We start from the raw sequence: 243,793 nt of genomic DNA on the forward strand, positions 1-243,793 counted from the left end.
GCAGAGACACAGACAGAGGGAGAAGCAGGCTCCATGAACTGGGAGCCCGATGTGGGATTCGATCCCGGGTCTCCAGGATCGCGCCCTGGGCCAAAGGCAGGCGCTAAACTGCTGCGCCACCCAGGGATCCCAAGAGATGTATGTTTAATGTAATTTTTATACAATTGTTTTAATGCAATTTTGCATTTTATAGTGAGAAAGTAGAGCTTTTACAGTCTTATAAAAAATCATCAATTTTATGAGAATCAAAGGATGATCCATATCCCTCATGGGTCTTCTCTAATACTACTTTTAAGGTACTACAGTCCTTTCCATGAACTGAAAGACTGGTCCCTCAGCTCACCTTAGGCCCACTCTGGCTACTATATTAGGCACTGGCCTCAATTTGCCCTTAAAGAAGCCAGAGGTCTAAACACCGGTGTCTTCAAAACTGCTGAGAATTCCCTGCATTTCTCTATCTAGTGTGGCCAACAGGGTAGCCCTCCAGTGAGTATGAGGCAGTCAACTCAAAGATGGCTTGGCCCTCTTCTGTGGCAGCCCGCCCTTGGCTTCATGACGTGCATAGTCATTACATGGTGGACCCAAGTCTTCATCAGGCTGTATTCTTAGGTTAGGACACTACCCATTGATGATCTACACTAAACAGGGATGGCAGAGACAGGTGCTACTGCAAATATGTTTTTTCCAAGGGCCAAGAGAGCAAAAGACTTAAGCATGCAAGTGGCATTGCTAAGGTTGCTGCATAGTACAAATTAGGATTCAAGTCAGCTTGAGTCATACAGAGGCTTGGGGCCTCTAAGCTAATTTATGATGACCTGCAGAGGCTAAAATGAGGCAGAATCTGGACTGTCCTACTAATTATGAGACTCTGGGAATGCCTCTTGAGCCATTGGTAAGGTAAGATATTTAGAGCTAAACTAATATGGTTAGAATACATCAAGGCACAATCTTAGTTCTCCTCCTTTTTCCTGGCATAAATATAGCATATAATCTGTCAGCCTATATATATATCAGAGTGGTCTTGGTGTATGGCTTATCTGTCCTATGATAGGGAAAGAAAATGAATGGTGGGGGAATAGGTACTCTATGTGTTCATATGTGGATAGTCTGCTGGTGTGACTGTCAGCATGGTGATGTCCTAAGTCATTAGAGTCTGGGTTCCCCCAAATTCGGAGCCTGAGGCAAGGGGGCAGATAGTCCATTTGAGAGGTGATTCCCTGAAGCAGGAGCAAGGGAGTGGGAAGATGGGAAGGAGAAATGTCCAATACAATGGTGTGTTATCAAGGTCACAGAGAAAAAGATTACAGAAAAAGAAAAAAAAAACTGAGGTTGGTCAGTGGGATTCAGTTTTATGGAGATATGCAGAGAAGGTATGGAAGGACTTCCAGGATTGTCTGCCTGAAGTCTGGAAGGCAGGAGCATTTCTCTACTAGCCCCTATCTTCCACTGGTTTACTGTTGGTTTGGTGCACTCGCCTTGAATCTGCAGACCAGCATCTCTGGCAGTCACCTCTGAGAGATGGTATTGGTCGTTTGCAAGGTGAGCCTATGCTTGCACGTAACTGTTCCTAGAGCTCAGGTAGCCAAGGGATGTGACTTTGGGGCCACCAATGTTCCCGGAGTTTTAAGGTGTACCTTAAAAAACTATACCTTGACCTGCAGTCCTTAAATTGCATTTTGGGTCTTAGAGCTAAAGATTAAATAGGTTTGTCTACGTAGTCTATATTTTAATCCATTAGTTAAGTACCTACTATGTTCTAGGTGCCAGGGAAACAGAAACGGATAGGATACCTTCTAAGATTCCAGTTTGTTACAGGAGATAAGCTCTTTACAGTTAAATGTATTACCTACTCAAATAAGATATGCATAGAATGCCTAACATGGTATTTTTGTGGGGAAAGCTGTTTTTATTCCCAACTAAAAAGGACCCTCCAGAGGGAGGTAAGAGTTGGTATACCCAAACACACACACCCCTATACGTGCATGGAAGGATGTGTGCACATACCCATGTGCCCCCGTGTGTACATGTATTTGTGTGTAAAATTCTTTGAGAAAAGGAATGATTGCTTTATGTGAATTATTTATCCTTATTGTCAACATTCAAATCTAGAAGCATTGTAAGATTCACGGAATGCAAAATGATCACACAATAGATTGGTTTTAGTGAGCATGTATTTTCTTTTCCATTCATATTGATGCTTTGGATGCTTTTATATTTTTGGTTCTGCGAAAGTTATGTTCATTGAGAAAAATAAAAATAAAAAGCATCCAAGAGGCTCATTCCTATGTTAGAATTTGTATTCAGCTGAAGAAAACCTTTGCACCTGCCACTAAAATGTATCCACTTCTGGGGTGGAATGCACCAGGTGTTCCCCAGCCTCCATCGGCACGCCAGGCAGTTCAGGACCGAGAAGGAGGCACCATATCCCAGGCAGGTTAAACTGGTGGGGAAATTTCAAGTCGACAGAATGCAATTACCCAAATTGAAATTAGGCCAGGGGCATATCAGGAGGCCCTTCCCATCTGTTGGGTAAAAGGATCACCAGATATTTAACAAGGGCAAGTGGTCAGGATCTCAGTTCTAGGAGTCACTTAAAAAGCAGGCACTTAAAAATGCTAAAGGAAAACTGTACCTGGCATAAAAATCATATCCCTTCACTGGAAAATAAATAACATTAGGCCTTGAGAAGATCAGCCTTTTTCTGCTCTGGGAGGAAAGAAATGTTTATGGATGGGGTGGTTAAATATTTCTACATCAGCTTCTCTTAGCAAGGACATGGTATAATGGACAATTGGTTATCCTGGGTTTGACAAAAAGAGATTTCCCAAACCAAACATATTGAATCGAATACATTTATCCCTGGTCAAAATGGATAGATCCTCCCATTAAGACCTTACAGAATAACACTGTTTAATTTTTCCAGGGACCTTGACACAACATTGTTTCTTTACCAGGAAACTAATTTTTAAAGTTTTCAGCAAAAATAAGTAAGCTGGATCTGGACACCAGATCCCATTTCAGAACCACCTTTGGTTTCCCATTGTCAAAACCACCAGATCCACAGGTCCACATTAGCACAGTGGTCCCTGACTGTTTCCCTCTCTCTGGACACCTGTGTACCTTTCTCTCAGGAGGGGAGAGAAAACTCTGTCTTAATCTTAAAATCAGAATGAACTCAAGCATTGGCATGAGCCTCCCACCCCCTAGTCAGAGAGAGATGAAGAATGGGCATCTGACCCCAGATGGTTGGATGGCATTCTAGGACATTGAGAAATAGACGGGCTTCCCTATGGCCCTTTTAATAATATGTCCTCCTTTATAGACCAAGAGAACTCAATGTTTTCAGCCTAAGGTCTGGGAGGGGAGGAAGAAAGAGGCATCTCTGGGCGAGATGTCTCCTTTTCCAGATGCTGCTTTTTTGGAGACTTGCTGACACTGGGTTCCTATGGGCCACTCCCCAAAGCAAGGTACCAGGGAGTCTCTTCTCTGTGCCTTCCCTGGGAGGGACTGTTTAATGCCATGCAGCTAATCCTGACAAGCTCTCAATTCTCTTTCCTACTGAATTTGGAGAGGAAGGAAAAGAGATGAGCTGGTAAGGGGTCTTATTCAGCATTGTTATTTTTTTCCTTTGTTGGAGTGGTTCACTTTTAACTCTCTTTGCTAGCCAAGAGGTGACATCCTGGGGACCCTGACAGTACGGCCACTCCTGGAAGGGGTAAGGCAAGGTTAACTGACAAATTTAGCAAAGCTGCCCATTGGGGGGTTGGGGGAGAGCTACAGGCAGGCCATGTACACACTGAGTTACTTGCAGCGTCTCTGTCCCTCCTCCCCTGCACACACACATGTACCTGTCATTGCAGCAGTTAAGGTAGGAGAGCAGTAATCCAAAAGTCTAGGGATTTCACACTGGTTTCTCCCATTCTGCAATGCCAAGCCTTCCTGGACGGTCTCCTAAAAATGAGCTCAGTGTGACCTAATGGTCCATCCTAGTCATAAGTGACCATTGTTCTTAACTCTGAACAGGTGTAAACATTTGCTTGCACTTGCTGAATTCTGACCTGAGCTGCTTACCTTTTCTTTCTTTCTTTCTTTCTTCTTCTTCTTCTTTCTTCTTCTTTCTTCTTCTTCTTCTTCTTCTTCTTCTTCTTCTTCTTCTTCTTCTTCTTCTTCTTCTTTTTCTTCTTCTTCTTCTCCTCCTTCTCCTCCTCCTCCTCCCCCTCCCCCTCCTCCTCCTCCTCCTCCTCCTCCTCCTCCTCCTTCTTCTTCTTCTTCTTCTTCTTCTTCTTCTTCTTTCTTCTTCTTCTCCTTCTCCTCCTCCTCCTCCTTCTTCTTCTTCTTCTTCTTCTTCTTCTTCTTCTTCTTCTTCTTCTTCTTCTTTCTTCTTCTTCTCCTTCTCCTCCTCCTTCTTCTTCGTCTTCTTCTTCTTCTTCTTCTTCTTCTTCTTCTTCTTCTTCTCCTCCTTCTCCTCCTCCTCCTCCCCCTCCCCCTCCTCCTCCTCCTCCTCCTCCTCCTTCTTCTTCTTCTTCTTTCTTCTTCTTCTTCTTCTTCTTCTTTCTTCTTCTTCTCCTTCTCCTCCTCCTCCTCCTCCTCCTTCTTCTTCTTCTTCTTCTTCTTCTTCTTCTTCTTCTTCTTCTTCTTCTTCTTCTTCTTCTTCTTTCTTCTTCTTCTCCTTCTCCTCCTCCTCCTCCTTCTTCTTCTTCTTCTTCTTCTTCTTCTTCTTCTTCTTCTTTCTTCTTCTTCTCCTTCTCCTCCTCCTCCTCCTCCTCCTTCTTCTTCTTCTTCTTCTTCTTCTTCTTCTTCTTCTTCTTCTTGTTTCTTCTTCTTCTCCTTCTCCTCCTCCTCCTTCTTCTTCTTCTTCTTCTTCTTCTTCTTCTTCTTCTTTCTTCTACTTCTCCTCCTCCTCCTCCTTCTTCTTCTTCTTCTTTTCTTCTTCTTCTTCTTCTTCTTCTTCTTCTTCTTCTTCTTCTTCTTCTTCTTCTTCTTCTTCTTCCTCTTTCTTCTTTTTTTTTCTAATTAGCCAGAACCAATTTCTTTGTTTTGTTTTCTATCTTGATAATTTGTGAATAACAAAGTTTTTTTCTCACAGAGGAAAACAGAGAGAGGAGTTATTAGTTAATGTTGATCCAGAACTCTGCAAATGTTAAAACTTGACATTATTATTTAGAGGTTTGGTTTGTACTAATTACCTCTTAGTTTTACTAGCCCTATATAACAAGCTACCTTCTGCAAATTTTATGGGAAAGCCAGTTTTCTGAAAGGATGAAAGTTGTTGGAGCACGGAATGAAATAGGTGCTAAGTTTTATTTTCCACTAAATAATTCTCCTCAAGGTGGGTAAACTTTCAGTAGTTAAATTGCTAAAAATGAAGATTCTACACTACAAGAGCAGATCTTCAGGAGACAATTATATGTCTGTGTTCATAGCATTTATGAGTGTCAGTAAACAGTCAGTACATTTATGTTCCCCCCATTACCTTCGGTCATAAACTTCCTTAAAGAAAAACGAATAATTATGTTTCCTGACTGCAGAATGAGCATCAACATTCAAATACTGAAAGCCCTGGGTGGGATGGATGGTACACCTAGACTTCCAGGGATTGAGCTGTTTTCGAGGCATTGGCTAGAGTGTCAGGCTAACTGCTTGGCCTTGATTTAGTGCCATTCACAGAGATGTCATCTCTAGAAGGGAAATCATAATTTGTGTGGCTATTTTTGGACTTGGGGCCTCCCAGCCTACAGCTGTTGGGAATGGCTGGGCGTCACATAAAGCCCCTGGCTGAAGCATGTCAAGCTTGTGCTATTGGCCTGAAGCTCGCCATCCACCCCAGGGGCCAGCCAGTGTATCCCTGGAGCTAAAATGATGCGGTGTCATCGGAGTTTAACAAGCATATCCCGGCATCGTGGACTATTGGAGTTAGGAAACGACCTTAGATGACCTCATTACAACCTACATTTTACACAAGAGGCTTTGGCTGGGGAATCATTCTATCCAGGGTCCCAAGCAACAAGTCTCACATCTCCTGGCTTTGGGTTTGGTACTCTTAAATATTGTCCTTGGGGTCAGGAAGGTGACATAGGTTAGAGGGTAAGGAATAGATTTTTAAAAAGTGAGTTAGGAAGACAAGAAAAGTAAATCTGAGAGAATTGCATTTTTCCTTTGTAGTTCATATGAGTTTCATTATTCCTTGTATCTCAATCAGAAAACACATCGATGCAACTTCTCCACCACTAGAAATGTGCAAGTGGAAATGAAAGGAAATAAGACAATTGAATATTTTCTAGATCAGCACTTTTCAAACTGTCATGAAAGACAGGTTTTTGTTTATTTCTAATTGACCTCAGCTGATATCTCTGTAATGTGCGATAGAAATTACTAGAAAAAAATGAAGTGTAGACTTTCAAAATACAAGTCCAAACTTTTATTTCTTGGAGACAAGAGACATAAACTTCTGCTGACAAATTACTATATAGTTGCTAGACACTTATTCTTGATCGCAGTACACACTGATCATGGACACAGGAGAACTGCCTTGGTCTCTTTTTCTCTATTATTTTGTGCTTTTGTCTGGTTCTCTAGGTTGCAACTTTCTGATATCAGGGATAGGATCTAGGCATCTGTCATTTTTGATAGGTACTTTATTGCGTTGAATAACAACTTAAGAAAAAATTTAAATGTTTCCTCGTGTAAAAGGAAAAAAAAAAACAAGTTTACAATCATAAAAAAAAAAACAAAAAACCCAGAGATCAGTGTATGGATTCTTCTTAAGAGACTTAAAATGGGGACATTTTTGGTTTACGTGGTTTGAGTGTAAAGAGGATTGAATATATTAAGCATTTCCGTTGTCATTAAGTTTGAACTTTCTACCAATTCTTATATCCTCTAAAAGACCTGTAGACCTTTTAAGTGCATCAATTAGGATTAAGTTTGTTAGCTTTAGGAAATAAAAAGTATGTAACACCCAGGTACATTTAAGTCTCAGATAAGCATTGAGTGCTTTTTAAAAGTATGGCCCAGATATTTCATGAGAAGTGCCATGTGCAATATTTGGGCGGGACATAATTTGTATTAAAAATGTATTAATCGGGATCCCTGGGTGGCTCAGCGGTTTGGCACCTGCCTTCGGCCCAGGGTGTGATCCTGGATACCCGGGATCAAGTCTCACATCGGGCTCCCTGCATGGAGCCTGCTTCTCCCTCTGCCTGTGTCTCTGCCTCTCTCTCTCTGTGTCTCTCATGAATAAATAAATAAATAAATAAATAAATAAATAAATAAATAAAAATCTTTTTAAAAAATGTATTCATCGTTTGTCTGAAATTCAAGTTTAACTGGATATCTTGTATTTTATCCAGTAATTCTTCTTTTTTAATTTCTTTTTTAAAATTTTTTAATTGAAATATAGTTGACATACAATATTATGTTAGTTTTAGGTGTATAGCATAGTGATTCTAATTAGTAGTGAACTTTTAGCCTGGACTTCTGCAGATGTTTCTAGAGAGAAGGCTCAGCCCAGCCAATCAAATGTGGTCATATTGACCTACCTTGCTTAGCTTTTGGCAGCTGGAAGCTGAATAGTGAATACAAAGTAATGATATTCCTTTTAGGAAAATGTGTTTCTCATGTGACAAAGCAGCTACTCATCTGTCCTGACTTTGAGGCTGTTAGTTGGTGTTTTCTAAAGCTCTGGTTCACTGCTGGAAAAAGTCATGGCGGAAGGTGTGTTTGTAAGAAGGCCACAAGAATCTGCCAGCTACATGAAGACAAAGTTGGCTCAGTGGTCTGCAAATAGTGGAATTCTTTGCACGGAAATATACAAGGAGACAGTGATAGCCACCCCCCCAAAAAGAAAGAAAGAAAGAAAGAAAGAAAGAAAGAAAGAAAGAAAGAAAGAAAGAAAGAAATTCCCTGTTTCTACAGCATATTGTAAGCAAACTGATGTTTACAAATAAACTTATGAGAAAGAAATGCAAAAAAAAAAAAAAGAGAAAGAAATGCAAAGGCAGAATTAGTGGATATTAAAAAAATTAATGTTTTAGGGATCCCTGGGTGGCGCAGCGGTTTGGCGCCTGCCTTTGGCCCAGGGCGCGATCCTGGAGACCCGGGATCGAATCCCACGTCGGGTTCCCTGCATGGAGCCTGCTTCTCCCTCTGCCTATGTCTCTGCCTCTCTCTCTCTCTCTCTCTCTGTGACTGTCATGAATAAATAAATAAAATCTTTAAAAAAAAAAATTAATGTTTTAGATACTTATGTAGGTTTACTGTAGTGTCTGCAAAGATATGTCCTTTGCCGTTGGTAGCTGTTTTTCTTTCTTTAAATGAGGATATTTGGTTATAGGCCTTAAATCAGAGTTTTGTCATTGTTAAATTATAGAATTTATGCTCCCAGTCTTTAAAGAAAGGTAAACTTTTCTTAAAGTGATGTTTGATTCAGGTAAGAAGGAAATGGCTATTTCAAGTGCACACACAATTTATTTTAATGTCATATCTGGGTGTTTTAAAATGTCCTGTCAGCTAACAACAACAACAACAACAACAAAAATCTTTTTTTTTTTAATTTTTTATTTATTTATTTACGATATTCACAGAGAGAGAGAGAGAGAGGCAGAGACACAGGCTCCATGCACCGGGAGCCCGACGTGGGATTCGATCCCGGGTCTCCAGGATCGCGCCCTGGGCCAAAGGCAGGCGCCAAACCGCTACGCCACCCAGGGATCCCCCAACAACAAAAATCTTAAGAATATACTTACCTAAGAGAATTCTTTAAAAATAATATTTATTTTAAATAATGAAATATATGCTCATTTTAAGACAAATTTGAAAAATGCTGGGATTTCTGGAAGGATAAGGAAAAAAAGTAAAATCACCAATAACACTATCATAGAGGAAACATTTCCACTATTGTTACTTCGATGTAGTTGTTCTATTGTCTTGTCTATGTGTTTTTAGTTCATAGTTGGAAACCTACTGTATATACAAGGTTGTATTCTGATTTTTTCTTTTTTAAAAAATATTTTATGTATTTATTCATGAGAGATAGAGAGAGAGACATAGGCAGAGGGAGAAGCAGGCTCCATGCAGGAAGCCCTATGTGGGACTTGATCCCAGGACCACAGGATCACCCCCTGAGTCAAAGACAGGCGCTCAACTGCTGAGCCACTCAGGTGTCCCTGTATTCTGATTTTTTCATTAACTATTTGACTTAAGCATTTCCCATATGTTAAAGTATTTCTTAAGTATCATTTTAATGGTTGAATCATACTCTGTACTGTGATTTACTTAACCAAACTAGAGTTGGATACTCAGAGTTCTCCAATTACCTATTCCTAAATGTCTAGTGATGATCTGTTTGGATTCCTAGAACCGAAATTACTGGGACTGACAAGGATGAAAAGTTTTAAGGCTATACATTTTGTTAAGCTCTATTAGAACCATTATAGATATTTACTAGGAATGTGTAAGAGTGCCTATATCACTGACCTTCATTGCTGTCATTTATTTCATTTTATTAACCTAGTGTATTTGTCTGGGTTTTCCAGAAAAACATAACCTGTAAGATGTGTTTGTATGCAAAGAGAATCTTAAAGGAATTGGCTCATGTGATTCTGGGGGGTGGGAGTGGATCCCCAAACTTCAGGTCAGGTTGTCAGGCTGAAGACTCAGGAAGAGCTGACGTCGAATCTAGAAGCCAAAGGCAGTCTGGAGACAGAATTTCTTCCTTCTAAAAGGATCTCAGTCTTCATTCTTAAAGCCTTTACGTTTTTGGATGAAGTTCAGTCCCATTGTGAAGAATAAGGTGCTTTACTCAGAGTCTACTCATGTAAATGTAAACCACATCGAAAAATACCTCACAGCAACATCTAGACTGGTATTTGACCAAATGACTGGGCACTATAGCCTAGCCAAGTTGACACATACAATTAACCATCACATCTGTGGTCCAAATAGAGTTTATACTATTTGATAGAAGGCCATGTTCTTTCTTTCCAGTTTTTTCTCTGTTCAGTACCATCTGTTTCTATGAAAACACACTGACTTATTTAGGACTTTTATGTATACTGTGAGTTTTCTGTTGTAAACACAAAGATTATCTTAATCTAGTTTTGGAATAAAACATTTAAGATCTCCATCAAGTGATGCTGAGAAAAAAATCTGGGTTTGGGCTTTATGCAGATGTGACTTAGGAATATTCCCCTACCACGTTACAACTGTATTAATTTGGTTTGGATAGCTAAACCCTTTCCTTCTTAATTTGCTCAACTAAAAAGTAGGGAGAATCATACCCATTTTCCAGTAACTTGTTAAGTTCTAACTGGGGAAACATTTCTGAAATTCTAGTACAGCATCTAGTATATGAAAGGCCATCTATATGATCAGTACAAAAAAACCTTCCCTGTCTCTGAACATTTAGTAGTTCCACTCGTAGCAATTTTCCTCCTAGAAGACTTAAACATTTTTTCCATTTTAAGTATAAGCCTCATTTCCCTTCTATTTCATGAAGTATTGCATTTTAACCACTGATAGATAAATTAGATGATTTTAAATTAATATTTTACTCATTTATCTAACAAATATTTATTAAATGTCTATTAAATCCCAAGGATTGTTCTGGGTGCTGGAGATTTAACAGTGAAGACGATAGATAAATTCCTTGCCCTTTTAGCTTGGATATTAGTGGGAGAGACTCTCAAAGAAAGAAATCAATAAGCATAAAATCACACTACAAGTAATATCATATTAGTCAGGGTAGGCTAAGTGATGCTGTGGTAAGTCACTAAATCTCATTAGCATAATTACAACAAAAGTTTATTTCTTGCTCGTGACAAGTCAGTGGCTGGTTCAGGTGACTATTTGAAGCAGCTATTCTAAGCCTTCCAATATGCTTCCTCCATCTAAGCACATGCTTCCATCAGGGAAGAGTGGACCAGTGAATCAAACAGCAACAGTTAAAAGATTCTACATGCATCACTTTTGCTTCATATTTTTATTGGCCATAGCAAGTCACATTGTCATGCCTAATTTCAATGAAGAGGAGAAATGTGACTCTTGGTAATCCTAGTGGTAAAGGAGAAACATATGTGACTACCACAGTATTAAGTATATAAAAAACAAGAGAATAAATAAGTATTTTTAAAAAGATAATAAAACAAAATAAACATAAGTTTTCAAGTATATCATTGTTTAAATTTATAATAAAATATGTATTTAAAAAATTGGGTCAACTTAAAGTTATTTAATAACAATTATTAAAATTTAGTATTTAGATAAGAGGAAAGGCATTTAGGTCATTTATGAATGACTGATGTTTAATAGATATGGAGATGTTAAGTCTACTTGAGGACAAGGGTGATGGTTTTTATATTGCTATTCTTGGTTATTTAGGCACATACAAGATGCTCAGTAAAACTTCGTTGAAGTTAATAATGTTCATTGTTTTAAATTATTCTTCTCCATTTGGTTGACTGTCTTAAAATATAGTCCATTATAATTTTGCTCAGAAGCAAGGCCAATTTTCATTGTTTTTATCTACATTAAAATTTTACATTTAATTATAGTTTAAATTTGGACCACAAATGCTTGAATCACTAGTGGTCTCTTTCTCCTAGTTTGTCTCGGGTATGTTCCTAAACCATGGGTATGTCCAGTAGGACAAAAGACTACTACTTTACTGTTGGAGTTTGTGATCTACCATCTTGTCTTCTAAAAACAACAACAACAACAACAACAACAACAACAACATTTACCTTTAATATCTGTTTGGCAACTGCTGTGTTGAAGAGATTTCACAAATTTGAATAAAGAGGGCAACAAATACCGAGTGGCAGTTTTGTTTGTTTTAATTTATTCATGATCATGAATGTAAGAATAGTATACTTGCTTTCAAAGATAGCATATGATGATGATGGTGATGATGATGGTGATGATGATGATGATGATGATGCCTCTCTCTCTATTGTTCTTTCCTTTTGCTTTTGACTAAGTCTTTGTCATTTAAAAAATAAATCAGCCAAAGAGAGGACCCAGTTATTCTTTGACTGGATAGATCAAGAGCAAACCAGAAGAGAATCTCTGTCTCTACCCAACTGAACCTCGTTTCGGTACCGTCACTTCTCTATTTATGGATGGTATGTCTGAGATGTTGTCTCTATCCTAGAAACCAAGAACTTGTCTTAAATCAGTGCCTCTCCAGTCTGTGCCATGAATCCCGTGAATCTGTAAGAGTCCATGCCCTTTGATGAGTTTGCTGCTCTTGGATTTGTACAAAATTTGTTTGTTACTTGGCAAATGGGACACAGCTGGCTTCTGATTTAGAGAGTGTTTTAAATTAGTTACCTCCTACCTTAACTTGATCATTTAAATGGAAAGCACTATGGCTCCAACAGAGTAGACATGATATAAAAACCATTTCCGACACGAGTATCTTGCCTCCTCAGTTGTGATGGCTACTGGTATCTCTGAAGGAAAATAAATAATAAACAAACAAACAAATAAATAATAAATAAATAAATAAATAAATAAATAAATAAATAAAACACAGGTTCTGCGATTCTCACAAGTGGTAAACTGTCTTTGCATTATTTAAGAAAAGCTTTAAGTGTTCGATGAATGTGCTTAGACTAATGACAGTTGATGCCAAGAATATAGCAATAATCCAATACCATTTTGTAAAGTGGCAATTTGTGTAGAAATTGCAGAAAGCATCAACACATGCTGGGAACTTTACATATAAGTGAGCTATAGCGTGGGTGAAGGAGTTATTTATTTGGTCTTTCATTTGTAAATAAGACACTAATCTTTTCCTTCCAAGGAGTAGCTAGGCCAGTTATTAGTAAAAGAATATTGATAGCCTTTGCTCATCATGGCAAAATTGAGGATCCTGACCTTAAAAGTCTTAGTATTTGGAGGAGCCTTAATAAGTCATTTAGGAGAACAGCATTCCATAGTTGAAGATGGCTAGATCTATAATCAAAATATTTGGGTAGAGTCCAGGCTATACTATTACCTGTCAGCAATTTAGCTTTCCTCATCAAGGCTTATATGATCTGGTCTAGGGAACCTCTCTAGTCTTGTTTGATAGTCTTTACTTCTTACTTGCTCCATTTCAGTCCCTATGCCATTTCTCACACATTTCAAAAGAAGTGTTCTTGCTGCCTTCCTGTTCTTTCTGCCTGGGATGATCTTCCCCCAGAGACAAGCTGACATTTATTGGGCAGATCCAGTATGTTCCAAGGGGTTATAAATGCTTTGCATGTTTGTTGTGGTGAATTTTCATGATAACCGTATGAAGTGTGTAGTGACACTGGATGGATGAGAAAGGAGGCAGAGTGATCTGGCAAAGGCAGGATTGGAACGAAGGCCTTGGCTCTCACAAGAAGTGCTCTCATAGTACACAACACCCAGGGTGTGGTTCCCACTCTTCCTTTAACCTCAGAGCTCTTTCTTGGTGAGCATTTCCTGACTATCTTATTTAAAGTGGAATTCCTGTGACTCTTTCTGTTTACTTAGCTTTATATTTATGAACAGTACTACATATTACCTGATTGATAATGCCTGTTTACTTGCTTACTTCTTTGCTTATCTCCCTCACTAGAATATATATTCTATGAGGGATGGACATTGTTCTGATCCGTGTTACCACTCTATCCCCTGCATCCAGAAGTGTACTGAAATGTACTGAGAGAGGATACGAATTGAGTTAGAATTTTTATCGGGTTTAAGGTATCTTACTCTTCAAACACTTGCAGAGCACCATTTTGTGTCAGATTCCATGACAGTTTGTGGAAATAGGAACGTGAATGAGAATGATGGGGACTCCTACTTTTCTGCTTTTCCTGATGCTTTTCCGGCATCCTAGAAGAAACAAACATGCAATTAACAGACAGTTGCCCAGGATAAGCATCCTTTTAGGGCAAATATAAGGTGCAGCAGGGAAAGGAGGCTTTAGGGAAAGCTATTCCGAGGGGTGATATCCGTGTTGAGAGCTGAAGGATGGGCTGAATGGGGATGCAAGACCATTTGGGGCAGAGCAGATGACAGAAGTCCCTGAGAGGGCACATTCCAGTTTATTATTTTTTTAAAGATTTTATTTATAGAGACAGAGAGAGAGGGGCAGAGAGACACAGGCAGAGGGAGAAGCAGGCTCCATGCAGGGAGCCCGGCGTGAGACTCGATCCCGGAACTCCAGATTCAGGCCCTGGGCTGAAGGCAGGTGCCAAACCGCTGAGCCACCCAGGGATCCTCCGCACATTCCACTTTAAAAGCAGTTCACTGTGACTCAGATATAGACTACGAGGGCCAGAGTTTACTGTCTGAGGCTGGAGAATAAAGTTGGGTTTTCAAGGGTCTTGAAAACTATTCCAAGAAGCCAAGACTTTATTGTCTGAGCATTGAGATGCCACTGAATGATTTTTAAATCAATGTAGTTTTGATTTAGTATCTGATTCCGTTTACCACCTTCAGCCACATAAGTTGGCAGCATTTCCACTTTCTGGATGGGACGAATAAGGCCCAGAAGAACACATTTCAATGTTGGTGGAATTGATTTAATTCTCTTAATGACAGTGATATCAGGGCTTCTAACTCCTACCTTCCCACCCTCTCTCCTTCCTTCTTTCTGGTTGTTATTCTTGTCAAACATAAAGCTATTTATCCACCATCCTTAACTTTTTCCAAGGAATATCCATGCACTCACACAGCTTCTAATAACCAGACCCCTGAGTGAAAGCCAGTGACCTCACGGGCGGCAGGGCTTGTTTGTGGCTGGATACCATATTGTGCACCGGGCTGGAATTCTCTGTTCTTCCTCACTAGGAAGCTGGATTTGTACCAGGAACCTCTTATCTGAAAAGGCAGCTCTAGGCTGGGGAGAACAGAGCTGGTTTGACGAAGTGGAGAGGCGCTCAATGTTGGTCTGGCCACGCTTTGGGCATGCGTGAGCGCTCACAGCAAAACACAGCTGGCATGTCTAATTTTAGCCTTGACTGCCTTGAAAAGGGACCCTTAAAGGAAATATATTTTCGCTGAAACCATTTGTATTATAATGTAACAGCCGACAGACATGTCAGAATATTACTTATTATTGGTGGGGAAAAACTCTGTCAGGTAATTGTGCTTTTTTTTGTGATGACATCGGGAAAGTGATTAAAGCATCCCTGAATCAAAATCATCATAGATAGACAGTGAGAGAACCAGAGCTTTTATTTATGAAGACGCCTGTAAACCTAATGGGATACCTCCTTTGATGCTTACAAAACGGATGTAAGGGTAAGAATGATCATTTCGGCTATGGCAAGTGGGTCCTTGTGATCTGACGATGCAGGGCTTGCTAATAGTAGTCCTGGCATAGACTCTCAAATTTCTTCAATGCTTAGCATCCTCCGTGTCGTCCGAGAAGTAAAAGGTTAGTTTCTGGACCGGGTCTTGGATTCATCTGGCTTTCGTATGTTAACAGGTTCTGAAAGCATCTGGGACACACTTGTTCCATTTTAACCAGCACGGGTCGTCCGTCTGCTTTTATTTTTGTCTTTCTCTTCCTTCCTCCCTTCGTCCTCTCTTCCCTCCCGTGGTCTTCTGTGTTTGCTTTAGCAGTGTGGCTTACCTTGCCACTTGGCAAGAAAAAAAAGGCAGCTCTTGTGTGGGGTAGATGGAGGGAAGGATAAGAAATAATCCACCGCCCGAATTTGAGTTCCCTGGGTTCAGTTCCAGCGGCAGCAGCTTTGCTGCAAAAATTGCTTTGCTGTTCGAGATAGCCAGCAGAGGGAATCAGGACTTTGCTTGCAGCAGGGGTTGAAGCAGGCTTTTTTTTTTTTCTTGGAGGAAATACTGCAGCTTTCTGGACTGCATACCCTGCTCCCTGGAGAGGTTCCACCCACCAGCTGGAAGGAGAGGAAGTGAATGAAAGGACAGGAGGAGCCCGAACACCATGTCACTCTGGAAGGGAGACAGCAGCAACCAGGCTGTGCAGGCTGTGCAAGGTTGTTTTGTTTTCTTTTCTTTTCCCCTTTCTCTTTCTTTTTTTTTTTCTTTTTCATTTTTTTGTTTTCTTTCTTTCTTTCTTCTTTCTTTTTTTCCCTTTTTCTTTAAGGTGGGGAAAGAGACAAACAGGAGACAGGAAGCTGATCTGCAAGGATTCGGAGTTGTGCTAAAAAGACTTTGATTTTTTTCTTCTCTCCCTCTTTACAAACGCTGGCAATTGACATCACTACAGACAGCCTGGGTAGAGAACAAAGTGCCTCATCCCAAGTGGACCCTGGCAGCTGGGGGAAGGAAGGCAGGATCTGGGAAGGCTGTGTGTGTGTGTGTGTGTGTGTGCGCGTGTGTGTGTGCGTGTGTTGTTCTACCAATACCTTTCCTTTTTTCTTTCTTTCTTTCTTTCTTTCTTTCTTTCTTTCTTTCTTTCTTTCTTTCTTTCTATTTTTTTGGTGTGTTTCTTTTTTAAATTCCTGCCGTGTTGGAACTAGTGAGTGGTGGAAGACGAAGGATCTCTGAAGCCTCATCAGTCATCGGGACCATCAGGAATAGTGGTTTAAGAGGACGCTCGGCCTGGGGCACCATACCGTGTCATCGAGTTCCCTGCCTCGGAGATAAAGATTCCAGCTACATGGGTAAACGCCTGGATCAGCCACAAATGTACCCCCAGTACACTTACTACTATCCTCACTGTCTCTAAACCAAGGTATGGCTCGACCCACAGTCTGGCAAGCAGTGTGTATCCTGCACTTGGGATGGGAAACAGGCATGTGGATTATTATTTACCTCCCCTTTCCCATCACCTCTTCCTGCTTCTTTGAAATTAGTAACATAGCAATGGAGTTACTGAGGCAGAGGAGAATATGAGAAGAAAGCAAGCCCTGGGACTGTGGTTTTTCTCTTCTAGCAGAGATAATAGTTTCGCTCGTGTTCCTTTGTTGTTATTTGGCAACATAAAGATGTTCCTGATATCCGTAGTAAAGTGCTTTGCAGATGGACAGGGTTGTTAGAAAGGAGATTGTGACAGTGATTATCAGGAACAACAACGATTTCAGAGGCTTTTCTGGTGAGCTGTTCTTTGTGGCTCTGAAAGGGTTTTTCTCACTGGATAGGATGCACCAGGGTGGGGGCAACTCAGACTTTCAATCACAGAGTATAGAATGAAAGAAGGTGTGGGAAGGTATAGTACGACTAACTGACGTCCCGTAGAGTTTGTTTGGGTGTGCTTTTGTTTTTGTGTATTTGCCTTACATATTTTATTTTATATGGAGGGTGATCAAGACTCTAGAGACTGAAGTTTGGAGCCTTACAATAGATGTTCTTTACTTTTCGAAGCTCTGTTTTTCTGTGCTGGCTGCCATCAGGAGGCCTGTGGGTCTTGAAACGGGATGAAATATAACTGATGATAATTGGACACGAATTGGTTAAATACTTTAGTCTTGGGATCCCTGGGTGGCGCAGTGGTTTGGCGCCTGCCTTTGGCCCAGGGCGCAATCCTGGAGACCCGGGATCAAATCCCACATTGGGCTCCCGGTGCATGGAGCCTGCTTCTCCCTCTGCCTATGTCTCTGCCTCTCTCTCTGTGTGTGACTATCATAAATAAATAAAAAAAAATTAAAAAAAACTTTTTTTAATACTTTAGTCTTTATGTGTGTGCACAAATGACCATTACGGGGCCAGTGGAAAGCCCACGTAACTAAGCAGTGGGCAGTGCCAACCATGAACTTGATCCTGCAGTTCAGACCTGAAAGGCTCTCAGGTGTGAAATCACTGCTCCAATTTGTCAGTTAAATTGGACTTGATGAGTTGGGGGGGAGGGTGTCGGTAGAGTTATCGCTTTGAATGTATGGGTTATGTTTCTTTACAGGTGATATTAATTTTGTATCGCATTAGCCAGACTCCACTGTCTTCTTAATAAATAAATATGCGGAGAGTGACCAAGGCGTGCCTGAGTGATCTGTGCTGCCACCGGGACTCGTTGATGGGATTAGTGTTCGGTAATCCATGCTGTAGTTAGCTCTTATTTATTCTGTCTCCTCCAACAATGCCTATTTGTAAACCAGACGAGGCAGCAGACTTTCCGAATTCTATTAAAAATTGTTGCTTTTTTTTCTTTCTTTTTCAATCGCTCCATGACTCGCCCTGCCCCTGCAAGGTCTCCTCACATTGCTTTTTGCCCTTGTGAGCATTTAGTTTGTGGGGCTGCTGCTTTAGTAGACCAGCCCTCCTGCTCCCGTGCAGTGCAGTGTGTTTTAACTCTTGGGGGATTGGGTGGAGAATGCTGTCTGCCTTCCTCAAGGAAATGGCAAAGCAAGGGCTAGTCTAAAAGAGGAAATTTATAGTCATTCCTCATCCCCCCCCCCCAAGAAATAAAAACAACAAACCCAAGGGTTCCATGAAAAATATCGGACATTCCATCCCTTTTACTCATTTGGCTAAATTTTTCCAAATGTTTCAAAATTCATGCTTTCTTTTTGGTTCTTTTTTTGACTATGAAGCATATTCAGAAAGGAAACTTTAGATAAAAATGAATGGAATAATTTCTTTCCTGCCTGAGATTTCTTTTAACTTATTGCTAGCAGGAAATAATGTCTTGCACATTATATTAAGGACAGGATGTTGGATGAGCTACACTGATGGGAAGTGTGTGTGTGTGTGTGTGTGTGTTTGTGTGTGTGAAGAGAGAGACTGGGAGAGGGAGAGAGAGAGAGAGAGGGATTGAGGTAAAGAAAGAAAGTGCAGTGGTGAGGGAAAAGAGGAGAGCCTGAAAAACATAGAGGGAATTTAAAAAAAAATCTGTTTTGGGGTCCTGTGTAGTTTAGTGTGTAGACAGGCAGCATCTGGATCTTGTTACTTTCAAGCTAGTCAAAGCCATCAACTTCTGGAACATTTTTAAAGAAGCTAGATCCATTAGGTGACCTAAACTGATATTCGGGCAATCAGATCAGGGTGGTGGGGAATATAGGATCAGCTACTTTGGCTATCATGGTAGTTCATATTGATTATTATGTTGCAAACTTTCGACAGAGCTGTGAAGTTGTCGAATACTGTTTCGGTGGCTCTGAAATGATAGACATTAATAACATTCCTGGAAGCTGAAGATGTGAAAACGTGCCCTGCTTTGAAACTTGGGCACACAGGGAATGAGAATAAGGATCAATCATACTTTAAAATGTGGGGACTTTCTGGCAGCATGAATACTATGTAAGAAAGTACTATCATGACCCAGTATAGCATGAAAACAACTGGGTTATTTAGTGTTGTCTTTTTGCTCCTTTTATATTTTTATCTTAAAATATTACCTATAATTCTGAGGGGAATACATGCTGCTCATGTTTATTTGGTAAGCAAGCCTTGGTGGAATTCACAAAATCTACAGCCCTAGCCTTGGCTTATAGTTATAATCTATTTTAAAAATCAGAGCTATTTAAAATGATACTGATACATAAAGAATACTTATGGTTGATAAAAATAGAGTTCTGTGGTTGACTATAAAAGTCATATTCTGGTGACATCATAACTTAAGCTGTCCTGTAAAACCAGGTGTTCTTAACTAATCAACAAAAGCCATTTACTGACATTAGTTTGGGGTGAAGAATCTTTATGGGGTTCTTAAAAAACTCAAGGTGTATCATTGCATTTATTCAGACAGTACAAAATACTGAACGTTTTCTTTCTACTTAAATGTGTGTGTTAGATACAGCTGCTCTTTTCTTATGATAAAACAAAATGAGAGTAGGGTGTCTAAATAAATGGAAAGGTTTCCCTTTCCTCAAATGCAATTAAAGTTTTAGAAAAACTTGGGGCACTTCCCTGCTTTCTCTGCTCCTCTTATTTTCCCATCACATTAGAACTAATTCACTACCTTTGTTGCTTAAAAAGAAAAAGAAATTAGAAATAAGTTACTTATGCTTCTCTCCCTTTGAATAATTTTCCAAATGCTTAAATTATTATATTAGATAAATGTACATAGAAGTAAAATGAAAACCCAATGACTAGCTGATAGCTATCTTGTAGCGGTATTGTTCTAGGATGCATGTTTTCCAAGACCTTGCATTAAAAGCTGTCATTTGTCAATTTTCTTTTGGCCATTTTTCCCCCTATTAAAAGAAGCAATTTAAAAAAGAAACATTGTGATTGAGCAGAAAAGAAGCAATCTTGATGACATGTTTTAATACTTACATAAGAGCCATAGCCAGATTTAAAAAAAAAAAAAAATCTTCATCAAAACGAATTTGCTCTTTGAAGGCCACCAGGATAATCAGCAAACTTTAGAGAAAGGGGACCAAAAAATAGCTCATTAGCTTAATGATAATATCCATAATCACATTTGATTGAGTCACAACCTAATATTTCTCAGCAATTTTGTTACAGCCCATTCAAAGCAAGCAACCTGTTGCTATTGCATTGTGAGACCCAGGGTGAATCGCAATCTGAGTTATTTTGTGGAGGGTTTCTTGGAAAGGCAACTTAATCATAACTAGGAAGGCTAAAAAGAGTAAAACATGGTCACAGCCTGGTGAATTGATACTTTGTTGCTGAGAAAGATATTTCCCTCATGTGTGGTATCTGGAAAACTTTATCATCTCCCCAAAACTTTAAAATGCATCCAAACGCACACAGCAAGCTAGTCCTTCCTTCCATTTCCTTACCCTGACCGGGTCACGATGTTTCTACCGATCCAGGGCATGGTTTCTACTCATGCTGCTTTTCCATCAGCCTACTGCTTTCCCACCTTGGACCATCTGCTTCCCCTGAAGATCTTGCAGAAAGATCTGTGGGACCCAACAGAGTTTTTCTGGCTGCTGGTACTCAGATCGTATTCAGAACCTGGTGTGAAGTTGGAGTTGGGGTCAGGTATAGGGAGTAACTCATCAACTGCACACTGACTTCAGGCTGAGTTTCCAACCATCTGCAGCCTGGACAGCTGCTCATCTCTCAAAGTCTAGCTAGAGCCCGATTGATTGTGCCATAGAGAGAGCAAACACTTGAAACACGAAGGACTAAGGAGTAGGGAAAGGAAGAGAGAGGCTCCTATGGGGCAAGGGATATTCTCAAAGATGTGAATGTACAGATCCTTCAAAAGCAAAACAGGACAACCCCTTAACATGCTTCTTGCACATGAAAATGTAGAAAATCCTGCAGAGGGAGGGAAAGAGTTTAGGATTTCCTTAGTACTTCCTGCCTCAGATTTGCATTGATAGCCAGAGTTGGTAACTTGCCAGTTTTAAAACAGCCTTGAAAACTCCCAAGTTCTGTTTTCCTTTGAAAGGCTGAAACATACAAAACTGGTTTTCTAAAAATTGTCCAGCAATAGAACCTTGAGGTACAACTCCAAATATGTCTTTCGCTTCAGGGGGTAATATGAGAGCATGAAACTATGATAAATCTTGTTTGTCTCATTTGAGAATGTACACAATTTTAATTGGTTTTGAATAAGAGAAAAACAGTAACAAGGGGCCACTCTCCCTTTCTAGTTGTCCTGTTTTCTTTACCTCCCCCCCCATATTAAATTATCTTTGGAATTGTCTTTTCTATAATGCAGCCATTGTTCTCACAGTACTAAGTTTAGTGCCTAGCTAAAAGGAGGAGCTATGTAAAAAGTTCATGTTGTTGTTGTCTTTCTCTCCAGAATCATTCTTAATTCAAAAGAAACCTCATGTCAATTTGTTCTAACAGTATCTTCCTAACAGCTTCCTTTCGCTTTCTCTCAGTTTGGGAAAAGAACAATAGAATTATAAATCAAAATTATTTCTCTGAAGTAATTAAATCTATTAGAGGGTTGGAGGTAGGGCTGATTTGCAGGGAGGGAGACAAAAGAAGAGAAGTAGGATGTAAGTTCATTTCAGGTCTTTCTGGCTCCAGGAATTCTGGAAAGCGTCATTATTGCACTAATATGATTTTACACAATCCTTTTTGACATTATCAGTCTTTTTGGCAGAGAGAGGGCTCAGTCACAATTACGTCCATGCCAAATTCTAAGAAAACCAGTCTTTCTTTAAAAGAAAATCTTTGTAGTGTTGGACTTCTTATTCGGAGTAAATGGTTGATGTTTATCCACAATTGGCTTCGAGTACTACATTAAAATTGTGTTTTGTAGCAGTCTTGTAAGCCACAGCTGTATGTGATTAAATAGTGTAATATCAAAAGCGTGTGAGAATAGGCTTTTTTATGCTATAGCTGTTGCACAGCAAGAGAGCAGATGGAACCAGAGGGAGAGCCAGGGCAACAGTGTATTTATGTGTTGTAATACCTGCGTCGAGGATACACATTGCTGTTTTTTGCAGTAGTGGGAAAATGCTGACCTATCTTGGATGTCATTGAAAAATACACTTTTTGAAAATGGACATGGACCTATCATACCAATTTTTATTTTAAACAGAGAGTTACTGTTTTATTAGAAAACACATATTTACCGAAGGGTCCGAAACATTTGCAAGTGGAAGGATCATAATGATTTTCCATGCAGCACACATTCAAATAACAAAAGTGAATTTCTCATTTCTGTTTTGAAATCATAACTTTTTTGCTTTTTTAAAAAAAATTTAAATGTTTTTTGCTGCTTTAAGCTGTGGAACTATTGTAAGAAAATCATCAGGCCATTTATCCCTAAAAAAGAGTGACAGGTAATGAGGAGAACAAAATAGGCGGTGGTATGATTCTTTTTTTTTCTTTTCAGATATTTGGAAATATAGTATTTGGTTTTGTATGCCTATTGTTCCTTTGTGGCCACTGTTAAGAAGTACATACTTGTACAAAGGGACACACTTTTGGGTCTATCTCTTTAGCAGGATATCATAATAAGGAGATTTATTTTTCATGGGATGGTTAAACTATAAAGTTCTTGAAAGAAAATATTCATGAAACCTGTCATCTTGAGTTTTCTTGAGCTTGTGAATCTATAGGATACTAATAAGAGATTTACTAGTACGTCATTGTTTTCAGGGCCTTGAAAAAGCCTATAGAAGTAGCTGTTGGTTTTCAAATTTCAGGCATTAAAAAGCAATTTGGAAAAGGAAAAAAAAAGAGGGGGTTGACAGAGATAAGTTGGATTCTGTTTGTTTTGTTTTTCATGTTGATATAAGCAGCAAATTTGTTCACATTTAAACTTTTTTTTTCATGTAGATTTACTGGTCAGGAAGTATATACCATGTGGAATCAGTAACTGGATATAGCTTTGGAATTCAGAACATTGACATCTAATAGATAACAAATTTCAAGAGTATGGATAACAAATGCTGAGTCATGGAGTCTGGTTTTGTTTTATTGCTGTGGAGGGAGGGAATTCTCTGATTTGTGTGTCAATGGATTGGTTTCAGGTTCTCTAAGATCTCTTCCAGGCTTAGTATTTGTGACTCACACTTTGAGACTAAATGAGCCTGCTTTGATGTATTCGTGGTACTGGGAGATGACCTTGGTTTTGTGCTGTCAATGAGTTTTGTTCAGGTCCCCATCCTTTCTCCAGAGCAGATCAAATACTGCTTTGCCCACTCTGGTGATTGATGAATTTAACTATCTGCTTCCTTTGCCAATCTAAACCCAGTGTACCAAGAGAAACACATCCATCACCTGGGAGTGGGTGGAGAGCAGCTCCCAGGGGTAGGACAGAATGACAGGCATCATTTAATCATGGTCATTGCCAGCTTTGTTATCGTGGTTAAAGTTTTCTCCTTTGGGTAAAATTAGAGCTTATCTAAAGATGGTGACAGTGTGATGCTTTACTTTTCTTCATTTAACTTCCTCTCTGCAGGTGGTTTCAGAACTGAATGGGTAGGCATATGTTTGGCCTAACCAGTGGGGTGATGGAGGCAGAAGGATTGCCTCATTAAGGCCCTGACAACCCTAGTTTTGTGAATGAAACTAGGAGCTAGTGCCAATATGGAAATGACAATTGATAGATGAAATACTATTTTGACTGGAGGTTATAAATCCTTAAAACCCCTAAATTGCTGAATAGTAGTCTTTAAAACATGAGAAAAGAATACTATAGTAACTCTAGTATATGGAGTAGTAGGAGCAAGAGAATTACTTCTCCGGGACACATAAGCACAACCGTTATCTTTCTGTCTTTTTCTCACTAAGTACCCTTCTCATTCCCCCAAAAGCTCCTATTAGCTGAATTAATGAAAGTAAATAGAGGGACGCCTGGGTGGCTCAGCGGTTGAGCGTCTGCCTTCAGCTCAGGGCATTATCCTGGAGTCCTAGGATCCAGTCCCACGTCAGGCTCCCTGCACAAAGTCTGCTTCTCTCTCTGCCTACGTCTCTGCCTCTCTGTCTCAGTGTCTCTCATGAATAAATAAATAAAATATATTTTTTAAAATAAAGTAAATAGAACCTTGAATTTTGTTTTTATGAATGATAGCCAGATAGAAAAAAATAGACTTGACTTCATACATAGTTCAGGCAACCCTGATAATGTCCTGTCTTATTGTGTGGAAAGTAAGAGACAATGGAAGAAAAATAAATCTTGCTATATTCTAAGTATTGGTACTAATTATTTTAGGTATGGAGTTTTGGTTTCAGAGTTAGCTTTCCTACCATTATATTGTAGGGTTAAGAAGTTGGTATACATCACACTTCATATGCTAGAATCTTTGGCTATTTCATTCTTAACTAATGGTTTTCAAGCTGAATATGAATCATGCATAGAATTTAAGGAGAGTTTTTGAGGAGCCTTCCTATTTTTATCTCGTGTACTGCTGTCTATTTATCTTAGTCACATTGCTGATTGAGGACGATTTAATGAAAACGAAAATGGAAAACAGAATACTAACTGTCTGGGTTTCTGGACCGGTTAAGATACCTTAAAAGGTTTCCTTACATATGCGAGTCATATTTGAAGCTATTATCGATGTCTGTAAACTCTCATATTGCCCCTTTTAAAACTTATCAGTCACATAAATTGGGTGGTGGCACCCTGACTATAGCTCCTGTTGAGGTCACTTAGCATTCAAGCAAATATACTTTTGAGCTCCTAGCTAGTTTCGAGTGGATGAAGTATTTGAAGGAGTGTGTACAAAGCTTGGAATAAAATTTCAGAGATTGTTTTCTAGTGTATCATACAAAAAACCCATCTGACATACTTACGATGTTTCATTTCTTCATCTCTTCTCAAGAGATGAGAAAAACACTTTTTTTGACTTGGTACTTGTCCCTGGAAGGGTTGTGACACTCCTGAATTACCCTCGGTCTTGCTTTCGGCCCCTAGGCCTCTTGTCCCTTGCTGTGCATAGCAATTCAAACTGAGCCATTAGAAATAAGGATGTTGTATTTCAGTATAAGGCAGGAAATTCTGGAAAAGCATAAAATTCTGATGTCCTTTTTAAACTTATTCCAAAAAATTAACCACTGCTTTTTTTTTATGATAGTCACACACAGAGAGAGAGAGAGAGAGGCAGAGGGAGAAGCAGGCTCCATGCACCGGGAGCCCGATGTGGGATTCGATCCCGGGTCTCCAGGATCACGCCCTGGGCCAAAGGCAGGCGCCAAACTGCTGCGCCACCCAGGGATCCCTTTTTCTTTCTTTCTTTCTTTCTTTCTTTCTTTCTTTCTTTCTTTCTTTCTTTCTTTCTTTCTTTTCTTTCTTTCTTTTTTTCTAATAAAAATTTATTTTTTATTGCTGTTCAATATGCCAACATACAGAATAACACCCAGTGCTCATCCCATCAAGTGCCCCCCTCAGTGCCCACAACCCAGTCACCCCCACTCCCCGCCCTCCTCTCCGTCCACCACCCCTAGTTCGTTTCCCAGAGTTAAGAGTCTTCCATGTTCTGCCTCCCTTTCTGATATTTCCTACCCATTTCTTCTCCCTTCCCCTCTATTCCCTTTCACATCTTCTTTATCCATTCATCTTTCGATGGACACCGAGGCTCCTTCCACAGTTTGGCTATTGTGGACATTGCTGCTAGAAACATCAGGGTGCAGGTGTCCCGTCGTTTCACTGCATCTGTATCTTTGGGGTAAATCCCCAGCAGTGCAATTGCTGGGTCATAGGGCAGGTCTATTTTTAACTCTTTGAGGAACCTCCATACAGTTCTCCAGAGTGGCTGCACCAGTTCACATTCCCACCAAGCGTGCAAGAGGGTTCCCTTTTCTCTGCATCCTCTCCAACGTTTGTGGTTTCCAGCCTTGTTAATTTTCCCCATTCTCACTGGTGTGAGGTGGTATCTCATTGTGGTTCTGATTTGTATTTCCCTGATGGCAAGTGATGCAGGGCATTTGCTCATGTGCTTGTTGGCCATGTCTATGTCTTCCTCTGTGAGATTTCTGTTCATGTCTTTTGCCCATTTCATGATTGGATTGTTTGTTTCTTTGGTGTTGAGCTTAATAAGTTCTTTATAAATCTTGGAAATTAGCCCTTCATCTGATACGTCATTTGCAAATATCTTCTCCCATTCTGTAGGTTGTCTTTTAGTTTTGTTGACTGTATCCTTTGCTGTGCAAAAGCTTCTTATCTTGATGAAGCCCCAGTAGTTCATTTTTGCTTTCGTTTCTTTTGCCTTCATGGATGTATCTTGCAAGAAGTTACTGTTGCCGAATTCAAAAAGGGTGTTGCCTGTGTTCTCCTCTAGGATTTTGATGGAATCTTGTCTCACATCTAGATGTTTCATCCATTTTGAGTTTATCTTTGTGTCTGGTGCAAGAGAGTGGTCTAGTTTCATTCTTCTGCATGTGGATGTCCAATTTTCCCAGCACCATTTATTGAAGAGACTGTCTTTCTTCCAGTGGATAGTCTTTCCTCCTTTGTCGAATATTAGTTGACCATAAAGTTGAGTGTCCACTTCTGGGTTCTCTATTCTGTTCCCCTGATCTATGTGTCTGTTTTTGTGCCAGTACCACCCTGTCTTGATGACCACAGCTTTGTAGTACAACCTGAAATCTGGCATTGTGATGCCCCCAGCTATGGTTTTCTTTTTTATTTTTTTTTATTTTTTTTAAACAAGCTTTTTTTAAATTTTTATTTATTTATGATAGTCAGAGAGAGAGAGAGAGAGAGAGAGAGAGAGGGAGGCAGAGAGAGAAGCAGGCTCCATGCACCGGGAGCCTGACGTGGGATTCAGTCCCGGGTCTCCAGGATCGTGCTCTGGGCCAAAGGCAGGCGCCAAACCGCTGCGCCACCCAGGGATCCCTGGTTTTCTTTTTTAAAATTCCCCTGGCTATTCGGGGTCTTTTCTGATTCCACACCAATTTTAAAATAATTTGTTCCAACTCTCTGAAGAAAGTCCATGGTATTTTCATAGGGATTGTATTAAACGTGTAAATTGCCCTGGGTAACATTGACATTTTCATAATATTAATTCTGCCAATCCATGAGCACGGAATATTTTTCCATCTCTTTGTGTCTTCCTCAATTTCTTTCAGAAGTGTTCTATAGTTTTTAGGGTATAGATCCTTTACATCTTTGGTTAGGTTTATTCCTAGGTATCTTATGCTTTTGGGTACAATTGTAAATGGGATTGACTCCTTAATTTCTCTTTCTTCAGTCTCATTGTTAGTGTATAGAAATGCCACTGACTTCCGGGCATTGATTTTGTATCCTGCCATGCTGCCAAATTGCTGTATGAATTCTAGCAATCTTGGGGTGGAGGCTTTTGGGTTTTCTATGTAGAGTATCATGTCATCAGCAAAGAGGGAGAGTTTGACTTCTTTGCCAATTTGAATACCTTTAATGTCTTTTTGTTGTCTGATTGCTGAGGCTAGGACTTCCAGGACTATGTTGAATAGCAGTGGTGAGAGTGGACATCCCTGTCTTGTTCCTGATCTTTGGGGAAAGGCTGCCAGTGCTTCTCCATTGAGAATGGTATTTGCTGTGGGCTTTTCATAGATGGCTTTAAGATGTTAGGAATGTTACCTCTATCCCTACACTCTGAAGTGTTTTGATCAGGAATGGACGCTGTATTTTGTCAAATGCTTTCTCTGCATCTAATGAGAGAATCACATGGTTCTTGTTTTTTCTCTTGCTGATATGATGAGTCACATTGATTGTTTTATGAGTGTTGAACCAGCCTTGCATCCCGGGGATAAATCCTACTTGGTTATGGTGAATAATCTTAACGTACTGTTGGATCCTATTGGCTAGTATCTTGTTGAGAATTTTGACATCCATGTTCATCAGAGATATTGGTCTATGATTCTCCTTTTTGGTGGGGTCTTTGTCTGGTTTTGGAATTAAGGTGATGCCAGCCTCATAGAACGACTTTGGAAGTACTCCATCTCTTTCTATCTTTCCAAACAGCTTTAGTAGAATAGGTATGGTTTCTTCTTTAAACGTTTGATAGAATTCCCCTGGGAAGCCATCTGGCCCCGGACTTTTTGTGTCTTGGGAGGGTTTTGATGACTGCTTCAATTTCCTCCCTGGTTATTGGCCGTTCAGGTTTTCTATTTCTTCCTGTTCCAGTTTTGGTAGTTTGTGGTTTTCCAGAAATGCATCCATTTATTCTAGATTGCCTAATTTATTGGCATATAGCTGCTCATATGTTTTTAAAATCGTTTGTATTTCCTTGGTGTTGGTTGATCTCTCCTTTCTCATTCGTGATTTTATTAATTTGAGTCTTCTCTCTCTTCTTTTTAATAAGGTTGGCTAATGGTTTATCTATCTTATTAATTCTTTCAAAGGACCAACTCCTGGTTTTGTTGATCTGTTCCACAGTTCTTCTGGTCTCGATTTCGTTGAGTTCTGCTCGAATCTTTATTAACTCTCTTCTTCTGCTGGGTGTAGGATCTATTTGCTGTTTTTTTTTCTTTTTTCTCTAGCTCCTTTAGGTGTAAGGTTAGCTTTTGTATTTGAGTTCTTTCCAGTTTTTGGATGGCTGCTAGTATTGCGATGTATTTCCCCCTCAGGACTGCTTTTGCTGCATCCCAAAGGTTTTAAACGGTAGTATCTTCATTCTCATTAGAATCTTTATAATTTCTCCTTAATTTCCTGGTTGACCCTTTCATCTTTTAGCAGGATGGTCCTTAACCTCCACGTGTTTGAAGTCCTTCCAAACTTCTTGTGATTTAGTTCTAGTTTCAAGGCATTATGATCTGAGAATACACAAGGGACGATCCCAATCTTTTGAAATCGGTTCAGACCTGAATTGTGATGCAGGATGTGGTCTATTCTGGAGAAAGTTCCACGTGAACTTGAGAAGAATGTGTATTCATTTGCCTTTGGATGTAAAGTTCTGTAGATATCTGTGAAATCCATCTGGTCCAGTGTATCATTTAAAGCTCTCGTTTCTTTAGAAATGTTGTGCTTAGAAGACCTATCCAGTGTAGAAAGCGCTAGATTGAAGTCACCAAGTATAAGTGTATTATTATCTAAGTATGTCTTAACTTTGGTTATTAAGTGATTGATATATTTGGAAGCTCCCACATTCGGGGCATATATATTGAGGATTGTTAAGTCCTCTTGTTGGATAGATCCTTTAAGTATGATATAGTGTCCCTCTTCATCTCTCACTACAGTCTTCAGGGTAAATTTTAGTTTATCTGATATAAGGATGGCTGCTCCTGCTTTCTTTTGGGGACCATTTGAATGGTAAATGGTTCTCCAAACTTTAATTTTCAGGCTGTAGGTGTCCTTCTGTCTAAAATGAGTCTCTTGTAGAGAGCAAATAGATGGGTCCTGCTTTTTTATCCAGTCTGACAGCCTGCGCCTTTTGATGGGGTCATTAAGCCCGTTCACGTTCAGAGTTACTATTGAAAGATATGAGTTTAGTGTCATCATGATACCTATTTAGTCCCTGTTTTTGTGGATTGTTCCAGTGGACTTCTTCCTAAAGGGGAATTTTGAGAGTCCCCCTTAAAATTTCTTGCAGAGCTGGTTTGGAGGTCACATATTCTTTCAGTTCCTGCCTGTCTTGGAAGCTCTTTCTTTCTCCTTCCATTCTGAATGAGAACCTTGTTGGATAAAGTATTCTTGGCTGCATGTTTTTCTCATTTAGGACCCTGAATATATCCTGCCAGCCCTTTCTGGCCTGCCAGGTCTCTGTGGAGAGGTCTGCTGTTAATCTGATATTCATCCCCATATAAATTAGGGATTTCTTGTCTCTTGCTCTTTTAAGGACCTTCTCTTTATCTTTGGAATTTGCAATTTTCACTCTCAAGTGTCGAGGTGCTGAAGGGTTTTTATTGAATTTAAGGGGGGATCTATTTCCTGGATCTGAATGCCTGTTTTTCTGCCCAGATTAGGAATACATATTCTGGCCCTCTGGCCGTTTCAGCGCCCTCGGAAACCCCAATTAAATGTAGATTTTTCTTCCTCACACTGTCACTTATTTCCCTTAATGTATCCTCATGATCTTTTAATTGTTTGTCTCTTTTTTCCTCAGTTTCTCTCTTTGCCATCAACTTGTCTTCTATGTCACTCACTCATTCTTCCACCTCGTTAACCCTCGTCGTTAGGACCTCTAGTTTGGATTGCATCTCATTCAATTGATTTTTAAGTTCTGCCTGATTAGATCTAAATTCTGCAGTCATGAAGTCTCTTGAGTCCTTTGCTTTTTTCTAGAGTGACCAGTAGCTGTATAATAGTGCTTCTGAATTGGCTTTCTGGCATTGAATTGTAATCCAGATTTTGTAACTCCGTGGGAGAGTGGACTAGTTGTGATTCTTTCTTTGGAGGTGAGGTTTTCCTTCTAATCATTTTGCTCAGTGCAGAGTGGCCAAAAACAAGTTGTATTGGGAAAAGGAGAAAAAGAGGGAAGAGAAAGAAGAAAAGAAAAAGAAAAAAAGAAGATAGAAAAAGAAAAAAAAGAGAAGAAAAGAAAAAAAGAAAAAGGGGGGGAAACAGAAATCAAAAAACAAAAAACAAGGGGGAGTATCCTCTGATTCTGTATACTGTAAATCCCTCGACTTCCCCTGGAACTTTCCAGTGCTGCTTGGTTAATAATTTGTTTTTCCCCTGTCGGTCTAGCTGGTCCTCTGGGGGAGGGCCCTGCTGTGCTGATTTTCAGGTGTTAGCACTTGGGGGAGCTGCTCAGCCCCCTGCCTGGTGCAGGGCTCAGTGCGGGTTGTTTACCCCGCGAGGCCCCAGGAGGAACAACCGCAGTGGCGGGGCCAGCTCTGGAGCCCTAGAGTCAGCTCCTGCAGTAGCCCCAGAGCTCTCCGTCTGCAGGGCCTGGAGGCTCCGGGCCGGGCCGCTGATCTGCTCAGCTCGGGGCAGGAGCGTCCTCGCTGTCCTGGGCCCTCCCGGCCTCTGCCTGTCCCGGGGGAGGCCAGATCCTGGGCTGTGTCCCCGGCGCCCTGGGCTCCCGGCCTGTGCTGGTGGGTTCACGCTCCCGCCCCGCAGGCCCCTCTCCGCGAGCCGCCGCCCGAGCCCCTCCGAGCTGCTCCGGGTCAATGCGTGCGTGCGCTGCAGCCCTTTAGGGAGCTCGGCGCGCTCTCCCCAGGGCGCGGTGTCTGTTAGTGTCCCAGGGGGCCTGAGGGCACCCCCGCCCTCCTGGGGTCCTGCTCCAACTGCCTGTGAGCCCCTTTCCCCCGGGAAGGTCGGTGCAGCTCCTGCTCCTCCGGGACGGGGCTCTCCTGTCCTGGGGACACTCGCCCCGGCCTCAGCCCGGCTCCTCACGGGGCCCCTCCCCCTTGGAGGCCTTTTGTTTCTTTATTTCTTTTTTCCCGTCTTCCTACCCTGGTAGAAGCGCAAACTCTTCTCACTGTAGCATTCCAGGTGTTCTCTCTTTAATTCTCAGGCCAAATTCATAGATTTTCAGGATGATTTGAAGATTATCTAGGTAATTTGGTGGGGACAGGTGACTTGGGGACCCTACTCTTCTGCCATCTTGCCTTTTCTCCTCTCTTAATATTAGAGATATTTGGATGGCTGCATTGAACTCATATCATCCTGCAAATAAATATCCTTTTTAAATTTATTTTTATTTTTTTAGAGATTTATTTGTTTTAGAGAGTTCAAATGAGAGAGAAAGAGAGAATCTCAGGCAGACTCCCTGCTGAACCCAGAGCCCAATACGGGGCTCCATCTTACCGCCTTGAAATCATAACCTGAGCTGAAACTTAACCCATTGGGCCACCCAGGCACCCCTAAATAGCTTTTTAATATGCAAACACAAGCACTAGATTTAAGCAAAAACCTTCACTCCATAAAGAAAATGTGCTATCCTCCCTTACTTATATTTCTGTGACTACTGAATGAATATACCAACAACTGGAGAAGATAACAGAGCTTTCTTTTCTGCTCTACTAAAGTTCACCATGTATTTTTTTATACTAAGCCTTGTGTAGACTTTAACTTTTGTTCAATATGTTTTAGTATCTCAAAATCTCCAGAAAAGTTGAAATTCGATGCATTTTCTTTTAAAAGGATAAAAGGTTTTAAAATCCACTTTTATGGTTCTCCTTGGTGACTGAAGATATTAAACTAAATTAATGATAAATTGAAAGGACAACTAAACCAAGCAGATGTAGGTGAAGAAATTTTTCCATTAGAGTAACATTACTGAAAATGCAGATTATAGTAAGAGATGTATTTGGCTAAATTTTAGGGAGCCACTTTATGAAGTAAACTCAAAAAAAGCATTTCATTAAAAAAAGGCATTTCAAAGCACTTTTCCTAGTGCTGATATTTAAGAAAGACAGAGAAGGGAAAATATTAAGGCCTGGGATTAATGAGATTTATAATCTAGTAGGAGAAGGAAAATAAACCCACATGGATATGTGTGTGAAAAGGACAACCATACAGTATATTACTGAAATAAATTAAAACCCTAACATCAGGAAGAGTGCTCACTTTGGCAGCACAGATGCTAAAGTCAGGAAGAAAGTTTTTTCTTTCTGTCTCAGCCACCTCTACTCTCCACTTACAGATACAGCTTACCTGACAAACATACTAAAGCTTAATTGGTACCATTTCCTTCCTGGCATCTTGAGCAGAGCAAAATATATTCTCCACTATCCTAGCAACTTCTAGTCAAGATTCTCATCTAATATGATTCTTATATAAATATTCAGTGCCCTTAGAATTTAAAATAATGGCTGTGATTTGGCAGATCAGTAATGTTATTTTCTAGACATATTTTGCCCACAGTATTTTTTCCACACAGTCCTCCATGCCATCAGATATGATGCCAACCTCAGAAGCAAAAGTTACTTTCACTTCATTCCGGACATAACTTCTCATCTTTTCTAAGTAGCATCCTTTAGTTTTGTGAATATCTTTATTCCATTTTAGAGACCCATCTTCTTCCCATTATGGTTGATAGTATTCATAATTAATTGAAGGTGAATGTATGTTACAAACAGAAATTTCTTTTTTTTTATGATAGTCACACAGAGAGAAAGAGAGGCACAGGCAGAGGGAGAAGCAGGCTCCATGCACCGGGAGCCCGACGTGGGACTCGATCCCCAGTCTCCAGGATCGCAACCTGGGCCAAAGGCAGGCGCCAAACCGCTGCGCCACCCAGGGATCTCCACAAACAGAAAATTCTTTAGAACTCTGGAGAGGCAATCATTCATCATATAGGTAAAAATAATGGCATTGCTTCTGCCTTCCTGGAGCTTATGGGCTGGGAAAGACATAGAAGGTCTTTACTTCTCAGAGATACTGTTTCTCTTTAGTTCATGTCAATAAATCTCCCTGAATCATTTCAATGAATTTTCCTCTTTCTTTTCTCAATTCTGTCCACAGATACCAGATTAATTTTTAATGCCCCTCTCTTATCTTATGACTCATTTGCATAAGAACCTAAATGATTCCTGTATGCCCTCCAAATCCCCCCACCCCTGCCAGTATTAAACTCCTTAGTGTAGTATATAGGCTGTCTGCAATTTAATTCAACTGATCCTTCCAATCCTCTATCATAATGTAAGAACTTACATTTAACACTGCATTAGGGACATGTACTTTGATGACTTTTTGCATGTATTTTCTGATTTGTAGCTGACAATAATTATATGAGATATGTAGTATGTATGCTGATTTTTTTCAGATGAAGAAACTAAAATATAAAAAGTTTGCACCATCACCTATTTCCACACAGATAATGAATGCTGGCTCTGGGATTAAACTTAGTGTTATTTGATCTCACTTGTTCACTACAGTAAGTTAAATAATGGCCCCCAAAGATATCAGGTCCTAAACCCTGGAACCTGTAAAACCTGATATCTTATTTAGCAAAGCCTATGCAGACACATCTGCATAATTAAAGTAACAATCTGGAGGTGGAGCAATTACCTGAATTAAATGGATGAACTCTTAATGCAATCACAAGTGTCACTACAAAAGTGAGGCAGATAGAGACTTGACACAGACACTAGAGGAGGCAGCAATGTGACCATGGAGGCAGAAGATGGGAGTGATGTGACTACAAACCAAGAAATGGCAGCAGCTACCAGAGCCTTCAGAGGGGAGTACCCTCTCAATACCTTGCTTTTGGCTCAGTGATATTTATTTCAGACTTTTGGCCTCTGGAACTTGGAAAAATTGTTTTCTATTGTTTAAAGCCTCCAAGTTTGTGATCATTTGTTACAGCAGCCACGGGAAATTAATGCAAGAACAGAAACTCTGTTCTACACTGCCACCTATAGGCAAATTCTCTGGTTCCCAAATCAGAATCCTCTCAGGAGGAATTAAATGGCCACAGATCTGGATACAGGGACATTACTTCCAAGCCTGCAGTAATAAATACTTGAGTAGAAAAGTCAGATAACCCAAACCTGAAGGAAATGAGGTACCCAGAGTCCAGGGATACTCTTCAAAAAAAAAAATTGCATCAAATTAGAATTAGAGAAGCATCACAGAAGACATAGGCCAAGAGCAACCCTAAATAATGATGTTAGCTTCCTTTACTTGTTATACTGAAAGAAAAGTTGATTCTTGAACTTGTCAGTCCTAATCCTGCAAGATAGAGAGAGCTACTTGTTTCTTTTTTTTTAATTTTTTATTAATTTATGATAGTCACAGAGAGAGAGCGAGAGAGAGAGGCAGAGAGAGAAGCAGGCTCCATGCACCGGGAGCCCGACGTGGGATTCGATCCCGGGTCTCCAGGATCGCGCCCTGGGCCAAAGGCAGGCGCCAAACCGCTGCGCCACCCAGGGATCCCGAGCTACTTGTTTCTAAAGGGAGAGATTCCCATGTAAGAACAAACTAGTAAGGTAGGTTTAATGAATGTAGTCACATGTACTCATTGTTGGGTGAACAGCTGCAAGTAGGTGTATGGTTTAATGACGTGGCAACATAAAAACAGATCTCTGGGTATATGTAAAGCTTTGGGCTTTGACTGATTCTACTCAACATGTACATCATTAAGTGCTAGCAACAGAAAGACACCAGGATCAAGATGCAGATTTCGTCACCTAGGGCTACACATCATTCAGTGACAAATTATAATAAATTAAACCAGATTGAATTTATAGGCACAGCTTGGAGATATTGTGTCTTCAATTCCAGACCACCAAAATGAAGCAAGTATCTCATGAAAGTGAATCAACTGAATTTTTTTTGGTTTTGCACTGCATATAAAGGTTATGTGTATACAATATTGAAGTCTATTAAAAGTGTGCAATAGCATTATGTCCAAAAAACACAATGTATATACCTTAAATTTAAAAATACTTTATTACTGAGATGCACGGGTGGTCCAGTGGTTGAGCATCTGCCTTCAGCTCAGGGCATGATCTTGGAGTCCCAGGATGGAGTCCCACATGGGGTTCCCCACAGGGAATCTGCTTCTCCCTATGCCTAGGTCTATGCCTCGTTCTCTTTCTGCATCTCTCATGAATAAATAATTAAAAAATAAAAATACCTTTATTACTAACAAATGCTAACCATCATGTGAACTTTCAGTTGGTTGCAATCACTGATCATAGATCCACGTAACAAATTAAATAATAATGAGTAAGTTTGAACTGCAAGAAGGACACAGAGACATGAAGTGAGAAATGCTGTTGAAATAAAAATAACACCAAAAGACTTGCTCAATGCACGTTTGCCACAAACTTCAATTTGTAAAAAAAAAAAAAAAAAAAAAAGATTTGTGTGAAGCACGATAAAATAAGGTATGTCTATATAAAAAAGTGTTAAAGTGATTAGTTATTAAAGAAAAAAGGGTTTTTTTTCTCATAACATTTATCAAAATAAATTCTCAGATGAATTAAAGGCATAATTGTGAAACAATGAAACTACTGACATATAGTTGATAATATAGGTGAATTTTATATGAACATGGATAGAGAAAGCCTTTTTAAGCATAAAAGTCATAATGATATCACCAAGATGGCAAGAAAAATGATCTTCTCCAGTTCCCTCAGAGAAAAACCAACTAGGAGTATCTATAGTCAAGGCATCTTTGTGAAAGTCCTAGAACCAAGGATGAGGCTGGAGTATCTACTTGGCTCAGAAAAAAATAAAATAAAATAATGCATTTGAAGGGTAAAAGGAGCAGTTTTACTTTGACCTAATCACCCTTTCCCAAAACCAGTGCAGTACAGCAGAAAGATATACTCCCAGAAACCTCTGATTTCTCCAGTGTGAAAAAGCCCAAGGGAGGGTATCCAGCTTCTCCACTGTTATGAGTGCTTCTAAGGATGCCTACACTTCAGTCTCATCTCACAGGGACCACTGGAGAAATAAATAGCATAAGACTTTCAAGCATCAGAGATGGAGAGGGAGAAAGGGGCTCATAGCAATTAAGGCAGGGATCATGGTAAGCTGTGGTTTGGGGAGTGTAAGTACCTGAACAGAGCTCTTAGCTAAGAGCCAGAGTGAGAGCCATTTGGAGAACCAAAGTGATGGTGCTCACTTCAGCAGCACATATACTAAAATCGGAATGATACAGAGAAGATTAGCATGGCCCTTGCACAAGGATAACATGCAGCATTCCATATTTTTTCAACTTCTGGTCTTTGGCCTTGTCAGAATCATCCAGGGTGAAATTTACTTAGGTCATGGTTGATATTCTTGACTCAGCCCGCTCACATACAGCCACTCTGCACTTAGCAAAATGACTAGAAGGAAGAATTCAACACAAAAGAAAGAATCAGAAACAGTACTCTCTGCCACAGAGTTACAGAATTTAGATTACAATTCAGTATCAGAAAGTCAATTCAGAAGCACAATTATAAAGCTACTAGTAGCTCTGGAAAAAAAGCATAAAGGATTCAAGAGACTTCATAACTGCAGAAATTAGATCTAATCAGGATGATATTAAAAATCAATTAAATGAGATGCAATCCAAACTGGAGGTCCTAATGATGAGGGTTAATGAGGTAGAAGAAAGAGTGAGAGATATACAACACAAGTTTATGGCAAGGAGGAAGCTGAGGAAAAAAGAGAAAAACAATTAAAAGACCATGAGGAAAGGTTAAGGGAAATAAATGATAGCCTGAGAAGGAAAAATCTACATATTGAACAAATCATAGCTGAGAACTTCCCTAATTTGGAGAGGGAAACAGGCATTCAGATCCAGGAGATAGAGATATCCTCTATCAATAAAATAAAATAAAATAAAATAAAATAAAATAAAATCAATAAAAACCGTTCAACACCTCAACATTTAAGAGTGAAACTTGCAAATTTCAAAGATAAAGAGAAAATCCTTAACGTGGTAAGAGACAAGAGATCCATAACTTATATAGGGAAAAATATCAGATTAACAGCAGACCTCTCCACAAAGACCTGGCAGACCAGAAAGAGCTGGCAGGATATATTCAGGTCTTAAATGAGAAGAACATACAGCCGAGAATACTCTATCCAGCAAGGCTCTCATTCATAATAGAAGGAGAGATAAAGAGCTTCCAAGAGATGCAGAAACTGGAAGAATATGTGACCACTAAACTAGCTCTGCAATAAATGTTAAGAGGGACCCTGTAAAATAAATAGGAAGCCCAAAGAACCTACCCACAAAAACAAGGACTGAATAGGTATTATGGTGACACTAAGTTCATATCTATCAATAGTTACTCTGAACATGAATGGGCTAAATGATCCCACCAAAAGACACAGGGTTTCAGGCTGGATAAAAAAGCAAGACCCATCCATTTGCTGTCTACAAGAGACTCATTTGAGACCTAAGGACACCTCCAACCTGAAAATGAAAGGGTGGAGAACCATTAACGTTCAAATGGTCCTCAAAAGAAAGCTGGGGTGGCAATCCTCCTATCAGATAAAGGTTATCCCAAAGACTGTAGTAAGAGATGAAGAGGGACACTATGTCATACTCAAAGGGTCTATCCAACAAGAAGACTTAACAATCATGAATATTTATGCCCCTAATGTGGGAGCTGCCAAGTATATCAAACAATTAATAACCAAAGTAAAGACATATTAAATTATAATACACTAATAGTAGGAAACTTCAACCTAGCACTTGCGGCAAATGACAGATCTTCTAAGCACAACATCACCAAAGAAACAAGAGCTTTAAATGATACACTGGATCATATGGATTTCACAGATATCTACAGAACTTTAGGTCCAAACACAACTGAACACACATTCTTCTCAAGTGCACATGGGACTTTCTCTGGAATAGACCATATTGGCTTACAAACCAGGCAATACCAAAAGATTGGGATTGTTCCCTGCATATTTTCAGACCACCATGCTTTGAAACTTAAACTCAATCACAAGAAGGAATCTGGAAGAAACTCAAACACATGGAGGTTAAAGTGCAGCCTGCTAAAAGATGAAAGAGTCAACCAGGAAATTAGAGAAGAATTAAATAAGATTCATGGAAACTAATGAGAATGAAGATACAACCATTCAAAATCTTTGGGATACAGCAAAAGCAGTCCTGAGAGGGAAATACATCACAATATAAGCATCCCTCAAAAAATTGGAAAAAACAAATACACAAGCTAACCTTGCACCTAAAGGAACTGCAGAAAGGACAGCAAATAAACTTATACCAAGTAGAAGAAGAGAGTTAATAAAGATTCGAGCAGAACTCAATGAAGTAGAGACCAGAAGAACTGTAGAACAGATCAACAAAACCAGGAGTTGGTTCTTTGAAAGAATTTGTAAGAGAGATAAACCATTATTCAGTCTATTGAAAAGAAAGGAGAAAGGACTCAAATTATAATATTATGAATGAAAGGTGAGAAATCACAACCAATACCAATGAAATACAAAATTTAAAATAAAAAAAACCATGTAATTTTATATATATATAATAATAAAAATATTATTATAATATTTTAATAAAGCAATTTATTTATACACCAATAAATTAGTCAATCTAGAAGAAACAGACACATTTCTGGAAAACCACAAACGACCAAAACTGGAACAGGAAGAAACAGAAAACCTGAACAGGCCAATAACCAGGGAGGAAATTGAAGCAGTCATCAAAAACCTCCCAAGACACAAAAGTCCAGAGCCAGATGGCTTCCCAGGGGAATTCTATTAAATATTTAAAGAAAAAACAAAACCTATTCTACTAAAGCTGTTCTGAAAGATAGAAAGGGACGGAATACTTCCAGACTCATTTTATGAAGGCAGCATCACCTTAATTCCAAAACCAAAGACCCCACCAAAAAGGAGACTATAGACCAATATCCCTGATTAACACAGTTGCAAAAATTCTCAAAAATATACTAGCCAATAGGATCCAACAGTACATTAAGAAGATTATTCACCGTGACTAAGCAGGATTTATCCCTGGAATGCAAGGCTGGTTCAACACTCTTAAAACAATCAACGTGATAGATCATATCAACAAGAGAAAAAACAAGAACCATATGATACTCTCAATAGATGCAGAGAAAACATTTTTTAAAAGATTTTATTTCTTCATGAGACACACACACATACACACACACAGAGAGAGAGAGAGAGAGACAGAGACACAGGCAGAGGGAGAAGCAGGCTCCACGTAGGGAGCCCAAGGTGGATTCGATCCTGGGACTCCAGGATCAGGCCCTGGGCTGTAGGCGGTGCTAAACCACTGAGCCACCCGGGGGGCCCCAGAGAAAGCATTTGACAAAATACAGCATCCATTCCTGAACAAAACTCTTCAGAGTGTAGGGAAGGAGGGAATATTCCTCACCACCTTAAAAGTCATCTATGAAAAGCACACAGCAAATATCATTCTCAATGGTTGGAAATACTGAGAGCCTTTCCCCTAAGATCAGGAACACGACAAGGATGTCCACTCTCACCACTGCTATTCAACATAGTACTGGAAGTCCTAGCCTCAGCAATCAGACAACAAAAAGAAATAAAAGGCATTGAAATTGCAAAGAAGTAGTCAAACTCTCCCTCTTCACAGATGACATGGTAAGGTACCTATAAAACCCAAAGACTCTACCCCAAGATTGCTAGAACTCATACAGCATTTCGGCAATGTGGCAGGATACAAAATCAATGCTCAGAAGTCAGTGGCATTTCTATACAGTAATAATGAGACTGAAGAAAGAGAAATTAATCAATACCAAAATCCCATTCAGGTTTATTGCACCCAAGCATAAGATACCTAGGAATAAACTTAACCAAAGTGATAAAGGATGTATACCCTAAAAACTACAGAATGCTTCTGAAAGAAATTGAGGAAGACACAAAGAGATGGAAAATATTCCATGCTCATGGATTGGAAGAATTAATACTGTGAAAATTTCTCTGCTACCCAGGGCTATTTACACATTTAATGCAATCCCTATCAAAATACCATAGACTTTCTTCAGAGAGTTGGAACAAATCATCTTCAGATTTGTGTGGAATCAAAAAAAGACCCTGAATAGCCAGGGGAATTTTGAAAAAGAAAACCAGAGCAGGGGGCATCACAATGTTGGATTTCAAGTTGTACTACAAAGCTGTGATGATCAAGACAGTGTGGTACTGGCACAAAAACAGACACGTAGATCAGTGGAACAGAATACAGAACCCAGAAACGGGCCCTCAACTCTATGGTCAACTAATATTCAACAAAGCAGAAAAGACTATCTCCTGGAAAAAGGACAGTCTCTTCAATAAATGGTGCTGGGAAAATTGGACAGCCATGTGCAGAGGAATGAAACTAGACCATTCTCTTACACCATACACAAAGATAAACTCAAAATGGATGAAAGATCTAAATATGAGACAAGAATCTATCCAAATCCTAGAGGAGAACACAGGCAACACCCTTTTTGAACTTGGCCACAGAAACTTCTTGCAAGATACATCTGTGAAAGCAAGGGAAACAAAAGCAAAAATGAATTCTTGGGCCTTCATCAAGATAAAAAGCTTCTGCGCAGCAAAAGAAACAGTCAACAAAACTAAAAGACAACCTACAGAATGGGAGAAGATATTTGCAAATGACATATCAGATAAAGGGCTAGTATCCAAGATCTAAAAAGAACTTAGTAAACTCAACAGCAAAGAAACAAACAATCCAATCATGAAATGGGCAAAAGACATGAACAGAAATCTCACAGAGGAAGACATAGACAAGCACATGAGAAAATGCTCTGCATCACTTGCCATCAGGGAAGTACAAATCAAAACCACAATGAGATACCACCTCCCACCAGTGAGAATGGGGCAAATTAACAAGGCAGGAAACAACAAATGTTGGAGAGGATGCGGAGAAAAGGGAACCCTCTTGCACTGTTGGTGGGAATGTGAACTGGTGGAACCACCCGGGAAAACTATGTGGAGGTTCCTCAAACAGTTCAAAATAGAGCTGCCTTATGACTCAGCAATTGCACTGCTTGGGGTTTTACCCCAAAGATACAGATGCAGTGAAAGACCGAGACACCTGCACCCCAATGTTTATAGCAGCAATGTCCACAGTAGCCAAACTGTCGAAAGAGCTTCAGTGCCCATTAAAAGATTAATGGATAAAGAAGATGTGATCTATATACACAATGGAATATTACTCAGCCATTTAAATGACAAATACCCTCCATTTGTTTCAATGTGGATGGAACTGGAGGGTATTATGCTGAGTGATGTAAGTCAATCGGAGAAGGACAAACATTATATGGTTTCATTCATATGGGGAATATAAAAAATAGTGAAAAGGATTAAAGCAGAAAGGAGAGAAAATGCGTTGGAAATATCAGAGAGGGAGACATAACATGAGAGACTCCTAATTCTGGGAAACAAGGGGTAGTGGAAGGGGAGGTGGGTGAGGAAATGCGGTGACTAGGTGATGGGCACTGAGGATGGCATTTGATGGGAAGAGCACTTGGTGTTATACTATATGTTGGCAAATCAAACTCTAATAAATAAAAAATATACAAAAAAATGAGAAGCGAAGAAAAAAAAAGTGATGACACCCCAACCCAACTGGCTGGGTTTGGTTCTGTGTGTCCACCTAAAGGTCTCTATAAGGAATGCCTGGGTGGCTCAGTGGTTTAGCACCTGCCTTCGGCCCAGGGCATGATCCTGGAGTCCTGGGATCAAGTTCCGCATCAGGCTCCCGGCATGGAGCCTGCTTCTCCCTCTGCCTGTGTCTCTGCCTCTCTCTGTGTGTCTTTAATGAATAAATAAATAAAATCTTTAAAAAACAAAAACAAACAAACAAAAAAACAAAGGTCTCTATAGACAGAGCCATCTTACAGCCTGCTCACACAGGGAAGGAAGTCAGCAAACCCACCCAGTGTGGTACACTGCCTCACCTAGGAGCCTAATCAATGATCTATGAGAGGTCACACAGCCCAGGCTATGACCTCACCTAGACAAAGAGCCAACCCAGTAGCTCTGTTCAATTGTTGAGCAGAGACTACAGCCCTTCTTATTCAGGACACCTCAATAGTGACCATGGACATCCTTGGAGCTCAACATACAGGACACAGAGCATAGCCAATGGCCCTGTCCAGCACTAGAACCCAGCCCACAGCCTTGCCTGATTGCTGAGCACAGCCTGAGGTCCCCCCTAATCCCAAAGAGACTTTACCTGAATGCCAAGTCATGCCAGAGGCACATCTGGATTGGGGGCACAGCCTGTACTCTCACCCTACCAGGGCCAATTGCAGACCCAGCCTGCAGCCCCACTCATAAGCAAAGTAAAAACTAGTAGCACCACTCTGCCTGTGACTCCAGCCCACCAGAGGTGAATGCTGATCCAGCTAATGGCTCCACCTGACCATGAAGCCAATACAAAGCCACTCAACCAGGGAGCCAGCCAGCAAGCAGCCCAATCTGAATGCCAAGCTGAGTCAGCAGGCTCACCTAACCAAAGAGCTCAGCCAGGAGTACTCCTATCTCAGAGAAGAGACAGAAGCCTCACCAAATTAGAGACCCTAACAGTAAGCCCCTCCTGCCCTCAGTTACTTCCATCTGACCCATCCAAGCCCCACAGTGAACTATTATTGGTTTAAAAGAGAATTCTGAAACTATAAGATAGGGTACATAAGCCTCATGGCACTAACAAAGAAAAACCCTGTAGTAGATGAGCAAAGTATTGAGATAGAAGAATCAAAGCACACCACCACAAAGGGTCATCAAATCAGAAAAATAAGACAGCAAGGGACAAAGAAGAGAATATAGGAATTACAAAACAGTCAGAAAAAAACAATTAACAAAAGTTAAAAAAGAAAAGAATACAATTAACAAAATGGCCATAGGAAGGCCCTACCTATCAATAATTACTTTAACATTGGTGGATGAAATTCTCCAATCCAAAAACCTAGAGAGGCTGGGATGGTTAAAAAAAAAAAAACAGGAAACTAGATCCAACAATATGCTGTCTACAAGAGATTCACTATAGTTTTAAAGACACACATAGATTGAAAGTGAAGGGATAGAAAACATTCCATACAAATGGTAACCAAAAGAAAGGAGGAATGGCTATACTTCTATCAGAAATAGAGTAAGTTTCAAATAGTCACAAGAGACAAGGAATGTCACTGTATAATGATAAAAGGATTAGTTCACAAACAAGCCATAATAATTGCAAATATGTATGCATCCAACATCAGAACATCCAAATATATAAAGCAAATAATAACAGAGCTGCATGGAGAAATAAACAACAATACAATAAGAAGGGTTTTAATATTCCATACCCAATAATTGATGGATTACTCAGACAGAAAATCAATAAGGAAAGAGCACTACAGTGTTATCTGACTGTATATACACATGATTGCATATAACATATGACTATATGATCATATATTGTTATTCAACACTAGATAGTGATATGTGAAAAACACTATAGATCAAATAGACGTAGCAGACATATATAGAACATTCCACCCAACAGCAGCAGAATACACATCCTTCTCAAGTGCAGACAGAACATGTTCCAGGACAGATCATATGTTTAGACACAAAAAAGTCTTAACAAATTCAAGAAAATTAAAATTATATCACATGTCTTTTCTGACCACTATATAGATACAAATAAGAAGAGGAAAGTTGGGAAATTCACAAACATAGAAATCAAAACACACTACTGAACAAACTATGGATCAAAGGAGAAATTAAAAAATCTTGATATAAATGAAAATGGAAATATAACATGCCAAAATTTATGGAATGCATTAAAAGCTGTTCTAAGAGGAAAGTTCACAATCATAAACACCTACATTAAACAAAGAAATATCTCACATAAACAATCAAACTTTACAACTCAAGGAGCTTGAACTAAGGTCAATGGTAACAGAAGAAAAAATAATTAGGATTAGAATAGAAAAAATGAAACACAGAAGAATAAAACAAAAGACTAACAAAACTAAAAAAAATTTAAAAGAATTAGTTTTTTTTAAAAAAACTACACAAAATTGACAAGCCTTTCACTAGGCTAACCAAGAAAAAGAGAAAAGACTCAAATGAATAAAATTATCAATAAAAGAGGGATATTACAATTGAAACATCATTCCAAAATATCAGAAGAGGGCAGCCTGGGTGGCTTAGCAGTTTAGCACCTGCCTTTGGCCCAGGGCCTGATCCTGGAGACCAGGGATCGAGTCCCACATCAGGTTCCCTGCATGGAGCCTGCTTCTCCCTCTGCCTGTGTCTCTGCCTCTCCCTCTCTCTCTGGCTCTCATGAATGAATAAATAAAATCTTTTATATCAGAAGAGACTACGATAAGCAATTATATACCAATGAATTGGATAATCTAGAAGAAATTGTACATTTCTAGAAACATACAACCTAACAAGACTGAAGCAAGAAAAAAAAACAATATCTGAGCAGAATAAATATGAGAAAAGCCATTGAATCAGTAATCAAAAACCTCCCAAAACAGAAAAGTCCAGGACAAGATAGTTTTACTCATGGATTCTACCAAACACTGGTGAATTTAAAGAATCAAAGCCAATCCTTCTGAAATCCTTCCCAAAAATTGAAGAAGAGGGAATACTCCCAAATTCACTTTATAAGACCTCCACTATCCAGATACAAAAGGCATGGGATCCCTGGGTGGCGCACGGTTTGGCGCCTGCCTTTGGCCCAGGGCGCGATCCTGGAGACCCGGGATCGAATCCCACGTCGGGCTCCCGGTGCATGAAGCCTGCTTCTCTCTCTGCCTCTCTCTCTCTCCATGTCTATCATAAATAAATAAATCTTAAAAAAAAGGCATATAGATACTAAAGGCCCAATAGCCCGATGAACATAAATGCAAAAATTCACAACAAAATACTAGTTAATAAAGTTAGCACATTAAAAGGATGGTATGCCACAAAGATGGGATTTATCCCTAGGATGCAAAGAAGGCTCAACAAACACAAGTCAATAAACATGATACATTAATATATCGTTGGATAAAAATCACAGAATCCTCATAGCAAAAGCATAATAAAAGCATTTCATAAAATGCAACATGACAAAAATAAAGCCCATATGTAATATAATTAAAACTTCTGGAAGAAAATATAGGGTTAAAAACTCCTTGATGTTGATCTTGGTAATGAGTTTTTGCATAGAACACCAAAAGCACAAGCAACAAAGCAAAAATAAACAAGTGGCTCTACATCAAACTAAAAAAGTTATCTTTACAGCAAAAGAAATTATTAACAAAATACTTAATAACAGAATAATAATGGTGACACAAAGAATAGGAGAAAATACGTGTAGACCATATGTCTGATAAGGCATTAATTTCCAAAATATTTAAGGAACTTCTACAACTCGATACTTAAAAAAACAAAGAAAACCCCAAATAATTCAATTAAAAAAGGGGCGAAGGACCTGAGCTGATATTTTTCCAAAGAAGATATCCACATGTCCAAGAGGTACATGAAGTTGTGCTTAACATCAGTAATTACCAAGAAATACAAATCAAAAACACAAAAAGATATCACCTCACACTTGTGAGAATGACTATCATCAAGAAGACAACATATGTTGGAAAGGAAATGGAGAAAAGGAAATACTTCTGCGCTGTCAGTGGGAATGCAAATTGGTGCAGTAGGTATGAAAACAGTATGAAGGATTCTCAAAAAATTTAATACAGATTCTCAAAAAATTAAATACTCTATATGATCTACCAATCCCACTTCTGGGTATATATACCTAAAGGAAATGAAATTAGTATCTTTAAGAGATGCCTGCATCCCTATGTTCACTGCAGCATGGTTCACAATAGCCAAGACATATAAAGAACCCCAAGTCTCCACTGACAGATGAATGGACTAAGAAAGTATGGTGCATAATACCGACATATATTCAAATACAGGTGTGGGCACACAGGAATACTAAAAAAGAAAAAATCTTGGGGCACCTGGGTGGCTCATTTGGTTAAGCATCTATCTGCTTTTGGCTCAGGTCACAATCCCAGGGTACTGGGATCAAGCCCCACATCAGGCTCCTTGCTCAGCGGGAAGCTTTCTTCTCCCTTTCTCTCTGCCCTCCCTGCCCCCATTTGTGGTCTATCAAATAAATAAATAAAATCTTAAAAAAAAAAAAGAAATCCTGCCATTTGGAACCACATGGATGTATCTTGAAGTCATTATGCTAAGAGAAATAAGTCAGACAGAGAAAGATAAATGCTGTATGATCTCACTTACATGTGGAATTTATAAAATCAAACTCATAAAAATAGACAATAAAAAGGTGTCACCTGGGAGAAGGGCGTGGAGAGATGGAGGAAATGGTTACAAGATAAATAACTACTAGGGGTAAAATACACAGGATGGTGACTACAGTTAACAGTAATGTATTGTATATATGAAAGCTCCTAAGAGAGTAGATCTTAAATGTCCTCACCACATTCTCTAAAAAAAAAGGTAGCTGTGACATGATGAATGTGTTAATCAACCTTCCTGTAGTAATCATTTCACAATGTAATCACATTGTACACCTTAAATTTACATGTTATATGTCATTCATGTGTCAATAAACCTAATGAAAAATATCATTCTGGAAAAAATAACAAAAAGATAAACTATAAAGGGCACCCTGGCAGACATAACTATGCACAACCTAAAAACTAGGAAGGGTGAAAACATGAAAAACTAATAAAAGGTCAATAAAACTTGGGGAAAATCTTTGCAACTTTCACAACAAATAAAAAAATACCTCGATGCTTTAAAAGATTAAGTCAGTAAGAAGAATAATAAGCATTACACACTGAAAACCAAGCAAAAAGCACAAATAGGAAACATAGATACACACAGAAATATAACTACACAAGGCACACATGCACACAAACTTGATCAACCTGCTTAGCATTAAAGAATTGGAGAAAATATACAGTTACCTCCTACTTTAACCATATTTTCAGACTGAAACAATGAAAAAAATAATTAGACAGTGTTTGGGAAGCATACAGAAAAACAGACACAGTCATGTATTGCTTGTGAAAAAAAGGTACATTATTGAAGAGTAATTTAAAATCATAAATCAGGGATCCCTGGGTGGCGCAGCGGTTTAGCGCCTGCCTTTGGTCCAGGGCGCGATCCTGGAGACCCGGGATCAAGTCCCACGTCGGGCTCCCGGTGCATGGAGCCTGCTTCTCCCTCTGCCTGTGCCTCTGCCTCTCTCTCTCACTGTGTGCCTATCATAAATAAATAAAAATTTAAAACAATAAAATCATCAATCAAATGGTTTAAAAATGAATATCAATTAAAAATTCTACTCTGTATTTTCTTTTACTCTTAGGATATAATTTGCAATGTGTGCAAACCTCTATACTGTTCAGTAAAGACTCTTTAAATTTGTGTACAATCGAAAGCAACTCCTAAATCAATAGTGAGGAACTGAATTAGTGAATGGTGGTACATCCATTTGATGGAATACTATTGGCCCAAACAAAATATTGGTGAATAGGTGTTTAAAAATTATATATAAAAATGAGCAAATTAATTGAAAACAGTGTTGCTTTTATTTATTGTATTAATTGAAAGCAACGTGGTAGATTGTAAAGACACACAATGTTTTTATCATGAGGGTGTAAGCAGCATTGATGTGGTTTACCTTTTCTACCTATATTTAAACATTTTCCTACAATAAAAATGAATTTCGTCTTTTGTGGTAAAAGGAAAGATTTTTTTAGAAATAAAAAGAGTTAAATTCTTAAAAAGAGTCAGTATGTGGTCTTTATCCATAGTATTATCTTCGTTCATTTGTATTATCCAGTAACATCCAAAAGTAAAGACTCCCTTCAAGTATTATTTTTTTTTAAATGGAAAGGTCCTCTGTTTTTCTTTTTTTTTTTTTTATTTATTTATGATAGTCACAGAGAGAGAGAGAGAGAGGCAGAGACACAGGCAGAGGGAGAAGCAGGCTCCATGCACCAGGAGCCCGACATGGGACTCGATCCCGGGTCTCCAGGATCACGACCTGGGCCAAAGGCAGGTGCCAAACTGCTGCGCTACCCAGGGTTCCCCTCTTCAAGTATTATTAAAGACATACACACCCAAGATAGACCTGAAGACTTGGTAAGTTACCTGAGCCTCCCAATGGACCTCTCTTTCAGCAAATAACACTTTCCCCGAGGCATTACACATCAATTCTGCGTATGCTGGTTCCATGTGTGATTAAGTTTTCTCTTCTCACAGAGTAGATGCTCCAAAAACACATGCCTAACCTAACAAATTATGTGCCTAGCCAAGGCCATCTCTGCAATCTTTCAGGCCAGAAAGCTCTTTGATGTCTCCTCTAGATTTGTCTAACACATCTGTGCAGGAAATAGAATAAAACTACATTTTTTTCATTTTAATATAGTGAAAGGAAAAGCATATTTAAAAATTATACCATGAAAATGAATTTTTAATTAACTTCTGAATGCAGTTATAACCATGACATAAAATTATTTTATTATTAAAAAGTGATCTTGGCCATGTCTATGTCTTCCTCTGTGAGATTTCTGTTCATGTCTTTTGCCCATTTCATGATTGGATTGTTTGTTTCTTTGCTGTTGAGTTGAATAAGTTCTTTATAGATCTTGGAAACTAGCCCTTTATCTGATATGTCATTTGCAAATATCTTCTCCCATTCTGTAGGTTGTCTTTTAGTTTTGTTGACTGTATCCTTTGCTGTGCAAAAGCTTCTTATCTTGATGAAATCCCAATAGTTCATTTTTGCTTTCGTTTCTTTTGCCTTCGTGGATGTATCTTGCAAGAAGTTACTGTGGCTGAGTTCAAAAAGGGTGTTGCCTGTGTTCTCCTCTAGGATTTTGATGGACTCTTGTCTCCCATTTAGATCTTTCATCCATTTTGAGTTTATCTTTGTGTGTGGTGCAAGAGAGTGGTCTAGTTTCATTCTTCTGCATGTGGATGTCCACTTTTCCTAGCACCATTTATTGAAGAGACTGCCTTCCTTCCAGTGGATAGTCTTTCCTCCTTTATCGAATATTAGTTGACCATAAAGTTCAGGGTCCACTTCTAGGTTCCCTATTCTGTTCCATTGATCTATGTGTCTGTTTTTGTGCCAGTACCACACTGTCTTGATGACCACAGCTTTGTAGTACAACCTGAAATCTGACACTGTGATGCCCCCAGCTATGGTTTCCTTTTTTTAAATTCCCCTGGCTATTCAGGATTTTTCTGATTCCACACACATCTTAAAATAATTTGTTCTAACTCTCTGAAGAAAGTCCATGGTATTTTGTTAGGGATTGCGTTAAATGTGTAAATTGCCCTCGGTAACATTGACATTTTCATAATATTATTTCTACCAATCCATGAGAATTGAATATTGTTCCATCTCTTTGTGTCTTCCTCAATTTCTTTCAGAAGTGTTCTATAGTTTTTAGGGTATAGATCCTTTATCTCTTTGGTTAGGTTTATTCCTAGGTATCTTATGCTTTTGGGTGCAATTGTAAATGGGATTGACTCCTTAATTTCTCTTTCTTCAGTCTCATTGTTAGTGTATAGAAATGCCATTGATTTCTGGGCATTGATTTTGTATCCTGCCATGCTACCAAAGACATGGCCAACATGCACATGAGAGAATGCTCGGCATCACTTGCCATTAGGGAAATACAAATCAAAACCACAATGAGATACCACCTCACACCAGTGACAATGAGGAAAATTAACAAGGCAGGAAACCACAAATGTTGGAGAGGATGTGGAGAAAAGGGAACCCTCTTATACTGTTGGTGGGAATGTGAACTGGTGCAGCCACTCTGGGAAACTGTGTGGAGGTTCCTCAAAGAGTTAAAAATAGACCTCCCCTACGACCCAGCAATTCACTGCTGGGGATTTACCCCAAGGGTACAGATGCAATGAAAGGCCAGGACACCTGCACCCCGATGTTTCTAGCAGCAATGTCCACAATAGCCAAACTGTGGAAGGAGCCTCGGTGTCCATTGAAAGATGAATGGATAAAGAAGATGTGGTTTATGTATAGAATGGAATATTACTCAGCCATTAGAAACGACAAATACCCACCATTTGCTTCAACATAGATGGAACTGGAGGGTATTATGCTAAGTGAAGTAAGTCAATCGGAGAAGGACAAACATTGTATGTTCTCATTCATTTGGGGAATATAAATAATAGTGAAAGGGAATATAAAGGAAGGGAGAAGAAATGTGTGGGAAATATCAGAAAGGGAGACAGAACATAAAGACTCTTAACTCTGGGAAACGAACTGGGGGTGATGGAAGGGGAGGAGGGTCGGGGGTGGGGGGTGAATGGGTGATGGGCACTGAGGGGGGTACTTGACGGGATGAGCACTGTGTGTTATTCTGTATGTTGGTAAATTGAACACCAATAAAAAATAAATTTATTATTAAAAAATAAAAAATAAAGGGTTAAAAAAATGAAAAAAAATGTAAATGGTCTAACAGCTCTAATCAAAAGATAAAAGGGTGGCAGAATGGATAAGAAAAACAATATCCATTGGGGTCACGTTGGTGGCTCAGTGGCTGAGCATCTGCCTTTGGCTCAGGTCATGATCTCTGGGTTTTGGGTTCGAGTCCTGGATCAGGCTCCCCACAGCAAGCCTGCTTCTCCATCTATGTCTCTGCCTCTATCTGTTTATCTCTCATGAATAAGTAAAATATTAAAGAAAAGAAAAACAATATCCATCTAAAGATGCCAACAGGAGTCTCACTTCAGACCTAAAGACTCATAAAGATTGAAAATGAAGGATTAAAAAAAAATTCACCATACAAGGAAAAGCAAAACAACAACAACAACAACAACAACAACAACAACAACAACAAAACAGTCCAGGATGGCAATACTTATATCAGACAGGACAGACTTTAAAACAAAGAGAGTAGCAAGAGACAAAGATGGTCATTACAAAATAATAAAGGGATTAATCCATAAGAGGATATGGCAATTATAAATATCTTGATCATATGCTATAAAACTAGAAACAAATCACAAGAAATAAGTGAAAATGTCACAAATATATGGAGACTCAACAACATACTACCAAACAGTCAACAGGGTAATTAAAGGAGAAATAACAAAATGCATAGACACAAATATAAATGACAACACAATGGTCCAAAATTTTGGGAAGGCAGCAAAAGCAGTTCTAAGAGAGAAATATATAGGGATATCAGCCTACCTCAAGAATCAAAATAAAGCTCCAATAAACAATTTAACATGTCTACGGAACTAGAAAAATCCCAAGTATTTTTCAAAGAACTACAACAAATAATACTGAACTTTGTAGGAAACCACAAAAGACTGAATAGCCAACACAATCTTGAGAGCGAGTAACAAAAGCTAAAAGTGTCATGGTTCCAGATTTCAAGATATATTGCAAAACTGTACTAATAAAAAAACTATGGTACTGGTACAAAAAATCAACACATAAATCAAAAGAACAAAAGAGAGAGTTCAGAAACAAACATAGGATTAAATGGTCAATTAATCTATGAATAAAGAGGCAAGAATATGCAATGGAGAAAAGATAGTCCTTCGATAAATGGTGCTGTGAAAATTGGATAGCTACATGAAAAAGAAGGAAATTAGACCACTTTTTAACACCATACACAAACTCAAAATGGATTAAAGAACTCAACATAAGACCTGAAACCATAAAAACCCTAGAAGAGAGCACAGGCAGTAATGTCCCTGGCATCAGCCATAGCACTATTTTTCTAGATATGTCTGCTGAGGCAAGGAAACAACATCAAAAATAAACTATTGGGACTACGTCAAAATAAAAAGCTTTTACACAGCAAATATAATTATCAACAAAACAAAATGACAACCTACTGAATGGGAGAAGATATTTACAAATGATATATGTAATAAAGTATTAATATCCAAAATATATAAGGAATTTATACAACTTAATACCAAAAAAGCCAAACAATCCAATTAAAAAATGGGCAAATGACATACATACATTTCTCCAAATACATATAGATGGCCAACAGACACATGAAAATATGTTCAACATCACTAATTATCAGGGAAACGCAAATTAGAACCACAATGAGATATCACTATAAACCTGTCAGAATGGCTAAAACCAAAAATACAAGATACAAAAAGTTTTAGCAGGACATATAGAAAAAGGAACCCTCTTGCACTGTTGGTGGGAATGCAAGAGGAGCAGCCACTGTGGAAAGAGTATGGAGGTTGCTCAAAAGCTTAAAAGTAGAAATATCTTATGATCCAATAATGCACTATTATTTACCCCCAAAACACAAAAACACTAATTTGAAAAGATGTATGCACCCATATGTTTACCACAGCATTATTTGTGATAGTCAAGATATGGAAGCAAACTAAATGCCCATCAATAGACAAATGGATTAGAAAGTATTATGTATATACATACACACACACACGGAATATCATATAGCCATAAAAAGGAGGAGGTGTGCCATTTGAGAAAACATGGATTAACCTAGAGGGTATCGTGTGAAGTGAAATACCTCAGACAAATACTTAAGTGGAAGTTTTTAAAAATGAGTAAACAAACAAAATCAAAATGAGATGCATAAATCCTGACCACTAACTGGTGGTTGTCACAGGAGAGGAGTGTGGGGTGTTGGGCAAAATGGTGAAGGGAAGTGTGAGATATAGACTTCTAGTTATTGAATGAGTAGGCCATAAGAATGAATGCCCAGCGTGAAGAATACAGTTAAAGATGGTGTAAGAGCAGTGTGTCAGGACAGGCCGTAGCTACACTTGTGGTGAACATAGTATAATATATGGTCTTAAAATATATATATATATATATTTATATTTATAAAAAACATATATATATATAGTCTTGTTGAATCACTATGTTGTACACCTGAAGCTAATGTAACCTTGTGTGTCAACTATATATACATACATAGCTCCTGAAAAATCCTTGGATTTTTCTTTTAAACAAACATTTAATGAGCACATTACCTGCTGGACTGACACTAGATAATTTCACCTACAATATCACAGCTAAGTAAAATCTTGGTTATTTCTGCTCTCACCACAACTCTGTATACTTATTATTCAATGAAGGAATATCTCTGGTCGCTGAAATTGGACCCAATTTTTATTATCTTAACTACACCACAAGCACAATCTGATTTTACCTTCTCAAGCCTGAATGTCATTGGAAAAAAATAAAGCCTAGAAGAACCATTGGATAAAAACAGAGTACTGCATGTATAACCCAAAATTGGTTCCACACACCAATTTCTATATTTTTGATTCATAACTAAAGGATTCCTTGGTTAGTTCTCTGTTCATCTGAATGTGAAACAGCTCCCTTGCCAAGGTGATTTTCTCCTGGCAACCAACTCTTGAGTAAATATCAGAAGGATACTAGTTTGACCCAACTTACAATTCATCTGATTAAATTTGAAGTGGGTGATCCATTATTAAATAAAAGTCGAAGAACCTTCCTTCCATTTCATTTCTTGTGATTACATGCACCTGCCACATGGCTGAACAGCAAAATAACACTCTACATATAGCAGACTAGTTCTCATAATTTCCGCCTGTGTCTATCTGGACAAATCACCCATTTCAATGTATTCTTTAGTGAGTCATATACAACGTATATCTATGATGGCTTTTTAAAAAGCTTTTATTTATTTATCTGACACAGAGAAAGAGAGCATAAGCAAGAGGAGTGGCAGGCAGAGGCAGAAGCAGGCTTCTTAGTGAGCGGGAGCCCAATGCAGGGCTGGATCCCAGGACCTGAGATCATGGCCCGAGCCCAAGGCAGATGCTTAACTGATGCAGCCACCCAGACGCCCCTCTATCATGGCTCTCAAGATATTTAGGTTGAAACAGCGCTTTAAATAAGGGAACAGAGAAATTCAGTACATGTAAAAAAAAAAGTTTAGCCAGGAGTGGTAAGGAGTTCCTCCCTGTATATTACATCTAGATCTATTGGAGCAAAGAGAAAAAGAATATTCGACCCTCCTACACATGACAGGCTGTATGATATATTAGAAAGGGAATGAATGTGAATTAATTGGAAACTGCAGATTCCATTCCAAGCCCCCATCCTGCTGTGCACCATCTATTTGGCCAGATATAAATAACAACCTCTCCAAATGTTTTATTCATATTTGTAAAACTGATAAAAAAGATCCTGACTTACCCACTTCAGGGAATTGCTAAGGGAATCCAAGAGATAATAGAAATTGCCTTCATAAAATCTTTTTTTTTTTTTTTTTTTTTTTTTTTTTAATTTTTTTTTTAATTGGTGTTCAATTTACTAACATACAGAATAACACCCAGTGCCCGTCACCCATTCACTCCCCCCCCCCGCCCTCCTCCCCTTCCACCACCCCTAGTTCGTTTCCCAGAGTTAGCAGTCTTTACGTTCTGTCTCCCTTTCTGATATTTCCCACACATTTCTTCATAAAATCTTAAAAGCCACGTAAGCATTTAAACCCACCATTCCAAGTTTTCCTTTTATTTATTTTTTTAAGATTTTATTCATTTATTCATGAGAAACACAGAGAGGAGAGAGAGAGAGGCAGAGACACAGGCAGAGGGAGAAGTAGGCTCCTCACGGGGAGCCTGAGGTGGGACTCGATCTCGGGACTCCAGATCAGCCCCTGGGCTGAAGGCAGCGCTAAACCGCTGAGCTATCCGGGCTGCCCCCAAGTTTTCCTTTTAGGAGAAGGTAGGTGAGAATCACAGTAAAGAATATTTCAGCAGGAGTGAGGAGACCTAGCTAGACCTCTGGCTCTGCCCCAGAGTAGCTGTGTGATTCTCCAACACAGCATGCACCCTTCTCGAATTTCTGCTGCTTACCTATAAAAGGTGGAAAAGTCTGATGGAATATTTAAAAATCACAGATTTTAGAACCTGAACATTTGGCAGAGTACCATATATTGCGCAAAACTCTTTTTCCCTCCAGATTTTTTATTTCAAGAGAAAAATGACTTAAAGTCAGAGGGACCTGTAGCTGCTGCCAATGCCATGTGTCCACCTTTAGAAATTTTAATCACAGATTATTGGGGGGAGTCAAAGAGGAAAGCAACTTAACATGCTTTGGCACAACCTTAATTGCATGATAAATGTACTTCCAAATAACTCTGACCAAATTCCACTGGCTTTTAATTCAAGGATATAGTGATCTTTCATATTCCTTAGACATTCTGAATGCATCTTAAATACACATTACGAAAGCCATTATCTATACCTGAAAAGGCTTCCTGCTGGAAAGATTGAGGCGTTGCCTCATCCATCTGTTGCCTTGATTCCCAAATATCTGCCACAGCAGCTGTCTCTTGTGTTACTCCAAACTCTCTGGTAGATGGCCAGCCTATAAATATGCTTTCCAAACATGTGGTAATATAAGCGGAAGGTGCAGCCCCCTGCATCGGTGGCATTGAGGACAGGGCTGAGTAAAGTAGCTCTGTTTTGGAAAACCTGTGGCTCCGAAGATTCTATGTAGAGATAGTGTCCTTTAGCTGTGCCCAAGGTATGAGCCTTCATTGGCCCTGTATTAAGTGTTGAAGTTGGACCGTGCTTCCTGGTCCAATCAACGTCGTCTTCTGTATCTTGTTCCCAGTTACAGATTCCATTTTCAAAGTTACATTGGAACTCAGGTACTGAAATTGGTATGAAATAACAACAAAAAAATAATTAAGGACAAAAAACATGATTAAGAATACTTGTTGATATTTGGCTCCTGCCAAGGTTAATGATTTTAATGTTTTTTAAATGCGACACTAAAAGTTTTTAAAAAGTGAATAAATCCTAGATTTATATCAAGTAATAATATTTTATAGACTGGGGGGGGCATTACTTCAGCCATTATTTTCCAAATGCCTTTTATACCCATCCTTCACCATTTCCAGCACTATAACTTTATGCAAATGATGAGGGCACCATGACTGACTCAATACTATAAACTTCTGGCTCAGTCGATTTCAACCTTAGCCAAATGTCCCAATCACCAGTGAATGTTAAAAATCAAAACAAAACAAAAAACATGAAGTTCCAGAACTTATCTTCAGGGATGTTGATTTATTTTTTTAAAGATTTATTTATTTAAAAAAAAAAAGATTTATTTATTTTAGAGAGAGAAAAGGGGGGTCAGGGGACAGAGGGAGAGATAATCTCAAGCAGGCTCTCCACTGAGCACAGAGCCCTACAGGGGCTCAGTCTCACAACCCTGAGATTATGACCTGAGCCGAAATCAAGAGTTGGATGCTGAACCAACTGAGCCCCCCTAGCCCCCCCGGAGATGTTGACTGAACTGCCACAAATAGTGCGGTTGAACATCAAGATAATTCATTATCTCCCTTGGCGATTCTAACATGCAGAACTGAAGAGTCATACTTTAATAGAGTCCAATCTTTCAGAATCACCTGATGTGTACAGCATAATTGCTTGCTCCATGGCGAAGCTCCATACCAGCACTACCTGGTTAGATATGGGGGACCGAGCAATCCATATTTTTAACAAGTATCAACATGATCCTGATGCCAGCATTTTCCAGACCTCAGGCTGAAAAACTCCTCCCTTTGGTTTCATCTTGCCCCAATTCCACATTTCCCTCCATCAGTGCCAGAAAGACCATTCTTCTGCCTTCCATGGCAATTTATCATTTTCTTCCTGTACATACATGCTCATTTAATCCAAACTGAAATCTAAGCTCTTCTTTCAAGCTTTACCTTTCCCAAGTTAAATTAACTTCCTGTTTGTCCCTGGCCAGCCTTTTCTTAGCATACACCACCTTCCCCACTTGCCTTAAACACCTCACTCCTCTCTCCTTCTCTATTTATGCCTCCTGTTGTGCTGCGGGCTCTTGGCAGCATCTCCTGAGAGGCAGTCTTTTCTTCTCACTGGATTGCAGCTCCTTTGAGCTGGAGCTTTTAAGCTTAAAACTCCTTCCAGGCACTAGAAGAATTCAAAGCACTTATAAAGGATTGACTAGCCCCTCGTCACCTAGCTTATCTACCACAATTTCCAGAATATAGTAATGTAGTCATTTTCAGGATGTGAACATTTTGTTGACAACAAGGATTTGTTTTTAGAATAAAAACATTTAGCATTATTTGGGTAGAAGGAACAGGAGTTAGAATTAATGCATAGTTTTACATTTTAGCTTCATTCACCGAAGTTAATATTTTTTAAACATATAAATGTCAGCTGTCCTTTCACTATTCATCTTAGTAAATGCACTTGGTGCCAAAGGGGAATAAATATTCTGAAACAATAAATATAAGCAAATGTGGATAAATGCAGCCGGGCTAGAACAAATCATCTGTCTTTGAAAACCACGGAACAGGAGCTTAGAACTAATGATGGGAGCCCAGTGAGTAAATGTCAAATGGGAGATGAGCTTTTGTTTGATATTTCCTCACTTGTGACTAATCAAGCCCAGCTGTGACGTGAACTGGGGACCCACAGCATACTCTCTGGGTGTCAATCTTTGGCTGTGGAGCAGAAGGAGAATGTCAAGCTGCTAAGTTTTTTGACATAAAACTGGCACTAAAGCCAACAGATTTTGATATTGCCTGTCTTCATATTGACTGTATGTTCAATCTCTATTTTGAAAGGGAATGCACGTAGCTCCACCTTCAAATAAAAAACCCTATCTCTAAACGTAGGAAGATTTAGGAAATAAAACATAGATTTCTGGATGCCTAATGCTTTCTATGGAATCCAGGAACACATTTATATGGAAAGCTGCGAGAGAAACTGACACTCTGATACCACTACTGTTCTCTTTCACTAATATTTAGTCACAAGTAGTATTTTGATTATTATAGTTGTACTGACATAACTCCATCTAAGTTAATAGTAGTTTTAAGGATAATTTGCTTTTTTTTTTTTTTTTTTTGAGGAGTGGGCTTCGGAGAGCTTCAGAAAGATGAAAAAGCTTTCTAAAGCCACAAAAATAAATTACCTTGGGGACAAGTTACACTTCTTATGTTAGCCATTGTCTAAATTATCAACTTTATTTATATCCACTCAAAGAATTAGTTGTGTAATGAGATGCATGGTAATTCTGACTTCAATCCACCTGACTGTATCAAAGATCACATATATGCAGCATGCTGTACAATAATTTATATGGAAGTTTCTTAATGCAGTGTTTCTTATGATGCACCAAGCATTTTATGGCTTCACTTTGGTTTATAATTAGCCTCTCAATGTAATAGGCATATAGCTTGAATTTTAAGAATTGTTGCTATTTCTGGACAAAGAAAGATGCAAATTCTTTTTCTGATTGATTTTGTAATTGAAGTAAAAAACAGCTATAAGCTTCTGATTCATTTTCAGGAGCAAGTGCAATGGGCACTACCTGGTGCTAGGTTTATTAAATTATAAAATGTATACAATCATCAGATACCATAAACTTTCTGGTAATTTAAACCAGAAACTCAAGACTTACTTTTGACACAGCACTCCCTGCTCCCTATAGCCAAAACATCATCAAATGTCCCTCCTAAGTATTTCCCCAAACATCAGTCCCTCCATCTCCATCACTGCCGCTGTGATACAGGCTGCCCACCCCTCCTCAGTGGATTATCGCAATGGCCTCCTGATGGGTCTCCCAAATCCACTCTCCTCCAATCCACTTATCACTCTGTATCTACACTGACATGTTTTAATATGCCAATTTTATTATACCACTTTCCTTCTTAAAAACCCTCAAATGGAGAAAAACTTTCCTAATATAGACTATAAATATCTGCAAATCTGGCCTCCTTCACATTTCTGTCCTTATACTGCACCCTATCTCTCCTTCACCTCCTCGCTCCTACCGCACTGGCTGGCCTCCATCTGCTACACGGTCACATATCAGGGCTTTTGCATATATATGCTTTGACTTTTTTATTTTCAGATCTCAGCTAAGTCATCTCCTTTAGAAAGTTTAATACCATTATTATAAAGTCACTGCACTCCTCTCCGTATCTCCCATCAAAGCTTCCAGTTTGTATTTTTAAAAGAATATTTGAATAATATCTACTTCTCAATTAGACTGTAAATTCCATGAGATCTGAAACTCAGTCATTGTGGTTAGCACTTTATCTATAGTATCTAGTTAATAAGTCCACATAACAAATATCGGTAACCTGATTAATCAACCACTCATCACGGTCGTCAACTCTGGAACAATGCTTCCTGTCTTTGCCTTGATTGGCTAGAAAACAGTGAACAAATCAAGATCTCCACTGTAAAAATACGATGGACCAAAATAATAATAATAATTAATAATAATAACAACAACAAAGCACTTACCACAGTCAACCTCATCAGTATGATCACCACAATCATCTACCAAATCACATAACAGAAGTTTTTCTATGCAAGCCTTGCTGCGTTGACACCAGAAAAAGTCCGGCTCTTCACAGCTCTCTGCAGGAAGAGAAAGGGTACAATTTTCAAATCTGATGTCATCAATAGCTGAGACTCCGTCATAAATGCCAAGACTGACTTTATCTAGTGACAAATGGAAGGGCTGAGTAAGGCGTCCAAGCTGAATAGTGGCCTGTGACCACTGGTTGCCCTGGTTACACAATACTCTCCAGAGTACTGTAGAGTCGTTGGAATCTTCCACATGTAGCTGTAGCTCAGCTGCTCCCACTGACAGACCATGGTCATAAAACCTGAAAAAGAACAAACACAAGGAATGGAAATGATTTATTGCATAGACTAAATATTTAACTTATAGGCTCTTCCACTCAGTCAACCGTTGATTAATAATTAGCTACAATGGACGCCTTTATTTCTTGCAGTAATCATTGCTGCTCATATGCGAGAGCTTATCTGCTGAGGTGCATACTCTGGCTCCAGGACCCTGGGAGCCTTTCTCAAGGAGTTCCATCTAGAACAGAGGAGGCAGAGTTAATTAAATTATAATCCACTGTTGGAGGGAAAGAGTCTCTTTCATCTAAAGAAAGAACACAACAAATACTGATAATGTGCTTCTAAGTAAAATGCTAATTGTATAAATATAACAGTACCTATTTTTAAAGGCAAACCAAGGGCAAATCATAAAGTCTAACAAGTGCAGAAGTACGCCTGCAACCACCGGGTTGCTGGGGTAGCTGACCACAGTTTTTAGTATTTACCAGAAGGAAAGTATGCATCCAGGTCCTGCCTGGCTAAACGTTGGGCTCTGGAGTTTGGCAACTTGTGACAAGCTTCTGCTTTCTTCAGAATGAACATAAAATGCCCTATTGAGATACAAATACAAATTGTAAGTTAGCCGACTGAGTTGAGGCACCTGCCTCTTAACCTTGTACTAAGCTCTGTGTCTGACTAAAATTAAGACTATACAATCAAAAATCAATAAATATGATGAGTCAAATTTGCTCTTATGAAAACTAAACTAGTATCTACCTCCAGGTTGAAAATCATGCAAAAAGTTAATAATTTAAGTGAATTCAGCCAAAAGCATATCTATACTCCCTCCCCACCACCCTTAAAGGAGTCATTTCACACTAACAACATAAACGTAATTGACACTATTTAGCTATTTGTCACACTATTTGTTGCAGTAACATAGAGCTTTAAATGCTTATCTTTCTCTTAACAGGCCTGACCAAGGGTGAACAAAAGCCTCTCCTTGCTTATTACCTTCAGTTGTGTTGGGAGTATGATCCCTAGGTGGAGCCTGTTGCTCAAATTCAGCCAAAAGGTTACTTCTAGAGTTCCATACCCAATCAAAATGGTCACCACTAATTGCTTCAAACCAACCACAGCTATCTGCTTCAAAGTCACATTTGGAGCCTGAAAAACAAAATGTGACTCCTAGGATGGCTCTCCGGAGTATTCATATACTTTAGAATCGTAAAGCTCAACTGAAATCACCTTGTTATACTTCTCTAAGTACATTAAAGGATACATTTGAGGAAAAAATGGATCCTATCTGATCTGAAAGAAATAAAAACCAGAGTTGTGCTTTCCATACTGAAAAATTAATAAAGCAGAATTATCAATTTAAGAAATTACATTTTTACCAAATAATTTTTCAAAGAAACATCATTATTCAGCTATATTGAGTATAGAATTGCCAAGGTCTACCTAATTTATTCGATACTCATGTTATTTCTCTGCCACTATGACATTATTTGGAAGACTTCATTGTTCCTACAGATTATTTTATACTAAAATATGAAAAGTAGCTACTTCAAAAAGATTAAAATTTGAAAAACCAAGATTATTATAATTAATATTACGTTCACCACCAATTTTGTAGAGCTTAATATTTCCCAAAGTATTATATGCATTGCATAATATTTATAGGGCAGAATAATTTGACCCACTTTTCAGGAAATAGGTAAGAAATAGTTAATTTCCACAAAGCCATTAGAAAAGAGGAAGAGAAAGGCAGGACTGAGAAGTTATAATAATAGTATGAATTATAGCTAATATTTAATAGATACCTATGTCATAGACCCTGTACTAAACACTTTATATAGATCCAACTTTCACAATAGCCCAAGGAAGAAAGGAAAGTTCAGGGAAGTTATTAATCTAACTAAGGTCATAGAGTTAGGAAACTATGTAAATGGATTGAAATCCAAAGATTTTTCACTCCAATGATAATTATGACAAGTTAGGGGAAAAATACTAAGAATATTTAAAACTACATTTTTATAGGCCATCTCTGTTTATAAATACATAATATATAAATAACTCATAAATATACCTAGATTTCAGTGGTTTCAAAGTATGTAGTTGCCATTTCAATCCCTGAGAAAGTAATGCTTTTGATTCCTTTTTCAGACAATTAAAAAAAAAACAAAGGGGGACACCTGAGTGGCTCAGTGGTTGAGCATCTGCCTTCGGCGCAGGGCATGATCTCAGGTCCAGGGATCAAGTCCCACATCAGGTTCCTGCGGGGAGCCTGCTTCTCCCTCTGCCTATGTCTCTGCCTCTCTGTCTCTCATGAATAAATAAAATCTTAAAAAAAAGGATCCAGGAGTTCTTTTACGAAAATACAGAAAGAAAACAAGTTATTGCTACTATGGAATAGCTATCACACATAGTTACCTGGAAAGGGAGCCTTATTGTCTATTGTCTGCTATCCAAGGAGATACCAATGTAGAAATAAATGAATATACTAATGGTGGTAAAATTTCAGAAACCACTGTGGCAATTTTCTAGTTTTATTAGATAAGATCCATCAAAGACAGCAATTTTTAACAGATGCTTTGCTGCTAAAATTTAAATATGCCTATCTAATATACTGTGTTCCCAAATATTTAGATTTCTATACACATTTTAAAAACTCACCTCAGCTGTTCAGAGATGTAATAAACCAGCTGAAATTAATTTAGCTAGCTGTTAACCAAATATACACTTCATAAGAACAGCTATTAAAAATTCTGTATGTCGGGACGCCTGGGTGGCTCATCAGTTGAGCAACTGCCATCAGTTCAGGTCGTGATCCCAGGGTCCAGGATTGAGTCCCACATTGGGTTCCCTGCAAGGAGCCTGCTTCTTCCTCTGCCTAAGTCTCTGTCTCTCTCGTGTTGTTCATAAATAAATGAATAAATAATCTTAAAAAAACAGTCTTTTCTGACTTAGAGATATAATATTCTGGGTAAATTTTAACAATTGAGGTTCAAAGATTGTTCACTTTTCTGGAGCCTCACTATTGACTTTCTTAATTATCATCATTATCAGAAGCAGCATAATTTGCAAGAACCATAGTTATCACTACTTCAGGGTTTATTGTATACCAAGCTTTGTGCTAGAAGCTGTTATGCTCATCATAGGATATCTGTTGACATAGTTTCTTTTTTAATTTTTTAAGATATTATTTATTTATTCATGAGAGAGGCAGAGACGTAGGCAGAGGGAGAAGCAAGATTCCCACAGGAGCCTGATGCAGGACTCGATCCCAGACCCCAGGATCATGCCCTGAGCCAGAGGTGGACGCTCAACCACTGACCCACCCAGGTGTCCCTGACATAAAGTTTCTAAAACTTATTTGTCTATTTCTATTTCTATGGATATGAGTAAAAAACCTAGTGACTCTATAGCAGCTTTTAATTATTTTCAGTAAAATTACTCTTGTTGCCACTATTAGTTATATAAATATAATTATAGTAGCTACCCCCAAGGAAAGGATGTTAGGGGATATTTGGTAGAAAGACACACAGGTCCATCACCCTACACTATCACTGTCACGTTGAGAGCTTTTCACTAGGAGAGAAGAAATTAAATTTATGTAGGAGCCAAGGAACCTTGGCAGGGTGATGGATACAGAATCAGATGGTCTTATATCAGACTCACTGTTAGAACTTCTTTGATGGTTTGAGATGATTCCTACAGAGAATCATGTATAAGAAATAAACATGAAATGAGCAAAGCACTGGAGCTGATAATTTGGGTCTCATGCAAAGACTTAAAAATTTAAAGAAGGGTACTCTTTGATATATACCCAAAGGAGCCCAAAACACATCCACACAGAAACCTGTACATGGCAATTCCTAACTGCCAAAACATGGAAGCAAAAAAAAAAAAAAAAAAAGTCCCTCAATAGGTGAATGGACAAACTGTACTATACCCAGACAGTGGAGTGTTATTCAGCACTAAAAATAAATGAGCTATCAATCCATGAAAAGCCATGGAGGAAACTTAAATGCATATTACTAAGTGAAAGAAACCAGGCTGAAAAGGCTCCATACTGTAGGCTTTCAACTATTTAACATTCTGGAAAAGGCAAAAATATGAAAAGAGTAAAAGGAGGAGTGGTTGCCAGAATTTAGAGGTGGGGGGAAGGCTGATGAGGTGATTCACAAGAGTATTTTCAATACAAGAGCAATGTCATGAAAATACTATGTATGATACCATATTGACAAATAGATTTTACCACACATTCTTCCAAACCCACAGAATGTATCACACCAAGAGTGGATCATACTGGGCTTTGAGTAATTATGATGTATCAGTGTCGAATCATCAGTTGTGGCAAATGCCCCCCTCCCCTGCCCGCTGGGAAATCTGATGTAGGAGACGCTCTCTCTCTCTCCCTCTCTCTCTCTCTCTCTCTCTCTCTCTCTCTGTGTGTGTGTATGTGTGTGTGTGTGTGTGTGTGTGTGTGTGTGTTTAGGGCAGGAGAGGTATGTGGGAAATCTCTACTTTTTCCTCAACTTTTCTGTGACTTGAAAACTGTTCTGAAAAAAAGTCCTAATAATTAATTAGTTGAGCTGCTGAAGAAAAGTCTGAGCTAGCAGAGGTTATTTCATGAAGTTTAAGGAAAGAAGCCATCTCTATGACATAAAAGTGCAAGGTGAAGCAGCAAGTGCTGATGCAGAAGCTGCAGCAAGGTATCCAGAAGTTGTAGCAAAGAGAATTAATGAAGGCAGCCACACTGAACCGCAGATTTTCAATGTAGATTAAACAGCCTCATAGTGGACGTTAGGACTTTCATAGCTAGAGAGAAGTCAATGTCTGGCCTTAAAGCATCAAAGGACAGGCTGACTCTCTAAGTTAGGGGCTAATGTAGCTGATGACTTTAAGCCAAAGCCAATGCTCATTTACTGTTATGAAATTCCTAGGGCCCTTCAGAATTATGCTAAATCCCTTCTATCTGTGCTCTATAAATGGAACTGCAAAGCCTAGATGACCGTACATCTATTTATGACATGATTTCTTGAATGTTTTAAGTCCACTGTTGAACTGACTGCTCAGAAAAAAAAAAGATTCGTTTCAAAATATGACTGCTCACTAACAACGCACCTGGGCACCCAAGGGCTTTGACAGAGAGGTACAGTGAGATTAATGCTGTTTTTCTACCTCTAATACAACATCCATTCTGCAGCCCATGGATCAAGTGGTCATTTTCAACTTTCAAGGCTTAATATTTAAGAAACACATTTCATACAGCTATAGATGCCATAGATACTGATTTCTCTGATGGATGTGGGAAAAGTCCATTGAAAGCCTTCTGGAAAGGACTGACCACGCTAAATGCTATTAAGAACATTTGTGATTCGTGAGAAGCATTCAAAATATCAACAGAAATAGGAATTTGGAAGAAGTTGACTCTAAACCCCAGGGATGACTTTGAGGGGCTCAAGACTTCAGTGGAGGAAATAACTGCAAATGGGGTGGAAACAGCAGGAGAACTAGAATTAGAGGTAGAACCTGAAGTTGTGACTGAACTGCTGCAATCTCATAATAAAACTTGGATGAAATAAGTCAGTTAGAAAAAGATCAATACCATATCATCTCTCTTATATGTGGAATTTAAGAAATAAGACAGATGAACATAGGGGAAGGGAAAACAAAAAAAGAAGCAAACCACAGGAGACTCTTAGCTACAGAGAACAAACTGAGGGCTGCTGGAGGGGAGATGGGTGAATTGGGTGATGAGTATTATTGGTTGCACTTGTGATGAGCACATGATTTTATACATTAGTAATGAATCACTGTACTCTACTTCTGAAACCAATATTGAACCACATGCTAACCAACTAGAATCTAAGCAAAAACTTAAAATTTTTAAAAAAGTACTAATGCCAAAAATGAAGGCTTTAAAAGTGGGGGGAAAAACTTGAACAGATTAGGAATTGCTTCTTATGGATGAAAAAAGAATATGATTTCTTGAGACGTAACCTATTCCTACTCCTGGGAAAGAATCTGTAAAGACTGTTGAAATGGCAATAAGGGATTCAGAATATTACATAAACTTAGTTGATAAAGCAGCAGCAAGGTTTGAGAAGACTGACTCCAATTTTGAAAGAGGTTGTACTGCGGGTAAGATGCTATCAAATAGCACCATATCCTACAGAGAACTGTTCATGAAAGGAAGAGCCAATTGATGTAGCAAATTTCATTGCTGTCTGATTTTAGCAAATTGGCACAGCTACTCCAACCTTCAGTGACTACCACCCAGACCAGGCAGCAGCAATCAACGTAGAAGCAGGACCTTCCACCAACAAACAATTATGACTCCTTGAAAATTTGTATGATAGAATTTTCTAACAATAAAGTACTTTTTAATTAAGGTATGTACATTGTTTCTTTAGACATAATACTACTGCACACTTAACAGGCTAAGGTATAGTGCAAACATAATTTTTATATGCACTGGAAAAGCAAAGAATTCATTTTATTGTGATACTTGCTTAGCTGCAGTGGTCTGGAACAAAAACCACAATATCTCTGAGGCGTAGCTATGATAACTGTAAGTCCACTAGGTTAACTCTCCCTGTTCATCTCTCTTTCTTGCTAGATTTCATGACCCTCCTTGAAAGTTACATGAAGGAGGACAAAAGTTATTTGAGTGTTCTAGTACATTGAGGTTCTACTTTATTTGATTTGATTAAGCAGAGGTTATTATAAGCTTTAAATACATTAAAACTATGCATACTATTTTAGAATATGTTCTCTACTCATCGTATTTCTTTGAGCTTCAGGCTTTTTCATGCATTCAAAAGGAGTTATAATAATTTTGGAGTTGTAATGTTAAAATAACTGTAGTCTTCATCAAAAGTTAATATTCATTAGTTATTTAAAGCATAAAATAGTCAAATATTTGTAAAAGTACCATGAAATAAAAAAGACTGCTATATGAATAAATAGATGAAATCTTTTAAAGGAACACCAATGCACAAACAGTAACACTTTACATTCAAAATTATTGCATTTGAAGTAGCAATTATTAATTACATTATTCTACACATGGTTTTAAGGGTCTCCTGTAATCTGACCAGCAGAGGTACTATTGGGACATAATTCTCCAGGGTCTCTCATGTTTCTGCATGTCCTATAAGCTGAGCCATTAACTGCCCCTTTGTTCCAGACCATCCTTTTAAGGATATTAAAATAGTAAATGCTCATGAAAAATAGAGGTAGTGACTCCATCTATAAGAGAGGGCAAATTATTATCTTGTATAATATAATAAGGAAAATGTACTCCTCTTAAACATAGGTCAGACACATTTGCTTGAATCCCACTATAAGATTTGGGTTCCATAAACACAGGCTTTCTTAGCTGTGATGCATAACCTATTTCTCATGCATATCAGCCTGGGCCCCTCTGAGCTGCTCCTGGGACTCAGGGAGCAAGAGGAACTAAGGCAAACAGGACATTTATGCTGGGTGTTACACCATTAATAATGAATCCTTTAGTCTCTGAACCAGAAGTCTCACCTATTTTGGCAGCATCCATAGAACTACACAGGCTAACTTGCTAGCTTATAAGTAAAGTTTCAGACTCTTCACATTTCTCAACACATCCTACATTAAATATTATGTATATATATATATATATATAGTGCTCACCAATAGGGAGCCTAAAATCTAGCATGGGAAATTTATAAACAGGAAATTATGACAACAGAATAACAAGTACTCATTCATTCACTCTTCATTCATTTGACAAAGATGTACTGCGTACACACTATATGTTTGGCACAGGTATAGAGTCTTCTAAGAAGACAGAAAAGTAAAATGGGGAAAAGAAAACAGAAAAAAATCTCTGTCTTCATGGCATTTAAATAATGTGAGTGAGAAAGGTAGGGATACTAGGTGAGATATTGAAAAACAAAAGAAATAGGTAAGACATATATAATTCATTTAATGATAATAAGGCAAAAAAAAAAAGAGAAAGGAATAGAGCATGACAGAGTAGGGTTGAAAATTCACAGATGGTGATCAAGGGAGGTGTCCTAGAAAACCTGACAACTAGGTAAACTCAGAGCAATCACTTTAATTTTTTGGCCTTAATTTTGAGGTATTGGAAACAATTAGGGATGCTTTAACAAATTCTGACTTAATCCCATCCCCATGGCTACTGTACTGAGAAAAGATAAAAATAAGGTGACATCAGCAAGAAAAGGAGATTTCAAAAATTCCGATAAGGAATGATAATGGTCTGGACCAGGGAGGTAATGAGGAGATAAAAACGAGGCATTCTGGTTATATTTTAAAGGCAGACATGATAGAAATAACTGGCATCAGTTACAAAATGTAAAAAAAAGATGAATCCATATGATTTTGAAGTCTTTGACCCGAGCATCTGAAACAATGGCAACGGGGGCGGGCCAGGATGCAAAGGAGTGGGGTCCTCCACACACCGGCCCCACCAACACCCCTAGATAACTTTCAAACCATCCTGAACACCTCAAATTCGAACTGAGATGTAAAGAACGCTACAGAGAGAAGGCTTTTCGCTTCTGACAAGGCAGGAAGGCGGAAAACAATAAAATAAAAAAGAATCCGGTGGGGGAGGGCCGCGAGGAGCCGCCGAGGCCGGGGAGAGCCTCGGGACAGGGCGCCCCGCCCGGGAAGCGGGCACGTTGACAATCCCCACGACTCTTCCCGGACGGAAAGGCGCTCAGCAGGGACCCGGGCGGGATCCCGGGGCGCCGGGGAGAGCGCGCCCCACAGCCGCCCATCTCCGTAAAGGGCCGGAGCGCGCCCCGCGGGGCCTGGGGGCGCAGCCGGAGGGTCGGGCGGGGCTCCGGGCGGAGGGGGCTCCCCGGGAGCGCGACTCCAGCGGCGCAGGCCCCGGACCCCAGGCCTCCGGGGGACACAGCCGGGATCCTGCGCTGCCCCGGGACGGGCCGAGGCGGGGAGGGCCCAGGACAGCGAGGAGGCTCCTGCTCCGGCGCCCCGACCTGTGCAGATCGGCGCCCCCGCCCCGGGAGCACCCAGGCCCCTGCGGACTGGGAGCCGCGGTGGTCACGGCGGGAGCGGACTCCAGGGCTGGGGAGACCTGGCCGCCGCCTGTGGGGTTGTCCCTCCTGGTGTCACCCTGTGCCTGGGAGAGGCGGGGCTGCCAGGGGACAGGGGCCTCACCGGGGCAACAGCTCCCCCTGAGCCCTACACCCGGCAGGGGGGCGGGGCAGCGCCCAGGTGCACACACCTGCGAGTCAGCACAGCAGCCCCTCCCCCGAAGACCAGCTGGAAGGTCAGGGCAAGAGCAAGTTCACCGAGCAGCACTGGAAAGCTCCAGGGCAAGTCCAGGGATTTACACGATATAGAACCAGAGGGTACCCCTCCTATTTTTTTCCTGCCTATTCCACTACAACTTGTTTTTATATCAGACTGTAAATTTTCTTTTTTTTCCTCTTTCCCACCTTACTACAATATTTTACCAACTCTTCATTTTTAAGATGCTTCCTTTTTGACTTTCAAATTTCTACAATGACACGTCCTAGATATACTTTCCACTTCTAGATTCCCTACAACATACTCAATTTTGGGATATATACAAGATATGGTTTTTGTTTTGTTTTGTGTTTTCTCTCTGCCTCATTTTGTTCTACAATGGCACAAGTTCATACCTTCTAAACCATGCCAGCATGCACCCAGAACCAAGTGGTATACCGTGCTGGTTCATTCTGTGAGATTATACTCTCTCTGCATTCCCATTCTGCCCCCCTCTTTTATTTCATTTATGTTTTGGTGGTCATTGGTGGGGCTCTCTACATGTATTTCTGGTTTATATAAATTTAGAACTGAGCATCTTCTAACATACAGAACTTAATATACTCAGAACCAAGAGGATCAACCTCTAGGACCCCTCAGGTAGACTACGTTCTCCCTCCACTACAACTTCGTCACCACCACCATCTCCCTTTTTTCTTTTCTTTTTTCTCTTTTTCCTCTTTTGTTTTTTGTTTTGTTTTATTTTATTTTATTTTTTTACTTTTTCCTTCTTCTATGGTATTTTTGGCCTTTTATCTTTTATTGCTTTGTTTAAAAATTTATTTTTCACTTTAGTGGCCCTTTCCTTTAATTTTGTTCTCATCTTCGTTTTCATTTTCTGGTCTCTGACCTCATCAGAATCATCTACGGTGAAATTTACTTAGGTCGTGACTGATATTCCTGACTCAGCCCGTTCACACAGCCACTGTGCACTGAACAAAATGACTAGAAGAATTAACCACAAAAGAAAGAAGCGAAACAGTACTCTCTGTAACAGAGTTACAGAAAATGGGTTACAATTTGATATCAGAAAGCCAATTCAGAAGCCCAATTATAAAGCTCCTGGTGGCTCTGGGGAAAAAAAGCATAAAGGACTCTAGAGACTTTGTTACTACAGAATTTAGCTCTAATCAGGTTGGAATTAAAAATAAATTAAATGAGATGCTAGCCAAACTGATGTCCTAACAGCTAGGGTTAATGAGGGGGGGAGAGTGAGTAACATAGAAGACAAGGTGATAGCAAGGAAGAAAGCTGAGGAAAAAAGAGAAAAACAATTTAAAAACCATGGGGAAAGGTTAAGGGAAATAAATGACAGCCTCAGGAAACAACTGGGGTTCCAGAAGACGCCAAGAGGGAGAGAGAACCAGAAAGTATATTTAAACAAATAATAGCTGAGAACTTCCCTAATTTGGGGAGGGAAACAGGCATTTAGAGCCAGGAAATAGAGAGGTCACCCCAAAATCAATAAAAACTGTTCAACACCTTGACATTTAATAGCGAAACTTGCAAATTCCAAAAATAAACAGAAAATCCTTAAAGCAGCCAGAGACAAGAGATTCTTAACTTATATGGGGAGAAATATCAGATTAACAGCAGACCTCTCCACAGAGACCTGGCAGGCCAGAAAGGGCTGACAGAATATATTCATGGTACTAAATGAGAAGAACATGCAGCCAAAAATATTTATTCAGCAAGGCTGCCATTCCAAACAGGAGGAGAGATAAAGAGCTTCCAAGATAGGCAAAAACTGAAAGAGTATGTGACCACAAAACCAGCTCTGCAAGAAATATTAAGGGGAACACTGTAAAAAGAAGAGGACACCCAAATAAATAATCCCTAAAAACAGAGACTGAATAGGTATTACGATGACACTATATTCATATCTTTCAATAGTTTCTCTGAACATGAATGGGCTAAATGATTCCATCAAAAGACACAGGGCTTCGGCCTGGAAAAAAAATAAAATTAAAAAACCCATCTATTTGCTGTCTACAGGAGACTCATTTGAGAGCTAAGGACACATCCAGTCTGAAAATGAAAGGGTGGAGAACAAGTTACCATTCAAATGGTCCTCAAAAGAAAGCAGGGGTAGCAATCCTCACATCAGATAAATTAAAGTTTATCCGAAAGACTGTAACAAGAGATGAAGAGGGACACTGTATCATACTTAAAGTGTCTATCAAACAAGAATACCTATCAATCATGAATATTTATGCCCCTAATGTGGGAGCTGCCAAGTATATCAGTCAATTAATAACCGAAATAAAGACACACTTAGATAATACACTAATAGTGGGAGGCTTTAACATGGCACTTTCTGCAAATGACAGATCTTCTAAGCACAACATCACCAAAGAAACAAGGGCCTTAAATGATACACTGGACCAAATTTCACCTATATATACAGAATTTTGCATCCAAATGCAACTGAATACACATTCTCCTTAAGTGCATGTGAAACTTTCTCCAGAATAAACCACATACGGGGTCACAAATCCGGTCTCAGCCAATACCAAAAGATTGAGATTGTCCCCTGCATACTTTCAGACCACAATGCTTTGAAACTAGAACTCAATCACAAGGAGATATTTGGAAGAAACTCAAACACATGGAAGTTAAAGAGTACCGTGCCAAAAGATGAAAGGGTCAACCAGGAAATTAGAGAAGAATTAAAAGATTCATGGAAACTAATGAAAACGAAGACACAACCTTTCAAAATCTTTGGGATACAGCAAAAGCAGTCCTAAGAGGGAACTACATCACAATACAAGCCTCCCTCAAGAAATTGGAAAAAATTCAAATACACATGCTAATCTTGCACCTAAAGGAACTGGAGAAAGAACAGCAAATAAAACCTACACCCAGCAGAAGAAGAGAGTTAATAAAGATCTGAGTAGAACTCAACGAAATAGAGACCAGAAGAGCTGTAGAACAGATCAAAAAAACCAGGAGTCGGTTCTTTGAAAGAATTCATAAGATAGATAAACCATTAGTCAGCCTCATTCAAAAGAAATTAGAAAATATTCCAATTATAAAATCATGAATGAAAGGGGAGAAATCACAATCAATACCAATGAAATACATACAATTTTAAAAACGTATTATGAGCAGCTATATGCCAATAAATTAGGCAATCTAGAAGAAATGGACGCATTTCTAGAACACCACAAGTTACCAAAACTGGAACAGGAAGAAATAGAAAACCTGAACAGGCCAATAACCAGAGAGGAAATTGAAGCAGTCATCAAAAACCTCCCAAGACACAAAAGTCCAGGGCCAGATGGCTTCCCATGGGAATTCTATCAAATGTTTAAGAAGAAACAATACCTATTCTACTAAAGCTGTTCCAAAAGATAGAAAGGGATGGAATACTTCCAAAATCATTCTATGAGGCCAGCATCACCTTAATTCCAAAACAAAAGAGCCCACCAAAAAGGAGAATTTTACACCAATACCACTGATGAACTCAGATGCAAAAATTCTCGACAAGATACTAGCCAATAGGATCCAACAATACATTAAGAAGATTATTCGCTATGACCAAGTGGGATTTATCCCCCGGATGTATGACTGGTTCAACACTCGTAAAGCAATCAACGTGATAGATCATATCAACAAGAGAAAAAACAAGAACAATATGATCCTCTCAATAGATGCAGAGAAAGAATTTGACAAAATACAGCATCCATTCCTGAACAAAACCCTTCAGAGTGCAGGGATAGAGGGAACATTCCTCAGCATCTTAAAAGTCATCTAGAAAAGCCCACAGCAAATATCATTCTCAATTGGGAAACACTGAGAGCCTTTCCCGTAAGATCAGGAACAAGACAGGGATGTCCACTCTCACCACTGCTACTCAACATATTATTAGAAGTCCTAGCCTTAGCAATCAGATGACAGAAAGAAATAAAAGGCTTTCAAATTGGCAAAAAGAAGCCAAACTCTCCGTCTTTGCAGATGACATGATACTGTACATAGAAAACCCAAAAGCCTCCACCCCAAGATTTCTAGAACTCATACAGCAATTTGGCAGTGTGGCAGGATCAAAATCAATGCCCAGAAGTCAGTGGCATTTCTATACACTAACAATGAGACTGAAAAAAGAGAAATTAAGGAATCAAACCCTTACAATTACACCCAAAAGCATAAGATACTAGCAATAAACCTAACTAAAGAGGTAAAGGATCTATACCCTAAAAACTACAAAATACTTCTGAAAGATATTGAGGAAGACACAAAGAGATGGAAAAATATTCCGTGCTCATGGATTGGAAGAATTAATATTGTGAAAATGTCTATGCTATCCAGGGCAATTTACATGTTCAATGCAATCCCTATCAAAATACCATGGACTGGGCAGCCCCGGTGGCACAGAAGTTTAGCACCGCCTGCGGCCCGGGGCCTGATCTGGAGACCCTGGATCGAGTCCCACCTCAGGCTCTCTGCATGGAGCCTGCTTCTCCCTCTGCCTGTGTCTCTGCCTCTCTCTCTCTCTCTCTCTCTCTGCATCTCTATGAATAAAAAAAATACCATGGACTTTCTTCCCTGTGTTGGAACAATTCATCTTAAGGCTTGTGTGGAATCAGAAAAGATCCCGAATAGCCAGGGGAATATTGAAAAAGAAAACCAAAGCCAGGGGCAACACAATGCCAGATTTCAGCTTGTACTACAAACCTGTGGTCATCAAGACAGTGTGGTACTGGCACAAAAACAGACACATAGATCAATGGAACAGAATAGAGAACCCAGAAATGGGCCCTCAACTCTCTGGTCAACTAATAATTACCAAAGCAGGAAAGATTATCCACTGGAAAAATGAAGGTCTTCATTAAATTCTCTTCAATAAATGGTGCTGGGAAAATTGGACAGCCACATGCAAAAGAATGAAACTAGACCATTCTCTTAAATCATACACAAAGATAAATTCAAAATGGTTAAAAGATCTAAATATGATATTAGAATTCATCAAAATCCTAGAGGAGAACACAGGCAACACCCTTTTTGAACTTGGCCACAGCAACTTCTTGCAAGATACATCTATGAAGGGAAGGGAAACAAAAGCAAAAATGAATTACTGGGACTTCATCAAGATAAAAAGCTTCTGCACAGCAAAAGAAACAGTCAACAAAACTAAATGACAACCTACAGAATGGGAGAAGGTATTTGCAAATGACATATCAGATAAAGGGCTAGTTTCCAAGATCTATAAAGAACTTATTAACCTCAACAGCAAAACAACAAACAATCCAATCATGAAATGGGCAAAAGACATGAACAGAAATCTCACCAAAGAAGACAAAGACATGGGGATCCCTGGGTGGCGCAGTGGTTTCACGCCTGCCTTTGGCCCAGGGCGCGATCCTGGAGATCCGGGATCGAATCCCGCGTCGGGCTCCTGGTGCATGGAGCCTGCTTCTCCCTCTGCCTGTGTCTCTGCCTCTCTCTCTCTCACTGTGTGCCTATCATAAATAAATTAAAAAAAATTAAAAAAAAAAAGAAGACAAAGACATGGCCCACAAGCACATGGAAAATGCTCTGCATCACTTGCCATCAGGGAAATACAATTCAAAACCACAATGAGATACCACCTCAAAGCAGTGAGAATGGTGAAAATTAACAAGGCAGGAAACAACAAATGTTCGAGAGGATGTGGAGAAAGGGGAACCCTCTTGCATTGTTGGTGGAATGTGAACTGGTGCAGCCACTCTGGAAAACTGTGTGGAGGTTCCTCAAAGAGTTAAAAATAGAACTGTCCTATGACCCAGCAATTGCACTGCTGGAGATTTACCCCAAAGACACAGATGCAGTGAAAAACCGAGACACTTGCACCCCGATGTTTCTAGCAGCAATGTCCACAATAGCCAGACTGTGGAAGGAACTTCGGTGTCCATCAAAAGATGAATGGATAAAGAAGATGTGGTCTATGTATACGATGGAATATTACTCAGCCATTAGAAAGGATGAATATCATTTGCTTCAACGTGGATGGAATGGGATGGTGTTATGCTGAGTGAGGAAAGTCAATCAGAGGAGGACAAACATTATATGGTTTCATTCATTCAGGGAATATAAGAAATAGTGAAAGGGATTATAGGGGAGAGGAGGGAAAATGATTGGGAAATATCAGAGAGGGAGACAGAACATGAGAGACTCCTAAGTATTGGAAACGAACGAGGGGTAGTGGAAGGGGAGACAGGTCGCGGGATGGGGTGACTGGGTGATGGACACTGAGGGGGGCACTTGACAGGATGAGCACTGGGAGTTATATGTTAGCAAATCAAACTTCAATTAAAAATATTTTTAAAAAATGAAACAATGGAAACAGCATTTATGAAATGGAGAAGACTGTGAAGAAGTAGGTTTTGGGTGAGGGGGGAAACAGGACCTATGTTTTGGACATGCTATATTTAAGAAATTGTTAGGTATTCAAGTAATCATGTCTAGCAGAGACCTAGATATATTAATCAGTCTGTACCTCAGGTGAAAATTTCAGGCTGGAGATATAAATCAGAAAATAATCAAAGTGGCAAGAATAAGGCACAAAAATAAGAGAAAGATTAAGAGTGATTCCTAATGTCAAGGACATCAAGTCAAGTAGCTATTAAACTATCAATGTCAAAAGCTGGTGATAGGTTTGATGAAGGTTGAGAAGAGACCCCTGGATCTAAATCACTGGTGACTTTGATGAGAACAGTGTCTGCTTGATGGTAACAGCAAAGCCCTCACTAAAGTGAATTAAAAAGAAATTCTAAAGATAAAAGCTAAAGGCAATATATATAATTATTTTTAGGTATATATTTTGTAAAGGAAAGGGGAAAATGATGTGATAGCTGAGGAAGAATTAGGATGGAGAGAAAAACATTTTTTTTAAGATGTGAGATACAAAAACTGTCTTTAGGCCAATAGAAAAGTCTCTGGAGTCATGTCAGGCAGGCATGGGTTCTACTTACAGGAGAAAGGGGTGACAATTGCTGGGATCATGGACAGTTTATCCAGGATAAAGGAGAAAAGAGAGTTTGTAGATAGGTTGAAGGCTTGTTGGAGCTTACTAAAATCTTTCTGATTGTTCCTATTTTCTCAGTGAAATAAGATATAAGATCATCAGCTGAGGCTAGGGACACGAACGCTGAAGATGGATATTAAAGACAGGAGAAAAATGTGCTATACCCTGAGGTAAATGGGTGAGTGAATGGAGTAGAGAAATACAATGATTCCTCGGAAGTACAAGAACAAAATTAAGGCAGTGATCATCCATATACAGTGAGGACAGACAACACTGCTTTGTTTTCTTCCCCAGCCACATTCAGCTGGGCAGCTGAGGGGGCTGAGAGGCACAGTTAATCTGTTAGTGCTGGGCAGCTCAGGTGGCTCAGCAGTTTAGCACTGCCTTCAGCCCAGAGTGTGATCCTGGAGACCCAGGATCGAGTCCCACATCAGGCTCCCTGCAGGGAGCCTGTCTCTCCCTCTCTCTCTGTCTCTTTGTGTCTCTCATGAATGAATAAATAAACCTTTTTATGAAAATCTGTTAGTGCTTTAGTGACTATCAAAGGACAACAAGGAAGTTGAAGGTCGACGTAAGGCAGTCATTCCAATATGAAGCAATGGAATTTAAACTGCCTAAGAAGGGAAGTCAGATATGAAAGGATGAGAGACACTGAAGTGTCGGTATGATCAGCAGATTGTAGGTACTGGTAACACTGGTATATTGATGGAATGGTAGAAACACAGGAAGAGAGCTAAAAATGGTAGGAAGTAGCTAAAAAAGGAAGATGGTTGCAGATTAGGGGTTCTAGTTACTGCTAAGAAAACACATACTACTTTTCATGCAAAAGGGAGAATGACTCAGAAGGTGGAACCAAGAGTCCAGACAACAGAAGTAAGAACCCATATCTAACAACCAAATTAAAGAACTCCAGCTCAAGTTTTCCCAGCTACATTTCAAAACTGCTTTGAACCAATGACTTCTTTTTCTACCTTCCATTCTCCCTCTCCTTTTTAACTAAAATGTCAGGTGTTATCCTGATGTCAATCTTATGATTATATGTTAAGAATTTTGGAAGCAGATAACTTCTATAGTTAATTTCACAGGTCAACAGATGGAAGGAATTGTGTCTAGGAGATATACTACATTTACCTGATAATGTGCGTGATGATTTCTAGACTTACAGAGAGACTAGATTTAATTGAAGATTTGGGCTTTTTATTGTGGCTATAATGGAGTAAGGTCCTTGGAAATCATGGGAAAAGTTGAATGCATTTTGTATATGAGAGGAATCACAGGGACCAGCGATTAAATTACAGTAAGCAGATTTGTAACATAGCCCTCATGCTCTCCAACCCCTGCTGTTATAACATTATTAAGTTATGTTACATGGCAAAGGAGTTTTGCCAATGTAACTAAGGCTACTAATCAGTTGATCTTAAGATATGAAGCTATCTGTTTAAACTAACCTAATCAAATATAGTCATGACTACCATTATTAACATGTACTCATTAATGAAATTTCACAATCCAAATATAATTGTGAGATCCTGATGAGCCTGAGTTAATTTATATTTCCATATATACATATATGGAAATATGTGTATACATATATCACAATTTATGTATGTGTGTATATATAGCCCAAAATATATAGTGTATGTATGTATGTGTGTGTATGTGTGTATCCCAAAGAAGATAAATTTAGATTCTTGCTAACTCTGAAAATTTAAGAGACAGTGGCATCACCAAGATGCTGACATCGGTCATTTCTGCTTTATTCCCCTTCAGAAAAACAACTACTGATGAACAAGACACAGCTGAGAAAATCCTAGAATAGAGATGATCCTGAAACATCCCCTGCATCACAGAGACCAAGATAGACTGTATTAGAAGCGTAAGAGAAGCAACTCCATTCTGACTACTTTATCTTTCTCCCAGACAGGAGCAACACCACATGGAAAGGTCTTCCCTGAACCTCCAGTTCCCCCCAAAAGAAGAGAACTCAAGGGGACAATCAGCACCACCACCACTGCAGATTACTTCATGAGAGCCCCTACTCTGGTCTCGTGCCATGAGAATTGCAGGGGAAACTGTGAGGCTTGCAATAACCAACACACAGATCTTGGCAGATGCAATTCATGACTACAACTCCCCAAGTGATTAGTAATCCAAGTAGTGGCTCCAACCAGCAGCTTTGCTCATCACCAGAACCAAGTCTGGGACAAACTGTGACCAGAGAACTCACTGGAGTACATATCTGCTTGATTTGGGTTCTCATACAAGTTTTGCTGACTCTAGAAACTGTATCCAAGCAAGGAGTTGTAGCTCCATTTGCTGGGGAAACTGTCTTCTGGTCCATCTTGCCAGAGGGCACTGACAAGAAAACCTAAAAGCTGTATAGCTCAGCAATACTCCAACCAAGAGGTGTGTGGGTGGTTCGGACAGTCCCCGAGGCAAAGCCAGTACAGGGTATGAAAAATTCCCCTGCTGCACCCAGGCAGGGGAATTAATTCACAGCGAAGGCTGAGGGTGCATCATGGCCTCACCCATAAGAAAAACTCGTTTGGGGAACATGTGAGCAAGGCCAGGAGGCACCCCTCCCAACCCCACCCAAGCAAGTAACCTGAAACACAGCCACACCCACTGTGGCTCCCAGGCCCCATCTGACCAGAAGGGCTGGCAAGGATATCTGGAAGCTCTGTAACCAACAATGTGTAAGCCAATAAGCAGAAAGGCAGAGCTAACTGTCTAGAGCAAAGCCAGTACCAGGTGTCGAGGGGTGGCCTGCTGTACCTAGGCAGAGGAATTAACTCATAGCCAAGGTAGAGAGTAGCTTCTGGCTCTTACTGAGTCAAAAGACAGAAAAGCAGAGAAGCCTGGAGCAGCACCTCTCCATCCCATTCAGAAAAGGGAACTAAAACAGCCCCACCACTGAGGATAGCATCTCCCAGCCCCACCTGACCAGAAGGGCTGGTGAAAAAAGGGAGCTACAAAAAGCCAGCAATACTGTAGCCAAGAGACAGACAGGCATATACAACAGTGAGCAGAACAAAGCCAGTGGCTCATATTTGGCCAGGGAACTTGGGACACAGGTCAGGATAAGATAACACACAAAGAGCTTTATTGCCTTTAAAGGTGCCCCTCCCACTGCTCCTGGGCAGAGAAACTAATTCATGGCCCCAATTATATTAATATAGCCTTCAGCTTTTGTGACCTGGGAACCTAACAAGACCACATGGGGAGCTGCTGTACAGGCCATCCAAAAGCTCTGCTTCTAGCTGCACTTGAAAAGAGAGAACAGCCCATGGCTTTCTACATCTGCAGAGCAGATGACCAAGAAATTCAGTGCACACTCTTGTGTTGATTCAGGTACCCTCAAATGAGCCATGCGGACACTGGGTCCTCCCCTGTTAGTGAAGGGAAATGAATTTACAGCCCTGTCTACTAAATATAGTACCCAGTCCAGACCATCTAGTAAGCCAGATGGAAAATTCATGCAACTGGGGGGGGGGGGCATCCTACAGATTTCCACCTCTCTCCCTATACCCAAACTTAGAGCTTGGAAAGTTGCCTTGCCAAAAACTAGACCATAATAGCGGGTACCACCTGCCCAGTGACCTAAACTGAGGTGACTATTGAAGATCTATCTCTGCCAAAGCAAATCTATAGAGTCTAGAAGAGGAGCCAAATTATTCAAGTGTGCAGATACCAATGTAAGAAATCAAAGATAACAAAATCCAAGTAAATATGAGACCATCAAAGGAAACTAATAGGGACGCCTGTGTGGCTCAGTGGTTGGGCACCTGCCTTTGGCTCAGGGTGTGATCCTGGATTCCCAGGTTCAAGTCCCGCATCAGGCTCCTTGCATGCAGTCTGCTTGTGTCTCTGCATCTTTCTCTCTCTCTCTCTCATGAATAAATAAATAAAATCTTAAAAAAAAGGAATCTAATAAAGTTCTAAAAACTGACCCTAAAAAAAATGAAGATCTAGGAACTATCAGATTTATAATAATTTTCTTAACTTTAGGTAACTACAATAACATATAGACAATTAAATGAAATTAGGAAAATAATCCATGAAAACAACAAGAAGTTTGACAAAGAAATAGCAACCAGAAAAAAAACAACAAACCCAGAAATAAAGAGAAATCCTAGAGTTAAAAAAAATAGTAATTGAGCTGAAGTAGTTAATAGAATTTCAAAAGTACACTTAGCCATGCAGAAGGAAAGAATTAGTGACCTAAAAATATAAGACATAGAAAAATTATCCAGTCAGAGAAACAAAAAGATAAAATAAGAAAGAGTGAAAAAATCCTAAGGGACTCATAAATACAATGGGAATTCCAGGAAAAGAGAATGAGAAAGGGCAGAAGCAAACTGAAAGCAATAGTGGTTAAACATTTCCCAAACCTGGGAAGAGAAATGAACATACAGAACCATAAGGCTCAAAAGACTTGAAATAGGCTGACTTTGAAAAAGGCTGTACCTGAAATAGGCTGACTTTGAAAAAAGCTGTACCAAGAAGGATCAATTAAATTGTCAAAGCCAAAGAAACCATTTTAAAAGCATTAAGGAAAAAAGAGAAAAGTACATACACGGGAACTTCTATGACTATAAGCAGATTTCTCAACAAAGACTTTTTAAGGCAGGACAAAATGGGATGACATATTCAAAATATTGAAGAATAATTAAGAATTCTATACCCAGCAGAGCTGTCCTTTAGAAATGGAGAAATAAAGACTTTTCCAAACAAAAGATGAGGGAGTTCATTACCACTACACCTGCCTTCTAAGAAACACTAAGGGAATTAAGGGAATTCTGAGTAAAAGTAAAACATAAGCCTTATAAAAATATAAAAAGAAAGTATAGGGATGCCTGGGTGGCTCAGTGGTTGAGCGTCTGCCTTTGTGGTCCAGGGCATGATCCTGGAGTCCCGGGATCAAGTCCCACATCAGGCTCCCTGCATGGAGCCTACCTCTCTGTCTATGTTTCTGCCTCTCTCTCTCTGTGTCTCTCATGAATAAATAAATAAAGTTTAAAAAAAGAAAGTATAAAACTCACTGGTAATAGTAAACAGTTAAGGTTAGATTCTGTAATATGGTGATGGTGGTACATCATTCACTTACAACTCTAGTTTAAAAGTTAAAATAAGAAATTACCTAAAATATGAGAGGGAGAAGAAGTAGAAGTATCAACTTTAGGAATTTCAGGAAGTAAAGTTGTTATCAGCTTAAAATAGGGTTTGTGATTTTAAGATGTTTTATGTAAGCCCATGAAAACCACAAAGGAAAAAACTGTAGCAATCACACAAAAGAACAGGACAAAGAAGGCAAAGGATACTAGTATCAAAATACATTAAAACAAAAAAGAAAACATGGAACAATACATCTCCAAAGCAACTAGAAAACATTTAGACATGGAGAGAGAGGGAGAGACATGGGCAGAGGGAAAAGGAGGCTCCCCATGGGGAGCCAGATGCAAGACTCGATCACAGGACCCTAGGGTCACGCCCTGAGCCAAAGACATATGCTCAACCACAGACCACCCAGCATCCCAAAAGCAAGTTTTTAAAGGGCAAAAATAAGTCCTGATCTATCAATAGCTACTTTAAATGTAAATAATTCTCCAACCAAGACAGACAGAATAGCTAAATGAATTTAAAAGAGAAAGAAAGAAAGACCTAATATTTTAGCCTCAAAGACACACATAGACTGCAACTAAAGGGAAAGGAAGAGATATTTCAAGAAAATTGTAATGAGGAAAAAAAAAGCAGGAATAGCTGCATTTATATCAAACCAAGAGGCTTTAAAATCATAAAAAAGAGAGGCACCTGGGTGGCTCGGTCAATTAAGTGTATGCTTTGGGCTCAGGTCATGATCCCCAGGGTCCCCAGCAGGGAATTTGCTTCTCCCTCTCCCTCTACCCCTACTCATGCTCTCCCTCCCTCTCTCAAGTAAATAAGTAAAATATGTGAAAAAAAGAAAAAAACAAAGTAAAATTATAAAAAGAGAGAACAAAAAGGTCATTATTTAATGATAAAAAGGTCAACACATCAACAAGATATAACAACTAGATATTTATGGAACCAACATCAAAGCATCCGAATAAATAAAGCAAAAAAGAACAGAGGTAAGAGACGAAATAAACACTAATACAATAACAGTTAAAGACTTTAACATGTTACGCTCAACAATAGTAGATTATCCAAGGAATCTATAAGTTAATAGCAGATTTGAACAATGCTAGAGGCCCAATGGACTTAGACGTATACAAAACATTCTGTGCAATAACAGCCAAACTCATTCTTCTTAAGTGCACATGGAACATTGTCTAGGATAGACTATATGGTAGGCCATAAAACAGGCCATACCAAATTTGAGAAAATTAAAACCATATCAAATATTTTTCTCTGACCACAATGATGTGAAAAGAAGTTGAGGGCAGCCCGGGTGGCTCAGCAGTTTAGCGCCGCCTTCAGCCCAGGGCGTGATCCTGGAGACCTGGGATTGAGTCCTGCATGCTGCTCCCTGCATGGAGCCTTCTTCTCCGTCTCCTGTGTCTCTGCATCTCTCTCTCTCTCTCTCTCTCTCTCATGAATAAATAAATAAATAAAACCTTTTTTTAAAAAAAGACAATAGAAGTTGAAAATAAGGAAAACAGGAAAATTCATGAATACTCAGAAATTAAATAACACATTCCTGAACAATCAATGAATCCAAAAAAAAAAATGGGGGAGAATAAAAGTTCCTTGAGACAAATGAAAATGGAAACATTACAAAAATTAAGGGGTGAAGCAAAAGCATTTCTAGGAGGAAAGTTCATACCAATAAATGTCTACATTAAAAGGCAAGAAATATTCCAAATAAATAACCTAACTCTATCCTTAATGAACCAGAAAATAACTGAGCCCAAAGTTAGCAAAGAAAATGGAAAACAATGAAGATTAGAGCAGAAATAAATGAAATGGAGAAATTAAAAACAATAGAAAAGTTAACCAAACTAAGAGTTGTTTCTTTGAAAAGATAAACAAAATTGATACATTTTAACAGGAAAAAAAAAGAATTCAAATTACAAAATTATAAGTGAAAAGGGAGATATTACAATGAATACCACAAAGGTACAAAAATTCATACAAGGTTACTACAAACAACTATACACCAGGAAACTGACAACTGAGAAGATATAAAAAAATGTCTTTGAAACATACAACTTACTAAAATGGCGTCAGGAATAAATAGAAAATAAATAGACTAATTACTAGTAAGGAGAGTGAATCAGAAAAGGAAGAAAGGAAGGAAGGAAGGAAGGAAGGAAGGAAGGAAGGAAGGAAGGAAGGAAGGAAACAGAGAACAAAGGAAAGAAAGAGAAAGAGAAAAAGAAAAAAGAAAAAAGAAAAAAGAAAAAAAAAAAACAGAAAAAGAAGTTCCTATGAAGAAAAGTCTAGAACCAGATGGCTTCACTGGTATATTTTACCAAACTTCTAAGAATTAATATACCAATATTCTCAAACTTCTCCAAAAAAACAAAAAGCAGAGAACATTCCCAATAAGCCTTATGAAGTCAGCACTATCTTCATGCTGAAAGACAGATGAGAACCCTACTAAAAAAGAAAACTATAGGCCAATATCCCTGATGATTATAAATGTGAACATTCTCAGCAAAATACTAGAAAAGATATCAGCAGCCTATTAAAAGGACCATTCACCATAATCAACTTGGATTTATCCCTGGGATGAAAGGATGGCTCAAAATATGGAAATCGATCAATGTGATACATCACATTAATAGAGTGAAAGAAAAGAATCCTATTATCATCTCAATAGACACAGAAAAAGCATTTGACAAAATCCAACAGTCATTCATGAAAAAAACAGTTAACAAATGAGATATGGAAGTAACATACCTCAAAATAATAAAGGCCATATTGACAAGCCCATAGCTGATGTCACACTCAATGGTGAAAGGTTGAAAGCTTTTCTTCCAAAATCAGGAACAAGATAAGGTGCCCACTCTCACCACTCCTCTTCTATATAGTACTAAAAGTCCTAGCTAGAGCAATTAGTCAACAAACAGAAAAGGCATCAGAATTCAAAAGGTAGAAGTAAAATGGTCTCTGTTTGCAAATAATATGTTTTTGTATAGAGAAAATCCTAAATATTCAACCAAAAAACTGTTAAAATAATCAACAAATTGAGCCCAGTTGTAAGACACAAAATTGACATACAAAATAAAATTTCTATAATAACAAATTTTCTGAAAAGGAAATAAAGAAACATATCCAATTTATAATTGCATGAAAAACAATAAAATACTTAGGAATAAATTTAAGGAAGTGAAAGATCTATGCTAACAACCGTAAGACAATGATGAAAGCAATTGAAGAAGACATAAATGAATGGAAAGATAGGGCAGCCCAGGTGGCTCAGCAGTTTAGTGCCACCTTCGGCCCAGGGTGTGATCCTGGAGACCCAGGATCAAGTCCCACGTTGGGTTCCCTGCATGGAGCCTGCTTCTCCCTCTGCCTCTGCCTGTGTCTCTGTTTCTTTCTCTGTATCTTTCATGAATAAATCAATAAAGTCTTTTAAAAAATGGAAAGGTATCCTATGTTACTGGACTGCAAGAATCACTATTATTAAAATGTCAATACTACCAAAAACCATCTATAGATCAATGCAGTCCCTATTGAGATTCCAGTGGCTTTTTTTTTTTTTTTAGCAAAAGTAGAAAAAAAAACCCTAAAATTTATATGAAGCCAAAAAAAAAAAAAAAAAAGCAAAGAAATCCTGAGAAAGAACAAGGCATGAAGCATTATTGTTCCTGATTTTTTAAATATTTATTATAAAGCCATGGTCACTAAAACAGTAGAGTACTGGTACAGAAGCAAAGAGAACAATGGAATAAGGAATTCAGACACAAATCCAAGCATATATGGTCAACAAATATTTGACAAGCGAGTCAAGAATGCTCAATGAAGAATTGTCTCTTCAATAAATGATGTTGCAGCAAATGGATACTCACATGTAAAAGAATGAAACTGGGCCCATAGCTTACACCACTCACAACATTAACTCAAAATTAAATAAATGCTTAACTGTGAGACCTGAAACCATGAAACTCCTAGAAGTAAAACACAGGATAAAAGCTCCTTGACACTGGTCTTGGTAATTATATTTTGGAAATCACACGTAAAATGTAACCAAAAAATAAAAAATAGACAAGTGGGAATACATCAAACTGAAAAGTTTCTTCACACCTGAGGAAGCCATCAACTAATTGAAAAGACAACCTACAGAACAGAGAAAAAATATTCACAAACCATATATCTGATAAGGGATTAATAGCCAAACCAAATAAATAATGCACATAACTCTATGGCAGAAAAAAATCACCCAATTTAAAAATGAGCAAAAAACCTAATAACCATTTTTCAAAAAAAGATACACAGATAGGCAACAGGTATATGAAAAGATGTTCAACACTTCTAGTCATTAGGGAAATACAAATTAAAACTACAATGAGATAGCACCTCATGCCTGTTAGAATGGCCATCATCCAAAAGACAAAAGATAACAAATGCTGGTATGGATGTAGAGGAAAGCGAACCCTTGTGCACTCTTGGGGGCGGTGTGTGTTGTAAACTGGTACAGCCACTGTGGAAAACAGAATGAAGGCTCCTCAAAAATTAAAAATAGAACTAGTTACAGTCCATTTCTGGGAATGTATCCAAAGGAATTGAAAACACAAGAAAAGATAAATGAACCTCCCGATACACAGCAGCATTATTTATAATAGCAGAAACAGGGAAACAATCGAAGTGTCCAATGATGGAGGAATGGTTAGAGCAGTTGTGGCATATATGGTTGACTCCTGAACAACGAGGTGTGATCCTCCACATAGTTGAAAATCTGCATATAAAATTTGACTTTCCAAAATTAAGAGGCAGACTCTTAATAGCTTACCGTTGACTGGAAGCCTTACTAATAGCATAAACAGTCAACTAATACATACTTTGTTTACGCATTATATATTGTATTCTCACAATTAGGTAAACTAAAGAAAGGAAGGCGCTATGATGTATACCTTAAACCTCATTCAGTGATGTATGTCAACTATCTCTCAATAAAAGTGAAAAGAGATGAAAAGATACAATTGTCACTTGCTTTTTTGAAATATTTGCAGTAGCCTCCTACTGACTCCTCTTTCCTGAAGGACCCTAGAGGTCCAAGTTGGGAGTCATTAATCCAGTGAGGGAGGGGGGGAATGTGCTTCTCCCCCCGCCACTATCAGAGTCTTTAGTATCACCCAAGAATCTTCTATTTCTCCATTAGTCCTAGTTTCCAAGGCAAAATTTCCATAGTGATCACCACCACAGCTCCCCACCTTGCAGAGTCTACCCCTGTATACTCCATCACTCCTCTGTTACCACAGATAAATTGTTTGGGTTCCTAGCAGAGGCCATTCTCTACTCATATACTGGGTCACATCCTCTCTTGGCTATTCAACAACTCCATCTCTCCAGAAAATCCTCCCCCCTCTTGCATCACGCACACTATCCTTCTTTATTCTCCACACCTCTTCCACAAGTCTAGAGAAACATGTTGGTAAACTCTCTTGGCCCCATTTCATGTAAGAGCCACCACCTCATTTCTCAGTTTTCCTAAATGAAGTCTTAGAGGTTGATGAAAATTATAACTTTCCAATTTTCTCTTGAGCTCCCTCCAATCAAGCTTTCTCCTCTTGCTAAGATCCACAATTACTTCATAACATTGTATCCGAAGTCAATTCGCAGTCCTCATCTTGGTCTATCAGCAATATGTGACAGTTAACCAAGTTTTCCACTATCCTGAAACACTGAGAACTTGCCTTTCAAGACAGTAAATTTTCTGAATTTCCTTCCTTCTTTCCTCATTGTTCCTCTCTTCATCTCTGCTGGTTCTTCCTTTGACCTTGTTTCTAGATCTTTGATCTTCTATCTTCATTACTTTAGAGAACTCTTCTAGTTGCAGGATTTAAGTGTCATCTCTATGCTGATGTCTCACCAATCTGTATCTCCAGCCTGAACCTCTTCCTTGAACTCCAGATTCATATATCTAATTCTCTATTAGACATTTTTTTCTGGGCAGCCCAGGTGGCTCAGCGGTTTAGCACCACCCTCAGCCCAGGGTGTGATCCTGGAGCCCCGGGGTCAAGTCCCATATCGGGCTCCCTGCATGGAGCCAGCTTCTCCCTCTGCCTATGTCTCTGCCTGCCTCTCTCTCTCTCTCTCTCTGTCTCTCTCTCTCTCTCACACACACACACATAAATAAAATCTTTAAAAATATATATTTAAAAAATACATCTTTTCCTGAATATCTAACTGGCATCTCCAATGTAATACAACCAGGAATGATCTTCTGAGCTTTTCCTTCAAACATTCAAACATAAGTTTTTCTTAGAGACTCCTAAGGTCTTAGCAGACAGATTGTGAACCTTGGTTGCATGTTATAGTCACATGGGGGGCCTGAGTTCCACCTCCCAATGATTGTAACCCAATTGGTCATGGCATCCAGAGTTTTAGAAGCTCTCTATGTAGCTTCTCCAAAGAAGCCAAGATTGAGGACTGTAGCTCTGGATGGGTTGCTTCTTCCTTTAACCTCAAATCCTATTATTTTTTCCCCATAAACACTCTCCTCCAGCCACACTGGTCCCCTTGCTATTGCTCAACTCACCAAATATGCTCCCCTTTCAATTCCTTCTTTGTGCCTGGAACACTTTTACCTAAAATAGCCTTAAGATTTATTTCCTTATCTTTTCAAGTCTTTGCTTTAAATCACTGTGTCATTGAGATCTACTATGACCACCCTATTTAAGTTTGCAAAGTTCTCTGCCAACCACATCATTTCCCCATTACCCTTACCAGGACTTTTTTTTTTTCCTTCAGCATTATGCCCTTCAAAAAGATGTAATTTACTCATTTATTATAGGTTCAGTCTCTCCCCAGTTAGGAAGCAGACTCTGAGAGCAGAGGAATATCTGCATCTTTGCTTACTGTGGGATCTCAGATCATGCATGATATATAGCAGGTACTCAAAAAACGAGCACTAGTGACATTCCTTTTTCTAATATGAAATTTTCTCCTTTCTCATTTTCATCAAATTCTTGGTTCTGTTTAAGAGTTAGACCTATTTGCTGGTATCCCAAAACAACCCTACTTAATAGTTCATCCACTTCTAATTTTTTCCCAAAGGCTTATCTTTCCTTACATTTCCTTAATTATGAGCTTCTCCTTAGGGTTTAGTATTTGACCCTTTATCCTTATTTATATTTACACTTAACAACCTCTCTCCTTTGAAAAGAGGAGACTTCATTTTTCAGACTTCAGCTAGAATGGAAAATTTAAAGTGGTGCCGCCATGTCAAAGTTTTAGTTAAGAACACTGGACCTTCCTCTCACCCAGGTAAGTCCAGTACAGTATCAAAGCTTAAATTATTTATGTCAATAAATCCAAATATTGTTTCTCTAATGCACTGTTCTCTTATTAGTGTCAAAAAAAAGTAATGATCTCCTCCCTCCCTCCTGCTCCCCCCCCCACACTCTATATCTTATAAGTCAAGATAAAAATTCAGGAGTATTACTTAAAACATCCCTTTTCCCTTTCTCCCAAAACTTAGCCAAGCGTTTCTTTATTCTACTTATTAAATTTTTATTATGACCTATCTCTTCCATGTCATTTCTGTTCATGATAATCTCTTACCTTTCCTCTTAAAGCCTCCCAACTGAAACCATTATTTCCCTACTTTCCCCTTCAATACATTCTACACACTGCCAAAGTATAAACATTTAAAGACCTTTAAAATTCATGCAATTGCATTAAAATCCTTAAATGGCTTTCGTATTATTTAGTATAATAATCCTTACCATGGTTAAGCTAATACTCAACAATCTCTATGCTTCTCTTGCACATAAGCTCAAACTATCACAGTTTCTTTAATAAATCAAGATTACTTTCCTCCTCACTCATTTTAATGCCTTACCACAGTCCATTTCTTCTGTTTGGAACCTCCCATTTATGTTCACTTAGCTATTCAAATTCATTCTATCACATCCTTTTAAAAGTTAATGAGATTCATATAGTCAATGGATCTTGACAAAGGACTAGACAACACAGTGAAAGAAAAGGACAGTATTTTCAACAAATGATAATGTAAAACTGGACACCACATGCAAAAATACTGAGTCCAGACACAGACTTCACATCCTTCACAAATATAAACTCAGATCACAGTTCTAAATATAAAATGCAAAATTATAAAACCTCTGCAAGATAATGTAGGAGAAAATGCAGGTGAACTTGGGTATGGCTATGATTTTGATCCAACACCAGGGCACAATCCATGAAAGAAATAACTGATACACTGGACTCCATTAAAATTTTCTGTTCTGCAAACAGCAATGTCAAGAGAATAAGAAGACAAAGCACAGAGTTGGAGAAAATATTTACAAAAGAACCATCTAATAAAGAACTGTTATCCAGAATCTATATAGGGAGCGGAGGGACGGCCGTCGGAGCCGCCGAGGCCAAGTGCTGCCTGGCTGGGCCTACAAAGGGGATGTCAGGCCTCCAAAAGGAGCGCAGTGGAAGCGAGGGCCTCCCTGAGCCGCTGCTGTGACGGCCAGTGAGCGAGCCGCGGAGGATGTCCACCACCAGGACGGTCGCGCCCGCGGGGATCCCGGGGAACCCGCGGGAGGTCTCCAACCCCGCCAAGCCTGGCCGCAAGACCAAGCAGCTGCAGTACGCGCAGAACGTGGTGGTAAAGACGCCCTGGAATCACCAGCTCGCCTGGCCCTTCTACCAGCCCGTGGATGCAATCAAGCTAAACCTGCCCGATTACCATAAAATCATAAACACCCGATGGCTATGGGGACTATTCAGAAGAGACTAGAAAATAATTATTACTGGAGCGCCAGCGAATGCGTGCAGGACTTCCACACCATGTTTACAAATTGTTACATTTACAACAAGCCCACAGATGACACAGTGCTAACGGCCCAAGCCTTAGAGAAAATTTTTCTGCAGAGAGTGGCCCAGGTGCCCCAGGACGAAGTTGAATTATTACCCCCTGCTCCGAAGGGCAAAGGCCGGAACGCGGCGCAGGAACCCGGAGTGCAGGTGGGCAGCAAGTGGTGGCCGTGTCCTCTGTCTCCCCAGCAACCCCCTTCCAGAGCGTCCCCCCACTGTCTCCAGACGCCTGTCATTGCTGCCCCCCCTCTGCCAACCATTACCGCAAACATCACGTCGGTCCCTGCGCCCCCGCCGCCGCCCCACCCCCTCCCTCGACGCCCATCATCCATCCCTGTGGTCCCTCCCACAGCGCCTGTCGTCAAGGAAAAGGGTGCAAAGCGGAAAGCAGCCACCACGACGCCCACTCCATCCGCGAGCCGGAGCGAATCGCCGCCGCCACTGTCAGACCCCAAGCAGGCCGAGGTGGGGGCTCGGCGAGAGAGTGGGGGCCGCCCCATCGCACCGCCCTGGAAGGGTCTAGAGGACGGCGAGGTGCCTCAGCATGCGGGCCGGAAGGGCGAGCTGCCGAGCACTCGCGGCACTGTGACAGCGTCCTCGAGGAAAGGCCGTGCAAGAAGCGTGCGGCCTGCGCCTGGCCCTTCTCCAGCCGGTGGACGCCGAGGCCCTGGAGCTGCACGACTACCACGACGTCACCGAGCACCCGATGGACCTCAGCACTGTCAAGAAGACGGACAGTCGCGAGTGCCCAGACGCGCAGGGCTTCGCTGCTGACACCCGGTTCATGTTCTCCAGCTGTTACCAGTACAACCCCCAGGCCACAAGGTGGTGGCCGTGGCCAGGAAGCTGCGGCCGTGTTTGAGGTGCGGTTTGCTAAGATGCCGGCTGAGCCCGCAGCCCCCGTGCTGAGCAGGGGCGCCGAGAGCAGCCGCAGCAGCGAGGAGAGCTCGGAGGAGGAGGAGGAGGAGGAGGAGGAGGAGGAGGAGGAGGAGGAGGAGGAGGAGGAGGAGGAGGAGCGGGCCCGGCTGGCGGAGCTGCAGGAGCAGCTGAAGGCTGTGCACGAGCAGCTCGCCGCCCTGTCGCGGGCCCGGGAACAAGCCAGAGAGGAAGAAGGAGCCGAAGGGAAAGGAGGAGAAGGAGGAGGACGCGGACGAAGACGAGGACACGGAGAGGCACAAGGCCAAGTCTGAGGACGAGAAGGCCAAGGGGGCCCCGCCGCCAAGCAGGCCCAACCGAAGAGGGCTCCCGCCGAGAAGGCCGGCAGCGCGGCCAGGCCAGCAGGCAGCCGAAGCAGGGCGGCAAGCAGGCATCGGCCTCGACGACCCGGAGAGGAGGAGCAAGGCCTGCCCGTGAGCTAGGCCGAGGGCGCCAGCTCAGCCTAGACCACCCGGCTGCCCGGGGACACGGGGCTGCGGGGTCCACTTCATCCAGTCCCGGAGCCCTCGCTCAGGGACCCAGGCCTGAGCAGAGAGAGATTGACTTTGAGCCTCTGAAACCCCCCACTGTGCGGGAGCTAGAGAGATGCGTCAAGTGTTGTTGACAGGAAAAGCCAAGGGAGCCTTTCTCCACGAGCGGGAAGAAGCAGGCGGCCAAGTCCAAGGAGGAGTTAGCTCAGGAAAGGAAGGAGTCGGAGACGCGCGGCAGGACGTCCGTGGGCAGCTGAACAACAACGAGAAGCCTGCCAAGGAGGAGAAAGCGGGCTCTGCGCCCTCGGGAGGGCCGCCCGGCTCAGCAGCAGCAGCTCCTCGGTCCGGGAGCAGCAGTTCGGCGGATCCAGCTCCACTGCAGCGACTCAGACTGAGCGCTGGACTCGCACATCAGGACAAAACCAGCGAAGTCGCACCCGCCGGAACTCTGCAGTGTCCCTTGCTCTGGTTGATCTGCTGCTCTGGTTCCGCGCCTGCAGGTTTTCTTTAAAACTCAGTGTTACGGAATCCAGGGATCCCGGGTGGCGCAGCGGTTTGGCGCCTGCCTCTGGCCCAGGGCGCGATCCTGGAGCCCCGGGATCGAGTCCCACGTCGGGCTCCCGGTGCATGGAGCCTGCTTCTCCCTCTGCCTGTGTCTCTGCCTCTCTCTCTCTCTCTCTCTCTCTCTGTGACTATCATAAATAAATAAAAATTAAAAAAGATAAATAAACTCAGTGTTATGGAATCTTCCAGTTTTGGCTTTAATAGGTCTAAGATCTTTCTCGTGTGTATGTGAGGCTTTATGAGAAGGTGTGAACCCGCATAAAGCCTTCCCTTCCTTACTGAGTTGAGTTGCTTGGAGACGGCAACTTCAAACGCTGACCTGATGACCGTAGAAAACCATGTCAGATGTGATCTGAAGTTTCTTGCAAAGCCCCTTTCTTATGCCCAAGCTGGTCTGTAGCTCCAGAAAGCATTGTTTGAAAGGAAGTTTCTCTGAGATGGTACTGCACCGAAGGCTGTCAGCTTTGCAAACAGGCGATGTCTCTGTCCCCCCAGCTCAGCCCCGCGGCTGGGGTCACCTCTTGCTGCAGGGTGGGGGGACTGTGGAGGTGCTGCGGGCTCCAGTCCGGGCTTCTGCAGGGGTGGGGAGAGGCGGGTGGGCACCGAGGGAGGGGCCTCGGGAGCTCCTGGGAGGGAACACGGGGGCGCGTGTGCCACGCGCAGCTTTCCATACACTGAAACTTTTACCTCAACTGAAAAAAAAAAAGATAAAAAAAAAAAAAAACTAAAGGAGACTTTTTTGTAAGGTTCAGCAATTTTCTACGAAAATCTAATGTAAATTTCACTATCTACATGGTAAAGTTCTGCAAGGCAAGGAGACATGGGCTGCTAAGGAAACTTGGTGTTGACTAGGGGAGGATCATTGTCTCTTCTTATACTTTTCATACACACTGCTAGTATGAAAATAGAAACAAAATGGACCAGAGCGATACTTACGGGAGAAAAGAAAAAGACTTGAGAAGTTCTGACATACAAGCAAAAACAAAAACAAAAAATGCCCCTTATAGTTCTAATTTATAACTTTTAGAGTGAAGAACAATGATCTTGCAGAAAAATAAAATCCAAAGGAGCTCAAAGAAAAGGCACAGGAAAAAAAACTACTCTCTCCATAGACATCCTTGATAATGTAACTTATTGAAATTTAATCTCGAATAATCATAGAAAAATACTTTCTTATTAAATATGGATCTTATTCTCAATAGAATTTTCAAATAAGAAAAATCTTTTATTTTTTGTCTTGACTCCATAGTATATACTTTATGTTTTATTATTTATTTCTACTGACCTGAATTTCTCTAATCCAGCAACATAATTATCTACAGCAAAGATTCTTCAAAATACCATGGGTTATTTACCAGATTTTACTTGTCTACAAAAAATATATATTTTCCCCCAGTCAGTGATCAGTGACTCCATAAATGGGAAGGAATGGACTTTTTCTCCATTTCTTGGTTTTATGTCACAGTAACGATGAAACTTTTACCTCAACAACTTCTCATTCCAGTCTTTTACAATCACTTCTGTCGAGGGACTGTGTTTGTTCACTGCCAAACAGTGTCTAAATTATAACTTGAGGACAATATGAAGATGACAATGAAAATCCAGTTTACTAAGAAGAAAACAACTAGATACCCTTCTTTCTACAAGGACTTATTTATGAATATGCACTTAATAAAAAATAAGATGCTCGATAATTAACAAATTTAGGTTTATTCTGCAGTTAGGTTTATAGAAAAGAGCATAAACTGGAAAATAGTCGCTTCATTCCCCATCTTCTATTTTAGGAAGACTTTAAATCTATAATGAAGTTTAAAAATGCCAAATCTCACACACAAAAAAACACTTTCTTGAAACGTTTTTTTCACAATATATGCAGAAAAAGCACAGCCCTAAATAGAAGACCAAGACGCGCATGCACACACTCACACACACACACACACACACACACACACACACATCCACATGCTCAATATATTCACAGCAAAAAAACATAAGGGATGGGCAATTCAAGCTTTCTCCCAAAGCATACATGGGATGAAAGAAATTCCTAAATCTCAATGCAGAATAGAACAATTACTACCAGAGGGTAATGAATTAATGAAAACATGAATACAGTTACTACTGGAACTGGCTTCCGAAGCACCAACACACAAACTCATTCAAGACTCTCTTTTAGATCTCAGCTACAGAAATGCCAACCAACATTCCTATATTTAGCAGATATAGTAGTTTGAGGAAAAGCTACAATTAGTATTTTAAGTTTGAAAATGAACATCAGGGATCCCTGGGTGGCGCAGCGGTTTGGCGCCTGCCTTTGGCCCAGGGCGCGGTCCTGGAGACCCAGGATCGAATCCCACGTCGGGCTCCTGGTGCATGGAGCCTGCTTCTCCATCTGCCTGTGTCTCTGCCTCTCTCTCTCTATCATAAATAAATAAAAAAAATTTAAAAAAAAGAAAATGAACATCATAAAAATAATAAATCACTCCTTTTTCCTATATTGTTCCACCTGTCTTTGCTTAGCCTTTACTGAATCCAAATGCTAAGTATTGACTTATGTGGTTTTCCTGTGAACAGATAAAGTAGAAAATGAGAAATAGTTTAGATCTCAAAAAAAAAAAAAAAAAAGCACATGACTCAAAAGTTTGCAGGCAGAAATAAATTACAGTGATCAAAAATATTGTTTGGGAATATTAAAATATCTTTACTGTGTACAGAGTTGTTTATGAAAACTTTGGCTTTCTCATCTACATTATACCATGGAGAATAGAACAAAATAATGTAAAAATGTCCTGTTTACACAACGTAGACTTGAGAAAATGCACCACTGGTGCTATTTGATGTATGAAATCTTCATTTTCCAGTATATGGGTTATTTTCTGGGACTAAATCAAGCTCAGTGTATTTTAGTCTGAGAAAGCTAATATGTTTTCACAAAAATAGAAACTTCTGAAGAGTATCTTCATGACCATGAGAGGATTAAAAGCAAATTTCAAAATGCACTTTAAGCACAGACAAACTAGAACATTTCTATTTTGTTGCTTTGACTGTTTTTTTAACATAGTGACCCTTAAGGGAAAAAAATGGGTGGGGGGCAAGGTGGCAGGAAGATAGGCTTCATAAAATACACTTAGGTTGAATTAAAGTAGTTGTAGTTTAGTATTTTAAATAAGGAAACATTCAATTAAATAATCAAGATTCTCAATAATCTGCAAATTGCTATAACCTCTAGTTTTGAAATCCCCAATTTTTGAAAAAAATTCTTTTTTCGTGCCAAAATTGTGTTAAAACATATGTTTGGTATTCTCTTTCCTAAAAAGTTTGGAGATATTTTAGAAGCACCCAAAACCTAAATCCATGGCAAATTTAATAACTCTTTGGAGGTAAGTAATAGTCTCATCTAAAAGAAAGAGAAATCGAGTTGGGTTACAGATGCTTACAAAAATGAGAAAATTAGGATAAATTTCATTAAAAATATTAAATATCTGAAATTCTAGATTGCCAGTATTCCTTTTAAGGAGGATTTATGTTTATGAATAGAAATCCTCAGGGTGGTATTGTGTTTTTCTCCTCATAGGAAACGCCTGTTTTGTCAAGCAATTAAGGTTCTCTGTGGAGAAACTGATATGTCAGTCAGTCCACCACCAGACTCTCAGCCTAAAATCCATGGGCTTCTCTCCCTTTGCTGCAAAACAAAGACCCCTACTCTTATTCTCCTGAACTCTTTGTCTTTTCCTCAACTCAAGTGTCAGAATTTTTAACACATAGATTCATAAAAATGGGGTAAAAAAACCAATTTCTATAAATAAAACAGATCCACAGTATAACATTACCTCTGCCAAAAAATCAGACAAAGAAATAAAAATAAATACTCTAGAAATTTGGAGCTCATTTGCTAATTTTCTTTTTTTTTTAATTTATTTTTTTTCTTTTTTTTTATTTTTTTATGATAGTTACAGAGAGAGAGAGGCAGAGACACAGGCAGAGGGAGAAGCAGGCTCCATGCACTGGGAGCCCGATGTGGGATTCGATCCCGGGTCTCCAGGATCACGCCCTGGGCCAAAGGCAGGCGCCAAACCACTGCGCCACCCAGGGATCCCCTCATTTGCTAATTTTCTAACTCAATTCACTATGATCATGGGTCCATAGCCAAATCATGGTCTCCTATCCTCTTTCAACTATCTTATTAAATATAATGTGATTAAATAAATAATTACTAAAGGGAAAGGATATTCTTTTTATTTAAAAAAAAGAACATGAAGAATCACATCACCAAGATGGCAACATAGGATATTCCTGACTTCACTCCCCTCCCAAAACAAATGAACAACTATTCAAGAGCAAGACAACATTGAAAGAACCCTAGAACATGATGGTGAGGTACTCCCCACACCTCAGAGGCCAAGACAAACTGCATAGGAAGAGAAGGGGCCACACGCTGGCTGCACTTCTCCCCCCAAATCCAGGCCATTTCAGCACCAACCTGAGGTCTCAACTGAGCCTCCAATTCTTCCAGTGGGAAAAGAGAGCACAGGGGGAATAGCCAGCCCCCCAACTCAGCACTGTGGCTGCTTTGTTTGAACCCCTACTCTGATCTCATGCCTACACAGGGATTGCTGGAAAACTAAAAGGTTCAAACACTGGGATTCTAACTGTGACAAAGAATAGGAGAGAGGCTTGCAACAACTAGCATACGACCTTGGCCAACCAAGTCCATACTTGCAGTGTCCAAGTAATAATACCAACCAGCGGCTTTCCTCATTATCAGAACCAAGATGGATATATACTCTGACCAGGGAATTAGCAGAATATAGATCTTATTTATTCTGATCAAATGAATACTGTTGACCATAGAGCCAAGTTTGCCTAAGCCCAGGCAGGGAACTGAATCACAGCTCCCTTCCTCGACTGTGGAGAGTATCTTCTAGTCCAATTTGACAAGAAGGGCTGGAGAAAACTCCTGAAAGCTTTGTGACCCAATAGCAGTCAAGCTGAGAAGCTGGTAGAATTGAAGTTGCACAGCGGCCCTGTTTGGTCAGGGAACTTGGGGAATGGATCAGCCTGAGTTGAAACAACAAACAAAGAACAATAGCAGCTTTAACTGCTTCTCCCACTGCACCCAGACAGGGAATCTAATTCATAACCCTGCTCATTGTTGAATGCCATCAGTCTATCCAACCAGAGAATCTAACCAAAGCACAAGGAAAGCTCTGTAGCCCATCCAACAGCCCTACCTACAGTGGCATTTGAACAAAGAGCATAGCCTGTGGCTTCCCCAGTCTGCAGAGCAAAACCAGTGGCCTCACCTGACCAAGCAACTCAGTGCAGACACTACACTGATTCGGGTCCACCAACAATGAGCTATACAGACCCTGGTTCTATCTGCTGTCGTGCTAGGGAAGGGAAACTAATTCATAGTCTTATCTACTGCTGAATAGAGTAGCCAGTCCAGACCATCCATGAAGCCTAACCAGATTAGGAGAGAATCCAAGCAATTGTAGAGAAGCCAGGCAACTGCAAAGCCCATCCTATAGCTTTTCTTAGGGAGGGAACCAAGCTGGCAGTCCTATACAACTCTCTCAGTCACTGGAACATCTCCTATCCCTGACCTTAAAGTATGAAGCATGGCCCCATCCAAGAAAAGACCACAATAGCAGACCCCATTTGCCCAAAGAAATTACCAGCAAATGCCCAGAAACTGAAACTGAGCTGAATGGTGAAGAAGTGTCTCTGCCAAAGCAAACTTGTCAAGTATGGAATTGGAGCCCAATTACTTAAATGCACAGATTCCAACATCAGGAATCAAAGATCACACACACACACACACACACAAAAAAATCAGGTAAATAGGACACCACCAAAATAAACTCATAAAGATCCAAAAGCTAAACCTTAATAAATGGAGATCTAGGAACTGTCAGAAAGAATTCAAAGTGAACCACCTTTAGGAAGTTAGTGAACTACAAAACACACAAACACAGACACACACAGAAAAGCAAATGAAATTAGGAAAATAATGAATAATAAAAATGAGAACTTTGAAAGAGCAACCATCAAAAACAAATCCAAATATAATTCTTAGATTTGAAAAATAAGTAAACTGAAGAATTCAACAGAAAATGTCAAAAGTAGACTCAACCATGCAGAAGAGGGAATCAGTAACTTGAAAGAGAAGTCATGGAAAATAATCTAGAGGAGCAAAATGAAAAAAGAATGACAGAGTGAAAAATCCTACGGGAATTATAAATCACAATCAAAAGGAATGACATTTGCATTATAGGAATTTCCTGAAGGAGACAAGAAAGGGAGAAAGACCAGTAATGGCTGAAATGTCCCCTAATCTAGGGGAAAAAATGAACATCCAGATTCATCAGGTCCAGAGGACCTCAAATAGGATGAACCTGAATAGGGCTACACTGAGACACATTATAGTCAAACTGCCAAAAGTCAAAGACAAAGAAAGAATTTTAAGAGCAGTGCAGGAAAAAGTTACGCACAAAGGAACACCCAAAAGATTATTAACACATTTCTCACAAAAACATTTTAGTCAAAAATCAAAACAAAACATTTTAATCAAGGAATGGGATGACATACTCAAACTATTGGAGGAAAATAACTGTCAACCAAGTATTATTCTATATTGGCTAAACTGTCCCTTGAAACAAAGCAAGGATAAAGACTTCCCTGAGCAAATAACCAGTAAAGGAGTTCCTTATCACTATATCTACCTTACAAAAGATGCTAATGGAAGTTCTTTAAGTAAAGGAACAATAATTATCACAAAAACATAAAAAGATAGCAAAAATCTCAGTGGTAATGGTAAACATACAGTCATATATTCTGCAATATGGTAACAGGGATAGTAAATTCACTTAAAACTCTAGCTAAAGTTTTAAAAAATGTACTAAAAATAACTATGTTAATCTGTTATTACACAATGTAAAAGCGATAACCAAAAAGGAGGAGAGGGAGTAAAAGTGTAAAGGTTATCAATTTTATCAAAGTTGTATCAGTTTAAAATGAGGTGTTATAAGTTTAAGATATTATATGTAAGCCTCATTGTAATTACTAGGAAAATCCTTTAGTAATTACATAAAACATAGATAGGAACTCAAAGCACAATGATACCAAAAGACATCAAAACACACCCTAAAAAAGTAACAGGTTTAAATAAGAAATAATGGGTGTACAAAATAACCAGAAAATAATGAACAAAATGGCAATAGTAAATCCTTATCTATAAATAATTACTTTAGTTGTAAACAGATTTCTTCAATTAAAAGCCACAAAATGGCTAAATGGATTAAAAACCATACCCAACATTATGGTGCCTAAAAAAGACTCACTTTACCCTCAAAGACACACAGAATAAAGGGATGAAAAAAGACGTTTCAAGCAAATGGCACTAAATTACTGGCACTAAATTTACTTACATTACATGTATTATAAAAACGATATGAGATAAAGAAGGTTATTATATAATGAGAAAATGGCCATTGCTTTAATAAGATAACAACAACTGTAAATATTTTGTGCATAACGTTGGAATACCTGAATATATATAAGGCAGAAACTGACAAAGCTCAATACTGAAATCAACAGTAATGCAATGGATAGATCATCCAGAAAACCAATCAGGAAACAGTATACCTAAAAAACATTACAGACCAAACAGACCTAACACATACATAGAACATTCTCTTCAACAATGGCAGAACAGATATTTTTATCAAGCAGGCAGGGAATACTTTTTTAGAACAGACCATAAACTTTGCAATAAAACAAGTCTTAGCAAACTCAGGAAGACTGAAATTACACCAAATATCTTTTTTGACTACCGTGCATGAAATTAAAAATCAATCCCAACAGGAAAGCTGGAAAACTCATGACCATATGCAAATTAAATAACACTCTCCTTAAAACCATTTGATCAATTGATAGTTAAAGGAGAAATAGAAAAGGTTTTTTTATTTTTTATTTTTTGAGACAAACAAAAATGAAAGTACAACATACCAGAACTTGTGGGCTATAATAAAAGCAATTCTAATTGGAAGTTCACAGCAATAAACATCTACATTAAGAAGCAAAAAAAGATCCTAAATAAGTAACCTAAGTCTCTAAGCCTTAAGGAACCAGAAAAAGTGGAACTGAGTCCAAAATTAGAAGAAATAAAAATGAAAGTAAACATAAATGAAATAGAGAATAGAAAAACAATAGAAAGGAATAGCCAAAGTAAGAGCTGGTTCTTTGAAAAGATAAATAAACCCTTAGGCAAACCCTTACGTACACTAACAAAGAAAAGGCAAAGGACCCAAATCAATAAAATTATAAATGTAAAAAAGCACATTACAAGTGATACTACAGAAATACAAAGACCTTAACAATATACCAATATACTACACAACATAGAATAAATGAAAAAAATTATCTGAAATGCACAACTTACCAAGAATGAATCAGGAAAAATTAGAAAATGCAACTAGACCATCTACTAGTTAGATGATTGAATAAGTAATCAAAAATGCCCCAAGGGGGAATAAACATTGTTAAAATGACCACAGGACGCAAAGCAATCTACAGATTTAATAAAATCTCCATCTACCAACAGCACTTTTCACAGACCTACATAATCCTAAAATTTGTATGGACCCACAAAAAACCCCAAAGAGCCAAAGCAATCTTGAAAAAGAAAAACAGAACTAGAAGTAGCACAATCCCAGATTTCCAGTTATATTGCAAAGCTGTAGTAATGAAAATCATATAGTACTGGCACAAAAATAGGCACATGGATCAAGAACAGAACAGAGGGCCCAGAAATAAGCCTGCAGTTGTTAGGTTAATTAATCTACAACAAAGGAGGCAGGAATATGCAATGGGAAAGAGTCTCTTAACTAAAAGGTTCTGGGAAAACTGGACATTGAGAGCTTGTTTGGAGGTTCTAGCAGGGGAGCGCAGCTACTCGTGTACCCTTGACCGAAGATCGGTCCTCCTCTATCGGGGATGGTCGTCGTCTTCCACCGAGCACCCAGCTTCGGGAGGGACGCACATGGAGCAGTGAGAGAGGAAGGGGACACCCGCCTAGCCAGCCAGATCGCCGATCAACCCTGGTGATCAATGGGGTGACAGGTGTCGCAGCCAGATCGCCCTCACATCCAACAGCTACAAGCAAATGAATGAAGTTGGACCTACACCATACACAAAAATAAACTCACAATGGATTAAGGACCTAATTGGGAGACTTGAAACCATAAAAATCCCAGAAGACAACATATCTGATATCAGCCACAGAAACATTTTTCTAGATATGTCTCTAAAGCAAGAGAAATAAGAACAAAAATAAATTATTGCAACTACATCAAAATAAAAACTTGTGCATAGCAAAGGAAACCACCAAGAAAAGACAACCTACTGAATGAGAGAAGATATTTACAAATGACATATCTGATAAGGGATATCCAAAATATATAAAGAACTTCTACACTGAATGCCAAAAAAACCAATCCAATTTAAAAATGGGCAGAAGACATGAACAAACATTTCTCCAAAGATGATATGCAGATGGCCCACAGACACATGAAAAGATGCTCAACATCACTCACCATCAGGGAAATGCAAATCAAAACTGCAATGAGATATTACCTCACATGGGTCAGAATGGCTAAAATTAACAACACAGGAAACAGATGTTGGCAAGTATATGAAGAAAAAGGAACTTTTGTGCAATAATGGTGGGAATGCAAACTCAAGTGCATCCATTGTGGTAAACAACTTGGGATTTCCTCACAAAATTAAATATAGAAGTTCTATATGATCCAGTAATTCCACTGCTGGGTATTTACCCAAAGAATATGAAAACACTAATTTGAAAGATACATGCATCCCTATGTTTGCTGAAATATTATTTTTAATAGCCAAATTATTGAAGCAGTTCAAGCATCCATCAATAGGTGAAAGGATAAGAAGAGGTTGTGGGGATCCCCAGGTGGCTCAGCGGTTTAGCGCCACCTTTGGCCCAGGGCATGATCCTGGGGTCCCGGGACTGAGTACCACATCGGGCTCCCTACATGGGGCCTGCTTCTCCCTCTGCCTGTGTCGGTGTGTCTCTGCTCCCCCCCCCGTCTCTCTCTCTCTCTCTCTCTCTCATAAATAAAATCTTAAAAAAAGAAGAGGTGGTGGACACACACACACACACACACACACACACACACACACTAGAATATTACCCAGCCATAAAGAAAAAAAGAAATCTTGCCATTTGCAACAACATGGAATGATCTTAGAGGGTATAATGCTAAATGAAATAAGTCAGAGAAAGATAAATCCCATATGATTTCACTCACATGTGGAATTTAAGAAACAAAACAAAAAAGACATACCTAAAACAGACTTTTTTTAAAAATTTATTTATAATAGTCACAGAGAGAGAGAGAGAGAGAGAGGCAGAGACACAAGCAGAGGGAGAAGCAGGCTCCATGCACCGGGAACCCGACGTGGGACTCGATCCCCGGTCTCCAGGATCGCCTCCTGGGCCAAAGGCAGACGCTAAACCGCTGCGCCACCCAGGGATCCCTAAAACAGACTTTTAAATATAGAAAACAAACTGGTGGTTGACAGAGGGGAGGTAGGTGGGAAGATATGAGCAATGAGTGAAGGGGATTAAGAGTACATTCATTATGATGAGCACTAAGTAATGTATAGAGTTCCTGAATCGCTTTATTGTATGCTTGAAACTAATATAACACTGTATGTTAACTATAGTGGAATTTTTAAAATAAATAATTTTTTAAAGCTGCAACCTCCCTCCCCACATGAGTATCTCCCTATTATCATTACCTGATTAGTTTTTCTCCATACTATAAACATTTTACTTCTTTAATAGCCTACATTCCACTTCTTAAATTTTTTTAAAGATTTTATTTATTTATTCATGAGAGACACACACACAGAGAGGCAGAAAAACAGGAAGAGAGAGAAGCAGGCTCCATGCAGGAAGCCCAATGTGGGACTCAATCCCAGGACTCCAGGATCACACCCTGAGCCAAAGGCAGATGCTCAACTGCTGAGCCATCCAGGCGTCCCTCCACTTCTTAAATATAAACTCACCTAGGGCAAAGACTTTTTGTCATTTTGATCAGTGCTCATTCCTGGCATATAAAAAGTGCTCAATAAATATATGTTGAGTAAAAAAAAAAAAATGTCCCAAAGAAGAAAAGTCCAGGACCAGATGGATTCACTGTGAATTTTACCAAACATTTAAATTAAGATTTAAAACCAATACTTATCAAATTCTCCATAAAATTAATAATGAAGGAACACTCTCAAACTCATTTTAGGAGGCTAGCATTATCCTGATAACAAAATCAGAAAAGAATGCTACTAGAAAGAAAAGAAAACTACAGGCCAATATCCTAATGATTATAGATGCAAAAATTCTCAACAAAGTACTAACAAAAAATTCAGTAGCCTATGGGGCGCCTGGGTGGCTCAGTCAGTTAAGCATCTGCCTTCAGCTTAGGTCATGATCTCAGGGTTCTGAGAGTGAGCCCTGCATCAGGCTCCTCTGCCCCTCACTTGGTTTGTGCTTTCTCTCTTACTCTCTCAAGTAAAATCTTTAAAAAAAATTCAGCGGCCTATCAAAAGAATCATTAGAAGGATAATTGACCATATTCAAGTGGGATTTATCCCTGGGTTGAAAGGATGGTTCAAAATATGGAAATCGATCAATGTGATACATCACATTAATAGAATGAAAGAAAAGAATCCTATGATCATCTCAATAGACACAGAAAAAGCATTTGACAAAATCCAACATTTATGAAAAAACAGTTAACAAATTAGGTAAGGAAATAACATACCTCAATATACTAAAAGCCATATATGCCAAGCCCATAGCTGATATCACACTCAATGGTGAAAGGTTGAAAGCTTTTCTTCCAAGATCAGCAACAAGATAAGGTGCCCACTCTCATCATTCCTATGCAATATAGAAATAAAAGTCCTAGCTAGAGCAATCAGTAACTAGCTAACTAAATAAATGCCATCAGAATTTTTTTTTTTAATGTATGGTCTCTGTTTGAAGATGATTTGTTTTTATATAAAGAAAATCCTAAAAACTCAACCAAAAGCCTGTTACACCAACCAACAAATGCAATAAAGTTACAGGACACAAAATCAGCATACAAAATTTAAAAGAATTTCTACATAGCAACAGCAGATTTTCTGAAAAGAAACTTATCCCATTTTGCAATTGCATCAAAAACAGTAACATACTTAGGAATAAGTTTAACTGAGAAAGTGAAAGATATGTACCCTGAAAACTAGAAGGCATTGATAAAAGCAATCCAGGAAGACACAAACTGTGGATTAAAAAAATTAATACTATTAAAATGTCAATACTACCAAAAGCCATCCATAGAGTCAATGAAATCCCTATCAAGATTCCAATGGCTTTTTTTTCCCCGAAGGAAACCGCTCCTAAAATTTATATGGAACCAAAAGAGATCTCAAATAGGCAAAGAAATCCCGAGAAAAAAGAACAAAGCAGGAGGCATCAGTCTTCCTGATTTCCAGCCATACTATAAAGTTCTAGTTACCAAAACATTATGGTACTGGCACAAAAATGGATAAGGGATCAATAGAAAGAATAGAAACCCAAAAAATAGACCCAAACACATAAAGTCAACAAATATTTGACAGGGAAGACAAGAATACTGTATGAAGAAAGGACAATCTGTTCAATAAATGATGCTGGGGTAACTAAATATTCACATGTAAAAGAATGAAATTGGACCCATATCTTACACCACTTACAAATATTAACCAAAAATGGATTAAGACTTAAGTGTGAGACACGAAATTCCAAAAATAAAACATAGGACCAAATTTCCTTGACATGGGTCTTAGGGATCATTTTTTTGCTACAACATCTCATGCAAAAGCAACAAAGTCAAAAATAACTAATGTAGTATGACTACACTAAAAATCTTTTGCACTCTACAGAAACTATCCACAAAGTGAAAAGACTACCTACAAACTGGTAAAAAAGCATTTATAAACCATTTATCTTCTAAGGGATCACTATACAAAACATAACTCATGAAATTCAATAGCAAAAACCAAATAAGTCCATTAAGAAATGGCAAAGAGGGGCAGCCCGGGTGGCTCAGCGGTTTAGTGCCACCTTCGGTCCAGGGGGTGATCCTGGAGACCCGGGATCAAGTCCCACATCGGGCTCCCTGCGTGGAGCCTGCTTCTCCCTTTGCCTGTGTCTCTGCCTCTCTCTCTGTCTCTCTCACGAGTAAATAAATAATTAAAAAAAAAAAAAAGAAATGGCAAAGAACATGCATAGACATTTCTCCTAAGAAGATATATAAAGGGTCAACAAGCACATGGGAAAAGACATTCAACAGGGATGCCTGGGTGGCTCAGGGGTTAAGGGTCAGCCCTTGGCTCAGGGCATGATCCCAGGATCCTGGGAATCAGTCTCACATTAGGCTCCCTGCAGGGAGCCTGCTTCTGTCTCTGCCTCTGTGTGTCTCTTATGAATAAAAAAATAAAATCTTAAAAAAAAAGACATTCAACATCACTAGTCATTAGGGAAATGCAAATTAAAGCTACAATATCCCTTCACACCTGTTAGAATTGCTACTATGCAATTGATAAATTATCGAACCCTGCATCTGCAGCTAAGTATGTACTACATGTTGGCTAATTCAATTTAATTTTTTAAAAAAGAAAAAGGGTTGCCTACATGAAGCAAAAAAAGAAAAAGAGTGGGTTCTACCAAAAGAGAACAATTATTGGCATAGCTGTAGAGGAAAGGGAATCCTTGCTGATAGGATTGTAAATTCATGCATCCAAAATGGAAAACAGCATGGAGAATCCTAAAAAAAAAAAAAAAAAGATCTAGTTAGGATCTAGCAATTCCACCTCTGAGAATATACTGAAGGAAACAAAAACACTAATGCAAAAAGATACCTGCACCCGCATTGTCACAGCAGCAGTATTTATAAAAGCCAAGACATGGAAACAACCTAAGTGTCCATCAGTAAGTTAATGAATAAAGAAGTAGTGGTATGCATACACAGATACACACTTCTCTTCTGAAAAGCTCCTACAGTGTTTGGCTTTGTTAGCAGACAGCACAAGTCAGATACCACAAAACACAGCGTGTAGGAAGCTTCTCCTTTTGGTTCCAGTGCACTTATTGGTTTTCCTTTCCTTTCCTTTTCTTTTCTTTGTTTTTTTTTGTTGTTGTTGTTTTGTTTTTGTTTTTTTTTATTTTGGCTTGTTTGCTTTGGCCCTGTGACTGCTAACAATTTAAAGCAACCCAGTTACAGTCCTCCTTCAGTGAGTTTTACAGGCATCCTGATGAATAAATTCTCCCTTTCCCTACCAGCTACTAACCAAATCTAGGTCACAATATCCCGGCAAATTTTTCTACCTTCCAATGGGTCCCAGTAACACACCCTCTCCAATAAAGTCTAAAACTCATTTTTTGGATGTGGGGGGGGGTGCTCTCATCCAAAATGATGCCTCCCTTGGACTGTCTGTCTCAGAACTAGAAGTAGTAAGTTGCCCCTCACATCTGTCATTCCTCTCTTCCTATTGTTCTTTTGTTTCTCGTTGTACATAACTACTCTTTAAAATTACATAGTTATTCTTTTTATTACATTTTCCTTGTTCACATTTCTAGTGTGGTTTCTGTCTCCTGAATGGACACAAACTGTTAAGAAAGTCTATAAAATGAGGCTAGTAATAGTGACTCCTTAGATTGGTTTTCATGATTATAGGAGTTATATGGATAAAGTTCTTTTTTTGATAAGATTTCATTTATTTATTTATTCATGAGAGACATACAGAGAGAGAGGCAGGGACACAGGCAGAAGGAGAAGCAGGCTCCATGCAGGAAGCCCGATGGGGACTCGATCCCAGGACTCCAGGATCATGCCCTATGCCGAAGGCAGGCTCTAAACTGCTGAGCTACCCAGGCATCCCTAGATAAAGTTCTTAAACCATGTAGATTGGTAATAGTCTTTATCTATTCAGAGACAGGTTTACAACTGGTAATCCCTGTCAAAACTTTCAATAGGTAATTCTTGTAACAAAAACAAAAAAATTTAAGAAATTCCTGCTGAGAAATTATCTACCTTCTTCTTTTAAAAAAAAAAATTGTCTACCTTCTAAAGAACACATTCTCCAATCCTTAGAGTTGTAACAACACCTTGTTTAGACCTCTATTCTAATTACAGTACAACCCTACTATATACAAACTATTTCTTACCCAAAGGACTCAGCTTCTTGAGGAAAATCATCACATTTTATTATTTACTGAATCTCTTGGTATAGTATAGATGCTCATGTAGGTTTGTGATGAGTCAGAGTACAGCTACCTTGCCAACATATCACAACCCAACAATGTCCCTGATTTTTCTCGTCTCTTTTTAAAAATATTTTATTTAGTCATGACAGAGAGAGATAGAGAAAGGCAGAGAGAGAGGAGGAAGGAGAAGCAGGCTCAATGTGGGGCTCGATCCCAGGACCCTGGGATCACGACCCAAGCCGAAGGCAGATGCCTAAACAACTGAACTACCCAGGCACCCTTTTTCTCATCGCTCTGATCTACATTCTGCATGGATTGCTGAGTCTTTCCAATAGTATGCTCCACCAAACTTCATAAAAATAACCATGCCCCTATATTATCTTGACTCAAAACTACTTGAGTTTCATTTCAGGTATCGGTAGATCAATAAAATCTGATATTCCTATAACCTTCCCTCTTGCCTGACTTAAAGATCTTCAACAGGAATTAAATAATTTTGCAAAACATTGTCCACCAACCCCATCCCCTCCTTTTCCTTAGTAATTTTCAAGGGACAGTAGGATAACTTTAGAGTCATATAAGTATAATGCAGAAAGAACGGATGCACTGCCTTCAGAAAGGAAAAACTTAAAAGAGACCTTCAAAGATTTGTAAACATACAACCAAGCGAGATCTATAGTTTTATGACCAACTTATTTATTGGTACACTATAGTTTGAAAGAATATTCTTCAGTATTATATAGTCTTCTGCCATTAATTTTACTTGAATGGCAATTGTTTAGAGTAAGAGCTAGCGTTCTTATATATACGAAAAAAAATAGTAAAGGAATTTTTATACTATACCCTTGTTCTTGTCTTTTGAGTTCTATCTTGCATTTATTTCAAATTCTACACTCCAACACAGCAAAACCAAAAGTTAAAGAGGTTTTCTTTTTTTGCTACTGTTTTAAAGCTAATCTGGTTTGCTTTCAACTGCAAGTCATTTTAGTTTTATAAAGGTCTCCATTCTGGCTGACTTCATTAAATATTCACTTGAGTAGTGTGCACTTTACATTCAGAGAGTAAATATGACAGTATTCCCCTCTTGTCTCTGGTTTTGTTCTCTGTGGTTTCACAGTTACCCAAGGTCAACCGCACTGCAGGAAGCAGATGATCTTTTTTCCGATGTATGGTCAAAAGGTCAATAGTAGGTTGCCTTTTGTTTTGTTGATTGTTTCCTTTGCTGTGCAAAACCTTTTTATTTTCGTATAGTCCCAATACTTTATTTTTCCTTTTATCTCCCTTGTCTCAGAAGACATATCTAGAAAAATGTTTTGGCTTATGTCAGAGACGTAAGAAAGCCTGTGCTCGTTTCTAGGATTTTTATGGTTTCAGGTCTCACATTTATGTCTTTAATTCATTTTGAGTTTATTTTTATGTATGGTATAAGAAAGTGGTCCAGTTTCATTTGTTTACATGTCGCTGACCAATTTTCCCAGTTTCCTTTGTTGAAGAGACTGTCTTTTTCCAACTGGATACTCTTGCCTCTTTTATTGAAGATTAATTGATCACATAGTTGTAGGTTTATTTCTGCGTTTTCTATTGGTCATTGGTCATTGCGTCTATTTTTGTGCCAGTACCATACGGTTTTGACTCCTACAGCTTTGTAATAGAACTTGAAGTCCAGAATTGTGATACTTTCAGCTTTTGTTTTAAAAATTGCTTTGACCATTTGGAGTCTTTTGTGGTTCCATATATATTTTATAATTTTTTTTTATTTCTATGAAAAACGCTCTTGGCATTTTCATAGGGACTGTATTAAATCTGTAGATTGTTGTGGATAGTATAGATATTTCAACAAAATTTGTTCTTCCAATCCATGGGCAAAGAATTTTTTTCCCTTTATTTGTGTTGTATTCAATTTCTTTCACCAGTGTTTTATAGTTTTGAGAGGGACAGGTCCTTCAACTGTTTGGTTAAGCTTATTCCCTGGTATCTTATTATATTAGGTGCAATCTATTGAATGGGAGAAGATATTTGTAAATGGTTTATCTAAAAAAGTTTTAATATTCCTTTCTGATATTTCCTACCCATTTTTTCTCCCTTCCCTTCTATTCCCTTTCACTATTATTTATATTCCCCCAAATGAATGAGACAGTATAATGTTTGTCCTTCTCCGACTGACTTATTTCACTCAGCATAATACCCTCCAGTTCCATCCACGTTGAAGCAAATGGTGGGTATTGGTCATTTCTAATGGCTGAGCAATATTCCATTGTATACATAAACCACATCTGCTTTATCCATTCATCTTTCGATGGACACCGAGGCTCCTTCCACAGTTTGACTATTGTGGACATTGCCGCTAGAAACATCGGGGTGCAGGTGTCCCGGCGTTTCATTGCATCTGTATCTTTGGGGTAAATCCCCAGCATTGCAATTGCTGGGTCGTAGGGCAGGTCTATTTTTAACTCTTTGAGGAACCTCCACACAGTTTTCCAGAGTGGCTGCACCAGTTCACATTCCCACCAACAGTGCAAGAGGGTTCCCTTTCCTCCGCATCCTCTCCAACATTTGTGGTTTTCTGTCTTGTTAATTTTCCCCATTCTCACTGGTGTGAGGTGGTATCTCATTGTGGTTTTGATTTGTATTTTCCTGATGGCAAGTGATGCAGAGCATTTTCTCATGTGCATGTTGGCCATGTCTAGGTCTTCCTCTGTGAGATTTCTGTTCATGTCTTTTGCCCATTTCATGATTGGATTGTTTGTTTCTTTGCTGTTGAGTTGAGTATGTTCTTTATAGATCTTGTAAACTAGCCCTTTATCTGATAGTCATTCGCAAATATCTTCTCCCATTCTGTAGGTTGTCTTTTAGTTTTGTTGACTGTATCCTTTGCTGTGCAAAAGCTTCTTATCTTGATGAAGTCCCAAGAGTTCATTGGTCTTGATTGCAACCACTTAACAGCCATTTTAGTGTGAAAGTAACCATAGATGATGTGTAAACAAGTGGATACGGCTAGGTCCCAATAAAACATTATTTACTTAAACTGGTGGTTGGCCAGATTTGTTCGTAAGATTATAGTAGAGTCTATTTCCTTCTAGAGTTACTTTGCCCCATACTAAAGTGTACCTTTCTGGAGTTCCTACTGAATACCCTGTGTATTCACCAATCACTCTCTCTCTACTCTGGCTGGTAGAAATTCACATATATATGGCCCTCTGTGGATTCTGGCAGTTTTTCAGTTTATAGCTCCTAGTTATTGCTGTCTTAGAAGTTTGTTTTCTATCTATCCTTTGGGATTTTACCTACAAATATAAAAGCTAGATTCCAAGACTTAAGCATATCTCTTGATCTTCTTCTCTGTCTAGCTCCCTTTCCTCCACCACCCAGTATTGAAAATTCTAGATGTTCCAAACTCTGTCTACTCCTATGTGTAAGCCCATTTTCTGGTAGGCTGACCTTTAGGAGTTATAGTTCATAAGTGCCTCCATGCAGAAATCTAGGGGTGATCATAGGGTGTGCCTTTTTTCACACAGTCCTGTGTTTCCTTATGTTCAATATCTGAAAACACTTGTTTTATGTATTTTGCCCAAGTTTCTAGTTGTTTGTTGCTGAAGAATAATTTCATACTTTTTTTTTTTTACTGTTTCTTACTGTGTTTAAATTGGGCACAAATTACTTAATCTTGATATTCTAATTGTCTCTGATTTGACCAGTAAGTTTCTCTAAAAGCTGGCTCCTGGGATCCCTGGGTGGCGCAGCGGTTTGGCGCCTGCCTTTGGCCCAGGGCGCGATCCTGGAGACCCGGGATCGAATCCCACGTCGGGCTCCCGGTGCATGGAGCCTGCTTCTCCCTCTGCCTGTGTCTCTGCCTCTCTCTCTCTCTCTCTCTCTCTGACTATCATAAATAAATAAAAATTTAAAAAAAATTGATTAAAAAAAAAAAGCTGGCTCCTTAAACCTTTCATCCTAATGCTATAATTTTTTGAGCACTTTCTTATTTTCTGGTATAGAAACAAATCTAGGCTCATTTTGAATTTTTTTGTTTTTAGTTCTAAACAGACCATTTTCTCAAGGGGACCTGGCTCATTTTAAAGTGAAATAGTATTTAAATAGAGGTTGGGATAGAGGAGTGACATTTAATTATGTTAAAATATCACATGGCTATCTTTTGTTTAATGGACCATAAAGGGTCAAAGGAGATCAGAAAGGAAAGCATTGTAATAAAGTCACACAAAATGATAGTCACTTAGACCAAAATAGTAATGGTGAAAAATTGTATATGAGTTATGAGATAAAAAGTTGTACACACACACTACTGGGGCCAATACTTAGTTAGAAGGTGGGCCTCTATTCAAAATTTGGTTTGGATGTTAAGACTGACAATACCAGTGGCACCTGGACGGCTCAGTCAGTTAAACATCTGCCTTCAGTTCAGGTTATGATCCTAGGGTCCTGGGATCAAGCCCCATGTTTGGCTCCCTGCTCAGCAGGAGAGTCTGCTTCTCCCCCTCTCTCTGCCACTCTCCTGCTTGTGCGCTTTCACTCAAATAGAAAAAAAAAAACTACTTTCAGACATGCCTTGGAGCTACCCTTATGTCACAGAAAGCCTCATTATGTGAGTAATAGACACTTTCAATCCTTTTTAAGAGACCAAGGAAAAGAAACTGACTTAGAGTTTTATGGTATTTGGAAGATGGGTCTGGGGTGAGAATTTCTGTGCATTGATAAGGGCGTACTTGGTGTGAACCTCCTGCCAATAAGGGAAGCACCTGGACTATATTATTAGGTTTCCAGATGTGGAACACAAAGGAAGAGCTGTCAGCAATCAAGTCTAACATCAAGAAGTAGAGTCAGACTCTATTACACAGAGCTCCTTACAAGATTTGTTTTGCCTCTGAGTAACTGGTGTTGTAGAGTTGCCATAGACACAGTTGAAGAAAGCTGTTAACTTGAAAAAAATTTGTAGGGGAAGAATCAGAGTTTGCATTTCAGCATGTTAAGCTTCAGATTCAGTCTCTAAGATTTATTTGCATTGGAGATTTTTTACTTTCATAATTTGTTCTTTTTTACAAAAAAAAAAAAACCAAAAAAACCCTGCCCACTAAGAAGGTCTCTGCCTAATGTAAATAAAATATTTTTACTAAAAATCAAAGTTACATAATTTCATAGAAGCTTTAATCCCAGAATCACTTAAAGATATACATCCTCCCTTAGTAGCTGATTTCTTTGGACAAAACAACAGACATGGAAAATAATTTGGAAATAGGTAAATAACATTAGTCGATAATTTTGATTATTGCTTGATATTTAGCAAAAAGGTGTTTTATGGGTAGGATACATGATAGCAGTAAAATTGTCTTTATTAATGTGAAGGGTTTTCTGTTCAAAATTAATATTATGTAATATTTAAATTATTGTCTTTTTAAATTATGTAGCTATTATGTTTTAGAACTTAAAAATTATGATTATTCCAAAATACGAGCTGTATTGATTCTGTAATATATTGGGATTTGTAATGTGATTCCATTTAGAAACATGTTCAAATTATTTTCTTATTTGCTTTAAAAGGATTAAATATAAGCTTGATTCAGTCTCTTTGGAGAAAAGTATCTCAAGAACCAGTTTTGTTTTTACTCCCCAAATAAACTGGAATTGACAGAATCAATACAAATGCCTACTTGTGTAAAATTAAATGATCTAGTAATTTCACAGGTTTTCAACAGTCCCATGAGAAATAATTCATCTGGTGGTCAACACCACCATTTCTCTTCCTTGGTGGTCTCGTCTTGTGATAGTTGACCTGGATCACTGCTCTTCTTTTCAAGTCAATAGATTTAAAAAATAGTTCAGAAGATAATAGACCTGGGTGCAAATTGTACCTCTGCTATCAAAAAATCATCAAGTCATTTAACATCTATAATCCTCATTTATCTTTCATCTATGAATGGAGGTTAATGTAAATGATCTCCATTTCTAGGTAGCTCAGGAATGCTTTAATGTTCTGATTCTGAGTCAAGCTCTGTGATTGAAACATTAAAGGTCTTTTGCCTTACCCCCAATCTGCTAAAACTGAACTGGGCAGCTAAATAAAAATAGTTTAATCCCACGCTGCAAGAAAAGAAAATGTTAGCAATTAACCCAGATAAGAAAGTTTTGTTAGAGGCAGAATGCATGGTTGAAACTTATTTTCAAAAGCTTTGCAAGTGTAAAGGGCATTTAATTAGGCAATTTTGAACAAGCAGTCCAGAAACAGCTTAACACACAAAATGGCTAGAAGCTTCCAGAACACTAGTCTTCTCCCCTAGTGGTTTCTACGTGACATCACATCCATCTCCTCCCACTTCTTCCCTCTTAGCCTTCTATTTTCTAAAATGTGGGACTGACAGAGGACATGAAAGCTTCTTTGTAAAATCTTTGAAGATTTTAATCAGCAGGAGATTTTAGCTTCCAGAACACCTTCCCAACTTACTTCTCAGCTCTAATCCACACCAATCCTCAGCCACCAGACAACCCCAGGCCATAGAAGCTCAAGTAGAAGTAAAATAGGGAGGCATTATTGGTTCCTCTACCTACCAGATAGGAAAGACAGGAAGGAAGAAAGTCTCAGATACCATAGTGTCACAGAGCCTGGGAAGTGGATATTCCAAGATGGATCTTCAAATGACTTTTTCTACTAAAATATTGTTACCCTGGTGCTATGCCCTATTGTAATATTAGAGCAGGATAACAATTATACCCTAAATGTGAATATGGAACTGCTTTGTCATATCCAGAGCACTGTATTTCACTTCTCCGTTTATTTGACTCATATTTTTTAGTCACCTACTAATGGCCAGGCACTGTTCTAGATGCTGAGAATATCAACAGTAGTCTCTTCAATGAGCTTAGCTAATTAAGCCAAGTCTCATAGCTGAGAAGTATCAACACCAGGATTCAAACTCAGGTCTTCAAAAACATTGCCCTTTATTTTAAGCTTTGTGGGAAAAAATATTTATTGTTGACATTGCTATGTAGGCAAATTGGTTCTAAAATTCTAAATGATTGACAGATATATGTGCATTTTGAAAGAAAAAATCTGTTAGAAAGTTGAATATTACTTATATGTTCATACCCCTGCTTTTGAAGAAGTACCGTGTATCTATTTGGTTTCTGATAAATCTTGAAATGTGTGGGTGGTAATGGAATAGACTTCCAAATACAACATAATACATAAGCTCTGAGTACCCTAAAGATTTTGTTTCAGGATAAAAAATTGAAAGCCTCACTTTGGCTTTCAGATCTAATTTATATCCTTGAACTTACAGGAAATGCTGTATTTGAGGAGACTTGGGATACTTTCCTAAATCAGTAAAATGATACTTGATTTTTTTTTTTCATTTTGAGTAATCCTCGTGAGTGATCTATTGGGCAAAACCCTGGAGGGGACCAGGAGAGAAGGATAGGAGTCAGATAACTCACATTCTAAGAACACCATGTTTCTTTATGTGTTAAAGTGAATCTACTCTTACTAGCTTTTAAGCTAAGTAAGGATGTCATGTAGCTTCAGATGTGTTGGTAGTATTTCCTCATCTTCATTTGTTTTCTGTCTTCTAGGTATCTGTCCCCCTGGCTTTCGAGAATGTCAGAACGGCAAATGTTATAAACCAGAGCAAAGCTGTAATTTTGTAGATGACTGTGGAGATGAGACTGATGAAAATGAATGTGGTACCTCCTGTACTTTTGAGAGAGGCTGGTGTGGCTGGCAAAACTCCTTGGTTGAAAACTTTGATTGGGCTTTGGGAGTTGGCTCTAATCAAACCCTAAGACCTCCCAAAGACCACACACTTGGAAACAAAAAAGGTAGGTTATGAGTCTTTTACAGCATCTCTAGAGAGATTACTCTGGTACCACGGCAAGCGAGGCAAACATTTGGTGAGCGTATTTGTCTCCTGGGGCTGCCATCACAAAGTACCAGAGATGTAAGCCACAGGCATTGTTGCACAGTTCTGGAAGCTAGAAGTGTGCGATTAAGGTGTCAGCACAACTGGTTCCTTTTGAGGGCTGTGAGGGGAAATCACCAATTCTTTGCTTCTCTCTTAGCTGCTGTAGACTCACACGTTACTTGGCTTGTAGGTGGCATTCTCATCTGTCTTTACATTGTCTTCCCTCTGTGCACATCTGTCTCTGTGTCTGAATTTATCCTTTTCATTACGACACATTCTTAGTATGGATTGAGGCCTGCCCTGATGACTTCATTCTAATTTGGTCATCCATAAAGGGCCTATTTTGAAATAAGATCACGTTCACAGGGGAATGGAATTGGGACTCCATCATCTTTGGGGGAGTGGGGGATGCGGGGATGCAATTCGACACATAACGGGGGAGTTACCAAATTTTAATATCATTCTAATAATTGTAGATAGATGATAATTTATGCTGCCATCGGGCACTTTTCCTAAATGGCATAATTTATAATTAATAACCCAAAATTCTATCACTCATGTGATCATTCGTATGTCATATAGTTTTTCAGATTCTCAAATTTCTCATCTGCAAATGGAAAGAATCAAGTTTTCCTTGTGTCCCAAACAAGGATTAGAGAAATGGGATGATATGTGTGAAGGAAGGTAGTTGGGAAGCTGCAGAGGTGCTGTGCTGATGTGACTGTAAGGTCACACATGTCAGAAGTGTTGGGAATGCCTCAGTTTTGCCATGAGTAAATGAGGTCAAGTCTCAGACTCAATGGTCAAGGGATGTCAGTAAAGAAGGGACCTCGAATTCCTGGAAGCTATAGAATAGGAAAGATGGTGTCTAAGTGTGGAAACTCCATGGGCTTATGATGAAACAGAGCCCTCCAGGAGCCCAAACTAACCACACCAGAGAAAGAAAGGTCTGAGCCCCGTGCAAACACTCAGCTCTATGTACATAAAAGTATTTGGATACACAAATGTAAAACTCAATATCTTTAAGATGTATTTATTTATTCATGAGAGACACAGAGCAAGAGAGAGACAGAGGCAGAAGCAGAGGGAGAAGCAGGCTCCCTGCAGGTAGCCCAATACGGGACTCCATCCCCATAAGCCAAAGGCAGACACTCAACCGCTGAGCCACCCAGGCATCCCAAAACTCAATATCCTCCATGGTACATAATAAGATTCTCAGCATTTTACTTGTGCATTCCGTAGGTGACTGAATTTGTGAAAGTACACCATAATTCCTTTATATATTTTTTTTGTAAATAGTATCTTTGCATTGTTTTACAAGTGGGTAGTTTAGGGGGTCCATGAAATGATTTCTATAACCATTTTGTTGATTCAGTGGCATAAATATCCTGTCACATCGGTTAATCTGCATTCTGTGAAGTACTTTGCTCAAAGCACAGACAGTTGGAAATTGTTCTGTCAGTGAGCTAGAAGCAAGGCTATGGGGTTTTCTTTCTGTTTCAAATGGAAATGCCTTTGGCAGCTCATAGCCTATGAAATATACTTAAAAACCCTAAGTAAGATGGAGGAGCTAAAATGATCCCCTCATTCTTGTTCGTGCCCTGTCTGAATGCCGTCCTTGTTCCTAGGACACTTCTTGTATCTGGAGGCTACTCCATTGGGTCTTCGGGGTGAAGAAGCACACCTCAAGAGTGCTGTGTGGCAAGAATCCAGCACTGCCCGCACCCTAAGCTTCTGGTATTTCCTATCTGCAAAAGCCACGGGGTCCATTCAGTCCTCATTAAGGTAGGATCTTTGCCTGTGATTCCTCTGGGCTTATCAAAGTGCCCTACAGGCCGTCCATGGCCAAAGGGAGTTTTTACAGTTCTGCTACCTTGGCCAGAAGAAGCTTCCTTTCATCTGGGATGGGAGCTTCTACTTGTGGTTCACATGTTCTGTGGGGGTTGATAAGCAGGGCATGGGAACTAGCTTTGAGCTCAACATCATACCCTGTGATTATGACTGAATCCCAGAGACTCCTTTTATGATAACATGTAGTCTAAGACTCATAAATTTCTTCTTGCTGTTTTGACGTTTCCTTCCCTATCCTTCTCAGAAAAAAAAAAAAAGATTATTTGTACATCTGAAGGGAGAGTGACTTTCCATTTTAACTTCTGTTTGAGCAATCATTAAGGGAACTAATATTAGACATTTTGGTTCTAACCACACCATGCAAAGGACCGAACTGCTCCGGAGAATGATCAAGGTGTGATTACATTGAACTGCTTATTAACTATGACACAACAATGCATTTTCTTAGTGATGATTCATTGGATGTTTCTGTCAGGGCTTTTATTTAGTATAACAAAGTGACAGTGTTCAGGGAGCAAAATAACAACGTATATATTAATATTAATAAGACCTGATTCATATACCTTTACTCTTTGGCAAGTTAAAACAGCAGCAAAAACGAGATGAGTGTGCATGCACGTGTGTGTGTGTGTGTGTGTGTTCATTTGAGAAATTTAGTTAGAATTCTGAGAGAGCTGGCTTTAAAAACATGCTCTAGAGGCCACTGCTGTTTTATCACACATGAGCTTTGCTGAAGTACCCTAGCACTGTTGGAGAACGCCTGACTAGAATACCGAAGGGCTCTCTTTCGGAATAGGTGATGGCTGAATAGTCTGCATTTTATCCAAAAACCGAGTTAACTGTATATTTTAGGGTTATTCGATAATCAGAAATGCCTACCTAATAAAACACGTGCAGCAAATACCACTGTGATTTATGCTTGCATATAAATGTAGGAGCTTAAATATAATGCTTAAAGTTTGCACAAGAGTGTTCTGCAAGTACATTGCCGCATGTGACACCTGGCTACACAGGGAAGGATTTCTCAGGTGAAAGATTTTGCTCTGCCTTGTGGACTTTGCTTTAGTATTTGTTTCCCTCACATTCACCTTAGTCTCTCTTCTATCATAGTAACAAACTTTATATTACTAATAAAATGTATAATTAAACTATTGTGAGAGAGAAGTCTTCCTGTCAAGTCATGTTGAACTCCTATGATTCCTCCGATTGATTCCTATAGATATTTAACAGTATTTTTAAAAAATTATCTTTCTGCTATGTTTTTTTAAAACCCAGTAACACTTTTTTTAAGAAAAAAAAACATGATTATCTTCATTTAGTGATATTTATTGCAAAAGAGAAATCTTTCATCGTGTATGTTATATTCAGGAATTTTAGAGCAATCGTTTTATTTTGGTAATTAATATAATACATATTTTTGATCATCATTACAAAGTACTTCTTAGGCTTCTCTCTTTGTGGAACCATGCTGGATTTTAACCTGCTCATTAATTTGAAAGCATCCTAGCCAGATGGCAGACATGATAGGAGCAAGAATTCTGCCCTCTATTTATTTATTTCTTTACTTCTTGTCTTTTGAAATGGTCTCAATTTATGCAGGTGTTGCCTCTGGCTCAGTCTCCTCTGTCTCTTCTCAGGAATATCTCCTTCTGTGTTTCCCTCTTTTGCCTCCATACCAAACCCAACACAATCTGGTAGATTGAGCTTTTTGCAAAACTTTCCTTGACCAATTTTGCCCACCATGATTACTCCTCAGAATAATAAGCTGTGTCCTTCACAGCTCCAAAAAATTCTTCTTTTTCACTAAATGTTCAATTATACTTATTCTGTTTCAACAGGCAGGTCATAAAATCTTGAGAGCAAGACCTTGAAATTTTAGGCTTTTTGTCCTTCTGGGCTCTTCAGAGAAGGGCCTGCAGAAGAGGAGTGGTGCTAGGCCAAAGCACCTCTTTTGGGGACAGTCCTTGTGAAGGAGTGACTGTTATGGTTTACCTGCACAAAAGTAAAATCTAGTCTGGGAAGAGAGGGTAGTTCAAGATGATGGTGTAGGAATACCCTAAATGCAACTCTTTCCTTAGACACAACAAATTTCTAGCTATACATGTAATAATTTTCCTCTGTAAACAAACAAGGAAAGCCCCCTCCCCCCATGAGAACTAGATGACTAGCCTTTCCACAGTAAGAGACAAAAAAGACACTTTGCAAAGGATAGGAGAGGAAGAGACATGGCCTCCCTGGGCCCTGTCCCGGATGCAATAATCCCACAATAGGGACCAAAAGAATCATAGAACTATAAGGAACATATATCCCACTCTAAAAGGGCTCATCTGCAAATGCATTCACATGGAGATCTAGCACAAGAGGAATAGACTTGAAAGCACCTAAACCATGAGAAGGGAGATGCACTAATTTTAAAATGACTGCCAGAGGGTCAGGAATCTGTGAGGACATTATCCAGGGATGGAAGTGCTGGTGTGTCCATTTTTGCCACTCATCCTAACTTCCTGACGATAGAACAAATGTGTGCCATCTTTGGTGCCCTCCCTCTAGCTAACACATGAAGGTCATGGTCTGCTCTCCCTGCCACATAACGAGGCTGGGGGAGCTCCCCACATTTCATTCACTCTGTGCATTATCGGAGCTGCATCAAGACCAGGTGAGTGACAGAGCCCGTCTCCCTCATGTAGCAGCCAAGCCACAAGCAGGTCAGATGAGCACCCTGAACTCTACCTATCTGGTGCATAAATGGAGTGGGCAAGTGGTGGGAGCCCTGATCTCCCTGCACAGCAACTGTGGCTCTATCAGAGCCAGCAGACTTACTCAAACCATACTGCAGATGCCCATAGAGTGCCTGGTTCTGGTGGCCAGGGGAGGTTGTGCTTCTGGCTCACATGGAAAAACTCCTACATAAGACTACTCTCTCAAGATGAAGGAAGGTAGCCATTTCACCCAATACATACAGAGAAACAGAGAGAGGCAAAATGAGGAGACAGAGGAATATATCCAAACAGCAAGGAAACTCCTCAGAGAAAGACCTTAATGAAACTGAGATAAGCAACACACTTAATAAAGAATTCATAGTAATGGCCATAAAGAGGCTCACAGATCTCAGGAGAAGAATGGATGAACACAGCAAGAACTTCTGCAGGGAGTTAGGAACTAGATGAAAATACCAAAGAGAAGTTAAATCTGAACTGAGAAACGCACTGTAGGGGTTCAACAGCAGAACGGATGGAATAGAAACGTGAATCAGTAAAACAGAAGCAAATCCATGGAAAACACCCAATCACAGCAGGAAAATGAAAGCAAAAAAGAGTTTTTAAAAAGACAAAATGCCTTAAGGGACCACTGGGACAGTATCAAGCAGAATAACATTTTCATTATAGGAGTCACGGGAGGAGAGAGAGAGAAAGGGCCAGGAAAATTCTCAAAGAAATAATGGCAGAAAACTTACCTAATTCAGGGAAGGGAATAAATATTCAAGTCCAGAAAGCCCAGAGAGTTTCAAATAAGGTGAATCCAGTGATGCCTGGGTGGCTCAGTTGGATGAGTGAGCAGCTCTTGGTTTTGTCTCAGGTCGTGATCTTGTGGGTTATAGGATTGAGCCCTCACGTTGGGCTCCGCACTCAGTGGGCGGGTTGCTTGAAGATTCTTTCCCTCTCACCTTCCTCCTGCTCTCTTTCTCTCTCTCTCTCTCTCCCCCCATAAATAAATAAATAAATCTTTTTAAAAAAGAGAAAAGATGAATCCAAAGAGAAACACACCAAGGAACACTATAATTAAAATAGTAAAAATTAATAATAAAGAGAAGATACTGAAAGCAAGAGAAAAGCAACACGCTGTATAAAAGGGAGCCATTATAACTCTATCAGAAGGTTTCTCAGCAGGAAATTTATAGGTCAGAAGGGCATGCATGGCATAATATATTCAAAGTTCTGAAAGGGAAGAACTCCCAACCAAGAATTCTCTACCTGGCAAGTCTGTCATTCAGAATTGAAGAAGAGATTAAGAGTTTTCCAGGAAGCAGAAGCTAAAGGAGTTCATCACCACTGAACCCAACCATACAAAAAATGTAAAGAATGCTTTTCTAAGCTAAAAAGAAAAGGTACTAATTACTAGTAAGAAAACTAAAGAAAAAAATGAGAGAAAACTAAGAAAACAAATGAGAGTTAAAAATCTAACTGGAAGGACAAGTAACCAAGGTAGTGAGTGGATCAACAACTTATAAAACAAATATGAAGGGTAAAAGACAAAGGTAGTACAATAAAACTACCGCAATGAGTTAAGGGATAAATAAAATAAAAAATATGTTAAATGTGTTATCAACAATATAAAAATGCAGAAGAGAGGAGTACAAGTATAAAACTTTGGGATACGTTCAAAATTAACTTACTGTCAACTTAAAGGAGACAGTTATATACATGTTATATGTGAACCAGACCATAACCACAAAGAAGAAAGCTTATAGTTAAGAACACAAAAGTAAAAGACAAAGCAATCTAAATATAAAGAAAACAAACACGAAGTAACAAACCAAGAAAGGAACAGAGAAGGACAACAATAACAGTGAGGAAACAATTAACAAGATGACAGTAAGTACATACCTAGAAATAGTGATTTTAAGTGTAAGGGAACTATCCTTCAATCAAAAGACATGGGATGGCTAAATGGATAAGGAAAACAAGACTCTTCTATAGGCTGCCTTATCCAAACCTCAATGAGGTATCACCTCACACCTATCAGAATGGCTATTATCAAAAACACAAGACATAAGTGTTGGTGAGGATGTGGGAACCCTCCTACACTGTTGGTGGGAATGCAAACTGGTTCAGCCACTGTGGAAATCAGTATAAAATTTTCCTCAAAAATTTTTCAAAAATAGAACTATCGTGTGATCCAGCAATTCCACTTATGGGTATTTATACAAAGAAAACAAAAACACTAATTGGAAAATATATATGCATGCCTGTGTTTCCTGCAGCATTATTTAATATAGCCAAGTCATGGAAGTAACCCTAAGTGTCCATTGAGATAAATGTTAAAGAAGATGTGATATACAAAATAATATTGTTCAACTGTAAAAAAAAAAAAGAATGAAATCTTACCATTTGCAACAACACAGATACACTTTAAAGGCATTGTGTTAAGTGAGTAAATCAGAAAAAGACAACTACCATATGCTTTCACTTATGTGTAGAAAAGCAAACAAACAAAACAGAAAGATACAGACGACAAACTAGTGGTTGCCAGAGGGGAGAGGGTCAGGGGACAGTTGGAATAGGTAAAGGGGATTAAGAGTTACAAACTTCCAGTTATAAAATAAGTAATTTATGGGCATGCAATGTACAGTCTATGGAATATAGTCAATAACATTGCAATAATTTTTTATACTAACAGGTAGTAACCAGACCTCTCCAGGCGATCATTTCATAATATGCAAAAATATTGAATCGCTATGCTATACACCCGAGACTAATATAATATTCCACGTCAATTATAATTCAATAAAAAGTCTGATCTGAAAAATTTGTATTCTGAGATACATACATGCAATCAGATGCAAAAGCTATGCAACCATTGAGCAATAATTCAATATCAATGTTGTTGGAAAGGGTAGTTCTGATTATACATCACAACCACAGTAGTGGATGCATTCATTGAACATCAAATATTTAACATTTATTGAACATAATACTTAATACTATTTTATGTAATTAATTCTTAGCACAACCCTCTGAGTTAAAATGCAAGTTCCATTTTACTGAAGGATGGGTAAAGGGAGCTTCATAGAAACGTCTACCTAACTAGTCACTGACAGGCTGGGACTTTGAATCTAGGTATATTTACATCCAAAACTTACATTTTTACCCTCACCTTTATTCCCGAGAGTTTTTCACTGATACTAATGAGTTCTGCTTTTATAATGAAACACAGATTCTGTTTTAGAGAGATCTATTTTCATTGGCTCAAATCATGGAATAATTTTCTTTTTTAGGAAAACAAAATGAGTAATAGTTCCTAGCATGCATATTTGTGACTCTTAAACTACTCTTGTATTAAAGGAGTTAATTTAGGGAAGTATCAGGATAGCAAAACTATTTGTTTAGGAAACATTTAGTAAAGAGCTGTACAATTTTCCATATTCTATATATTATATTTTTATTCTATATTGCTTGCCTACAGTCACATGAGAATTAATTTTCACTAAAGTGATGTATCTGGAACAAATGTAATCTTTTTTGTCTTAAGGTGATGAGTGAATTACGCAAAAAAGTATGGAAAAAAGTATTTCATTGAGAAATTATTTTTTTCTTTCCTTTGAATTTCCTTTAGTTATATATGTAGAAACACACAAAATAAAATGAAGTGACTTTTTTAAGAGAAATAACTTTTTAAAACATAACTAATTTTTTAAATAACATTGGACAATTTACCATATAGGAGGATAGATCTGTCACTCATTTCTTGGACCAAACCACATTGCGAGTAGGATTTAGTCGATGGTAACTGGTTATGTCTTCATTTATGATGAGTCAATGAAAACTCAGAGGGACTAAATATTAAGTCAAAGGTTGTAAGTAAGTGGATGAGCTAGGACTTTAACTCAGGTGATTAAAAATTAAGCTTAGAATGTTACACAATCGGTTTTGTTTCTGTCTTTCTACCGAGGCAAAGAGGGAAACTGAGGAAAAAAAGAGACAAACAAATAAAGGACCATGAGGATAGATTAAGGGAAATAAATGACAGCCTGAGGAAGAAAAACCTACGTTTCATTGGGGTTCCAGAGGGCGCCAAATGTGACAGAAGCCCAGAATATGTATTTGAACAAATCATATCTGAAAACTTTGCTAATCTGGGAAGGGAAACAGGCATTCATATCCAGGAAATAGAGAGATTCCACCCCCTGAAATGAATAAAAACTGTTCAACACCTCGACATTTAATGGTGAAGCTTGCAAATTCCAAAGATAAAGAGAAGATCCTTAAAGCAGCAAGAGACAAGAAATCCCTGACTTTTATGGGGAGGAGTATTAGAGTAACTGCAGACCTCTCCACAGAGACCTGGCAAGCCAGAAAGGGCTGGCAGGATATAGTCAGGGTCCTAAATGAGAAAAACATGCAACCGAGAATACTTTATCCAGCAAGGATCTCAATCAGAATGGAAGGAGAAAGAAAGAGCTTCCACGACAGGCAGGAACTGAAAGAATATGTGACCTCCAAACCAGCTCTGCAAGAAACTTTAAGGGGGACTCTCAAAATTCCCCTTTAAGAAGAAGTCCACTGGAACAATCCACAAAAACAGGGGCTGAATAAGTATCATGATGACACTAAACTCATATCTTTCAATAGTAACTCTGAACATGAACGGGCTTAATGACCCCATCAAAAGGTGCAGGCTGTCAGACTGGATAAAAAAGCAGGACCTGTCTATTTGCTGTCTACAAGAGACTCATTTTAGACAGAAGGACACCTACAGCCTGAAAATAAAAGGTTGGAGAACCATTTACCATTCAAACGGTCCTCAAAAGAAAGCAGGGGTAGCCATCCTTATATCCGATAAACTAAAACGTACCCCGAAGACCGCAGTGAGAGATGAAGAGGGACACTATATCATAATTAAAGGATCTATCCAACAAGAGGACTTAACAATCCTCAATATATATGCCGCGAATGTGGAAGCTGCCAAATATATCAATCAATTAATAACCAAAGTGAAGACGTACTTAGATAATAATACACTTATACTTTGTGACTTCAATCTAGCGCTTTCTACACTTCATAGTTTCCTAAACACAACATCTCCAAAGAAACGAGAGCTTTAAATGATACACTGGACCAGATGGATTTCACAGATATCTACAGAACTTTACATCCAGACTCAATTGAAAATACATTCTTCTCAAGTGCACATGGAACTTTCTCCAGAATAGACCACATACTGGGTCACAAATTGGATCTGAGCCGATACCCAAAGATTGGGATCGTCCCCTGCATATTCTCAGACCATAATGCCTTGAAATTAGAACTAAATCACAACAAGAAGTTTGGAAGGACTTCAAACACGTGGAGGTTAAGGACCATCCTGCTAAAAGATGAAAGGGTCAACCAGGAAATTAAGGAGAAATTAAAAAGATTCATGGAAACTAATGAGATTGAAGATACTACCATTTAAAACCTTTGGGATACACCAAAAGCAGTCCTGAGGGGGAAATACATCACAATACTAGCAGCCATCCAAAAGCTGGAAAGAACTCAAATACAAAAGCTAACCTTACACCTAAAGGACCTAGAGAAAGAAAAAAAAACAGCAAATAGATCCTACACCCAGCAGAAGAGAGTTAATAAAGATTCGAGCAGAACTCAACGAAATCGAGACCAGAAGAACTGTGGAACAGATCAAACAAAACCAGGAGTTGGTTCTTTGAAAGAATTAATAACATAGATAAACCATTATTCACCCTTTAAAAAGAAAAGAGAGAAGACTCAAATTAATAAAATCATGAATGAGAAAGGAGAGATCACTACCAACACCAAGGAAATACAAAAGATTTTAAAAACATATTATGAACAGCTATATGCCAATAAATCAGGCAATCTAGAAGAAATGGACATATTTCTGGAAAGCCACAAACTACCAAAACTGGAACAGGAAGAAACAGAAAACCTGAACAGGCCGATAACAAGGGAGGAAATTGAAGCAGTCATCAAAAACCTCCCAAGACACAAAAGTCCAGGGCCAGATGGCTTCCTTGGGGAATTTTATCAAACGTTTAAAGAAGAAACCATACCTATTCTACTAAAGCTGTTTGGAAAGATAGAAAGGGATGGAGTACTTGCAAATTCGTTCTATGAGGCCAGCATCACCTTAATTCCAAAACCAGGCAAAGACCCCACCAAAAAGAAGAATTACAGACCAATATCCCTGATGAACATGGATGCAAAAATTCTCAACAAGATACTAGCCAATAGGATCCAGCAGTACCTTAAGAAAATTATTCACCATGACCAAGTAGGATTTATTCCCGGGACACAAGGCTAGTACAACACTCATAAAACAATCAATGTGATTTATCATATCAGCAAGAGAAAAGCCAAGAAACGTATGATCCTCTCATTAGATGCAGTGAAAGCATTTTACAAAACACAGCGGCCATTCCCGATCAAAACACTTCAGAGTGTTGTGAGAGAGGGAACATTCCTCAACATCTTAAAAGCCATCTACGAAAAGCACACAGCAAATATAATTCTCAATGGGGAAGCACTGGGAGCCTTTCCCCTAAGATCAGGACCAAGACAGGGATGTCCACTCTCACCATTGATATTCAAGATCGTACTGGAAGTCCTAGTCTCAGCAATCAGACAACAAAAAGATATTAAAGGCATGCAGATTGGCAAAGAAGAAGTCAAACACTCCCTCTTCACCGATGACATGATACTGTGCATAGAAACCCCAAAAGCCTCCACCCCAAGATTGCTAGAACTCATACAGCAATTTGGCAGCGTGGCAGGATACAAAATCAATTCCCAGAAGTCAGTGACGTTTCTATACACTAACAATGAGACTGAAGAAAGAGAAATTAAGGAGTCAATCCCATTTACAATTGCACCCAAAAGCATAAGATACCTAGGAATAAACCTCACCAAAGAGGTAAAGGATCTACACCTAACAACACCCTAAAAACTATAGAACACTTCTGAAAGAAATTGAGGAAGACACAAAGAGATGGAAAAATATTCCATGCTCATGGATTGGCAGAATTAATATTGTGAAAATGTCAATGTTACCTAGGGCAATTTACACGTTTAATGCAATCCCTATCAAAATACCATGGACTTTCTTCAGAGAGTTAGAACAAATTATTTTAAGATTTGTGTGGAATCAGAAAAGACCCCGAAAAGCCAGGGGAATTTTAAAAAAGAAAACCATATCTGGGGGCATCACAATGCCAGATTTCAGGTTGTACTACAAAGCTGTGGTCATCAAGACAGTGTGGTATTGGCACAAAAACAGACACATAGATCAGGGGAACAGAATAGAGAACCCAGAAGTGGACACTCAACTTTATGGTCAACTAATATTCGATAAAGGAGGAAAGACTATCCACTGGAAGAAAGACAGTCTCTTCAATAAATGGTGCTGGGAAAATTGGACATCCATATGCAGTAGAATGAAACTAGACCACTCTCTTTCACCATACACAAAGATAAACCCAAAATGGATGAAAGATCTAAATGTGAGACAAGATTCCATCAAAATCCTAGAGGAGAACACAGGCAACACCCGTTTTGAACTTGGCCACAGTAACATCTTGCAAGATACATCCACAAAGGCAAAAGAAACAAAAGCAAAAAATGAACTATTGGGATTTCATCAAGATAAGAAGCTTTTGCACAGCAAAGGATACAGTCAACAAAACTAAAAGACAACCTACAGAATGGGAGAAGATATTTGCAAATGACGTATCAGATGAAGGGCTAATTTCCAAGATCTATAAAGAACTTCTTAAACTCAACACCAAAGAAACAAACAATCCAATCATGAAATGGGCAAAAAACATGAAGAGAAATCTCACAGAGGAAGACATAGACATGGCTAACATGCATATGAGAAAATGCTGTGCATCACTTGCCATCAGGGAAATACAAATCAAAACCACAATGAGATACCACCTCACACCAGTGAGGATGGGGAAAATTAACAAGACAGGAAACCACAAATGATGGAGAGGATGTAGAGAAAAGGGAACCCTCTTGCACTGTTGGTTGGAATGTGAAATGGTGCAGCCACTCTGGAAAACTGTGTGGAGGTTCCTCAAAGAGTTAAAAATAGACCTGCCCTACGACCCAGCAATTGCACTGCTGGGGATTTACCCCAAGGGTACAGATGCAATGAAAGGCCGGGACACCTGCACCCCGATGTTTCTAGCAGCAATGTCCACAATAGCCTAACTGTGGAAGGAGCCTCGGTGTCCATCGAAAGATGAATGGATAAAGAAGATGTGGTCTATGTATACAATGGAATATTACTCAGCCATTAGAAATGACAAATACCCACCGTTTGCTTCAACGTTGATGGAACTGGAGGGTATTATGCTGAGTGAAATAAGTCAATCGGAGAAGGACAAACATTATGTGGTCTCATTCATTTGGGGAATATAAATAATACTGAAAGTGAATAGAAGGGAAAGGAGAAGAAATGGGTGGGAAATATCAGAAAGGGAGGCAGAACATGAAGACTCCTAACTCTGGGAAATGAACTAGGGGTGGTGGAAGGGGAGGATGGCGGGGGTGGGGGTGAATGGGTGACGGGCACTGAGGGGGGCACTTGACGGGATGAGCACTGGGTGTTATTCTGTATATTGGCAAATTGAACACCAATAAAAAATAAATTTATTATTTAAAAAAAGAAAAACAATAAAAAAATAAAAAAAGGAAAAAAAAGAAAAAATATCACAGAAAAAGTAAATGAACTAGAGACTTAAAAAAAAAAAACCCACCAAAACAAAACAACAAGAACAAAAAAAAAAAAAGTAGAAACAAGTAAACAAACAAAATCGATATGCACAATAGACAAGATCAATAAAACCAAGACCTGGTTCTTTGAAAGGATAAACAAAGCCTATAAACTAGCCATAATCCTCAAAAAGAAAGAGGGCACAAATACAACCAGAAATGTAGAGGAAGGGCAGGCCAAGCGGCTCAGTGGTTTTCCACCTGCCTTTGGCTCAGGGCATGATCCTAGAGACCCAGGATCGAGTCCCACATCGGGCTCCCTGCGTGGAGCCTGCTTCACCCTCTGCTTGTGTCTCTCATGAATAAATAAATAAAATCTTGGGATCCCTGGGTGGCGCAGCGGTTTGGTGCCTGCCTTTGGCCCGGGGCGCGATCCTGGAGACCCGGGATCGAATCCCACGTCAGGCTCCTGGTGCATGGAGCCTGCTTCTCCATCTGCCTGTGTCTCTGCCTCTCTCTCTCTCTCTCTCTCTCTCTGTGACTATCATAAATTAAAAAAAAAAAAAACGATTGAAGAAAATAAAAAAGAAATGTAGAGGATGTTACACGTGACACCACAAAATACAAAAACAGTATAAGAGATGACCAGAAACAATTATACATAACCATACTGGAAGACCTAGAAAAAAAAGGATAAATTCCTAAAAATGCACAATCTTCCAACACTGAATCATGAAGATACAGAAGACCTTAGTAGGTCAATTATAGGGATGCCTGGGTGGCTCAGTCAATTAAACATCTGCCTTCAGCTCAGGTCAGGATTCCAGGGTACTGGGTATGAAACCAATATGCAGCTCCCTCCTCAGCAGGGAGCCTGCTTTTTCTCTCCCTCTTTCTCCCTCTGTTTGTGTGGTCTCTCTCTCTCTCTCTCTCTCAAATAAATAAAATCTTCAAAATTATTTGTTTTAAATAAGATCTTAGTGGTCAATGATGAATAATGAAAATGAATTAGGAATAAAAACTCCCCAAAACAAGGACTGGACAGCTTCACTGATGGTTATACCAAATAGTTAAAGCCCTATAACTCTCAAATTATTCCTCTCCCCCTAAAAAGAACTGAAGAGAAAGGAAGGCTTCCAAATTCATTTTAAGTGGCTAGCACTGCCCTGATATCAAATCCAAAGACATCACACAAAAAGAAAATCACATGCCAGAGTCTCTGATGAACACAGATATGAAAACCCTCAACAAAATATTAGCAAACCTAATTCAACACACGTTAAAAGGAGAATGCATTATAATCAAATGGGTTTTATTTCAGGGATGGAAGAATGGTTCAACACTCACAAATCAACATGATGTACCCACATCAACAAAATGAAGAATAAACATCATATGATTTTTCTCAACAGGTGTAGAAAAAGCATATCATAAAATTCAACTTCCATTTATGATAAAAAAAGTCTCAACAAAGTGTGTATAAAAGAAATATATCTCAACGTAATAAAGGCCATATATGTCAAACCCACAGTTAACATTATACTCAGTGGTGAAAACTGAAGGTTTTCCTCAAAGATCAGAAACAAGACAAGGATGCCCAACCTTGTCACTTTCATTCAATATGGTATTAAAAGTCCTAGCCATAGCAATTAGATAATTAAAAAAACGCAGAAAAATTGAAAATGAAGAAGTAAAACTGTCGTTATTTGCAGATGGCATTACACTATATATAGAAAGCCCTAAGGACTCCAAAAAATTATTAGAGCTAATAAGTGAATTTCATAAAGTTATAGGATACAAAATTAGCATACGGAGAAATTCATTGTGTTTCTTCCCTACACTAGTAACTATGAGAAAAAGAAATTAATGATGCAATCTCATTTACAACTGCATCAAAATAAAAAAAAAAAAGCTTAGGGATAAATTTAATCAAGGAGGTGAAAAACTTGTATCCTTAAAACTATAAAATACTGAAAAAAGAAACTGAGGACAACACAAATAAATGGAAAGATATACTGTGCTATGGATTGGAAGGATTGGAAGAATTAATATTGTTACAATGTCTATGCTACTCAAAGGAATCTACAGATTCAATACAATTCCCATCAATATACTGGTGACACTCTGCACATAACTAGAACAAAGAATCCTTAAAATTTGTATGAAACCATGAAAGACTCAAAATAGCCAAAATAATCTTGACACAGAACAAAGCTGGAGGCATAATGGTCCCTAATTTCAAACTATAGTAATCAAAACAGTATGGTACTGACACAAAAACCCTTAGGTCAATGAAATAGAGACCCTGGAAATAAATCCACATATTTATGGTCAATTAATCTATGACAAAGGAGGCAAGAACACACAATGGAGAAGACATTCTCTTCAGGAAATAATTTTGGGAAAATTGGACAGCCACATGTAGAAGAATGAAATTTAACCACTATCTTACTACCATATACAAAAAATAAATTCAAAATGGACTAAAGACCTGAATGTAGGACCTGAAACCATAAAACTCCTAGAAGAAAATGCAGGCGATAAACTTTTGACATTCATCTTAGCAACATTTTTTTGGACCAGCCTCCTCAGGGAAGGAGAACGAAGGTTAACACAAACAAATGAAATTACATCAAAGTAAAAATCTTTTGCACAGTGAAGGAAACCATCAACAAAACAAAAAGGCAACCTACCAAATGGGGGGAGATATTTGCACATCATATATTCAATAAGGAGTTAACATCCAAAATACAGAAAGAATTTATACAACTGAATATTTAAAAAGCAATCTGATTTAAAAACGAGTAGAGAACTTCAATAGACATCTTCCCAAAGAAGACAAACATAGCTAACAGGCATATGGAAAGGTGCTCAACGTCACTCAACATCAGGGAAAAATGCAAATCACTCCAGCCAGATTAACTTTCAAAAATACAAAAACAGCAAGTGTTGGAGTCTGTGGAGAAAAGGGAATTCCAAAGCACTGTTGGGAGGAATGTATATTGGTGCAGCCACTATGGAAAACATTTTAGAGGTTCTTCAAAAAATTAAATTTAGAATTATCATATGATCCAGCAATTTCACTTATTTATCCAAAGAAAATGAACACACCAATTTGAAGAAATATATGCACCCTAGGTTTACTGCAACATTATTTACAACAGCCAAGATGTGGAAGCAGCCTAATGGTCCAGTGATAGATGAATGAAGAAAGAAGATGTGGTAGGTATATCCAACAGAATATTACTCAACCACAAAAATGAATGACATCTTTCCATTTGCAACAACATGGATGGACTTAGATCAGTGCTATTACACTAAGTGAAATATGTCAGACAGAAGAAGAGAAAAACTTTATGATTTCTCTTATATGTGAACTCTAAAAACACAACACAAAACAAGCAGACTCATAGGTACAAGAAACAAACTATAGGCTACCAGAGGGGATACGAGTTGATGGGGGAAACAGGTAAATGTGGTGAAGTGGATTAAATGGCACAAACTTCCAGTTATAAAAGAAATAAGTCATGGGGATGTAATGTACTACATAGGGAATATAGTCAATAGTATTGTATTAACTTCACATAGTGGGAGATGACAAGCAGATTTATCATGGGGATCATTTTGTAACATGTAAAAATATCAAATCACTATGATATATACCTTAATATTATCTTGTATATCATTTATACTTCAGTAAAAATTAAATACATGGATAAAATAGAGTATTCCCCCACAAAAGGACAAAAGGTAAAGATAACACATCAGAAACAACTGACAACTATAAAAATAAATGTAAGCAATATTGTGTTGAATAACAGTTACTTTGCAGTATCAGATATAAACTGAAGAGTTAAATTAATGCTTACTTTATTACTTTTCCTTAATATTATATCTTTAGTTACTGATAATTGGTAAATTCAAGGTCTTTTGATTGCATCTTATGCTTCCCTATGTTTCTGTTTTCTCATTTGAAATACCCTCTCTTCTTTGCTCTATTTATCCAAATCCTTAACTCTCAAAATCCAGTTCAATTTTTTCTTATTTCCTCCCAACACTCTCAGTACATAAACATGTGATAGCTTTTGAATTCCTAGATAATTTTTGAATTCCTAGAATATTAAATGCTTTTTGTAGGTAACTGGCATGTAATTATGCACTGCTTGTCCTTTCACTCATGCAATTAAAGTAACTACTATATGCTAGGCACTCTGCTACAGCTAGAAATAGGACATTAAACAAGGCAGATGCAGTCTCTGCTCATCATTAAAGCTTCCTAGTCATTGGAAAACAGAGCTTTATACACAGAGTCATCCAGCAGGGTAGTAGGACCATGAAAAAAGCCCCAGGGGTATGGGATACAAAGCCACTCAGGGAGGGTGCAGGCTTGGAAAGGTTCCATTCCAAGAATACAGTACAGGAAGTCATAAGTCACTTCTCAGAAAGAGGATAATTTCAGAAAGAGGACAATTAAATACTGAAGAACACCCAAGGACTAATGGGAGAGCATTGGCCGCTTCTGGTAGAAAGACTGACTGGCATACAGCTGCCTTTTGCAAACAGTTAATTCCACTTCAAACTCACAAGCTTCATGTCAGCTAGGAGTATATTTAGTAGAAGCTCAGCAAAGATTTGTTTGAGTGCATGAATTAGAAGTAAGGTCTGGACAGAGTAGGGACTGAGACAGAACTCAGTATTTGCAAAGGAAAGTTGTAGTCCAATAAAGAAATGGTTAGCAATAGACTGTATAAATTAGTGCACAGTATACCCTAAAGTGCCCAGATTTTTTTTTTAATTTATGTGTCACATAATGCTATCCACAGAAGACCTAAAAAATAAAAAAAAGACCTATCGAATGTAGAAAGCGCTAGATTGAAGTCAAGTATAAGTGTATTATCTAAGTATGTCTTAAATATGGTTATTAATTTAGTTATTAATTGATATCAATTCTTCTGGGGGAGGGGCCTTTTGTGCTGATTTTCAGGTGTGGGCACTTGGGGGAGCTGCTCAGCCCCCTGCCTGGTGCCGGGCTCAGTGAGTGTTTATCCTGTTTATCTGGTGAGGGCACTGTGAGGCTCAGTGGGGGTTGTTTACCCCGTGAGGCCCAGGGAGGAACAACCACAGTGTCCTTGGCCAGCTCTGGAACCCTAGGGTCAGCTCCCGCAGTAACTAAGGAGCTTTCAGTTGGCAGGGGCCTGGACGCCCCGGGGGCGGGGCCGCTGATCTGCTCTGCTTGGGACAGGAGCCTCCTCACTGTCCTGGGCCCTTCTTTCCTCTGCCTGTCCCAGGGGGGAGGCCGGATCCTGGGCTGTGTCCCCAGCGCCCTGTGCTCCTGGGCCTGCGCTATTGAATTAGTGCTCCTGGGCCGCGCAGCTCCCTCTGCATGGAGCCTCCGCCTGAGCGCCTCCGAGCTGCTCCCGGGTCCAGCCAGGTGCGCTGCAGCCCTTTAGTGAGCTCCGTGTACTCTCCCCAGGGCGCAGGTGTCTGTTAGTGTCCCAGGGAGCCTGAGGGCACCCCCGCCCTCCTGGGGTCCTGCTTGAACTCCCTGCGAGTGCCTTTCCTCCCGGGAAGATTGGCGAAGCTTCTACTTCTCCCGGATGGGGCTTTCTTGTCCTGGGGGCACTCGCCCCGGCCTTAACCCGGCTCCTCACGGGCCCCTCCCCCTTGGATGCCTTTTGTTTCTTTATTAATTTTTTCCCCTTTCCCCCCATCTTCCTGCCTTGATAGAAGCGTGAACTCTTCTCACTGTAGCATTCTTTAAATCTCAGGCTGAATTTGTATATTTTCAGGATGACTTGAAGGTTATCTAGGTAATTTGGTGGGGACAGGTGACTTGGGGACCCTACTCTTCTACCATCTTGCCCCGCCTCCTATAGTCTCATTTTTTTAAAAATTTTTTAAAAAATTTATTTATGATAGTCACACACACACAGAGAGGCAGAGACACAGGCAGAGGGAAAAGCAGGCCCCATGCACCGGGAGCCCGACGTGGGATTCTATCCCGTGTCTCCAGGATCGTGCCCTGGGCCAAAGGCAGGCGCTAAACTGCTGTGCCACCCAGGGATCCCTTTAATCACTTCTTATAGTTAGAATTATTCCTTCTCAGTTCTTTGAAGTTACTTTGAGATACATTTTTTTTCAAGATTATATTTATTTTCAAATGAGACATACAGAGAGAGGCAGAGACATAGGCAGAGGGAGAAGCAGGCTCCCTGTGGGGTGTGCGATGCAAGACTTGATCCTAGGACCCCGGGATCATGACCGAAACCAAAGGCAAGATGCTCAACCACTGAGCCACCCATGGGCCCAGAAGACTACATTTCCACACCCTGGAGGCTTTTGCAAATGTCCGCAAATGCTCAGCCATCCGACCAACTTCTGAAGGGAAGCCAGCCCCACTCTCAGGGGATCTCAGAGATTTGAGAGGCTTGGGCCTCCTCACACATATGCTTTGGGCACCCTTGGCCACTGCCCTCTGTGCGCATGCACAGGGATGCCAGCTTCTGAGGTGCGCAGGCGCATTCGCATTTAGCAGTGTTGCTAGGTTACACTGGTTCTGCGTAGGAAGGTTCTAAGTCCTTGGGCTTAGTCCCTGAGACATTGAGGCGAGGCCCACTTGCCTTATTGCTGACGATGAGTGTCTCGCACTAGAGGCGGTGAAACCTGTGTCATCGAAGTCTCGGCTTCATTATGAAAAAGAGATCTACAGCGCGGAATGGGTGGGGCCTGCTGCGCTTCGGCTTCAACCTCAGGCCTCTGAGGGACCGCTCACCGCCTATGATTGTTTCCAGCTTCCACAGCCCCGGCCCCGGATACAACATCAAGTATCAAGATCTCAGGAAAATCCACAGAGCTGTGGTCGCTGATGATCCAGAAAAATTGCAGGACGTAGAGCAGTTTCTGCTTTTTGGTTTATGTGACATAAATGAAAGGGACAGGAAGAACAGGTAGCAGGGCTTTTGAGGTGGGCAGAAGGAGGCGGGGCGGGAGCCCGATGTGGGATTCGATCCCGGGTCTCGAGGATCGCGCCCTGGGCCAAAGGCAGGCGCCAAACCGCTGCGCCACCCAGGGTTCCCTACAAGGAGCTTTTGAAATAATCATATGCTGTAATATATACTTACTGATAATTTATTGATAAGTCTTTTGTTCCTAGTAAAATAGCTCAGTGTATTTTCCCCTCTTCTGCATTTATTGCCATTTTAAACATCTGAAGAGGAAATAAAATTAGTTGCAGCCACAAATAATCTCATGATTTTTCTAGGAGCTACATAAATTTTACCTTAGTTAGTATTGGTATTTTGAAATATAAGGCTTTTTTTTTTCTTTTTAAAAGACTTTATGGATTCATTTGACAGAGCACAAGCAGGGGGAGTGGAGGCAGAGGGAGAGAGAAAAGCAGGCTTTCTGTGGAGCAGGGAGCCTGACACGGGACTTGCTATCAGGATCCGGGGACCATGACCTCAGCCGAAGGCAGAGGCTTAACTGACTGAGCCACCCAGCCACTCCTGAAATACAAGGCTTCTTTTGTATTTAAGACTCACACTAGAGAAGTAGCTGCAGTTTGGTGCCAGAATAGTGGTAGTGGGTACAAAGACCTGGGGAATGTCCTGCAGCTCACTTAGTATTTTTAACCTCTCCATTTTTGAATTGTGATAACTAAAAGAGATAATGTGTGCAGACATGTTTGTAGTACAATGCCTAGATTTATTAGTTATCAGTAGATAAAATTCTTATAACTGAGTATAGAAATGTTAGAAAAGTCGAATACGTATGGAATATTCTCAGGACAAAGTGAGGTTAGGAAATTGAATCTGTCCAAATATATGCAGAGCTAAGGGTTTTCCTGTGGACTGTGTTAGACATGAGACTATAAACTCAATTTTAGTGTAGTCAGATGTATTAGTTTTTTTCTTTCAAGCCTTCTGAGTTTGTTGTAAACCAGAGAAAGACCTTTCCAATTCTGAGATTCTTAGGATTTTGTCATGATTTCTTTTTCCTTTCATGCATTCATTGCTTTCAATTAAACTTTTGAACTTTGGGGAATTTATGCTTGTATAAAAGTTTGAGCTTGGATCCAACTTTGTGTTTTTCCAGTTGGATATCCACTTAACTGCAACCCATTCCTTGTATAAACATAGGATATTCTTTGATTTCAGAGAAAATCATGATAATGTCATTTTATTGAGTTCCAGCTAAAAGACTCTTGTTTTACTTAGGTTTCTCCTCTTCATGAAAAAGAAAAAGGTCTGTTACATGAAAACCGCATGTTGCAAGATGAACTTGCCATGCTAAGACTGGAAATAGACACAATAAGGAATCAGAAGCAGGAAAAGAGGTATTGTGAAGACACTGAAACTGAAAAAGAAAAGAATGACAGTCTTCAAAACGCCATAAAACTGAATGAGGTAACATTAACAAATACAGTATTCCAATCTAGTGGGCAGCTGAATGTTGTGACAACTGAGAATACCATGCTGAACTCTAAATTGCAGGATGAAAAGCTAAACAGAGAAAGACTGGAAGCAAAACTTCAATCATACCGAGCTAGACTCGCTACAGCTATACAGGATCGTGATCAAAGTCAGGCATCAAAAAGAGACCTAGAACTTGCTTTCCAGAGAGCAAAAGATGAGTGGTGTCATTTACAGGACAAAATGAACTTTGAGATGTCTAACCTAAAAGATAACAATGAGGTGCTTTCTCAGCAACTTTCTGAAGTCGAAAGTAAATTTTATGCCCTAGAAATTGAGCTCCAGTATACAAGAGATGCTCTCAGAGAAAAGACGTTGGCTTTAGAACATTTACAAAGAAACCCAAAACAAACACAGGGTCAGAAGAAGGAAATTGAGCAGAAATCTCAAAACGAACAAGGTAAAGTGAATAAATACATGGGAAAGCATGAATCCTTAGAAGAGAAATTATCTCAACTAAAAATTGAAAATATGTTGCTCCGAGAGCAACTAGATGATGCCTACAGCAGAGTGGAATGTAAAGAAAAGACTATAATTGATCTCAAAGACCAGGTTCAGGTTATTGTAAGAATGGTTCGAGTTGCAGGTGAAAAACGAGCTCTTCTACTGCGAGAAAAAAATAAGGAGTTAATCAATAAATGTAAACAGATAATGGCAAGCTTTGCGCAGTGGCAGTATCGTAGCCAATGAGGTTTATCCGAGGCGCGATTATTGCTAATTGAAAACTTTTCCTAAACAGATAATGGAAAGAGCATTTAGATATGAAGATGAGAAAGAAGAAAGAGAAGTATTCAGAAAGACAAATATTTTTCAAGCTTCCTATTAGAAAGTTCAAAGTAATGTTTGGTTATGGCTTATTAGTACTATTTTTTTTTTTTTTGGAGAGAAATAGTGCACCTGCACCTAAATGGGAGTGGGGCAGATGGAGAGGGAGAGAGAATCCAAAGTGGGCTCTATGCCCAGTGCAGAGCTCCACTTCATGACCCCGAGATCACGACCTGAATGATTATGGGTCAGTTTTGAATCTGCATAACTTGTATCCAGCAAATAAAAATTAGACCTGAAAGGTGCCTTAATTTGAATAAAAATGCACGTCATCTATGAGAAACTTCAAGAGGTTAAGTTATACATTGTTAAAGAAAGGAGTCTGATATTAATAATTTATTGTTAGTACTACTAAAATAGTTTTAATTCTTGTCACCACGTTTTAATACCATGATGAACAGATAAGTGGAAATGCTCATACCTGAGTGTTTTGACCTTGAGGTTCAAGTAAGTGGATTACCTTGACAACTAACTCCAGACTTGTCACATGAACTGAAGTGTAGGTGCTGTATCTCAGTACTTTTTTTTTGATAGCTTTTTAAGCATTTTCAGTTAGCATACTTTTATTTTTATTTATGTAAATTTAAATGTTTAGTCTCAAATCATTTATTCTTGTGACCTTTTCACTTTTTGAAGGCATCTACTTTTCAGTAAATCATAATTTGGGATAACTGGTGACTTAGCAAAGCTGTATTTGATTTCATCTTCCCACCACGGTTTATAATTTAAGCATTTTTCAAATAATTTGCTCATTTCAAAACTCCATTGGTAACTACCATTTGGGCTTAAAATTTTCCAATAGAATTGTATCTTTGTGATTTATTAATTTGGCACTGGATCTCCATTTTCAGGCTACTGAGGGAAGGATGGCAGGATTCTTGTATAGCAGGAGTGGAGTGAACATGGACAGGGGAGGGATCTCTAGGAGCTGAGGCCAGGAAGGAGGCAGAAGCCAGGTTATGTAGGGGGCTTGAGGGCCATTAGTATGACTTCACATTTGTTCTGAGATAGTAACCTATTGGAAGGATTTGAGCAGAGGATTGAGTATGTGAAGAACTTGGAAGTTAATTTTAGCCTCTAATAAAAAAGAGAGAAAATATTTGATTAATGTAGAATTTACCACTGCTAGTCTCACCTATACAATACCCATTTCTTTTTGAGACTTCAGCAGGCTGGGAAGCTTTGCAAATTCATCAACAAGGAATGGAGAGTGGGGCTGAAATAATTATCTGTGTAACATAAAAAGGCTCCCTGCATGGAGCCTGCTTCTCCCTCTACCTGTGTCTGTCTCTCTCTCTCTCTCTCTCTCTCTCTCTCTGTGTGTGTGTGTCTAATGAATAAATAAATAAAAAATCTTAAAAAAAAGTTGGTAGTATTTTGATAGAGATTGCATTGAATGTAGAGATTGCTCGAGCTTGCATAGACATTTTAACAATATTTGTTCTTCCAATCCATGAACATGGAATGATTTCAGTCCTTTATGATTTCTCAATTTCTTTCCAGAATGTCCTGTCGTCTTCAGAGTACAGATCCTTGTCTCTTTCAGTGGGTTTATTCCAAGGTATCTTATGGTGTTTAGTGCAATGGTAAATGGAATTGACTCCTCAGTTTCTCTTTCTTCCATCTCATTGTTAGTGTATAGAAATGCAACTGATTTCTGTGCATGGATTTCCTATCCTGCTGCTTTGCTGAATTCAGGAAAGGGTCCTAACAATGCTGGCGTAGAGTCTTTTGGGTTTTCCACATAGGATATCATGTCCTCTGAGAAAAGTGAGAGTTTGAGTTCTTTTCTGATTCAGACGCCTTTTTATTTCTTTTTGTTGTCTAAATGCTGAGGCTATGTCGAACAACACTGGTTGTCCAGAGAGTGGACCTCCCTGTTGTGTTCCTGACCTTAGCGGCAAAGCTCTCAGTTTTTCCCCATTAAGAATGGCATCGGGTGTGGGCTTTTCGTAGATGGCTTTTATGATATTGAGATATGCTCCCCTCCTCCCTGCACTGTGAAGAGTATTGATCCGGAAAGGGTGCTGCACTTTGTCAACTGCTTTTTCTGCATCTCTTGAGAGGATCCTATGGTTCTTATCCTTTCTTTTATTTCTGTAGTGTATCACATTGATTCATCTGCAGATGTCGAATCACCCTTGCAGCCCAGGCATAAAACCCACTTGGACATGGTGAATCATCCTTTAATGTACTGTTGAATCCTCCCAGCCAGTGTCTTGGTGCGAATTTTGGCATCCGTGTTCATCAGGGATATTGGAGTGTAATTCTCCTTTTGGGTGGGGTCTTGCTCTGGTTTTGCGATCAGAGTAATGTTGGCCTCACAGAGAACACTGGAAGGTTTCCCTTCCATTACTAATTTTTATAAACAGCTCCGAAGAATAGATTAATTCTTCCTGGAATGTGTGGTAGAATTCTCCTGGGAAGCCACCTGGTCCTGGACTCTTGGTTGTTGGCAGATATTTGATGACTGCTCCCATTTCCTTGCTGGTTATGGGTCTGTTCAGGTTTCCTGTGTCTTCCTGTTTCAGTTTTGATAGGAAGGGATCCATTTCTTCCAGATTGCTTACTTTGTTGGCATATAGTTGCTCAGAATGTGTTCTTATATTTGTCTGTATTTCTCTGGTGCTGGTCGTGATCTGTCTTCTTTCATTCACGATCTTATTTCTTTGGGTCCATTCTCTTTTTGATATGTCTGTCCAGGGGTTTATTGATCTTATTCTGTCAAAGAACCAGCTCCTGATTTCATTGATGTGTTCTACTGTTCCTTTGGTTTCTATTTCATTGATTTCTGCTCTGATCTTTATGAATTCTCTTCTCCTGCTGGTTTTAGGTTTTAATCTTCTGTTCTTTTCCAGCTCCTTTAGGTGTAAGGTTAGCTTGTGTACTTAGGACCTTTCTCATTTCTTGAGAAAGACTTGTATTGCTATATACTTCCTTCTTAGGATGACCTTTGCTACATCCCAGATGTTTTGAGCAGTTGTGTTTCCATTTTCGTTTGTTTCTATGAGGTTTTTAAAACTGTGCTTTTATTCCCTGGCTTGATTCTTTAACCTCCGTGTATTTGAATTCTTTCCAAATTTCCTCTTGTGATCAAGTTTCAGTTTCAAAGCATTGTGGTCTGAAAGTATGCAGGGAATGATCCCAATCTTTTGGTATCAGTTGAGACCTCATTTATGACCCAGTACATGATCTAGTATGGAACATGTTCCATGTGCACCTGAGAAGAATGTGTATTCTGTTGCTGTAGGATGGAATGTTCTGAAGTTATCTGTGAAGTCCATTTTGTGCAGTGTGTCATTCAAAGCCCTTGTGCCCTTGTGGATCTTCTGCTTAGATGATCTGGCCGTTACAGTGAGTGGTGTGTTAAAGTGCTTATTATTATTGTATGACTATCAATGTGTTCCTTTAATTTTGATATTAATTGGTTCATAAGGGGGCCTGGGTGGCTCAGTCGGTTAAGCCCTTGCCTTTGGTCAGGTCATGTTCTCAGGGTCCTGGGATCAAGCCCTCATCAGGCTCCCTGTTCAGTGGGGAGTCTGCTTCTCCCTCTCCTGCTGCCCTTGCTTCTGTTCTCTCTCTGTGTCAAATAAATAAATAAATGTAATCTTAACAAAATCGGTTTATATAGTTGGCTGCTCCTACTTTAGAGGCATTAATACTTATAATTGTTCAATTTTCTCTTTGGATAGACCCTTTAATTATGGCATAGTGTCTTTCTTCATCTCTTAATGCAGTCTTTGGTTTAAAATACAACTTGTCTGATATCAAGATTGCCACCTCAGTTTTTTTTTAATGTCCTTTAATATGATAAAATGGTTTTCCACCCCCTCACCTTCAATCTGGGGTTGTCTTTGTGTCTAAAAATGAGTCTCTTACAGATAGCATATCGATGGGTCTTGCTTTTTTTTTTTCTTTAATCCACTGGGATACCCTGTGTGTTTGGTTGGGGCATTTGGCTTGTTTACATTCAGAGTAATGATTGAAAGATATGGATGTAGTGCCATTGTATTACGTGTCAAGTCCGTGTTTTGATGTACTGTGTCTGTTCTTTTCTGGTCTGTGTTACTTTTGGGCTCTCTGTTTGCTTAAAGGTTCCCCTTTACCACTTCTTGCAGGGCTGTTTTAGGGATCACAAATTCTTTTAGTTTCTGTTTGTGCTGGAAGCTTTTTATCTCCCCTTGTATTTTGAATGAGAGCCTTGCTGGATAAAATTCTTAGCTGTAGATTCTTCTCATTGAGCACCCTGAGTATATCATGCCAGCTCTCTCTGGCCTGCTATCTCTTTGGATAGATCCGCTGCCAGTTGAATATTTCTCTCCTTCTTGGTTCAGGGCCTCGTGTTCCAAGCTGCTTTCAGGATTTTCTCTTTGTGTCTGAAATTTGCAAGTTTTGCTTGGAGATATTAACCTATTTTTTATTGATTTTGAGGAAGGTTCTCTGTGCCTCCTGGCACTTGAGTGCCTGTTTCTTTCCCCAGATGAGGGAAGATCTCTGCTATAATTTGCTCAAATATGCCTTCTGCCCCCTCCTTCCCCTCTTTTTCTGGGATCCCCATTATTCTAACATTGTTTTGCTGTGTGGTACGACTCATCTCTCAAATTCTCCTGTCATCGTCCAGTGGTTGTTTCTCTTGCTTTTCCTCAGCTTCTTTATTCTCCATTGTTTTGTCTTCTATATCACTACTTCTCTGTGAAGCCTCATTTATCCTAGCAGTTAGAACCTTCATTTTTTATCGCATCTCACTAAGATTAGCCTTTTTTATCTCAACTTGATTAGATATCAGTTGTTTTATTTCTCCAGAAAGGCATTCTCTAGTGTCCTCTGTGTGTCTTTTAAGCCCAGCTATTATCTTGATGGTCATTCTTCTGAACTCTCGCTCCAGCCTCTTCCTTCTATCCATGCTGCTTAGGTTCTGGGCAGTCAGTACTACCTCTTGTTTTCTTTGTGGTGGTGAGTTTTTCCATCTTGTCATTCTGTCCAGAGAAGAAGAGATGAGTGAGAGAACAGAATAGAAAAATATCAAGAATGACCCCAGATAAATACATGCTAAACAAATCAGAAGAGACCCGAAGCCAATTTAAAGGTTAACAAAGGAGATAATAGAATTAGAGAGATCAAGAGAGCAGAGCAGTACACCGATACTATGTGAATTTTGGTCTTTTTGTTAGAAAAATAGTGAAAGGGAATAAAGCGGAAAGGAGAGAAAATGAGTGAAAATATCAGGGACGGTGACAGAACATGAGAGACTCCTAATTCTCGGAAACAAACACGGCATGGTGGAAAGGGAGGTGGGAGAGGGGTTGGGGTGACTGGGTGATGGGCACTGAGGGGGGGACACTTGATGGGATGAGCATTGGGTGTTATGCTATCTGTTGGCAAATTGAACTCCAATTTAAAAAAATAATAAGATATCAAAAACAAAAACAAAGATTTATCAACACTCGACAAATAAGAAACCTAACTTTTTAAATGACAAAAATTTTGACAGCTCAATGAAGATATACAGATGTTAAATAAGCTCAACATTATCAGTTATTAGGGAAATGTATATTACAACCATAAATGTATATATTTATACACATATATATGTATTTATGTGTGTGTGTGTGTGTGTGTATACATATATACACCATACCCATCCATGGCTACGATAAAAAAACTGATCATACTAAGTACTGATAAATATAGATGGAGGAGTTAGAAACCCTCACACACTGCTGGTGGGTTTAGAAAATAGTACAATGACTTTAGAAAACAATTTGGCAGTTTCATAATAAGGCAATATGAAGAGACAGGAGACTTAAGAGTGATGGATATGTTAACTGTCTAAATTACAGTTATGGTTTCACATGTGTATATATATGACAAAACTATCAAATTATATACTTCATACACGTGAAGTTTACCTAACTAGGGCTGTTGGAGAAAGAAAGCCTCTATTATATGAAAAACCATCTAAGACAGTGGCTGAGACATGGATGGAAAGATGGATATGAAACCATACAAGATGAAGCTAGTGGCCTATGGTCTTTCACCTCATAGCATTAAGTAGTAATAGCTAAGCTTTAAGCAAGGGGGTAACGTGATGAAATGTAAATTTTTAAAAATGTATAGTAATTATGGTTGCAGTGTACACCAAGATCCTGAGAGGTGGAATGGCAGGGAAAACAGTCCTGAGGTTAGCTCAGTAATCTAGGAGAAAAATAATGGTAACCTGACCTTGGGTGAAGACACAGAAGAGAAGCAGAGTTCACAAACACATCAAGTGTGCCATTCCCACGTGGACAACCATAATGGAAATTATAGTTCTTTTTTTTTTTAATTTTTATTTATTTATGATAGTCACACAGAGAGAGAGAGAGAGAGAGAGAGAGAGAGGCAGAGACATAGGCAGAAGGAGAAGCAGGCTCCATGCACCGGGAGCCCGACGTGGGATTCGATCCGGGTCTCCAGGATCGCACCCTGGGCCAAAGGCAGGCGCCAAACCGCTGCGCCACCCAGGGATCCCTGGAAATTATAGTTCTTTGGCTGAGAGTATTCAATAGTTCTCTATTTTAATATAAAACATACTTCTGAGATGAGTAGCTCTATAACTCCTCAGTGTTGTGTGGCGCAGCGCTAGACAAGATGTGCACATATTACTACAACCATATATACAGAAAAAGGCTTTATATTTATACGACGGCCCTACCTTTACAATCCATGCCAAGTTCAATGAGCAACAGGGAACTCTTATAATCAGAGTATTGCAACTTGCAATCCTCTGAAGCTGCTTCAGATGACTGAGTTAAGTCATCAAGATGCTCATCATCAAGATGCTCCGCAGAATTCACTTGCTTTTTGACCTACAAATAAATAATATTATTTCAAAATGTCATCCTAATATTTATAAAATATACTAAGTGTAGAAAGATGACAAATATCCATCTTTTTATAAAAGCAAAAACATAGGTACTTTTTAAAAGAACTGATTTTTATCAAAAAGACCTTTATCAATAATTGGTGTTTCTGAATAATTTTTTCACAGCAGATGTCTATACAACAAAGGAAAATTTTCATTTTTTCACTATGCGTTTCATAAAGTAACTTTTTTTTACCATGGAATAATGTTTCTGATAAATATGAAATATCAAAATAATATAATAAAAATATATCATGAATGAAATAGAATTATAATATAATAAAAATATATCATAAATGAAATAGAATTATATATTTTGTTTGTCTACCTTGTTCTTTTCCTTAGATGTTTTCTTTGCAGGTCTAAAAAGAGGAAGGATTCTTTTCAGGAAAATATTAAATACTTGAAATACAAAGAATATTTAAAGCATATTTAAGCAATATTAATAGCAATATTAACAAAGTATTAAATTTAGATCAAAATTGCAAAAGTAAAGGAAAATCATAATGTTACTTACATTATTTGATAGGGGTAAATATACCACATTTTTTGTTGTCATTTTCAATAAAAACAAGTTTTCACTAAATCAATTTGGAAAGTGCAAACTGTTTTTTTAATGACATAAGCCCTTTTTAAATAATCGTGATATTAGTGTTTTGAAGTTTTACTGTGCAACTACTATGCATTATTTGGGACAGTTTACATATCCTAAAGGGTTTTTAGGCCTTACACAAACCGTATGAAGTAGGCAATTATACTGGGTATCTTTTCACAGGAAGCAAATGAGGCACAGAAATTCTAAGGAACCTCCCCAAGCCCATACACCTGGTAGGAGCAGACCACCCAGAACTCAAGTCCAGGAAATGTCCCTTCCAAACATGTGTTTTAAAATATGTGGTAAAAGTAAGTTAAGTATTTCTAAGTAATGTGATACCAATTGAATCTATAGTATTATTCCATTTCTAGCTATAATTATTCTAGAAATAATTTCTGAATCTTACATACATTTTTAATTTTTTATTTTTTTAAAAGATTTTATTTATTTATTCCTTCACTAGAGAGACACACAGAGAGAGACAGGCAGAGACATACAGAGGGAGAAACAGGCTCCCCCACAAGGAGCCTGGTGTCGGACCCCAGGATCACGCCCTGAGCCCAAGGCAAGACACTCAACTGCTGTGCGACCCCGGCATCCCACACACATTTTTTAATTAAAACACTTCATACCTAGGCAGTATTGAAAATCTACTTTCAATAAACTAAAGATTTAATTCGTCTAAAGAAGTTCATTAATGGGCATTCCTTTACTCATTCAAATGTTCATTCATGGATTCAACAATTACTCATGAAGCACACAATATGTGTCAATGACGCTGCTGGTACAGTAACCGTGGCTCTTGTAATTTAGAACTTTATAATCCAAAAGTAATAATCTATGATAGATGAATAGTTTTTCAATTGTAAATAAACATATTGTAAATAAACAAAACCATTCCCCTTTCCCCAGAACGTAAACAAATATTAACTTAATATAATCAGATACTCCAAAGCCCCTCACAAAATCATAGCTATTCATGATACTGTCAAAGGTACTGAATACCTTCAAACCTATCAAGAAATGATTAGTTCTATTCAGAATCGCCTATGTGTCTGTATATTTACTATTTTATATATATATATATTTTTTTCAATCGATGAAGGATAGTATCTGAATATTCAATTATATGAGAATACTGCACGATGGAACTGATTCTAAATAAACAACCTCTTACCACAAAACTCATATCCTGATCTGGGATCGAGTTCTGCTTTGGGCTCCCCACAGGGAACCTGCTTCTCCCTCTGCCTATGTCTCTGCCTCTCTCTCTGTCTCTCACAAATAAATACATGAAATCTTAAAAAAAAAAAGTCACTCCTCCTCATCCTAACCTATCAAGTGGTGTTTTTGATATACTTGAGTATTTCTTCCCTCAGCCTGTACGACACTATATTACAGTGTTTTACTTATATAATAATCATAGTTAACGTTCCTTCAGAGGGAAATAAAGAATTTATGGGATTTTACCTTCTTTCATCCTAATCCATTTCACTTAGACTGTTGTCATTACTCACTCGTAGTAGACTACCAGTTAGGGAATCGGCCTCCTCAAAGCCTGGTGTAATCACAGATGCTTTTGATGCCCACTTTACATTTTTATCTTTATTTCCATGATAGACAAACCAGGATCATTACTTAAAACAAAAATCCAATTAAAATATCCATTAGAAAGCCAATATTTTCTAATAATTTTACTGGTAAGGAATAAAAATATTTTTTTGTAAACATCTGTTACCCATCTGAATTCATTTATTAATTCATAGAACAGTATGAAGTGCAACCATATGCAAGGAAATACACATATACAATTATGATACAATGTCATTTGTGGGGACAAAACTGCCTGTGTAGGACCTGTGGAATCAAGTGCCATTCACCAAGGCACGGGGGAAAAGTCTCATCTGCCCATGCATCGGGTAACAGGCATACGCACTACACACCCAGCTGTGGATCCGGCAAAAGCCCATAAATTGGCGCCACCCTCACCCTCACAGCCACCATCTGGGAGCCCCTGGAAAACACTTAGATAATCACCCATGGGGGTAGAGAGTCTTCGTGGAAAACCAGCTTTCCTGTAGAGAAGTTCTAGCACATCACCAGAGCAAAACAATCAGGTTTGGACACATGGGAGCGGTAGTCATTAAAGACTGGAGGAGGTGACTGCTACTTCAAAGGCAAAGACAGCAATGCAAAAGGATATGACAAAATCAAGGAAATATGACACCAACAAAGGATTACAATAATCTTCCTGTAATCAATCTCAGACACGTGGAGATCTGTAATTTATCCAAGAAAGATTTCAAAATCTCAGTCTTAAGGAAATTCAAGGAGCTACCAGAAAACACAAAAAGCCAATTCAGGGGTGCCTGGGTGGGTCAGGCAATTAAGTGTCTGACGCTTGATTTCATCTCAGGGTCATGAGATTGAGCCCTGCATCAGGCTTACACTCAGCACAGTGTCCCTCTCCCTCTGCTATTCCCCCCTAGCTCACACACTTTCTCTCGCTAAAATAAATGAATAAAATCTTTAAAAAACAGTTAATTCAATAAAATGAGGAATACACTACATAAACAAAATGAGAAGTTTAATGAATAGCTGGAAGGGCTTAGTCAGTTTAAGTGTCTGACTTGGTTTTGGCTCAGGTCATGATCTCAAGGTCGTGGAATCACCCCCAGGTCTGCTTGAGATCCTCTCTCCATCTCTTTCTCTCTCTCCCCACTTGCTCGCTCTTTCTTTCTTTCTTTCTTTCTCTCTCTCTCTCTCTCTCTCTCTAATAAATACATTTTTAAAAATAATTTTAAAGGGACAAAGAAAAAGAAAATGTTTTGGTAACTTGTGCATACTTTTAGCCTAGTATCTAATCCTAATACAAAAAGCTGATTTACCAACAGAAAATTATATTTTTTTTCATGGACTAAATACATGCAAGAAAATATTATGAGCATATAGCTATGTAAATTTACAAAAAGACTGAATTTTTCCATAGGAGATTATCAATACTGAAAAAAAAAAACAAAACCAGCAATTACTGTTTTAAAACTGCCATACAGATAACTCTTCTAGTTAAATTAAACATCCAAAAAAGATGGATCTTCCTGAAAGCAATTATTAAACAATTCTTCTCGACCCAAATTTCAGAAGTAAATCTGTAATTATGGATACGAAATAGCTTTCATTTTGAAAACAGTTAATAGAAGCAACTTTTAAATAGAAAACAACTGGTTAAAGACACCTCAAAGTTATGTTGGCGGGGGAATGCTAACATGCAGCCATGGTAACGAGAACCCATCAGAACCAGTTTTAAATGTTTGTAATGATCAATGCCATCTGTCCTCACTCACTAGCCAACCAATGTCAGCTTCTCCCTCATGAAGTATAGCCAATGTGGGACAAAATCACTCCAATACGCATGCCTTGAGTGCCAACCAATCAACAGTCTTACCCAAATTACCATGGTGCTTCAGATGATGACAAACCACTTAATTCTCTGAAAAGTCTCCCAAGTCTTAAACTCCACTTTTCCTGAAACTGTATATAGAAAGTGAAGACTACTCTGTCAGAAAAGACTGTAAGTGGCCAGCATAGCTCCCTCTTATTAGTCAGCAGTAAATTCCGACTTCACCTTTATATTTCAGATATTGAGGGCTCATATCCTCTGGCAAAAATGTTTAAAGTCCTATAATAATTTACCACCACATTTCATTTTCCTTAATGAAACATAAATGAAGTTTGCTCTTCCTTTGTTCCATTCTACTATAATTAAAACTAACATAAATACCAGTAAAAGAATAAGTAGCAAGTAACCACAAGATTAGGCCCAAGTAATCCACAAAATGCAGATAACGGACAGGTTAAATTGTCAGAATGGATCCATGCCAGCCGTTCTTTCTGTTTAAGTGAGAATTGGTATTATGTTAAAAACAATACACACGGTTTAGTTAAACTCCATTCACTCAACAAACATTTATTGAATAGCACTATATATGCTAGAATGTTCTCTAAGCACTGAGGACACGGCCATGAACAGAAAAAACCCTACTCACGAGCATAGTAAACATAGTAACAATAAACTACCTAGGCAAACTACACAGTATGAGAGGAGAAAAACTAAAGCAGAGAAATCAAATTTCAATGTGTTGTAGCAAAAGGGGTGGTCGAAATACTAGTCAGGATAAACCAAGAAGGGCCTTGCTGAGAAAGTGACCTTGAAGCAAAAACCAGGGAGAAAAAGAGGGAGCAAGGAGTAAGCCATGAGGATACCTGAGAGAAAAGCACTCCACAGAGAGTTTATAGCAAGTACAGAGGTATGCCTGAAGTGTTTATAATGAGGGTGGGGGGTAAGAATAGTGAGAAATTCAAGTGTGGCTGAACAGAAGGAAAGGGATAGAAAGTAGTTCAAATCAGAGAGACAGAGGGAGGAAAGGATAGGGAGGGACCCGAGATGAACAAGTCACATAAGGCCTTGTAGCTATTAGAAAGAACTTGAGTGAATGGGAGGCCATTAGGTTTTGAGCAGAGGAGGACATAATCTGACTTATGTTTTAATAGATCCACTGTGTTTAGAATTAATGGAAAGTGAATTTTCGAAGATTATATAATATGAAGTCACTATTGAAAAATTTGATGTGGTGCATGTTGAAATATATGCTCTTTAAAATGGAAGAATAAGGGGCGCCTGGTTAGCTCAGTCGGTAAAGCGTCTGCCTTCGGCTCAGATCATGACCCTGGAGTCCCGGGATCAGCCCCACTTCAGGCTCCCCGCTTCTCCCTCTGCCTCTGCCGCTCCCTGCACTCACACACTCTCTCTCTCAAATAAATAATCTTAAAAACATTTTTAAAGGAAAAATAATAGCCTGTATGCAAAGTGCCTGAAAAAGAAGATTCACTGCATTAACAACCTCTTGGTTTATAGCATAGGGATCAAATGTTTATACAGAATATGGGACAAGTTGCCATGTGAAATCTCTTCGTAGTAATATTCAGATCAATTTGAGAGTCCAACATTTGAGCACTCGTGCATTGGGAACCAAAACCAAAAACCTAATAATTAGCAGTTTTGTTGGTAATAAGGTAGAGTGCCAGTGTAGCAGGTAACTTCCTTTTGCAACTCAGCAGATATTAAAAGTATTCTAAAGTTATTGTAAGACATCAAACCAAACACTTTAAATATACTTTGGGGGATCCCTGGGTGGCTTGGCAGTTTAGCGCCTGCCTCCAGCCCAGGGTGTGATCCTGGAGTCCCGGGATCGAGTCCCACATCAGGCTCCCTGCATGGAGCCTGCTTCTCCCTCTGCCTGTGTCTCTGCCTGCCTCTCTCTCTCTCTGTCTCTCATGAATAAATAAAAATAAAAATTAAAAATTTTAAATTTGTTAAACAATCAAAACCCTGCAGACCTAAATTCATTTTCTCAGATAGTTACATGCTGCATTATTTTATAGGTGTGAAAACTTACTTCCTTATGGATGGAGAGTTAGACTCCCTCCAAGTTTTTGATAGATAATCTTAACATATATATGTAACATGTTTAAGTATTCTTAATATATCTGTCAAATTTTATAAATATAATAATATATAATAAATGTTCTTAGAATATGTGTGTCTAAGTGTTGACACAAGTCATGTTTTCCTATAGGATCTACTCCTGGCAATGAAGCCGTTGGGATATAGGGACAGCATATGTGAAATATGAAATGCACTGCTACATCACTCTTCAGAAAGGATTTGTCAATTTTCTTCCTCTCTCTCTCTTTTAAAGATTTTTATTTATTTATTCAGGAGACACAGAGTGAGGCAGAGACATGGGCAGATGGAGAAGCAGGCTCCTCATGGGAAGCCTGATGCAGGACTCGATCCCACGACCCCGAGATCACAACCTGAGCCAAAGGCAGACGTTCAACCACTTAGCCACTCAGGTGCAACGGATCTGACAATTTTCACCTAACAGTGTATGAGAATGACTTTTTCCTTACATTTGCTAACCTAGGTTATTTTTTTTTTTTAGTTAAATATTTATCACTATGCCTGCAAAACAATTTGATACCTTAAGGTCTTTGCCTTTTTCTGTTTAGCACCCTGGGTGGAATATCTCTACTAAAAATATAAAATGTGTTAAACATGAACATTAGTTCCAAACAGAATTTGTTTTATAGAAAAATAATAATTATCTACTGTTTAAATATTGCTATAGGCTTACCTATCAGAATCTTCATTCTGCGTAGTAGGAAACAGGTGGTTATCAGTTTCTCCAGTCTTTCTTTGTTGAATTAGTCCAGCAGCAGGAGCAGCAGCAGCAGCAACAGCAAGAGCAGTACCAAGAACAGGAGCAGCAGCAGCAGCAGCAGCATATATGTTTTCTGCTCCTTCCATTTTATTACTCGTGTGCTGCTTCCTTTCTTTTCCAGTCTTGAATGGAAATTTGATAGTTACAACTTCATTCATTAAAAAGAACTTTTTTCATTAATTGTATCATTTGACTCTTTAATGTAATTTTAATCAATAAAACTATCTTGCACTTAACTTTATCATTACATGTAATTGCAATTTTTGGAAATTCTGCTTCATTTCTGTTGGAATAGAACAACATAATTTTCCAGAATTCCAAAAAGGACTTTCTTAATTTTGTGTTCATATCTACACTTTGCCACCTAACATTCCCAACTTCTCCCCATCTGACCAGCAGATATAAAGAAATAAAAAGACACAAAAATCTGTCCTCTTCCGTCTTTACCATCTGGATTTTGCTTACACCGACAGATTCAAAGGATGTGACATTGTGATGCTCCAGGAACAAAGACGAAGCTTTCCATTTCTGCACTGAGCTATTCTTTCCCCAACTGCCTTTTATAATTCTTTTTTCATTTGGATCCCAGGGCTATCAAAAAAGTCACAGTGTTCATTAAAATATGTGAACCAAAGTTCACCACAACATAAAAGGAGCAAAACTGATATTAGTGTAGAATTTTGGGAAATGAGTAATGCTCCCCAAATTTCACATTCCATAACCATAAAATTTTATAGCTAGAGGGTATAAAAGTAATTATCAACTTTAATCCCATTTTCTATTGATAATGGGAATAAAACCAAAAAAGGTTACATGATTTGTCCAAAGTTCCTAAAGTGGCATTACCTAGCATCAAAGAGATGATACAATTCCTTGATGCTGAATCAAATAAATGACCCAACAAGTTTATTAATCAGCTATGCTAAAAGTGTGACTTTGGCACAGTAATTTAATACCTTAATTGGGGATGAGGCGCTTAGCTAATTTTTATTTTAATGGAGGATATCTCTAGATTTTGTTTATTTTTCACCTCAAACATCAGTTTTCTCCCTTAGAGTCAAATACTGAAGGTTTGCTGAAAATCTATGCTACCTACATGATAAAAGTCGTATGTGTCAAAATATATCATACTTTATTAAACAAAATGTAAAGGTTTGATTCAACAAAAACACCTGAGAATGATGATTAAACAAACACATATATGTGTATACACACACACACACACACGTGGTCACCTGGGTGGCTCAGTCAGTTAAACATCTGCCTTTGGCTCAGGTCATGATCCCCGGGATCTGGGATCAAGACCCGTGCATCAGGCTTCCTGCTCCGCCAGGAGCGTGCTTCTCCCTTTCCCTCCTACACCTGCTCCCGTTTGTGTTCTCTCTCTCGGTGTCAAATAAAATCTAAAAAAAAAAATTTTTTTTTTTTTTTTTTAATGTAGAGGAGATGCCTGAGTGGCACAGTTAGTTGGGCCTCCAGCTCTTGATTGTAGTTCAGGTCATGATCTCCTGGTCATGGGATTGAGCTCCGCTTCAGGCTCCACGCTCACTGGGGAGTTTGCTTCTCTCCCTTTCTCTCTCCCTCTACCCCCTTCACCCTGCTCACACACTCAAATAAATAAGTAAATAAATAAGTAAATAAATAAATAAATCCTAAAAGAAAAAAAGGAGTCTGTTTTTAAAAACATGGGAGAAAAAAACTGGTGATAATGCAAATATTTGTTCTCAAAAAGTGGTCGTGTTGGAATTTGAAGTTCCAAGAGTTTGAGGAAAGCAGAGAAGACTACACATACTGAAGCAATAAACAGAAGCAATAAATAGATTGGTTTAGATGAAATATTTGTTTATATCCCTTCCCTTAGTTATTGCTTCTTTTCCATGGTATGTATTCATTTATTTTAAAGATTTTATTTATTTATTCATCAGGGACACACACACAGAGAAGCAGAGACACAGGCAGAGGGGGAAGCAGACTCCATGCAGGGAACCTGATGTGGGACTCAATCCCAGATCCCGGGATCATACCCTGAGCCAAAGGCAGACACTCAACAGGTGAGCCACCCACCCAGGCATCCCAACTTCTTTTCCATTTTATTGTTTATAGAAGTGCAACTTATATTTAAGCCAATAGATAAAAATCCTAGATATTATGATATATTTTTTAAAGATCTATGTATTTTAGAGAACAAGACTGATAGCATGAGAGAGGCACAGCGGGAGAGAGAAACTCAAGCAGACTCCATGCTGAGCACAGAGCCTGACGTGGGGCTCCTCTTCACAACCCTGACATCACAACCCAAGCCAAAAACAAGACTAGGACTCTCAACTGACCGTGCCCCCCAGGCACCCCAAGATAATCGCATTTTTAAAGCAATTTTCTCTACGGTTACTCTGGTTCATGAGGTCACAGGGTGCATAGCGAAAAGAGCTTCCCAGTTCACACGCCACTTGGGAAACTGAAAAGAAACTTAAGGAACACAAATCTTATGTTTTCCTGCATTCCTATCATTTAGATAGCAGAAATAATATTATTTCTGAACACAATTATATATTCAGATGACCCCATTTTATACATGAGCTTTTTTCTTAAGCGGAAAATCAAAATGGCTCAGATAATTGACAAAGACAAAAAAATCAAAAGAGCAGCAGCAAAGTGAATCTCTCTACCTCTTTTTGAAGTTCAACTTTCTCTTTTTCCAAAGCCAGGAGTTCTACTTGTAACATGCCTTTCTCATTCTTAAACCTTTGCAGATTTTGCATATCTTGCTGTAATTCTTCTTTTTGATATACTTTTGATGTTCTGAAAGGACGTGGTGAAGAACTCACATTTTCTAATGCAGGTTCCGTAGTTTTATAGTTATTAGTACTGTCATTATCTGCATCTAATGGCTTCTGGAAAGAGTCTTGTATTGGTTTTGTTTTCTTGTAAGTGTTTGTAATAGCAGAAGTATCATGCCTTTTCTTCTGAATCATTTGTTTCGCCACATTGGAGTGGGCAAGCCGCAAATCAAAAAGGCTTTCTGGGTCACTATATGGAGGGATATATCCAGTGTCTAATTTACTATTGGTGGTATTTTGGTTCAAACTTTTGGCCATCTGCATGTCAAACTCTTGGTCTTCTTTCACTTCAAATGTAACTAGTGGGTTCCTTAGTTTTTTATTTTCTGGATCGCTATCAAGACTCTCATTTTTGTTAAAAACATGCTCACCTGGTTTGTTATCATTTTCATGGGAAGAGAGCTTAGAAGATGACTGGCAAGCATAGTCTGGGGACCCAGAGTATGAATGAGAGAGAATAGCATTTTCGAGACTAGGCTCTTTTTGTTCAGGAAAGGCCTGAGGTACTACAGAGACAGACACTCCCAATTCATCTTTTTCCTCACAATCAAGTGTAACTTTTGTCACATTAGGAGGTATTTCCTTTACGTCTGCTTCTTTAGAATTACCACGTAGTTGTTCTAACTTAGGATGAGTAATAATTTGGTACTTTTCACAAGTTTTACCAATCTTCTGCTTTAACTCTCTGCTCATGCGTTTCACATTATTTTTCCAATCTAATTTGCCTTGTTTCATCTGTATCTCCTCATACTTCTTGTGCACACGAGGATGTTCTGAATGTACAGATCTATCACCCTGTCTATCACATTCCATATTCATTTCTGGTTCTCGAGCCATATTTTGCAGTTGCACAAGTGGAATGTTAATTTGCTTGGTTTGGCTTTCAGATGTCTTTTCAGCCAGGATACATGTTTGTAAAATAACTTTATCCTTAGGTAATCAAATACGGACAAAGAAAAATAGAAAATAATTAAAATTTAGTTATTAGCTGTTCCTAAGTCACTGGATTATAACTAAGAAGTGAGGACAGAAGAAAAGCATAAATCCATTCACTTATATTTTGTCAGGTTTTTCTTAACTAAACAATTCAATACAGTTACATCTACCAAAAAATGAATCAGATGATTTTTAATGTTACAAACTTAAAAACACTTTATTCCCTTGTATCTTAAAGAGTGAGCCCCGACAATGCATTTCAGGAGTTTTTACAAGTTTGAAACCTAGATAATAGGCAAACTATATTTTTGGGGGGCAAATATCAATTAACATCAAAGAAAAATAAATTCCTATATTTTAATTTAAATTATATACTATGATAGTGTTAGACATCGCTATAGATTATCTGCTTGTATCCAGCTCTAATATATGGTAATGTCCACTGAGAGTGGATAAGAAAAATATTAATAATATGGATTTCCTGTGCTGAAATAACTGAAAGAGTTATTGTTTATAATCCAACTACAAAGGTCCCATCCTGGAAGGTGTGATTCTACATAGGCGATCGTGCTGATTTCACGACCCCATTCTCTCAAGTCAACTACACAGAGATCACAAAGCAGAATAAATCTTTAATCTTGGCATTTGTAACTGGAAATAGAGAACTAGACACTTTGAACCACTGAGAATAATCACTCCTTGTACATGAGTCTAAGTCAGTAGTCATCATTGTTATACTGCTCATAATTTCAACTGCTTAAACATGACTCAATATTTGATGCTACCTTCTTTATCATGTAAAGAAGTTACAAAAATAGAAGAAGCAAAGAATATTTAGAATTATTTTTGTCTCAAAAGATTTTTTTTGCCTAAATTCCAAGGATGAAGTTTAGCTAAACTTAGTTACTAAAAATCATAGCATTTTAAGTTTTGTAACTCGTAAAATTTTATAAAAACTAAATATTAAATTATACTCTATTGACTTCAATATATCCACTCAAAGAGTTTCACTTGAAACATGTAATATTAGAAAAGCAGGGAAAACAATATAAAATCAGAAATTTAAATTTAAAGCTTTACATACCTGGGGGTGGTTATTTTCACTTTTATCAGGCCTTTCTTGCTCTTGCTTTTGCTGTGATGCCACTTCTAAGTCTGGTTCTGATGACAAATCTATATATTTAGTTAAAATGGACTACTTAGAATGGTTAGATAAAAGCTATTACCTCTATAAAAATAGAAAATATCATTTATCACTGAAGAGTTTAAATTCATCTTTAGCTGAATATTTAAGAAATACTTCTAATTATCTAAAATTTCAACAAACCATTTGAGAAATACTAAACGTCACCAGGTTAAAGGCACACAAACATCTCCAAGATTCATTCACAAATTCATCCACTAACATCCATGAACAAAACAATCAGAAACAAAAGTTTAAAATCCAGTAGAAACATATAAAATCACAAGAGATTATTCTCGACTTTGTAACAGTACCTCTTAAACAACACCTGAAGCTTCAACCACAACGTTATTCATCATTTCCAAAATTATTAGTACTTTTCATGTCTTTATCAGTGTATATCCTCTGGGATACACTGGACATACATCCTATGGGTATATGTGCCCAATAAGTAAACGTTTCTGAAATTATTTTCCTCTACTACTTGACAAATTTCCTTGCATCTTTTAGGACTCAGACTGCTGTGTAAAGTCATCCTTGATTATGGCTATCCTTTCTCAGATAAAAATGCATCTCTTTCTTTGGGGTTACCTTAATACCTTACAGCTTTTTCTAGTGCACCTTCACCACCTGAACTGTAAACTACTTCTTTATGTGTCTAGTTCTTTTGCTCCTACACTGTAGGGGACAATCTCGATGAGAGAGAGAGAGAATCTTGAGCGGGCTCCACCCCCAGTGCTGAGCTCCACCCGGGGCTCCATCTCACAAGTCTGAGATATGACTGGAACTGAAATCAAGAGTTGGACACTCAACCGAATGAACCGCCCAGGCATCCCTGTAGGGGACAATCTCTTAAATCATCTTTCAGTCTTCATGTTACTTAGTACTTATAAAAGTAAAGTCTTTATGTTACTTAGTACTACTTACTGAGTTCCCACTAAGTGATAGATAGGGGACCGGGTTTAAAGAAGCACGTAGATGTAAGGTGTCAGGAATAGCTTTCCTAGACATAATGCCTAAACTGAGACTGCAACAGTGACGTCAGACAGATTCAAAGGGATTAGAGGGCAGAAAATGGGGAGACCATGCAAGGCTGTAGTAAGACAAGGGAGAGAAGCACACAACAGGGTAAATATTTGTCTAAAATAGAGAGATTACAGAGGAAGACATCACTAGCAGTTCAGGATACCAGAGATAAGGGCAGACGGTATAAAGGGCTAAAGATGAAGACTTAGGCAGAAGTCAAGATTATGAAAGCTTTGTATGTAATTTTAAGATGCCTGGACATAAATATGTTTTCAACAGTGGTTCACGGTCGTATATGCATTTGAGACAGATCACTCTAAAAACTGTGGGGAGGGATGAGTGTGAGGGGTACTGTGATCAAAGACAGGAGATGAATTAGAAAGTGTAATGCAAAACAAAGATGATACACACCTGAACTGACAGAATGGTTCCAGAAATATTCAGAATATAAAATCATCAGGGCTCAGTACAGAATAAATCTGTATTAAGTGAATCAACAACAATCTTGGCATAAGGGAAAAGAGATATATTTTACATGAACTGTTTTATGTTGCTTGCATGTATTTTGTAATCGTTTTTGTTTCACATTTTCCTGTGGTACAGGAGCCTATAGGCGTTTTCTTTTTAAAGTCCTGTTTCTTGGATCTACCAAGCTCACAAAGAAGTAACAGCAAACAAATCACTTGTATAGATCAATACACTTGGATTTACAGCCTATACTCACTACTCCTGGAGATAACTGAAAATCTTTAGAAAATGAGTTAATTCTAGAAGAAAGAAAATAACAAAACTACAGGGGTGAAAAAATATTATACGATATGTTAGTACAGACGTGATCATATGACTGATAAAGGACACTGGATTAACTGATACATTAAGTAGAACACATGTTAGATGTGGTTAATCAACTGAAAATCTTAGTAGAATTAGAACTGACTTTCCATATATTCTTTTTAAATGATATTTGATACTTAAAACCAATATTCCTTGGGAACTCTTTACTCATTTAAAATAATAAAACAGCACCTGGGTTGTTCAGCCAGTTAAGTATCCAACTCTTGATTTCAGCTTGGGTCATGATCTCAGGGTTGTGAGAGACTGAGTCCCGCAGTGGGCTCCGTGCTGAGTGTGGATCCTGCTTGGGATTCTCTTTCTCCTTCTGCCCATCCCTCCCTCCTTACTTTCTGACACTCTCTAAAAAAGTAAAATAAAAATAATCAAACAAGGAGATGGACTATGCCTACACAGCTGAGAAGAGGACACTATGTAGTAAATTCTCAATGATTCCAATTACTGCTGGGAAAGTCAACTCCAAAATAAAGTCATAGCGAATATAGGAAATATCTTAATATTCTGTTTGGGAAGGTGCTTTTGTTTGTTACAGTGAATATAGTGTGACCAATACTTATGAATTTAGAGCTATAAAAATAAAGCTAAGAAACTACGTCGTGAGTAAACAATCTTTACATCTCTACCTAGTTTTCCCAACTGGTCCCCAAATTCTAAATCTAATCCCGCTACCCACTCTCAAGTGAAAGCTGAATACGAGCCTAAAAGAAATTATTTCCTCCTAATTCTCTTTCTTATTTATATGTGGCTTTGGTTAGAGGAAGAATGCAAAAATGTCTTGCTGAAAGATGCTCTGTTTGGTGGTAGGTTGCATGAAAGGAGTAAACACAAAGTAAATTTTACCACAAAATTATTTTTGAAAAATCAGAACTATGGTGAAATCATGAGGACACTGAACTCTCTCTGATTCTTTACCTTTTTTGCTCTGTTTTCTAGTAGCAGTGATTCACACAGGCCATGGAGCATAGAATTCTCTAACTGAAACATAGCTCCAATATTAATATTTTATCTATTAAGGTCATCTGTCCAAATTCTGTGGATGCTGACTCATTTTTGATCATTGGTTGTGATACAAATGGGCATTTATTATCAACTTTCAAATCCCCAGTTCTTTGACAAGTCTCATTACTGAGGGACAAACTAGAATCACAATCAGAAAAATCTGAAAACAAAGTTTCCTTTATTAGAATGTAAACAACAATACAAACTTAACAAATCTGTACAAATTCTTTTGTTAGAGAAACAGCCACAAGGCCTGCTCTTCTCCCAGACACACTACTTACTACTCATTCGTAGCTAATTATATTTTTATATGTCCTATACTTGGCATTCACACAGATGAATTTAACTCTCTCTCATTTTCTTTTTTATTCTCTGTTATTACACAGTTTAATTCACTCACCAAGCTCTATTACATATTCTATATTCCATAAAAGCTCTGTCCATTAATAATTAAGAGTCTTCAAGGTCTGAATGTTTTTAGTAACAAAACTGATGTCTAATCATTTATTTTATGTTTAAATATGCATTTTGTGTTCTAAAGACGTGAGATTTAAAAAACTTGTGATGAATGGTACTACTTTAATAATAATGAGATGGTCTCTCCTCAATGCACCAACATCCTCAGAATTTAATTTTTGGACAAATATCATATTTATATGAGAAATCAAAGACTTGGGTAATATAATCCTTTCCATGTAAAAACAAAATAAGTCTCAGTCCACACTGAGATCCAAAAACAGAAACAGAAAATGCCATGAAACAGCCATGAAACAGAAAATGAATATATAACAAAACTATTGTCCCTTTGTAAACAAGATTGGTCTGATTTAAACCTTTTAAGACAAGGGAAACAAAAAAGCAAGAAATGCAGAAATGAAACTTTAATGCCCATTTCATCACAAGGGCCCCTTTATCATTTTGCATCCATGAACCCTGTACATGGTTTAAATCAGTTCTCCCATGTCATCTGAGAATCCCCAGAGTCCCAAGATCCATCGATTCACAAAATCCAAGAGGTGAAAACTATCTTCACAAGCATACTAAATGCTATTTGACATTTCCACTCTCATTTCCTTATTAAGTGTACAATAAAGTTTTCTAAAGATAAAATGTGTGATAGCATTGCAACTCGCATGATCAGTGGATCACAGCTCTAATGGCTAACAACATGAGATTGTGTATCCTTGTGTTTTAAATGTTTTAATTTCTAAGATTGTAAATATCAACAGATATAACCCACTTAAGCAGACGTTCTTTGGAATGCTCAATAATTTTTAAATAGTAGAAAAGAACCCTAGGCCGAAAAGGTTCAGAATTACTTTTTTAAAAGATTGTGTCTACCAAATATTAAGATACAACTAATTCCGTCCCACATTTCTAATAATCAAAGTCACCACACACACACACACAATCAGAACAAGTGTTTGGCTTAAAATGATCAATATAACAACACAAAGATGAAATGAAGTTTTAACTTCATTTAACACAACTGACATGTTAGCAAGTGAAGCTTTACTCTGGGTAAAAGTCAGAATTCAAATAAGTATGGTGAACACCAGAAAAATCTTAGAGTCTAATAATTAACTTCTGGGAACCCCTTAGAAGTAAAGGAATTCCAAACCAGGGACATTAGGGTTTCAAAACTTAAAAGTAGAAACTTGAACTAAAGCTTACATTTTTAAAATCTCTTTTTCTTATGCTTGTAAATATCTTTTGTTCAAACGTGGATATCAGCAATGACATCTACCTTATTTATGTCACATCCTTCGATTAAATTTGTCTCACATACACACACACACACACACACACACACACACACACAAAGAAGAATTTGGTATAAGAAGACGATGGGCATTTCAACAGTTTAGTGCACATCTTTCCACAGGTATATTTGTACTGTAAAATTTACCTGATCTGGGTGTTTGTTTATCACTCGTTGCGACTGCTTCATTAGGAACAGAATCTTTCACTTTAGTGGTAGACTGGATGGGTATTGAAACAATATGATTAAAACAATGTGCATTTCATACAATCTGTAGTTAAAAATTCAAAATAAAAATACAAAAGCTTTACCTTCCAGTGAAGAAGATCTTTTCCAGGAGAATCTAAAACACAAAAGGGACATGTAGTTAATTATACGTAAATATGAAAGCCAACTATACATTCATGCAGTTAGGATTAAGCTGAATCCTCATGCTTGGCTTTGAAAGTGATTACATTAGGCTTTGGTCTTGATTCTAGAGACAGGAAGGTGGATTAAGACAGCAACAAGACAGAAATAGGAACCCATTATAAATACTATAAAAAATAGAAATATATGTTCAACATAATATGCAGTTAGGATTCCAAAAGTAAGATGATGTTTCAAATGAAATAACTAAAACAGAAATCACTAAACGTTGCACATATACCAACGTGAACATGCTGATTGATGGGGGAGAAAAGCAATCTTTAATCAGAGGAACAAATGAGGACTCTGAGAGGATAAACGTGAAAGCTGAAGGCAACAGCACATCCTGATTGCAGTACAGCAGAATCATCGATACCATTCTACTACAAGTATTTACCATGTTCTTCAATTTGTCCCATAATTTAGGCAGTACGCAGTTATGATGAATGCATAATTTATTGAATGCGTAATTTATTTGTCACCAAAAACAGTGTTATGAATTGATCAGCCTGGATATACTTGTAGGATAATAGTCAATAAAAGTATTCGTTTTTGTCTATACCCATGTGGGCCACTGGTATGCCTACATTTCTTGTATCCTCTAGTTTAGCCATGTTAAAGTTTCTTGACCCATGCACGCAAGAAGGTATATAAAACACATCTAAGAAATAATGTATAATAAGCTTTCAATATGGAACCATGACTATCAAACTGAAAAAAAATCAATTTAATTGCCACCGAATTTTTAGATACTAAAAATCTTTTGTATTTCAAAATCAGTGTCATATTTATTGATAGTAACAATTTTAACATTTAAGGAATGGACCCTATGATTTCTTTATTTTCCAAAATTAGTTTGATTTGGTAGACTATGTCAGTCTTGAAAAGGTTTCTTTGAAACAGTTATCATCCCCCAAAATGAGCTATCTGAAAAAGAGAACACCCATGCTTCCATATTCAAATTAGTCTCATTTGAATAATGAATATTGAAGCAACATATATCTTTGAGGTCCAATAGATTTGAGGAAGATGAATGGTGGCTATGTTTTATCCCAAGTCTAGCACTCCATTTGCTCTCAGTATTCTTTGTGGAGCAGCTGTGATCTAATCTGTTTCAGTAGAAATAAACTCAAGGTATCTAAAAAGTGAGTTCTCGGGCAGCCCCGGTGGACCAAGGGTTGGTGCCACCATCGGCCCAGGGTGTGATGCTGGAGACCCAGGATCCAGCCCCACGTTGGGATCCCTGTATGGAGCCTGCTTCTCCCTCTGCCTCTCTCTATGTCTGTCATAAAAAAAAAGTGAATTCTCTAGAGTTTCCTCACCAACTCCAAAATTTCCTAGCTAAGACTTCTTTCATTTTTCCCTCTTTCCCTTCACTATCCCGTCTTCAAAAGTAATTTCTGGGGGCACCTGGGTGGCCCCAGTCAGTTGTGAGTCTAGCTCTTGATTTCAGCTCAGGTCATGATCTCGGTGTCCTGGGATTAAGTCCCATGGTGGGCTCCTCACTCAGCAGGGAGTCTGCTTAAGGACTCTCTCTCCCTCTCCCTTTGCCCCCTCCCTGCTCACTCACTCTCTAACATAAATAAATAAATCTTTTTAAAAAGTAATTCATGATCTATGGTCTTGATTTTTTTTTTGCTTTTACAACCGTTTTATGGATTTTCTCCACCACTTCTTTCCTCTTTGTTTAGCAATAGTATCTTACATCTATGCCTTCTATTTCTGTATCTCCTGCTCCCCTCTGGTTATAAACATGTTCAGAAATAAAAACAAAATAATGCTTTTTCTTGACCTTGTTATGTCTTGAACTATCCAACAGCTCTTCCAGATTTCTCTACAGGAAAGTCTATACCCATGCTACTGAGCACATGACCCAAGGACCACAGACACTGGCATCACCTGAGAGGTCAAAATGCAGATTCCAGACCTGATGTTCAGTGTGCATTTTTAACAAGGTCTCAGGCAATTCCCTACAATTTGAGAAATCCTGGGTCATACTGAACGCTGCCGCTGTATTACTTTACCTTAACCTTCTAGGATCAAGCCTCAAGTTCATCACTATCAATTCTGAAAGTGAAGATGTATTAAAAGTCATAAATGTTCTAACGGACTTTTTATCAGGGCTAAAGCTTCCTTGATCTCCACCTAATTGACCCTGCTCTCTTTTTCCTTCCAATTCTTTTTCATTTTTTGCACGAAATGATACTAACTTATGAAGTACCACCATTTTATATGACATTGAGGTACACATTAATTTATTTAAAAGATGTTTTCATTTATTTGACACAGAGAGCGCGTGCACAAGCAGGCAGAGCAGCAGACAAAGGGAGAGGGAAAAGCAGGCTCCCAGCTCAGCACGGCTCCATCCCAGGTCCCGGGGATCATGGCCCAAGGCAAAAGCAGACCTTCAATTGACTGAGCCACCCAGGCACCCCTAACATACATACATTTATAGCTGACTAGGACATAGCTCTACATAATCAGCTAGGTCAATCCATAATGTCTTCCCAACAGCGAGAAAAACTGTTAAGAGTGGGAAAATTTTGGTATACTACTCTGACAAGTTTTGGTACTGGAAGCTCACCTGATATCCCCACATTTCAAATAATTTGCTCCTCCTTTTATTTTTTTAAAGATTTTATTTATTTATTCATGAGAGACACAGAGAGACAGAGGGAGAGAGAGACAGAGACAGAGAGAGGCAGAGACACAGGCAGAGAGAGAAGCAGGCTCCATGCAGGGAACCTGATGTGGGACTTGATCCCGGGACTCCAGGATCATGTCCTGGGCTGAAGGCAGGCACCAAACCACTGAACTACCCAGGGATACCTTGCTCTTCCTCCTAAAAAAATTCTCTCATTTGACCACCTTCCACTATAAAGCGTTGCTTATATTCCTCCATTTACTCCCTGTACTCTCAGCCATTCTCATCATTCCCTCTTTGCTCTTTTCCAACTATTTCCAGGCATTCCTTAGGTCTTGGAATACCTGGAAATGGAACCAGTAATTTAGCTCCTTTAGCCGTACTCTCAATTTAATCTGCAGCTGACACCTGATAAAATATAGAACTCCCCTCCTTTTCTCATCTTTCTCCTTTCTATGCATGTAATAGGTGATTTTCTTTGGAAATTAGGATACATGAGAATTTCTGTTTTAAATCAACATTCTGTCAAATGACTTTTTATAAAATACAATTCTTACCTTCTACTTGTTCACTGAATATACTTTGCCCTTGTTGATCTGCAGCTCCAGGTAAACAATCAACAGATTTCTTTGGAAGTCTTGCAGAAATACTCTGTTAAAATTAACATCAATAATGAGTTGCATAAAGATTTCCAAATCCTTTTCTAAGAAAATATTCAAATGTTCTACTTTAATCACAATCAGACATACAAATAAGAAAAGCATGTATTGAAAACCAACACATTTAAAAACCTCATCTATGCTATCTCAATTAAGTGCACCTTTTCATCTTCATTTGGCCATTAACTCTAACTGAACATGGAAGGACAGAGTAAATATTTTCACAGACAAGAAGACTGACTTATAAGTACATTTCAACAAGGAAATAACAAAACACCTAACTCTACTTTGTGTTTTCCACCAGGATAAAAGGACAGTAAAACTATTGAAACAAATTCTTTAATAAGTACATTTGCTATAAATTTAAACTGTTCCTAATGGCAGAAAGTTTTTTAGACTTAAAATAAGATACTTGGCATGATAAGAAACCTCGGAGTACATCATGTTGAGTATAAACAGAACACTGTGGTAGCTGCTGCTTCATTTAGATAAACAAAGGCTTGGAATTTTCATTGGTAGGAAAAAATGGTTGAATGAAATGGCAAAGTAGGAAGAAAAACTTTTCTTGAAATTATGTCTAAATAATATCAAAAGATTTTAGATATAGGTATGAAATGCTTCAAAAAGTATAGTAAGCTTTCAGAAAGGAAGAATAAGAACATTCATTGAGGGCAACCCTGCTGGGACCCCTCTCACTCCTAAGAGCTTTCTCTGTATCTTTACTGAATAAACTTCTTTCATTTTACTCACACACATAAAAAGAACATTTACTGATTAATCACCTAAATGGTACCAGGCATTTGTTTTAGTACACAGTTTCTTTTCTACACACAAAAATAACAATGATTATAACAATGGAGTGGGTCTTCCTGCTTCCCGGTCACTTCTAAGACATTAGAGTAAAAGGAACAGATGTGTTCCATGGTCTCTCTGTCCAGAATGTCCTTCTTCAAGACATTCTTGCGACTGATCCTTCCCACCCGTCACTTGGCAGCTCTGGCACACTCAGAGAGACTTTTTCTCACTACCAAAATTCCACTCCCATTCGCATCCCCATCCTAACTACAAATGCCTCCAATATTCCCTAAACTAACATTTCCATTTTTTTTTTACATGAAATGCTTACAGTGACTTATAATGGATCAGAGTTTCCTTATTTTTCTGCTCCTACCACTACAACCTGTACAGCCTGGTCATAGTTAGTATTCAGTAACATAAATGTATTTAAGGTCGAAACACTGAAAATCATCTCACTGAGGGGGTGCCTGGGTGGCTCAGTCAGTTGAGCATCTAAATCTTGATCTCAACTCAGGTCATGGGTCTCAGAGTCGTGAGATCGAACCCCACATTGGACTCTGTGTTGAGCATGAAGCAAAGTTAGGATTCTCTCTCTCCCTCTCCCTCTGCCTCTGCTCCTCCCTGCCCGCTCACATGTGTGTGCGCACTCTCTCTCTCTCTCTAAAACATAATCATCATCCTCATCTCACTGAGAAGGTCTAAGTACCAAATCTTGAAGAATGCAAGGGCTGAGGGTATTGATGGCCAGACAGTCAAATATCCACAAATGACTTTTGATTCCCCCAAAACTTAGCTACTCATCTCTTATTTCCTACTTTAAGAGCAATTAGACTTAAAAATAGGAAACGTATATATGAAAAACCAAAACATTTCAATAAAAGACTCATATATATGCTCTCTAGATCTAAGCTACTTCTTAACCCTCATTTGGCCCTGAGCATGGAAGGTCAAGTAAATTATAACCTGATGTTGACCTTACCAATAACTGAAAGGCAATGAACAAGCTTTGTATATTATATGTACTATACACTGTATCCTTAAAATATAAAGAAAAGGTTATTAAGAAAATCATAAGGAAGATAAAATATATTAAGAAAATACTTATCGAGAAGCATCTGTAAGTGGACACACAGTTCAAGCCCATCTTTTTTTTTTAATTTTTATTTATTTATGATAGTCACAGAGAGAGAGAGGCAGAGAAATAGGCAGAGGGAGAAGCAGGCTCCATGCACCGGGAGCCCGATGTGGGATTCGATCCCGGGTCTCCAGGATCGCGCCCTGGGCCAAAGGCAGGCGCTAAACCACTGCGCCACCCAGGGATCCCAAGCCCATCTTGCTCAAGGGCCAACTGTACACCTACACAATGTCTCTAATCACAGGCTACTGAAACTTAACATACCCCAAATTACAAATCCACCTGTACACTCTAACTTTCCCATTCTTTTCTTAACACTTGCCATTTTACTGTCCTTCAGAAATCTTCACATTTAAAAACCATGCCCTCTATATTTAGTAAGTCACTCAAATACTGCTGTGATCATTTTTTGTCTCATATTTCTAGAGCATTCTTTACAGCTCACAAAGTGGGTGATCACCTTTGTTACCACATTTGGTCATGACACACACCCAAGGGGTAAGTATTAGTATCATTTTTATGAATGAGGTCACTGACATTCAAACAGGTTAAACAAGTTTTTCTGAGATCCCACAGCAAGTAAGTGACAGAACCAGGATGGTAGCACATCTTTTGACTTCAAATACAGTGCTCACACCATTGTAGAGCAGCTGCCTCTACTAAGACATAGGCCCGTTTTACCTTCTTCCATAGGTGTCACCATAGAATAGGTCATAATTACTTTATACTATGTTACTATAAGTAGGGCAGCCACAAAGATACTCAATGCATGCTATTTTAACTATCCCAAATGTTTTTACCTTTTAAAGTACCACTAAATCATGGGGACCTCGATGGCTGAGTCAGTTCTGGGATCAAGTCCCAAGTCATCAGCCTCCCTGCTGAGGGGGGAGCCTGCTTCTTCCTCTCCCTTTGTCCCTTACCCTGCTCATGCATGTGTACTCTCTCTTAAATAAATAAATAAATAAATAAATAAATAAATAAATGAATAAATAAATAAATTCTTTACAAAAATAAATGAACAACGTACCACTAAACCACATTGTTATTATACTCCCACTGCTCCTTGTAGATCTACCTGACAATCCAAATATAATACTTTTAGGGTGCCTGGATGTCTCCGTTGGTTGAGCATCCAATACTTGGTGTCAACTCAGGTCATGATCTCATGGTCATGGAATCAAGCCCTGTGATGGGCCCTGCACTCAGACTGAAGTCCGCTTCAGATTCTGTCTCCTTCTCCCTCCCACTCACTCTCTCAATAAATAAATACATAAAAGCTTTTAATAAACCTTTACATATATAGTTAATATATAAATTATGATATTATACATTATGCATAATACACAAACTATATATAAATGTGTTATATATAAAATAGAATATGGAAATTATATGATACACATATATGCTAATAAATTTAATGTATAAACATAATATATATGATTTATACTTCTAAAAAACTATAATCCAAACTCTGTCTAGATCACATTAGAAGTTTTGCACATCCATACACACCACAGAATCATACATTTCACCATAGGTTGACCTAGAGTTTTTCTTTAGCTTTTTAGATAACTTTAAAACCCAAACTTGGGATATCTGGGTGGCTCAGTGATTGAGCATCTGTCTTCAGCTCTGGACGTGATCCCAGAGTCCTGGGATTGGGTTCCACGTGGGGCTCCCTGTGTGGATCCTGCTTCTCCCTCTGCCTCTCTGTGTGTCTCTCATGAGTAAATGGATGAAATATAGAAATAAAAAAAGATTCCTTAACACAATTTTTAAAAAGATTTTATTTATTCATGAGAAACACACACACACACACACAGAGGCAGAGACACAGGCAGAGGGAGAAGCAGGCTCCCCATAGGGACCCCAATGTGGGACTCAATCCCTGGACCCTGGGACTGTGCCCGGAGCAGAAAGCAGATGCTCAACCACTGAGCCACCCAGGCGTCCTGATTCCTTAACACTTCTAAGCTCAGTTTTCTGCCATACTACCACACACCTTTCACTAAGTTAAGCTTGCAAATTAGCAGAACTCTATTACTATATTTATCACATAATTATCAATTACAGGTAAAAGGTATAAGGAATTTATTTTTATGGGCAAATGCAGACATGATATTTTTTTATTTTTTTATTTTTTTAAAGAATTATTTATTTATTTATCTATGAGAGACACACACACAGAGAGAGGCAGAGACATAGGCAGAGGGAGAGGGAGAAGCAGGCTCCATGCAGGGAGCCTGATGTGGGACTTGATCCCGGGTCTTCAGGATCACACCCCGGGCTCCAGGCGGCGCTAAACCACTGCACCACTGGGGCTGCCCAGACATGATATTTTAAAATAATAAGAAGACGGTACCTCAGAATCCCAAGGTGAACTATCTTCTCCTCGTCCTAAAGCTGATATCCTATCTGTAAAATATAGTCACAAATACATTAATGAGAACATGTATTACTATGAATTCTAAACACATATATAAGCGCATCCACATTCACAAATATTTCAATAAACCCCCCCCCAAAAAAAAAACAAAAAAAACCAAATATTTCAATAAAATAAAAGTAATAGGAGATAAGATTTTCAGAGGGATGAAACATTTTCAGGAAGAAAAAGTTCACAGTAGTTTGCGATACTTAGATAGTAAAAGAAAAATAACTTCGTGAAATGAAGTGGATAACATATTTGGATCTACATACTTTCATATTGTTTTTTACTAGCATGTAAGCATAGAAAAAAACTCATAGAGGTTCACTAACTTAACACTCATATGATTTTTGTGTGCTCTATCAGCAGAAGTCAAATTGTCATTAACTGCTTGCTCAAATTGTCATTAACTGCTTGCTCTTGTGGAGGACTTTCAATAATATCAATACCATTGTCCTTTTTTCCAATTGCCAGCTTCGTTGCTCCTTCCTATAACACCACCACCACCACCACCACCACACACACACACACACACACACACACACACACACAAAACAGCTTCAAAAAACATCATATTAATCCACCTACTCTCTCACTCCTCAAAAAGACAAATACATACTGTATCTGTCAAGTCATAGGCACTATCCTAGGAGAAGATGGAAATATAAATAAAAGAGGGAGTCTGCCTTATATGCTACTAGGGGGACAGATGGACAAAAACAAATAAGAACAGAAGAGGATCATTGTCTAGTTCTAGAAGTGAAGTGAATAGAGTTCAGTGAAGGCACAAGGAGAAAAATGTTGTATATGGGAAGCTCAGGAAATGCTGCAAAGATAAGGCTTATATCTTGAAAGACAAAGTATACAAGGAGTGTGTGAAGGGCATTCTAGCAAAGGTAGAACGATCAAAAGGATGAAGTAGGAAATAACATAGTAAGTGACAGTAGCTCAGAATGTGGCAAAACTAGGACACAATTATTGGGAATGGGATAAAGAGATATAATTGGAAAATCAGGACTGAACTGAAAAAGACAGAGTCATGCTAAGATATGAACTTTCTCCTTCAGGTATTGGGGAATCCACTAAATAAGCAGGAGTTACATCATCACATATATATTTTAGAAATGTCACTCTAGTACCAATGTAAAGATGAACATAAAGGAACCAAAAGAGAAGAGTATTTCAAAATTATAGATGAGAAAGTGAATTATGGTAATAAGAGGTGAAAAATTGTTAAGCAAGTAAAGATACTGCATGTGGTGGAGTGACTGGATGTGGTTTTTAAGATTTATTTATTTACTTTTGGAGAGAATGAGAGAGTGTGTGCCCATGCAGAGGGAGGGACAGAGGAAGAGGAAGAGAATCCTCAAGCAACCTCTCCACTCTGCACAGAGCCAGACACAGGGCTCAATACCGGGACCATGAGATCATGACCTGAACCAACATTAAGAGTCAGATGCTTAACCAAGGGAGCCACCCCAGTCACCTGGATGTGATGTCACCTAATTTTAGGGAAGTTTAGAGTCCAGGATTTTTTTTCTGCTTCAGTGTTCCAATGGTGCTTTATATTACGGTGGGGAAAACAAATGACAAAGCAGATTTAAAAGTCAGGAAGAGCAAAGAGTCAGAAATAATGTCTTCAGTCTGGGACTTCATCAAATCTGAAGCACCCAGGGGACTTATTAAGAAAGTTTTAGATAAATACATTTGGAGTAGAAAAAAATGACAATACTCAGGAAAACCACATGATGTTAAAAAGTCATCTATAAAACATACTAACCTGGGATCCCTGGGTGGCGCAGCGGTTTGGCGCCTGCCTTTGGCCCAGGGCGCGATCCTGGAGACCCGGGATCGAGTCCCACATCGGGCTCCCGGTGCATGGAGCCTGCTTCTCCCTCTGCCTGTCTCTCTTCCTCTCCCTCTCTCTGTGACTATCATAAATAAAAAAATTAAAAAAAAATAAAATAAAACATACTAACCTGATATAATTAATGTCAACCTACACAAAACTCTGAAATTTTCAAAATAAAAATAAAAGAAGGAAAAAAAATAAAACAAAATAAAAGAAAGGGGGAAAAACCATGGGATTCAGTACTTCACTTATATACTTCAACATTACTTTCTAGAACAGAAAAAAATACTTTTATTAATATACACAAGTAATGAGCACCTGGATGGCTCAGTTGGCTAAGCCAACTTGATTTCGGCTCAGGTCATGATGTCAGGATTGTGACATTGAGATTTACATCAGACTCCACACTCAGCAGGGATCCTGCTTCTCTCCTTCTCTCTGCCCCTCTCCCCACTTCTGAGATAAATAAATCTTTAGAAAAATGCATATATACGTGGGCATGTATTCATTTCTGCACTTTTAAGATAGATACTGAATCCCAGGTCTCCAGGATCAGGTCCTGGACTGAAGGCGGCGCTAAACCACTGAGTCACCCAGGCTGCAACAATATTCCTTATAAAAAAATGAAACTTAAAAGCTAAGATTTAAGTTGTAGAAGAGAAATATTTTAGGGATTACAGAATTTTAAGGCACTTTATGAGAAAAATATAAAACCCCACTTTAAAATTCACATGGTTTCTTATTCCACTGTGAATAGCATACTAATAGCTTTAATTTCCTATCTACATATATAGGATGGTACTTAAAGGCTGGAGAAAGAATCTAATATTAAAATATTAATAATCATGATCATCCAAATTAAAGGTTTAAAGTCTCCAAAGTCATGAATGATTATCAAGCAGGACATAATATTCCATATTCACGGGAGAGAAGAAAAGGCCTTAAACAATCAAATCACTTGTATTTCTGAGTTTCAGATACGAAAGAATTCACAGGTTAAATTTAACAATTTTTGGTGGCACCGGGCTGGCTCACTCACAAGAGTGTGTGACTCGTAATCTCAGCATCTGAGTTTAAGCCCAGCATTGGGTATAGAGATTACTTAAAACAAAATTTAATCTAAAAAATACAAAACAGCGAGTGAAGCCGAGGGGAGCCGACAGCTCCTGAGAAGGCGAGGGGTGTGTGTGCATCCGCCTCTTACTCCTCTCCCTGCAGCCCTCCCTCGAGGCTGGCAACACCTGGGCCCCTCCGCCACCCGCCTGCCTGGGTGGCCTGGCAGGACCTCGCGCCCTGCCCTCGTGGTCGGCGCCACCGCCCCTGCCCCTTGTCCCATCTAGGCGCTGCGGCCAGTCCTGCCCCTCCGGCGCCCACGGCCGGGCCCATGTGCAGCAGTGGCAGCGGCGGGGGCAGGGATCGCTTGGGACTCCCCTTCACTGGGTGCGCGGCCCACCCCGTCGCGGGCCTGCCACCTCCCCGCCCCAGGAAGCAGAATGTGATGAACACGGTGAAGGGAAAGGCGCTGGGAGTGGCTGAGTACCTGACCCAGGTCCTCAAGGAATCAAAATTTAAGGAAACTGGTGTTATCACCCCAGAAGAGATAACTTTCAAATCATCCTGAAAACCTACCAATTTGGTCTGAGATTTAAAGAGAGAACTGAAGTGACACAGTGAGAAAACTCTGCCCTTCTATCAAGTACAACTTGTTTATGGCCACTCTGCACTGAGCAAAATGACTAGAAGGAAAAACTCATCTAAAAAGAAAGAATCAGACACATTCCTCTCCCCCACAGTGTTACAAAATTTGAATTACAATTCAATGTCAGAGAGCCAATAAAGAAGCACAATTATAAAGCTACTGGTGGCTCAAGAAAAAAAGCATAAAGGATTCAAGAGACTTCATGACTGCAGAATTTCGATCTCATCAGGCCGAAATTAAAAATCAATTAAATGAGATGCAATCCAAACTGGAGGTCCTAACGATGGATAACGACGTAGAAGAATGAGTGAGTGACATAGAAGACAAGTTGATGGGATCCCTGGGTGGCACAGAGGTTTGGCGCCTGCCTTTGGCCCAGGGCGCGATCCTGGAGACCCGGGATCGAATCCCACGTCGGGCTCCTGGTGTGTGGAGCCTGCTTCTCCCTCTGCCGGTGTCTCTGCCTCTCTCTCTCTCTCTCTGTGTGACTATCATAAATAAATAAAAATTAAAAAAAAAGACAAGTTGATGCCAAGGAAGGAAACGGAGGAAAAAAGAGAAAAACAATTAAAAGATCCTGAGGACAGGTTAAGGAAAATAAATGACAGCCACAGAAGGAAAAATCTACATTTAATTGGGGTTCCAGAGGGTGCAGAAAGGGACAGAGGTCCAGAAAGTGTGTTTGAACAAAACCTAGCTGAGAAGTTCCCTAACTTGGGGAGGGAAACAGGCATTCAGATCCAGGAGATAGAGAGATCACCACCTAAAATCAATAAAACCTGCTCAACACCTTGACATTTAATAGTGAAGCTTGCAATTCCAAAGATAAAGAGAAGATCCTTAAAGCAGCAAGATACAAGAGATCCCTAACCTGTATGGGGAGAAGTATTAGGATAACAGCAGACCTCTCCACAGAGACCTGGCAGGCCAGAAAGGGCTGGCAGGATACAGTCATGGTCCTAAATGAGAAGAACATGCAGCTGAGAATACTCCATCCCCATCAAGGCTCCCATTTACAATAAAAGGAGAGATAAAGAGCTTCCAAGATAGGCAGGAACTGAAAGAATATGTGACCACGAAAGCAGCTCTGCAAGAAATACTAAGGAGGACTCTGTAAAAGAAAGAAGAAGTCCAAGGAAACAATCCGTAAAAGCAGAGACTGAACAGGTATCATGATGACACTAAACTCGTATCTATAGTAACTCTGAACGTGAATGGGCTTAATGACCCCATCAAAAGGCGCAGGGTTTCAGACTGGATAAAAGAGCAAGACCCATCGATTTCCTGTCTACGAGAGACTCATTTTAGACCTAAGGACACCTACAGCCTGAAAATAAAAGGTTGAAGAACCATTTAACATTCAAATGGTCCTCAAAAGAAAGCAGGGGTAGCTATCCTTATATCAGCTAAATTAAAGTTTATCCCAAAGACTGTAGTGAGAGATGAAGAGGGACATTATATCATACTAAAAGGATCTCTCCAAAAAGAGGACCTAACAATCAGGATATTTATGCCCTGAAAGCGGGAGCTGCCAAGTATATCACTCAATTAATAACGAAAGTTCAGATATACTTAGATATTAATACACTTATATGTGGAGACTTGACTATAGTGCTTTCTGCAATCGACAGATCTTCTAAGAACAACATCTCCAAAGAAACAAGCGCATTAAACGATACACTGGACCAGATGGATTTCACAGATATTTACAGAACTTCACATCCAGACGCAACTGAATACACATTCTTCTCAAGTGCACATGGAACTTTCTCCAGAATAGGCCACATACTGTGTCACAAATCAGGTCTTAAACGATACCAAAAGATTGGGATTGCCCCCTGCATATTTTCAGACCATAATGCTTTGAAACTAGAACTAAACCACAAGAAGAAATATGGAAGGATTTCAAACACGTGGAGGTTAACGACAATCCTGCTAAACGATTAAAGGGTCAACCAGGAAATTAGAGAAGAATTAAAAAGATTCCTGGAAACTAATGAGAATGAAGATACAACCGTTCAAAATCTTTGGGAACAGCAAAAGCAGTCCTGAGGGGGAAATACATCGCAAGACCAGCATCCGTCCCCAAACTGGAAAGAACTCAATGCAAAAGCTAACCTTGCACCTAAAGGAGCTGGAGAAGGAACAGCAACTGAAACCTTCAACCAGCAGAAGAAGACAATTAATAAAGATTCGAGCAGAACTCAATGAGATAGAGACCAGAAGAACTGTGGAACAGATCAACAAAAACCAGGAGTTGGTTCTTTGAAAGAATTAATAAGACAGATAAACTATTAGCCAAACTTATTAAAAAGAAGAGAGAGAAGACCCAAATTAATAAAATCATGAACGAGAGAGGAGGGATCACCACCAACACCAAGGAAATACAAACGATTTTGAAAACTTAGTATGAGCAGCTTTATGCCAATAAATTAGGCAATCGAGAAGAAATGGGTGCATTCCTGGAAAACCACAAACTACAAAACTGCAACAGGAAGACATAGAAAAGCTGAACAGGCCAATAACCAGGGACGAAACTGAAGCAGTCATCAAAAACCTACCAAGACACAAAAGTCCGGGGCCAGATGGCTTCCCAGGGGAATTCTATCAAACGTTTAAAGAACAAACCATACCTATTCCACTAAAGCTGTTATGAAAGATAGAAAGGGATGGAGTACTTCCAAAGTCGTTCTATGAGGCCAGCATCACCTTAATTGCAAAACCAGACACAGACCCCACCAAAAAGGAGAATTATAGACCAATACCCTGATGAACACGGACGCAAAAATTCTCAACAAGATACTAGCCAACAGGATCCGACAATACATTAAGAAGATGATTCACCATGACCCAGTGGGATTTATCCCCGGGATGCAAGGCTGCTTCAACACTTGTAAAGCAATCAATGTGATTCATCACATCAGCAAGAGAAAGAACCAAGAACCACATGATCCTCCCAATAGATGCAGAGAAAGCATTTGACAAAATACAGCATCCATTCCTGATCAAAACTCTTCAGAATGTAAGGATAGAGGGAACATTCCTCAGCATCTTAAAAGCCATCTATGAAAATATCGTTCTCAATGGGGAAACACAGGGAGCCTGTCCCCTAAGATCAGGAACAAGACAGGGATGTCCACTCTCACCACTGCTATTCAACAGAGTACTAGAAGTCCTAGCCTCAGCAATCAGACAACAAAAAGAAACAAAAGGCATTCAAAGTGGCAAAGAGGAAGTCAAACTCTCCCTCTTTGCAGATGACATGATACTGTGCATAGAAAACCCAAAAGAGGGCAGCCTGGGTGGCTCAGCGGTTTAGCGCCTCCTTCGTCCCAGCGCCTGGTCCTGGGGACCCGGGATTGAGTCCCGCGTCCGGCTCCCTATGTGGAGCCTGCTTCTCCCTCTGCCTGTGTCTCTGACTCTCTCTCTCACTGTATCTCATAAATAAATGAATAAAATCTTTTTTTTAATTTTTTTTTTTATTTATGATAGTCACAGAGAGAGAAAGAGAGAGAGGCAGAGACATAGGCAGAGGGAGAAGCAGGCTCCATGCACCGGGAGCCCGATGTGGGATTCGATCCCGGGTCTCCAGGATCGCGCCCTGGGCCAAAGGCAGGCGCCAAACCGCTGCGCCACCCAGGGATCCCCTGAATAAATAAAATCTTAAAAAAAAAAAAGAAAGAAAAAGAAAACCCAAAAGACTCCACCCCAAGATTGCTAGAAATCATACAGCAATTTGGGATTGTGGCAGGATACAAAATCAATGCCCAGAAATCAGGTGCATTTCTATACACGAACAATGAGACTGAAGAAAGAGAAATGAAGGAGTCAATCCCAATTACAATTGCACCCAGGAGCATAAGATACCTAGGAATATACATAACCAAAGAGGTAAAGTGTCTCCACCCTCAAAACTACAGAACACTTCAGAAGGAAATTGAGGAAGACCCAAAGAGATGGAAAAATATGCCATGCTCATAGATTGGAAAAATTTCAATGCTACCCAGGGCAATTTACACATTTAATGCAATCCCTATCAACATACTATGGACCTTCTTCAGAGAGTTGGAACAAATCATCTTAAGATTTGTGTGAAATCGAGACCCCTGGGTGGCGCAGCGGTTTGGCGCCTGCCTTTGCCCCAGGGCGTGATCCTGGAGACCCGGGATCGAATCCCACATCAGGCTCCCAGTGCATGGAGCCTGCTTCTCCCTCTGCCTGTGTCTCTGCCTCTCTCTCTCTCTCTGTATCTGTCATAAATAAATAAAATAAAAAAAAATTTGTGTGAAATCAGAAAAGACCCCAAATAGCTAGGGGAATATTAAAAAAGAAAACCATAGCTGGGGGCATCACAATGCCAGATTTCAGGATGTACTACAAAGCTGTGGTCATCAAGACAGTGTGGTACTGGCATAAAAACAGACACATAGATCAATGGAACAGAATGCAGAATCCGCAAGTGGACTCTCAACTTTATGGTCAACTAATATTCAACAAAGCAGGAAAGACTATCTACTGGAAAAAAGACAGTCTCTTCAATAAATGGTGCTGGGAAAATTGGACAGCCACCTGCAGAAGAATGAAACTGGACCACTTTTTTACACCATACACAAAGATAAACTCAAAATGGATGAAAGATCTAAATGTCAGACAGGAATCCATCAGAATCCTAGAGGAGAACACAGGCAACACCCTTTTTGAACTTGGCCACGGCAACTTCTTGCAAGATACATCCCTGAAGGGAAGAGAAAGCAAAGCAAAAATGAATTATTGGGACTTCATCAAGGTAAGAAGCTTCTGCATAGCAAAAGAAACAGTCAAGAAAACTAAAAGGCACCCTACAGAATGGAAGAAGTTATTTGCAAATGACCTATCAGATAAAGGGCTAGTATCCAAGATCTATAAAGAACTTAGTAAACTCAACAGCAAAGAAACAAACAATCCAATCATGCTATGGGCAAAAGACATGGACAGAAATTTCACAGAGGAAGACACAGACATGGCCAACAAGCACATGAGAAAATACTCCGGATCACTGGCCATCAGGGAAATATAAATCAAAACCAGAATGAGGTATCATCTTCCACCAGTGAGAATGGGCAAAATTAACAAGGCAGGAAACAACAAATGTTGGAGAGGATGTGGAGAAAGGGGAACCCTCTTTCACTGTTGGTAGCAATCTGAACGGGTACAGCCACCCTGGAAAACTGTGTGGAGGTTTCTCAAAGAGTTAACAATAGAACTGCCCTATGACCCAGCAATTGCACTTCTGAGGATTTACCCAAAGGTACAGATGCAGTGAAATGCAGGACACCTGCACCCCAATATTTATAGCAGCAATGTCCACAATAGCCAAACTGTGGAAGGAGCCTCGGTGCCCATCGAAAGATGAATGGATAAAGAAGATGTGGTCTATGTATACAATGGAATATTACTCAGCCATTAGAAATGACAAATACCCACCATTTGCTTTGAGGTGGATGGAACTGGAGGGTATTATGCTGAGCAAAATAAGTCAATTTGAGAAGGACAAACATTATATGTTCTCATTCATTTGGGGAATATAAGAATTGGTGAAAGGGAACATAGGGAGAGGGAAAAAAAAATGAGTGAAAATATCAGTGAGAGTGACAGAATATGAGAGACACCTAACTCTGGGAAATGAATAGGGGTAGTGGAAAGGGAGGTGGGGGGGTTGGGGTGACTGGGTGATGGGCACTGAGGGGGTCACTTGGCAGGATGAGCATTGGGTGTTATGCTAAATGTTGGCAAATGAACTCCAATTAAAAAAAGTTAAAAAAAAAACATAAAATGACAAGAGGCAAGCCACTTTATATTTTAAGAGTAAATAATACACAACACTGAACTCAGAGCAGGAAAATTAATTTTACAAGAGAGTACTTTACCTTGGTACCAGAACTTAAGTCCTCATGTTTTGAAGGCCTTGAATCATCAGTATCAGCTTTGCGGGTACGACTTTACAGCAAAAATAGAAAACAAAGACAAGTTCATTTCTTTAAAAAGAAAAATCGAGTAAAAGTCAGCTGTTTATTAATGAAGTTTCTTGACATACGAAAATTTAGCCTCGTTTTGGTTAAGCTTTTATTTTTAATTCTAGTATCCTTAACATACAGTGTTACATTAGTTTCATATATACAATATAATGATTTGGTAATTCCATACATCACCCAGTGCTCATCATGACTAGTGCATTCCTTAATTCCCATCTCCTATTTCACCCATTCCCCTACCAACATCCCCCCTGGTAACCATCAGTTTGTTCTCTATAGCAGTCTTCTTCTTGGTAAATCTGTCTTTTCTGTCTCCTTCGCTCATTTTTATTTTGTTTCTTACATGTTACTTAGGAGTGAAATCATATTTGTCTTTCTCTGACTTACACTGCTTAGCGTAATACGCTCTAGCTCTCACCATGCAAATGACAAGATGTCATTCTTTTCAATGGCTGAACAATATTCCATTGTGTGTGTGTGTGTGTGTGTATGTGTGTGTGTATATATATGTATATAACCACTTTTTATTCACTAATCCATCAACATGCACACTTAGGCTGATGATTGCAAATAATGCTGTAGTAAAAACATGAGGTGCATGTATCCCTTTGAATTGGTGTGTTTGTCATATCTGGGTAAATACATAGGAGTGCAACTCTTGGATTGTTAGTTTTGTTTTTAACTTTTTGAGGAACCGCCATACGGTTTCCCATGGTGGCTGTCCCAGTTTGCACTTCCACCAAAAGTGCAACAGGGTTCCTTTTTCTCCACATCCTCACCTACACTTGTTTCTTGTGGTTTTGATTTTAGCCATTCTGACAGGTGTGCAGCGCTATCTCATTGTAGTTTTGATTTGCATTTCCCTGATGACGTGTGATGCTGATCATCTTTTTATATATCTGTTGGCCAACTGGACATCTTCTTTGGAAAAATGTCTGATACATTCTGATCATTCTTGACCTGGATTGTGTTTTGGGTGTTGAGATGTATCAGTTCTTTAGATTCTTATACTAACCTTTATCAGATATGTCATATGCAAATGTCTTCTCCCATTCTGTAAGGTTGCCTTTTAGTTTTGTGGATTGATTCCTTCACTGCAAAAGCTTTTGATTTTGATGTAGCCCCAACAGTTTATTTTGCTTTTATTGCTCTTGCCTCAGGAGACATAAAAACAAACAAACAAACAAACAAAAAAACCTGGCTACAGCTAATACCAGAGAGATCATTGCCTGTGCTCTCTTCAAGGATAAAATGGTTTCATGTGATATATTTATATCTTTAAACCATTTTGAATTTATTTTTGTAAATGGTGAAAGAAAGTGGTCCTGTTTCAATCTTTTATATACCCATTCAGTTTTCCTAGCATCATTTATTGAAGGAGACTGCCTTTTCAAACCATTGGATATTCTTTCTTGCTTTGTCAAAGATTAATTAACCATATCATTATAGTTTATTTCTGGATTTTCTATACTATTCTACTGATATTTGTATCCATTTAATGCCAATACTATGCCGTTTTGATTACTACAGCTTTGTAATATAACTTGAAATCTAGCATAGAGATATCTCCAGTTATGTTTTTCTTTTTCCAATATTGCTTTGGCTATTTGAGGTCTTCAGTGGTTCCATATAAATTTAGTGTTGTTTGCTCTAGTTCTGTGAAACATGTCGATGGATTTTAGTAGGCATTGCATTAAATTTGTAGATTGCTTTGGGTCCTATACACAGTTTAACAATAGGTGCTCTTCCAATCTATGAGATGGAATTCTTTCCACGTCTTTGTGTCATCCTCAATTGCTTTCACCAATGTTTTCAGAATACAGGTCTTTCAAAATTTGGCCTCTGTGTTATTTTTTTAACATGTTATTTATTTATTTATTTATTTACTTATTTATTTGAGAGAGAGAGAGAGAGAGAGAGAGAGTGTGTGTGTGCACAGTAGGCAGAGAGGCAGGTGGAGGGAGGGGAAAGAAGCAGGGCCCCTGCTGAGCAGAGAGCCTTATATGTGGCTCTATCCCAGTACCCTGACATCATGACCCAAGCCAAAGGCAGTCGCTTAACCGACTGAGCCAGCCAGGCGCCCCTTGGCCTCTGTTTTTAAAAAGGGTTTAGTTATCTATTTTGCTTTCACCTCTCCTAACCTGTGAAATGCCCAGTAAAGGCCCAGTTTTAGTTCCCATAACTAAGTGTGACAGGTGAGGAATTCTCTGAAATGTCTGACAGCTAACTGGACAAAAGTTAACCACCATGAATTATCACCTTCCACCTGTCAGAATGGCTAGAATCAAAAACACACACTAAAAAATATTGGTGAGGATGCAGAGACTAAGGAATACTCGTGAGCTGGTGATGAGGATAGAAATTGGAGCAGCCACTGTAAAAAACAAAATGGAGTTTCCTTGAAGAAGTACCAATAGAAATACCACATGATCCAGTAATCCACTACTGGGTACTTACTTACCCCCAAAAAAGAAAACACTAATTTGAAAAGACATATGTACCCCAATGTTTACTGCAGCATTATTTACAACAGCCAAGATATGAAAGTAACCCATGTCCATCAACAGATGTATAACACACACACACACACACACACACACACACACACAGAGCAATATTACTCAGCCATAAAAAAGAATGAAACCTTACCATTTGCAACAATGTGGATTACCTGGAGGGTATTAAGCCAAGTGAAATAAGTCAGAGCAAAATAGACAAATACTGTATGATTTCACTTATATGTAGAATCAAAAAAGCAGAACAAATGAACAAACAAGCAAAAAGCAGAACCAGACCCATAAGTACAGAGAATTCTGTATTGCCAGAAGGGAAGTGGGTGGGGGACAGACAAAAATGGGTGAAGGGAAGTGGGAGGTTCAGCATTCCAGGTATAGTAAGTCACAGGGATAAAAGTACAGCATAGGGAATATAGTCAATAGAATTGTAAGAGCAATATGCAGTAACACATGGTAGCTACACTTGTGGTAAGCATGGGGTAACAACATAGACCTGCTGAATCACTATGTTGTACACATGAAACCAACATAACGGTGTGTCAACTATACTTAAATTTTGAAAAGGAACTATCTACAGATGTTAAAGAACAAATTTATATGTTATTACTTGGAATACTATTCCCGAAGAGATTAAAAGATTAAAAATTATAAAATCCAAGTTTCACAAGTCCTGCCTTATTTACGTCCACATAAACTAGCAAGACCTTAAAAATCAAGGGCACTCAGATACCCAAGAAGAGAGACTGCTATAAAAATAGTCCTGATATCTGTGCCTCTATTTACCCACACACTGCCTAATATTTTCTTTTTGTGAGCTACCACTCCTGGATCACTCCTCTGCAGGGCTCAGTGGCACTCTCCAACGTTTAAGTCTTTAGCCTGCCAAGGCACAGATTCCCAAAACAAGGAAAGGCTCAAATGACCAAGAATAGGAGCCATTTCCTGCTCCTGGAGAACCAGCTAAATGGAGTCTGAGTCATCCATGCAGTCATCTCAATGTAGGCACCTTACCAACTACCCAAATGAAGCTCCGTTATTGATCTGACAGCTAGTCCTACCCCACCAAACCCTACACATACATGGGAAGGGCATCAGAGAATTACGAAAAGAGGTGGAGCGATCACAAGACCCTGTGACCTTGGGCCATACATTTACATAGTTCAGAATCTCCATTCCCCCCATTATTTGAAAGGATCTAACCCGCCTTCTGTAAGGTGGGGTAGAAGTCGATGATGTCCCATTCCTATTTGCTGTAAATACTCTTGCCAGTGGTTCAACTGATTTTAATGTTTCTCAACAGAAACTCTGAAGTAGGGCAGCCGGATAGCCCAGCGGTTTAGTGCCACCTTCAGCCCAGGGCATGATCCTGGAGACCCAGGTTTGAGTCCCAAGTCAGGCTCCCTGCATGGAGCCTGCTTCTCCCTCTGCTTGTATCTCTGCCTCTCTCTCTCTCTCTCTCTCTCTGTCTCATGAATAAATAAAATCTTTTTTTAAAGGAAAAGAAACCCTGAAGTATGCTAGTTCCTTCAATTAAACCAACAAAAAGAGGGATCCCTGGGTGGCGCAGCGCTTTAGTGTCTGCCTTTGGCCCAGGGTGCGATCCTGGAGACCGGGATCGAATCCCATGTTGGGCTCCCGGTGCATGGAGCCTGCTTCTCCCTCTGCCTGTGTCTCTGCCTCTCTCTCTCTCTCTCTCTCTCTCTCTCTGTGTGACTATCATAAATAAATAAAAATTAAAATAAATAAATAAATAAATAAATAAATAAATAAATAAATAAACCAACAAAAAGAAATGCTGCTCAGGACTCTCTTGAACGCTCTATTTTATTTTATTTTATTTTTTTTTGAACGCTCTATTTTAATATGCTTTTATAAACAACAACCAATATCTTGTGTTCTTTCTTTGTGTAATTGACCTTTGTCTATCTTGTCATAAACTCCAATATTCTGTCATCATTTCTAAAACTCTTTTTCCTATTCAACCCAGTGTGGTTCTTCTTGAAACATGCCCTCTCCTGCTAATTCCCGTCTCATGTACACTAGACCCACTCCCTATCTTTATATTATTAAATCAAAGATGAGAGAAAAGGGAAAAAATCTAAATTTAAATCTCATTTCTGTCAGTTATCAAATTCAAGTAAGTCACTTTAATCCCTTTTCAGTTTCAAATTCTCCACTTCAACAACCACTTGGTAAGGATGTTAAACATGGGTTACAGCATCAGAGAGTATTTTGATTAACACATCTCTAAGATTCTTTAAAACCCTGAAATTCTATCTGCTTTTCATTTTGTCTTTAGAAAAATGGAGAATCCTTAGCTGCAGAAATGATAAAAAGTAATGGAATAAAAGAAACAGCAAGAAAATTGGAGAAGAAAGTTTAAAAAAATCAAGAAAAGAGTATAGAAAGGACATGGAGAAAAGCAAAAAAAGTCTACAAAAAAAGAAAAAGCTTCACAGAACTTATCAAGGGTGCCAGCCTAAAGGGAAAATTAGACTGAGAAGTCAGTAAATAGACAACTGTTTAGAAATACCCTCTAAATAGATGATAAATTTAATTAACGTTACATGGTCTATACCTAGATTACATATCCTTCACTTTCAGAAAAATCATTCATCTCAAGGAGAGCAGACGTCACTATATCTAAGAGCTTGCCTGATTAGGGCTTGCTTATGTAAAAGCTATGGTACTGTGGCCATAGGTAACTGAGATCCACTCCAAAATCTTTGACAGTAAAAACAAGAAACTAGTTACCACTGCAATAATTACCTCTAGCTATCACTAGTTGTGTCAAATATATTAGGAAAATGCTTGGACTTGCCTGGTTCTTAAGAAAACTCCAAATCAGAGTTAACATGTAATGAAATTTGACAATCTGGGATGATCTAAGATCTGTATCTTAATTCCAGTGCTGCTGAGGGGCAAAACATGTATGTGGGAGCCACGCAGGCTAACATTCAAATCATGGGTCTGCTACTCATTAACTATGGAATCCTGGGTCAGTTTATCCATCTCCCTGAACTACAGCTGACTAGTTAATAAAAAGTAGGCTATAACAGCACAGCTCCTTGGTGAAACTATTGCAATGACTAATAAGTAATAAGTAAGACGTATTAAGCACATAATACAGTGTCTAGCCCAGAAGACAACGCTCAACAAATCCTTTCCTCTCCACTTCCTTGGTTAACACATCATTTTAAAAAAAATCCATAAAAGTCCTACCTGCTTAAAGAGACTTCTTCAGACTTCTTAGCCACTAGTAAAGAAAGCAGGAAAATACATTTTAAGTCAACAATAGAAAAATACAGAATATTAAAACTGTAAGACAGATGATGACTTGTTCAAAAGTATTCCTTTGGGACCACACCTGGAAACCACACTACAGTGGATATTAATTGTACTATTGGTAGGCAGTTAATGCATTAAGAAATCTCATTTTCTCCTCTATATTTACCAATGCAAGAAAGAATTCTAGTTATCAGGATGTGGTACATACAAGTGGATGTTTCTAATGACCATTATTGTAACCAAACCAAACCCTATGAGACTGACAGGAAATGGTATCATTAGCAGAATCATTATCATAAAGTGACAATGGCAAACTTAAATAGCATGATTTTCCTGGACTTCCACTACTAGGAGCAGTTAAAACAGACTATACATATTTAGCTGGAACACAACGGAACCTCTCCAGCTCCTCAGTTGAGACTGCTAAGTTCAGGATGAAATGCCTCATCACAAAGTTCGGCTCGGCTCCGGTCACAATCTTGGGGTCCTGGGTGGAGACCCTCAGGGAGTCTGCTTTTCTCTCTCCCTCTGTCCTTCCACCTCGCTTGTGCTATCTTTCAAATAAATAAATAAACTCTTCTCAAAACCTTTTCTAGAGAAAGACATAAGGCCTAGAAAAAGAACATTTTTTTTTTATTTTTTTAAATATTTTTTTTCTTTATTTATTTATGATAGTCACACAGAGAGAGAGAGAGAGGCAGAGACATAGGCAGAGGGAGAAGCAGGCTCCATGCACCGGGAGCCCGACGTGGGATTCGATCCCGGGTCTTCAGGATCGCACCCTGGGCCAAAGGCAGGCGCCAAACCGCTGCGCCACCCAGGGATCCCAAGAACAACATTTTAAATGGAATGAATTGAGCCTCCTGACTTGTTCAGTAGAGAGGGCTGAAAATTTCAAAATGGACTGATACTTGGCTAAGGAAATAAAAGCTTCCTTTGTCTTCCAGTATCTTTAACTTGGTATTCTTCAATCTATCCTCCACACGAGACACCTGCAAACTATGGCCACAGGCCAAATCCAACCTGCCATCTGGTTCTGTAAATAAAGTTGTAATGGAGCACAGTCACATCTATTTCAATACATATTGCTATGGCTACTTTCACACGACAATGGCAGAGTGTGAGACCCCAGGGCCTAAAATATTCACTATCTGGCCCTTTTAAGAAAAGCCTGGTGATCCCCATTTTATGCCATAACCAAAGGGCCCTAATTCAAATCTAATCTGATTACTCTTCTATTTCAAATTCTCCTATCAATCCCTGCTGGCTCCCTCCCCAACAGCCATTCCATATTCTTCATTCTTGCTGGAGAACCACAGCTTTATTTGGATAGTTAGTGTCCCAATACACAAAGAATGTGGTCTCGCCCCAGCTGCAAAAGGAGAAAGGATTATTCTAAGCTAATCACAGTACCTGACTTACCAGTGACTGGTTTAGGAACAAGCAAGTCATGTTACCTAGCCTATAAAATGTTAGGGGAAGTTTACTGCAAGCTGCTGAGTTTTCTTCCTATATAAAAGAAACACAAAGACAAACACAGTTCTTCTGGTCATGGATATTGTCATGTGAAAATATGCCTGAAGCTGTTGCTAATTAGCCAAGCAGGAAAAGAGACAGGGACTCCTGGGTGACTCAGCGGTTGAGTGTCTGCCTTTGGCTGAGGCCCTGATCCCCGACTTCCCCGATCAAGTCCCATGTTGGGCTCCCTGTCTGGAGCCTGCTTCTCCCTCTGCCTATATCTCTGCCTCTCTCTCTCTCTGTCTCTCATGAATAAATAAATTAAAATCTTAAAAAAAAAACACAACACAAAGACAGCTCTATTCTATTATGAGCACCTTGAAAGACCAAAACTCTCTTCCATCTTTGCTTCCTATAACTTGCAAAACCAAAGCCAACCTAAAGAATTTCTGTGATAGAGATCCACTAAGTCAAAGGTTTCTTCCTACATTTCAGACCATGCAACACACTAGGTGCCACCTCTGGGGAGCAACGGTAACATCTTTGTGACTGCGAACATTTTTGTGCTTTTATTATAATTTGTTGAGCCCAAGTTGCCCTTTTTGAATATTTATTATGATCATCTTTTGACTAATAACAGAGTATCTTATTTCCAAAAAACTACAGTATTATGCAACAAACAGGAGAGAACATTGTTCTAATGAAGTCAACATATCACATTCTGACTTAAGAGAAGTGAAGTCACTAATAGTGAGATTGTGTTGATGCAACAGCATCTAAAATAACCTGTGCTCCTCAACAGGCTTCCGTAGGATAGGTCATCACCTAAAAAATCAAGCAATCTCATTGGTCTTTCTGCACACTAGCTAAGTTTTGCAGTTCTTATTGTTTGCCATTTGTGTAAAGGACCAGCAAGGTATTGCAGAGTTCCAGTTTTAAGGATAATGAGACAAATCACGCTATAATAATATTTACTAAATGAAATCCACTTGTAAAAGTCAAAATACCATTTGTATAACCAGTAATTTTTATAACATGTTTATAGAGGAAACATAAAACATACTAACTTGAAAATCTTTTTTCCTTATTTACACAAAGCTATCCCATAGGATTTTAAGTCTCATAACTAATGAGGGCACCTGGATGGCTCACTGGTTGAGGTTGTGATCCCAGGTTCTGGGATTGAGTCCTACATCAGGCATCCGTATGGAGCCTGCTTCTCCCTCTGCCTCTCTCTTTGCCTCTCTCTGTGTGTCTCTGAGGAATAAAGAAATAAATTCTAAAAAATACTAAGATAAAGAATTTATTTTCAGACAATACTGCCTCATATTTTAAATTACCAAAAAGAACTTCTCAAATTCTGAATCCTAGACTATTAAGAAAGAAATTAAGAAACCAAACACCCATGCAATTTACACATCCGATTTGTTTCGTTTTGTTTTCATTGCTTTTTCATTATCAAAACTGCCTTACTCTGACTTCATCTATGTTAGGACCACCATAAGTAATTCACTCTAAAAAATCATACCTAGATCATGATTCTGTGAAGAATTTTCAGGTTTCATTTCTTCTTCATGTTCAGAAATTAGTTGGTCACTGCTACGTATAAGAAAGAGTGATAAACAATGAGACTTTTTTAATACTGATATGAAAAATATTTACCAGATATATCAAATTCTTAAGATTTTTCAAAGAATATCAGGGTTAACATCAAAACTTAAATTACCCGAATAGGTACTTCAAATTTGTTAGTTCTAAAAACTTTTATCAAGTATGTAATTATAATTAAAGGAGAAACAAAAGTAAGGTGAACCAGTCATGAGTTGAAGGCATTTTGCTCAGTAAACTAAGAGTTAGCCTGCCATAATGGAAAGTGTCTCAAATCCCAAAGTCCCAGCTCTAAAACCAGCAGCTTTTTGTTCTTAGACCAGCCACTTCTCTTCCACTCAAAGTCTTTCTCTATAAAACAGGAATCTTACCATCTTATATTACAAGGCTGTTAGGAGGATTTAATGAGGTATTATACCCAAAACGTGGTCTCTCAGGCAAGGTGATGCCCACAACTCTGGGAAGGGCAATATGAGACCTTCCATGACCTAATAAAAAAGGTATTCCACAGGAGTTAAAGCAAGCTTGGGGGGCAGCCCGGGTGGCTCAGTGGTTTAGCATGGCCTTCAGCCCAGGGCATGATCCTGGAGACCCGGGATCGAGTCCCATGTCGGGCTCCCTGCATGGAGCCTGCTTCTCCCTCTGCCTGTGTCTCTGCCTCTCTCTCTCTCCTCTCTGTGTATTCTCATGAATAAATAAAAATAAAATCTTAAAAAAATTAAAAAAATAAAGCAGGCTTCGGGTACAGATGTAGGAACAAAGGGGAAGGAAAGTCCAGTCTCTTCTTGTAGTATTATTTGAACTCCTTTAATAGTTTAGAATGGTCCTAACTAAAGTCTGCTAGCAGAAAAGACAAACAAAATCCTCGAAGGTTAATTCATCATGAAGGTCTGGGCTAATATATGGTTTCCACGTAAGGTTTTTGAGTGTGAAGGGAAGGGTGTATGGGGCTAAAGCCAGAAGGCCCAGCTGCCAGAACAGCATGCCGGTGGCTTTGGAATAGCAGCTGAGCATATAAGCATATGTAATAAACAAAAAAGGGTTGTAAGTTTGAATTCTAAGTGTGGATCACCATGAGGACTGACGAATGAGGATCAGCAAGGGCATCCTATGAGCAAAAGTCAATCATGACTGGCCTGCAGAACCAGTTTCAACAGCAATGTTGCAGGAACAGAATCAAAGGAAACCACAGAATGATGAGCATGTCCTTTTTTCCATCCAAAAGGCTTATGAAAGAGGACTGTCTCTCTGGTCTTAGGGAAACCCTTAGGTTCTCGGGAAATTCAAGGGGGAAAGTATAGGCGATAACCCACAAGGAAAAGTATAAAGTTTTCTATGAAACTGAACATCTTAGGACACAATAGTTAGTCAAAACAGACGTTGAGGTGGGTAGTTCAGTCAGTTAACCATCTGCCTTTGGTTCAGGTATGGCCTCAAGGATCCAGCCCTGTGTTGGGCTCCCAGCTCAGCAGAGTGTCGGCTTCTCCGTCTCCCTCCACCCCTCCGCCTCACTTGTGCTTGCTCTCATTAATAAATAAGTAAATAAATAAATAAATAAATAAATAAATAAATAAATAAAATCTTTTTAAAAAGCACCCAGGTATAACATTATGTGAACCCCATGCAGAAGGGTTATAGTTGGAATGAAACAGATACAGTGAGGATCCCTAAGGATAAAGGTCTCAAGAGTCCTGACATAAAGAACCCTGCACCCATTGCTACTTCTAACTAGTCTAGCCTTTTGCTTGGTTTCTGGGTGATGATAGGCTCTAACTCACTGCCATCCCAAAGTGCTGAATCAAATTATACCTTCTCAGCTGTTACATAGGAAGTAACACTATTTTACTATATTTTAAACCTCAGTTGAGAAATATCTAGCATGTTTTAAGTTATTTTCATTTTTGAAAAAAGATTTTACTTATTTATTCATGAGAGACACACACATACACACAGAGAGAGAGAGAGAGAGAGAGAGAGGAGGCAGAGACATCAGCAGAGGGAGAACCAGACTCCTCACAGGGAGCCAGACGTGGGACTCGATCCCCAGGCCCCAGGATCATGCCCTGTGCCCACGGCAGACACTCAACCGCTGAGCCGCCCAGGTATCCTAGTAATAACTAGCATTTTAATGTAAGCTTACATATTAATACTATTAATAATAGCATATTCTTCTGCAGTCCATCCATATACATCTTAGGAAAACCTTCCTAAAGAGAAGACTGACTATATTTCATGGTTCATCTTTTACAGCATATTTTACAGCAAGCATAAGGGCTATTCTAAAATAACAGAGAGATAACTTCATCCTTAAGAACTCAGAGTATTTAAGCACCTAATCTGATATACTTCATCAGGGTAATATCTCACATGTTGCTACAGAATTGACCACTAACATGTCCAAGTGTTCATTTTTGTAAATTAACCCCACGGCTAAAATGAAGGGACAAAAAAGAAGTCTCTGGTTCCACTTGGGTATCATAGTAGAAGTTGCTAATTTAAAACCCTCTGATGAACAAGAAACTATGCCGAGGTCACTGATCTGAATAGGTGAAGGGTTTTTTAAAAAAAATTCCCCATTTTGTGACATCTGGGTGGCTCAGCGGTTGAGTGTCTGCTTTTGGCTCAGGGCGTGATCCTGGAGTTCCGGATCCTGCTTCTCCCTCTGCCAGTGTCTCTGCCTCTCTTTGTGTGTCTCTCATGAATAAATAAATAAAATCATTTTAAAAATCCCCATTTCTTCCTTAAACTGGTACAGTGTACCTCCAAACCACCTGGAGGCCAGGTCGGTATAAAAGCTATCTGTAGGCTTAAAACAGTAATATTCACACTAATGATAAGAAAACAGTCATAGTTGCAGTTAGTGATGTTAAGTTAAACATGTGGTAGGCACTAAATCACATGATTATATATATATAATTATTTACACACAACCACCCTTGAAGGATATATTATTATCCTCCTTTTCATATCAGGATATGTATCTGGTGATGGTAAGTAATGTTTCCAAGGTCACATACCCAGCAAGGAGGCAAGCTAACAATTAAACCTAGTCTTCTGTGAATCTAAAGTCCATCTCTTTTCTCTTTATCACTCACCTATGATTTATCCTCATTAAAGGAAGAGTCTATTCACCTAAGGTTCTCTTTCATCCTTCAATCCATTCCAATTAAAAATGAAAATGATAAAACATACTGGACATGAAAAAGTATAAAAACTGATGAACCCAGAGTATCTGCTAATGGTAACCACTTCGGGATCATCTAACAACATCAGTATTCTTCAACAAAAAGTAATAAAGCAAAGTGTCATCCAAAAAAACAAAACAACTCCTACTTATGCTTATTGTATATCTTTTAAAGTATGAAATAGAATCTTAAAAAATATTAATAAAAGAGTTCAGATATCCAGAATTGTGTCATAAAGTAAACTACAAGTTGGGAGTCCCCATTATAAAACTAATAATATTAATATGAAACCCTTTTAATATAAAATCCGATGGCAAAAAAACTATTGCAAATGACATCAATCAATATTACAAAGAAATATGAATTCTGCTATACACTGTTCATGTTGGCCTGTCAGAAAAATTGCTTTCTACCTAAGAGATGACATCCTGACATTTTTCACTATATGACTATAACTTAATCATCTTAAGATAAAATTTATGACATGAGAAATTGTTACCACTCAAGACAAAATAGTAAGGTTTAAAAAACAAAACAAAAAAATACTCTACCTTTTAACCGTATCCCCTGAAAGTAGACGTGCTCCTTTTCCTACTAAAAATTTCACCATTTGCTCTTTGTTTTCATTTAGAGCAACTAAAACTGGTGTGAGGCCATCCTGTAAAAGTGAAAAGACAACTTATAATTTATAAAATTACATATTTGCATGCTAAATTTTAAAATTTCTATACATTCTGCTAAACTTAAAACATATACTGTAGAAAGTAAAATAAAATTAGCCCCTTCCTTCTCACCACTCTGTGTTTTCACCACCTGCTTCTTCTTTTTAAAAGACTGCTTTCTCAGGGAGCCTGGGTGGCTCAGTTGGTCAAGCATCTGCCTTCAGCTCATCAGCTCAGGTCATGATCCCAGGGTCTCAGGATGGAGCCCTACCTTGGGCTCCCTCTGCAGCAAGGAGTCAGCTTCTCCCTCTCCCTCTGCCCCTCCCCTCGTGCTCTCTCTCCTGCTTGTTTGCTCTCTGTCTCTCTCAAAAACATAAAATCCTTTTAAAAAGTAAAATTAAAAAAAAATAGACCTCCACTACCTCTTCATAGATTACCTGAAGTCATTCTACAAACTCGCTTCAAACATTGCCTGGCTCCAAGAATCTTTGCTTCTCTCACATAATATACCATGGTACACTCTATTCCACACCATCTAAACCAAGAGCTTCTCGAAGGCAGGGGTGATTTTTTTAATCTCTGTATCTCCACTCTCTAAAACATAGTAGTGAATATTTAAAATATTGTTATTGATTTTAATGGATATCTCTGGAATAGTGTTTTTTCAATTATATTCCAAAGAATACATAATTTGCAAGAAGGAAGACACTGTGCCCCAAAAGAAAGATTCAATGATCATCTATGTTTGTGAAATACTCAAAACTGCACTATACATGTAGCACAAATGAACTCCATTTACATTTGCTTATCCCCATTTGACAATTCCTTTTTTTTTTTTTTGTAGCAAACATTAATACTTGAGAAATAAGAGTTCTCAGGGATATAGCTTTAAGAACTTTCCAATAAAGGCAAGGGTTTTCTCCAGGTTGTACAAACTTGCTTGATTCTCTTCTATCAATGGTATGGGATCCCAGATGTCAACACAAAACACTGAGTCACTAAGGAGTCACTAAGGAGATGGACTCTGAATGAAAAGAGCTAGGTTTCAGGGTAGCTGGGTTGCGTAGCCAGTTGAGTGACCCTTGGTTTTGTCTCAGGGTGGTGGGATCCAGCCCCACCTTGGATTCTGGGCTCCCCTGGCACTCAGCACCAAGTCTGTTTAAGATACTCTCTCCCTCTTCCCCTCACCCAATCCCCCAAGACTATGCATGTACAAGCTGTCTCTCTAAAATACGTAAATAAAGCTTAGTAGAAATCAAAAATAGAAAAAGAATAAATAAATAAATAAAAGAAATAAGCTTCAACTGAACATTGAATGCTTAATACTAAGTAGTTCGTGGTTGGGAAACCTGAGTGGCTTAGAGGTTGAGCTCCTGCCCTCAGCCCAGGGTGTGTTCCTGGAGTCCCAGGTTCAAGTCCCACATCTGGCTCCCGGCATGGAGCTTGCTTCTCTCTCTGCCTGTGTCTCTGCCTCTCTCTCAGTGTCTTTCATGAATAAATCAATAAAATATTTTTTAAAAAAATAAATAGTCCTTGGTCAAGGAGGGCACAAATGATGAGATGAGCGCTGGGTGTTATACTTTATTGTGGCAAACTGAATTAAAATAAAATTATACATAAATAAATAAATACATAAATAAATAAATATCCTTGGACTTACTCCTATTATACAATGATAAAGCTTTATCTTAACTGTTAGAAAGCTCAGTATGAGATTTTTCTCATTTTTACCTTTTTGATTAAATTCAATTAAATAACATATAGTGTATTATTAGTTTCAGAGGTAAAAGGTTGTGATTCAGCAGTCTTATGTAACACCCAGTGCTCATTCCATCATGTGCCCTCTGTAATGTCCATCACCCAGTTACCCCAAACACCCATACCAACCACTCCAAGGACACTCAGGTTGGTTCTTATGATTAAGAGTCTCTTATGGTGTGTCTCCCTCACTCTGTCTTGTTTTACTTTTTCTTCTCTTCCCCTCTGATACTCTGTTTTGTTTCTAACATCTACATAATGAATATGACCATATGATAACTGTATTCCTCTGACTGACATAGGATATTATGCTACGTGAAATAAGTATGAGATTTGGTTTCAATTATATTAATTCTGGGACCCGTAAGGCATATCCACTTCTAAAAATCCTCTTAGTATTCCAGTTTCTACTGTGATTACTATTTATAATTATTTTGTATTTTAGGCAAAGTGTAAATCAGAAATAAAAATATAACAGCTTATCAATAAAAATAGGAATACTGGAGGAGCACTGTGTTTTTATAGATTGGTAAAATGAATTTAAATGAAAAATCTTAATAACAAAAAAATTCTAATACTGGCTTACATAGATTATTTTTAGCACAATCAATAATACTAAATAATTTAATATTCTCTGCAATATGCATAATATATCCAAATAAAATGGATTAACCTCATAGGACTGTAGATATTCCAAAAGGAACACGAATACAGTACATTTAAAGAAAAAATGGTTTTCAAAAAAAAAAACAACTTTTAAATTTTAACTTGGAAAATTCATCCTGAGGTACCGGGTGACTCAGTGGTTTAGCATGGTGACCCGGGATCCTGGGATCGAGCCCACATCAGGGTCCCCATAGAGAACCTGCTTCCCCCTGTGCCTAGCTCTCTGCCTCTCTCTGTGTGTCTCTCATCAATTACTGAATAAAGTAATGAAAAAAATAAGGAGACAAAGAAACAGAAAATTCAATCCCAATCCTAAGAAATTAACATAAAATACAAAATATATATTATAAATTAATATGGAGTGTCTTGAAAATCTTGAAATCTTTGTCAACATATACCATAAAACAGTAATTGTAAACTCAATGGTTATGGAGGCAAAGCAGGTGACACGAGTCAGTGAAGAACCTAGGCGGGGACACGAGCAAACTGGAGACACACGCCTCCTATAAAGGGACAGCCTCTGCACAGCATACCAAACAGCAGCATGGGCTCAAGGTACCAGAAGTGATCTGTAAGAAAAACTCAAAATCCAGAGTTCTACATGCGTGCCATAATTTTAAATGTTAGCTCAACTGACAGTGGAAACTAAATACATCCGGGGGCCACATTTAGTCTATAGCCTACTTGTGTTTTTCTATTTGCTGTGACTGTTTCCAATGGCCGTGCATAAAACAAATACTTGGACATCAAACCTTTCCTAAAGCATCAGGATCATGTTTTACCAACAAATTAGGCCCCACCTTCTAAGGAAAATTGCTGTGAAGACTCATTAACACCTACTGTCAGAATTTTCCAATGCTTGTTTCAACTACAATCTATTTGTATTTACTTCCCTCACATTGCTAACCGAACAGACAGGAGTTCAGAGGAATGCTGAAGCAAAGTTATTAAAACAATTACCATCTGTATTGTCACTAACTACATGCTGAATGTTTAACACAGTAGTGATTAAACACTATGCCAGGGCCCTATGAATTTGAAAGACATCCTAAGATAGTCTATCGCACAGCTTCAACTAAAAAAGAAGGTTCACGGATTTCTACTGCTGCAATTGGGAAAACCCTGCTTGTAATAATCAGAATGGTAGCAAAACACGTAAAATCTTTAAAGGGTCAGACTCTACTTATTAAAAGACTACTCATAAAGACTTCCCATCTGGGTGCCGGTGAATGACTGATAGTTGGAAGAAAAGGTAATTATTTTTCAAGCCAACGAGATGACCAATAATTTTCATCTGTAATTCTCAAAGAGATACAGACAGATGAAGGCTAATGTTGGAGAGAGTGGAAGGAAGTAGCCAGTATCCAACTTCAGAGATTTAATATTTTTACATCTCTAAATTTGTATATGTATACCTACCCATTCAGTAGTTCTTAGCCAAGAGTTGTATCAGAAACTCAAAACCCTATTTCCAAATTTCTGCGTACACACGTTATTGGATTCACTCCGTCGAAATCTTCACGGGACAGTTTTGGCTTGTAAATTCTTTTAAAGTTCCCTAGTTGACTGTGATTCACCAGCACAAGTCTAGCTGAGAACTAGTACAGTACACAACCATGCCAGTCTCCTCTTTCACCTATGTGGCCAATTCTCCCTATCACTTGAGGATTCAGCCAAAAACAGAAATGAGTCACTTATCAAACCTGCATTCAATTTCCATGGCTAGAGGTAGAACAAGGTCTAGTAAACTCAAAATGCAACTTGATTCCATTATTTACACACTCCTTATGTCCTTCCCATCAAGACATTCTAGATTTGCAAGCAGAGTTTAGACTCGTATCTAAGTGGCTATAGCTGCAAAATACTATACTGTGTTCTTTCCTCTTCTTGTCCACTTTTTTTTTAAAGATTTTTATTGATTTATTCATGAGAGATGAGAGAGAGAGAGAGAGAGAGAGAGAGAGACAGGCAGAGACACAGGCAGAGGGAGAAGCAGGCTCCTCCATTCAAGGAGTGCCATGTGGGACTCGATTCGGGAGACCACGGGATCATGCCCTGAGCCGAAGGCATATGCTCAATCACTGAGTCACACAGGCGTCCCTTTTCGTGCCCATTCAACCACCAGTTTACTGCCAATCTGATGTCCTTAGAGTCCTCCTAGAATTGATCTCTATATAAATTTACAACACACTCACTGGTTCGTAAGTAAGAATTACTATCCCTGAAAATTGAAGACTCCTTACCTAAACATAAACACTGAAGAAAAACAAACACAATCCAAAAACCTTGTCTTGATATTTCCCCTCACTTGCCAAATGTCTAAATCACTCTGCATGTTCCTGACTGCTTTCTCCTTTGCCCCTCTTTTGTCCCTCTTAAGTCAAGGCTGATAAAAGACAAACTCTGACCGTGTTAATCAATCACTTTTTGATCAAATAGGAACTTCTCAACAGCAGCAAGATTTGATATTGTAAAATACACTTGTTTTGTGTTTTAAGACAAAGCCTATTTCCAAGGCAAATTTTGCTTTCCTCTGTTGTTTGACACTAAATAAGAAAACAAACTGGGTGAGAAAACATTTTTGAAAATAAAGTTTCAGAACACATTCTGTGTTCTCAAAAATATTTGCCATAAATACATAAAAGAAACCTGTATTCTCTAATGCTTCTTTAGAGGTATCATTATTTAGGGGCAACTGAGTGGCTCAGTCCGTTGAGCATCTGACTCTTGGTCTTAACTCAGGTGATGATCAGAGTTATAAGATCCAGTGCTGCGCCAGGCTCAGCGCAAAGTCTACTTCAGATTCTTACTCTCTTTCTTTTCCCTCTGCCCCCACAACACCCCCTGCTTGTACATGCTCGCTCACTTCCTCAAAAATAAATAAAATCTCACAGCTGAGTAATACTCCATTGCGGACATATACCACAGATTACTCAACAATTAGAAACAAAAATACCCACCATCTGCTTCAACATGGATGCAACTGGAGGGTATTATGCTGAGTGAAGTAAGGCAATCGGAGAAGGACAAACATTATATGGTCTCATTCATATGGGGAATAGAAAAGAGTGAAAGGGAATAAAGGGGAAAGCAGAGAAAATGAGTGGGAAATATCAGTGAGAGGAACAGAACATGAGAGTCTCCTAACTCTGGGAACCAAACAAGGGATGGTGGAAAGGGAGGTGGGTGGGGGGTTGGGGTGACTGGGTGATGGGCACCAAGGGGGGGGCACTTGACGGGATGAGCACTGGGTGCTGTGCTCTTTCTTGGCAAACTGAACTCCAACTAAAAAAATTTAAAAAGAAAAAACTAAAAGATAAAATAAGTACATAAACCCCAGAGTGAGGTGAAAAAATAAATAAATAAAAAAGCTTAATTAAAAAAAGGAAGGCAGGAAGGAAGAAGTATTATGGTAAGCCTGGGGGGCTCAGTGGGTCAAGCATCTCTCTCTGGTTATGGTCACGATCCCACTCCTGACATCAAGCCCCGTGCATCAGGCTACCTGGCTCAGTGGGAAGGCCTCTTCTTCCCCTACCTCTGCCTTTCCTCCCTACTCATGTTTGCTCTCTCTCATATAAATACAATCTTCAAAAATAAAAAGTGTTGTTATTTAAAGCAAAAGCTTAGACAGTTATTTCAAAATATTTTCATCCAGGAAATGTTTGAGCTTCCAAATATGAAAAATCGACCCTATCTATGGCACACAACAGTGTTTCTGCAAGGGCAGCGACTGAAGGTAATGCATGTCAAAGAAAACACAGGGAGACTGGCAAGTGTGGTCATCACCAGCTCCCCATGCACACCTACCACCCCACTGAGGAACTACATAGGCTGAGCAGGATCTACTCTCCGGAATGGGAGGCCTCACCGTGGTACATGGCTGGCAGAGTGGCTACCAGCACAAGCAGATACCACCTGTAGGATGTCATGACCTGATCCCTCTGCTCTCATCTTCTGAACCTTAGGGCCTAGAGTGCCCAAGGCCTATTACAACCTGCTGCTTTCTCCTCCCATTTACATTCACCCAAGCTACTCCTCTGGGTCACGGTCTCCTACTCATCCCCAGAAGCATCCATTTCCTAAGCCCCTGCACACCTTTCGGCCTCCATCATCACCACACTCCCCTCTAGGCCTTCAATCCTTTGTGGGCTCTGAGGGCACCATCTACTCCCAGGCACAAAGGGGAAGATTTTCTTTCTGGGGTGGAAGGGTGGCTAGCAGACAGAATGTGGTCTTTCTATATGCATTACTTTTCTTTTTCACTCACTCTGCTTTGGTTTTGGAGTTGTTTCCATGATGACAGGACCTACTGTATAAAATTCAGTGTCGATGTCTTCATATATATATGTACCTATGTACATATATATGTACATATATATATAAACCTTTTGCAGCTATCTATAAATAAATAAATAAATAAGTATATATATATATATATAATGTCAAGTACGTTGTAAAAAAAAAAAGTTGACTTGTACCGTGTTTTTGGCCTCTATATTTGCGTTTTGTAAAAGCAGCTTCTCTGCTATTGAGACAATCCCTTCGTGGGCTGCATAATGGAGAGCTGTGTTGCCCTTGTTGTCTTTCACTTTAGGATCAGCACCGTGTTCCAGGAGAAGAGTTACACATGCCTCTTCTTGGCATTGTATAGCCTGTGAGCATTACAACAAGAAACAGAATGTAAATTCTGGGAATTGAAAGGAAACATGCCACAAGTTTCACCAATGAGTTATGTTTAAATGCAACAAATGTTCATTCCAAGGACTTCAATCCAATCCACCTCAGGCAGACATAGCTGTGACCACCCACCTTCACGAGAGCTGTCCTGTCTTCGCCATCACAGAGGTTAAGCTGGCAGTGCCGATCTACCAGGAGCTTCACCATATCTTCACGGCCAATGGCACAGGCCAAGTGGAGAGCAGTTCTGTGAGTGTGAAAGGACTTGTCAAGAAATTACAGTGTACCTTTTCAAAAATTGCAAATCAATTCATAGAATTGTAAATGTTAAATACTACATTATTCTCATGACTCCAAAACAAAGAATTAGTTTACTTTAGAAGAAAGTACAATATTTTTTTAGTGATTTTTCACCGCTCTATTAAAAGAGCAGCCTATCTGATTAGGAAGAGCATGACCTCAAGAGGCAGCTCAACCTGGGTTTGATTCCCACTTTAACTCTGTCACTTCACAGTGACCACTTAGCCTTATCGCAATTTCCTTATCCACAAAATGGGCATAAAATAGGCATAAAAACAGTTATCTCAGGTCACCTGTCTGGCTCACTCTGAAGAGCATGTCACTCGATCTCGGGAGCCAGGGGTTCGAGACCCCTGTTGGTTATAGAGGTCACAAAACAATAGTAATAATAAATAAAATAAAAGGTACTTATCTCACAGGACCTCTTGTGATCCTTAAATGAGGATCCATGCAAAGTGTTTAGATACTAGTTCCTACCACAAATATTATTAAAGCTATTACTACAACTTACAAAGACTCACTACAATTAGGTAAAATGATCCAATTATGCCTACTTTGCAGCTACGTTTAAGGATGAGCAAGAATACTCTATTTCAATGATTCCAAGATGCTCATTTTGTCACCTTTTAATATCTCTGACATCGGAATCCAATTTCTAATTCAAAATGTCTTAAAACTATAACTGGCATGATTTCTAAAAATTTCTTCTTGGTACATAAATAGTGGGGCATCATACAATCTACAGTGTGCCTGAAGTGAAAGAATGACATATACAACAGGTCTGTTGCACTTCTAGTCCTATGCTTGGAATTACATTGTTCAAGAACTAAAATAATTTTCAGTAGGTGAAAGCACATGACGGGTAAAAGAGACCACAATAGCAAAAGAATATTTTTAAGTAATTCTTAGTTTGCTTTTCAAGGAAGTTTGAGCCAAAGGAAACTCGGATTTCAAAGAAACAGGCACAGCTCATTTTATCTTTTTTGGAGGGGGGGATGTGGGGAAGCTCATTTTATTAAGCATTTCAATTAATAGAAAAATGTTTAGAATCATAGAAATCAAGTATTTCCAAGTACCAATATTAGTATTTAGTATTATTGCAATGTCAAAAGGGCAGGTAAAGGTAATCTTTTACAATTTCTGATCTTCAGAAATGTTTTCCTTTGACAGGAAGTTCCAAGGAAAAGCTTCAGGTGAGATTAAGTCCTAATACTTCCATTTAAAATTTCTCACCTTAGGGGCACCCGGGTGGCTCAGTTGATTGAGTGTCCAACTTTTGGTTTTGGCTCAGGATGATCTCAAGGTCGTAAGACGGAACCCCACATTAGGCTCCATGCTCAGGGTGGAGTTTGCTTGGGTTCCTCTCTCTCCCCCTGTCCCTCCCCTTTCCCATGACCCTCTCTCTCCCTTTAAAATAAATACGTCTTTTAACTTTTACAAAATAAAATAAAATCTCTCATCTTAGGAGTGCCTGGCTGGCTCAGTCAGTAGACCATGTGTCCTAAAACGTCAAGCCCCACGTTGGGTGGAGAGATTACACTTAACAATGAAAGCTTTAAAACCGGGATCCCTGGGTGGCACAGCAGTTGGGCGCCTGCCTCTGGCCCAGGGCGCGATCCCGGAGACCCGGGATCGAGTCCCACATCGGGCTCCCGGTGCATGGAGCCTGCTTCTCCCTCTGCCTGTGTCTCTGCCTCTCTCTCTCTCTGTGACTATCATAAATAAATAAATAACTAAAAAGAAAAGAAAGCTTTGAAACCTAAATACATAAAATTTCTCATCTCGTTCATACTGGGCAACATGAAATCTTTTTAAGATTGAAAAGATCCTGAGTAGACTATGTCTGCTACGTAACCCGTGTTCAGGTTCTGTTTGAGAAATAAATGGACTGAAGAATAAATACATTTGGAGAGTTCAATAGTTTTTAAAGATTTATCTATTTCTTTGAGAAAGAGAGAATACATGAGTGCGGTGAAGGGCAGAGGGAGAGGGAAACAATCTCAAGCAGCCTCCCCATTGAACATTGAGCCTGACGGGGGGCTCAACCCCACAATCCTAAGAGCATGACCAGAGCCAATATCAAGAGTCTGATGCTCAACAAACAGCCACCAAGGCACCAGGAAAGTTCAATATTTTTAAAGAAAAGTTTTGTAAAGTAAACTAATACTTTTGAAATAGCAATAAAAATTTATATTTGCTACTTTTTTTCAGAAGAGGGAAACAACAAAAGTTCTATAAGCTATCACGGTATCATTTGTATTTTTTATTTTCATGAGGATTTAACTAAAATAAAATTTTATTGTTATTTACTTATTGCTTGTTATAAAGCTGCACATAACAAAATCATATGTATATATTTAACGTATGCATAATAAAATCTACAATACAGATAAAAATATTCCCCTGAGTTCTGAAGAGGCTAAAGGTTGTCAGAAAATACCAATCCTCGCCCATCAATTTTTCTTTTTTAATAGAAAGAGGGGCACCTGGGTAACTCAGTCAGTTAGGCATCTGCCTTTGGCTCAAGTCATGAACCTCGGGGTCCTGGGATCGAGTCCTACATCATCAGGCTCCCTGCTCCACGGGGTTTCTGCTTGTCCCCCTGCCCCTCCCTGCTGCTCATGTGCCTGATTTCTCCCTCTCAAATGAATCAATGAAACCTCTTAAAAGTAAATAAATAGAAATTCTTTTTGCCTACACAAGATTCATATTCTTGCTGTTCTCCTGGATTACTTCATTGATAATAAACCTTTGTTGGAATTTTTATATACCTTTTCCTGTAGAAATCAGACTTTTTTTTTAAGAAACAAGAAAAATTCACTTACAATCCAAATGTTTCAAGATAACTAATTTTATATTTTTCACATCTTTTTGGCCAACACAAAACCATTGTCTGCTTATGTGTTTGTATCATCAAACCATTTTTCCCCTCATTTAATGATCCACTAAAGTACAGCTTTGCATGTTAATGTGTATCAATTATCTCTGCCACATTCAGTGGTCACATAGTAGTCCAGCCTATGGATACACTGCCACTTATTTATAAAGGCCATTAAATGAGTTCTTAATATACCGCTATTGTAAATAGTGCTGAGAAAAGCATATAGTATATTGTTTATCTTTAATTATTTACTAAAGATATTTTAAATTAATAAAATTCATGGGTAAAAGGAATACATATTTTTCAATTGGGACTTAACCACCGAACTATCTGAAAAGTCAAAAACAACTTTAACCAGGAGTATGAGTACCATCATTCCTTATCTTCACAAAGCCTGCAGATGGAAAATGGGATTTTACTCCTTTTTTATTTTAGATTTTTTTTTTGACACAGAGAGAGCACCAGCAGAGGGGAGGGGCTGAAGGAGAAGCAGATTCCCCACTGAGCAGGGAGCCTCACCAGGGGCTGAATCCCAGGACCCAGAGATCATGACCCTGAGAGGAAGTCAGAAGCAGCCAACTGACTGGGCCACCCAGAGACCCCCTATTTCATTCCTTTAATACCTTCCCTATAAAACATATTCTTTTGTATCTGATACACATATGTTGTAAATATTTTGCAAGGACATTCTCTTTTATTTTATTAATATTATTTTCTGATATACAGAGAGTTTTAATTTTTTATGTGGCTGAATCAACCTCCAGAACTCTTGCTTTTATTTTATTATTATTATTTTTTAAGATTTTCTTTATTTGTGAGAGACACAGGGGGAGAGAGGGAGGCAGAGCACAGGCAGAGGGAGAAGCAGGTTCCATGTAGGGAGCCCGACGTGGGACTCGATCCTAGGTCTCCAGAATCAGGCCCTGGGCTGAAGGCAGCGCTGTACCGCTGAGCCACCTGGGCTGCCCGAACTCTTGCTTTTAAAGTCATTCTTAAGAATGGTCTTGGTCAACATAAAAAATGGGCATAGAAGCGTTCATGTTTTCTTCTCTTGTACTGTATTTTGCATATTTAACATTTTTAATCTGTATTCCATCTGGAACTTATTTTTATGAGATTAAATTCTAGCTAGTTTTCTCCAAATAGCAGATATGTCATCAACATTATGAATGATTCACCTTTTCCTACTAATATGAAATGTCACCAGCATCAAGTTACAAAGTCTTAACATATACTTAGGTGTTTGGCATTTTCTTATCTGTTCCATTCATTTATCTGTCTTTTCAGCTGTTAGTCAATGAAAAATTTGAAGAAGTTTAAGGTACATTTTAATAACTGGAAGGTATTCTATAAAATTTTTTTTTCAAGTTTTCATTTTAGTTCCAGTTTGTTAACATACACCGTTGTATTAAGTTCAGGTGTACAGGGCAGCCCCAGTGGCGCAGCGGTTTAGCGCCGCCTGCAGCCCGGGGCGTGATCCTGGAGACCCTGGATCCAGTCCCATGTCAGGCTCTCTGTATGATGCCTGCTTCTCCCTCTCCCTCTGCCTGTGTCTCTGCCTCTCTCTCTCTGTCTCTATGAATAAATAAATAAAATCTTACAAAAAAAAAAGTTCAGGTGTACAATATAGTGAGTGATTGCAAAATTTTTCTTAATTTTATCACAATGAAAAGAACAGAGACCGCACGTATAATAAGCTCAGAATTTCTAAAACCATAACGTTTCTATTGCGTCATGGAATACTGATAAACACGGGAAGAGTACACATTTTCAGAAAAATGAGACTTCCTATTCACAATCAGAACCATCTACCCATTTCCAAATCTCCTTCCAAGGTCCCTCAGTAAATAATATAGGTACAAACTGTACACAGATAGAAGTCAGATACTGCCCTGTATCCAAAGCAATTCTGGGAATTACTTCTCTCAGCATGCACTCTTTAATAACATTGGTATAGGATGTCCATTAAAAACAAACTACTACATATACGTAATTTCATTTCTTTTTTTAAGATTTTAGTTATTCTGAGACACAGACAGAGAGGCAGAGACATAGGCAGAGGGAGACACAGGCTCCGTGCCAGGAACCCGACTGGGGTTCCCAGGACCCAGGATCACAACCTGAAACAAAGGCAGATGCTCACCCACTCAGCCACCCAGGCGTCCCCTTAATTTCCTTTCTACTACTGTTGAAAATCCGTTAAATCACATCAAAACTGTCTGTAAAGCGCTCCCTACGGAGATACGAAGGGGTCCAAAGGCAGCTGAAGACGTTTTGTTGCTCAGTGGGCCGGAGTAGACCCCAGGTAAGGTTCCACGACCTAGGTACGTGCTGCGGGGCCACCAGAAGAAAGACGGCCAAGCGCCCTGGGTGGTCACCCAGGGCTCAGCTCTCCAGACTCAGGCCAGCAAGGTGAGTGCCTCTCCCCGACCTCCTTGCCTCCTCCCCGCCAGCTGCAAAGTCCCTATCACCTGTTCCTCTGGTCTCCCAGCAACAGAATCCCCTGCCACTTTTGCTTTGTGGATCTTTCTGAGACCTGTCTGGGATGTGGTACCCAGGGCCCAGGTTGGCGAGTTTGGTACCACTCAGATGCCGCGGGCTGGGCGGCCCTCCGCCGCCCGATCTTGAAGCCCAAGGGCAGCTCGCCCCTCTTACCCGTGAAGCTAAACATGGTCTTCATCGCAAAGCTTTCAGGCTTCAGACACAGGTTTTCGCCGCCTCTACAGCTCAACACTTAGTGCTGGAGATAAGCCAAGCCGGCCTCGCGGCAACGTCCCAGCAACTGAGCACCGGGGTCCAAAATCTCTCTCTGCAGAACAAATGTACCCGGCAATGCAGCTAAACACAAATGCGCCTGCGCACCTCAGAAACTGGCGTCACTCGCCTGCTCACAAGGAGCCCATGGCCAAGGTGCCCAAAGCGCATGTGCCAGGAGGCCCAAGCCTCTCAAATCTCCGCGGCCCCTTGAGCTGGGCTGGCTTCCCCTCAAACGTTGCCGGGATGGCTGAGCATTATGGGACATTTGCAAAAGACTCTGGGGTGTGGAAAAGCAGTCTTCCGGGCCCCTGAGTGGCTCAGTGGTTGAGCGTATGCTTTCAGCTCAAGTCCTGATCCTGGATTTTGGGATCAAGTCCCGCACAAGACTCCCCCGCAGGGACACTGCTTCTCCCTCTCCCTGAGTTTCTCATGAATAAATAAATGAAATCTCAAGGAAAAAAAAAAAACGTAGTATTTACATACGACTAGGGCTAGAGTGCATGAAAGCACGTTCCCCCAGAATACTTCCCTAACGAATGCTCTCCCTCAGTTTATTCCTCTTCCACATCCCTCGGGACCCCTGTCAGTCTCCATGGAATGCAGCGGATGCAGCCAACAGAAAACTGTTCTCATGGTCAGACTTGGCAATGTGTATCATCAAGTGCAAGCTCACAAGGGGAGAACAATTCACATTCCCTAGATGAAATGAAAACCCGTTTCTGCATGCCTCCTAATCCTCCCATTTGGCCCAGCCTTACCTTTACATTTTCTTTATTTTTAGTTTTTGCTGCTATTCCCCAATTGAACCTTTAATCAATCCAAGATTTAGTTTGCAGTGTGGTGCAACATTTAAGTTTTGTTTTTTTGTTTTGTTTTTTTGTTTTTTTTTCTGAGAGAGAGAGAGGTACAGAGGGTGAGGGAGAGAGACGGAGGAACAGGAGCTAAAATCAACAAACACGAAAAATAAAAATAAACAGAGGCTTAACCAACTGAGCCACACAGGCTCCCGCGCCCCAACATTTAAGAACTCTTTAAAAAAATAGCTATTTGCTTCTAAATAACCCATCTTTTCTCACCTAGCTTAAAATGCCACTTTATCATAAATTCTGTTATGGTTTTCTTTTTCTGGGTTTTACACTGGATTCAATTGACCAGTTGCCTTGTATCAATCAGTACTCTAGTATTTTAACTGCTTTATACATATGCTTTAGTATCCAATGCAGGTCCATAGTTCCCCTTCTTAATCTTCTCCTTCAGTATTCTCTTGGCGATATTTACCTCTATGCTACTGGAGATATATTTTTAATCACTATGCCAAATTTAAAGAATTCATGGAGAGAATTTGTAATTAGGTTAAGAGAATTAATGTTAACAGAATCAATCTCCCTGAATCAGTGTATTTAGATGTATGTTATGTCTTTGTGCCTAAGTCTTATTTGACATCCCTCCTTAGCTTCCAGGAGGTTTTTTTTTTCCCTTATGTAAATCCTGCATACACTTCGTGATGTATTTATATCCTGGCTTTTTCTTTTTTCTAATGAAGTGATATATTTTCTGATTATAACTTCTAAGTGGTCACTCTTTTGATATCTGTATATTTATTTGGTAATGAGAATAAAGCACATTTTAAACTACATGCTTGTTAACAAAAGTTGGCAGTTTCTCGTAGATACTCAGGGAAGGCACGAATTGGATGGGAAAGATTTCACCAGAAAGATATACATCGAAGAATGGTATGATGTGGTTGAAAAAAAAATCAAGTAAAATACAAACAGGATAGGCTGTTCATATTTATGTGTATGTGATACACACACACACACACACACACACACACACAGAGGCTGTATACGAATGTCTACAGAAACTCCTTTGAATGTGGTGGTAATTGATCCATTAATTAATTACAACTGGACTACAGGCGATATTCTGGGTGAGGCAGATAGAAAAAAGCAGGAGCAAACCCATGACAACAGCTAATACAAAACTAGCTACCCCTAAACTCACCAGATTCCTATTACATTTGTTAATGATTTTAAGGATTAACCAAAGTAGGAGCTGCCCCTGACTGGCTTAGTTGATAGAATATGCAACTCTTGGTCTTGGGGTTGGGAGTTTAAGCCTCCTGTTGGGACTATAGCCTGCTTAGAAAAGGGAGGGGGTGGGGGCTTAGTCAGGCATCTGCCTTCAGCTCAGATCAGGATCTGAGGGTCCTGGGATCAAGCCCCATATCAGGCTACCTGGTCTGTGGGGAAACTGCCTCTCCCTCTCCCTTTGTTGCTCCTTATCCTTGTTTTTTCTCTCTCTGTCAAATAGATCTCTCTCTCTCTCTCTCTCTGTCAAATAGATCAGTAAAATCTTTAAAAAAAAAAAGAAAGAAAGAAATTGACCAACAAAACCTAACAGAAGCCACTGTTGGCACAAGATGCACCAGCAAAATTGGGAAGTTTGGTGTCTGTTTTTACAGCAAGACAAACGCATAGATAGAAGTGTAGGCACTTATTTCAGAGGCCATTTAATGCCATTTTGTGCATGTAGGTCGCATGATTTGACAAGAAGTAGTTTGGAATGAGCAACCGAGAAACTAAGGGGGTCTGCATCTTCAGAAACTGCTGCTGGAATGAGCTACAGAACTCTGGAGACCACTAGGGTCCCTTCTGAGAGGGTGGCTAGTTCCAGGGCAGATCATGTTCATTGGTGGAGGAGCAATGAACAAAAACAAAGGAACAACAACAAGAAACCATTTCTTGGCCCTATTCAGCTTAGCTAGACCAAATGGTATTGGTGCGTGTGAATGATTGCAACTATGAGCATCAAGCATTTGTCTCTTACAGGTGCCAGCTAGAAAATTATCTTTTGTCCCCTTAGAATTCCCCAGGGTGACTTATGAGACCAGTAGAGGCTCTCTGTAGTGACAATTGACTAGAAGACTGACATTTCCTAACGCAACCTGCGATGAGAGGCAACGGCATTACTAGGCTATAAGGAGACAGGAACTCCACACCAGGACTCCAGGTAAGTTGAACAATTTGGTTGACTGTAGTGTTTTTGTATAGATCAGAGATACTCAAAGAGTATATGGTAGTCCAACTCTGAGCTTCTTTGTTCCTTGGTCGAATGCTAGGTGGATCCCCCAAAGACTTTCTCACAATCACCTGAAACCTAAGATTTCCAATTCCCAGACTTCTGTGGAAAACCATTTCGGATCTAGAACAGACATCCTCTAGAAAGTTCCTGATTAGAACTCCCATCCCCATGAGTCTCATGTATGTCCTGGTTCAACTTTGCTGCATACTCATTTGGTAGTTATACCAATGAAAATAACAAAGTGTTAGAGTAATGTATCTTTTATGATGAAAAGCAACTGAGATATGAATGCTTTACCAAATCCCTTAGCTCAGGTTTTCCAATTCTACTTCAGGGCTGTCATGTCTCCTCCTTTTAAGAGTTGCCAAGAAATTCACCACACACTTTCCATAGGGGCACCTGGCTGGCTCAGTCCATTAAAAGGCTTCGTTAAGGGAATCCCTGGGTGGCTCAGCGGTTTAGTACCTGCCTTTGGCACAGGGCGAGATCCTGGAGTCCCGGGATCGAGTCCCACGTCAGGCTCCCTGCATGGAGCCTGCTTCTCTCTCTGCCTGGGTCTCTGCCTCTCTCTCTCTCCTCTGTGTCTTTCATGAATAAATAAATAAGATCTTATAAAAATAAGGCTTCTTTAGCTCAGGTCAGGATTCAGGGGCCTTGGGGTTGCCCTGCCTCCAGCTCTCTGCTCAGCAGGGAGTCTACTTCTCCCCCTTCCTCTGTCTCCACCCCTATTTGTGTTCTCTCACACTCAAATAAATAAAAATCTTTTAAAAACAACCAACAGTTTTTCATAACTGTTTATTCATTCCTTTGGATATCTCTTCCCTTGCAGTCCACTCTATCTACCGAGGAAAACTGAATTTATGTCGTAATTAAACTATGATGAGAATTTGAGGGCTCCAGTGTGTTGAGGATGATCTGGGCCATGGTCTACTAAAAATCCCTGACCTGGGAGAACCACCTCAAAGGGACCACAAAATTAAATCAGAAACGTGTACTGAAAACCTGTATTCTGGCATTGTGGGAGTCAGTGAGGGAACAACAAACATGACATTGCGGTGTTCATGGAGTAGAGGCGAGTTTAATGCCACATTTAGGGTGAGCACAAAGGGCCTACGGAGTCATGTAAAAATAAGGGTAGTGACTCAGGGATGGATGCACAGGAAGAAGCAATATCAAAGCTAAAACTTAACGAGTAGGGGTTAGCCAGTGAGAGGGAGAGAAGCACATTCCAAAAAGAAGGGATAGTGTATCAGTGAGGATCCAAACAAGAGACAAACCACTTAGTAATTTCAACAGGGAACGTTTAATATAAAAAATGATGAACTATAACAGGAGATCAACTATAAAGATGAGAAAAGAAATCCAAATACCCTAAGGTGCAAGATTACCCAAGAAAGGTTACCCAAATGGGTAAATCCCAAGGCTGGGATTCAGGTCTCATTGAAGGAGATGTCGGAACTGCAGTCAGAGTTGCCCGGCCAAAGCTAGTCCGTGCTACTCAGCATGCAAACAGGAACTACCCTTCAGGAGTGCAGGGAGTCCTGTCTGATAAATGGATGTATAGGGAGGGTCAGGGAACAATGAGCCCACCGACCAGCAGAGCAGTGCAAGGCCTCCAGTGTATCATATGCACATGCAGAAGGATGCAACAAACCCCGTAGGGATACAGCAGAGTTAAGACTAAGGACTGGATGCAGAGAGTGAGTAGGGTGTCAACAGCATTTGCTAGGGGCATGGTATCCATTTTAGAAAGGTCACTGGCTGAGGCCCGGACTGCATGCTCTGGAGTGCACAGCTGGGAAGACTACTTCTGATGCTGGTGAAGCGGGGGCGGCAAGGGAGGAAGAGAAAGGAAGGAGATAGGAAGAAGAGAAGAAGAAGGAAAGGAGGAGGAGAAGGAGACGGAGAACACAAAGACGATGAAGATGAAGATGAAGATGAAGATGAAAGAAGACGAAGAAGAAGAAGAAGGGAAGCAAACCGGAACATGGGCCAGGGCCAGCACTCAATCTCCAGGCTAACAGGAACAACCCTCTGGGACACAAATGAGTTGAGGTTGGTAATTGGATGCGCAGAGGAAGTCAGACATACAGGACTCAAACTTCTCTGCCATCCATCGTGCTTCAATCACACCTTCTTTAGCAACTTTGGACCCCCCCTCCCAAGTTAGCTCTTCTGTGGTACTGTCTTCAGACTTCTCTGTCCCACCTTCTCATTACTATCTCATCATTTAGTAATTCTTTATATTTACTTCCACTGTTTAAAATACTATGTCATATCTGTCTTCCGATTGGACCCAGACTAATATAGAGGCCAGGGAGTTGCACTCTTTGGATTTGTCTTCTAGAGGATCTACCATAGAGAGCACAGTTGAACTGCAGCTCAAAATATAGACAGCTGCTACATTTTCATATCCACTGTAGCACTCACACCAAGGCCTTGTGTCTCTGCTAGGCTGTGTCCAGCCAATGACTTAGCACAGAAGGAATACTAAAACCAAGTCATTTCTGTCTCCCGTAGGACCTCTCTACAGGCAAGCTTCTGATGGGGACTCAAGATCAGAAAACCCCGAGGGCCTGTGCTCTGATTCTCCAACAGGGGCTTGCCCTGAGATCCACGGTACAACTTTTCCCCACCACTGACACCATGAATAGCATAGGGTCTACTGGATCCTGTGACCAAAGCAGTGAGGACTCCTAAGCACAGCCTGCACCTGCTGCACAATTCATCTGCTCTGAGACCACTGAAGTCTTGCATTCCTTAGTTTCACCAAGGTGTATGGATGAAACGAGTACTCAATGTAGGACAAGGTTTCCCAACCTTGTACCATGGACATGGTGGATTGTTGTGGAGGCCTCTCTTGGGTATGTTTACCAGCACTCCTGACATCGACCCACTAGATGCCAGCAACATCCTCAGTTGTGAGGATCGGAAATGTCTCCGGACGAATCTATTGTTAGCAGTGTCTATAGCTAATAATACTGCATTGTATACTTAAACTTTGCTAAGAGGGTAGAGCTTATGTTAAGTGTTCTTACCAATTAATTGATTAATTAATTAATGAGACCAGGAAGAGACTTTGGGAGGTGATGGGTAGGACTATGGCTTTAAGGCATTGATGATTTCACAGAGGTCTATACTTATCCACAAACTCACTGAATTCGATACATTAACTATGTACAGCTTTTGACATGTCAAAAAACAGGTCTCCAGACACTGCCAAATGCTCCCTGAGGAGCAGAATTCTTCTCCCACCACCCCACCCCCAACGCATTGAGAATTAGTGGCGTAAAATATGCTACCTCCAGAACCCAAAGAGGTCTCCCAGTTTCTGTCTTTGTGAAAAGGTATTCAAAATGTGGCAATTTTTCTTTCACTCCTGCGAGAATATCCTGGCATGCCCACTGGATGCCTCAAAACTTCACGGATATGTCAATTCATGCCGTCTTACCAAGGGCCCAAAGCGTTATAGCCTCTTACTGATCCTCATGTCAAATTAGCATGGTGTCAATATGATAGGCCAATGAGATATTCTGGGGATGTTCAAATGGTCTAGCTCCATGAGTTAATAAAACGCTGAGGCAAATTAAATGAATGAACACTTTGCCTATACTCTATGAATATGAACTATTTCTGATTCACTAGCGGACTAGAAAAGAATGCATTTGCCAAATCAGTGGTGACACATACCATGTACCTGACGTCTTATCAATCTGTTCTGGAAGCAATAAGAGGCGCACAATAACTATGACTGGAATTACTCTTTGTTTAAGTTGACAGTAACTACAGATATTTGCCACAATCTATCTTGTCTCTGAATGGGCCAGACTAGTGAATCAAGCAGAAATGTGATAGAGCTCACCAGCCTTTCATCCTTTAGCACTATCCCACTGCACCTCTGCTAGGGTTGTTTTTGGTATACCCTACCAAATGAAGGCTTGGAGACAGTTTCAGAGGTTTCTGCTTGGACTCTCTAAATTTTTTTTTCTCAGTTATATTTCCTTATTCAGGAGAGACACAGAAAGAAAGGCAGAGACATAGGCAGAGGGAGAAGCAGGCTCCCTGCTGGGAGCCCTATGTGGGGCTCAATTCCCGGACTCTGGCATCAAGCTCTGAGCTAAAAAAGAAAAAACTCACAATTTCAACAAGAAACACTTTTAGCTACTGTAAAATCATACAGAAAAAAAAAAACTATTGCAAATGACATCAATCTATATTACAAAGGATTCTGAATTATACTATACAATGTTCTTCACCTTGTCCTGTCAGAGTAATTGTTTTCTACCTAACCGATCACATGCTGACATTTCTCACTATACTTATAAATACTCTTCTTATTAATAAGTTAAACTTTCATCCTTGAGAAATTGTTACCACTCTCGACCAAATACTAAGATTCACCAAAAAAAAAAAAAAAAAAACCTTACCTGTTAGTGTAGTCAACTGCATTTATATTTGCTTCTTCTAATAAAAATGCCACCATTTTCTCTTTTTTTTCATTTACAGCAACTAGAAGCGGTGTGAGGCCATCCTGTAGGAGTGCAAACAAAATTTATAATTTACAAAATTACATATTTGGATAATGAATCGTAAAAATTCTGAACGATCCTGTAACTTAAACATGTAACATAGAAAGTAAATAAAATTAGCCCTTTCGTTCTCAGCCCTCCATGGTTTCACCAGCTGCTCCTTCTTTTTAAAATACTGCTTTCTCACGGAGCGTGGGTGGCTCAGTTGGTCAAGCATCTGCCTTCAGCTCATCAGCTCAGGTCATGATCCCAGGGTCTCAGGATGGAGTCCCACCTTGGGCTCCCTCTGCAGCAAAGAGTCAGCTTCTCCCTCTCCTTCTGCCCCTCCCCTCCACTCGTGCTCTCTCTCCTGCTTGCTCACTCTCTGTCTCTCTCAAAAACATAAAGTCTTTTTAAAAACTAAAATAAAAATAATAAAATAGACCTCCTCTTCCTCTTCAACAGATTACCTGCAGTCATTCCACAAACTCGCTTCAAACATTGCCTGGCTCCAAGAATCTTTGCTTCGCTCACAATATATATCATGGTATACCCTAGTTATTTTCTTCTGCACCATCTAAACCAAAAGATTCTAGAGGGGAGGGGTTATTTTTTATCTCTGTATCTCCACTCTCTAAAACACAGTAGTAAATATTTAAAGTATCGTTACTGATTTTAATGGATATCTCCGGAGTAGTGTTTCTTCAATTATATTCCAAAGAACACATGATTTGCAAGAGATACTGTGCCCCAAAAGAAAGATTCAATGATCATCTATGTTTGTGAAACATTACAAAACTGCACTATACATCTAGCACAAATGAACCCCATTTACATTTGCTTATCCCCATTTGACAATTCCTTCTTTTGTAGCAAACATTAATACTTGAGAAACAAGAGTTCCCAGGGATATAGTTTTAAGAACTTTCCAATAAAGGTAAGGGTTTTCTCCAGGTTGTACAAACTTGCTGGATTCTCATCTATCAATGGTATGGGGATCCCAGATGTCAACATAAAACACTCCAGCTCCAAATGAGTCACTAAGGAGATGGACTCTGAATGAAAAGAGCTAGGTTTCAGGGCAGCTGGGTTGTGCAGGCAGTTGAGGGACGCTTGGTTTTGTCTCAGGTGTGATCTCAGGGTCGTGGGATCCAGCCCCACATTGGATTCGGGGCTCCCCTGGCACTGAGCACCAAGTCTGTTTAAGACACTCTCTCTCCCTCTCCCTCTCCACCTCCCCCACCCCCACAAGCCTGTGCATGTGTGTGCTGTCTCTCTAAAATGCATAAAGAAACCTTTTAAAAATTAAAAAGAAAAGTAAATAAATAAAAATAAAAGAAAGAAGCTTCAAATGAATTTTGACCACTTAATACTAAATAATCTTTGGTTAAGGTGGGCCCACAATGAGATGAGCACTTGGTGTTATTCTTTATGTGGGCAAATTGAACTCCAATAAAAAATTGTGGGTTTTTTTGTTTAAAATAAAAAATAAGAACAATAAAATATTAAAAATAAATAACTAAATAAATAGTCCTTGGACTTTCTCCTATTATACCATGATAAAGTTTTTTCTTAACTGTTAGAAAGCTCAGTATGAGATTTTTCTCATTTTTACCCTTTTATTCAAATTCAGTTCCATACAACATACTATTAGTTTCAGAGGTAGAAGTCAGTGGTTCCTCAGTCTTATGTAACACCCAGGACTCATTCCATCATGTGCCCTCCTTAATGTCCATCACCCAGTTATCCCATCCTTCCACTCCACCCCTCCAGTGACCTTCAGTTTGGCTCCTATGATTAAGAGTCTCTTAGGCTTTGTCTCCCTCAGTCTCTCTGGTTTAAGTTTTTCTCTTCTTCCCCTTCTCCTCTGTCTTGTTTCTTAAGTTCCACATATGAATGAGATCATATGATAATTGTCTTTCTCTGACTGACTCAGGGTATTACGCTAAGTGAAATATGTCAATGAGAATTTATTCTCAACTATACTCATTCTGAGAACCTAATGCACATCTACTTCTAAAAAAACCTGTTTGTATTCTAGTTTCTATTATCATTGCTATTTTTGATTATTTATAATTTAGGCTAAGTGTAAATCAGAAATAAAAATGTCATGACTTACCAATAAAAATTCTAATACTAGATGAGCACTGGGTGTTTACATGTTGGGAAACTGAGATTAAGTAAAAACTATTAATCACAAATTCTAATACTGCTTTATACGGATTATTTTTAGTATAATAAAAGCTACTATGTAAATTGAGTATTTAGGGAATAATACCAAGGAGAAAGAGAATACTGTCTGGAATATGCATAATCTATCCAAGCAGAACCAGGATTAACCTCACATGGCTTACAGATATTCCAAAAGGTACATGATTACTGTACATATATAGAAAAAATGTTTGTAAAAAAAACGACTTTCAATTCCTAACTTAGAAAATTCATCCCGAGGCACCTGGGTGACTCAGAGGGTGAACATCATGATCCCAGGGTCCTGGGATCGAGCCCATATCAGGGTCCCCATAGAGAACCTGCTTCCCCCTGTGCCTAGCTCTCTGCCTCTCTCTGTGTGTCTCTCATCAATTACTGAATAAAGTAATGAAAAAAATAAGGTGACAAAGAAACAGAAAATTCAATCCCAATCCTAAGAAATTAACATAAAATACAAAATATATATTATAAATTAATATGGAGTGTCTTGAAAATCTTGAAATCTTTGTCAACATATACCATAAAACAGTAATTGTAAACTCAATGGTTATGGAGGCAAAGCAGGTGACACGAGTCAGTGAAGACCCTAGGCGGGGACACGAGCAAACTGGAGACACACGCCTCCTATAAAGGGACAGCCTCTGCACAGCATACCAAACAGCAGCATGGGCTCAAGGTACCAGAAGTGATCTGTAAGAAAAGCTCAAAATCCAGAGTTCTACATGCGTGCCATAATTTTAAGTGTTAGCTCAACTGACAGTGGAAACTAAATACATCCAGGGGCTACATTTAGTCTATAGCCTACTTGTGTTTTTCTATTTGCTGTGACTGTTTCCAATGGCCGTGCGTAAAACAAATACTTGGACATCAAACCTTTCCTAAAGCATCAGGATCATGTTTTACCAACAAATTAGGCCCCACCTTCTAAGGAAAATTGCTGTGAAGACTCATTAACACCTACTGTCAGAATTTTCCAATGCTTGTTTCAACTACAATCTATTTGTATTTACTTCCCTCACATTGCTAACCGAACAGACAGGAGTTCAGAGGAATGCTGAAGCAAAGTTATTAAAACAATTACCATCTATATTGTCACTAACTACATGCTGAATGTTTAACACAGTAGTGATTATGCACTATGCCAGGGCCCTATGAATTTGAAAGACATCCTAAGATAGTCTATCGTACAGCTTCAACTAAAAAAGAAGGTTCACGGATTTCTACTGCTGCAATTGGGAAAACCCTGCTTGTAATAATCAGAATGGTAGCAAAACACGTAAAATCTTTAAAGGGTCAGACTCTACTTATTAAAAGACTACTCATAAAGACTTCCCATCTGGGTGCCGGTGAATGACTGATAGTTGGAAGAAAAGGTAATTATTTTTCAAGCCAACGAGATGACCAATAATTTTCATCTGTAATTCTCAAAGAGATACAGACAGATGAAAGGCTAATGTTGGAGAGAGTGGAAGGAAGTAGCCAGTATCCAACTTCAGTTAAATCTCTTCCAGAGATTTAATATTTTTACATCTCTAAATTTGTATATGTATACCTACCCATTCAGTAGTTGTTAGCCAAGAGTTGTAACAGAATCTCAAAACCCTATTTCCAAATTTCTGCGTACACACGTTATTGGATTCACTCCATCGAAATCTTCACGGGACAGTTTAGGCTTGTAAATTCTTTTAAATTCCCTAGTTGACTGTGATTCACCAGCACAAGTCTAGCTGAGAACTAGTACAGTACACAACCATGCCAGTCTCCCCTTTCACCTATGTGGCCAATTCTCCCTATCACTTGAGGATTCAGCCAAAAACAGAAATGAGTCACTTATCAAACCTGCATTCAATTTCCATGGCTAGAGGTAGAACAAGGTCTAGTAAACTCAAAATGCAACTTGATTCCATTATTTACACACTCCTTACTTCCTTCCCATCAAGACATTCTAGATTTGCAAGCAGAGTTTAGACTCGTATCTAAGTGGCTATAGCTGCAAAATACTATACTGTGTTCTTTCCTCTGCTTGTCCACTTTTTGTTTTTTTTTTAAGATTTCTATTTATTTATTCATGAGAGTCTGAGAGAGAGAGAGAGACAGGCAGAGACATAGGCAGAGGGAGAAGCAGGCTCCTCCATTCAAGGAGTGCCATGTGGGACTCGATTCGGGAGACCATGGGATCATGCCCTGAGCCGAAGGCATATGCTCAATCACTGAGCCACACAGGCGTCCCTTTTCGTGCCCATTCAACCACCAGTTTACTGCCAATCTGATGTCCTTAGAGTCCTCCTAGAATTGATCTCTATATAAGTTTACAACACACTCACGGGTTCGTAAAGTAAGAATTATTATCCCTGAAAATTGAAGACTCCTTACCTAAACATAAACACTGAAGAAAAACAAACACAATCCAAAAACCTTGTCTTGATATTTCCCCTCACTTGCCAAATGTCTAAATCGCTCTGCATGTTCCTGACTGCTTTCTCCTTTTCCCCTCTTTTGTCCCTCTTAAGTCAAGGCTGATAAAAGATAAACTCCGACCGTGTTAATAAATCACTTTTTGATCAAATAGGAACTTCTCAACAGCAGCAAGATTTGATATTGTAAAATACACTTGTTTTCTGTTTTAAGTCAAAGCCTATTTCCAAGGCAAATTTTGCTTTCCTCTGTTGTTTGACACTAAATAAGAAACAAACTGGGTGAGAAAACATTTTTGAAAATAAAGTTTCAGAACACATTCTGTGTTCTCATAAATATTTGCCATAAATACATAAAAGAAACTTGCCTTCTCTAATGCTTCTTTAGAGGTATCATTATTTAGGGGCAACTGAGTGGCTCAGTCCGTTGAGCATCTGACTCTTGGTCTTAACTCAGGTGATGATCAGAGTTATAAGATCCAGCGCTGCGACAGACTCAGCGCAAAGTCTACTTCAGATTCTTACTCTCTTTCTTTTCCCTCTGCCCCCACAACATCCCCTGCTTGTACATGCTCGCTCACTTCCCCCCAAAAAATAAAATCTCACGGCTGAGTAATACTCCATTGCGGACATATACCACAGATTACTCAACAATTAGAAACAATAAATACCCACCATCTGCTTCAACATGGATGCAACTGGAGGGTATTATGCTGAGTGAAGTAAGGCAATCGGAGAAGGACAAACATTACATGGTCTCATTCATACGGGGAATAGAAAAGAGTGAAAGGGAATAAAGGGGAAAGCAGAGAAAACGAGTGGGAAATATCAGTGAGGGGGACAGAACATGAGAGACTCCTAACTCTGGGAACCAAACAAGGGATGGTGGAAAGGGAGGTGGGTGGGGGGTTGGGGTGACTGGGTGACGGGCACCAAGGGGGGGGCACTTGACGGGATGAGCACTGGGTGCTGTGCTCTTTGTTGGCAAACTGAACCCCAACTAAAAAAATTTTTAAAAAGAAAAAACTAAAAGATAAAATAAGTACATAAACCCCAGAGTGTGAGGTGAAAAAATAAATAAATAAAAAAGCTTAATTTAAAAAAGGAAGGCAGGAAGGAAGAAGTATTATGGTAAGCCTGGGGGGCTCAGTGGGTCAAGCATCTCTCTCTGGTTATGGTCACGATCCCACTCCTGACATCAAGCCCCGTGCATCAGGCTACCTGGCTCAGTGGGAAGGCCTCTTCTTCCCCTACCTCTGCTCTTTCCTCCCTACTCATGTTTGCTCTCTCTCATATAAATACAATCTTCAAAAATAAAAAGTGTTGTTATTTAAAGCAAAAGCTTAGACAGTTATTTCAAAATATTTTCATCCAGGAAATGCTTGAGCTTCCAAATATGAAAAATCGACCCTATCTATGACACACAACAGTGTTTCTGCAAGGGCAGTGACTGAATGTAATGCACGTCAAAGAAAGCACAGGGAGACTGGCAAGTGTGGTCATCACCAGCTCCCCATGCACACCTACCACCCCACTGAGGAACTACATAGGCTGAGCAGGAGCTACTCTCTGGAATGGGAGGCCTCACCGTGGTACATGGCTGGCAGAGTGGCTACCAGCACAAGCAGATACCACCTGTAGGATGTCATGACCTGATCCCCCTGCTCTCATCTTCTGAACCTTAGGGCCTAGAGTGCCCAAGGCCTATTACAACCTGCTGCTTTCTCCTCCCATTTACATTCACCCAAGCTACTCCTCTGGGTCACGGTCTCCTACTCATCCCCAGAAGCATCCATTTCCTAAGCCCCTGCACACCTTTCGGCCTCCATCATCACCACACTCCCCTCTAGGCCTTCAATCCTTTGTGGGCTCTGAGGGTACCATCTACTCCCAGGTACAAAGGGGAAGATTTTCTTTCTGGGGTGGAAAGGTTGCTAGCAGACAAAATGTTGCCTTTCTACAGGCATTACTTTTCTCTTTCCCTGCCCCTGCCTTAGTTTTCCAGTTGTTTCCAGGATGACAGGACCTGCTGTATAAAATTCAGTGCCGATGTCTTCATATATATGTGTACATATACAAAGAAAACATTTGCAGCTATTTTTATTTATTTACTTATTTATTTATTTATTTATAATGTAAAATACGTTGTAAAAAAAAAAAGTTGACCTGTACCTTGTTTCTGATCTCCATATTTACTTTCTTTAAAAGTAGTTTCTGTGCTATTGTGACATTGTCCCCTAATGCTGCATAATGGAGAGCAGTGTTGCCCTTGATGTCTTTTAGATCAGGATTAGCACCATGTTTCAGCAGAATATCTACACATGCCTCATCTTGGGATTGTACAGCCTGTGAGCATTACAACAAGAAACAGAATGTAAATTCTGGGAACTGAAAGGAAACATGCCACAAGTTTCACCAATGAGTTATGTTTAAATGCAACAAATGTTCATTCCAAGGACTTCAATCCAATCCATCTCAGGCAGATATACCTGTCACCACGCACCTTCAGTAGAGCGGTCGTGTTTTCAACATCACGGAGGTTTAGCTGGCATTTCCGATCTACCAGGAGCTTCACCATATCTTCATGGCCATTGGCACAGGCCAAGTGGAGACAACTCCTGTGAGTGTGAAAGGGCTTGTCAGGATTACAGTGTACCTTTTCAAAAATTGCTAATCAATTCATAGAATTGTAAATGTTAAATACTGCTTATTCTCATGACTCCAAAACAAAGAATTAGTTTACTTCAGACTTCTCTGTCCCACCTTCTCATTACTATCTCATCATCATTTAGTAATTTTTTATATTTACTTCCACTGTTTAAAATACTACGTCATATCTGTCTTCCGATTGGACCCAGACTAATATAGAGGCCAGGGAGTTGCACTCTTTGGATTTGTCTTCTAGAGGATCTACCATAGAGAGCACAGTTGAACTGCAGCTCAAAATGTAGACAGCTGCTACATTTTCATATCCACCGTAGCACTCACACCAAGGCCTTGTGTCTCTGCTAGGCTGTGTCTAGCCAATGACTTAGCACAGAAGGAATACTAAAACCAAGTCATTTCTGTCTCCCGTAGGACCCCTCTACAGGCAAGCTTCTGATGGGGACTCAAGATCAGAAAACCCCGAGGGCCTGTGCTCTGATTCTCCAACAGGGGCTTGCCCTGAGATCCACGGTACAACTTTTCCCCACCACTGACACCATGAATAGCATAGGGTCTACTGGATCCTGCGACCAAAGCAGTGAGGACTCCTAAGCACAGCCTGCACCTGCTGCACAATTCATCTGCTCTGAGACCACTGAAGTCTTGCATTCCTTAGTTTCACCAAGGTGTATGGATGAAACGAGTACTCAATGTAGGACAAGGTTTCCCAACCTTGTACCATGGACATGGTGGATTGTTGTGGAGGCCTCTCTTGGGTATGTTTACCAGCACTCCTGACATCGACCCACTAGATGCCAGCAACATCCTCAGTTGTGAGGATCGGAAATGTCTCCAGACGAATCTATTGTTAGCAGTGTCTATAGCTAATAATACTGCATTGTATACTTAAACTTTGCTAAGAGGGTAGAGCTTATGTTAAGTGTTCTTACCAATTAATTAATTAATTAATTAATGAGACCAGGAAGAGACTTTGGGAGGTGATGGGTAGGACTATGGCTTTAAGGCATTGATGATTTCACAGAGGTCTATACTTATCCACAAACTCACTGAATTCGATACATTAACTATGTACAGCTTTTGACATGTCAAAAAACAGGTCTCCAGACACTGCCAAATGCTCCCTGAGGAGCAGAATTCTTCTCCCACCACCCCACCCCCAACGCATTGAGAATTAGTGGCGTAAAATATGCTACCTCCAGAACCCAAAGAGGTCTCCCAGTTTCTGTCTTTGTGAAAAGGTATTCAAAATGTGGCAATTTTTCTTTCACTCCTGCGAGAATATCCTGGCATGCCCACTGGATGCCTCAAAACTTCACGGATATGTCAATTCATGCCGTCTTACCAAGGGCCCAAAGCGTTATAGCCTCTTACTGATCCTCATGTCAAATTAGCATGGTGTCAATATGATAGGCCAATGAGATATTCTGGGGATGTTCAAATGGTCTAGCTCCATGAGTTAATAAAACGCTGAGGCAAATTAAATGAATGAACACTTTGCCTATACTCTATGAATATGAACTATTTCTGATTCACTAGCGGACTAGAAAAGAATGCATTTGCCAAATCAGTGGTGACACATACCATGTACCTGACGTCTTATCAATCTGTTCTGGAAGCAATAAGAGGCGCACAATAACTATGACTGGAATTACTCTTTGTTTAAGTTGACAGTAACTACAGATATTTGCCACAATCTATCTTGTCTCTGAATGGGCCAGACTAGTGAATCAAGCAGAAATGTGATAGAGCTCACCAGCCTTTCATCCTTTAGCACTATCCCACTGCACCTCTGCTAGGGTTGTTTTTGGTATACCCTACCAAATGAAGGCTTGGAGACAGTTTCAGAGGTTTCTGCTTGGACTCTCTAAATTTTTTTTTCTCAGTTATATTTCCTTATTCAGGAGAGACACAGAAAGAAAGGCAGAGACATAGGCAGAGGGAGAAGCAGGCTCCCTGCTGGGAGCCCTATGTGGGGCTCAATTCCCGGACTCTGGCATCAAGCTCTGAGCTAAAAAAGAAAAAACTCACAATTTCAACAAGAAACACTTTTAGCTACTGTAAAATCATACAGAAAAAAAAAAACTATTGCAAATGACATCAATCTATATTACAAAGGATTCTGAATTATACTATACAATGTTCTTCACCTTGTCCTGTCAGAGTAATTGTTTTCTACCTAACCGATCACATGCTGACATTTCTCACTATACTTATAAATACTCTTCTTATTAATAAGTTAAACTTTCATCCTTGAGAAATTGTTACCACTCTCGACCAAATACTAAGATTCACCAAAAAAAAAAAAAAAAAAACCTTACCTGTTAGTGTAGTCAACTGCATTTATATTTGCTTCTTCTAATAAAAATGCCACCATTTTCTCTTTTTTTTCATTTACAGCAACTAGAAGCGGTGTGAGGCCATCCTGTAGGAGTGCAAACAAAATTTATAATTTACAAAATTACATATTTGGATAATGAATCGTAAAAATTCTGAACGATCCTGTAACTTAAACATGTAACATAGAAAGTAAATAAAATTAGCCCTTTCGTTCTCAGCCCTCCATGGTTTCACCAGCTGCTCCTTCTTTTTAAAATACTGCTTTCTCACGGAGCGTGGGTGGCTCAGTTGGTCAAGCATCTGCCTTCAGCTCATCAGCTCAGGTCATGATCCCAGGGTCTCAGGATGGAGTCCCACCTTGGGCTCCCTCTGCAGCAAAGAGTCAGCTTCTCCCTCTCCTTCTGCCCCTCCCCTCCACTCGTGCTCTCTCTCCTGCTTGCTCACTCTCTGTCTCTCTCAAAAACATAAAGTCTTTTTAAAAACTAAAATAAAAATAATAAAATAGACCTCCTCTTCCTCTTCAACAGATTACCTGCAGTCATTCCACAAACTCGCTTCAAACATTGCCTGGCTCCAAGAATCTTTGCTTCGCTCACAATATATATCATGGTATACCCTAGTTATTTTCTTCTGCACCATCTAAACCAAAAGATTCTAGAGGGGAGGGGTTATTTTTTATCTCTGTATCTCCACTCTCTAAAACACAGTAGTAAATATTTAAAGTATCGTTACTGATTTTAATGGATATCTCCGGAGTAGTGTTTCTTCAATTATATTCCAAAGAACACATGATTTGCAAGAGATACTGTGCCCCAAAAGAAAGATTCAATGATCATCTATGTTTGTGAAACATTACAAAACTGCACTATACATCTAGCACAAATGAACCCCATTTACATTTGCTTATCCCCATTTGACAATTCCTTCTTTTGTAGCAAACATTAATACTTGAGAAACAAGAGTTCCCAGGGATATAGTTTTAAGAACTTTCCAATAAAGGTAAGGGTTTTCTCCAGGTTGTACAAACTTGCTGGATTCTCATCTATCAATGGTATGGGGATCCCAGATGTCAACATAAAACACTCCAGCTCCAAATGAGTCACTAAGGAGATGGACTCTGAATGAAAAGAGCTAGGTTTCAGGGCAGCTGGGTTGTGCAGGCAGTTGAGGGACGCTTGGTTTTGTCTCAGGTGTGATCTCAGGGTCGTGGGATCCAGCCCCACATTGGATTCGGGGCTCCCCTGGCACTGAGCACCAAGTCTGTTTAAGACACTCTCTCTCCCTCTCCCTCTCCACCTCCCCCACCCCCACAAGCCTGTGCATGTGTGTGCTGTCTCTCTAAAATGCATAAAGAAACCTTTTAAAAATTAAAAAGAAAAGTAAATAAATAAAAATAAAAGAAAGAAGCTTCAAATGAATTTTGACCACTTAATACTAAATAATCTTTGGTTAAGGTGGGCCCACAATGAGATGAGCACTCGGTGTTATTCTTTATGTGGGCAAATTGAACTCCAATAAAAAATTGTGGGTTTTTTTGTTTAAAATAAAAAATAAGAACAATAAAATATTAAAAATAAATAACTAAATAAATAGTCCTTGGACTTTCTCCTATTATACCATGATAAAGTTTTTTCTTAACTGTTAGAAAGCTCAGTATGAGATTTTTCTCATTTTTACCCTTTTATTCAAATTCAGTTCCATACAACATACTATTAGTTTCAGAGGTAGAAGTCAGTGGTTCCTCAGTCTTATGTAACACCCAGGACTCATTCCATCATGTGCCCTCCTTAATGTCCATCACCCAGTTATCCCATCCTTCCACTCCACCCCTCCAGTGACCTTCAGTTTGGCTCCTATGATTAAGAGTCTCTTAGGCTTTGTCTCCCTCAGTCTCTCTGGTTTAAGTTTTTCTCTTCTTCCCCTTCTCCTCTGTCTTGTTTCTTAAGTTCCACATATGAATGAGATCATATGATAATTGTCTTTCTCTGACTGACTCAGGGTATTACGCTAAGTGAAATATGTCAATGAGAATTTATTCTCAACTATACTCATTCTGAGAACCTAATGCACATCTACTTCTAAAAAAACCTGTTTGTATGCTAGTTTCTATTATCATTGCTATTTTTGATTATTTATAATTTAGGCTAAGTGTAAATCAGAAATAAAAATGTCATGACTTACCAATAAAAATTCTAATACTAGATGAGCACTGGGTGTTTACATGTTGGGAAACTGAGATTAAGTAAAAACTATTAATCACAAATTCTAATACTGCTTTATACGGATTATTTTTAGTATAATAAAAGCTACTATATAAATTGCGTATTTAGGGAATAATACCAAGGAGAAAGAGAATACTGTCTGAAATATGCATAATCTATCCAAGGAGAACCAGGATTAACTTCACATGGCTTGCAGATATTCCAAAAGGTACATGATTACTGTACATATATAGAAAAAATGTTTGTGAAAAAAAACGACTTTCAATTCTTAACTTAGAAAATTCATCCCGAGGCCCTGGGTGACTCAGAGGGTGAACATCATGATCCCAGGGTCCTGGGATCGAGCCCATATCAGGGTCCCCATAGAGAGCCTGCTTCCCCCTGTGCCTAGCTCTCTGCCTCTCTCTGTGTGTCTCTCATCAATTACTGAATAAAGTAATGAAAAAAATAAGGAGACAAAGAAACAGAAAATTCAATCCCAATCCTAAGAAATTAACATAAAATACAAAATATATATTATAAATTAATATGGAGTGTCTTGAAAATCATGAAATCTTTGTCAACATATACCATAAAACAGTAATTGTAAACTCAATGGTTATGGAGGCAAAGCAGGTGACACGAGTCAGTGAAGACCTTAGGCGGGGACACGAGCAAACTGGAGACACACGCCTCCTATAAAGGGACAGCCTCTGCACAGCATACCAAACAGCAGCATGGGCTCAAGGTACCAGAAGTGATCTGTAAGAAAAGCTCAAAATCCAGAGTTGTACATGCGTGCCATAATTTTAAATGTTAGCTCAACTGACAGTGGAAACTAAATACATCCGGGGGCCACATTTAGTCTATAGCCTACTTGTGTTTTTCTATTTGCTGTGACTGTTTCCAATGGCCGTGCGTAAAACAAATACTTGGACATCAAACCTTTCCTAAAGCATCAGGATCATGTTTTACCAACAAATTAGGCCCCACCTTCTAAGGAAAATTGCTGTGAAGACTCATTAACACCTACTGTCAGAATTTTCCAATGCTTGTTTCAACTACAATCTATTTGTATTTACTTCCCTCACATTGCTAACCGAACAGACAGGAGTTCAGAGGAATGCTGAAGCAAAGTTATTAAAACAATTACCATCTGTATTGTCACTAACTACATGCTGAATGTTTAACACAGTAGTGATTATGCACTATGCCAGGGCCCTATGAATTTGAAAGACATCCTAAGATAGTCTATCGCACAGCTTCAACTAAAAAAGAAGGTTCACGGATTTCTACTGCTGCAATTGGGAAAACCCTGCTTGTAATAATCAGAATGGTAGCAAAACACGTAAAATCTTTAAAGGGTCAGACTCTACTTATTAAAAGACTACTCATAAAGACTTCCCATCTGGGTGCCGGTGAATGACTGATAGTTGGAAGAAAAGGTAATTATTTTTCAAGCCAACGAGATGACCAATAATTTTCATCTGTAATTCTCAAAGAGATACAGACAGATGAAAGGCTAATGTTGGAGAGAGTGGAAGGAAGTAGCCAGTATCCAACTTCAGTTAAATCTCTTCCAGAGATTTAATATTTTTACATCTCTAAATTTGTATATGTATACCTACCCATTCAGTAGTTGTTAGCCAAGAGTTGTAACAGAATCTCAAAACCCTATTTCCAAATTTCTGCGTACACACGTTATTGGATTCACTCTGTCGAAATCTTCACGAGACAGTTTAGGCTTGTAAATTCTTTTAAAGTTCCCTAGTTGACTGTGATTCACCAGCACAAGTCTAGCTGAGAACTAGTACAGTACACAACCATGCCAGTCTCCTCTTTCACCTATGTGGCCAATTCTCCCTATCGAGGATTCAGCCAAAAACAGAAATGAGTCACTTATCAAACCTGCATTCAATTTCCATGGCTAGAGGTAGAACAAGGACTAGTAAACTCAAAATGCAACTTGATTCCATTATTTACACACTCCTTACATCCTTCCCATCAAGACATTCTAGATTTGCAAGAAGAGTTTAGACTCGTATCTAAGTGGCTATAGCTGCAAAATACTATACTGTGTTCTTTCCTCTTCTTGTCCACTTTTTGTTTTTTTTTAAGATTTCTATTGATTTATTCATGAGAGATGAAAGAGAGAGAGAGAGAGAAAGATAGAGAGACAGGCAGAGACACAGGCAGAGGGAGAAGCAGGCTCCTCCATTCAAGGAGTGCCATGTGGGACTCGATTCGGAGACCACGGGATCATGCCCTGAGCCGAAGGCATATGCTCAATCACTGAGCCACACAGGCGTCCCTTTTTGTGCCCATTCAACCACCTGTTTACTGCCAATCTGATGTCCTTAGAGTCCTCCTAGAATTGATCTCTATATAAGTTTACAACACACTCACTGGTTTGTAAAGTAAGAATTATTATCCCTGAAAATTGAAGATTCCTTACCTAAACATAAACACTGAAGAAAAACAAACACAATCCCAAAACCTTGTCTTGATATTTCCCCTCACTTGCCAAATGTCTAAATCGCTCTGCATGTTCCTGACTGCTTTCTCCTTTTCCCCTCTTTTGTCCCTCTTAAGTCAAGGCTGATAAAAGACAAACTCTGACCGTGTTAATCAATCACTTTTTGATCAAATAGGAACTTCTCAACAGCAGCAAGATTTGATATTGTAAAATACACTTGTTTTCTGTTTTAAGACAAAGCCTATTTCCAAGGCAAATTTTGCTTTCCTCTGTTGTTTGACACTAAATAAGAAAACAAACTGGGTGAGAAAACATTTTTGAAAATAAAGTTTCAGAACACATTCTGTGTTCTCATAAATATTTGCCATAAATACATAAAAGAAACTTGCCTTCTCTAATGCTTCTTTAGAGGTATCATTATTTAGGGGTAACTGAGTGGCTCAGTCCGTTGAGCATCTGACTCTTGGTCTTAACTCAGGTGATGATCAGAGTTATAAGATCCAGCGCTGCGCCAGGCTCAGCGCAAATTCTACTTCAGATTCTTACTCTCTTTCTTTTCCCTCTGCCCCCACAACACCCCCTGCTTGTACATGCTCACTCCCCCGCAAAAAATAAAATCTCACGGCTGAGTAATATTCCATTGCGGACATATACCACAGATTACTCAACAATTAGAAACAAAAAATACCCACCATCTGCTTCAACATGGATGCAACTGGAGGGTATTATGCTGAGTGAAGTAAGGCAATCGGAGAAGGACAAACATTACATGGTCTCATTCATACGGGGAATAGAAAAGAGTGAAAGGGAATAAAGGGGAAAGCAGAGAAAACGAGTGGGAAATATCAGTGAGGAGGACAGAATATGAGAGACTCCTAACTCTGGGAACCAAACAAGGGATGGTGGAAAGGGAGGTGAGTGGGGGGTTGGGGTGACTGGGTGACGGGCACCAAGGGGGGGGCACTTGACGGGATGAGCACTGGGTGCTGTGCTCTTTCTTGGCAAACTGAACTCCAACTAAAAAAATTTAAAAAGAAAAAACTAAAAGATAAAATAAGTACATAAACCCCAGAGTGTGAGGTGAAAAAATAAATAAATAAAAAAGCTTAATTAAAAAAAGGAAGGCAGGAAGGAAGAAGTATTATGGTAAGCCTGGGGGGCTCAGTGGGTCAAGCATCTCTCTCTGGTTATGGTCATGATCCCACTCCTGACATCAAGCCCCGTGCATCAGGCTACCTGGCTCAGTGGGAAGGCCTCTTCTTCCCCTACCTCTGCCTTTCCTCCCTACTCATGTTTGCTCTCTCTCATATAAATACAATCTTCAAAAATAAAAAGTGTTGTTATTTAAAGCAAAAGCTTAGACAGTTATTTCAAAATATTTTCATCCAGGAAATGTTTGAGCTTCCAAATATGAAAAATCGACCCTATCTATGACACACAACAGTGTTTCTGCAAGGGCAGCGACTGAAGGTAATGCACATCAAAGAAAGCACAGGGAGACTGGCAAGTGTGGTCATCACCAGCTCCCCATGCACGCCTACCACCCCACTGAGGAACTACATAGGCTGAGCAGGAGCTACTCTCCGGAATGGGAGGCCTCACCGTGGTACATGGCTGGCAGAGTGGCTACCAGCACAAGCAGATACCACCTGTAGGATGTCATGGCCTGATCCCCCTGCTCTCATCTTCTGAACCTTAGGGCCTAGAGTGCCCAAGGCCTATTACAACCTGCTGCTTTCTCCTCCCATTTACATTCACCCAAGCTACTCCTCTGGGTCACGGTCTCCTACTCATCCCCAGAAGCATCCATTTCCTAAGCCCCTGCACAGCTTTCGGCCTCCATCAACACCACACTCCCCTCTAGGCCTTCAATCCTTTGTGGGCTCTGAGGGCACCATCTACTCCCAGGCACAAAGGGGAAGATTTTCTTTCTGGGGTGGAAGGGTAGCTAGCAGACAGAATGTTTCCTTACTATATGCATTACTTTTCTCTTTCCCTCCCTCTGCCTTGGTTTTGGAGTTGTTTCCATGATGACAGGACCTGCTGTATAAAATTCAGTGTCGATGTCTTCATATATATATGTGCTATAGTACAAATATATCTACATATACATGTTGAAAAACCTTTTGCAGCTACATTTATTTATTTATTTACTGATTGATTTACTGATTTATTTATTTATTTATTTATTTATTTATTTATTTATTTATTTATTTATAATGTGAAATACGTTGTAAAAAAAACTTGACCTGTACCTTGTTTTTGGCCTCTATATCTCCTTTATTCAAAAGCAGCTTGCATGCTATTGAGATATTTCCCTCATAGGCCGCATAATGGAGAGCGGTGTTGTCCTTGAAATCCTTAGTATTTACATCAGCACCTTTTCTGAGAAGAATATCTACACATGCCTCTTCTTGGCATTGTACAGCCTGTCAGCATTATAACGAGAAACAGAATGTAAATTCTGGAAACTGAAAGGAAACATGCCACAAGTTTCACCAATGAGTTATGTTTAATTGCAACAAATGTTCATTCCAAGGACTTCAATCCAATCCACCTCAGGCAGACATAGGTGTGACCACCCACCTTCACGAGAGCTGTCCTGTTTTCTCCATCACAGAGGTTTAGCTGGCATTGAGAAAGTACCAGGATCTTCACCATATCTACACTCCCAATGGCACACGCCAAGTGGAGAGCCGTCCTGTGAGCATGAAAGGACTTGTCAGGAAATTACAGTGTACCTTTCCAAAACATTCAAATTAATTCACAGAATTGTAAATGTTAAATACTGTATTATTCTCATGACTCCAAAACAAAGATTTAGTTTTCTTTGGAAGAAAGTACAATATTTATTAGTGATTCTTCACCACTCTATTAAAAGAGCAGCCTATCTGTTTAGGAAGAGCATGACCTCAGGAGGCAGCTCAACCTGGGTTTGATTCCCACTTTAACTCTGTCGCTTCACAGTGACCATTTAGCCTTATCGCAATTTCCTCATCCACAAAATGGGCATAAAAATAGTTGTCTCAGGTCGCCTGTCTGGCTCACTCTGAAGAGCATGTCACTCGATCTCGGGAGCCAGGGGTTCGAGACCCCTGTTGGTTATAGAGGTTACAAAACAATAGTAATAATAAATAAAATAAAAGGTACTTATCTCGCAAGACCTCTTGTCGTGATCCTTAAATGAGGATCCATGCAAAGTTTTAGAATACTAGTTCCTAGCACAAATATTATTATAGCTATTACTACAACTTACAAAGACCCACTACAATTAGGGAAAACAATCCAATTATGCCCACTTTGCAGCTACGTTTAAGGATGAGCAAGAATACTCTATTTCAATGATTCCAAGATGCTCATTTTGTCACTTTTTAATATCTCTGACATCGGAATCCAATTTCTAATTCAAAATGTCTTAAAACTATAACTGGCATGATTTCTAAAAATTTCTTCTTGGTACATAAATAGTGGGGCATCATACAATCTACGGTGTGTCTTAAGTGAAATAATAGTGACATATACAACAGGTCTGTTGCACTTCTAGTCCTATGCTTGGAATTACATTGTTCAAGAGCTAAAATAATTTTCAGTAGTTGAAAGCATTATGAGAAGAGAGGACTAAAAGAGCCAAAGAATTTTTTTAAAGCAACCCTTACTTTAAGTTTCAAGGGATTTTAAGTCAAAAGAAACTCAGGATTCAAATAAACGGGGAGAGTTCTTTTATTTTTGGGGGGGTGGTGGGAAGCTCATTTTACTAAGCATTTTAATTAATAGAAAATGTTTAGATTCATAGAAATCAAGTATTTTCAATTACCAATATTAGTATTTAGTATTATTGCAATGTCAAAAGGGCAGGTAAAGGTAATCTTTTACAATTTCTGATTCAGAAATGTTTTCCTTTGACAGGAAGTTCCAAGGAAAAGTTTCACGTGAGATTAAGTCCTAATACTTCCATTTAAAATTTCTCACCTAGGGGCACCCGGGTGGCTCAGTTGACTGAGTGTCCAACTTTTGGTTTTAGCTCGGGATGATCTCAGGGTCATGAAGACAGACGCCCACATTAGGCTCCATGCTCAGGGTGGATTTTGCTTGAGATCCACGCTTTCCTTCTATTCCTCCCCTCCCATGACCTTCTCTTTTTCTTTTTACAATAAATACATCTTTTATCATTTACAAAATAAAATAAAATCTCTCATCTTAGGAGTGCCTGGCTTGCTCAGTCTGTAGAGCATGTGTCCTTAAATGTCCAGCCCCATGATGGGTAGAGAGATTACTTAAAAATGAAAGCCTTAAAACCTAAATACATAAAATTTCTCATCTTGCTCATACTGGGCAACATGGAGTCTTCTTTTTTAAGATTTTATTTATTCATGAGAGACACAGACAGAAAGCACAGACATAGGGAGAAGCAGGTGCCTCACGGGGAGACCAATGTGGGACTCGATCCCAGAACTCTGGGATCACTCCCTGAGCCAAAGACAGATGCTCAACCACTGAGTCACCCAGGAGTCCCTGAAGTCTTTTTAAAATTGAAAAGATCCTGAGTAGACTATGTCTGCTACATAACTTGTGTTCAGGTTTGTCTGAGAAATAAATGGACTGAAAGGATACATAAATTTATTTGGAGAATATAAATAATAGTGAAAGGGAATAGAAGGGAAGGGGAAAAATGGGTAGGAAATATCAGAAAGGGAGACAGAACATGAAGACTCCTACCGCTGGGAAACAAACTAGGGGTGGTGGAAGGGGAGGAGGGTGGGGGTGAATGGGTGACGGGCACTGAGGGGGGCACTTGACGGGATGAGCACTGGGTGTTATTCTGTATGTTGGCAAATTGAACACCAATAAAAAATAAATTTATTATTAAAAAATTCATTTGGAGAGCTCTGTAGTTTTTAAAGATTTATCTATTTCTTGGAAAAAGAGAGAATGCAGGAGTGCGGTGAAGGGCAGAGGGGCAGAGAGATAGGGAGACAATCTCAAGCAGCCTCCCCATTGAACATGGAGCCCAACAGGGTGCTCAACCCCACAATCCTAACATCATGACCAGAGCCAAAATCAAGAGTCTGATGCTCAACAAACAGCCACCAAGGCACCAAGAAAGTTCAATATTTTTAAAGAAAACTTTTGTGAAGTAAACTAATATTTTTGAAATAGCAATAAAATGTGTATTTGCTATTTTTTAATTTTTTTTCAGAAGAGGGATACAACAAAAATTCTATAAGGTTTTGCAATACCATTTGTATTTTTTATTTTTTATTTTTATAAGGATTTAACCAAAATAAAATCATTAACCGTTCACTTATTAGATGTTATAAAGCTGCACATAATAAAAACATATGTATAGGTCATCCCCCGTGGCGCAGCGGTTGAGCACCGCCTGCAGCCTGGGGTGTGATCCTGGAGACCCAGGATCGAGTCCCACGTCGGGTTCCCTGTAATGGAGCCTGCTTCTCCCTCTGCCTGTGTCTCTGCCTCTCTCTCTGTGTGTGTCTCTCGTGAATAAATAAATAAAATCCTTAAAAAAATAAATAAAAATAAATAAAACCGTATGTATATATTTAATGTATGCATAATACAACCTACAATACAGATAAAAATATTCCCCTTAGTTCTGAAGAGGCTAACGGTTGTTAGAAAATACCAATCCTCTCCCATCAATTTTTTTTGAATAGGAAGAGGGGCGCTTAGGTGACTCAATCAGTTAGGCATCTGCCTTTGGCTCAAGTGTAGGGGTCCTGGGATCGAGCCCTACATCATCAGGCTCCCTGCTCCATGGGTTTCTGCTTGTTGTCCCCCTGCCCCTCCCTGCTGCTTGTTTGCCTGGTCTCTCTCTCAAATGAATCGATAAAATCTCTTTAAAGTAAATAAGTAGAAACTATTTTTTGTCTACACAAGATTCATATTCTTGTTCTCCTGGATTAGTTCATTGATAATAAACCTTTCTTAGAATTTTTATGTATCTTTCCTATAGAAATCACAGATTTTAAGAAAATGAAAAATCCACTTAGAATCCAAATGTTTGAAGATAACTAATTTTATATTTGCACATCTTTTTGGCTAACTCAAAACCATTGTCTGCTTATATGTTTGTATCATCAAAACAATTTTTCACTCATTTAATGATCCAAAGTACAGCTTTGCATGTTAATGTGTATCAATTATCTCTGCCACATTCAGTGGTCACATAGTAGTCCAGCCTCTGGATACACTGCCATTTACGAATACAGGCCATTAAGTGACTCCTTAATACACTGCTATTGTAAATAGTGCTGAGAATAGCATATTGTATATTATTTATTTCTAATTATTTCCTAAAGATATTTTACATCAATAAGCTTCATGGCTCAAGGAAATACTTATTTTTCAATGTGGTACATAACCACCAAACTATCTGAAAAGTCCAAAACAACTTAAATTTTAAGTAGTTTAAGTAACATCATTCCTTATCTTCACAAAGCTTGAGATGGAAAATGGGATTTTATGCCTCTTTTTAAAATATTTTATTTATTTGAAATTAAGAACACCAGCAGAGGGGAGGGGGAAAGAGAAAAGCAGACTCTCCACTGAGCAGGGAGCCTCACCAGGGGCTAAGCTCCAGGACCCAGAGATCATGACCCTGAGAGGAGGTCAGAAGAGGCCAACTGACTCAGCCATCCAGGGGCCCCTATCTCATTCCTGTAATAACTTCCCTGTAAAACGAAGATGTTCTTTTTCTCCAAAACATATGTTGTAAATATTTTGCAAGTACATTCTCTTTTATTTTGCTAATATTACTTTCTGATTCAGAGGCGTTTTTTTTTGTGTCTGTGGCTGAATCAAACTCCAGAATTTTTGCTTTTAATGTCATGAGCCCCTCTACTGCTCGCCCCGACTCCTCCCGCCCGCCTCAAAAGCCCTGTTACCTGTTCTTCCTGTCCCTTTTATTTAAGTCATGTAAACCAAAAACCAGCAACTGCTGTATCTCCTGCATTTTTTCTGTATCGCCCTCAATCACAGCTCTGTGGATTCCCCGGAGATCTTGATATCTGATGTGGTATCCGGGACCGGGGCTGTGGAAGCTGTCAACAGTCATAGTCATAGGCGGCGACCTGACCCTCAGAGGCCTGAGGTTGAAGCCGAAGCGCAGCAGGCCCCACCCATTCCGCGCTGTAGATCTCTTTTTCATAATGAAGCCGACAGGCTTCAGTGACACAGGTTTCACCGCCTCTAGTGCGATACACTCCCGCGCCAGCAATAAGGCAAGTGGGCCTCGCCTCAATGTCTCAGGGACTAAGCCCAACGACTTAGAATCTTCCTACGCAGAACCAGTGTAACCTAGCAACGCTGCTAAATGCGAATGCGCCTGCGCACCTCAGAAGCTGGCATCCCTGCGCATGCGCACAGAGGGCAGTGGCCAAGGGTGCCCAAAGCATATATGCGAGGAGGCCCAAGCCTCTCAAATCTCTGAGATCCCCTGTGAGCTGGCTGGCTTCCCTTTAGAAGTTGGTGGGATGACTGAGAATTTGGGGACATTTGCAAAATCCTCTGGGGTGTGGAAATGTAGTCTTCTGGGCCTGTGAGTGGCTCAGTGGTTGAGCATCTGCCTTTGGCTTCGGTCATGATCCGGGGTTCCTGGGATCAAGTCTTGCATCGCACACCCCACAGGGAGCCTGCTTCTCCCTCTGCCTATGTCTTGCCTCTCTCTCTCTCTCTCTCTCTCTCTCTCTGTGACTATCATAAATAATAAAAATTTTTAAAATTTAAAATAAAAAAAATAACATCACTCATTGAGCCCTGCACCACGCAGGGGGCTGATCAGCTCCCCCAAGTGCCCACACCTGAAAGTCAGCACAAAGGCCCCTCCACCAGAAGAATTGATATCAATCAATTAATAACCAAATTAATAACCAAATTTAAGACATACTTAGATAATAATACACTTATACTTGGTGACTTCAATCTAGCGCTTTCTACATTTGATAGGTCTTCTAAACACAACACCTCCAAAGAAACGAGAGCTTTAAATGATACACTGGACCAGATGGATTTCACAGATATCTACAGAACTTTACATCCAAACTCAACTGAAAACACATTCTTCTCAAGTGCACATGGAACTTTCTCCAGAATAGACCACATACTGGGTCACAAAACAGGTCTGAACCGATACCAAAAGATTGGGATCGTCCCCTGCGTATTCTCAGACCATAATGCCTTAAAATTAGAACTAAATCACAACAAGAAATTTGGAAGGACGTCAAACACGTGCAGGTTAAGAACCCTCTTGCTAAAAGATGAAAGGGGAAACCAGGAAATTAAGGAAGAATTAAAAAGATTCATGGAAACTAATGAGAATGAACATACAACAGTTCAAAATCTTTGGGATGCAGCAAAACCAGTCCTGAGGGGGAAATACATCGCAATACAAGCAGCCATTCAAAAACTGGAAAGAACTCAAATACAAAAGCTAACCTTACACCTAAAGGAGCTAGAGAAACTCAAATAAACCCAAGGAATTTACTGCTCAGCAGACTTGTCTTGCAAAAAGTATTAAAAGCAGCGTGCTGAGTTCTTAAGGAATATGACAAAGTGAAATCAATTAAAGCAATGTTATAAAGGATGGGGAAAAAAGGAATTGAATATATTCTCCTATAAGGCAACTGCACTACCTGTGAAAAGGTGTAATGTTATTTCAGAGTGGACCTGGATTAGTTATAAATGAATATAACAAACTGTAGGGCAAGCACAAAAAATTCTTTTAAAGAAGTATATGGACAGGGTTGTCTGGGGGCTCGGTTGGTTCAAGTGTCTACCTTCAGCTCACGTCATGACCCCAAAGTCCTGCAATAGAGCCCTGCATTGGGCTCAGTGGGGAGTCTGATTATCCTTCTCTCCTGCTCCTCCCCCTGCTCCTTCTCTCTCTCTCTCTCTCTCTCTCTCAAAACTAAAATCTTTAAAAAGAAAACAGTATATGAATATGCTAAGAAAGAATGGAATCCCATAAAATGTTAAACTAAAAGCAGAGACGGAAGAGAAAGAGAGGGTGATAAAAATATAAAAAAGAACAACTGTAATGAGTGGAAATCAGTTGCCAACATGGTGAATATTAACCCAACTACAGCAACAATTACCTAAAATGTGGATGGTCTAAATATGCCAATTAAAACAAGAGACTGGAGGTGCCTGGATGGCTCAGTGATTGAATACATCCTGCCAGCCCTTTCTGGCCTACCAGGTCTCTGTGGAGAGGTCTGCTGTTAACCTAATACTTCTCCCCATAAAGGTTAGGGATTTCTTACCTCTCTGTTTTAAGGATCTTCTCTTTATCTTTGGAATTTGGAAGTTTCACTCTTAAATGCCGAGGTGTTGAACGGTTTTTATTGATTTTAGCGGGGGATCTCTCTATCTCCTGGATCTGAATGCCTGTTTCCCTCCCCAAGTTAGGGAAGTTCTCAGGTATGATTTGTTCAAATACGCTTTCTGGTCCTCTGTCCTTTTTGGCACCCTCTGGAACCCCCATTAAATGTAGATTTTTTCTTCTCAGGCTGTCATTTATTTCCCTTAACCTTGCCTCATGGTCTTTTGTTTTTCTCTTTTTTTCCTCAGCTTCCTACCTTGACATCAACTTGTCTTCTATGTCACTCACTTGTTCTTCTACCTCATTAAACCTTGTCGTTAGGACCTCCAGTTTGGATTGCATCTCATTTAATTGATTTTTAATTTCTGCCTGCTTAGATCTAAATTCTACAGTCATGAAGTCTCTTGATTCCTTTATGCTTTTTTCCAGAGCTTTTATATATATATATATATATATATTTTTTTTAATTCATGATGGAGAGAGGCAGAGACACAGAAGGAGGGAGAAGCAGGCTCCACGCTGGGAGCCCGACATGGGACTCGATCCCGAGACTCCAGGATTGCGCCCTGGGCCAAAGGCAGTCGCCAAACCGCTGAGCCACCCAGGGATCCCCCACCAGTAGCTTTCTAATTGTGCTTCTGATTGGGCTTTCTGACATCAAATTGTAATCCAAATTCTGTAACTCTGTGGGAGAGAGTACTGTTTCTGATTCTTCCTTTTGTGGTGAATAATTTCTTCTACTCATTTTGCTTAGTGCAGAGTGGCTAAAAACAAGTTGTACTGGAAAAAGGAATGAAAAAAAGAGAGTGAGAGAAAGGGGAAAACAAAGAAAGAACAAAAAAAAAACAAAAAAAAAATTAAAGCAAACAAAAAAAAACAAAAAACCCGAAAAACAAAAAACAAAAAACAAAAAAAGGGAGGGGTATCCTCTGATTCTATATACTGTAAGTCCCTCGACTTCCCCCCTGGAGTTTTCCAGCGCTGCTGGGTCAAGAACTTGCTCTTCTCTGTCCTTCCAGCTGGCTTTCTGGGGGAGGGGCCTGCTGTGGATTCTCAGGTGTGTGCACCTGGAGGGGCTGCCTGCCCGCTGCCAGGTGCACGGCTCAGTGTGAGCTGTTTATCCTGTGAGGCCCCTGCTCCCTGGTGGCCCCACTTCATCCCAGGCACAAGGTGGCACAGGAGGAACAAGCCTGGCGGCGGCCAGCTCTCCAGCCCTGGAGGGCGCTCCCCGCAGGGCCTCCCGCCGTCTCCCAGTCCGGGGCCGGGGCCGGGGTCCCCGCCCTGCACAGCTCGAGGCCGCGGGGCCGCCGCCCTGAGTCCTCCCGGCCTCCGCCTGTCCCGGGGGGAGCGCCGGATCTTGGGCTGTGTCCCCGGCGCACCGGCCCCGGGCCTGTGCTGCTGGAATCGCTCCCGGGGCCGCGCAGCCTCCTCCGCGCGGAGCCACCGCCGGGGCTGCTCCCGGGGCCCCGCGTGCGCGCTGCATCCCTTTAGGGAGCTGGCGGCGGTGTGTGGCGCCCTCGCCCCCGGGGCGCACCTCCTCTGTTAGTGCCCCTGGGAGCCTGAGGCATCCCCGCCCTCCTGGGATCCTGCCGAGCTCCCCGAGAGCGCCTTTCCTTCCGGGAAGATTGGGGAAGCTCCCGCTTCTCCTCTCCGGGGCAGGGCCTTCCTGTCCTGGGGGCGCTCGCCACAAGGCCTTTGCCCGGCTCCTCGCGGGGCCCCTCCCCCTGGAAGCTTTTCTATTTATTCATTTTTCCGTCTTCCTGCCTTGATAGAAGCGCGAACTCTTCTCACTGTAGCATTCCAGCTGTTCTCCCTTTAAATCTCAGGCTAGGGATCCCTGGGTGGCGCAGCGGTTTGGCGCCTGCCTTTGGCCCAGGGCGCGATCCGGGAGACCCGGGATCGAATCCCACGTCGGGCTCCCGGTGCATGGAGCCTGCTTCTCCCTCTGCCTGTGTCTCTGCCTCTCTCTCTCTCACTGTGTGCCTATCATAAATAAATAAAATAAAATAAATCTCAGGCTAAATTCATAGGTTTTCAGGATGATTTGAAAGTTATCTAGGTAAGTTGGTGGGGCCAGGTGACTTGGGGACCCTATTCTTCCACTATCTAGCCCTGCCCCTCCTACTCCGAGGTACTTGAAGATTTACACTGTCCATCACATAGGCCAAACAGGTTCCACAAACCAACAAACAGGAAAACAGAATCCCATTGTTTTTGTGCTCAAAAATATAAAATGCTCTATCCTGAGTTATGAAACAGGTAAAATCTACGTTGTCATTGACACAACTAGTAAGAGAGTATTTTTTTTAATTTTTATTTATTTATGATAGTCAGAGAGAGAGAGAGAGAGAGACAGAGACACAGGCAGAGGGAGAAGCAGGCTCCACACAGGGTGCCCAAAGCGGGACTCGATCCTTGGACTGGAATCACACCCTGAGCCAAAGGCAGACGCTCAACTGCTGAGCCACCCAGACATTCCCACAACTGAAGACTTTTTAAATAAGTCTTAAGATTCTTGTGATTCAACCAATATTTTAGATAAACTATTAGAGTGTTTTCAAACTTTCATAAAAGCATGGCCATTTAAGGATGTAACCAACTTCAAACAGAGATTACCCCAAAGCAGAGTCTCATACTCTTCATTTCGTTGTAGTGAAGGAAAAATTATTATTTATTATTTATTATTATTATTATTATTATTATTAATTATTATTGCCTAAGATTTCCCTGATATTTCTTTGGAGACCTCTGCTAGGAGCTATTTCAACAAACAGCATTTTCCCTTTGGCTACAGCTGCGATAGCCTGGGTGAAAGCAATTCGCTCTCAAGCAGTCCGGGACTTATATTTGCCAGTAGCAAAATGTCAGTCGGGAGTTGTTTATCTTGTGACTGTTGCAATCAGTTCTATTTCTGACTCCTTCATCACCAAAGCCCAATACACTCTTCAACATCTTTGAGTATTAGATCCATCATAGAACTGCGATAAGTAGCTGGAACTGATAAGATATGCAGAAATATGTTCCTTTTCTCAAACTGCTGAGCCAGCTTTTCACAACATTTGCCCACAGGTTTTGCTTCTCCTGACGACACAGGAGCTAGAATTGTTAAAGGCTACAATGCACACCTTTATGGAAAGACAGACGAGCACCTCTGAGATATCCTCTGTAGGAATGTTTCCAACCACCACCATTTTCCCTCCAATCACCTCTGCTTGTAACCTGCTCTGACAGAGGATCAGCTTCACAGCATCTTCAAGGGAAATGACTCCTGTGGCGTGGATAGCAGCAACATCTCCTACTGAGGAACCCAATATGGCATCAGGCGCAATGCCCCAGGATTTCAGGAGAGTTGTCAAAGCTACTTGGAGCATACAAAGGAGGATGGGTTATTTCAGGATTTGAAGAATTCTCATGGCTATTCTCTATTAATTCAAGGAGAGTTATGGGCTGATACAGGAGAAACAACTTGACAATTTCTGAGGATTTTTCCCTGAGCACTGGCTCACAGTTGGGCAGGACCTTATCCATCCATTGGTAATAGCGTCCATTTCCACAGAACACGAATATCAGCTGAGGGGGACCCCAAGTTTGAACTGTTCCCTCCTTGGCTGCGGATTGTAGTTGTTGCCTGAGATGCTCTGAGGATGTGATTACAAATGTTTTCCTATACAGGGAGCTTGTATGGCTCCTTCTGCAAGATGCTATGAAGGCCAGATTCTGCAGTGATACTTAAACACTTTGGCCCAGAAAATGAGTCATGTCTTTCATTGGGAGCTGGAGGGATTTCCTGAACCTGCAGGCTATAAAAATATTTCATATTCCTCCCATGTTTCTGGGATAGCTGCTTCAACTGTCTAATGACAACATGAACGTTGGTTCACCCAAATTGGTTCCACCCAAATTCAAAACTGCTTACCCTAGCTTCTCTGCCAAATTCTTGGGATTCTTCCCAAGACTCTAGTCTTGCTGGAATGGACAGATTCAACCTCCTAGTGTTTATGCTATTTACACTGTCTAAATAGCACAAAGATGGAAGGATATTCACTTGGTACATCATCAGAAGAAACTTAATGAGGCCATTGTCCACTGGAGATTCAGTGAGGGCCACTGCTGCCTTTCACTGACCAAACTTCAGAGCAGGAGTCCCCTGTTGCTTGTTTCTTCCAATGGTGTTTGCCAAGATCTCCACTTCAGTGGCATCCCCAGCAGACATTCTCAGGCTGTGAGCCTTGATGTACTACACTCTTAATGGGTCAACATGACTCAAAGAGATGCTCTGTAGAAGCCTCTCCTGCTGCCTCTGAGATGGTCTAGTGATGAGAGTAGGTGATCTTGATTCACAGCAATGGCATTAATGACTCCCAGACTGTGGTATGGCCTTTCTAGTCCTTGATAAAAGAATTAATAAAAATATTTCAGCTTTTATTTTAAAAATTAATTGTAAAGATAACAGTGATTGATGATAAATAATGTAAGTTTTTAATGACTATCAATATAAGTAACTGTGCTAACTCAGGATCACTAAAACATGGTTCTTGACTTCTCCCTCCTTTACTAGCTAGCACAATGATTCACAAATTTTGGAGTGAATTTAAAAATCAGGGAAAGTTGAGAGTGACATCACCAAAATAGCGATGTAGGAGACCTCCATCTCTTCACAATGATGAACAATTAGACAGCCATCCATGAACAAAAATAGCTCTGGTAGAGCTTGGGAGTCTTCTTAAGAAACTTTAGCAACACAGTGGAACAAAAAAAATTGAGAATAAGTGCACAAGAAGAGAAGAATATTTCATTTTGCCTGCAGCATCTTACCACTCAAGTTGGCACCGCTCAGTGCCAAGAGGGAACTCCCAGGCCAGAAAGAATTCCACTTAACAGAAAAGGAAAAGCAGAATGAGTGACCAGCTTCCCCAGCCATTCAGAGTACCACACAAAGGTCCCACTCCAGTTTCATCCCACCCAGAGACCAATGAAGGTGAGATAGAAAGAGATGGTTAGAAGCAAAAGAGAAACACAAGAGTCACTAAGAGCAGCCATTGTAGCACAACCTGTTTCAGTGACATGCAGCACGTTTTGCCACTGAAGAAATCAATGGTCAACTTAGCCTCCATGCAACCTCTGTAGTTTTCACTAGCTTGTACCCCACAGGTATTGATATCTGCTGATGTCAGTTGACTGAGTCTCTTCCCACTACTTCCCCTCCCTGGCTCTCAGAAGAGCCTGGAAACTGCACCAGCAGCCAGCCCAGGCCTCTGCAGGTGCATAGATGTAAAGTATAAAATGCCAGCCTAGACCCCCACTGCTGACCCCATCACCATGTGTCTGCTTGGGGCTTACCCATCTAGCTGTGCACTTGCCCACTGCCAGCCTGATAACTGGGCTCCACTGCAGTGTGCATGCCTTGGAGTAAGATTGTGAAAGCATAGGAGAGGGCACCAATAGCCAGGGCTTCTGCAATTGTTTATGGGCCCAGATAAGGCCCTGTTTTCTGTCACTGGCCTATGCCAGAGCTAGCTCCTCCAGGTGTATACCCACACACCCCAGGTATGACTCCTGACAACAGTCGACACTGCCTTGCACCCATGGCAATACCCAGCAGCCACAGTAGTGCAGGCCAGTGAGCCTGTGTTTGGGCCTGTGCTTTGCTGCTATCTGGACTCCACCACAACACTATGTGCCCAGCTTGCACATGACACTACACAGGTACCTGCAGCTAGACCCTGCAGCCAAATATGTCACTACAAGCTCTGGCTACCACCACTACCTGCCTGGTCCCTAGACATTGTACCTGGAGGTCCACTGAGGACCCCCAACTGCCCTTGAAGATACTATGGACCCTTTGAATGCTCACCAAAGATCACAGATATGTAGATTCTGTGGACCCCAGTGGCCAGAGCCAAAGACACCCATTGCCACTCATACCCCTACATTTGGTGCCCTGCATCAGCATGCCCCTACTCTGAAGTAAAAATCTTACCTTACCAAAGTCAGGTTATAAAGTTCAAAAGAGGTGACTTCTTCAAATGCAAATGCACAGATCTAACAAAGGCTATTGGAATCACAAAAAATGAGGGAAACAACTCCACCAAAGGAATAGAGTAAACCTCCCATAACTGGCCCCAAAGAAATGGAGATCCAAGAATTGCTCAACAAATAATTCAAAACAGTTCTTCTAAAGATGCTCAAGAAGGTATAAGAAAACACATATAAACAATTGAACAATACCAAGAAGACAATACAAGAAGAAAATGAGAAGTTCAACAAAGAGATAGAAAACATTTTTTTTTTTTTATAAAAACACTAAACAGAAATTTTGGACCTAAAGAATACAGTAATTGAATAATTACTGTAGAAAACAGTATTGAATACTGCAAATAGTGAAGAATACAGCTATTGAATAATTCAATAGAGACCTTAAATATCAGATTGACAAAGCAGAATAAAGAATAAGTGAGGTAAAAGATATATCAATTTAAAGTATCCAAATAAGGGAGCCAAAAGGAAAAAGAAGGCAAAGGAATAAAGAAAACCTATGAAAATTATGGGACACCATGATAAACAAAACAAAGAACAATGGAAGTATCACTGGAGTCACAGAAGGAGGAGAGAAAAGGGGGTGAAGAGTTTATTTTAAAGAAATAATGGCTGAGCACTTCCCAAATCTGGGGAGAGATTTGGACATCCAAGTTCATGAAACTAAGAAGTCACCACGAAATTTCAACCCAAACTGATCTTCAACAAGACATATTATAATGAAGCTGACTAAATCAAAGACAAGGAACGAATTTCAAAAGCAACAAGAAAAAAAAAATCTCTCATTCAAGGTAAGTTCCATAAGGCTAAAGCAGATTTCTGAGCAGAGATCTTGCAGGCCAGGAGATAATAGAATGATATATTCGAAATCCTGCAAAAAAAAAAAAAAAAAAACCAAAAACTGCCAACCAGGAATACTTAACTTGCCAAAGCTGTCTTCAGAAATGAAGGCAAAATAAAGACTTCTTCTAACAAACAAAAACTGAGGGAAGTTACCATCACTAAAGCTGCCTTACAAGAAATGCTGAAAGGAGTGCTTGCAGCTGAATTGAATGGTTGATAATTAGTCATATGAGAACACCTGAAAATATACAACACATTGGTAAAGATAAACATACGCTCAGATTCAGAATACTCACACTCCAATATGGTGTTATGTTAACCACTTAACTCTAGTTCAACAGTTAAAGGAGAAAACTGTTTAAAGATGGTTACAGCTACAATGATTTATTAATGAATACACAATATAAAAAGGGGCATACTGTGATATCAAAAATATAAAAGGGGAGAAAAGTATAGAGTTTTAATTTGTGACTGTAGGTTGCTATGAGTATGAAACAGACTGTTATACATATAAGATGTTTCATGTAAGCCTCATGGTAACCAAAAAGTAGAAACCTACAATAGATTCATGAA

General features: G+C 39.4%; 3 protein-coding genes, 2 long non-coding RNA genes and 3 pseudogenes across 6 annotated transcripts; 5 read left to right on the forward strand and 3 right to left on the reverse strand.

The window, feature by feature from the left end:
- The first annotated feature begins 14,811 nt into the window (after positions 1 to 14,811).
- LOC140633133 (uncharacterized) lies at positions 14,812 to 33,549 on the forward strand. 2 transcript variants are annotated; one of them, XR_012030723.1, is made up of 3 exons: positions 14,812 to 15,394; positions 15,811 to 16,669; positions 33,225 to 33,549. It is a non-coding gene; the product is annotated as an uncharacterized lncRNA (long non-coding RNA). The 2 variants fall into 2 exon arrangements; XR_012030724.1 differs by having other exon boundaries at positions 14,812 to 15,258.
- A 3,141-nt stretch (positions 33,550 to 36,690) lies between these two features.
- Positions 36,691 to 36,787, forward strand: LOC140634593 (U6 spliceosomal RNA; annotated as a pseudogene).
- Positions 36,788 to 47,573: 10,786 nt separating this feature from the next.
- Positions 47,574 to 60,598, reverse strand: LOC140633134 (uncharacterized). Its single transcript, XR_012030725.1, has 3 exons — positions 59,897 to 60,598; positions 55,839 to 56,250; positions 47,574 to 47,823 (listed from the first exon to the last, which is right to left on the reverse strand). It is a non-coding gene; the product is annotated as an uncharacterized lncRNA (long non-coding RNA).
- Positions 60,599 to 90,033: 29,435 nt separating this feature from the next.
- Positions 90,034 to 92,620, forward strand: LOC140632855 (bromodomain-containing protein 3 pseudogene; annotated as a pseudogene).
- Positions 92,621 to 113,051: 20,431 nt separating this feature from the next.
- On the forward strand, positions 113,052 to 138,194 carry LOC140633108 (ankyrin repeat domain-containing protein 26-like). Its single transcript, XM_072825137.1, has 6 exons — positions 113,052 to 113,073; positions 115,401 to 115,646; positions 117,358 to 117,514; positions 135,711 to 135,921; positions 137,250 to 137,438; positions 137,526 to 138,194. Exons 1-6 carry the CDS (start codon positions 113,052 to 113,054, stop codon positions 138,192 to 138,194), a joined length of 1,494 nt encoding a protein of 497 aa, XP_072681238.1.
- LOC140634561 (U4 spliceosomal RNA) lies at positions 138,162 to 138,332 on the forward strand (annotated as a pseudogene).
- Positions 138,333 to 139,684: 1,352 nt separating this feature from the next.
- On the reverse strand, positions 139,685 to 169,757 carry LOC140633135 (putative coiled-coil domain-containing protein 144B). The gene is made up of 10 exons (XM_072825153.1): positions 169,720 to 169,757; positions 165,317 to 165,410; positions 162,019 to 162,050; positions 161,855 to 161,927; positions 156,970 to 157,058; positions 154,779 to 155,879; positions 152,026 to 152,234; positions 145,562 to 145,595; positions 145,024 to 145,177; positions 139,685 to 143,305 (listed from the first exon to the last, which is right to left on the reverse strand). The coding sequence occupies exons 6-10, from the start codon at positions 155,784 to 155,786 to the stop codon at positions 143,301 to 143,303; spliced, it is 1,410 nt and encodes a 469-aa protein (XP_072681254.1). The 5' UTR covers positions 155,787 to 155,879; positions 156,970 to 157,058; positions 161,855 to 161,927; positions 162,019 to 162,050; positions 165,317 to 165,410; positions 169,720 to 169,757; the 3' UTR covers positions 139,685 to 143,300.
- Positions 169,758 to 170,157: 400 nt separating this feature from the next.
- LOC140633109 (uncharacterized) lies at positions 170,158 to 235,383 on the reverse strand. The gene is made up of 14 exons (XM_072825138.1): positions 233,907 to 235,383; positions 229,588 to 229,702; positions 229,257 to 229,430; positions 222,306 to 222,409; positions 219,824 to 219,938; positions 219,493 to 219,666; positions 212,615 to 212,718; positions 199,298 to 199,412; positions 198,967 to 199,140; positions 191,954 to 192,060; positions 188,138 to 188,208; positions 185,086 to 185,119; positions 179,243 to 179,312; positions 170,158 to 170,274 (listed from the first exon to the last, which is right to left on the reverse strand). The coding sequence occupies exons 1-14, from the start codon at positions 234,167 to 234,169 to the stop codon at positions 170,158 to 170,160; spliced, it is 1,737 nt and encodes a 578-aa protein (XP_072681239.1). The 5' UTR covers positions 234,170 to 235,383.
- Between the last annotated feature and the right edge of the window lie 8,410 nt (positions 235,384 to 243,793).

The sequence above is a fragment of the Canis lupus genome, chromosome 5, assembly GCF_048164855.1.
Source record: "Canis lupus baileyi chromosome 5, mCanLup2.hap1, whole genome shotgun sequence".
NCBI classification, from domain to species: Eukaryota; Metazoa; Chordata; class Mammalia; order Carnivora; family Canidae; genus Canis; species Canis lupus.

Coding starts and splice junctions, on each gene's coding strand:
- LOC140633108 (XM_072825137.1), top strand. CDS start 113,052: ATGGAAAATAATTTGGAAATAG. Junction 113,074..115,400: donor GGAAAATAATTTGGAAATAG/GTAAATAACATT, acceptor TCTGTCTTCTAG/GTATCTGTCCCCCTGGCTTT. Junction 135,922..137,249: donor ATCCAGAAAAATTGCAGGAC/GTAGAGCAGTTT, acceptor TGTTTTACTTAG/GTTTCTCCTCTTCATGAAAA.
- LOC140633109 (XM_072825138.1), bottom strand. CDS start 234,169: ATGAAAAAGAGATCTACAGCGCGGAATGGGTGGGGCCTGCTGCGCTTC. Junction 229,703..233,906: donor AAAAGGGACAGGAAGAACAG/GTAACAGGGCTT, acceptor TCATGCTCACAG/GACGGCTCTCCACTTGGCGT. Junction 192,061..198,966: donor ATATAGAGGCCAAAAACACG/GTACAAGTCAAC, acceptor TCACTTTTACAG/GATGGCCTCACACCAGTTTT.
- LOC140633135 (XM_072825153.1), bottom strand. CDS start 155,786: ATGGCTCGAGAACCAGAAATGAATATGGAATGTGATAGACAGGGTGAT. Junction 152,235..154,778: donor AAGTTGAACTTCAAAAAGAG/GTAGAGAGATTC, acceptor TTTCCATTCAAG/ACTGGAAAAGAAAGGAAGCA. Junction 145,178..145,561: donor CATCTAAGGAAAAGAACAAG/GTAGACAAACAA, acceptor ATTTATTTGTAG/GTCAAAAAGCAAGTGAATTC.